Raw genomic sequence first — 288,358 nt, 5'->3', positions numbered from 1 at the left:
AGGAACTGCCACAGCCGGGACGACGAACCCGTGTCTCCCACCTGCCACACCGCAAGCGACAACGTTAACCAGTCGACTAAAGGATCCGACCCGTTAGCCAAGGGCTAAGCGAGCCTATTCATCCGTGATCGTTGCAATATCATTTTTAGCCATCAAATCTTCTGTCAGTTTAAGAACCTTGTTAAAGTCGTTCTTAGAGTTGTCCGTCAATGACTACTACTACTACTACTACTTTCGGCTGCTCCCGTTAGGGGTCGCCACAGCGGATCATCCCTTTCCATTTCTTCCTGTCTTCTGCGTCTTCCTCTGTCACACCAGCCACCTGCATGTCTTCCCTCACCACATCCATAAACCTCCTCTTTGGCCTTCCTCTTCTCCTCTTCCCTGGCAGCTCCATATTCAGCATCCTTCTCCCAATATACCCAGCATCTCTCCTCCACACATGTCCAAGCCATCTCAATCTTGCCTCTCTTGCTTTGTCTCCAAACCGTCCAACCTGAGCGGTCCCTCTAATATAATCGTTCCTAATCCTGTCCTTTTTCAGTGAAAATCTTAGCATCTTCAACTCTGCCACCTCCAGCTCCGCCTCCTGTCTTTTCGTCAGTGCCACTGTCTCCAAACCATATAACATAGCTGGTCTCACAACCATCTTGTAAACTTTCCCTTTAACTCTTGCTGATACCCTTCTGTCGCAAATCACTCCTGACACACTTCTCCACCCACTCCAACCTGCCTGCACTCTCTTTTTCACCTCTCTACTGCACTCCCCGTTACTTTGGACAGTTGACCCCAAGTATTTAAAATCAAATGCCTTTGTCACCTCTACTCCTTGCATCCTGACCATTCCACTGTCCTCTCTCTCATTCACGCATAGGTATTCCGTCTTGCTCCTACTGACTTTCATTCCTCTTCTCTCCAGTGCATACCTCCACCTCTCCAGGCTCTCCTCAACCTGCACCCTACTCTCGCTACCGATCACAATGTCATCCGCGAACATCATCGTCCATGGAGGCTCCTGCCTGATCTTGTCCGCCAACCTGTCCATCACCATTGCAAACAAGAAAGGGCTAAGAGCCGATCCTTGATGTAATCCCACCTCCACCTTGAACACATCTGTCATTCCAACCGCACACCTCACCATTGTCACACTTCCCTCATACGTATCCTGCACCACTCCTACATACTTCTCTGCAACTCCTGACTTCCTCATACAATACCACACCTCCTCTCTCGGCACTATGTCATAAGCTTTCTCTAAATCTACAAAGACACAATGCAACTCTTTCTGGCCTTCTCTGTACTTCTCAATCAACATTCTCAAAGCAAACATCGCATCTGTGGTGCTCTTTCGTGGCATGAAACCATACTGCTGCTCGCTGATCGTCACCTCTCCTCTTAACCTAGCTTCTATTACTCTTTCCCAAATCTTCATGCTGTGGCTGATCAACTTTATACCTCTGTAGTTGTTACAGTTCTGCACATCGCCCTTGTTCTTGAAAATCGGTACCAGTATGCTTCTTCTCCACTCCTCAGGAATCCTCTCACTTTCCAGGATTGTGTTAAACAATCTAGTTAAAAACTCCACTGCCATCTCTCTTAAACATCTCCATGCCTCCACAGGTATGTCATCAGGACCAACTGCCTTTCCACTCTTCATCCTCTTCATAGCTGCCCTCACTTCCTCCTTGCTAATCTGCTGAACTTCCTGATTCACTATCCCTACATCATCCAACCTTCTCTCTCTCTCATTTTGTTCATTCATCAGCCCCTCAAAGTATTCCTTCCACCTTTTTAGCACACTCTCCTCGCTTGTCAGCACATTTCCATCTCTATCCTTGATCGCCCTAACTTGCTGCACATCCTTTGCAGCTTGGTCCCTCTGTCTAGCCAATCGGTACAAGTCCTTTTCTCCTTCCTTAGTGTCTAATCTGTCATACAACTCACCATACGCCTTTTCCTTTGCCTTTGCCACCTCTCTCTTTGCTTTACGCTGCATCTCCTTGTACTCCTGTCTACTTTCTTCATCTCTCTTACTATCCCACTTCTTCTTTGCCAACCTTTTCCTCTGTATAATTTGCTGTACTTCCTCATTCCACCACCAAGTCTCCTTGTCTTCCTTCCTCTGTCCTGATGACACACCAAGTACCTTCCTAGCTGTCTCCCTCACTATTTCTGCAGTGGTTGTCCAGCCATCTGGCAACGCTTCACTACCACCTAGTGCCTGTCTTAACTCCTGCCTGAACTCCACACAACAGTCTTCCTTCTTCAACTTCCACCATTTGATCTTCGGCTGTGTCTTCACTCGCTTCCTCATCTTGGTCTCCAAAGTCATCCTACAGACCACCATCCGATGCTGCCTAGCTACGTTCTCCCCTGTCACCACCTTGCAGTCTCCAATCCCTTTTAGATGGTGCCTTCTACATAAGATATAGTCCACCTGTGTGCACTTTCCTCCACTCTTGTACGTCACCCTGTGTTCCTCCCTCTTCTTGAAATATGTATTCACCACAGCCATTTCCATCCTTTTCGCAAAATCGACCACCATCTGTCCTTCCACATTTCTCTTCTTGACTCCATACCTTCCCATCACCTCCTCATCACCTCTGTTCCCTTCACCAACATGTCCATTTAAGTCGGCTCCAATCACCACTCTCTCCTCCTTGGGTACCCTCTCCACCATGTCGTCCAACTCACTCCAGAATTCTTCTTTTTCATCCAACTCACACCCAACTTGCGGGGCATATGTGCTGATAACATTCAGCAATAAACCTTCAATTTCCAGCTTCATACTCATCACTCTGTCTGACACTCTCTTCACCTCCAGCACGCTCTTGACATACTCTTCCTTCAGAATTACCCCTACCCCATTACTCCTCCCATTCACACCATGGTAGAAGAGTTTGAACCCACCTCCGATACTCCTGGCCTTACTCCCCTTCCACCTGGTCTCTTGCACACACAGTATGCCTACCTTTCTTCTTTCCATCATGTCAGCCAGCTCTCTCCCTTTACCAGTCATAGTGCCAACATTCAAAGTTCCAACTCTCACCTCCACATGCCTACCCTTCCGCCTCTCTAGCTGCCTCTGGACATGCTTTCCCTCTCTCCTTCTCCTTCGCCCAACAGTAGCATAGTTTCCACCGACACCCTGCTGGTTAACAGTACCGGTGGCGGTCGTTGGTAACCCGGGCCTCGACCGATCCGGTATGTAAGTCTTATTTATGATCCGCATATTTGATTTGGCAAAGATTTTATGCCGGATGCCCTTCCTGACGCAACCCTCCCCATTTGTCCGGGCTTGGGACCGGCACTAAGGATGCACTGGCTTGTGCATCCTCAGTGGCTGGGTTAGTTGTCCGTAAATGACATAAAAGATGATTTAAGACCCTCAATTAAGTGAATGCAATCCGTGATTGACAAATTTGGCAATTTAATCCTTTCGTAACGAAATTGCTGTTTTCAAACAATTTAGCAAATGTGACGAGAAGAAACACAAGTTTCTTTGTCTGTATCTGACGGAGAAGCGATTCAGCATCAACTTTGGTCTGACCAGCGCTTTCAGAGAATTCTGCCAGAGTCTCTAGTATGACATCAGAGAGGGTCAACACTTGACTGACCGACCCAGACTTAGAACTCCATCTAGTGTCGATTGATCTTTCCAGCTCCGTGCATCGCCGTGCGTGTGTTTTGCTCATCTCGTGTTTCCGACAGCTTTGTCTGAGGTGCTTGCAGTCCTTTAAACCCGTCTTAATAAATGTCTCCTTGACATCCATCTCGGGGAAATGCCGACATACTTTGCAAAACACAGCGTCCCTAGTTATGCTGTACTCCAGCCACTTAAACTCATACCATTTGCTATTAAAACTGCGGGACTTGTCAGCTATTAACGTGGCTGGGAAAGTTTTTAATTTTGGTTGTGTAGCTGGCTCATTAATTGAAGATAGGTCTTCCGGTGCTTCTTCTGACAAACCTGCGGTGTTTGATGGGGCAGCCGGCTGCTGGAGCAAAGGAGAGGGCACGGTAGCGGGACCTGCGGTAGTAACTTTAGCTTGCTCTGCTGGTGCTACGACCTCGCTTGACGCTGAAGCTGTAGTTGTCGAACATCGCTCATCGATGCCGGCTTCGGATTGGGAATAACAATAATAATAATAATAAATCAATCTTATATAGCGCCTTTCAAGTACTCAAAGTCGCTTTACAATAAATGGAGTGAAACAAGACGACAGATGAACATAACACAGACATACAGGGGTGGATAGGAAGGGGGGCTACGAGAGGGAGAAGCGGCAGCCACAGACGACGCCAGCAGTACTCTCCGACTTGGACAGATGTAAAGGGAAAGAAAAACAAACATCATAAATCACATAAATCACAGATGCAGGTCAAGCGCTCAGTCCCCAGCCTGCCCCAGTCCAGGGGTGTATGAGCGGTTTGGGGGGCACGAGAAGGCAATGGAGAAAAGGTCTCTTGAGACGGGATTGGAAGAGTGAGAGGGATTCTGAGTCTCTAATGATTTAGGGAAGTGAGTTCCAGAGCCTGGGTGCTGCTCTGGAGAAGGCTCGGTCACCAAAGCCGCGGAGGTTGGACCTGGGGGTAGAGAGAAGGGAGGCTGAGGTGGATCTGAGGGACCGAGAGGGTTGGTAGGGGGAGATGAGATCGGTGAGGTATGGGGGAGCCAGTTTGTGAAAGGCTTTATAGGTAAGAACCAGGAGTTTGTAATTGATCCGGTGGGAGATGGGTAGCCAGTGGAGGTCTTTTAGGACTGGGTGATGTGGTGCCAGGATTTGGTGAAAGTTAAAAGTCGGGCGGATGCGTTCTGGACCAATTGGAGTCACTTGATAGAGCTAACACTGATGCCATAGAGGAGTGAGTTGCAGTAATCAAGGCGGGAGGAGATGAAGGCATGGATCAGTAGCTCAGCAGCAGGGCGTGTGAGAGAGGAACATTTTTGCGATGTTGCGAAGGTGGTAGAAGGAGGATTTGACCATTTGGCGGATATGTGGCTCCAGGGACAGGGTGGGATCAAGGATCACACCAAGGTTGCGTGCCTGGGGGGAAGGGGAGACAGTAGTGCCAGTTATGTCTTCACACATCGGCAGTGCTGCATTTGATTTGGTGCTGTTCTATTGTGCTGGGATCGATTGGTGATGCCTGCGGGCTCTGGTTTGTTTGATCGGGTCTGCCTGTGATGCTGAGTTAGTCTAAATAAAGAATGCAACGTAGAGGTTGTGTCGAGCGACAGCGCTGTGTCCTGACGTGTTTCTAAATACAATATTGGCGACGAGGATGGCTGATATCTCTCTCCCACCATCTGCTCTCTTCCTGGCATTACCTGGCGAGCCTCCGGTACCATGGACTCGCTGGCTACATAGTTTGGAAAATTACATCATCGCCTCAGGGCTCGACGACGTGAGCCAGGCTAGGAAGAGGGCTCTGCTGCTACACTGCTTGGGAGCAGAGGGTCATCGTGTGCTCGGGACTCTGGGGAATGTCACAAACTTTGACGAAGCTGTGGGACTTATGAGCACCCATTTCGCTGCTCCACAGAGTGCCCTCCTTCGGCGATTTATATTCCGTCAGCGACACCAACTGCCTGGTGAGTCTGTGCAGCAGTATGTAGCTAATTTGCGAGGGCTAGCTAGGTCATGCAAGCTTGGCGCGCTTCAGGACGAGATGGTTCGCGACCAGCTTATCGAACACACCAACAACGCAAAGGTGCGTGAGACTCTCCTGCTGGAAAAAGACGATCTGCTGCTGTCTAGAGCAATTACCATCGCACTACAGGTTGAAAGAGCAGCGGGGTGTGCTGCTATGCTAAATACACAGCAAGTGGCCACCTCCAGTCAAGCTGCCAACGACTCCTCCCTCTACTCACGGCTGCCCCTCGGGACGCAACCCAGCCAGAGCGAGGCGGGCGCCGACTCCACTGAGGACGTCTTGCAACTGCAACGACAGCGTTCTCGGCCCCGCCCTCAACAGTCCTGTGGTAACTGTGGATCTCGGTCTCATGTTTCAAGGGCTCAGAACTGCCCTGCCCGTGGCCAGACATGCCGTAGCTGCGGTAAGCAAAATCACTTTGTCAACGTCTGTCAATCTTCCCCGGCTGGGTCAGGGGGCCACACCCCCCCAGTCTTCAACCGCCATCATTCACAAGGTGAGCTCTGGGCCAGTGTCATTCAAATCATGCACAGTCAACATTAATGATGTGTGCATCCCCCTGCTGTTGGACACCGGTGCAGGTGTGTTTCTCCTGAATGTTGATACCTACAGTCAATTTTTCGGTTCACTGCCACTGTCCACACCCTCAGCTGTCCTCTGTGGGTATGGTGACTCCAAAATCGATCTGGTTGGCTCTCTCCAAGTGACTGTCCGCTATGGAACCAAGCTGGTGCCCAATGCAGTTTTTCATGTGGCACGCCGTGGGGCCAACCTGATGGGCCTGGACCTGTTCTCCGCTCTGGGGTTCTCCCTCTTAGACACAAGGGGGGCAGCAATCCTGACTGTTGCCACGCCTTGGCAGCAGAAGTGGCCATTGCTGTTTATAGGGCTGGGCTGCCTTTCCAGACCATTTTGAGTGTAGATCATAGCCGACCACCATGAAGCGGTGGTGGGGAACTCCATGGATCTCACCACAAATGTCCAACTGCAGGTGTTCCCAGGGCTGAGAGGGCCAGGCGAGAGGTTGCAGGGTTGGGGGAGCCTGGTGGCCAGTCTTGCCACTCACAAGGCAGGCAGAACAGTCCTTCACCAGAGCCTCAGTCAATCGTCAGCAGACGCGGATGAAGCAACGGTTTGACCAGTCAAAACGAACCAGGGTGCCAGACATCAATGTGTCAGACTGGGTCAGGGTCCGCAGGCCCCACAGGGACAATAAAATGGCTTCATACTGGTCCTCTCCTCTCCAAGTCACCCATCAGCTGGGCCCAGCCACCTACTTCCTTAGCGATTGCACTCGGTGGCACTCCAGTCGTCTACGGAAGGTGTCAGCTCCGCCACACAGAGTTGGTGACACAACCTTAACCATTCCCTCAGCATGGCGAGGCGCCCCGGGGCTTCATGCAGCTCCTACACGGGCCCCAGACATTACTGGGCCTCAGCTTCCCCTGCCTTCTCCCTCCCCACCTCGGCCTGCCCAGCCTCAGGCCGCCTCGTGACCTGTTCGCACATGTTTACGCCCTGGCCACCTAGAGGACTTTGTGTCAACCTTTCATGTTTGAAATCCTGCCGGGGGGGGGGGGGAATGTTATGTCTGCACACATCGGCAATGCTGCATTTGATTTGGTGCTGTTCTATTGTGCTGGGATCGATTGGTGATGCCTGCGGGCTCTGGGTTGTTTGATCGGGTCTCCCTGTGATGCTGTGTCAGTCTAAATAAAGAATGCAACGTAGAGGTTGTGTCGAGCGACAGCGCTATGTCCTGACGTGATTTCTAAATACAATAGTGCCATCGATGGTGAGTGCAAGGTTATTGATTTTGCTGAGAGTGGACTTGGAGCCAATGAAGAGGAGTTCAGTTTTGTCACTGTTGAGTTTGAGGAGGTTTTGCTGCATCCAGACTTTAACTGCAGACAGACAGGGGTCGATGCGAGAGAGGGGTGGATTGTGAGGGGATTTGGTTAGTTGAGAAGATTCTGAAGATTCTGTTAGTTGGGGTCGTTTGAAGAAATTATATAACGAAGTTTTTTTGCCATTGCTTTTTTTTCTTTTGGTTTCGCTAGCATTACATTGCCATTTGCAAGCACAGGTTTCGCGCCGGTCACATTGCATGCATGCTGTTCAGAGCGGCCACGTAAAGTGATGTCACGTCCGGTTTCCCAGTAACCGTAAACATGCTTTTTTGTTTGTTTGGTTTTTTTTTTTTACAACATTTTAGCTAAATCATACTATTGTTATTTTATTGAGTTAGTGTTGAAGGTTAAAGTTAGGCAATTTAATTTTAGATTTAACAAAAAATGAAGCTTGCTGATTGGTCGGGCCTGCGTGTCAAATGGCCAATAGCTACGCGCCTGTTTCCCTGGCGAAGATTACTGCCGCTGCCAAACCAGTTTGGATTCGCATTAGTTTTATGCTACAGACGTCGGCAGCTCATTTACGCGTGGTTCAGTAGTTTAACTATTTAATGTTCACAGGTGTAAGTTGGTTTGACCGTTTTTTTTCTGAAATCTAAGTATATTGGCTGTAAAGCCATTAGAAAATCTGATTATTTTTGTCAAGTAGAATTATGGGGAATGGGGATAATAAAAAGCAGTGGGTACTGGCTTTACTTGCATTTGATGTAAGAAAATCTATAATTAAGTGAAATAAGGCACAGATGCTTAATGTTTGTTTTCTTGCAATAATTACAAATGCTTATTTTTTTTGTCCATTTACATTTATTTGCGATAGCATGTTTTTACATATTTTTTTTCCTTTTCTGTTTTTTTTTTCATTCAAAGGTTTTTCACCTAATGGTTTATGGCTTATAGCTTATGCCTTATGACTTTTGGCTAATGGCAAATGACTGATGGATCAAATCAAACTGCTGAACTTGTCAAAATAAAAGGAGGGAAAAAAGGAAAAGCTTTTTGGTCATTGAGTGGAACCCAGTTAAAAACCTTCGGGTAGGGCCGCTCTGGTGGCCGAGCGGAATAATCTGCCGTTCTTGCAGTCCGCTCGTCATGTGGTTTGGAGGTTCGTATCCCAGGCTCGCCGTAACCGGTCACGGCCAGAGCGCCCACGGGGTAAGGCATTCATTAGGCCACCCTTACCCGAGGGATAGTGGGTGTAGATCGGTGTAGATCGGTGTAGTGTTCGGGGACTCATCGTTCTCCAGCGACCCCTCTGGCCCACCCGGGCGCCTGCAACCAAGCAACTGAAAGCATTCACCCTACGCCTCCTTCGCGGCCTGAAGGTGATGCAATCCATGTGAAGCTTAAGCGTGTAAAAGAGCGAGAGCAGCCGACACGAGTTTGAAGGAAGCTGTTATTACGACCATCTCCTTCCTGTGGAAACGTGAGCCAGGGGAGTTATTTGACAAGAGTTCCGGCCATATGCCATTGGGTTAATCGGGTGGGATAAGGGGAAAAACTAGAAATAAATTTAGAAAAAAAAACCTTCGGGTGGATGCATCATTCTCTTCCAAGTGGGGAAGCTGCACATTCCAAAAACATAAATTGACAGTGAAAAACCGGGAGGCCAGGAAACTGGAACAGCAAGAGCAATAACCTGGAATCCTGGAAAAGAAAGACAATCAAATTAAAATAAAACAACATCAAATTATCATTCAAAAGTTGTACTTACCTCCTCCTCCTTGAAAAACCTGCAGATTGAAATTAAACATGGCTGATCAAGCTAATGGGAAGTCAATTGATCAACTCAAAGTGTAGAGAGTGATGGCAAAAAGATTTTTCTCCCATCTGGTCAACAGTATTACTAGGACCTATAAAGACATTTCTGAAGAAGAGCTCAGAAACGTTTCAATAAACTCACAATAGAAGCCGAGAAAGTCATGGGAGCCAATGATGATGTAGAGGCCAGATTCATTGCAGACCTGGAGACGGAGCTGGACACAGACAAAGTAGCTGTGTTAACTGAACAGCAAAGAGTTGACCTTGAAAAAACTGCAACTGAGTATGAGTTGAAACTAAAGGAAGTCAAAAGCCTAATTCAGGAGGCTCTTTGGGTCAGCTTTGGGTATGTTGAATTGACCACTGTACTACAGGCAGCAGAGACTGTGTGATCGTGCCACTGTCATACAACCAGATGGCAACCAGGAGGCGTATGACTTCATGCTCAACCACCTGCAAGGACTAGTAAAGACCGCAAAGGAGGTGCACAGTCAGTGGAAACGATGGATCCCACCAGGATATCAGGAGGGATTTCAAAGTCATCTAAAGAGGCTTGAACTCCACATCCCCAAGTTGGTTTCCAGAAAGGCTGACTTCATATAGGTGAGGATAAGAGAGGAGAAGGATGCTGAAAGACTAATAACAACAATGGTAACCTTCAATTATCCCATTCCAACCATCAAATTGAAACCGATAGCCCTTTCCACGTTTACTGGCAATAAACGTGATTTTCACAGGTGGAAAAAGGACTGGGAAGCACTCTAGAAACATGGTGAGCCAACTGGGTCTAGACAGGTGAAAAAAGTTCAATTACTAGACAGTCTTGATGACAAAATGACAAGGGACCTTTGGCGCACTACTTATAACACTGCAGATGACATCTTCCATGTCCTAGAAAACCGCTATGGCAACCAAATTACTATTGCTATTGAAATAGTGGAGGAGTTACAGAAAATGGCACCTGTCAGAAGTCATCAGCCATGGAAAATCATGGAATTAATTCAAGCCGTAGAGAAGGCACTTCAAGATTTGTGTGACCTTGGAGACACGGGTGCTATCAAAAATATGCTGGTAACAAAATCAAATGAAAGTAAACTTCCAGAATCTCTCAAAAAGGAATGGCTTGTCCATTATGCTGACAGGGGAAATGCTTTGGCACCAGACAATCGGTTTGACAGTCTCTTGGCAGTCACCAAAAGGCAAGAAAACATATGAGCAGCTCGAGCAACTAAGGGATGAAGAGCCAAGTAGAAAAGAAACCAGGACTGAACCAAGACATGTCAGAACCAAGTCTACCAAGTCAGGCGACGACCACGCAGGGTGTGTTGTCTGTGGTGATGGAAAGCATAAAAAGGAACTCTACTTTTGTAAGCAGTTTCGAACGCTAAAGCTAGCAGAGAAAAAGGCTGCAGTAAGAAAGCTGGGGGCATGCAAGAGGTGTCTTGAGGTTAGTGACAGTTCATACTGCAAACCCGGTTATCTGTGTAAAAACCAAGACTGCAAAGATGAGCAGACTCCTGAGCAACATTACTATCCGTGCCCTAATGCTGAGATAAAGAAAAGCAGCGCAGGTCAGAAAAGGAGTAATTTGGTCCAGAGGAAGGCGGGAAGAAATATACAGAGGATCAAGAGGAGTTCCTCAACAAACTTTCACCAGAACTGGCAAAACAACATCGAAATATATTTTCAAACACTGCATCGGAAACCCTCAGCACTCTTAAAGATCAGCCGGACTTTCTAGTGGAAAATGGATTGCAAGAGCTGCCTGTGATTATGATGCTTATCAAGGTCACAGCCAATGCTGGACAGAAAATCGGGATGTTAATTGATTTGGCTTCAGACACTAATTATATAACCTACAACGCTGCGAGCAGACTGACCCTCAAAAGTGAAGAAATCACTCTCGTCGTCCATGCGGTTAGGGGAGATGAAGGTTCATGTGGAAACAAAGCGGTACCTTCTAAAGATCCGAGTAAATACTCACAAGGGCACTCTCAAATCGCACCAATTGGTTTGTTATGGACTAGACAGCATTGCAGATGTCCACAAAAATGTAACACCCAAGCAACTGCAGAATTATTTCCAGACGTACCGCTTAATGAACCCGTAAGACCCAGAGAAATACATTTGCTTATAAGCCACAGAGAAGTTCAGCTAACGCCTCAGAGAATCAGAGTCGTTGGAGACCTCGTACTGTAGGATGGAAGGATGGACCACTTGGAAAGACAGTCGGAGGAACTCATCCCGAGCTCCTTGAGGGGCTTAGTGTGTCAGCATACATATCTAAGATACACTTTGCAAGGCCAATGAGAGCGGCTGCTGTAAAGTAGGAAGAGAGATGGGATAGTATCGGCGCAGCATGCGAGCCAAAATGCGGGGGTTGCCGCTGCAGAAACTGCCAACTGGGCGGCAAAGAAATGACTCTTGCTGAGGAGAGGGAACTCGAAGCAGTAAGAGAAGGTCTCACCTATGTCACAGATAACAGCCACAGCAAGGAACCACATTGGCACGCTAGCCTAGATAGCCTAGAAGACCCAGCCTAATTGTCAAACAATTAAAAGAACAGTTGAGGCCACATTTCTCAGAACAGAAAAGCAACTAGCCAAAGAACCCGAATGGAAAGTTGCCTATGACGCTCAAGTGCATGACATGGTTGATCGAAGGGCTGCAATTAAATTGTCCAAGGGTACGATCGTCAACTGGAATGGACCAGTGCGGTATGTGAGTCATCTTATTGCCCCTATTGTCTGGTTAGGCGACCAAAACGCACTGAGGGGACAATTCAAGCTTGGCAGAGTCGTCAGTACCAGACAGGAAAGGTGCTGTGAGGGATGTCAATGTCAGGATCTTTCCAAGTTACTATTTTCCTATGTCAAAAGCTCTGAAAGAAAAATCAAGCCATCGAACGAACCTCTGATAGACGGAAAGAAAAGACACAAGCCACTATCCTTCGCAGGGACGTCAGGCGGCTGGTTGTCTTACTATCTGCTGAAGAACAAATGGAAAGTTAAGGCGGTAATACATCTTAATCTGGTCAAGAACAGTGAACTGGGACCACCAAGTTTGCCTTTAAATCTGGCGATCTCCCCAGTAGTTCCATGGGAAGATCGAGTGGGAGGCGTCAAGCCAAACTATACAACAAACAATATTGAGAGAGCAAACTGGACGGAACCAATCTGTCCACATATTACCCGGAACATAAGAAGCGTCGCACAGCGTCACGAGGGACAGCGGCCCGGAAGTGAACGAGTGCCGCGCGAAAGGAAAAAAAAAAAGAAAAGAAAAAGAAGACCGTGCTCGGAGAATGGAAAGTCATGCGCTGGAAAGTGTTCCTGAACAGTATTGTAATCGGCAGTAAAATTGCGCAGAGCGGATACATCTACAAAATCCGGAGAGGCAGCCGGTAAGATGTTGAACTTCAATAATTTGAGAGACTTTCCCTGGCGAAGATTACTGCCGCTGCCAAACCAGTTTGGATTCGCATTAGTTTTATGCCGTAGACGTCGGCAGCTCATTTACGTGTGGTTCGATAGTTTAACTATATAATGTTCATAGATGCAAGTTGGTTTGTCTGTTAGTATCTTCTTCTTCTTTCGGCTTGTTTCCTGTTTCCAGGGGTCGCCACAGCAGATTCGTCAGTTTCCATCGGTACCCTGTGAGGGCACAGCAAATCCGTTAGCAAATCTGATGATTTTTGTCAAGTAGACGTACCTGAATGGAGATGATGAAATAGCAGTGGGTACAGTGGTGTGTCGTGACTTTTCCACTAGGTGGGGCTGCTTTGAATCCAGCACGTCAGAATTATAATTTTTCTTGACCCACAGCAGGCATAAGAGTCTAGTCCCCTAGGATACATCATTTAATAATTTTTTTAAGAAACATACACAAGTCTACTTCCAAACGTCTAATACATTTCAGAAATAAAAACGAATAGAATATATTTAACAGAACTCGTTTATTTTTCCGTTTGCCTGTCATTGTCTGACACTATATTTAATTTATGTAATGTAGGCGTGATAACATGCATTAATTGAATTAGACAATTAAAATAAAATTATAGGCTATTAGTGATTTTTTGCGTTTGAAACAGTTATTCAATTTAAGCCACAACTAATCAAATTTCAAATTTCACAAAGCAATCAAATTTCCACCCATAAACATCATTCGCAGCCATATAAATCTCATTAAATTAATAGCGCAAATGCGGGAAAGTTTCTGAAGTAATACTTGAGGTAGTATTGGTAGAGGATCAATGGCCACACCGGGTTATAGAACTCAGGTTTAATCGTGGCTCAGTAGGCAGACGTAATAACCATACATGGTAGTGGTGTAACCATAATAACAGTCCAGGTATTACATAACACCTCGTGTAGTTCCAGTGGATATACATAGCATTATATCACTACATCCCCCCTGTTTAGTTTTCAATTTTTTCAGTATCAAAATACTCAAGAACATTCGGTTATATAAACCAACATATCACACAATTCCAATGTGGTACAATCATTGATCAGCATTGTACAGTCATTACACAGAGGTTGCCTTCTCTTTTTTTTTTTTTTTTTTAGACAACACACTCAGAATTGTCCATCTCACAAAACAATAAACATATTCAGAGCCCTCCTTTTTTGTGTGATTGTCTCTACTCATAGTCCTTGTAGTGAGCTGGTTTGGATACAGCTCTTCCATATCTTGTGCATACTGTCTTGTGTGTTTCACAGGTTTGGCTGGAAGAAGTTCCAGCTGCATGAGTGTCCTGTTGAGGTACTGTGAAGCGGGTTATTGCGCTCCTCAGTGCATGGGGGTGGTGAATTTTCCTGCAGGTGGCTCCTGCCATGTCTGAGTTTGTTCCCATTTGATGTTTGCACAATGTAGCTCCTTGGCTCATCGCACTTTTGTACGACGGTGGCTGGATACCAAGTCCCTTTTTCATTGTTTAGGACAGATACGTGCTGTCCGGGACCGAGTGGAGGTAGTTCTCTGCTGCTGCTGCTGCGGTCATGATGTTCCTTCATGTCTGATGTTCTCTGCTCCAGGTGGAGTCGGTTTTCCTCCTTGCCTGGGTCCCCTCGACTCGGCAGCAGGGTGGTGACCGGCCTTCCGAAGATCAGTTCTGCTGGTGATGGTAGTTTACTGTCGATGGGTGTTGCTCTGACCTGTAGTAAGGCCACTTGTATGTTACCTCCTTGTCTCATTGTTTTCTTCATAATGGATTTGATGTGTCGCACACGCCTCTCAATGAATCCATTGCTTTTTGGATAGTGGGGTGAGCTTGTCACGTGCCTGATTCCCCAGTCAGCTGTGAATTTCTGGAACACGTGCCCTGTGTACTGGGGTCCATTATCTGTAAGTATCTCGTCAGGCCTTCCGAAAAGAGACATGTACATTTCCATTTTTTGTGCAACTGCCCGGCTGGACACAGGCACAGGCATTTCATCCAATAGAGGGAACTTAGAATATCTGTCCACAATCAGTAAATACTGATGTCCATCGATCTCGAATAGATCAGAAGCTAGGGATTGCCATGGTTTTGACGGTGTGTTGTGTGGGTTGAGAGGTTGCTTTGGATTTGCATCCTGATATTCCACGCATACGCTACATGACCTGCAGACTCGTTCGATGTCATCGTTCATTCTGATCCAGTAGACACTTTCTCTCACCAGTTGCCATGTCTTTTCGATGCCCTGGTGTCTTACATGCAGTTGTTCGAGTATAGAATCAGTCATGGAGTCTGGGATGAGCACCTGTCTACCTTTGAATATGACTGCTGCTTCAACTGCGAGCTCATATCTGAATGACCAGTACTCACGTAGTTGTCTTGGTAGATCTTTGATGTTGTCTGGCCATCCCTGGTGGATCAGCTCTTTCAGTGCATTGAGTCTGGGGTCGTTGGTGGTTTCCGTGCGGAGTGCGTCCTGTTTCTCGAGAGAGAAGTTTATCATTGCAACAGTGAGCATCTCTGGATCCTCGACTTCTGCCTCTATTCCGTCAATGCGCTCGTCCAGCTCGATGTTGCTGTTGTTCTCAGGGTTGGGTAGTCGGATGAGAGTGTCTGCCAGGACCATCTGGTTTCCTGGTTGATACGTGACCTCGTAGTTGTATCCTTGTGTTTTTATCAGCATTCGCTGAAGCCATGGCGGGGCGGCCGCGGCATGCAGTGGCTTTGTGCATATGGTAACGAGGGGTTTGTGGTCTGTAACTACAATGAATGACTTCCCATACAGGTAGGTATGGTATCGCTGCATTCCATAGACTATGGCCAGCATTTCTCGCTCTATGTTGCTGTACCTGGATTGGCAGTCGTCCAGTGTCTTTGAGCCAAAAGCTATGGGTCTGTTGTTCTGCACTAATGCCACGCCCAGTCCTTTCTGTGATGCATCGACCTCAAGTGTCAGAGGTGTGCTTGGATCATAGTACTTCAGGCAGTCATTTTCGGTGATTACTGATTTCAGGTCCTCAAAGCTCTTTTGGTGGTCAGTGTCCAATGTCCAAGGCACGTCACTTTTCAGCAGCACCCTCAGTGTGTGTGCTTTGTCTGCGAACTTTGGGATGTAGGGCGACAGGTAGGTCAGCATCCCCAAGAATCTGCTCAGTTCATCTTTGTTCTGGGGTGTCGGCATTTTCTGGATGTCCCTGATTTTGGCTGGGTCAGGTTTTATACCTTTGTCTGTGTACAGGTTGCCAAAGAATGAGATGCTTGTCTGTTTGATTGTGCACTTGTCACTGTTGAACACAATACCTGTCTTGGCTGCTCTCTCCGTCAGGTTGGTCAGGTTCCGGTCATGCTCCTCTTCGCTCGCTCCGTAGACTGCGATATCATCGGCTATGCTGACGACACCGTCAAGCCCCTCCAGGATTTGGTCCATCTTTGCCTGGAAGAGATCTTGAGAGACACTGAGACCAAATGGCAAACGTTTCCAGCAGTAGCTACCAAATGGAGTTCGGAGTGTGGTTGGCAGTTGTGACTCTTCCTCTAGGTGTATTGACCAATATCCAGCTTTTGCGTCAAGTTTGCTGAATATTTTTGCATTTGCAAACTTCGGGTTCCGTAGGAATCTTGTGTGGGCATCTCCTAAGGCTGGCATTAAGCTTTTGGGGGTCTAAGCATAAACGAAGGGAACCGTCTTTCTTTGTGCTGTATGCCAGAATCGAGCACCAGTCTGTGTGCTGTTCTACTTTTCTTAACACATCTTGTTCGACTAGGTTATTCAGTTCATCTTTCAGTTTGTCTTTGATGTGAATGCTGCACTTACGTGGTGGGTCTATGAATGGTTCAGCATCCCTTTTCAGGAAGAGCTTGGCCTTTCCACTGAAGTTGCCAATTTTGTCAAACTGGTCTGGGTATGCTCTCTTTAGGTTTGCACTGTTAGATATGGTCATTTTGGGTTTTGTCTGTCTTGTGTTGACTTTTTCCTGGTTTGCATTTCCTTTCTCGGTCACTGCATCTACATTGATAGTCACTAGGTTTAACAGTTCACATTTTGGCAGCCCAACTATGGCTGGCCCTAGTACGTCTACAACGTAGAACTTTGCATTGATCCATTTGGATTCTTTGTACTGGCATGGAATGTCAATGGTGCCTAGGCAGGGGATGGCGTGAGCACTGTATGCAGATTGCCTCCTGTTGGTTTTTTTCAGTCGTTTCTGGGTGCATGCATTTTCACTGTACATCTGCTTGAAAGTACGTAATGGGAGTATGTTGCCTGATGCATCTGTGTCTATCTTCAGACGTAGTGTGTATCCACGACCAGGTAGGTCAGGTGGTGTCACCTTTAGGACTGTGTATGCCTCCTCTCTGGCTGGCTTGCTGTCTATGCTATGCATGCACTTTTCACTGATAGTTATGGAGTGGAACTGTTTCTGGTAGGTACTTTCGTTCTCACTGTCCGTTTCCCTGCTACTCTCTACAGCATGTATGCGAGTCCTGCTCTGTTGCTTTTTGTCTTTATAGGTTTTGCGCTCCTGCTCTGGCTGGAGTGTTCCTGGCGCTCTCGTTTGGATTTCCTGTAGCACCGCTCCCAGTGACCTTTTGCACCACACGCATTGCATTCATCATCATATGCAGGACATCGACGTGGTTTGTGGCTTCTCCCACAGTTACGACTTATGCGATCCCTGTCCACAGCGTGGATTCTCTCATTGTGTGACAGGCTAAATTTGCCTAACTGTTCATTGCCTGCTGTCAGGGCTTCATATTTTTGTCCCTTGGCCAGAACCTCTGCTAAGGAATATCCTTTTGGTTTGCCATATAGATCATTTCTCAGAGCATCATGGGGAGTGCTCGCAATAATAAGCTCAATCATACGCTCGTTAAGCTCTTCGTCTGAAAACTGACATTTCTCTGCTAGTGTTCTGGCTCTGGTCACAAAATCATCAATATTCTCATCTGGTTTCTGTCTGTGTTGCATCAGTTGCAGTCTATGGATTCTGAAATTTACGTTCAACTTTAGCTGTTTTTCAAAGAAGTCCCATAGTTTGGCAGGCTTTTTCTTTTCATCATCGGTGAGACCACTGGCGTTCAGTCTTTTTAATCCTTTATCTCCTATTCCACGACATATTTTCCTAGCTTGTTTAGCTGCGCCATTTATTTCTTCATCTTCTAAATACAGAGTCATTTTCTGTTTATACAGTGAAATTGCTTCACCCAGGTCCGGGTCTGACCAATTCATTGTCGGTAGATGCGATGCCATGACGTCTCCTGTTGCTAGCTAGCTAGTTAGCTTTGCGGCTAGCTCAGCTCCGGCGCACTCTTGCTTGAATGATGACAGAAATTATCCACGGACAGTTTTATCAGTCTATCTTCATTCTTCATAGAGAGTACTTTACCGCTGTCACCATGAAGTAATACTTGGGTTAGTATTGGTAGAGGATCAATGACCACACCGGGTTATAGAACTCAGGTTTAATCGTGGCTCAGTAGGCAGACGTAATAACCATACATGGTAGTGGTGTAACCATAATAACAGTCCGGGTAGTACATAACACCTCGTGTAGTTCCAGTGGATATACATAGCATTATATCACTACAGTTTCCAACAAATAGACGTACATATTGTGCACAGAAAGTGTTCCACATAAAATATTAATGAGAAAAAAAAACCTAAACAAAACTATTGTAACAGGGGCCTACAGTAGCCTACTACATACTGATCGATAAGCGTTTGGAAGTCCCCGCATCACGCTCGTACCGTCGTAAGCCTGCGCTATTGCTTTATCTCTCTGCTGCTCTCCCTTCTCTGGCAGGATGTGTTCTAATTGATTGAGAATTGATGCGGCAACAGTCTCGGCATTGGCAGTCTGTATGGGAGTAAAACTGTAAAAACGCTCCTGAATCTGGTGTGATTTGTCAATATAACGTAGTACAAGCACTAACTGAGACTGCATTGATATGTCAATGGTTTCGTCGGCCTGAATGGCTAGAACGTCTGCGTTTTTAATCTCATCTACTATGTCCTCACGCATGATCCCCAACATACAATCCAGCAGTTCATTCTGAATAATATTTGATGTACCTTTAAACACAGTTGCTGTTTCCAAATGTTGTTTCAACACACTGTCCAATTCAGCAGCAAAATTCACTAGTCCGATAAAAATCCCAGGGTTGGCAGTGTCACTTCTCTCATCGTGGCCACGTAATCCAAGTTCATATGCTCCACAAAATTTGACACAGTCAATAATCCTTGAAAGTATAGCTCTATTCCTGTCCACTTCTTCATTGTGTTTAGCAACGCTGATCCTGTAGCTGTCGCTAAGTTGGCTAGCAATGTTAGTGTAACCCACATGATTACATGTACCCTGTGACGTATATAAGTTCAGCGAGTAGCCTCTAGGAGGCACACGAGCTACAGAGTTTAAACCATACAAACAACCGTCAACAATAGAGAAGAGAAATACGGATATTTAGAAATACGGACAACTTTGACTATGGATACTTGAATTATTGATAGTTGAACTACGGATATTTGAGCTACAGGACATTTGAACTATGACAAAAAAGATCCCTCCCACGAAGCTTCCTTGGTGAGCCGCTAGCCAAAGCTAAAAAGTAAACAGCTTTCTGTGTTCCATGTAATCATAGCCATTTACGTAGGATATCTTGATTTTATCCAAAGACAGATGATCTCCTGTTGAAGGAAGAAGGAAGACTCTTTTCTCTTGTGTTTTGTACGCTGCTGGAATCCTGGTGAGATAAGAGTTTAAAATCTTGAAATCTAAAGACTGACAATTTTCCATTGGTTGCTAAGCTAAGCTAACCCAGCTAAAACGTATATCTATGATCCTTAGCAGTTCCCATATGATTCAGAGCTTTAAAACCAGTCAGGACACCCGGTCCATGGGGTTTATTTGATGTAGGAATGTTAGACATTTTAATATAATAATATGCTTGTTGTTAAAAAAACCTGTAAGCTCCAGTTGCCAATAGCCACCGAGCCAACTCGGGCTACATGGCATCCATGGAACCCATAGCAGCCAGCTAGACGTGAATTCACGTTGATAGTGCCACAGCCTGGCTGCGATGACATTGTTTTTAACTGTTCTTACAGCAATAGGCTGTTGTCATTCAGCCGCATATTAGTTATATGTAGGAAATGATTTAATTCTGAGAATTGACTCTAGATTTGGGTATTTTTATTTTGTTTGTAATTGTTTGATAGAGATTGCAATTAATAAGGAATCTGTACAATTTTGTGCAGACTGGTTTTTTTGTACCCCGAACAACCCCCCTTGCTACACCCTTTTGGAACCCTTGGATTCCCCCTTTGGATTGCCCCCATCATCGCCCTGGATTTGGATTCATCATCATCGTCTCTACATTAACTTGCCCCTGTGATTGTGATAGGATCTGGACATTGCACCTTGCACAGATTGGAAGACTGAATCATTCCCCCTTTTCTTTTCTTTATTATTTTCTTTGAGTGCACTCATACTTTATTTTGGATTATTTTCTTTAATTTGTTAGTGTAGAATATGGCTGCATAAGTAATATATTAGAAGGGTATAAAATAGAATATAGATAGATATAGACAATAAATAGAATATTAGGAAGAACTTTTAAAAAGTATAATAGAGTAAAATATATATATACACTACCGTTCAAAAGTTTGGGATCACATTGAAATGTCCATATTTTTGAAGGAAAAGCACTGTACTGTTCAATGAAGATAACTTTAAACTAGTCTTAACTTTAAAGAAATACACTCTATACATTGCTAATGTGGTAAATGACTATTCTAGCTGCAAATGTCTGGTTTTTGGTGCAATATCTACATAGGTGTATAGAGGCCCATTTCAAGCAACTATCACTCCAGTGTTCTAATGGTACAATGTGTTTGCTCATTGGCTCAGAAGGCTAATTGATGATTAGAAAACCCTTGTGCAATCATGTTCACACATCTGAAAACAGTTTAGCTCGTTACAGAAGCTACAAAACTGACCTTCCTTTGAGCAGATTGAGTTTCTGGAGCATCACATTTGTGGGGTCAATTAAACGCTCAAAATGGCCAGAAAAAGAGAACTTTCATCTGAAACTCGACAGTCTATTCTTGTTCTTAGAAATGAAGGCTATTCCATGCGAGAAATTGCTAAGAAATTGAAGATTTCCTACACCGGTGTGTACTACTCCCTTCAGAGGACAGCACAAACAGGCTCTAACCAGAGTAGAAAAAGAAGTGGGAGGCCGCGTTGCACAACTGAGCAAGAAGATAAGTACATTAGAGTCTCTAGTTTGAGAAACAGACGCCTCACAGGTCCCCAACTGGCATCTTCATTAAATAGTACCCGCAAAACACCAGTGTCAACATCTACAGTGAAGAGGCGGCTGCGGGATTCTGGGCTTCAGGGCAGAGTGGCAAAGAAAAAGCCATATCTGAGACTGACCAATAAAAGAAAAAGATTAAGATGGGCAAAAGAACACAGACATTGGACAGAGGAAGACTGGAAAAAAGTGTTGTGGACGGATGAATCCAAGTTTGAGGTGTTTGGATCACAAAGAAGAACGTTTGTGAGACGCAGAACAAATGAAAAGATGCTGGAAGAATGCCTGACGCCATCTGTTAAGCATGGTGGAGGTAATGTGATGGTCTGGGGTTGCTTTGGTGCTGGTAAGGTGGGAGATTTGTACAGGATAAAAGGGATTCTGAATAAGGAAGGCTATCACTCCATTTTGCAACGCCATGCCATACCCAGTGGACAGCGCTAGATTGGAGCCAATTTCATCCTACAACAGGACAATGACCCTAAACACACCTCCAAATTGTGCAAGAACTATTTAGAGCAGAAGCAGGCAGCTGGTATTCTATCGGTAATGGAGTGGCCAGCGCAGTCACCAGATCTGAACCCCATTGAGCTGTTGTGGGAGCAGCTTGACCGTATGGTACGCAAGAAGTGCCCATCCAACCAATCCAACTTGTGGGAGCTGCTTCTGGAAGCGTGGGGTGCAATTTCTCCAGATTACCTCAACAAATTAACAGCTAGAATGCCAAAGGTCTGCAATGCTGTAATTGCTGCAAATGGAGGATTCTTTGACGAAAGCAAAGTTTGATGTAAAAAAAATCTTATTTCAAATACAAATCATTATTTCTAACCTTGTCAATGTCTTGACTCTATTTTCTATTCATTTCACAACATATGGTGGTGAATAAGTGTGACTTTTCATGGAAAACACAAAATTGTTTGGGTGATCCCAAACTTTTGAACGGTAGTGTATATAACACATCTAATTTAGTATTGATATTGAAATAACTTTACTTTGAACTGTTGAAATAAATTGGTTTTTTTTTATTGTAAACTATACCCACGAGTGTGTGTGTTGTCTTTGGGGTGAGTACTAGAATCTGGTCTAGAAAAAAACCTACACCAATCTCCACTAAACTTAGACATTAGACCGTTAACTGTCCCTGCGCAAGCATAGGCCCATTCCCCTGTCGTGCAGGTTACATTAGTTATCCCAAACATGGCTAGTTTTATGGCATTATCCATATGAGCCTTACTGTCTTCATGTTTTTTTTTCCAATTTTTTTTTTTTCGGGAAGATGCTTAAGATCGCTCACTCCAATTTCAGTCCAAGTCTTGTCCAATGTGGACATTCGAATAAGTAAGCACAGTAAGCAAAAAACAGCGTTCCGCTTGTCACATCCACAGAGCCATGGTTTCCATGCATACCAGTTGCTAGCAAAATTCCTGATGTATGATTTGCCACGATCACCAGAGGGCTGTCAAATGTTGAGGTTCTCAGGCTGATCTGGACCCAACTGCTTCACAATAAGCTTGTCAGACAAACTTCTCCGTTCAAACGGTTTTTCAAACAAAGAATCAACACTGTTATGAGCAGGTTGTTCCTCTAGCACATCAGCCATTGTTACATTAGCCACTTTACTAACAGCTAGCCAACTCCCTGACTTCCTGCTCTACCTCTAACAACTGCTATGCATACAGTTTTACACACAGCGCCATCTACCAGATCGGGCGGGTATTTTTCCGCCCAAGAATCAGCTCTTTTCGGCGCACGCTGTCAACCAATCCAGTGTGCAATGGCGTGGCTGCATTTAAACTCGTGTGTCTCCCATCAGGCGGAGAAAAATGCACCCTTCGGCACACAGACAAAGATTGCAAGCAATGTTTTTTCACCAGTTATCATACTTTTCTATTATAATACATGCTTTATGTAAATATAACAATTGGATTTTGTACACACGGCACCACAATTAAAAACATAATTTATTTATCACAATACTTATTTTCCAATTGGAACTGTAGGTAGGGCGGCGCCCTAGCGCCCCCAGTGGACGCCACGCCACTGAGTGGGTATTGGCTTTTCATGAATTGATCTAAGAAAATGCATAATTAAGTTAAAGAGTCAAAAAGTGAAGTGCTGAACCTGCCAAAATAAAAGGAGGGAAAAAAGCAAAAGCTTTTTGGTCATTGAGTGGAATCCAGTTAAAAACCTTCAGGTAGATACATCAATCCCTTTCAAGTGGGGAAGCTGCACATATTCCAAAAACATAACTTGACAGTGACTGCATATGAGGTGTTACGGCTCCAGTGCCATGTGTTATGTGTGCAATTACCCTTGTAAATACAAACCTAGGGTTTGTATTTATGGGAGGGGGTGTTACAGCCTCAGTGTCATGTGTTGGGTACAATTACCCTGTTGTATACAAACCCAGGGTTTGTTTTTATGGGAGGGGGTGTTACGGCCCTAGTGCTGCGTGTCTGTAATTTTCCCTCTCCAGGTAATGCCCCGCATCCTGTGAAACTGCTGATTGGGCCCAGATGATGCCAGTTCCTAATCAGCTGGGTATATACCTTGGAGAGAGACACCCAACAGCGCCAGTGGGCCATTGTTGGCAGCCAGAGTGAGAGAGACGGCCAGTGGGCCATTGTTATCAACCAGAGAGCAAGGTCTTGTGTCAGTACTCTATACTCCTTGAGAAGGAGGGTGAAACCTGTGTTAGTGTTCATGTTTCTTTGTTGGTTTGATAATAAATCTGTTTTTACACCTGGTTCTGCCTTCCACCTTTCTTATTCCCCCGGGACACTTTTATTTTCTTTGTTACTTCCCCTTATCCCCTGGACCTTTAACGGGGAACATAGCAAAGTGAGAGGTCCTGGGTTCAAATCCCGGACGAGCCCCCAATTGTTACGTTCCCCTTTAAAGGTCCAGGGGATGAGGGGAAGTAACAAAGAAAACAAGTGTCCCCGGGGGGATAAGAAAGGTGGGAGGCGGAACCAGGTGTAAAAACAGATTTAATAACAAAAATTAACCCGAAGTCAATATATACACACACAAAAAAGAGCAACTAAAGAAGCCGGCTCTCAACTAACCAGGCTTAGATAACAAAACAAACTCCAATCAGACCAAAAAAAGAAAGAAACAAGAACACTAACATAGGTTTCACCCTCCTTCTCAAGGAGTATAGAGTCTTGACACAAGAGCTCGCTCTCTGGTTGACAACAATGGCCCACTGGCCGTCTCTCTCACTCTGGCTGCCAGCAATGGCCCACTAGCACTGTTGGGTGTCTCTCTCCAAGGTATATACCCAGCCGATGAGCAGTTGGGGTCACCTGGGCTCAATCAGCAGTTCCACATGAGGTGGGGCATTACCTGGAGAGGGAAAATTACAGACACGCGGCACTAGGGCTGTAACACAAGGCCTTCTTTGATGTACTTGAGAAGTCATGTAGTTCTGGTGTTTTGAAAGACAGAATGGCCCCCTTCACTTCCTTCTGCTCCTCCACTGCTTCACAGATGGACAAAGATGGAAAAACAGGCCACATAGCTGGCTGATCATCGCCACACTCTGCTCCTAGTGCCCCTCCGAAGAAGCCAGGAAGTGCACTGATCACTTCCTCCAACAACCTCCCCATTAAATGAAGAGATTTAAATCCAGTCTCTTGGCTCAAAATGTCAGCCATCTTCCACTGTCCTCCTGATGTGAGACACGCTAACTTAGTAAGTCCAGCTTTTGTGAGGGATCTCTGTACACTTACGGAGCTGAGCATCCTGCAGTGTATCAGCGGGTTATAGAACAATGGTTCCTCCCGTACACTGCCACAGATCTGGGAGTAGTCTCTTTTGGTGCTTAAGGCTGTTCCCCAAGACAAGACAAGACATTGTCATTGTGTGCACACAGCGAAATTTCATTTGGTGACTCTCAGACCAGCAGCACTAGATAAGGTAAATGATTAAAAAAACAAAACAAGATAAAAACAAGGACAAACAACATTTAGTATAAACAAGTGAGGTAGTAAATATAAGTGAGGTAGAAAAATTAAAATGAGACAAAAGGTAGCAGCGGCTTTTAAATTTCAAAATAGTGCATGGTATTATTGCACATAGCTATCCGTATTGCAGTGACTTTAGTACTGTTAGTCCTCAGCAGCCATAGGCGGGTGTGTGTGTTTGTGTGTATGTGTGTGTGGGGGGGCGATGGAGGCTACAGCTCTGGGGAAGAAGCTGTTCCTCAGCCTGTTAGTCTGGGTTTTGATGGTGCGGTATCTTTTCCCTGATGGCAAGTGAACAAACAGACAGTGACCTGGGTGTGTTGCGTATTTGCTGATGTTGCTGGCTTTCCTCTGTAGGCGGCCAACATACACAGCATCCAGGTCTGGAAACACAGCCCCACAATCCTCTGCTGTCTTTACCACTCGGCCCAAGTCCTTCCTATTCTCTGCTGTGCAGCTGGCATACCACACTGTGACACATTGACAGAGGATGCTTTCTATTGTGCTTCTGTAAAAGTTGACCAGCAGCTGAGAGGGGAGACCGGCTTGTTTTAAGTTTCCTGAGGAAGAAAAACCTAAACCTCTGTTGTGCTTTCTTCACCAGGTGGTAGGTGTTGAGTGACCATGTGAGTTCTTTGGTTCTGTGGATTCCCAGGAATTTGATGTTGTCCACAATATGCACCTCTTCACCGTTTATGTGCAGTGGGGGTGCGGTGATCTTCTTGGCTCTCCTAAAGTCCACAATGATCTTTGTTTTACTGGTGTTCAGGACCAGGTTATTGTCCGAACACCACCCAGCCAGATGTTGGACCTCCTCGCTGTATTGTGTCTCCTCGTTGTTGGTTATGAGTCCCACTATAGTAGCGGTGTCATCAGCAAACTTCACTATAGTGTTGTAGGAGTGAATTGGGAGTACAATCGTGGGTGAAAAGGGTGAAGAGGGCTGGACTGAGCACACAGCCCTGCGGCACACCTGTGTTCAGGATGAGGGTTGAAGATGTATGGTTACCTATCCTGACATTGTGTGGTCTGTGAGTGAGAAAGTCCATAATCCATGAACAGTGTGCGGCCCGACACTGATACTGTCTGGTCCTGCCGCTTTGGAGGTATCGATTCTCCTCAGGGTGGATTTCACCTGATGGTGCTGCAGGACAAGTGCATGCTCTTCCTTGGGCAGGGTCATTCGGGCCCTCACTCCGCTGTTCTGCATTTCAAAGCGTGCAAAAAAGTGTGTTGGGGAATGCACTGTTACGGGTGATTGTGTGGGGTGCTGCATTTGTAATTTGTTATGTTTTTAATATCTCTCCACATGCTCCGGGGGTTGCTGTTGTGTGTGAAGTGCCCCTCAATGTGCTGTTTGTACCTGCGTTTAGCCTCTCTAATGCCCTTCTTCAAGTCCCTCTGGGCATTTTTGTAGGCCAGGATGTCACCTGCCCTGAAGGCAGCATCTCGAGCCCTGAGCAGAGACCGCACATTCCTGTTCAGCCATGGCTTCTGGTTCGGAAATACCTTGATGGTTTTGGTGGTTAGTACTGTTTCAGTACAGAAGTGAATGTAGGCCAGGACAGCTGAAGTGTATTCCTCTAAGTCTGCTCCCAGTGCAAACCCTTCCCAGTTTGTGCTTCCAAAGCAGTCCTGCAGTCGTGAGGTGGCTTCCTCCAAACTTGGACAGTTTTAACAACTGGTCTTGTTCTGCAGATTAGAGGTTTATAGGATGGAGTAATCACCAGTAAGATATGGTTTGATAAGCCGATGTGTGGCGATGGTGCGGCTTTGTATGCTCCCGGGATGTTGGTGTAAACTTGGCCCAGAATGTTTTTGTCTCTGGTTGGGAAGTTGATATTCTTGTGGAGTTTGGGAAGCACTGTCTTTATTTCTGAGCGGTTAAAGTCTCCTGCCATAAACACAGTTCCAGAGCGGTTAAAGTCTCCTGCCATAAACACGGATGTGCATTCAGCTGGTTGTCGATAGTGCTGTGCAGTTCCTCCAGTGCTATCTTAGTGTTAGCATGTGGTGGTATGTAAACTGCTTTGATTAAGATGGCAGGACACTCCCTCGGCATATAAAATGGCTTGCATTTCACAGCCAGGTATTCTAAGTCCAGATCTCAGTGTGTTCCAATAATGTTCATAGCTGTACACCAATCATTATTTATGTAAATACACACTCCTCCACCTTTGCTCTTACCGGAGGCTGCTGTCCTTTCCGCTTGGTAAACAGAGTGCCTCACTAGTTCAATAGCCGCGTCAGGAACGGTGCTGTCCAGCCAGGTTTCTATGATGATCATCACACAGCTGCCCGTGTTGTGCGACGTAATCCTCAGTCTTATGTCATCCATCTTATTGACGAGTGAGCAGGAGTTGGCAAGAAAGAGACTTGGCAGGACTGGCCTGTGCGGGTTAGCCCTTAGCCTAGCTTGTAGGCCACCCCTCTCACCCCACTTCTGCTTCCTTTCCTTGCGCCGCCTCCGACATCTCATTGGTGGGATAACCATAACTCCTCCTCCTCCTCCTGGATGCAGGATCTCCGGTGGGATAGAGTCCAGGCTTTCCGTTGTGTAATCCTGATACCATCCTCCGATGTTAAGGAGTTCGGCACGTTCATACTGTATACGAGCCTCGCTTGAACAAGCGACCACAATACACACAAAAACGCAAAAATACTGTTTCGCTGAGAGCACCAAGCCACAGATGAAGTTGGGACGTTGTGTAAAACGTGAATTTTCCACCTATATTCAATTGAATAGACTACAAAGACAAGATTTAATGTTCAAACTGATAAACTTTATTGTTTTTTGCAAATATTCACTCATTTTGAATTTGATGCCTGCAACACGTTCCAAAGAAGCTGGGACAGGGGCAACAAAAGACTGGGAAAGTTGAGGAATGCTCAAAAAACAGCTGTTTGGAATCTTCCACAGGTGAACAGGTGAATTGGAAACAGGTGAGTGTCATGATTGGGTATAAAAGGAGCATACCGGAAAGGCTCAGTCGTTCACAAGCAAGGATGGGGCGAGGTTCACCACTTTGTGAACAACTGCATAAGCAAATAGTGCAACAGTTTAAGAAAAACGTTTCTCAACATACAATTGCAAGGAATTTAGGGATTTCATCATCTACAGTCCATAATGTCATCGAAAGATTCAGAGAATCCGGAGAAATCTCTACACGTAAGCGGCAAGGCCGAAAACCAACATTGAATGCATGTGACCTTTGATCCCTCAGGCAGCACTGCATTAAAAACCGACATCATTCTGTAAAGGATATTACCGCGTGAGCTCAGGAACACTTCGGAAAACCATTGTAAGTTAACACAGTTCGTCGCTACATCTACAAATGCAAGTTAAAACTCTTATAATGCAAAGCGAAAGCCATAGGCCGCGGAACCGGTATGGCCAGTAGGGCCGTGGCCATACCTACTTTGGCGTGCATCAAACATAAACATGTGTAAAAATTCAAATCGCAAATACGTTACATTCTTAATGTATTGCAGTTTTGCGCGCTTCCCGGGCTAATTTCCACTAGCTGTAAGCCTACGTACAGTACGTAGTCTATCACAAGCAACAAACTCCGTTTCCTAATGATTGATTGGTTATTTGTGTCACGTGAGCTTAGTGTCACACAGACGTGAATTTCACAGAACAAAATACCAGCGCTCTATGTAAGTAGACTAACTGCTAGTGTGTTTGCTAAACTTTAAGCAATAGTAATGTTAAAATGAATGATGAAGCGTCGAAAAATAACTGATTTCTTCGGGTCAAAGTTAACCAAGGTAGCTGAGACAACCACCGTCACTCCAGCCCACAATGAGCTCTCTGAGGAACCAGAAGTAGAATGTCTAACTGTCGCTGCTCCAACTAGCCCCTCTGCTGCTACCCTCAACGTTATGAGCCTATTGCCAGATGTACACAGGCTGTTGAAATTGTTTTATACAATTCCCATGTCAACTGCCAGCGCCGAGAGGTCTTTCTCAACCCTTCGTCGTATGAAGACTTATCTAAGGTCAACAATGACTCAAAGGAGACTCAATGACTTGATGTGCAGCCACACACACAGGGATGCTTTGGCCAATGTGGATGGTCTCGCCATTGCCAGTGACGTCATCCAGCACAATGAGAGACGGAGGAACTTCTTTGGGAACGTTTAAGACGGGGTGGTGAGTGTTGACATTTTTTAATCCTATGCAACTGGACTTGACGTGTCAAATGATTTATGCTTTCTAATCATACTGATTATACTATTGGATTGTGGCTCAAGTGTAGGCTATAATCAGGACAAATAAAAACGGCAATAATAAATTATAATAAATAAAGTTATGCGTTACGAGTGTGGTTTGTGGGGTGGGGGGGGTGTCACGTCATTCTTGGTCCTACCCATTCGAAATGCATTCCGCGGCCTATGGCGAAAGCCATATACTATCAACAACACCCAGAAATGCCGCCGGCTTCTCTGGGCCCGAGCTCATCTGAGATGGACTGACGCGAAGTGGAAGTGTGCTGTGGTCTGACGAGTCCACATTTAAAATTGTTTTTGGAAATCATGGACGTCGTGTCCTCCAGGCTAAAGAGGAAAAGGACCATCCAGATTGTTATCAGCGCAAAGTTAAAAAGCCAGCATCTGTGATGGTATGGGGGTGTGTTAGTGCCCATGGCATGGGTAACTTACACATCTGTGAAGGCACCATTAATGCTGAAAGGTACATACAGGTTTTGGAGCAACATATGCTGTCATCCAAGCGACGTCTTTTTCAGGGACGTCCCTGCTTATTTCAGCAAGACAATGCCAAGCCACATTCTGCATGTGTTACAACAGCGTGGCTTCGTAGTAAAAGAGTGCGGGTACTAGACTGGCCTGCCTGCAATCCAGACCTGTCTCCCATTGAAAATGTGTGGCGCATTATGAAGCGCAAATATGACAATGGAGACCCCGACTGTTGAGCAACTGAAGTCGTACATCAAGCAAGAATGGGAAAGAATTCCACCTACAAAGCTTCAACAATTAGTGTCCTCAGTTCCCAAACGCTTATTGAGTGTTGTTAAAAGGAAAGGTGATGTAACGCAGTGGTAAACATGCCCCTGTCCCAGCTTTTTTGGAACGTGTTGCAGGCATCAAATTCAAAATGAGTGAATATTTGCAAAAAAACAATAAAGTTTATCAGTTTGAACATTAAATATCTTGTCTTTGTAGTGTATTCAATTGAATATAGGTCGAAAAGGATTTGCAAATCATTGTATTCTGTTTTTATTTACGTTTTACACAACGTCCCAACTTCATTGGAATTGGGGTTTTTAGATAACATTAATAAACACTGCTGGCTAGCTTGCTACATTTAAGTATAGAATGATTTTTGCCGGCGTATATTAATCTGTACACTGTTGTTCATTGTGCAGTTAGAGAAGAAATGTGTGTGCTGTTGGGTGTGTGTTAGCCTTAGCATTAGGTGAGCTTGACGGATGGCAGCTTCCTGTGCGCGTTGTACGAGTCAGAGGATTAAAGGTAGAACGAGTAGGATTTGTCTGTTACGGTTTGTAAACACAACATTCAAAGTTGGCCCCTCCTCCCCGGTTCAACGACACCAGAAAGACACGCCCCTTGACCGCAGTTGGCATATCATATCCAAGTGTACAGGCCAGCTCCGCATCGCTCTTCATCCGCATCCTCTCCTTCAGTGCTCGCCAGTGGGTGAAAGCCAACCCCAGATTCACTCTCGTTATGGAATGAGGTTTTTGAGCTGGGGTGCGCAATCTTCTTCTTTGTGCATGGAGGATAAGCAAAGCTTGACTGTTTTTTCTTTAGCCTTTAACGTTAGGCATATTTACTTAGGCAATACAGCAGGTCTTAGCTCTCTACTACCGACTCTTACAACACACACTGTCGCACACTGAGAACGTGGCGACGTCACATCCGAATGTACCGTAATACAATGAGTATGGGCGCCATCAAATAACAACACTTAACAGAGGTTTTTCCATTTGGTGTTTCGCCTCGCTATATTTGCATCTTTTCGCGCTGTCCCTGCCATGGTCGGAGCTTCCTCATGGATGAGTTCTTACGATCTTGATCTGGTACCTGGTCGCTACCCAGCAAACAAAAGAACGTCCCCAGCACGTCCCCTAAAGGTCCTCTCCAGACGTGCGGTAAATTCCATTGTGAAGGGTTTTCATTACGTCATGGGGACGTTATTGCGAGACGTTCTCCTCCCACAATAACATCCCCATGGCGTCCCGGGGATGTTTCCCCTAACGTCCCACAATAATGTCCCCTTGACTTACCGGGGACGTGTGGAGGACTTTCCGACATTACAGGGACGTCCTGCGATGATGTCCCCGGGATGGTGCTGTAATGTCTAGAGGACTTTCCCCCAACGTCCCTGTAATGTCCTCGGGACGTTACACGGATGTCCCGTGATAATGTCCCCTTGACGTAGTGAAAACCCTACACAATGACATTTATTGGACGTTCGGAGAGGACCTTTAGGGGACGTGCTTTGAACGTCCCACAATAACATCCCTGTAACATCCTGGATGTCTGGAGGACTTCCCCCTAACGTCCCCGCAATAAGGGGACGTCAAGAGGACTTTCCCCAACGTCGGGACGTCCTGCGATAATGTCCCCGTGACGTAATGAAAACCCTACATAATGACATTTATCGGACGTTCGGAGAGGACCTTTAGGGGACATGCTGGGGTCATTTTTTGTTTGCTGGGTACGTTTTGATAGAGTCCCACTGCTCAAAGGTTAACGCCCAGAAACGTCCCGTACACAGCAAAATAATAAAATACAGACAGATTACAGGGTCTAATTTTTGTACGAGTCTATACATTGATTTTTTAGCAAAATCCTACTTGTTTTACCTTTAAGTTCGAGTATTTAAGATATTTCAAGATTTAAGATTCAAGAACATTTATTGCCACACAACCAGGTTGGTGGTATTTTTATATGGTACAGTATGATGGCTCCGTGTTAACATACCCGACTTCCCAACATAAATACATACAGTAAATAAGTACTAAGGATACACATAACAACAATTGCTATAGTCAAGGGGTATCAGGGTCGTGGTTAGGAGGGCATGGAGTTGAGTGTTCTTATTGCAGCAGGGAAAAAACTGTCTCTGAAGCGGTTGTTGTTTTTTTTTTGTACTGATTGACCTGTAACGTCTTCCTGATGGCATGAGTTTAAAGAGGTAGTTAGCTGGGTGGGAGGGGTCGTTGATGATTTTACCAGCCCGGTTGGCTTTGCGGGTGATGAAGAGGGAGTCCAGGGTGGGAAGGTCGCATCCTATGTAGTCCATGGGCCAGACGATATTTCGGTACACTCAAGGTGGCAAAACTTACTTATAATTTTTGAAAGGATCCATGTCTGTAGATGATATTTTGGTATGATAACCATTCCTGAGTGGCAGCTGTATCACAGTTATCAGCTCATGAAGTTAACCACCCGCTAAACTAAATTGCATTTTAGACGCTGGTGCATATCCTGGTTTAGCCTCATGGTCAGGACATTTTCCAATGTTCTATAATATTGTCTTTGGTATCATTTTAAAGGGGACCTTCTTAGCTTTCATTCAAGCCCTGTTGTGGATATTTCTCACAAATATAGAGGTCACTTGAGCTCTTCAACCCGTCAATAACACACATCTTTCTGCAATTTTCGCCTAAACTATATACTTTCTTTTAGCCCTGTGGCATCTAGGAATATCAGGGACACAAAACACAAAAACTGGAATACTCACAGGACTGTAAAGATTCAGAAAATGTATAATATACCCATACTATTTCATTGTGTGAGGTGATTGTGGGCCTTAAATGAGAACTAGACCAAAGCCAGTTAGGTCACAAACTGGTCTCTATACATTTGTTTAAATACACAATCAAAATACATGATAAAAAGGAATACCATAGTGAGGTAATGAACTATTTTAATATTTTAAACAACATTGACATTTACATATACTTAGTCAATGATACATGTAATCCCATATCATTAGTGGGTATATGTAATGGTAATGGGTAGGGTAATGGGTATATGTGAATATGGTTACATTATTGTTATCAAGCTCTGGGTAACCAAGTCCAGAATCAACATCCTGTGCATCAATAGACTACTACCACAGTAATGCCATCAGAATCATCACACTGTCATTCATCAAACTGCTCGTTTCTCTCATCATCTGACTCCCCAAGTTCAAAGTCCAGTTCTGGACCATCCTGCTGTTTTTGGTTACTGCAGGTCTGTAACCTGCACATGTCTGTGCATGGAAGTCCATTTGACAGGCACATGCAGTGCCTGTCAAGCAGTTCTGCTGCTTCCTCACACCCATCTTCTGTCAACTTGTAGCAGGTTTCCTCACAGGTCATGTACAACACCTTGCCATGCAGCATAGCTCTGTATCGTGGGAGTTTCCACTCTTCCACCAGAAACTTGATGAGACTGGTCTTGTTGGAGGAACTGCACAGAAATTTTCTCCACTGCTGGACGTGGTGTCCCCCTGCAAGATTCTTGTACTGGAGAGTGATGTCTCCACCCCGGTTCAGTCGTTCAGCATCTTTGATCGAAGTCTGGTGATAGACATCAAAAACAACATCAATCCTCCCTCTCTGTGCTCCCTCATGGAGGACCTGGGTCAAGGCTGACTCTGCCACCTGTGCAAAGGTTTTGTTGTTGCCATTCATTTTTTGGACCAGGCTTATCCCATCAATGATGGAAGTAGATGGGATTGGGATGTCTACTGCAGGAGATACATTCTTTTCAAGCTCTCTGGCAAGTGCAGCCTTGTTTGTTTTTCGTAAGGACCCATCAGCATTTGCCAGTGCCCATGGTAGTGGGCCCAATTGGTAGGCAAGGACATCCTTCAGATTCACCTTCCTGCTTTCAGCCACCAGGATCATGTGACTGAAAAGGTTTCTATCTGCCTTCAGAACCACATCCTGTGCTTTCTTTCCACGAGCTTGTTTTGTGCTGACATTGGAGAATGTTTTCAGACTTTGCTTGGTCATCTTGTCGTGGAATTTCACAGGTGGTGGGTCTGCATCTAACCTTGTTTGCTGGAATGCTTGGTAGGCCTCTTCTCCTTTCTCAAGAGCTCTCAAGAGATCTATGGTCACATCAGGTGGAGCCATGTTGCCAGTGGAGAGGCTAACCAAATCAATCTCATCAGGGGACATAGGATTGAGCCAGTTATTCTCCATAAGGTCCATGAGAGACTGGACATCTGCTTCATCTCTCTTGATCCTTGGACTCTGTAGATCTGGATGAGACCATTTGCACCTGCCTTGACCTGTCAGGTCTCTCAGCTGTCTGAGGTACATGCTTCTATACTCAGCTGTGAGATAATATTTGGTCACAGCTCCTGGCTTCAAGCTGAATCCCTTTGTCCCTCCAGCTGTTTGGGTGTCTTTGTTCACCGTTTCTTCTATAGCTTGGTCAACAGGGATTCGGCCAAAGGGATTGGTGGAGCCCAGTTGGACTGAGAAGCCTCCTTCCATGAATTCTGTGTACACATCTGGGTGTGTGATGGGCAGCTCAGACATCTGGGCGTAGTAGTAGGGGAGGTAGCGTGCATAATTCATCCTGTCATAAGCAAAGCACCATGGGATCATTGCTCGAATGCTAGCCAAGTGTAGCATCCAGTCTCCCTCTCTGGATGCTCGGATGAGCCCCAACAAGATTTCAACCATGTCCAAATAGGACATCCAGAAGTTCGAGAGGCTGCCGTTTCCACCTCTAAGGAACTCACGGTAGACTTCAAATAGATCCATGATGCGTGTACAAGAGCTGTTCTCGAGGACCTCCTTCAAAGCATGTTGTGAGACTTCTTTCCCAAGGCTGTCAATGGTCTTCAGTGTCTCATTCAGGTGAACCATGTCATTCCTGTGAGTTTCTTCCAACCAGGACAGGAAACCATTCAAGGTCAGTCGCATGAGAGCCTCATACAGGAGCTTGTGTAGTCGCACTGCCCTGTTGTACTTGTGGCCATCCATAACACCAGCAATTGAGCCTTCTGCAATCATGCCAGACTCAGTGCAGAGGTCTTTGAGTCCAGCATCTTGGAAACGCTTTCCTATTATTGCCAGCAGTGTGCAGATGGTGTGGAATACCCCAAGCCCTAACGATGATATCATGGAACTTGTCATGGTGTTTCCATGTGATCTCGACAGCCTTCGCATACAGGGCTTGGTCAAAGACACAGACAATCTTCCTCAGGCCTAAGCACTGCATGATGCTCAGTGACTGGTTAAGCACCTCGTTGACAGTAGACATTTGTGTCGCTGGAGCATTGATGGTAGGCAGATAGCCTATATTGTCGAGGATGACCGTCATCTCTCCTCGAGTCAGGATGTTGAAGCCTGTCCAGCTGCTGACTGACTGTTCTTCTTGTTGTGACATGCGTGCTAGGACCCAAAGAAGGTTTTTCTCTCTGGCAAGCTTAGTATTAGCTGCAGTATCGGCATCTGACTTTTTGCTTTGTGGTGGCCCTACCCGTTGTCCAGCATTGTAAGTTGGTAACATTGGTGGGGGTCCATCAATGCTTCCCTTCTTTGTTTTGGGAACAGTGGGCATGGGTTGGACAGGAAGTGGGTTGACTGGCTTTGCTTGCACAGCAATCCCATTGACTCTGTGAGATGTTCCCTCACCACTGACAGTTTCTTCAAGACGGTCGATATTGTCCCAGGCTAAAGTTGTGAATATGCCAGGATGGATGTTAGCTGGAAGGGCAATGCCACTCCCTGATGATGAGAGTTTCTGGAGACACAGGGCAGTGTTGATCTCTTCCATCTGTGAATAGGACACACTGTGACCAAGTCGGTTGAGGATGTTTATCAACTCTACATTTCCTGTCAACGATTTGACACTGAATGGCAGAACAATGTGCTTGGAAGGCTTGGTATTTCCACATGTCACTGCATATACTATGTCATGGCCAAATGACTGCAGAAGGCACTGCACTCTCTGGGATGCATGATCAGGATCATTTGAGCCTGTGAGTAGAGAGTACAGGAAGATAATGAGCGACTCTGGAATGGTAGGACATTCTGCTTCTGGTTTGACTTCAGGCGGCCAGGTTTGAGGAACATCTTGACTTTTAATGTCTGCTCTCAATTTGATGGCTGCTTTGGCTATAACATCTTGTGCACTGACACTTTTCAGGGTCTGCAGCTCCCTTTTGAGAGACGGATTTTCTTTGGCAAGTTCCCTCATGGACAAGTTATCGGGATAGAGGAGGAATTTTCCTTTCTCAGCAGGGAATATCTGCAAGGCTCCAGCAAACTCACTCTCCAGGTTTCGCCTTATGTGCTTCTTGGTTGATTCCTTGACTTGGGCAATGCCTTGGGAGTTCATTGAAGCTACCAGTCTAGAAGAGAGATCAGTCATTGTCATCACTTGAGGATTGCCAAAAAGCTCCATCCTGATGAAGAGGAACAGCTCATTGTATGCCTTATTCACAGCAGCTTCATACTGGGCTGCAGCATCATCATCTTCATTGCTGGCAACCTCTCCTTTGGAAACCTCTTCTTTGGTGTAAAGTCTATAGCATGACCTGTGGTAGTGCCCTTCAGCTGCTACAAGGTCTCTACTCACAATGGCAAGGATTCTGCTGTCCCTTTTCTTTGTGGCTGCACTCCTGATCTTTGCATCAGCTCGCAGTTCTCGACACTGCACCAGTACTTCTCTCGTATTCTGTCTCTTGGAATATTTGCTGTTTTTCTGACAAAATATGCACTCTGCATCATAAGTCCTAGATGTACTTGGAGCATGTCGAGCTACTCTCTTAGATTGTTTCTCTTCAGCAGAGACACAACTTTTCTTTTCTTTTGCAAGGAGGCCATCAAGAATTTGCTTCATAGTGAAGATACTGCGACACTTTCTGTGGTAGTAGATTGCTGGAATCTGTCCCTCAGGAATGTCTTTTGCCAGTTTCAAAACTGGTGCATGATTTCGTATCTGAGCTGCCCTGAGCAGAGTTCTCCATGAGTCGACACTTTGTAGTGAAACCAGCTTATCTGTATCATCAGAACAGTGGATAATGCACTCCACCCGTGGGCGCTTTGGTATTGGGTAAAAACTTGCTTGTTCACCAGTGGCCATATTCAGTCAGTTTTCACCTGCCACATACAAACAAATACATGTAACTTAGGTGTATGAACACTACTAAAACAAAGTTTACTTTGCTTCACCAGCGTCATATTACCATTATTTATCTTACATAGCCACAAATAGATACATTACCTAGTTGCTATGCAACAGCTGTATTTTGTCCACATGAGGCCGCTAAAATCAACACAAGATGAAAGTTCCTCGTAGCCACTTTAACTAATCATATTAACATATACATTAAAAGAACATGCTAACATTATGGGAAATTAGCTTACAATCTTCTCCAGAGTGAGACAAGAAGATAGATACCAGTTTCCTCTATATGTGTTTAGTAGAAAGCTATCTGGCTGCACGTTAGCCTAGCTTAGCACAATGAATGGAAGTACACAGTACTGGTTATCCTTGGTTGTTGGCCAACTAAGAACTGTCCCAGAGTTTAAGCTAGGCTAATCAGTACCAGGGGTGTTGAAATGCTATATTTGTAAAAATCTGGGCAAATACACAATCGTGAGAGGCACAGAAACAGGTTTCCTGAAAGAAAAATGAAATAGCTGCTCATTTGGAAAGGTTATCATGTATTATTTTACTTCTGTTAGTGTACCAAATAAAATGGCACCAGTGAAGTTGTGTCACCTTGGGTGATATCGATATCTGGTCTGACCCATGGACTAACTGGCTTTGGTCTAGTTAGTTTCTTAGTAATAATGCCCTTCTAATTTAAGGTTCACAATCACCTCACACAATGAAATAGTATGGGTATATTATACATTTCCTGAATCTTTACAGTCCTGTGAGTATTCCAGTTTTTGTGTTTTGTGTCCCTGATATTCCTAGATGCCACAGGGCTAAAAGAAAGTATATAGTTTAGGCGAACATTGCAGAAAGATGTGTGTTATTGACGGGTTGGAGAGCTCAAGTGACCTCTATATTTGTGAGAAATATCCACAACAGGGCTTGAATGAAAGCTAAGATGGTCCCCTTTAAAATGATACCAAAGACAATATTATAGAACATTGAAAAATGTCCTGACCATGAGGCTAAACCAGGATATGCACCAGCGTCTAAAATGCAATTTACTTTAGGGGGTGGTTAACTTCATGAGCTGATAACTGTGATACAGCTGCCACTCAGGAATGGTTATCATACCAAAATATCATCTACAGACATGGATCCTTTCAAAAATTATAAGTAAGTTTTGCCACCTTGAGTGTACCGAAATAGGAAATTTTGGGCTCTGGCCCATGGACTAATGATTTTGGAGGCCTTTTTCATCTCTTGGTCTGGTGGAGCTGTCTGTGGTTCCATACCAGACTCTAAAGGAGGATGTGAGGATGCTTTGAATGAAAGCGGTATAATTTTGGGTGGCACGGCGGCACAGTGGTTAGCGCTGACACTTCACAGCAGGAAGGTCCTGGGTTCGAACCCTGAGGTATTCCAATCTTGGGGGTCGTCCCAGGTTGTCCTCTGTATGGAGTTTGCATGTACTCCCCGTGTGTCTGCGGTGGGTTTTCTCCAGGTGCTGTGGTTTCCCCCACCATAAAAAAAAAAGAAAAAAAAGAAGCATGTTAGGGTTAATCCTCCTGTCTGTGCCCCTGACAGAGGCATGGCAAGATGAACTGGAGTTGGTTCCCGGGTGCTGCACAGCAGCTTCCCACTGCTCCTTGCTACACAGCTAAAATGGGTTAAATGCAGTGCGTAATTTCCCTATGGGGATTATTCTGCCTTCCAGGCAATTTGTATCTCATTTCTGTATTTTTCTAAATAGTTTTTGGCAGTCTAGCACTTCCTGCTGTATTTTCACAGTATATGCGCTCAGCTCCGCATCACTTCCTGTGCAGACAGGAAATGGGAGGTTAGGAAGCACATGGCCTACTGGAGAGGTAGAATCTCATTGTCAGGAGCTCAAGATGAATCTGATGCCATCCGGTTGTTTCCCAGCGGAGGCGTTGCTTGAAGTTGATGATTGTGAATATTAAGAAGTTTATCTAAGGATATTAGTGAATAATTTAAGATATTTAAAACGTAATATTTATTTTTCATGGTATGTAATTTTATGCTAATGATAACTTTCTGTACACAGCTAGCATGTTGTAACAATGGTGTTTTGATCATTTTAGCATGCATTTCATGGACATTAATGGGCAGCAGCAAACAATTTATATTTGTTTTTTTATTTTTGTATGCTAGGTACTACTATGTGGATATTGTGTAATTCAAGTCAAGTCAAATTGTAATTGTGTTTTGTTATTACTTTTCAGTTTCACTGCTGAGTTTAATTGCATGGCCATTGAGTGTGGATTAAATGTTCGGAGCTAGAACGCTACATCCTGAATCCCATGTAATTTTATATGGCTTTTCGCTGGCTGTCTAGCTGGAGTTGCGACACCTCAGCGAGGGCAGTACAGGGGTCAATAAAGTATCTCAAAATCCATCCATCCATCCATCCATTATCCAAACCGCGTATCCTGCTCTCAGGGTTGTGGGGATGCTGGAACCTATCCCATCAATCACTGGGTAGGAGGTGGAAAAAATTAAATCAAAATTGGATCAGTAGCTGTTTATTGACCCTGTACTTCCTTTTCCTGAGGTGCCTCAGGATGTACAGTCGTTGCTGTGCATTTTTGATGATGGAGTTAGTGTTGATGTCCCATTTTAAGTTATTGCTGATATGAGTGCCAAGTAATTTGGAGGAGTCTATCGTGGTTATGGGTTGGTCAGCGATATGGATAGGTTCTTTGGCAGTCTTGTTTGTATTTGTTGTATTTTCAAACATCAATTGTTGACATGGACACTTGAGCTGTAAATGAAATCAGTTGTTAAAACCACAATAACACAGTTGAAGTGATGTGGCTCCTGCGATGTTATAGTAGCCTAGATAATATGCAGCTCCCGGCCAATCAGATTGCTTGATCCCAAACAGCAGATGTATAATTATCGATAAATATGCTTTACCTTGTACATTTTTTGTTAACAAAGTTGTACAGATCACATAGACTGCTCTGAAGTTGTTTTTCTTTAGCCAGTGACGTCTTTCTTAGGTCAAACTAGTGCACACTTCAGCTAGACAGCCATCACTGCTGTCTCTGCCTCCACTGATGTGCCTGGCATTTATATTGACGTCACTGAAATATGAATTACTAATTTTATCTGGCTTAACCTGGCTTCTATGCGTAAACAGTTTCAACTGTCGCATAGCTTCAGCCGTTTCAAGAGTTTGAAATATATTGTTAAAAATGAAGTAAATATGAAGTTTTAAATCACTATTTGTGCCTCAGTGTGTCTGTGATTAGGTTTAAATTGAACCCCCCTGAAAACACTCACATGTGAGTATGATTGTATTATTTTTCATGGTGCTTCGAACCTTTTTTTCCACCAGGAGTGTTGCAGAATAAATGACTTATTTGTCTTTATCTTAGTTTTGCATAATTTGTCCAGAGAAAAATGAGCTGGTGGTGGAGCTCAGCTCATCTTAAGTCAGTTGGGGTGTTTGTTGTTGTTGTTGTAGTCAGCCAGATGTGGACCGCTGCACGCCGGGGCACTTCAAGATGCATGGCTGAGTTCCTGTGCAGCTGTGATCTGACCACACACACACACACACAGTGGAGCTCTACAGGATGTTATCTGTCTTGACCCTGACAAATTCAAGTACATGTTGCTGAAGCTATACATATGCGATGGAAATAACGGTAGTATTGGTCAAATTATCCTGAAAAAAGAAGATTAACATCTCTTAGATGACTTCATCACAAAGAGGGATATGACTGGTTCAGTAGAGAAGGATGAAGAAAGATGAAAACATGTCAGTCATAAAAAAATGAGTTAAGTGCATTATTAATAATCTCTAAAAAAATAGTAGTATTTTCACCAGTTATTCAACCCAACTTTTCTACCGTCCATTAAAAAGCACATATTATTTGTTTTAACTTGGAGGTGGGATTACATCAAGGATCAGCTCTGAGCCCTTTCTTGTTTGCAATGGTGATGGACAGGTTGATGGACAAGATCAGGCAGGAGTCTGCGTGGACGATGATGTTCGCGGATGACATTGTGATTTGCAGCGAGAGTAGGGTGCAGGTTGGGGAGAGCCTGGAGAGGTGGCAGTATGCACTGGAGAGAAGAGGAATGAAAGTCAGTAGCAGCAAGACGGATTACCTATGCGTGAATGAGAGGGAGGACAGTGGAATGGTGAGGATGCAAGGAGTAGAGGTGACAAAAGCATATGAGTTTAAATACTTGGGGTCAACTGTCCAAAGTAACGGGGAATGAATAAGAGAGTGCAGGCAGGGTGGAGTGGGTGAAGAGTGTCGGGAGTGATTTGCGAGACAAGAGTACCAGCAAGAGTTAAAGGGAAGGTTTGTTTCAACTTGAGTTGGTCTAGCCTCTTTGTGCAGATTTCTTATTTCAGACTGAAATCCTTCACATGGCGTGCATGGTGGCGCAGTGCTGGTGCACAAACTGGTACACAAACTCAATGCGGTTGCCTCACAGCAAGAAGGTCCTGGGTTCAAGCCCTGGGGTAATCCAACCTTGGGGGTCATCCGGGGTCATCCTCTGTGTGGAGTTTGCATGTTATCCCCATGTCTGCGTGGGTTTCCTCCGGGTGCTCTGGTTTCCTCCCACAGTCCAAAGACATGTAGGCCAGTTGAGTTGGCCATACTAAATTGGCCCTAGGTGTGTGTGTGTGTGTGTGAGCCCTGTGATGGACTGGCGGCCTGTACAGGGTGTCTCCCCACCTGCTGCCCAATGACTGCTGGGATAGGCTCCATCATCCCACAACCCCGGTTGGGATAAGCGGCTTGGATAATGGATGGATGGATCCTTCACATGCTCAAATTCATGTCTTACAAAAATATTCATAAATTTTCGATATTTCGTGGATTTTTTTGGGGCATGTTTAAGCCCTGCTAATACATGGCCCACTGTAACAACCCCCCCCCCCATTAAGGTTAATATTTCACCTGCGTCCCTCCACCTACCACAAGAGAGGTCATGTAGTGGCAGAACAAATGAATAAAGGGAAATGGTCACGCTGTTCTCGCCCAAAAGTATCAGAGAGACAGCAAAGGGATCAGACAGGGAAGTGACAGGATGCCAGAGCACTCCTTTGAGTCTTTTCAAAAACACTGTAAATCACTTGGCAGGGCCGCCTTAACATTTCATGCCAGGCTTTGACACATAGGGAGGAAAATGGGTTGGAGTGTGACTGTTTTACATAAACAGATGGGTTTGCCACTAACTAGTATCCACTGAGGGAACAGAGCTAAAGGTTTTCTGCCTGGATGTTGCCCGAAAACAGTATCAATTGCAAGTATTCTGTGCTACTAAGTAGAGCCATAAGATCAACAAATGGAATTAATTGGGAATTTATTTTATTCAACCAAATGTACCTGCTTAAATACACCTTGGCGAAAAGAATTTGCACAAAACGCCACCACTCCCTCAGTGATTTATCCTTTAAACTCATCCAGGCAATTTGCCGTTAACTGCAAATGGCTTTTCCAAGCTGACATGTTGCAAGGGAGAGGGAGGGAGGTGCATTAAATGCGCAATAACACAGAGGATGGTGTCCTCTTCTAGGTTTATGTGATTTCAGCAGATGTCAGCACAGAGCGCCCTCCTACCTGCCAAACGGGTGTGAGCCTAGAGCAGAGCTTCCCAGCCCACTCCTCGAGTACACACTGTCCTGCAAATATTCATTAAAACCCTGCATGGGTAGGCCTGCTTGTAGTTACTCGGACAATCATATTATAAAAATTCAAAAGGTTTATTCATCACATACTTCACGTACAAGTACAACGAACAGTAAATACTTATTGGCAAACTCTGAAATTGTGCAACAAAAAGAAATAGAACACAATAGGAGTAAAATTTAAAAAGTAAAAAGTCCGGGAGTTTACTGAAGGTCTTGGGGAATTATCAGTCTATGTCACTCTAACGTCACGCAGGTTCTACTGCGCATGTTGGCTGCAGCAAGGAAGCGGCCAGCATCATCATGTCGTGTTGTGCAGTCGGTTGCCAGAATTGTTTTGACAAACAAAACAAATCGCTCAAGTTTTACCGAATTCCATCAACTCGCACCCATTTTAAGGCTAACCGGAGACGTCTTTGGTTGCAAGCAATCAGAAGAAGCGATTGGAGCAGGGAACTAATTAAAAATGCCCGGTTATGCAGTGATCACTTCATAACAGGTAAGTTAACGTTAGGCCTCAGCTAACAGGCTAATCAGCCATAACATTACATCGCTCGTTTTAACTTAGAACAACAAACGTTAAATAACGTAATTATTGAGTCCTATGAATATATAACTAACAATGTTTGCAAGCAACAGAGTAATTATGTTCAAGTTTGAGTTGAACTAGCTTAGAAGCTAACGTACCTTGGTTCAATTTTGTTAGAGGTGTGTTGCTAGTAACTAGGGTTGCCAACTCCTTGAAATTGAAATAAGGAACAGGGGACAGGGACGGGGGTTGGATGGACGGGGCGGCACGGGCATAACAAATATAATGTGCCTTACACTATACACACACAAAGACACACACACTATATATATAATTTATATAATAAGGAACGATTCCTTATTTTAAGGAACGGTTGGCAACCCTACTAGTAACTGTTAACACAGTAATCAATCAATCAATCAAGTTACATTTTATATAGCGCTTTTCTAGCTGCAATAGCCACTCGAAGCGCTTTACAAAAACATTAGGCCAATGACTGTGCTGCTAACTCTCAAACAAGCCACGCAGCTGAGGCGAGGATGAACAGGACGTCACTCAATGGTCGAAAATTTCTTTATTTTTAACCAACAGGTTACGAACCTTGACAAAGAAAACACACAAAATACAAACATACATCATTCAAGTACCCTCAACTCAAAGCTAACACACAATATAACTCACTCACTCTTGCAATCACTCACCAGTCCGTCCTCGTCCCGTCATACTAAAGAGTCCCCGCTCTGAAGCTGTATTAACTTTCTTGACGTCACCCCCAGAACGTAAATCAGCCAATCACAGCAGCTCCCTAACTGAGACCCCGGATGCACGCATTTCTCGCCAATAGAATTTCGCAATAAAAGTCCTTATCAAGCACACAGAAATCACACACAATCGGAAATGGAATAAATCTCATTATTATTATCAATACTCAGATTCACTTATGTAACTAACAATTCAAACAATGTTACAATTTAACTACATGTAAACGAAATAACTTTCACAAGTTTGTACTTAAACTAAACAAAAATCTCTGACTAAACACAACTCAAATCCAACCACCCCATAGAAAGTAACACAATGACCTGTTTTGGTGTGTTAACGTTACTGTAAGTCACTGGAATACACTTTATTTGTACAGGAGAGGCATCTGAGGACTTCGATAGTCCTGACTGTCCCGTCTGTCTTCTCCTACTCAACTAAGTCCAGCAAAGGCGATGTAAAACATGAGAGGTAAATATGGTCACTTCCTTTTGATTTGTTGTTCACTGTGATCACCCAGCATGACTCAAAATAGCATGACTCGAAGTGCAGAGAAGAAATGGTGAGTAATTTAATGTAGCTATATTTTTGTCAGGATTATCTGTTAGGCCAGATAGTTTCTGTTATGTCTACATTATCTCATGAAGGCCTTTGAGGTGTGCTGTGTGATTTCCACTGACTTGAAGGATGTGATAAACCTGTGGTCAACTGAGTAAAGTAACTGTTTTGTACTAACTGCTTGCTCTCTTCTGTGTGTATTAGATATGAGAGAAAAAGAAGAAGGGATGAAACCCCCCACAGACAGCCAGAGAATGGACATCAGTCCACAGAAGTTGTTGATGAGGCTGCACCAGAATCCACACGCGCTTCCCTCTCCCCAAATGATTGTGGAATGGAGCCTGGTGCTGGTCCTTGCACTGGTAAGAACTTCTAACATCTTAACTATTGTACAGTAGGACAGTCACTACCAGGATTAATCGGGTTGTCCTGTTTAGATATTTGTTGTGAAAAAGTATTTGGCCATGATTCTGTATGGCACAGTCTGAATGATCACCCAGAGTGTAGCCGTTTCCCAGATATGAAAAATAGGACTGTGAAATTTCTATTTATCTTTATATCTAATCTCTTTTTCAGAAGCCACGGTCCCGAAGGCTCTCCATGATGACCTCAAACAGAAGTACAGCCAACTTTCTACTGAATGTTACAACCTGCGTGTGGACATCAACAAACTCAAAGCTGAGAATGAACAACTAAAAGCAACACTCAGGAACACACAGTTTTCCTTTAGCTCTATCAAATGCAAAGCAGCACAGGTTCTATTTTTCACAGGTCTGACCAGTGTCATTTTTGAGTGGTTGCTCCAAACAGTTAAAGACAGTGTAGAGGTTGTGCGTGGCTCTCTGACCCTGGAGGACCATCTATTGGCTATCCTGATGAAACCCCGATTTGAGCTCAGCAACAAGGATATTGCATTCAGATTTAATGTTACCGAATGTGACATCTCTAAAATTATGAGAAGTTGGCTCCCTGTTATGTCTCAGATTTTGAAACCTCTCATCCAGTGGACAAGCAAACATGCAATATTAAGGAATATGCCAAAATGTTTTAAAACTAAATACATGCGTTGCAGATGCATTATTGACTGCACTGAAATTTTTATTAACAGACCCACAAATCTAACCTCCAGAGCCCAAACATGTTTGAATTATAAGAGCCACAACACAGTTAAGTATTTGGTTGGCATGTCACCTGCAGGAGCCATTACTTTTCTGTCCGCAGGTTGGGGTGGGCGTGTTTCTGATAAACAACTTGCAGCTGAGTCTGGATTTTATGACCTTCTAGAAGTAAATGATGAGATACTAGCAGATTGTGGTTTTACCATGAGAGATGAGTTTGCCGTATGCGGTGCCATCCTTAGAATCCCTCACTTTACCAAAGGTAAAAAGCAGCTGTCTGCTCAAGAAGTGGTTTCATCAAGGCGTTTGTCTAACGTGAGACTACACATTGAAAGAGTAATAGGTAAATGGAAGAATTTCAGAATTCCGACAACTGTTATTCCACTCACACAGGTAGGCCTCTTAGATGACATGGTGATTGTGTGTGCAGCATTAACAAACCTTTGTAAATGTATAGTCCCTAGAAAATAAATTGTCAATGTTTTGATAAAGGATCCATGAAATTATAATCTACATTTTCCAGTATGTAGAGTCAAAGATACATTTCAAGGTTTTTATTAGTCATACATTTATGTGCAGGTACAGCAGCAGTGATATGAGGTAATTTTTTTACAAGATGTACACTTATTGTAAAAAAAAAGAAAAGTTATTATCGAGATTAATTCAACATTCACTTGTTTTAATGTAAGATACAACTACAGGCAAGCCAACTTATTACTGCATTAAATGATTTGTTTCACAGTACATCTTTTTGACTTAATTTTTTGCACTGTTCACAATACCAATCCACAACCTTTCTCTTGATTTTTGCACATTCGTAGTGGAAATGGTTATTGCAATTTGCACAGGCGGTCATCTTTCCAAACTCTGGCCTTTCACAGTGGGAGCAGAGTGTAGGTGCTTGTATGTTTGGGTCCATGCTGCAGGTTAAGAGCTCAGGCAGAACACTTTGTTTGAAGAACTGTTCAGCAATAGGCAGGACTGTTTGCAGCATTTCTTCATCTCTGGCTAAGCAAGTGATAATTACATCCTGCTCTGTCCAAACCACAAAGTCGCAGTACTGGACGTCACAGACAAACATGTGAAGCTGAACTTGGTGGTAGTATTCATGGTTCTTCTTGAGGTGTAGTGAATTGTCTAAGCAAAACTGTGTGTCCTCACTGCTTCCTGTCAGAACATCACTGTTAGGGTTTGCACCCGACCCCAAGAGCACAAACACAGAAGGCACAATATAGCGGGACCAACAGGCTAATTTATTGAAGAGAAAACTCAGGAAGTCCACTCTCACCAGGAAACGCGAAGTCCACCTTTAAGCCGGGAACCGTGGAGTCGCCCTTTAATCCGGGAACAGTGGAGTCGGCCCTTAATCCAGGCAGGAGGGGGGGGGGGTAAACAGGAGGATACCAAAGGAGAACGGAAAATCACAGCAACGCTGGAGTGAAGAAATCCTCTTCGTAAACGGAAAGCAGCGCACAGGGGAAGGGGAGCAACGAGGAAGGTCCAACAGAGAAATATCCAGGGAAGATCCAGGTAAGTAAACAAACTTCGATGAGCAGGACAAGCACGAGTACTGTCCCAGGGAACGGCACGAACTGGCAACAAGCTGAGAGTGACACAGCCAGATATAGGGAGGTGATTGCCAACAGGTGAGTGGAGGGGTAACGAGGAAACAGGCATCAGGTGGAGTTGGCAGAGCTCCGGGTACGCTTACACTGCAGAGCGGGTGTGGAGCGGGGAGACGTTGAGCCTTGGTCAAGGTTACACTGCAGAGCGGGTGTGGAGCGGCGAGACGTAACAGTACCCCCCCCCCCCCTCTACGGGAGCCACCTGGCGACTGACCTGGCGCCCCCGGGTGGGCACGGTAGAAGTCGGCGAGGAGAGAGGGATCCATAATGAGCTTCCGCGAAATCCAACTGCGCTCCTCAGGTCCATAACCTGCCCAGTCCGCGAGATACTGGAACCCGCGGCCGCAGCGCCGGACTTTAAGCAGCAGGCGGACCTTCCATTGAGGATGACCATCTACAAATTCCGGAGGCGGAGGCTCAGGAACCGGGGGCATAAGAGGACTGCTGGAGACGGGCTTAACTCGAGAGACGTGGAAGACAGGATGAATGTGCATGGAGGAAGGCAGCTTCAGCCGAACAGCTGCCGGGCTCAGGACTTTCTGGACTTCAAAAGGACCAATGAAGCGGGGCGAGAGTTTCTTGTAGGTTGTCTGGAGGGGAACGTCCTTCGTGGACAGCCAGACCCTCTGTCCCTTCTTGTACTCCGGCGCAGGGGTACGTCGCCGGTCAGCCCCTCTGCGAGCGCGCTCCCTAGCCTTGAGCAGTGCTGTCCGGATGGTCCTCCAGACACGCTGACAGCGTCGCAAGTGGAGCTGTACGGAGGGAACGGCCACTTCATCCTGCTGTGGGTCGAACAGGGGAGGTTGATACCCCAGGGATGCCTCGAATGGAGAAAGTCCAGATGCAGAGCTGACCAGGGAATTGGTGGCGTACTCTACCCACGGTAGGTAGTCACTCCAGGTGGAGGGCTTGCTGTTACATACACAACGCAACGCTGTCTCCATGCTCTGGGTTGCCCTCTCGGTCTGACCATTTGTTTGGGGGTGGTAGCCCGAAGACAGACTTACTGTGGCTCCGATGCCTTTACAAAATGCACGCCACACTTGTGAGGTGAACTGAGGACCTCTATCGGAGACTACATCTGATGGCAGGCCATGAAGCCGGAAGACATGTTGCATCAAGAGGTCCGCGGTCTCAGCAGCCGAAGGAAGTTTGGGAAGGGCTATCAGATGGACGCCCTTGCTGAAACGGTCTATGACGGTGAGAACCAGTGTTTCCCCGAGAAGGTGGTAGTCCGGAAACGAAATCCAAAGCCACGTGAGACCAGGGGCGGCTAGGAATAGGGAGTGGCTGCAACAGACCAGATGGCGCCTGGTGAGAGGCCTTGCTGCGGGCGCAAACAGTGCAGGCCGCTACAAAGCTCTTGACATCCTCCCGCATAGTTGGCCACCAGAAGCGCCGAGCGATGAACGACTAACTCCTGGGTGACAGGAGAAACGACTGCTATGACCCCACTGAAGAACTCGAGACCGAACAGCATCTGGGACGAAGAGGCGACGGGGTGGCACGTTACTCGGAGCGGGTTGAGCACGTTGGGCAGTGCGAACAGCCGACTCAAGACCAAAAGTGACCACACCGACCACTCTAGCCGCAGGGAGGATGGGTTCAGGCTCTTCAAACGCGCCTTCCTTCGGGTGTAGCCGAGACAGGATGTCAGCCTTTACGTTGCGTGTCCCAGGACGGTAAGTCAGAACATAGTTGAAACGACTAAGGAAGCCAGCCCACCGAGCCTGACGACTGTTGAGACGTTTGGCTGCCCTCAGGTGAGTCAAGTTCTTGTGGTCCGTCCAGATGAGAAACGGGTGCTCAGCGCCCTCGAGCCAGTGGCGCCATTCCTCCAGAGCAGCCACTACAGCCAGTAACTCCCGGTTTCCAACGTCATAATTCTGCTCGGCCGGCAGAAAAAGGCGCAAGGATGGAGTTTCTGGTCCTCAGCCGACCGCTAGGAGAGCACCCCCCCTACGCCTGAATCCGAGGCATCAACCTCTACCACGAATTGTCTCAGGATGGAGCAGCACTGGGGCCGAGGTGAACCTTGTCTTGAGGACTTGGAAAGCAGAGCTGGCAGCAGGAGACCAGATGAAGGGTTTGGCTGGGGAGGTCAACGCAGTAAGCGGTTCTGCCAGCTGGCTGTAGTTGCGAATGAATCTCCGGTAGAAATTTGCGAACCCTAGAAAACTCTGCAGCTCCTTACGGTTGGTAGGTTCCGGCCAGTTCACCACTGTCTGGACCTTGCGGGGATCTGCTCTGGTCCGTCCCTTCTCTACGATGAATCCCAAGTAATCCACAGAGGGGGAGTGAAACAGGCACTTCTCTGCCTTGACGTAGAGTTGGTTCTGGAGGAGGCGCTCCAGTACCCTGCGAACATGCTGGACGTGTTCCTCAAGAGACTGGGAGAAAATGAGGATGTCGTCCAGGTAAACGACGACAAACACATCCAACATGTCACGGAGTACGTCGTTCATAAACGCCTGAAACACTGCTGGTGCGTTTGTGAGTCCGAACGGCATCACCAAGTACTCATAGTGGCCTCGGGGTGTTTTGAAGGCGGTCTTCCACTCATCGCCTTCCCTGATTCGCACGAGGTGGTAAGCGCTCCTCAGGTCTAGCTTGGTGAAGATGGTCGCCTGCGAGAGGCTCAAAAGTCGAACTCATAAGTGGAAGCGGGTACTTGTTCTTAATGGTGATTGCGTTCAGTTGCCGGTAGTCAATACAAGGTCGAAGTCCCCCGTCCTTCTTCACAAAAAAGAACCCTGCAGCAACAGAGGAAGACGAGGGCTTGATGAGACCTGCAGCAAGGGACTCGGTGATGTACTCATCCATGGCCGCCTTCTCAGGGAGTGACAAGTTGTAGAGGCGGCTACTGGGAAGAGTAGCCCCAGGACGGAGATCAATGGCGCAATCATACGGGCGGTGAGGCGGGAGTGACTTAGCACGGGTCTTGCTAAATACCTCACCAAGGTCATGATACACAGGGGGCACGGAGGAGAGATCAGGAGGCAGGGGAGTAGGCGAGCTCAAAGGCGTAGCACTAGGAGCTGCACGAAGGCATTGGGCATGGCAAGTAGAGCCCCATCCAAGGACTGTGCCTGTGGACCAAGAGATGTGGGGTTCATGGTGTCTGAGCCAGGGGCGTCCCAAGATAACTGGATTAAGCGGGGAACGTATGATGTAAAATTGCATTGTCTCTGTGTGGTTACCTGCAACGGTGAGAGTAACGGGGACGGTCCGCTGTGTGATACAGGCTAATCTCCGGTCATCCAAGGCAAACGCATCAATGGGGGTCCCAAGAGACTCAAGGGGAATGTCTGCCTGCGAGGCAAAGTCAAGGTCCATAAAACTATCATCTGCTCCGGAATCAATCAGGGCTCCAAGGGAAAAGTCTCTGGCCCGCCCAGACTAAAGCAATAGGAACAAGATGGCCGCGAGATTCGGACCCACGGGAGAAGGAAAGGCGGCTTACTAGGATCTCCCTTGGTCCTGGTAAGCCTAATCTTTTGGCCGTGAGGGACAGTCGCGGAGTCGGTGCCCCTTAAGACCACAGTACAGGCAAAGACCTGCCTTGAAGCGGCTCTCCCGTTCAGCAGGAGTAAGTCTAGCACGTCCTACCTCCATCCGCTCTTCTACATCCCCAGGTGGCGTTGTCGCGAAAGAGTCAGAGGAGGGATTGGCCGGGGAAACGGGAACAGCGGTTCGGTCTGACGCAGAGGTAGTTCTGGGATTGAAGGAAGTTCCACGCAAGGCCTTCTCACGCTTTCTCTCCCGGATACGTCCATCAATGCGGATAGCGAGAGCAATGAGGTCATCCAGAGATGAGGGTTCTTCTCGGGTAGCAAGTTGATCCTTCACCGCCTCGCTCAATCCTCTACGAAAAGTGGCACGCAGGGCCTGGTCATTCCATCCGCTCTCAGCGGCAGCCAGGCGGAAGTCGACGGAGTAATCTGTGACGCTGGCGCCGCCCTGCTGGATGTTATTCAGTCGTGAGTCAGAATCCCGACCGCTTACCGGATGGTGGAAAACCTTACGTAGCTCTGCGACAAAGTCTCTATAAGAGTTACAGTAGCTGGCCCCCATGGACCAAGAAGACGTAGCCCACTGCGCTGCTCGACCACTGAGCAGGTTGGTCACGTAAGCGATCTTAACAGCATCACTGGAGAACACGGTGGGCTGGTGTGTGAAAACAAGCTCACACTGCATAATGAAGGTAGAGCAAGTTTCAAAGTTACCGTCAAATGGGCGTGGACTGGTAATGATGGTTCCACGGGGTAAATAAACAGGAACCGGAGGATCTACTGGAGCGGCGGCCACAGGGGGCGCACTTGCTGGCGGTACAGGCTGGTTCAGCTGCTGGTTGGCAAGAGCTGCTGAAATGGTCTGCAGTTGTTGCATGATCTCTGCCTGCTGACTCGCCATCGCCGCCTGCTGGACAGCTAAAGCTTCCACAGAAGCTTGCAGGGGTTGAACTTGAGACTGGAGACCCTGCACAGCAACCGAAGCCTCTTGTAATTGCTGGGAATGGGCGTTGGTAATCTGAATTTGTTTTACTAGGGCTGCTTGCACCGGATTGGCTGTGGGTGTGCCGTCTGTGCTGGCTGGGGTCGTCATGGCCAGTTCGTACTGTTAGGGTTTGCACCCGACCCCAAGAGCACAAACACAGAAGGCACAATATAGCGGGACCAACAGGCTAATTTATTGAAGAGAAAACTCAGGAAGTCCACTCTCACCAGGAAACGCGAAGTCCACCTTTAAGCCGGGAACCGTGGAGTCGCCCTTTAATCCGGGAACAGTGGAGTCGGCCCTTAATCCAGGCAGGAGGGGGGGGGGGTAAACAGGAGGATACCAAAGGAGAACGGAAAATCACAGCAACGCTGGAGTGAAGAAATCCTCTTCGTAAACGGAAAGCAGCGCACAGGGGAAGGGGAGCAACGAGGAAGGTCCAACAGAGAAATCTCCAGGGAAGATCCAGGTAAGTAAACAAACTTCGATGAGCAGGACAAGCACGAGTACTGTCCCAGGGAACGGCACGAACTGGCAACAAGCTGAGAGTGACACAGCCAGATATAGGGAGGTGATTGCCAACAGGTGAGTGGAGGGGTAACGAGGAAACAGGCATCAGGTGGAGTTGGCAGAGCTCCGGGTACGCTTACACTGCAGAGCGGGTGTGGAGCGGGGAGACGTTGAGCCTTGGCCAAGGTTACACTGCAGAGCGGGTGTGGAGCGGCGAGACGTAACAATCACGGTATTTATATGGGCACTTAATCTCCACAGTTCCTCTCCCACAGCGGGTACAGTTTGCCATTCCATCTGGTGATGCCCCAAGATGCGGTTTGTCTGGACGCACAACAAGACCGCAGAGTTTCACGTTGAAGTTTTGATGTGCTTTCATTACTGCTGTGTATCGTTTCCTGGCTGTGTCCTCATTCTTTCTTCCCCAATCTATTGCATTTACATGGGACAAGTCTTTGTCGTCATAGTGCATTACCTGTTTGACTAAGTTCGTTTTAGCTGTCTCGGCTCTTACAGTGCCTACACAATGTACGGTGGTGGTAGTTATCCGTCCAGCTCTGTGTGTGTGCCAAGCCTGGGATTGGGACTGAGTTTTAGTGATACACTCAAGGTTTACACACTGCTCCTGTGTTAATTCCTGCCCCAGTTTGGCTAAAGGCCTCTTCACTCTTCTCCTGTAATTCACTTGGGCAAAGGCCTCTCAGATTGGCATCATACAGAGCTACCAGTGGCTCCAGCAGGTCTCCGTTCTCTTTGTCAGATTCCGATGCGGAGTCGGTGTCACTGCAGTCCAGGCTAGTGAGCACAGCTGCCTTAGGTTCCAGTAGTTTCAGTTTCTTTATGTCTTCATCCCTCAATGCTGAATACATAATAAAATAGATGTTAGATAACACATAAATATAATGTGTGGGATACAATGTGGTACAATCGGGTGTAGTGGTAAATACAGAGGTGGGTAAACTCTGTTGAGTGCGGAGTTTACCCAGCTTGTTTCCCCTCATTTATTAACACAGTTCATCAGAAAATAAGCGAGTAAACACTCAGCCTCATTTTAAGATGATGGGTAAAATGAGTTTAGCTGGGTTTACCCTCCACTACACCCCTGGGTGCAATGTGTGTGATAGTAATATCTTTACGTGAAGCAAATTCATTTTTTAATATAACATAAAATATACCTTTGACATTGGCCTGTCTGGCTGGTTGCAGTTGGGTGTCTGTCCTCTTTGGCTTTCTGGTTAAAGCCAAAGAGGCTGGCTGGCTTCACCTCTCTTTTGGATGTGAGGAGCCACTTGTTTGTCCCTGAGGTACAAGACTTCTCGGTCTTTCCATATCTGACCCACAGCTCAACTTTGAGCATAAGTGTAGCAGCATGACCCCAGGCTGCAAGACAATAGTATAGAGATTAATTCCTAGCAGTCCGATGTATTATACACATTGGTTTAAATGGCGTTCAAGCTAAATATGCCTGCACACACAGCTGTATAATTGCAGCAAATGAGCAGTGAAATTTTGTTTACTACATTAACAACAGTGACTGAAGAGGTTAAATAGTAATGGAAAGCTAAGAGTATTTAGTAAATTAACTTAAGTTACATACCCAGCCATACAGGTGCAGTTCCCTGTCAGAATACAGTTGTTTCTCTTGTTCACAATAACCCAGACCTTGTACATCTCCGTATTCTTGCCCTGTCTTTGGCTAGGCAGCACCTCAATCCTCAGAAATACAAAGTTTTCAACTGTGTAATCATGAAATAGTATGTCCTGGACATGACCGCTAGTAACATAGTTGTACACATCCAGAGACGTGTACGCTTTCTAGTTCTCCCAGGAATAAAGACCTGGTGTGTCGATCAGGTATTCGTGAATATTTGGCCACTGAAGACTGGGCCATTTTGTCTTGTCATTAATCCACTGACCTGCGCCTAAAGCATATGGCTCTCCAAGACGTATCCCATTCACCAAGGTTAATTTCGTAGCATAACTGGTCTTATCACTGGGTGACAAGCTGTTGGAGTAGGCGGAAAACATTTTAAAAGTAAAATCAAACCGTTGTAACGTATCGGAAGCTCGCTAGCCATCTTCATACCAAGCCGAGACGGTAATCAACGGTCGGGTAACGTTCTTCCTGCAGCCAAGCTGCGCGCGCATCCCCAGTGTTTGATAACAAATAATTCCGCTATACTCCAATAAATATCTATATACAAATGTGCAAATAGTCTGTATGAAGGAATAATAAAATATATATATAATAATAATATTATATATATATATATATATATATAGCGTTTTTTTCCCGAAACCGTCAATGGTGTTGAGTGCTCGACTAATGAGGAGTGGAATATCCACACGGATACAGGAAAAAAAAGATTTTAATGCATAGCAGTACAGGCCTGTTTCATGCGTCTTGCACTCATCAGCTGTTATGCTGCTATGCATTAAAATCTTTTTTCCTGTATCCGTGTTGATATATATATGAAACACTCAGCGGTAGGGATAGTGCTCAACAAATAAGGAGCAAAATAATCCAGTTAGTCGAGTAAATTTTTTATGAGACAGTACAAGCCTGTTTCATGCTATAAGCAATCATCCACTGTCCGATTGCCTATAGCATGAAACAGGCTTGTACTGTCTCGTAGAGAATTTACTTGACTAACTGGACTATATATATAAACTTAGCACAAAAAGTAAGGAAATTTGTGTTTGGTAGATTATTTCTTTGTTGTAACAATGCTTCTTGGCAATAAATCTTATATCAGGCACCTGATTGTCAGCACCTGGGGTACCAGAAGCTCAAAAGAAGAGTCAGTAGCAACAGCAAAATAAGCTGTTTGGCACTGGCAGAGAAGATTTGGCAAATTTTTCATGGGCGCAACCCACATACTCAGCTCTGCTGCTCATCCCACAAATGCATGTTCCTTACACATGTGGCACAGTTTAAAAGGGAAATAAACAGGCTTTCCACCGGTATAAGATTTATTGCCAAGAAGCATTGTTACAACAAAGACATAATCTACCAAATGTGACCGGTGTACTTTTTCATTGCGTTGTGTAGGAAAGACAGGACAACTTCTCTCATGCATGGGATCTGTATTCTGTCGCATATAAACAAAAGAGGACAGGTTTCAGAAAACGTCAGATCAGCTCCTGCTGCAGCCTCTTTCTACATGTCCAAAGCGGGAAAGAGGCAAAAGACAGGGGGAGCACACGTTTTATAGCTACCAACAAGAAATGGCGTCACAACAGGGAAGGGCTACTAACAGGAAATGGTGTCACAACAAGGAGGGGCTACTATAAGCGTTTCCTGACGATATAACAAAATAAAATAACAATGTTGGTAATGAAAATAATAATAATCATGTGGTGATACTTTGTGTAATTATATAACATTTTTTGGTTATGACGTTTTTAACCATGCTACACAAACACAAATTTCCTTACTTTTTGTGCTAAGTATATATATATATATATATATATATATATATATATATATATATATATACAGTGCTGCTTGAAAGTATGTGAACCCCTTGAGCAGTTTAGATTTTTCTGTTGTTTTACGATGATTTTCTTATTCTATCATCACCAGTTTTTATGTATGAAATGTCAGATATACACTACCGTTCAAAAGTTTGGGATCACCCAAACAATTTTGTGTTTTCCATGAAAAGTCACACTTATTCACCACCATATGTTGTGAAATGAATAGAAAATAGAGTCAAGACATTGACAAGGTTAGAAATAATGATTTGTATTTGAAATAAGATTTTTTTTACATCAAACTTTGCTTTCGTCAAAGAATCCTCCATTTGCAGCAATTACAGCATTGCAGACCTTTGGCATTCTAGCTGTTAATTTGTTGAGGTAATCTGGAGAAATTGCACCCCACGCTTCCAGAAGCAGCTCCCACAAGTTGGATTGGTTGGATGGGCACTTCTTTGAGCAGATTGAGTTTCTGGAGCATCACATTTGTGGGGTCAATTAAACGCTCAAAATGGCCAGAAAAAGAGAACTTTCATCTGAAACTCGACAGTCTATTCTTGTTCTTAGAAATGAAGGCTATTCCATGCGAGAAATTGCTAAGAAATTGAAGATTTCCTACACCGGTGTGTACTACTCCCTTCAGAGGACAGCACAAACAGGCTCTAACCAGAGTAGAAAAAGAAGTGGGAGGCCGCGTTGCACAACTGAGCAAGAAGATAAGTACATTAGAGTCTCTAGTTTGAGAAACAGACGCCTCACAGGTCCCCAACTGGCATCTTCATTAAATAGTACCTGTTAGAGCCTGTTTGTGCTGTCCTCTGAAGGGAGTAGTACACACCGGTGTAGGAAATCTTCAATTTCTTAGCAATTTCTCGCATGGAATAGCCTTCATTTCTAAGAACAAGAATAGACTGTCGAGTTTCAGATGAAAGTTCTCTTTTTCTGGCCATTTTGAGCGTTTAATTGACCCCACAAATGTGATGCTCCAGAAACTCAATCTGCTCAAAGAAGTGCCCATCCAACCAATCCAACTTGTGGGAGCTGCTTCTGGAAGCGTGGGGTGCAATTTCTCCAGATTACCTCAACAAATTAACAGCTAGAATGCCAAAGGTCTGCAATGCTGTAATTGCTGCAAATGGAGGATTCTTTGACGAAAGCAAAGTTTGATGTAAAAAAAATCTTATTTCAAATACAAATCATTATTTCTAACCTTGTCAATGTCTTGACTCTATTTTCTATTCATTTCACAACATATGGTGGTGAATAAGTGTGACTTTTCATGGAAAACACAAAATTGTTTGGGTGATCCCAAACTTTTGAACGGTAGTGTATGTTTATCAGTTGCAGGTACTTGTTTAGTGGGACTTGTTTAAGTAGCCCAAAAACTACATGAAACATGGAATTAGTATATGTGCAAAAGTAAGTGAACCCCCAGCTGCATTGGTTAAGTCAAGCAGGTAACAGACTCGGGTGAAACACATTTGGGTGCTTAATTAATCATTTAAGCAGACCAATGAAATGAGACATCCTTGGGAAAGGGTTTGGCCTGCACTAATTAAAAGAGAGAGGAAACCAACCAAACCACTGTGATCCCATACAAATCAACAATGCCGAGAGCAAAGGAGATATCCGAGGACATGAAGAAGAGGGTAGTGATAGCCCATCAGTCTGGGGAGGGATATAAGACCATCTCCAAAAGATTCCAGCTCCATCCATCCACTGTAAGATACATAATTTACAAATGGAGGGCCTTCAACATGACAGCAACTCTGCCTAGAAGTGGACGCCCATCAAAACTATCACCCAGAAGCACCAGAAAAATAATAAATCAGGTAAAGGCCAACCCACACATCACCTCTAGAGAGTTGCAGATCTCTCTGGTAGCATGTGGGACAAATGTGCATGCGTCTACAATCAGACGAAGATTGAATAGCCATGACATTCATGGGAGGGTTGCTAGAAGGAAGCCTCTGCTCTCAAAAAAGAACAAAGCTGCCCATTTCAACTTTGCCAGAGAGCACTTGGACAAACTAGAGACCTTCTGGAAGTCCATTCTCTGAACAGACGAGTCCAAAATAGAATTATTTGGTCACAATCAAAACCAACATGTTTGGAGAAAAGCCAACGCTGCATATGAAGAAAAGAACCTCCTCCCAACAGTGAAGCATGGTGGTGGAAATGTGAAGGTCTGGGGCTGCTTTTCTGCTTCTGGACCTGGACGACTCCATATTATCCAAGGAACCATGAATTCTCCGGCATATCAACAAATTCTTGACCAGAATCTCCTGCCATCAGTCAGGGAGTTGAAGCTGGGACGAAAATGGATTATGCAACAAGACAATGGCCCAAAGCATTCCAGCAAAACTACAAAGGAATGGGAAAGAGAAAGAGGATTCGTACTCTGGATAGGCCCAGTCAAAGTCCGGATCTTAATCCAATTGAAATGTTGTGGCGAGACCTGAAGAAGTTGGTACATACCAGATGTCCCTCCAACCTCTCTCAACTGGCTGAGTTCTGCAAGGAGGAGTGGGCAAAAAGCCTCATAAGCAGATGCGAGAGATTGGTTAGTGGTTACAGAAGACGTTTGGTTGAAGTAATGGCTGCAAAAGGAGGAGCCACAAGCTACTAATACAAGGGTTCACATACTTTTGCACATGTTAAATTTTCAGTTTTTGTGAAATAAGCTACCTTTGTTGAATTAAATAATGAAAATATATCTCTTTTTGTGTGTGTGTCCATTATTTGGAAGGTGTGCTTTACAAATTGGGATTTGGATGTATGTGTAATAAGCTTATTTTAATGTTTTTTACAAAAACAGTGACCATGTCTGGAGGGTTCACAAACTTTCAAGCAGCACTGTATATAGATAGATAGATAGATAGATAGATAGATAGATAGATAGATAGGCAGGCTCTATGGAAAATTATGAGAAAGCATAACATCAACGAACAACTTGTCCAAGTTATCGAAGCTCTTTATAAAGAATTGAAAAGCGCAGTGCTAGTGGACAGCACACTGAGCGACTGGTTTACTACAACAGTAGGAGTGAGACAAGGTTGTTTATTGTCACCGTGCCTTTTCAGTGTATTCCTTGAAGAGATCATCACCAACACTACGGCGGATTTTGAACCAACTCTCACAATCGGCAGAAGAAAAATCACCAACCTTCGCTTTGCAGATGACATAGCTCTAATAGCCAGCAACAGGGAAGAACTAGTTGAAGTAACCAGAAGACTGGACAAGGTGGCTAAGGACATGGGTATGTTAATCAGTACTCAAAAAAGCAAAATCATGACAACAAAAGATCATCGGAGGAGGGAGACTGAAGAGATTGAAGAGCAGAACACAGAAATCATTGTTGGCAGGGAAAAACTTGAGGAAGCCATGTCTTTCAGATATCTCAGATCTGTGATTAATGAAGACGGAAGATCGGAAAAAGAAATTAGGAGCAGAATCGCCATTGCAACAAGCGCAGTGACCAAGCTCAACAGAATCTGGAAAGATAAAAACCTTGGAATGAAGTCAAAAATGCAACTGTTCGGCACCATCATAATAGCAACTCTTCTATATGGTGCAGAATCCAGGACCCTAACAAAAGCTATGGAGAAAAAAAATACAAGCCTTTGAACTTAGTGCATGTAGAAGAATGCTGCAAATCCCATACAAAGCACACATCACCAACACTGAAGTACTGAACAAGAGTTAAGGAAGCTACTGGTCACCATGATGGTTTACTGTCAATGGTAAAAAAAAAAAGGAAATTAAACTGGTTTGGACACGTTTGCCGAACGGAAAGGACACTTGCGGAGGACATCCTGCAAGGCCTGGTAGAAGGGAATAGGAAGAGAGGGAGACTGAGAAAAACCTGGGTAAACAACATCGGAGAATGGCTACAGATGAGCGTAGTGGAGGCGGGGAGAGCTGCGATGGATAGGGAACGGTGGAAGAGACTTGTTGAGGTTACGGAAGTGATGATGATGATGATATAGATATATATATATATAAACTGCTCATTGTTTGTGCAGCTTCTTGTCTTCCCTTGGTCACAGTCCCACCCCCCTGGAGATCTATGCTATCTCTGTCTTTTGTGTGCATGTGAAGTCTATTCTCTCTGCAGGGCTCCACTGAGCAGAGCTGGTTTGTGGCGCGGGGTCCCACTGGCTCTTGACTGCTTTTGTGGGGTTCCTCACATTGTCTTGGATGAACATCCATCCATCTATCCATTATCTTAATCGTTTATCCTGCTCTCAGGGTCACAGGGATGCTGGAGCTTATTCTAGCAGTCACTGGGCGGCAGGCGGACAGACACCCTGGACAGGCCGCCAGTCCATCACAGGGCTGACACATGCACGCGCGCGCGCGCACACACACACACACACACACACACACACACACACACACCTAGGGACAATTTAGTATGGTCGATTCACCTGACCTCCATGTCTTTGGACTCTGGGAGGCAACTTGAGCGCCCGGAAGAAACCCACGCAGACACAGGGAGAACATACAAACTCCATGCAGAGGATGACCCCCAAGGTTGGACTACCCCGGGGCTAGAACCCAGAACCTTCTTGCTGTGAGGCAACCGCGCCAACTACTACGCCGCCGTGCCGCCTTGGATGAACATAAGATTCACTAAATTTTTCTTGCTCTCTCTCCTTACAATTTTATTACCCAGCACATTTAAATTTGCTAAATTTTATGCATTAACTGGATGTATTCTACATTACCTTGCTCTGTGTGTAATCTATGATGTTGCATTATAACTCTTGTTACTTTTGCGTATTTTGTGCATTTGACACCTATTGCATGTCTGTCCGTTCTGGAAGAGGAATCCCTCCTGTGTTGCTCTTGCTGAAGTTTCTCCCATATTTTTTTCCTGGTAAGGTTTTTCATGTGGAGATTTTCCCTCATTGGAGTCCAGGTTCCAAGGATAGAGGGTGTCATACTGTCATATATTGTTTCATATATTGTTGTATATTGTACTGATTGTAAAGCCCTTCAGGATTACCTTGTGATGTTGGGCATACAAATAAACTTGACTACACATGTGTAACCAGGTTAAAATTAATGTTTTTATTTTATTTTGTTTGAGTATGAAATATCACCAAATCCTGTCTGTGTGCTGTTATTTGTGTTTACTACATTTTATTTTATTTTATGTCATTATTTACTTTTATGTATGTTTTACAACGACCGTCATATACGTGTACTGTCGCTTTAAGAGAGAGGTCTTGTGGGTACACGGAAGAGGGAACGCGGGAGAGGCCATTTTGTTTTGTGGGAGGAGTCTCAAGCAGCAATCGAGCCGAGCCACACGTGTTTCTTACCGTAGGACAGTTTTGCTGGTTGAGGAGAACGTAACCTTGAGTATCCCTGTAAGAAGATACTGCAAGCTGTGGGATAAAATACTTGTTTATCCTTTCTTACATCGGAGTCCCGTGGACGGTTTCTCCTTCTAACGCACACGAGTGAAGTCCGGGTAGTGGTTGAACTTCGACCCCCACGTCCGTAAGAAACACCGCTCCCGCTGGAGGACTGGACGTTTGTCGAAGAGTTTGAAACCAAAATAAATGGCAAGGTGGGCCAAATAGAGTCCTGTGTGTCCCCCCCTCCTTCTTTGATCATGATGATGATGATGATGATGAGAAACTGAGGGCCCCCCACAACATCTGGGACCCCACCGAAAATAGAACACAACGCAGAGCTGATGATGGAAGTGACGGGCGTGCAGCAGGCTGACCAGCAAAGAACAGCATAGGACTGCCCCCGTTACATTGGTGCCGTGACCCTCCTGGATCCTGAGAGCGACATCAGTTGCTCGCCGCGGGAGGCTGCTGTCGTCATCAAGCCCCAGACGTCCTCAGGTATTTCTATAGACTGTACGCTCATGTTACAGTGGACTGGAGTTGAGCTGTGTGGACACTGGACAGTCATAGCTGTGGTTACCATGGACTGGGCTTGTGAACAGGACATTTGTATATATTGAAGGAAGAAAAACACACGAGAAAAAAAAAGGAAAAAAAAGGTTAATGTTGATGTGATTGAAGGACTCGTGTGAATAATCTATTGATCTAAACTACTGGATATGTGCATATGTGATTAATCTATTGGTGAATTTGTTGATTGTGTGTGATTGTTTCAATCTCTTAGTGATTTCTAGATTCAATTATTTAAATGAATTGAGCTTTTCACTTTTTTATTTTATTTTTTATTTTATCTGAGTGTTAGAGGTAGGAACATGGCAGAGGGTGGTTCGTACGTAGGTGGGGGTAACATTGCTGATCAGGATCTTTTGGATCGCCAGTGTGTTATGGAGAGGGGGTACCAGTTAGATGTGGGTGGGGGTTTACGGCTAGGTGTAGGTAGGAGTTTCGGGCAGCTCTTAGAGGGCGGGGAACCAGACACCAGAGCACCAGGACCTAGAGACCCGACCACATTTGGCACTCCTCAGTTCACCTCCACACGCTACATAGAACGGGCCAGGCCAGGTATCAGCGAAGGGGCTGTGCTAGGTAACAGCGAGCAGCCAGTGGGTGAGTTAGCCACGCTCATTACTCAGTTAGCAGAGAAGATAGGAGAGTCAATCACTGCTAAGCTGCAGGAAAAACAAATGCTTAGAAACACACACACAGACAGTGCTAGGTCTGCTGAACAGCGTTTGGAGACAGCTCCTAGTGTTAGAGTAGTAATGCAGACAGACGCTAGGGAGCCTCCTATTTTCAGGGGCGATAGCTCTGATAAGTTTACAGTTCATGAGTGGGAGAGCCTTATGACTTTGTATTTGAGGAAGCGAGCCATTCCAGTTAGTGAGCAGTCACATGAGATTCTAGCTAAGCTTATGGGGAAAGCAGGGGACGTGGTGAGGATAAAGCTGCGCAACACATCTGTCGACCACATAGCGAACCCCCACATTATTTTTGATGTACTGAAGCAACACTTTAGTGACCTCACATACTCGAGCATGCCCCTGGCGGACTTTTACAGTACGCTGCCCAAGCCAGGTGAGGACGCTATGGAGTATTGGATTAGGCTTAATAAAACAGTGGAGGTGGCTGACGAATGCTTGAAGTGGCAGGGCCGTAGTATTGAAGAGCCAAGCCACGAGGTAAGCATGATGTTTATCAAACACTGTCCAGATCAGTCTCTTGCCAATGTTTTTAAGTTCAAGTCCGCAGGGAAATGGTCTGCTAGCGAGATCCAGGAGAGGCTTGATGAGCACATGCTGGAGAGGAAGTCCCGTGTTGCTGCAGGTGGACAACGTGAAGCAGGCGCGGTAGAGCGTAGGTTCCATTCACAGGTTCATGTCCCTGTAGTCGACATGGCTCCCGACTTGAACACGACCGTGCCGGTGGTGCCATCTCCCGTCCCGGCTCATGCGTCATCTCCTATACCATTTTGTGTAAGGTCTCCTACACCGTCTCCCGCACCTGTCTCTGGCGGTGATGACTATATGAGGAGTTTGGTGAGCTTGCTAGACCGTTTGGTCACAATGCAGACTCAGGTTCCAGTTAGCGCTGCAGTCCGGACACCGACGCTGACTCAACCGCCAGCTAACGCCGCATGGCGGGTGCCAGACGCACCACAGAGGTTGTGCAGGGTTTGTAAGTCTCCGGATCACTCCACATTTTCCCACTGCAGCCGGGAGAACCGATGTATAAACTGTTTGTCTCCTGGTCATTGGAAGAGGGACTGTCCTCACCCTCAGCCGCCCAACCAGCTCCGTTCTCAGCCTGGTGGAAGAGCTGGTCGTCAGTCTCGTCCGTTAAACTACTAAACCCACACCTAGAGAGGGATGGTGTGGGTAATGTAGATGTATCCCTCACTGATGTCTCCGACCTGGCTCACTTGTATGAAGACAAGTGTGCCAAAGCACCTCAGGGTTCGCGTATGGTCATTCAGGCGACACAGAGGATTCAGGCTTTCAGTGACTTGTTCTATGCTCCTGTTCTTGTCAACCAGAGTGTGCAGCTTAATGGCATGTTGGATACTGGCTCTATGTCATGCAGTATCAGTGAAAATGCAGTAGAGAAGCTCCGCTCTGGGGGTGTTTTACCTGAGAAGCAGCAGCCTGAAGAGAACATTGTCTTGATTGGCTGCGGTGGTCTGGAGACTAGGCCTGATGGTTTTTATGACCTCAACATGCAGCTTTATGGTGTTTCCTTTGTCATACCCACTCTGGTCGTGCCCGGTCAGCATGATGATCTGATAGTCGGCACAAACGTCATTAAACATGTGGCCCATGTACTCAAGAGTGGTACTGAGTACTGGGACATCGCGTCCAGACAGGAACATCCGTCTAGTCCTGACGTTGAACAGTTCTTGTCCATGTTCACGAATGTAGAGCGCTGGAGGGGTGGTGCAGTTCCTGAGAAGATAGGTACTGTTAAGCTCACCCAGGCCGTGACACTCTTACCGAGGCACGAGCACTTAGTCTGGGGCAGACTTCCTGCTAAGGTGCCTATGTCAGCTGGAAGCACTGTTGTTGTGGAGCCGACAGACTCCAAGGCCATGCCACGCAGTGTCCTCGTAGGTCGACTTGTCACACCGCTCTGGGGTGATAGGTGGGTACCCATGACTGTTGTCAATCCATCTGACAAAGCCATCACACTGAAAAGGAACTGCAAGTTGGCTGATGTGTTTCCATGCTTGGCGATTGAGGACTTTAATGTTTTCCAGGGACTGCAATCAGTTGCAGGGAGGCATGAGTCCAACGCCACAGATAGTGCCTGTCCCCCTGTCCAGCCGGCTAGGAGTTTGTCAGAGCTCGGACTCAGTGACATTGACCTCAGCTCCTGTCAGGTTAGTGAGGCATGCAAGTCCCAGCTCACTCAGCTGCTCACCGAGTACCATGACATCTTCTCCAGGGACTCTCTGGACTGTGGCGAGGTCACAGGATACACACATCGCATCCATCTGGTGGATGAGCGCCCCTTTCGCTTGCCCTACAGGAGGGTTCCCCCAGCCCACTATCAGAAGTTGAGACAGGTTCTCACTGATATGGAGGAGAAAGGGATTATCCGGAAGTCCTCGAGCACATACGCTTCACCGCTGGTTATGGTATGGAAGAAGGATGGCGGGCTTCGGATCTGCACTGATTTCAAATGGCTGAATGCTCGGACCTTGAAAGACGCTCATCCCTTGCCACACCAGTCGGACTGTCTTGCCGCGCTGGGTGGTAACTGCCTCTTTAGTACGATGGACCTCACCTCTGGCTTCTTCAACATCCCAATGCATGAAGATGACAAGAAGTACACTGCTTTCACGACTCCCCTTGGGTTGCATGAATACAATCGCATGCCACAGGGCCTTTGTAATAGCCCTGCAGCCTTCATGAGAATGATGATTGGGATCTTTGGGGATCTGAACTTCACGAAGCTTTTGTGCTATCTTGATGATCTTCTTGTCTTCGCGCCATCAGAGGTTGAGGCTCTGTCGAGGCTCCGCACTGTGTTTCAGAGGTTGAGGGAGAACAACTTGAAACTGGCTCCGAAGAAGTGTCATCTGCTGCAGAAGCGGGTGCGGTTTTTGGGCCACGTGGTTGATGGCGGAGGTGTGTCTGTCGATCCCTCCAAAGTAGAGGTCATCTCCAACATGACAGTGCAGGATCTCATGGAAGGTGATGGGTGCACGCCTTCTGTTCGTAGGATCAAATCTTTCCTTGGTATGGTATTTTACTACCAGCATTTCCTCCCGAACTGCTCCTCCGTGGCTAAGCCCCTGTTCGCCCTTACAGCTGGACAAAAGAGGAGGGGGAGGTCAGCTAAGGATAAGAAGCCCCATGGCAGCTTCCGTAAGCTTACCTCCGCAGACTGGACGGTGGAATGTGGGGAAGCATTTGATCTGTTGAAGACGATGTTACTGGAGTGTGTGGTGCTTGCCCATCCAGACTTTGAGGTGCCTTTCATTTTGTCGGTCGATGCGTCTTTGGACGGACTCGGCGCGGTGCTGTCTCAAGTGCCCCGAGGAGAGTCCAAGGCCAGACCTGTTGGTTTTGCAAGCAAGTCCCTCAGTGCCTCACAGCGGAAGTATCCAGCTCATAGACTGGAGTTCATGGCGCTGAAGTGGAGTGTTTGTGAAAAGTTCAGCCACTGGCTGAAGGGTCAAAGCTTCACCGTTTGGACAGATAATAATCCGCTGACTTATCTCCTAACGAAGCCGAAGCTTGACGCGTGTGAGATCCGCTGGGTGTCTAAGTTGGCGTCTTACACTTTCGATCTCAAACACCTGCCAGGGAAGAAAAACGTGGTGGCGGATGCCTTGAGTCGCGACCCTTTTTCCAAGCCCTCAGTCAGAGGCTACTTAGGGAGCCCTACCCGGCCCTTGTTCAGGAAGCCGACGGGGTTGAGGGGGACTCTGTGCAGGATGTTTTCAGACTCAGTTGCCAGTCCCAAACACTGAGTAGTGCGCGATCTGGGTTTGCTTGTGATGCAGCTGAGGTCAGGGCTTTTTGTCAAGCCAAATGTGACTGGCCTGATGCATCAGTATTCACAGCACTCAGTTTGGTCCAGCACGTTCAGCATCTGTCGGGTGGTCAGGATACACTGCCAATGTTATCCACCGAGGAGCTCAGGTTGAGTCAGGAGCAGGACCCCTGCATCTCCAAGGTGTTGCCCTTTGTCGCTGTTCGGAAGCGGCCATCGAGACGTGAGAGGCATGGTGCTGACCAGAAGGTCCTCAGGCTGTTGAAACAGTGGGAGAAGTTGGAAGTCAATGATGGTGTCTTGTACAGGGTGACAAAGGACCCAGTGTCCAAGCAGAGGAGGTCTCAGTATGTTTTACCTCTGAGTCTGAAAGACAAGGCACTGTCTGGCATCCACGATCACGCTGGTCATCAGGGCCAGGACCGTACTCTCTCTCTTTCAAGGCAGCGTTTTTATTGGCCTGACATGGAGAGGGATATCAGAGCATATGTCAGATGCTGTCGGAGATGTGTGTTTGGGAAGACCCCAGAGCCAGCTGCTTGCGCGCCCCTGGAGAGCATTAAAACCTCCGCACCGATGCAGCTTGTGTGTATGGATTTCTGGTCCGCTGAGGACAGTAAGCAGCGGTCGGTCGATGTCCTAGTGGTTACTGATCACTTCACTAAGCTTGCTCACGCGTTCCCCTGCGCCAATCAGACAGCGAAGCAGGTCGCCAAGAAACTCTGGGATCATGTATTCTGTGTTTACGGGTTTCCGGAGAGAATACATTCTGACCAGGGCACAAACTTTGAGAGCAACCTGATTGCAGAGCTTCTCAGGTTGGCGGGTGTAGCGAAGTCCCACACGACGGCCTACCATCCTATGGGTAATGGCGGGACAGAGCGGTTTAATCGCACGATGGGGAATATGCTCCGTTCCCTTCCGCTTCAGCAGAAGCAACAGTGGCCTCAGCAGATCCATTCTCTCACGCTCGCGTACAATGCCACTGTTCACGAGACCACGGGTTACGCGCCTTTCTTCCTGATGTATGGGCGTGTCCCAAGACTGCCGGTGGATGTTATGTTCAGGCAGGTTTTGCATGACCCTCACGTTGTTGATTATGACTCTTATGCTCAGTCTCTGCTTTCCTGTCTAAGGAGTGCAATGGAGATCGCTCAGAAGCACTCCACGGCTGAGCAGCAGCATCAGGCGCGACAGTACAACAGACATGCCAAGGGCACTGTCCTGTCTGTCGGGGATCGTGTTTTGGTTGCGAACCAGAGTGAGCGAGGGAAGAGAAAGTTGGCTGACAAATGGGAGAACGGAGTGTACACGGTTGTCGGTGTCAACCCCAATATCCACGTCTACAAGATTCAGGATGCAGAGGGGCACACCAGGGTGGTGCACAGGAACCGTTTGTTGGAGGTCAACTTCTTGCCCCTACCTGAGTTAGATCAGGGTGAGGAGTCCAGTACAACCAGTCAGTTGTTTGACTGCGCAGAGTCCGATGAGGAGGACAGTGCAGATGTCCTGACGGTCTCAGGGGATGCAGTGGGGCTAGCAGTCTCATCACTTGGAGACTCGCCTAGATCTGAGTGGGCAGAAGCGGAAGAGTTCATTCCGTCTAGTCTGGTAGTCAGTCCTGTGGGGGCCACTGCTCAGTCTCCACCCAACACACACGCACCACACAACACACATGCACCACACATAGAGGCATCACACTCACTCGATGTAGGTGTTATATCTCACACTGATTCGCACACAGAAGCACCACCCTCACTCGATACAGATGTTGCAGCTCGCACTGTCTCACGCACACAAGTAGAGAGCGATGGTCGGGTTAGGACACGCACAGGGAGGGTGGTGAGGTCAGTGAACAGGTTAATAGAATCTATGGCTCAGATGCCATTTCTACGGAGTGTGAGGGTTTGAACTTTGATTGAGGTTGGAGTCATTCAAACTAGTTTAATGTGAGTTATTAGGTGTCTATCAGACAGGGTTGTTTTGGGCCAAGTGCATGGTGTGGCGTATCAGGCGTCACGTTGATCTAGGGGAATACTGAGACTTGATCAACCTCATTATTTTCTGAACCTCGTAACCGAGGTAGCTCCTAAGTTGACTGGAGGACTAGGTCCTTCTTTTCACTTGTGCCAGTAGTCAGTGATGGGCTTTTCCTTTCCTCTTTCTCTTTTTATCCTGCTGTCAGGATGTTGGTGAATTTCAGGAGGGGTGAATGTAACCAGGTTAAAATTAATGTTTTTATTTTATTTTGTTTGAGTATGAAATATCACCAAATCCTGTCTGTGTGCTGTTATTTGTGTTTACTACATTTTATTTTATTTTATGTCATTATTTACTTTTATGTATGTTTTACAACGACCGTCATATACGTGTACTGTCGCTTTAAGAGAGAGGTCTTGTGGGTACACGGAAGAGGGAACGCGGGAGAGGCCATTTTGTTTTGTGGGAGGAGTCTCAAGCAGCAATCGAGCCGAGCCACACGTGTTTCTTACCGTAGGACAGTTTTGCTGGTTGAGGAGAACGTAACCTTGAGTATCCCTGTAAGAAGATACTGCAAGCTGTGGGATAAAATACTTGTTTATCCTTTCTTACATCGGAGTCCCGTGGACGGTTTCTCCTTCTAACGCACACGAGTGAAGTCCGGGTAGTGGTTGAACTTCGACCCCCACGTCCGTAAGAAACACCGCTCCCGCTGGAGGACTGGACGTTTGTCGAAGAGTTTGAAACCAAAATAAATGGCAAGGTGGGCCAAATAGAGTCCTGTGTGTCCCCCCCTCCTTCTTTGATCATGATGATGATGATGACGATGAGAAACTGAGGGCCCCCCACAACATCTGGGACCCCACCGAAAATAGAACACAACGCAGAGCTGATGATGGAAGTGACGGGCGTGCAGCAGGCTGACCAGCAAAGAACAGCATAGGACTGCCCCCGTTACACATGCATTGTGCAAAAGGCATTGAAAAGCATTTAATTGTGTCAGGTGTGACACATTTGACATAATTAAGCGCTGATTGGATGAGTATATACAAGCAGGCCTATCTAAACAGGGTTACAATGAATATTTGCAGGACAGGGTGTAGTTGAGGGCAGGGTTGGGAAACACTTCTTGAGATTGGAGCTGTATTTCTCGGTCTGGTTGTCTGAGGACCCAAAGTTCTGCTAGTTTTCTGTTCAGTCTTGTCACATCTATGTAGGGTACCGGTCTCCAAATTCTCATTGCTCCACCTTGCCCACACGTTGCTTAATTGGCCGATAAACTGAACAGCTGGGTGTAGAGTTATGTCTCTGACCCACACTGTGTTCACCCTATCTGTCTGGGTGATTGCAGCACTGTTGCCTACACAGAACTTTGTTTTTGATGCCTGTTTTTTTCCAGTGAATACGCATTATAGTTGTGTTTTTTTGAATTCATGTGTTTGTGCATTTTGTGCAACTGCGACTATTTAATTTTAATGCAGTGCTATATCACCAACTTCTAACATCACCAGCCTCTCTCGTTCTTCATTTTATGTTTTCTCATCCCACTTCCTTTATGTTTTCTTGCAGTGCGAGACACAGTTATTCTACCATAACTACTGGCTTTGAAGTATTTTTTATTCATTCGTCCACAGTATCCTAAATAGTTCCCATGAGCATTAAGACGCACTTCAAAGAAAAGATGAAGGGGTTAGAGTATTGAAAACATTTTAATTTTTGCAAGATTTTACATAGTTACGAATGGCTGTGTTTTGTGCAGCGTACATATTCTGTTTACATGAACAGAAAAATAGCAGGAGGAGAGAAATAGCTATTATCACCGATGAAGACACTGAGTTCTGATACGGTTGTATCCTTCAAGCACAAACGCTCACAATGACCACAAAGCACAGAACTGTCATTTTCTATACCTTGTTAAACATACAAATGATGCTATTAACATATAAGGGGCTGGGACTCTAAAACCACTTAGATTTCTGCATCAAATGTTTCATGTTGAGATCAAACAGCTTGGGAGTGATGCTGTGCTGCCCCCCCCCCCCGGCCAGGGGACACCCCGGTTTAACGGAGATCCAATCAGTGATGCAGCAGCTCTCTTGACATACCGGGTTAATGATTCATCTCCACCACTGTTTTCACCTGAACCCTGAGGTGAGACGTCCTAAATGACAAAGGGAGGGGAGAGAGCGCTCACTGTTTCCAACTCGCGACACACAGAGGTAGTATTCATGTTGCAATTGGCAGCAATTAATCAAATCAACGGCGCCTATCAGTCTTTACCGGTGATCAATTATGTCCAGCAAATAAAATCACTTTTAAGCGCACACGTTTTCAATTGGCATTCACACGACACAAGTGTCCCCGATTATACTTCCGTGTCGCTGGTTTCATTGAGCGGAACCTTTGCAATCTGGTGATGAATTTACATCTTAATTTCTCACCATTGTTCCGTTTGCGGCGTGGGATGAGTCACGGTCCAGCAGCTCTTCGTCTTAAAAAAAGCTTTTCATTAATGCTGCGTGCACAGAGGGACCACTTGATGAGTGAACAGTGATGAGATCAGGAGGGTCCGTTGCCCCTTGGCTCATTGCGGCCGTAAAGAAACGTCGCGGTAAAGGTTCTGCATCTGACACACCGGCCCTCCCTCTTTCTTTCTTCCTCTCTCTCCTCCTCCTTTTCTCTTTCTGCTGAGGCTTTCCCCAGCACACCGAGTCACCTCCCCGTATTCCTCACCAATCTCTCCGACCGGGAATAACGACAGCCGGATCGGACTGAGCCGCGGGTGCGCAACATCCATGCTTCTCATCTCGAGGACTGTTTGACGGGAGGGTAGGTCGTTATGATAATATGCGTATTTCTAATCGTTGTGTTTGTTTTTTTTCTTCTTTCTTTCCTGCCCATGTGCTGATTGAGACAAGGCTTGGCTATCCAAGGTCCCTTCAAACGAATTGTTGATTGTCGACTTGGATATTGTAATATCCTGCAAAAATAAAATAAAACTGCAAGCCCTATCTACTCTTTAACGCAGAAGCCTCATTCGTCGATTTTGAATATAGCAAATGCGTGAGGTATATTATGTTTGTGCGTTTTACTGCTGCAGTTAAAGTCGTTTAAATTGGCTATTTAATAGGCCGTGATTCTATAATATGCATCGACTTTTTATCAAAGGCAATTTTATAGTAAGCAAACGGTTGATGTATATATTGTGCCCGTGCATTGGCCACTTCATGGGTCCGTGATAATAACAATGACGGACAATAATCTGGATATGGTCATGATGAGGTGAGGCGCAAGTTGTAGCGTCGTTTTCTGCCCACTGGCCTTTAGCGTGATGCCAAATCTGCAGTCATGAGGCTGACATACCTCCTCAATGTCTCAGCCCTGTGCTTCCACCATCACACAGGGCTTTTCTTCCCTTTGCCCTGACATGATACTATATTTTGTCCTTTCTTTAACCTCACGGCTTCTGAGTCGCTATTTAGGATCCGGGCTGGTATGCCCAGTGTTGGTCAATGTCATCTCCCGTGACAGCATCAGATCGATTTGTTTGGCAAATGTAAGGGGGGGGGGATAAAACACCGGACCTCTTGTTTTGTTCCACTGAGCACGTTTGCACGCTACTCACTCAGACACGCCCATCGCTAATTACGCCATATCCAGAATGACAGGTTGGTGCACACACGTGTGGCACAATCACAAAATGCCTTTCTGTCTCGCGCACACTAACTCACACAACATACACACGTTTGTTTTTCTCTAGGGCTACTTGTTAGGACCCATTGACTACACCCTAACCTTAATCCAATTTTATTTGTACAGCCCATTATTACAAATTTGCCTCAGTGGGCTGTGGGCTCGGTGGCTTAATTACCCACCAGAACTAGCTACATGCTTTACCTTAACCTAATCCAAATATAACACGACCCTTCAGTCCAACTCTTAAATTTAAAATAGCCCTTTGAAAAAGTGAGAACCAGCAACAATAACCTCACTTTGCAAAAAATCTCCTTACTCATATGGTTAATAACTCCAATGGGTCTTCACAAATACAGCCACACACACACAGTGTTACCATGTGACACCATGTCATCTACGTGTTAGCACTCTTAGCTTGGAGCACTTCTGCATGTTTATATAAAAAGACGCCAGTCTGCACTTAAACAAACAGAGATGAGACTTTGTCTTTCATGGAGTTAGTCAGTGTTCATTGACAGTCTGTCAAGGGTGCCTTACTACAACAGCCTCATTGTAAAGAGGCATCTGAAAAGGGAAGTGCAGCAGTGCTCACCTGTGTTTTGCTGCATGCTCAAACAGGTTCATGTTATGGAAATGGCCTCACCTTTGACCAGCTTGGTTTCTCTAGTTTTGTAGCAGCACTTATATGAAAAATTAATTTTAAGACAAACTCATCAATAGATGGACTGGCTTCAGTTTCAAACTGTCTTACCTCAGCTGGCACATTGGGCTGGTAAACCTTGTATTTTTCCATGTACAATGACTCTGCAAGGCAGATACATCTGTTTGACATAACACTGACAAAGAAAGTGAACATTTTTCTCCACAGGTAAATTGTTCAGTCGGATGACTTTGTAAACCACTGCGCTGTCATCGAGCAGTGCAAAAAAACCCAAAACAAAACAAAAAACCTTTGCACACTTCACTGTTGTAAAGCTTTACATTTAACATGGTTTTCCCTCACTAAATTATGTAGAATTTGTGGCATTGTGATTAATCTCTAAAGTACGGGCACAAATCTTCTTCGCATGTTTCTTCTGTGATCCCTCTCCCTAAGAGTTTTTTCTCCACCAAGACTGATTTGCGATTGTTTGGAAACACTAAACCAGTACTTTTCCTTTCGGCCTCGAGGCCCGGCAGCCTTAGTTAGTAGTCCTGCCACAGGAGATGCATGCTGTTAATGTTGTATGCTCTCCTGTGCCAGCCTGGCCAGTCCACCAAGCTCCTCCTGATCCCCCCCCCCCACCTCCCATCAGTGGCAGCTGATGTGGAGGCACTGTGGAGACATTGCATCAGTTTCTGAGCCAGCATTCTGTATTTGGCTGGCTCTCTTATGAATTTTTTGAATACATACTATAATGTGTGACACACCTGGGTCAGACATGGATTTGTGAAATGTTACATTCTTAATTTGTTTTTTCATCGTGTGTGTTGGGAAGTTTGAGGGTGCTGCTAGGATCTAACAACCCAGCACATTGCCTGCTGTAATTTACAATTAAAATTATTCCCATGAGGTAGCCAGTGACGCAGCCCTTGCTTGCTCCATGTCCTATTTGTGGCAATCATTCTTGGCACTCAGACCTTAATTCAAACTGATGTCGCTGTTAAAACCAGGAACTATGTAGTGATAACTCTTAAGTGAGACAGTGTTACTAATAAAGCATGTTCTTCGGTGTTGTCATCTTGTTTGGAACCATTGAGTAAAAACTTGGGGTCACCCTGACCTTCCCAAGGCATGCAATAGGTCATGTGAGTGTACATGCATGCCTGTCCTTGTCATTGTCTCTCTCCTTTGGCTGTCATTGGTACTGGCCCTGTGGAATATTCTTTGGCTCACCATGTTTTTGTAGCTGGGTGAATCTGGTCACATTTCCTCCTGCCTGCTGTGCTGCAGGGGCCAGTCACAGGCAGATGCACACATATGCATGCACGTATGTACACAAACACACATGGAAACGGGTTTCTCATTTGGACATTTGGCTTAACACATTACTCCTCACTGGTAGCACTGGCCTTGTGCTGAATTGAATACTCCATTGCTCTTCTAACAGATATGGGTGCTTTTTATCATAGAATGTCTTCTGATAACTGAGGTGTAACAATGTCTCATTGATTAATGGCTGATGCGTTTTTTTTTTAATCACTGTACGACGGTTGAATACTACACAGCAAGTAATAGTATTTCAAATATGCACAGAAAAAAAAGAGGATACTCTTGTTGAGAATTATGTGGCCTTTGTCATCTCTGGTTGAAAGAAAGCATGTCTGTTTGGATCTATTTTGTGATAAATGAGTTTTTGCTTCATCAGGCTTATGCTGCTTTCACTGCAGTCTTATTTAAACTCTTGTTAAATGCAGACTAGGGCTGAGGGAAGAACTAGATCGGCTGTGGAAGGTGAAGTCCACAGTAGTCCCAGTTGTAATAGAAACACTTGGGGCTGTGACCCCCCCCCCCAAACTGGGAGAGGTGGCTCCAGCAGATTCCAGGAACAACATCAGAGGTCTCTGTCCAGAAGAGTGCAGTCTTAGGAACAGCTAAGATACTGCACAGAAAACCTCAAACTCCCAGGCCTCTGGTAGAGCAGCGTTTCCTAACCCAGTCCTCAAGGAACACATATCCTGCAGATTTTCATTGTAACCCTGCATAGGTAGCCCTGCTTGTACTTACTCAACCAATCATCTCACAGCACTTAATTATGCAAGATGTGCAACAGCTGACATAATTCATTGCTGATTGGTTGAATAACTACAAACAGGTACCTATTCAGGGATGCAAAGAAAATCTGCAGGATAGGTGTTCCTTGAGGACTGGGTTGGGAAACAATGTGGAAGAGGACCCGAGCTTGAGGAAGACGCACACCACCCGAAAAGGTAGAGCGGGAGATAACTAACATTATTGTCCACTGTCAGCTTGTAGTCAAACCCTCTCTTCCTCTTTCTGTCCAGGGTCCCCTCCCAAGCCAGTTCTCCTGTTGCTGTCTATCTGCTCAGGGCTTTATTTTTAGTTTTGGTTTTTACAAGGAGCAGTTTGGCAATTTATTGCTTTCTCTTGATTGCATCATTCTCTCTGTGCTCCGATGTTGGGTGAAAGAAGTGGGATATAGTTCATCCTGTAAGACAAGTTTTATTTCACTCTTCTATTTTCACTTTCACTGACACAACTCCTTACAGCTGATAGAAAGTGTCCCCGGCTCCTTCTGCAGGAGTTAGGGAGCTCTTGCCAGAGCTGCAGCTCAACATGCCTCAGCCTTTATGAATACAGTGAGTCAGCAAGTTCTGTATTTTTCCGGGTTTTTTTTTCCTTCTTCCTTTGCATACCTCTCTTCACTTCTCAACTTCCTGCTTCTTTGAACAATTTCTGTCTTTGTGGAGAATGAGAATCCGGCTACACTCTCTTTGATCCGGTATGAGGACGATGATGTGTGTGGGGCTTGTTTTCATTGTTTTCCTCCTCAGAGGGATGTGGTTCATCTGGGACTTCACACTTTGAATTCACATAATTCTGAGCTTTTTTTATTCAGCCATGATGGAGGAAGGCTCCTTCACATCTTCTAACTGCACCGTTGTCCCAGTGACCAGGAAAATGTGAGTTTGCCTAGTTCATACATTTTTGTTGACTATACTTGGGGATTTATTCAGCAAAGAAACAAAATAGCGCAATGGGAGAATGGAATCCTATTACTTTTCTTCCAACAAATGACTTAATAGCAATGTGTGAAACTGTGTTGTTTCAAATGTCATCAATAACGGTGTTTTTTGCTGCCCACACACATATTTTGGGTTTGCTTGTTGTGCAGTGTGGCTGTTTGACTGCACCAGACTGGGTTTTCTCCTCAGTGCTGTTTCCTATGCTGGATGAGTTATCACTGAGCTCGCTTCTAATGCACAAAAAAATAAGAGGGAAGAATCTGAGGATTTTGATGCTGGCCTCATTGAAATCATTTACCCTGTTAGGCAAAAATGAAAGAAACAGACTATTGATTAGTCACAGAGGACATTTGATTATATTTTTCAAACTCCACCCTGCGGTTCCTTTTACAGTTTTACAGCTACACAGATTTGCTCTTGGGAACTGCAATGACACCTGCACAATACTGTTGAAACTGCCTTTTAACCTGAGCAGGCAAACTTAATACTTGAACCTCACGCTTGATCTCTCACTTCACATCAAATATAATAGTACAAATCCCAAACAGAGAATGTTGCTCCTGGGCGACATGGAAAATGTTATTCAGTGCTAATAATATGGGAATTTACATAATACTGTTACAACATCTGCTGTATGTATACAAATATAACATGGTTAAGAATACAGCTGATGTTTATCACACCACATCGGCAGCATGGTGGCCCAGTGGTTAGCACTGTTGCCTCACAGCAAGAAGGTCCTGGGTTTGAACCCCAGGCTGTCCCAGGTCCTTTCCTTGTGGAGTGTGCATGTTCTCCTCGTGTCTGCATGGGTTTCCTCCGGGTGCTCCAGTTTCTCCCTCCACCATCAAAAAGACATGCATGTTAGGGTTAATACCCCTGTCTGTGTCCCTGATCAAGGCAATGGAAAGAAGACAAATTCATTGTAAGAATACAATTCTTTGTAAGTATACAATGACAAAATAAAGTGACTTTTATTCTTTCGAATTGTTTGGTCACACAAAGTAAAATATCGAACCAAAACTAGTTTTCAAATAATACTGCGTTTAAATATTCCCGACCTTTTTTTGTGAGAAATTTCAGGCAATGAATTTGCAACCTTGTGTATCAGAATATGATAGTCTGAATTTCATTCCGATACAATACCACTGAAAGAGGATAAACAATAATATTGAATTATTGCCTAGCTCTACTGTCCAGTCAGGGGTGTAGTAGTTTTTTAGAATCAGAATCAGAAACACGTTGTCATTTCATTTCATGCACTTGCGCACATGAAATGAAATGAAACATCGTTTCCCCCAGCCGACAGCATTGCAACACGAAGGCAAAAACAAGAACACATGCATCCAAACCAACACATATATCTAAACTAAAGAAAAAAAAACTATTCAGGAGAACGAATGCCAGCCAGAATGATTGTCGGAATTGCCGGTCTGCATGGGCTAGCAGTTAGCTTAGCCTGGCCTACTTCTGCATCCTGTCACACTGCCCTTGATGTTACCTCTTCAGGTACAGCTCCAGGCAGGGCTGTGGTCCCTGGGCCCACAGGACGTAGCAGACCAAGGTCTCCTAGCCAATCCAGTGCCAGCTCTCTCAGCCATTAAATGGTATGTTTGTAGGAAGTTTGTAGAACGGAAGGTGGCATAGGCCTATTCCTGTTAGTATTTGGTATGACAGTGTTATGGCCTTTACACATCGGGGGACGTGAAAAATAAACACCACGAAAATGCAAAATACTATTCATACTGGCAGCGATACGAATTTGCGACAGAAACTCAGCTTTCTGTCGCAAATTCGCAAGACACGAGGGGGCTCAACCTGACGGGTTCAGGTATGGCAGTGCGGTGCGTGAGGATCTCTTCCTTTCCTTCAAGGTCAGGGGGACCCTTGCCCCTTGCCTGTCTGGCCCCTGCCGGGCACACTTCCTCCGGTGCAGTGCGCTGTGACCAGCTCTGGGTCAGCAAGGAGCGGTTGCCTTGCTACCAACTCTACTACATCCAAAAGTAAACTACATAAGCTATCCTGATAAACTAGTTGTTTGGCGAAACTCCTCCACATGTTGTTCTTGAGGTCATTGTCTTTTATCTTTTTAGTGTCCTTTGTCATACAATACAGAGTGATGATAAGAAAATAATCTAGAGGTCCGCCATTGTGAGGTGACGTCTGTTCTGCGCAACATGATTGGTTGATGTCTTTGTTCGTGGCGTGAAAGCTAAAAAAAATTGACCTCGTTTTGAAAAAAAAAATTACGGTGCTTTTTTGCTGCCTGGTTTTCACATTCTATGGGAAAGTACTCATAACAAAAACAACAGTTGAGAAGGTTTTATGCGTGCTCACTAATCCAGGTAAGAAAATCAAAGTTGAATCAGTTCATCTGGACACAACGTTTATTGAGAGAAACGTTTCATCACTCATCTAAGTGATCTCTTCAGTCTCAACTGACTGACTGCAGGTATCCCCACCCTTTGAAAATTAAACGCCCCCGGTGTGTAAAGGTCTTAATGTGCCATGGTAGAGATGTCGTTTGTATTTTTGTAGTAAGGTGCTGTGATAGTTGATTGCAGGAAAAAGGCAGTATAATTTGTTTACCTGTGTTTGTGTAGCCTCAAATACAAAAGTGTTTCCAAGTATTTTAGGAGCTCAGAGTATGATATTCATGTCATGCTAACAAATGCATCATTAAGATAGGGAGCAAGATTTATTTTCTCTTAGTTCCCAGTAATGGCATATGTTATTTCTAGTGTTGGCTGTGCGCTCTTTGGATGAGTAGAGACCAGAGATTACTCCCATTCCCTTTGAGCCTGTCCTGTGGCCTCTAAACTGGTCAGACAGGTTAGTAAAAAAAAAAAAATCAGCAGTGCCTCAGTCAGCATTGTATACAGCATATACCTATACACCCACAATTTTCTTGCTTACTCTGTCGATGTTTATAATTATCCCAGATTGTAATTCAGTAGATAGCATCTTGTCTCAGGTGTTTTATGTGTGTGTCCACAACATTTGAGCGGTAAGGTGTGGCTAATGAGCAGTGGTTTCTTGTGCTTGTGTTGCTCATTTGAGCCTAAGAGAATCTGCCCACAGTTCATACAAATACGGAGGTAGGATTTAGGTAGGGAAAGCACAAAAGTGGTGTAGAACACCCCGCCCCTGAAATTTAGATATCTCTCCAATATTCTTTAACTAATCATAGTATTAGCCATGTTGACATATTAGCCATACATACCCACCTGTTTCTGTCCCCTGTCAACAATTATAAGAGCTTATAATGTTAAATGTACTAGCAGCCGAAAGACTGATTGATGGCATTACCAAAGAGTAATCGTGCATTCACGTGGCGCTGGAATAATGGGAAAAATCAATTCTCGATTGAGAAAACTCATGTGAAAGCCCACTCCAATCTGAACAAATTGGAAAGTCGGCGAAAACTGGTAGATATTTCCAACTTCCAATGACACGTTCACGCCGTTTATGCTGCATTCACATGGAATCCGGTAGACGGCAAACCGGAAGTCATTATTGTGGCTGAGAGCATGACACCGGCAAATTATGCTAGTAATGACAGACGGCACTGCCGTCCAAAATTAGAATATTGTAACGATCGCGTATGAATAGACTTGCTAGCCTTTGGCTAACGGGTTGGACCCTTTAGTTGACTGGTTAATGTAGTCGCCCGTGGCGTGGGAGATCAGGGTTCGCGTCCAGGCTGTGGCGGTTCCTGGCTGCCCCCGAATTCGCGACATTGGTGTCAGAAGTGCGATGGTGAGACCCTGAGGCCATCGGGAGCGCATGCGCTCAGAGGTGTGAGGGACCTGATATGCTGAAGCCCGAAGGAGGGGGGTAGTGTAACGATCACGGATGAATAGACTCGCTGGCCCCTAACGGGTCAGACCCTTTAGTCGACTGGTTAGCGCAGTGCGGGTGACCCGTGTTCGCATCCCGGCTGCGGCGGATTCCCGGCTGCCCCCTGAATTCGGTACAATATTTTAACTTTTTGGCATCCTCGGCGACGTAGTTTACAACCGGATGTTACATAGCACATCACAAGACAGAAAAGATGGCAAATTAATTTTATAGGTATATGGATTGATAGAATTACTATATATAATCAAAAAACATAAAATACATTTGTACAATTATTTTTTCTGCAAACAATACATCACCATAGCAACCCATGTAGTTTTTTTAACTTCCTGCCGTTCCGTCGCGCAGTCCCCCCCCATTCAGTTTTGCCGTTACCATCCTGCCGTTTCGCACCATCTCCCGGATTCCATGTGAACGCAGCATTACTCGGAGAAAAGAGCAAAAAAATAAAATAAAATAAAATAAAAAAAATTAAAAAAATGGACGCATGTAGGAAAAAGTTTAAAATTGAATTAAATTCATGCTAAATATTTTTCTTATGATGCACTTACTTCCTAGAAGTAGGATATAAATCTAATTATTTATTTAGCAAAAATAAGAAGTTTTTTTGCTCCACTTTTTCTTGCTGTAACATTACCAGTGATTAGGTTGATTAAATCTGGGCTGTAATTCCGCATTCGACCAACATTCAGTTCGTTTTTTCACAAATTGCATGTGTGTTTTTGCTAGTTCCACATTGTCTTGAATGCAACATGACTTGCCACTTGTGACATCATATGTAAACATGGTGGACGAAAGTAAATGTTTGCTTGATAGTAAGAACCTTTTTACAGTCCAAAGACATGTAGGTCAAGTGAATCGGCCATACTAAATTGTCCCTTGGTGTGAATGTGTGTGTGCGCGTGTGTTGGCCCTGTGATGGCCTGGCGGCCTGTCCAGGGTGTCTCCCCGCCTGCTGCTCAATGACTGCTGGGATAGGCTCTAGCATCCTCGCGACTGAGAGCAGGATAAGCGGTTTGGATGGATGGATGGACGTACTGCATGTCATTTTTTTTGTTCATATGTAATTTGTAAGGTAAGTCATATGGTATTAGGTTGTAACCATTACTGTCCACATAGTGACCTAGATTAGTTAGAAAAGTTATTTATTTGCATTAACCGTTAAAAGTCAGGTAAAGCGATATTTTAGGGGTATTAGGGAGAATGGACTGGTGCAGCAACAAGTCTGAGCAATAAAATCCAACACATCTTCTTTGTAGCATCCATGTTGTTTCCCCATTACGACTTAAAAGCTCATGAATACACCGAAGTGGCAAGAATGACCTCCTAACTCAGGAAATGGGACCATCCAAGGAGCATGTGAATGCACTATAAGCAATTTGTTTGCAAGTATCCTAATGGTCTGTTTGTATCAAATCCTGTCTGAATCAGCTACATGCCCTCCTATTCCCGCTTTACTACCTTGTTCTTTGCTGCAGAAATGTGTCCCATCACTTCATTAGTATAGATGTTGATTTATCGTCAGACCAGGCACCCTTATCCGGGGTGTGTCTCACTGTGAAATTGTACACTGATCTTACTGCAGCCATTAAGTGGGTGGAGGTTAACTGTTCCTGTCAGGACCTTGTTAATACTGACCTACAATGCAGCGCAGCTTAGAACAACTCTCAAGTCGAGCCCTCTTACAAAGCAGTCCTTGTTTGTGTCTACTTGCAATAGAGAAGAATGGACATTGTGGCACATGGCTCACAGGAGGTCCACAATGAATCGTCCAGTATGTGGTTGGTTGTGCTCACTCATGCACATGTTGTTATTGAACACTGCAGCAGAAAGAAACACTCCCATTTCCTCCCAGCAAATGTTTGTGAACTTATAACCCATTATTGAGTAATGTAAACCAGTGACTGTGTTGGCATTAGCAGTTTGCTCTGTGATAAGGCAATCGTTGTTTTTGTAATTGTTCCATGGTTTGCTGGTCGGCATATAAATTATTTTGTTATGGGTATGCCAATCTTAAGGTTGATCCTCTCTTGTACATGATTTTGCTGTTGTGTTTTCTTTGGCTGCACAAATTAAAGTCTCCTTTTATAATTCATATTATGATTGATGTCCAAGTTCTCATGCTGTATGCTCATCAGAGACTGACACCAACAGCTCATTGGCACTGGTAAACTGCTGTAGCCCACAGATTAAGATGTTTGGTGCAAACAGTAAAGCACACTTTACTCTACCCAGTGGTCCTAAACAAACTACGGTGGTCTCAACTACAACTCTGAAACACTCTTGTGTAGCATAGATGTTGTTCCTTTTAGAGTGGTTTTGTCTGTGCTTAGCCCTGTCTATTCTTAAACAAGTAGCACTGAGCTCTTTCTTAAGATTCTTTTCAACTCTCTGACACTGACACCAGTAACACAGAGAACCCCTTTTGTGTCCTTTTATCTTCAGCACTGATCCTAATAAGGGGATGAATGGGTTTATACAAACACAAGAGTGGAGCTGGGACTGGACCTATGCCCACCGACTCTCTCTCTCTCTCGCTCTCGCTCTCTCTCTCACTCAAGGCCAGTGTCTCCCAACACATTGAGCTGAGGGTGAAACAGTCTACTACCCTGGTCTCTTGTGAGACAGTCTGAGGTTGATCCGTTGTCCCTAGGCACACAACTGGCATCCAACTGGTCAGCAGTGAGCCAGATGTGGACGGACAGGACAGAAGAGAAGTGACTGAGATAACCGTAACTGAGATAACAGCAACACAAACATCCATCCTGTTCCTGGACTAGGCAAGAGATGCTGAAAATGCATAAAATCTTATCAATGCGGTGAGAGTTGAACAGAAATAAGGATGGACAGGATGGTAGACACTCAGTTTTTGTTATACTATCATAGTATATAATTGGTGACCAAGAAAAGATGGTATTACTATTACAGAAAACTTCACGATAGTAGTCTGTAATTGGCCTGATGCTTCTTCCAATCTGATGTGAAAGCAAAATTGTATTGAACTACCTTTGTTACAAACAATACGGACGTAAATAAACATTTGTACTGCTCAAAGAACGATGAAACCTTTTATTTTTGTGAGTTTGCTGCCATCTAAAGTCGAAAAACCATCTATATGTGTGGGGCTGATCTTGGTACCGAGTGATGTAAGCATAGCATGATAAACACAGCTGCAGCTAATAACATTAGAGATGGGTCCATTTGATTTAGGTGTGACAGTTAGCAAACATTGATAACAGTCAATAACTTTGTCAATGCTGGCTTATTGTTATCCCTAAATCAAACGGACCCATTTTTAATTTTATTAGCTGCAGCTGTGTTTATCATGCTATGTTTACATCACATGGGACCAAGGTCAGCCTGACACTTACATGGTTTGTCACCTTTGGATGGTAGCAGACTCATCAAAATGTTATAGGGTTTAGTTGCTCTATAACAGGGGTCCCCAACCTTTTTTGCACCGCGGACCGGTTTAATATTGACAATATTCTGGCGGACCGGGGGAGGGGCGGGGATGGATTAATAATGACTGGAATATAGGCTAGGCTTCTAAATCAATAGTATCATAACATTTAAAGTAACGTTTGGATATTAAACAGTGCATATTTTTCTCGCATTAACATAACATACATATAACAACATTGCAACTCACTAATTTCATCAATTCTCCTTGAAACTGTGGTAGCTGAAAGAGGAACCTTTGCCACCTTGTTAGCTGCAGCTTCCCCCAACAGTTCACGGCACATGTCCTTGGCAGCAGGCAGAATCAATTCTTCGCCGATAATGAAAGTCTTCTTAGCCTTAGCAATATGACTAGCCACTAAGTGTGACGCTCTCAGAGCAGCAGCATTTGTAGAGGTGGTGGCTGTCAGTACTTGCTTCTGTTCCGCTTGCTCGCATAGTTTTCACTCAAAGTCAAGTAAATTTTATTTGTATAGCCCAAAATCACAAATTTGCCTCAGTGGGATTTACAGCTACACAGCATAAAAAACTCCACGGGTTTGTCTTTAAGTGCAGGGTGCTTGGACTCCAAGTGCCAACGCAGTTTTGAGGGCTTTGTTGCCTCATTAGACAGCTTGTCTCCACATATCACACATGGGGCTCAGAACATGTGAGTCACCAGTCGCAATAAAGCCATATTTTAGGTATGAGTCGTACTTCCTATTGAAGCAAGCTTTTTTTTCCCCCTGTCTCGGCCTCTGGTGTCTACGTTATCATTGCCATTAGACCTTTTATCTCGTCTACCTCTTCCGAAGAAACTCTCAAGCGACGTTTTTTTTTTTAACGGTACTCATGGTAGCTAACTAGCTGCTAGTAGTGAGATGACTGAGTGCGTCTGAGTTATGAAGTTATTTACCATTGGTCTGCCGACTGCCACGTGAGAATGAGTGATAAGATTACATCATTGTACACGCTTCAAGTATCCGTTTCAAATTAAAAGCCCTCTGGTGAATATTGTATATAATATTGTTTCCTTACAGCCCGGTGGCAAATGCTTTGTGGCCCGGTGCCGGTCCGTGGCCCGGTGGTTGGGGACCCCTGCTCTATAAAGATACATTTGAATGTTCTTTATTAGCTCTGGGGGAAAATAGAAGATCATATTTCTCTTTATTTTATAAAAGAGTAACGGAATAGTAAATTTTGATAATAGTATTTCCAGTTAAATACTGCTGGCAAAACACAGGACACCCACAAAACTGTCATCTACCCTCCCTCTACTACTATTGTGGGGGATAACAACTTTGTTGGCCATAGTAAGAAAATAGCATATAGTAACAATTTATTTGCTCTATCAAATTGGATGCTTAAAAGTTGTTGTGTGCCACTCACACCTCAAACAAGACTGAAATTTACACTTATTGCCAAAGAAAGAGTTAGAATTATAACAAGATCCACCAGTTTGAAGCTGTTAGGCACAAAGACAAGGCTGACCACATGTGAAACCAGTCCTCCAGGTATGATTTAAATATGCTTTGCTAGAGCATGAAATTTTGTTAAGTCCATCCTCACACACAGCCTTTAATGTAAATATCGTTGCTTCCACGTGGATATTGACTCTGCAAGGTGGAAAAAGTAGGAGAATAAATTATAGACACACTGAGAGCTTGCTATCTTTTCGAATAAAACATTAGGAATATGGGTGTGCTATTGTACCAGTTTCTGTATCTGTTTGTTAAAGATAATCATCTATATCACTATTCATCTTCAGCTAAAAGTAGATGTGGGTGGATCTGAAGGTAAACTTTCGAACAATTTGTGGCATAACTACATTTGGAATCGACTGTCAATTAGAATTGACTGTTTTAAAATGAGTAGAACCGGTTTTAATGTTTGTTACTATCTTTCAGACACATACACATTTTCAAACGTGAATTATTTAATAGGCCTTCAAAAATGTTTTTATTCACGCCTACCCCTAATCTGTGATGATAAACTCTATGTGCATTACTTTTCCAAAACATGGTGTAGTAAGTGTAGTGCATAAAACAAATAATGAAATCAAAATTAGTTGCAAAGAAATGGTAACAGTTTTTTGTTACTAAAGCAGCCATACAGTTAAAATGGGATGTTAAAATTGCACTATTCCCTTTATGTCGACAAGGGTCTGATTATGTTTCTCTGCCATTGTACCAGATCTTTTTCAGGTACTTAAAGTGGAAGTAGACAATGTTTCACCCCCCCAGGATTTCCCAGTGGTATTATTCTTTGGGCCGTTGTCACAAAGACAATCAATTGCTGTTTTCATCAGTGCCTAGCAACTCCCAACACAGGACACATTTGCATTTGTTTACACATTTCCATGAAGAAGCATTTTCACGGAAGAGTGAAATTGAAATTGTTATTATTTTATATTGAATTTGGGAACTATTGGCAATTGTAACGTGCATTGCATAGTAATAACATAGTTTGAGTAACGTTATTCGCACGAACAAGTAACTACTGCGGGGGTTGGTGGAGGGGGGGAGTAGAAGAAAACATTAGGAGAAAAAGGGTGAGTTCATTCATTCATTCAGTCTATAATGGAAACATGAATTTTATTATGTTTTTACAAAATGAAAGAAACTGCGCAATGGAGATGGTGAAAACATATTGTAGTGAATTCGGGGGGCAGCACGGGAACCATCGTCACAGCCAGGACACGAACCCGTGTCTCCCGCTCTGCAAGCGACAACGTTAACCAGTCGACTAAAGGGTCCGACCCGTTAGTCAAGGACCAATGTGTCTACTTATCCATCCATGTTACTCTACCCCCCTCCTTCGGGAAGCGCGTCCCCGCGCTTCAGCATATCAGCTCCCTCACGCCTCTGGGTGCACGCGCTTCCGATGACCTAACAATCTCACCATCCCACTTCTGACACCAATGTAGCGAATTCGGGGGCAGTCCGGGAACCGTCGCCACAGCCGGGATGTGAACCCGTGTCTCACGCTCCGCAAGCGACAACGTTAACCAGTCGACTAAAGGGTCCGACCCATTAGTCAAGGACCAATGTGTCTACTTATCCATGCACGTTACACTATTTTCTGTCTGTTGATTTTCAAACAAACATCTATGTTTGTTTCTGCCTTTATCATAGCACTGAGAACAAGGCTTTAAGGAATCCAGGACCTGCCTGGATTCCTTGTAGCTCCTTTCCGGCTGCTAGCGTTAGCTGGCGGTAGCATTAGCAACATGGCCTACAGCTAGCAGCCTGGCTACTGTTCAAAGCAAGAAACAACCGTAAGTCCAAATTTCAACTAGAAACCCCGGTCTTAGTGCTATGATAAATGCAGAGTAAACATCCGGTAGTATTAATAAGTAGGCAAGTTGCGTTACCGATAGGGTTGCCAACTTTTTCACTACCAAGTAAGGGAGAAAGGTGGCATGCTGCAACGGTGTGGGTATGGTGTTGTGTGAATATACAGTGTATTGTGTTAAACCATTTGTCATAATGATAGCTAATGTCTTACAGTCAAATTAAAGATCAATACACAACTCTCATGCCTTGGCAACATACGGTAGGCTAGTAATAGTTTAATTTACAGCAGGTACTTTTTAATACAGTCCTTAATTCTAACCATTACCCATTACTTTTACTATTAGTCTAAGTCATAACACCTGTGACTCTTGCACTGTTGCATTCTTATTCACTAAAACTATATATAAGTTGGAAATCACACCCTTGACCCTCACAAAAAAACCCAAAACCAAACATTTAAATGCAAAAGAGGGGCATGCCTCTGCTCACCAAGTCTACTTTTTCCATGGATATTTTTTGCTGCTCTTGACTGATTCAAGCAGTCTTTCGTCCTTTTGTGCAGCCAGAGAAATGTCCTTACATGACAAGTCACAGTTCACAGATATTTGAAGTTAATTTTTGATCAGCTCTGTGCTGCATCTGTTTCTTGAGTCTGACCATTCAATGGTTATCAGAGAGAAAATCCTCTCGACAAAGGCATTTGAGCCTGGCACACTGAGGACAAATGAGACAATCCCGAACATGTTGATCACGTTGGCTTTTCCTATGTTTTGGAAAACTGCCACCCACTTCTCATCGGTGGATTTTGTGGTATCCTGTCTGACTTTCTGTATTTTCTCCCTGCTAGCACGAAACTCTTCATAGAGTTGGTCCATACTGACTGTCTGTCATTTTGAGGGCAGCCACCACCTGCTCCAGGTCAGTGAAGGAGACCTCCTCATGTAGGCTGATCGGTTTCAGTTTCATCATTACATTTTCTGATGAGAAATCAGACCACTTGTCAATGTATGTAATGACAGAGTCACAGAACCTCAGAAAGTCCTTTTGCTGCTTTGATCTTTGTGCTGACACTTGTTTGTCCACCAGCTGCTTGGTCTGGTATCCAAAAAAGCTGTCATCTTCACTTTGAATTTTCCTACCTCCTTGTAAACATCTGTGATGCAGAGCGTTGTTTCTTCCAGCTTTCTAACGAGTGTGTAAAAAACACACCCTACATTGTGGGGGAAAAGCACAGATAAAGCTCAGCAGCTCCAGTTTTTTCTTCGTCCTCAAAAATCGTCTTCAGTGCCACAGGACAGGTCTCCCCAAGGGACCTGAAGTATGAGGTGAGAGCTTGCCAGCTCTGCAGGAGACAATCAACAGCTGCATGAAGAGACAGCCATCGCATGCAAACGTGACGCAGAATTTCATGCCACTCAATATCAACAAAGGCAAAAATGCATGCAGTTCCTCTCTTCTGGAAGCAGATACTGAGAAGTGGCTGTAGATCTTTAAAGCGAGTGACTCAGTAGCCACTGACAGCTGATCATAGGCGTGCTTGCAGGTGTTATGAGTTATGTGAGCTGGGTGGTTAGCTTTCAGAATGCGACTGTTGGCACTGCTCAATAGCTGGTAAACGAAGTGGTGTTTTCCAAAGTTGACATTGACATTATCTGCTGCATAGGCTGTGATGTGTTTAATATCCACTTCATACTTTTCCAGACAGTTTATCAGAGCTTGATGTATACCATTTGCAGTTTCATCACTGTCTTCATAAAAGTCAAGTAACTTGCACGGCACTCCATCAGACATAGAAAAATATCTCGCGAACACTGGAAACATTTTTCTGTTTCCCTTGTTTGAGGCATCAGTGGCAACCGAGTAAAACACAGGCTCACATTCAGTCAGGGACAGATCATCCAGAATATCCCGCACAGTTTTTGGTCCTAAAACATTCATTGTGATCGTCTCAGCTTTCGTTCTTCCCAAGTGCATCTTCTTCACAACATCTGAGTCATGAAACAACGCACCATTGAGCTTAACAAGACAGTGGGTGCTGTTGTAGCTGAGTCTGTGTTTAACAGTATGATACACGAACGAGGTTTCACTTGCCACAATTTTGTCATTTTCCGCAGTAGATGCCACGAAGAATGCACCGATATTGCTTGCGCCTTTAGCTAATGTGGCCTTCTTGTGCATTTCTGTGAAAGCATGCTGAGTCAGGTCATTCTCACCTCCATGGTGAACTGAAAATTCCCTGCGACATCAAGTACAGAAGTTGAGTCACCGCTGACGGGCTGAACTCATGTCTTTTTTTTTTTTACTTCCCACTGCTTTAGCTGCACAGTCTTTACTTTTTTGCAGGTTTATCCATATTTGCAGGTTAATCCATATTTCCACATGCCAAACCGACTGAACAGCACCAGACATTGCCGGAACTTTTTCTGTTTTTGAAGGAATTGGCTAATTTACTGTACATGCACACAGGGGTGACGCCAGGGATTTTGCGCCCCTATAAAGAATATGACTGAGCGCTCTTTATTTATTTAATTAATCAAATAATTACTTTATTATTTTCCTGACTTCTCTAAACATTAAACCCCTTCCTCTACCTTCATCTCATGCTACCAGCTTGCCCAAAAATCCCCTCATCAACAGTTTCTCCAATAAGGGACCCATCTTCTTAGTTTGACAAATTTACATATAAAATGCTCTAACAAAATGGAATGTGATACCACTATAGCCCAGATTGAACCTGTGGGCTCTTTCCTATGGATCTCTCCTTCCTGTGGATCGCGAATCAGAGCGGTCTTTGACAAGATCTGGCCATATGCCATTGGGTAATCGGATGGGATAAGGGGAAAAACTAGAAATAAATTTATATAAAAAAAAAGAAAAGAAAAAAGAGCTCCTGTTTTATCTCATCTTCCACCACTATATCTCTTCGCCTTCATTATTTCCTCCATCAACTGGATTCTTTTTCTTTTGCCGGGTAGTTCCCACAGTTACTTTGGCTGTTCCACCATCCGCCGCTGCCTAGCCCGCTACTGGTCCATTGACACACTTCCTGTGCCGTAAAACGATTTAACAGGGAAAATCGTGCCTGGTGGCAGACAAAATTGCATAGTGTAAACGAGGCTTATAGGGAACCAATCTAAATCCCGATGGTGTATTATTCTAGTATAGCCATTACACTGTGCAATCAACATTTACTTCAGAATGATAAGTTAAAGCTAAACAGTTGCCTACTTCCACTATATAAAAAGGCAGCTAGTTCGTGGTGAAACCCCCCCCCCCCCCACAAAGCCATTGGTTAAAAATAATGTGTATCCCTCTCAAAGCATAATGATGAGCGTGTCATGAGTTTGACAGGCATTTAGAGAGAGGGGTCGAGTACCATATAGCCTGCAGATTTTTGATTTTTAGCTTACAGGGGTTGTTTAAAAAGCATGGCCTGATAGCTTTTCAAAAGATATTTCAGTTTCCTCTCATGGATCTTGACAAGTTAAGCTGTAGCACAGCAGCAAGTGCCTCTTTACACAAAGATTTCGGATGTCGAGGAATGTAGCCTAACACTGACTTTGATTGCCTCTATTTCATGGAATATAAAAAACATTCACGACGAGGTTCACTTTGCCTATCTTGTGAGTAACTACACTGCCATTGTGCACTTTATATTTACATTTCTTACAAATCATTACAGATTCAGATAGCGCATCTTCATATTCTTCACATTAATCGGTAACTAACAGACATTATGTATTTTCCTCTTAGGTGAAACTGTCCAACCTTACCCCTCATCTATGGTTATACACAAACTATATTGATATGTGGGTGTGTGTGTGTCTGTGTCTGTGTGTGTGTGTCGCTATGTTTGTCTTATTCCTTTCATAAATTATATCACAAATGAGTTATGCAATAAAGACCTCCACTTTGAGCATTTAGTTGAGTGTTACTTTTTCCCCAATGGTGTAAAGCAGCACTTAGGTAATAGTACTAGCAATTGTACTTGGATCTCCTGCAAGTTTGTACAGAAAATGTGCACACTTGCATACATGCAAGTGGATAAAAATAAAACAATAGAATTTAAAAAAAAAACGACAATAAAATATTTGATTTTTGGGGCATTGAAATCTTAAGAGTTAATGTGTTTTTACTTTTGCTTTAGTTCTTTAATAGAAATTTGATGGCTCTCATGAATATCTCCAATGTAATGTGTGGACATGGATGTATTTTACCTTTAAGTTGTGTATGAATATGAGAGCTAGTGCAGGGTCACAGTAGTTGTACATTTATAACTAAGGCAGTACTGCAGTTGTTTGTCCTAGCATCATATGTGCACACATGGGCCTTTTGTTGACCAAAAAGATTTACATCTTTTACGCCCCCCCAAAACAAGAAAACTCACACATTGAATGTGTTGGCTCATAAGCTACCTCTATTGGACTGATTGATGTGAGATGCAGTGTTGATTGCCTTAAATCAGCTGTTTAGTTTAATTTGACATCATAGAAATCATTCTTTCTACCTAACAGTCACAAAGACCAGCATATCTTGTCTGTTTGTAATGTCTATGGAGAGAGCAAATGCCAGTAGATTGACCAAGGAGTGTTACTTCATGAATGTATATGTATAAAAAAAAAACAGGTGCTCTTTGGATCCAAGGACATATGCTCGTTAGCGGTTATGCGTTTCAACTCGGTCTTCTTCAGGGCATGTAAAAACAAGTGACATGCCCTGAAGAAGACTGAGTTGAAATGCGTAAGCGCTAAGCCCATTTATTAAAAGCTTTTTAATTTTTGCAGAGCAGTGTGCCTTGGTATCTTTCATGATTTATTTATCACAAAGCAAAGTATAAGTCTAACCTCTCTCTTGTTTTTGGTCTCATGTTTGTTTACAATGTAATGTACTCGAGTTTCCAGGCTCAGACAGGCCTTAGTGCCATGGAACACTTGCAGCATTCGCCAGAGAACTTGATACTTCCACTTTACTTGAGTCATAGTTGCTTTCTTTGTATCTTGTCCAAATTCATATTGCAAAAAAAGAAGCGGTTATTACACCAACACTATTTTTGGCCTCTAGCTATCTGTGAATTTTATAATGGAATTTAAGCTCTCACTAATAACAGTTGTCTTCTCACAAGTATCTGGCTATAATTCAGTGCCAGCTTGGTCTACCCACGTCTGGAATATATAATAAAGGGCAAGTGGACATTTCCTGTTGGGCCATAAGCATATTGAATAATGGATATTTTTGACGCATGAATATGTAAAACTGTGTGCATTAGCCACCTGCTTTGTTCTGTCACTGGCTTGGAAAAACATTAAATCCAAAACATTAAAACCACTGACAGGTTAAATGAATAACATTAATTATCTCATTACAATGGCGCCTGTCAAGAGGTGGGATATTTTAGGCAGCAAGTGAAGAGTCAGTTCTTGAAGTTGATTTGTTGGAAGCAGGAAAAATGGGCAAGCGTAAGGATCTGACCAACTTTGACAAGGGCCAAATTGTGATGGCTAGACGACTGGGTCAGAACATCCCCAAAACAGCAAATCTTGGTCCAAAAAGTGGTCCAAGGAAGGACAACGAACCGGTGAATTGGCGACAGGGTCGTGGGCACCTTAGGCTCATTGATGTGTGTGGGGAGTGAAGGCTAGCCTGTCTGGTCCAATCCCACAGAAGAGCTACTGTAGCTCAAATTGCTGAAAAAGTTAATGCTGGCTATGATAGAAAGGTGTCAGAACACAGTGCATGGCAGCTTGCTGTGTAGCCACAGACCAGTTAGAGTGCCCATGAATGACTCCTGTCCACCACTGAAAGCACCTACAATGGCCTTGTGAGTGTCAGAACTGGGCCATGGAGCAGTGGAAGAAGGTAGCCTTTGGCATCATGTGGACATTAAGGTGTGTGTGCATTGTTTACTTGAGGGAGAGATGGCATCAGGATGCACTATAGGAAGAAGGCAAGCCAGTGGAGGTGGTGTGATGCTCTGGGAAACATTGGGTCCTGGCATTCATGTGAATGTTACTTTGACATGTACCACCTACCTAAATATTGTTGCAGACCAAGTACACCCCTTCATGGCAATGGTATTCCCTGATGGCAGGGGCCTCTTTCAGCGGGATAATGCACCCTGCTGCACAGCAAAAATTGTTCAGGAATGGTTTGAGAAACATGAAAAGACTTCAAGGTAGTTCCTCAGCATCCAAATTCCCCAGATCTCAATCTGATCGAGCATCTGTGGGAGGTTCTGGAAAAACTAGTCCGATCCATGGAGGCCCCACATTGCACCTTACAGGACTTAAAAAGTAGTGCGGAACAGTGGACAGTAGTTAGCATTGTTGCCTCACAGCAAGATGGTCCTGGGTTCAAACCCTGGGGTTGTCCAACCTTGGGGGTCATCCCAGGTCATCCTCTGTGTGGCGTTTGCATGTTCTCCCTGTTTCTGCGGTGGGTTTCCTCCGGGTGCTCCAGGTTCTCCCACCATCAAAAAGACATGCATGTTAGGGTTAATACTCCTGTCTGTGCCCCTGACCAAGGCATGGCAAGACAAACTGGAGTTGGTCCTTGGGTACTGCATTAGTGGCTGCCCACTGCTCCTAGCTATACAGCTGGGATGGGTTAAATGCAGGGAAAGAATTGCCCCATGGGGATTAATAAAAAAAAAGTAGCTAAAAGTAGTCATAGTTAGTTAGTTAAAGGATCTGCTGCTAACGTCTTTGTACCAGATACCAGGGTACACCTTCAGAGGTCTAGTCCATGCCTCGACAGGTCAGAGTTATTTTGGCGGAACGAGGGTGACCTACTCAATATTAGGCAGGTGGTTTTAATGTTTTGGCTGATCGGTGTGTGTCACCACAAGTTTCGAATTTATTCTTTAGGCTTTTCAAAGGGAAAACCGTTACAGTTATTAAGAGTAAAAATAACTGACTATTTACACTAGCTTTTAGTATGTGGTGCAATGAAGTCATCAGGCCGGGATGTTCTTAGTTCCTCGTATTCCGAGCAAAATCTGAGACGTTCTCTTCTCCACTTCTAATGTGTCACACAAACTAAGCACTTCTGCATCACCATGCTTTATGTCCAGTTGTCCCTCAGGCTAATATTGTAAGGTTACATTACTTAGACTAGTCGCCAACAGAGAAAAGCAGGCAGGCGAGAACAGGAACGGGAGTGTCATGTAGTGCCCCCTGGGTAACGCAGTTTTTTTTTTAGAGCCATTATGAATTGTCCAGTTAGTCTTATATGGAGAGGGCAGAAAATAATAATGGCAGCTTGTGAGAAGTGCTGGTGCGCAAGAAAAAGTCACGGTAAATCAAAGCGTAAAATGTAGAAGTGTAGTACTGGCTCACTTCAAGTGCTGACGGTACCACAGCGCCTAACTTTAAAATTTTAACAAGGAAAAGGAGAAGACCTAAACCATCGTCATCTCTGTCGCTCTCCCCCTGTCTGTCTCACTGACTCTCTCTTCTCTGTTCAATTGTTTCCATCTCTTAATGTTTTAAGATGGCATCCACAGTCACATTTATATTCACTGAATTTCCCTTTACTATATTTCAAATATTGGGCCATATTCACTAAGTTTTGATTGCCTTTTGAGTCTGGGTGCATTGTGTTCAAATTGAGCTTGTGTGTGTCATCAAACAAATGCTGCAGCATGGGGGATACAACATGAAAAAATCTTGCCGCTCTTCCACAAGCTGTGTTGTTGTAACGTCAATTCATTTTCATACAGCCAGAAATCAAGAGAGTCTGCAAATGGAGTCTGTAAATACAAGGCACATAAATATAGAGCAGGAAACAAATATAACATAAAGCATGTCCAACTTGTGCAATAGTCTTCAACTCGCCTAATATTCACCCATATTACCATGTCTTCCACACCTCACTGTCTGCCTGTGGTTTCTTGCTTCCAGTTAGACACCCAGCTGCTTTTGTACAGAGCTGCTGAGGGATCTGCAGTTCTTTACACCCTGGCCATTGGTGTGTCCTCTAAGACAGCACCTGCTCTTTGCTCTTACTGTGACCAGCCCTCCCACTCCCCACCCGTGTGGCGACTCAGCCATCACTCCACCTACCCTCATAGGTGGAATCACTTCCTAACTGTGGTTTTAAAGTAAAAGCCCATCTCTGGGAGAAATGCATCCCTTCATCCACCTAAATCATATTTCACTCTAATATATCTTGCTCCAATGTACTCATAACACGCTCTACCCTACTCCTCAATGTGTATTTCTTTAATCAAGCTAATTGTTCATACACATAATCATTTAGAGTCTCAAAATTATTTTGTCCCATTGTTATACTCTATATTATTGTCATTTGGATGATCTTGGAATAAGAGCGTACTCTGCTATTGTACTCAGTCTAAATTGCTCTTAAGAGTGTCAGCTAGATGTCTTCGATGTGATTTTGAGCGAACTGGTGTTGTCATTGCTACATTATCAATGGGTAATAATTCCCCTTTCCATTGACTTTCAGGAGTATTTTATAAATTGTAAAGCAACTGAAATGGTGCCAGTACTTGAAATATTGTAAGTAGAACCATTTCTGTATCCACAGACACTGATGTTTTGCCGGCTTAGGGCAGCAGAATACAAGTTCACAGGCTTGGCAATGATGACTCCGCTGGGGACTTCCTACAGTTTGCCATCCTCAACCTTAGGCTGGAATTATTTTCGGTCTCGGTCAAAATACCTTGCACACTGTGATGTGGGATTTTACAGCAGAACAGATTAGACTGCTCAAGTATGGTCTGAAAAGCATTTCTAACCTTCCACCTGGATCAGTGCAGCCCCACTGTGGCCTCAGCACTGTGATCTCTAACTTCTAACGAGGAAGATGGCCAAGTTCAGGAGAGCAGGATCAAAATCAAGTGCTTCTATGTGGGTTTTTGTCCATCACGTAATCGTTTGACACTTGTGAATTAGACATTCATAGTTCACATTTTCTAATTTTCTCTCGTAAGTCCTTATTTTTCTTATTTTACTGATTTATAATTAGGGCTGGGCAGCAATTCGATATTACCATTTATTGTCTTTCAGTGGAATCGTATTGCGATGATATTTGGACAGTCATATCACAATACACAATTTTATTCTCTGAATAAATAAGAATGTCAGATGAAATTTCTCAAACATGGATCTTAAATTGTATAAGGGAGTATTATTTTAAAACTAATTTTGGTTTAATATTATATTTTACATTATCAAGGAGTTCAATATGATGAACTGATGGATTCTTAAGGTGATTTCATAACTAAGTAGATACATGATGCATATTATTATTGTGTAAAATTCCCTATGATTATTGTGACAATAATGAAAACCACTTTATTTGACATTGTACAAGTTACAATGAAATTAGTTCTCTGCATTTAACCCATCCTATTGTATAGGAGCAGTGGGCAGCTGCAGCACCTGGAGACCAACTCCAGTTCTTCTTTCCATTGCCTTGGTCAGGGACACAGACAGGAGTATTAACCCTAACCTGCTTGTCTTTTTGATGGTGGGAGGAAACCAGAGCACCTGGGGAAACCCACGCAGACATGGGGAGAATATGCAAACTCCACACAGAAAAGACCAGGGATGGCCTGGGGTTCAAAATCAGGACCGTCTTGCTGTGAGGCAACAGTGCTAACCACTGAGCTGCCTCCTCCTTCTCCTTCTTCTTCTCCTTCTTCTTCTTCTTCTTCTTTCTACTACTACTACTTTTGGCTGCTCCTGTTAGGGGTCGCCACAGTGGCTCTTCCATTTCTTCCTGTCCTCTGCATCTTCCTCTGTCACACCAGCAGGTCCTCCCTTACCACATCCGTAAACCTTCTCTTTGGCCTTGCTCTTTTCCTCGTCCCTGGCAGCTCCATATTCAGCGTCCTTCTCCCAATGTACCCAGCATCTCTCCTCCGCACATATCCAAGCCTTCTTAATCTTGCCTCTCTTGCTTTGTCTCCAAATCGTCCAACCTGAGCGGTCCCTCTAATATAATCGCTCTTACTCCTGTCCTTCTTCGTCACTCCCAATGCAAATTTTAGCATCTGCCACCTGTCTTTTCATCAGTGTCACTGTCTCCAAACCATATAACATAGCTGGTCTCACAACCATCTTGTAAACCTTCCCTTTAACTCTTGCTGGTACCCTTCTCTCGCAAATCACTCCTGACATTCTTCTCCACCCACTCCACCCTGCCTGCACTCTCTTCTTCACCTTTCTTCTGCACTCCCCGTTACTTTGGACAGTTGACCCCAAGTATTTAAACTCATATGCCTTCGTCAACTCTACTCCTTGTATCCTCACCGTTCCACTTTCCTCCCTCTCATTCACACATAGGTATTCCGTCTTGCTCCTACTGACTTTCATTCCTCTTCTCTCCAGTGCATACCTCCACCTCTCCAGGCTCTCCTCAACCTGCACCCTACTCTCGCTACAGGCCACAATGTCATCCGCAAAGATGATAGTCCACGAAGACTCCTGCTTGATCTTGTCCGTCAACCTGTCCATCACCATTGCAAACAAGAAAGGACTCAGAGCCGATCCTTGATGTAATCCCACCTACACCTTGAACCCATCTGTCATTCCAACTGCACACCTCACCATTGTCATACTTCTCTCATACATATCCTGCACCACTCCTACATACTTCTCTGCAACTCCCGAATTCCTCATACAACACAACACCTCCTCTCTCAGCACCCTGTCATATACTTTCTCTAAATCTAGAAGACACAATGTAACTCCTTCTGGCCTTCTCTATATTTCTCAATTAACATTCTCAAAGCAAACATGGCACCTGTGGTGCTCTTTCATGGCATGAAACCATACTGCTGCTCGCTAATTGTCACTTCTCCTCCTAACCTAGTTGCTATTACTCTTTCTCATATCTTCATGCTGTGGTTGATCAACTTTATACCTCTGTAGTTGCTACAGTTCTGCACATCGTCCTTGTTCTTGAAAATTAGTACCAGTATTCTTCTTCTCCTCTCCTCAGGCATCTTCTCACTTTCCAAGATTGTGTTAAACAATCTAGTTAAAAACTCTACTGCCATCTCTCCTAAGTATCTCCATGCCTCCACAGGTATGTCATCAGGACCAACTGCCTCTCCACTCTTCATCCTCTTCATAGCTGCCCTCACTTCCTCCTTGCTAATCCACTGCACTTCACTATCCCCACATAGTCCAACCTTCTCTCGCTCTCATTTTCTTCATTCATCAGCCCCTCAAAGTACTCCTTCCACCTTCTCAGCACACTCTCCTTGCTTTTCAGCATATTTCCATCTCTATCCTTGATCGCCCTAACCTGCTGCAAATCAAATCAAAATCAAATCAAATCAATTTTATTTGTGTAGCCCAATATCACAAATTACAAATTTGCCTCAGTGGGCTTAACAGCAACACAATATCCTGTCCTTAGACCCTCTCATCAGATAAGGAAAAACTCCCTAAAAGACCCCTTTAACAGGGAGAAAAATAGGAAGAAACCTTAGGGAGAGCAACAGAGGAGGGATCTCTCTTCCAAGACGGACAGCGTGCAATGGATGTTGTGTTCACGCAATTTACATAATACAACATTGAAAGAGGATAACAGAATTATAATGGACATAAAATTTATGAAGAACATGATTCACAGGATGCCAAGCAGTGTCCACATGCCAACGGAGCAGTCCAGGACCCAAGCCACGTGACCAGCATCATCATGTAATAAAAGAAAAACTTATGTGAGGAGTGGAAGGGCAGGCAGCATCCAAATGGCGGCCACCATCACCACGGAGACCTGGGAGGAGAACCGACTGCACATGCATGCAAGAGAGATTCACATGACACCATTCAAACACAGAAAAAGAGAAAGGAGAAGACATCATTCAGAGAGACAGAAAAGACATGTTAGAGAAAAGAACAGTTTGCAGTAGTCATTAGCCATAATTAATTAAGTCATCAATTCATCATAATCTATATGCGATGATCTCGTTGGCAGAACAATGGTTGGTAAATTCATTGAGACAGAAAACCAACCCGCCATCCAGTACAGGCTGTGAAGCACTCTACTTAAAGGCAACTAATTGTAAACTAAGGCAAAAAGATGAGTTTTAAGTTTGGATTTAAAGGACTCAACAGACTGATTGTCTGATGGCAGCAGGCAGGTTATGCCACGAAAATGGAGCCCGATAGGAAAAGGCCCTGCCACCAGCTGACTTCTTTTTAACTTTGGGTACACACAGGAGCCCTGTTTTGAGAACGAAGTGCTCGAGATGGCATGTAAGGTTTAAGGAGATCAGACAGGTAGGATGGAGCAAGCCCATTTGGGATTTTATAAGTCAGCAGAAACACCTTGTATTCTGATCTAACATGGATAGGAAGCTAATGAAGGGAGGCAAGAATTGGTGTAATATGGTCAAATTTCCTAGTTTTAGTTAGGATTCTAGCAGCAGCATTCTGAACGATCTGAAGACTTTTAGTACTAGAATGTGGCAGACTTCAGAACAGAACATTACAGTAATCAAGTCTGGATGAAACAAATGCATGTATTAGAATCTCTGCGTCAGCCATGGAGAGAAAAGACAGAATTTTAGATATGTTACGTAAATGAAAAAAGGCAGTCTTGGTGATTTCTTTAATGTGCTTATCAAAGGAAAGGCTGGGATCAAACGTAACACCAAGATTTTTGGCTGCCACAATTTGTAAAACCACAGAGTTGTCGATTGTTACTTGATCAAATTGGTGTCTGTGTCTAGCAGTGCCAATGACTAGCATCTCGGTTGTATCTGAATTTAAAAGCAGAGAGTTAAGTGACTTCCAGTTTTTCACAGTAGCCAAGCAGGCCTCTAAGTTAGTGATTTGAGTATGATCATCAGCCCTTATAGGCACATACAGCTGAGTATCATCAGCATAGCAATGGAAATTTATTCCGTAACTGCGTATAATTTGGCTAAGAGGTGTAGTGTAAAGAGAGAAAAGTAGAGGGCCAAGTACTGAGCCCTGAGGCAAACCATATTTAATGTCAGAAAACTTTGATATAATAGTACTATAGCACACACAATGTGTTCTTCCAGATAAGTAGGACTTAAGCCAAGAGAGAGCTAAGCCAGAGACACCAAAATTACAATTTAATCTATCCAAAAGTATACAGTGATCAATGGTGTCAAAGGCTGCACTGAGGTCCAGTAGTAGAAGTACAGAAGTGGAATTGGAGTTGATCGCCAGTAGAAGATCATTTACCACTCTGGTCAGAGCAGTTTCAGTGGAGTGACAGGGCCTGAAAGCCGACTGAAAAGGTTCATATAGATCGTTTTCTTTTATATGGGTCAAAAGTTGTTGATACACAACTCTCTCTAGTACTTTAGAGAAGAATGGAAGATTAGAGACTGGCCGATAGTTATTAAGAGACCCTGGATAAAGGTGCGGTTTTTTAAGTAGAGGTTTAACCATAGCTGTCTTAAAACTGCTGGGAACAATGCCAGTAGTAAGAGATAAATTAACGATGTCTAGCATTGTAGGTCCAAGAAAAGGCCAGAGGTCTTTAAAAAGTTTGCTGGTAAGGGATCAAGTAGGCAAGCAGTTGGTTTAGAAGCTGACACGAACTTAGTCAAAGTATCAAGTGAGATAGTCTCAAAAGCTGTAATAACTGGAACTGACAGTGACTCATTGTGTATTAGAATTACCCTTACCCCATTTCTCCTCCCATTCACACCATAGTAGAAGAATTTGAACCCACCTCCGATGCTCCTGTCCTTACTCCCTTCCACCTGATCTCTTGCACACACAGTATACCTACCTTTCTTCTTTCCATCATATCAGCCAGCTCTCTCCCTTTACCAGTCATAATGCCAACATTCAAAGTTCCTACTCTCACCTCCACACTCCTACCCTTCCTCCTCTCTCACTGCCTCTGGACATGCCTTCCCCCTCTCTTTCTCTTTCACTCAACAGTAGTATAGTTTCCACTGGCACCCTGCTGGTTAACTGTACCGGTAAGCGGTCGTTGGTAACCCAAGCCTTGACCGATATGGTATGAAAATCTTATTTATGATCTGCATATTTGATTTGGCAAAGATTTTACGCTGGATGCCCTTCTTGATGCAACCCTCTCCATTTATCCTGATTTGGGACCGGCACGAAGAATTCACTGGCTTGTGCATCCTCAGTGGTTGGGTTAACCACTGGGCCACCATGCCACCCCTACTAATGATTTCCATAGTGCCCTGTACAATTTGTAATCTAGCGCTTGTATAAATCCATTGCAGTATAGACCTGTGTGTGTGTGTGTGTGTGTGTGTGTGTGTGTGTGTGTGTGTGTGTGTGTGTGTGTGTGTGTGTGTGGCAAACTTCCGTGTTTCCATTGGGAGTGTTGCATTAGATGTTGTCAGGTGCTTAAGTGCACAGCATTATCAGACACATTCCACTGTTCTTAGTGTGAGTAGTGTAGTTGCCAAGTTCATGATTTACTTTTTATTCCTCACACACATTTATCAACACATCTGGTGACATTTAAGCTTCAAATGTTACAAAAATGAATGAGTGGGTGTGATTGAAAGTATGTTCAAGTGTTTTAAAAAAGTGGAAATGATTCAAGCCTCAAAAAGACAATCACACAAGTTTTGGCAATGAGGTTTTCACATCATATATGCTACCAACAACAGGTACTATATAGACTAAAGTTGTGTGTGCATATAGACCACAATTCACTAGGGGTGTAAAAAAATATTGATACACGAGTATAATGATATTATCTTTTGTGATACTGTATCGATTCTCAAAACCACTATATTGATTTTTAATTGTTTAGATGTAAAGGTTTGTGACAAACTTTTTGTGTTGTGTGTAACCCCATGACCACTAGATAGCAGTGAATATAGACAGAATCTATACATAGATAGAATCAGTCTTCAGCCATTTGACTTTTCCACTCCACTTCAACAACGTAAACTGAGACAGGAAGTAGCATAAGCACAAAGAACACAGGCCTATGAAACCACAGTAAATTGCCTTTCTTACATTATCGCAGTATATTGCGATATATTGAATCATAACCACTGTATCGTGATATGTATTGTATCGCCAGATTCTCACCAATACACAGCCCTACAATTCACAGCTGAAAAAACATAAACATCCCTTTGCCCAAGACAAATTTGACAACTAAAAAGCTGGCAATTTGTTACCCCTTGAAATTAGAATTTTCATGTTTTGATCAATAAATTCAACTTCAGCATACACTATATACGAGATATTGCCCTGTTGGAATTTTCTATCAGCAACTTTCAAGGAGTCTACATTAAGGACCCTGTGGGTGGTTTTGGAGAGCAACAGACAAAGATGTCAGGGTATCAGAGATGCAAGTAAGTCCAATAATAGATTTTTATCCATTAAAATCGGTGGTTGTGTTGGGAAGGGCATCCGACATAACATTTTGCCAAATTATTATGCGGATTCTCAAGAACATGCCGGATCAGTCGGGGCCTGGGTTGACGGTGACCGCCATCGGTCCTGTGCCCTCACAGGGTATCGATGGAAACTATCAAATCCACTGTGGCGACCCCTGGGAAACAGGGAACAAGCCAAAAGAAGAAGAACAACAAGAAGAAGAAAATCGGTACTTGCAAACTTGATGTTCAGTGATTGTTAAATAACAATCATCATCTAAATGCGATTTACTGCATTTGAAGGCAGGAGGGCAAATTAGACATGCATGATTAGACAATCAAAGACTTGCATGTTAGGGTTAATACTCCTACCTGCACCCCTGACCAAGGCAATGGAAGAAAACTGGAGTTGGTCCCCGGATGCTGCACTGCTCTTAACATATGGTGGGTTAAATGCAGAGAATGCAGAGCATTCCGTTGTATGTATGTACAATGACAATAAAGTGCCTTCTTGTTGGACTTCCTCCACGCTGCCCAATACATGTCTTTATTATCTGCAGTTTCTTTCCTTTTCATGGCCCTTTCTTTGCTGTATTACCCTTTACACTGTTTCCTGGATTGACTCCACAGTGTTTAGCCCCTTCCTCTCCATTAATCTTGTATGGATGTGGCCTGATCTCATGCCTAGAAAAAGCAAATGCAATTCAAGTCAACCACAACACCTTCTGAATACCTGACCAAACACAATAGTGCAGAAATCAAGTTGAAGAATTGATGTCACATTAACTCCAAGGCTTCTCAGACATGCGGATCAATTGTAAGTGCCTTCCAATGACTCATCATTTACACCCACGTGACAGAACCTAATTTTAACTATCTTCCACTGCTCTTTTGCCAGTCGATGCAAATACCTCTGCAGTCGCCAAACTATCTAGGATCACTTACATCTGAGCTTGAAATTTTACTGATGACAAGTATTTAAGATTTTTATGCATACTGGTTATGTAAAATATAGACTACCCCCACTTATACCCACTCTTTAAACACTTGTGTTCAGTGACTTTACTTGTATTTCTTTTCATCATTCTTGAGGCAGTGTTCAAGGATGTTTGTATGTCTCTGTGTATGAGTGTTTGTGAGTATTAATGAAAGAGCAAGAAAAGGAGTGAAAGATAGAGTGATATAAGGAGAGCGATAGAGCAAAAGACGGAGTGAGTGTCCACCAGCAATTCATCCCTTCCATTGACAAGCTGACAGGACAAACCATTTACCTGTGAAGTGCTTAGTCTGCAGAATCAACCTCTTTCATTCCAACGGGGGGGGGGGGGGTAGGCTGCCAGCTGCCATGGAGTCAAGGAGAGGAGAAAGACAGTGAGAGCCAGAGGGTTGTTTTTGTTTTGGTTGATTGTTTGCGACTCTCTTTCTGCATATTCTACCCTGTCAAGGTGGGATAAAGTGGGGCTTTGTACTCCGGTGTCCATTCTACAGCTATTCCATTCCCGCGGAGCAGTCCTGGGTGGCAACTCAAGGTCACTGACTTAGTCAACATTCAGAGCGACTCTGCTTTCATGAGGTCATCTACTCCTTAGTGAGGCCCTTACATAGCTATCTCTAACACTAAACAATACACAGAGACACCAAGGCATAACTGCCTCATGTTAACGCAAAGAGGCAGCTGGTTTCAACTCAACTGTTTTGTGATGGTGAAAGGAAAGAGTGTGGAGAGAAACTCTTAACAGATTTCAGATCATTTGCATTTTCTTTCTACAGAGTTCCTCAGAGTTCTCACAGGGTGGCTGTCCACATCTTGAAGACAAGGAAGCCTCCTAAGAGTAATAAATTATTTATGAGAGATCAAAGGGATAAGGGAAGGAATCATCGCTGGCAAGGAAACGGCTAATCTAAATATCTTATGACAGTTCATAATAAATACATACAGAAATCAGTCTGAATGTAGAACATCACAACATGCATAAGAGGTTTGAGCATATGCAAGACACATTGCATGCTAAGTAGCTGTTTGCTTCTGAGTTAGAGCATTCTCTTAGAAAATTTAGAGGGATGGTGTTAGAGGGGAATTATGGGTAGAATGTTGACGTAGTTTGCCCAGACCCCACCCCCTGCTCATTTATTCATTCAGTCAGGTTCCAGCTCATCCCCCATTTAGCTCAGATTGATAGAATCTACAACTTGCTTTTTTTTTTTTTACTAAAGATCCAATTAAATATCTGAATCAGGACAAGCATATTAAGCAAGAGCTTATGCACTTTGCTGTGTACCATCGATCGACAGTTGTCTGAGGTGAAAAGTTATGCAGGGAAAGCACAGGACTAGCCACATACTGATGTCAGTTGGTTTTAACCCAGAGGCATTGTTTTTTGATGACGTAAAGATGGATCCAATCTGTCTCAACTTCCTCTGCTGAGCTGGGTTTCTGCTGCCTTTTGTCCAATAAGTGATGCCCCAGACATGGGTTGTTTCTGATGTATACCTACCATGGTCATGGAGAATACTGGTTTCTGATTGGTTGAAGGGTGTGCATTAAAACTGTATAATGCACACGTAGTTCGACTAAAATTTAACCACTGTTCTAAATTCATGTGCTGGCCACAAATTTGCTGAGTAAACATACATGCCGAATTAGTAGCAAGCAAAGTGAACACTCCAAGTTAGCTTAACAGCTAACTTTTCTTTTGCTTCATTAACGTTTAATTCTGAGTCCAAAAGGTCAACAAATGATAACTCAGTGTTTTTACTTTAATTCTTTGGTAAGTGACCATGGCATAAGCAGGATAATCCAAGACAAGGTGTGTACAATGTGGTTGGTTGGAGTTATTGTACAGGGCTGTTTCAGTGCGGTGTGTGTGGTCAGTTAAACTGAAGAAACCTTTGCTATAATACAACTTAATAATTCAATAATAAACAAGGTGTTAAAGTGGGGTAAGCGATCCTGGGTGGAAGATTGCAAGAGCTAGCTATGTTTTGAAAACACACAGCAAAATAATCTGTCCCCTCACTTCTGCCTGACAGCAAGTAGGTAACAATGGGGACACTGGCTTGCAAAGAAGTCTTCTGATTGGCTGGTAGGGAGTGGGCACAGAGAAATTTTTCTGTCTCCAATTCATCATCATTGGTGGTCACTCAGAGTTGAGTATGTCTGTTCCCCTTCTAGGTCCTTATGGGTTTTCAGGTGGCTGTAGAGGCTGATTTTGGCGCTGCATATTTTGGGGTGATGTTGACAAGGGTGTGAGGAAGTGGTTGAAGATGTGGTTTGGGACTTTCTGGTAACTCGCTCCTTTCTGAGTCTGCGCTTGCTTTTAGCAGCACAATGGAGGTCATGGTTGTAGCGCCCAGCACCCTCACGGACAGCCAATCTCAAGGCCTCGCTGTTTCTTGCTGCTTGTTCCCAGGTGTTAAGGTTGATGCCACACTTTTTGATGTGGGCCTTGATGTTATCTTCATATTGCTTCTTTTGTCCTCCTGGGGCATGACATCCTGTCACAAGCTGAGAGTAAAGGACTTGTTTTGAGAGGTGCGAGTCAGACATGCGGAGGACATGGCCAGTCCATCTCAGCTGATGTTGTGCGATGGTGGAGGTTATAATAGGCATGTTGGCCTCGAGGGCGCTGAAGTTGGTGCGCTTATCTCCTAGCTGATCTTAAGGATCTTCCTGAGGCATTGCTGTTGGTATGCTTCGAATGCCTTCAGGTATCTGCTATATATATGTAGTCCATGTTTCTGACCCATACAGTAGGGTGGGCAGCACTACCGCTTTGTACACCAGTTTGTACACCAATTTGTCTCCAATTACAGTGCCTATGGCAGCCACAGAATTTTTTTCTCAGTGCCTCTATTTACTTGATTGCAGTTGGGATGTAGAACTGGTTTGACAGAATATTATAAAACGTGTTCTAAATTAAAATTACTGATAGCCAGTTTAATGTTGCTATTTGTTGCTTAGTGCTTTCACTCTTTATAGGTGTTCCTTGGTTCTTGAACTCAAGTGCATTACTTCCATTAAAACAAAACAAAAAGAAACAAAACGGAGTGATCCTTTATTGTTTATACACTAAACTGCATCTAATGTCATATGTAGATATGCTTTTTAGATTTTACTGATTTGGAAATATCACAAGTATGAGGTTTTGTTGTTTTTGTCTCCGTCTGTGTCTCATTGGCATTTTTATGCTACTTTACTTTGGTTTCTTAATGAACTAGTGTTTGCCTGATTTGGCTCGAAGATTTTGCTAAATATGTTTTGGGACTTTGCTGAGGTTATTCCCCCCGAATATCTGTGATCTTAGAACTCCTTTAAGATAGAGTGTAGATCCCAAATCAGGGCCCTTCTGGCCATCTTAACTCTAGACTGAAGACCAAAGGGAACTATTTGGAATGTCTTCCTTGAGGAGTTTAAGCAACCTTATTGAGTATATTATTTTAAATCCCCTCGCAAAACACAGATCTACTGTCATAGGTAGATATAAATCATAAAAAAGCCTATTCCCATTGCATCTGCCTGTTCTGTGCTCCTATTTGTGATTAATTTCCAACATTTTCAGTGTTCATGTAATTGGCTTATGCAAGTTATTCTGGTCACTTAGAGTCACCGAGGCATGGCTGGAAGACTGTTTAATGAAGTGTGTACACACACACACACACACACACACACACACACACACGCGCGCGCAAGCACATGCATGCATGCATGCGTGCACACATGTAGACACACATACACGTAGACACACTCTTATACACACAGCTATGCATTAACTCGGTTTTACATGACATGCCCTCAAGTGAGAGTGGAGATGTGAAGGAACATCTGTGCCCTCTCCAAAATAAACATACTGTGGTGGGGAGCATGTGTTTGCATGTTTGTGTCTGTGTGTGTAATTTGTATACATTCTGTAGTATTTCCCAAGGATAATATGCAATAGACTACAGGAACTTGGCTCACACCTGCACATAGTATATATGTGTGTTTGTTGGGATTTAGTTTTAGAATCTGGCTGTCATGTAGACATGGCTTTGTTGTTTTGTTGTTGATTTGTAGGGGCTAAATAGGTAACATGAGCAAATTATCTTTGGGTGAAAAGAGGTAGCGAGTATCTTTTAGTGTTTTTGCCCCTAACTTTATGAAATGATTTGATCTGATTTAACAGAAAGTGTAGTCTCACTTTAAAACTGAATTAAGGTTGTAATTAATTGGAGACAAATTGGTGTACAATACAATCTTCTGCAACGGCTCTTTTTCCAGTTTTTCATTTGCGGTCAGATATTAGATTTTGTCATTTGTTAGCCCTTCTTTTTTTCTGGAAAACACCAGGTTGCATTCTTACTCAAAGCAGTTTTAAGAGGCCATCTTCAGTGTGCAGAATGCTTTTACATCCAGCATATCAAAAAGTCTATGCTCCTTTTTTTTAATAGTTTTTTTTTAACTTCAGAAATATTTTCTGAAAAATTCCCTTTTTATTTACATGTGAAAACTTAACCAAAATCTATGATCCATCCATCCATTATCCAAACTGCTTATCCTGCTCTCAGGGTCGCGGGGATGCTGGAGCCTATCCCAGCAGTCATTGGGCGGCAGGCGGGGAAACACCCTGGACAGGCCACCAGGCCATCGCAGGATGTAAAATATAGAAACTGTACGATGAAAACTTATAATTTTACTAGCAAGGGCATTGTATTGGTGAGTTTCAACCCACCCTGGGATCAAGCAGGGTTGAGATTCAATGCTAACCATGCTTTAGGATCTTCTGTTTATCAGAGAGGAGAGAGGTAATTTCTTAGAAGACATCTGCACTGTCATAACAACTGTGTCATGGAGTCGGTCCCTTCATGAGCCACAGCTACTCTGCACATTTCACACAGACCTGGTGAATACCCCTTTAATGTGCTAGATGCTAATTTCAATGTGAATCAGGGTGTAGGATATTGGTGTTTGAGGTAGAGGGCCGTGATTTGCTAGTCCATCTTATGCCTCCTTTGTAGCTGTTAAAAGGCACATTTCGCTGCACTAGCGCCTCCTCTGGTCAGTCGAGGTTCCTGTTCAGAGGGGAGGGGGAACTGTGGGGAATAGCGTGATCCTCCCATGTGCTACATCCCCCTGGCAAAACTCCTCACTGTCAGATGAAAAGAAGCGGCTGGTGACTCCACATGTATCAGAGGAGGCATGTGGGAGACTGCAGACCTCCCTGGATCGGCAGAGCGGGTGGAGCAGTGACTGGGATGGCTCGGAAGAGTGGGGTAATTGGCTGGATACAATTGGGGTGTAAAAGGGGGGGGGGTAAATTCTTGCCTTGATCCGAATACACGAGGACATGTATAAGAGAAGCTGTAGTGATTTTCCTGATTCACATTTGACAGGGATAGAAAATAAATGCTTTGTTCCTCTTGTTGTTTGCAAACCATATTAATGTGGTCGTTTTTTTTGTTAAGAGACCACAGGAGAAAATAAATGGGTTATAGTATAAACTCATCTTGACTTTACCTTCATAATGCCAAACAGAAAGGGACTTAAGGCAACAATGTTATTAGATTGGAAGCCTTTTGGCTGCTCTTCCTTGCAAGGCCCATTGTAATGCACCTCAGAAAGCTTATCCACTGTTCTAGGAAAGTCCCATCACTCTATAGTCAGCCATCAAACAAAAGGCAACCCAGAATCTTGTCTCCTTTTTTGTGGATTTCCGTAATATTATAAAACGTGTCCTGGTGGTAGAAGTTCATGAAAAAAGAGTCACAGCATCCTACCACTGTTATTGAAATACATGTGCAACACAAAATGCATGTGATCAAGCGCAGTAAATGCTCCTCCTTGTTTTAATGTAATCCTATGTCATAGATGTTCAACCCAGTAACAGATTGCGGCACATATGTTGCATGGTGTTACCCAGACAAGCTCGTCCGGTTGCTTTTCAAGGGCAAGCGATGGAGAATACTTAAAGGAGGAGAGATCAGTGACAGCAAATGTTGTGTTAAGGGCAGAGCTCATCCCAGAGATAGTGTGCTCTTTTTCCCACTTTCGCTCTTAAATTCACGTGCATTTGCACAAATACACAGATAAGTTCACGGACACACACACACAGACAGACACACACACACACACACACACACACATACACACACGCTTCAGTATAGCATAATTTAGCCAGCACCTGTACGGCTGTTTCTCATTCAGTGGTTGAGCAGGTCTGCCAGGAGTCAATACATGTTGTTTGTGGATGCACAATGTGTTTTTGTGATAACATGTGCCCAACATTTTCTCTTTTGGCTCCCTGACTTGTATGACCTGTGTGACTGTGGTATGGTGGGGTACAGCCAATGGTAGTCTGTTCACCTCGTATTAGCGGCTACTCCATGACACGACAAGGCTCTCACATTTCACGTATAATTCAAATTAGAAAAAAGGAAAATCTGTTGCAGAAAAGAAAAAAGAAAAAAAACTGACAAGCAGTAATGAAGTTAATCCTTTTTGGGGGTAGATTAAGAGACAAGTGAAAGACACGTTGATTGCGAGTCAAACATTTGTCAACAACTGAACCTCCCTATCTCCGATCTCAATAAAAATGTAGTGTGAATGCTAAGCATGTGGAAGCTAGTTTCAGAACCTGATGATTTTTCTGCATCAAATAGCTTGCTGCAACCCCAACACCGGCATGTGATAATCACAATGTCATTGCAACGAGTTTGGTTGTTACCGCATATGCTGCTGTGTGCTGCACCCACAGAGATGTGTGCGGCTTTATTTTCATGCTTTAATGGAGCTGTGAGCAGATAACATGCTAACTGCTTATTATTCCAAACCGTATCAGATCACAAAGGGCATCGGGGGGAGACAGAGAACAAGAGAGAACAATTTCAACCATGCCTCCTTTTCAGGCCCTGCATCTTCATGTGCAATCAGGTTCAAAGCTGCTACTAGTTTAGTTTAGTTTATTTGTTTATTTGACAGGGACAACACACAATTGTACAATTGCACCAGATTTAGCCGTCAGCTAATTTGCATCTGCATAACATGCAGAGGGGGAGATTTTTTTGCTTGTTGTGGTCACCTGGTGAATTTTCTCTGTCAATGAAAGGTCTCCAACCCAGTTATATGGGGAAAACCTCCAAGATCAAATAGACATTAATTAGTCCAAGGCAGGTTCCTTACTTTTAATAGCCAGGCTCCTCCTGCTGTGGACTGCAGTCCTCCCACACACAGAGAGAGGACCCATATGATGTGGCTTTATGCCATAGTATCATACCAGAAAACAGGCTTCAAATGGGCCATGTCATGGGCAATGGTTGGTGCTGCAGGCTCAGTTGCCATACTGTTCTCTGGAGTAATCTCTCAGTTGTGGTTCAGTCTTGTGATTTGTTTCAGAGACAGTAAAACATTCTCCCCTGCTGTGTTTCAGTAAAGCTCCTCTTTGCCCTTTTCTAAGTGTCCTATCTGTACCTTGTTTTGACACATCGGTCTTTTGCTCCCTCATCCCACTGCAGTATTTTGCATGGTGGTGGAAGAGCATTCGGTAGCTATGCCACAGACATGTTTCTTCTATCTTGGCATGAAAGGTGCAAATTGGATTTGAGCCAAAATATTTTGGAGCGTGTCTTGCTCTCCTTGGACGATGGAAATGATTAGGCCTGGAGTGTAGGGAAGGAAACAGTGAGGAGGAGTGCAGAGAGGGGTGCTTGCAAGTGTGTATACACACACACATACACATAGTCGTGTTTCACTATCCTTTTGCGGACCCCTCATTGACTACATTCATTTCGTAGCCCTTAACCCTAACGTTACCCACGCAAACTACATGCCTAACCCTAACCCTTACCCTAACCTTAACCTAACCCTAATTCTAACCGTAACCCTAAAACCAACTCCTAACCCTAAAATTGACCCTTTTCCTTGTGCGGACCTCTGAAAGGTCCGCACAAGGCACGTCCTGTCAGGTTTTGCTATCCTTGTGTGGACATTTGGTCCGCACAAGGATAGCTAAACATGTGTACACACACACACACACACACACACACACACACACACACACACACATTAGGATGTAAAATGCCGGTTGGTGATGGGCTGGTCCATAGCTTGTTTTTTTTATCGCTTTGTCTGTAAGTAATCCATTAGCCAACAGCAGTGGTTGTGCTGAGTGCTCCTGCAGCAAGCTGGATGTCAGTAGGACCTACTGAATGAACAGAATGCTGCCACTAGGAACAAGCAGAAGTCTTATTTGTGTTAAGAAAGCATGTATCTTTTGATCCTCCTATATGTCCATTTGCAAAATTCTCTCCAAAAAAGTATATTGCACTCTTTGCCCATTGAAGCTTTTATGCAAATCTGTTACAATTAACATTTATAGACGGACTGAAGATTCCAGTGTTTACGGCCAGATGAAAATGGCAACAATTCTTTCTATAATGGCAAAGTAAAGCACATCAAGAGTTGTATTGAGGTGCTGAGCACTGGAATTGGACTTGAAAGTGGGAAAAATGTGTTGCACACTCATGCTCCATATGCATTTCTCTTTTGTAATTTATCTTTTGTTTAGATGATGTTTCGGCCCTCAGGTCTTCTTCAAGATCAAAAATAGCTGGACACAGGCATTTGTCTGATATGTAGGCCACACCCTAGTACCACATCTGATGGTGATTAGACAATCATGTTCCATCATTACGGTGAGAAAAACAATCAAGAGACCTTCAGCAAATCAAAACTCTTAAATAGTGACAGGAACTACAGCCAATCAAATAACTTCAAACAAAACGATAAGAACCATAATGTCTCAAAACATGGAGATTTAAATTTTACATCACAATTTTTTGGTTAAGTATATTCAAAAATGTTAAGAATACATTTATTTTGCATAGATTTGTAATAGATGTACAGAAAAAGTTAAACCTCAGCTCTAGATGTACATCATAAACAACTTAATCTGAATATCCAAGATACCCTTTCAGTCATACATATTCAATCCATGAGGTGACAGGGTTCTCAGATGGTGGATACAATAGTGTACCCTCCTGGAAAGTAAAACATCCAAGTTACCTCCTCTTGGGGGGAGTGATACCTTCTCAATACCAATATATCTTAGAGAGGAAGTAGGATGACTGCTACTGGATAATTCATACTAGTGCCTCTATGTTCAGCAATATGGATTTTCATTGCTCTGATCGACTTTCTAACATATGACTTACCACAAGGGCAGGTGATAAGCTGAATGACGACTTAGTGTAACATGAAATAACTCCTTTTATATGGCTATATCTTACAAAAATCTAACCAGAGAAGAGATGAATTATCTATTTTCATTAAACAAGCAGACAAAGGGGGTGCTACTGTGGTCATGAATAGAGTTGACTATTCATGACCACATGAATAGTCAATAATATGTAGGCCACACCCTAGTACCACATCTGATGGTGATTAGACAATCATGTTCCATGATTACGGTGAGAAAAACAATCGAGACCTTCAGCAAATCAAAACTCTTAAATAGTGACAGGAACTACAGCTAATCAAATAACTTCAGACAAAATGACAAGAACCATAATGTCTCAAAACGCATAGAGATTTAAATGTTATATTACAATTTTTTTGGTTAATTATATTCAAAAATGTTTAGAATACATTTATTTTGCATACATTTTTAATAGATGTACAGAAAAAGTTAAACCTCAGCTCTAGATGTACATCATAAACAACTTAATCTGAATATCCAAGATACCCTTTCAGTCATCGTCCATATTCAATCCATGAGGTGACAGGGTTCCAGATGGTGGATCCAATAGTGTTCCCTCCTGGAAAGTAAAACATCCAAGTTACCTCCTCTTGGGGGGAGTGATACCTGCTCAATACCAATATATCTTAGAGAGGAAATAGGATGACTAAATTCAACAAAATGTGCTGCTACTGGATAATTCATAGTGCTTCTATGTTCAGCAATATGAATTTTCATTGCTCTACTCATCTTTCCAACATATGACTTACCACAAGGGCAGGTGATAAGATGAATGATCAACTTAGTATAACACGAAATAACTCCTTTTATAGGGATCTCTTTACCTCTCACTTTGATGTCAAAGTAGTAAAAGTTTTTCAGAAACATACGTGTAAAATAATTTTTCAAATAGAATAGATCCGCCTCAGAATAATTGGAAAAATAAGGCTCACAACAGCTAGTTCTATATTACGTAATGGAAATAAGAATTCATGGTTTAGAGGCAAAAGTGTGTACCTCCCTCCAACTGTAGTGACTCTATTGAGGCATATAGTACTCTAGTAGACCAAGATGTTGATGAATTTTAAAAATGTAATATCTTATAAAACTGTAGCCCGAGAAGAAATAAATTATCTATCTTCATTAAACAAGCAGACAAAGGGGGTGCTACTGTGGTCATGAACAGGGTTGACTATGTTAATGAATGTCTAAGACAACTTTCTGGTGAGAATTTTTTCAATGAACTTCCAGGGGACCCAACTCAGTCTTTTCAGAATGTTGTTCATGAGCCCTTGAGAATCTATTACAGAATGGTGAAATTTGTAGAAAAGAATGACTAAAAGTTCTAAAAGTTCTAAAAGTTGAACACCCTATCATTCCTACTTTTTATACATTACCTGAAATACATAAACGTCTTGAACATCCTCCCCGACCCATTGTTGCCAGTATTGGCTGTCTTATCTCTAGGTTGTCTGTCTTTCTGGATTACTTTATCAGACACTTAGTCAATAACCTTCCATCCTTTACAAAGGACACATAGTAAACATTATAGAATCCATCGACCCTTTCTTAGACGAGGAAATGTATTTAGTGTCCTTTCGATGTGAATGCTATGTATACATCCATACCTCATGATGGAGGTAGTTGAGGCCCTGGGATACTTCCTTTCAAAACATAGATCTGTCAGAAGTCTGTCAAAGAACTGTCTTTTGGAGTTGGCCAAGTTGATTTTAAAACACAACTATTGGATATTCCAAGATACATTTTATGTTCAGAAACGTGGAGTACCTATGGGTAGTTAATTTTCTAACTTGTACATGGGCTTGTTTGAAGAGAAGTTTAGTTACTCTAATCATGGCTTCAAGAAGATTTTTTTTTTGGACCCCCCCCCCCCCGTTTTTTCTCTACAATTGCATCCAACCAATTACCCCAGTCTTCCGAGCCATCCCGGTCGCTGCTGCACCCCCTCTGCTGATCCAGGGAGGGCTGCAGACTACCACATGCCTCCTCCGATACATGTGGAGTTGCCAGCTGCTTCTTTTCATCTGACAGTGAGGAGTTTCACCAGGGGGACGTACCATATGGAAGGATCACACTATTCCCCCCGGTCCCCCCCTCCCCCAAAGAGGCACCCCAACTGACCAGAGGAGGTGCTAGTGCAGCGACCAGGACATATACCCATATCCGGCTTCCCACCTGCAAACACAAATTGTGCCTGTAGGGACGCCCGACCAAGCCAGATGTAACACGGGGATTCGAACCGAAGATCTCCGTGTTGGTAGGCAATGGAAGACTGCCACACCACCCAGACGCCCCAGAGAATATATTCTTATGGAAGAGCTTCTTGGATGATCTGTTGTTTGTTCAAAGGGTCCAAGACCCAGCTAGTCATTTTTTTTTACATACCTCAACTCACGTTCTGAATTTTTGTCATTTACTATGGATTATGACTACAAAAACATCAGTTATCAGAACATGAGTTGAGGTATGTTGGACCCTAAACAAACAAAACAGATCATCCAAGAAGCTCTTCCATAAGAATATATTCTCCTTGAAGCCATGATTAGAGTAGATAAACTTCTCTTCAAACAAGCCCATAAACAAGTTAGAAAATGAGGGTGAAAATGAACTACCCATAGGTACGCCACATTTCTAAAAGGTATCTTGGAATATCCAGTAGTTTTTTTTAAAATCAACTTTGCCAACTGCAAAAGACAGTTCTTTGATGGACTTCTGATAGAACTGTGTTTTGAAAGGAAGTATTCCAGGGCCTCAATTACCTCTATCATGAGGTATGGATGTATACATAGCAGTCACATCAAAAGGACACTAAATAAATTTTCTCCTCGTCTAAGAAAGAGTCGATGGATTCTACAATAATAACAATAATAATAACCATTACATTATATAGCGCTTTTCTTTTTAAAAAAAACATTTTTTCTAGTTTTCCCCTTATCCCACCCGATTAACCCAATGGCATATGGCTGGAACTCTTGTCGAATAACTCCCCTGGCTCACGTTTCCACAGGAAGGAGATAGGCGTAACACCAGCTTCCTTCAAACTCGTGTCGGCTGCTCTCGCTATTTTACACACTGAAGCCTCGCATGGATTGCATCACCTTCAAGCCGCGAAGGAGGCGTAGGGAGAATGCTTTCAGTTGCTTGGCTGCAGGCGTACGGGTGGACCAGAGGGGTCGCTGGATAACGACGAGTCCCTGAACACTACACCGATCTACACCCACTATCCTTCGGGTGAGGGTGGCCTAATGAATGCCTTACCCCGTGGATGCTCTGGCCATATATAGTGCTTTTTTTGTGCCAGAATGCTCACCACACATCAGCTTGAGGTGGACAAGGAGGAGTCATTGAGCCAATTACACAGAGGGATGATTAGGTGGCCAGACGGAGAGAGCCAGGTTGGGAATTTGTTACATAATGTTTACTATGTGTCCGTTGTAAAGGATGGAAGGTTCTCGGATAATGGTCTGATAAAGTAACCCAGAAAGATAGACAAACTAGAGGTAAGAGAGCCAATACTGGCAACAATGGGTCAGCCTGGAGGATGTTCAAGACTTTTATGTGTTTTTGGTAATGTATAAAAAGTAGGAATGATAGTGTTCAACTTTTAGTCATTATTTCTTGAAATTTCCCAATTCTGTAATAAATTATCAAGGACTTCATGAGCAGTATTCTTAACAGACTTGAGTTTGGTCCCCTTGAAGTTCATTGTAAAAAAAAAAATCATCAGAAAGTTGTCTTAGACATTTATTAACATGGTCAAGTCAAGTCAATTTTATTTGTATAGCCCAATATCACAAATTACAAATTTGCCTCAGTGGGCTTAACAGCAACACAACATCCTGTCCTTGGACCATCTCATCGGATAAGGAACAACTCCCTAAAAAACCTTCAACCGGGAGAAAAAATAGGAAGAAACCTCAGGGAGAGCGACATATTATTGACTATTCATGTGGTCATGAATAGTCAACTCTATTCATGACCACAGTAGCACCCCCTTTGTTTGCTTGTTTAATGAAAATAGATAATTCATCTCTTCTCTGGTTAGATTTTTGCAAGATATAGCCCTATAAAAGGAGTTATTTCATGTTACACTAAGTCGGTCATTCAGCTTAACAACTGCCCTTGTGGTAAGTCATATGTTGGAGAGATGAGTAGAGCAATGAAAATTCATATTGCTGAACATAGAAGCACATTGGATTATCCAGTAGCAGCACATTTTGTTGAATTTAGTCATCCTACTCCCTCTCTAAGATATATTGGTATTGAGAAGGTATCACTCCCCCCAAGAGGAGGTAACTTGGATGTTTTACTTTCCAGGAGGGAACACTATTGGATCCACCATCTGGAACCCTGTCACCTCATGGATTGAATATGGACGATGACTGAATGGGTATATTGGATATTTAGATTAAGTTGTTTATGATGTACATCTAGAGCTTAGGTTTAACTTTTTCTGTATATCTATTAAAAATCTATGTGAAATAAATGTATTTCAACATTTTTTTAATATACTTAACCAAAAATGTGTAATGTAAAATTTAAATCTCTATGCGTTATGAGACATTATGGTTCTTGTCATTTTGTTTGAAGTGATCTGATTGGCTGTAGTTTCTGTCATTTAAGAGTTTTGATTTGCTGAAGGTCTCTTGATTGTTTTTCTCACCCTTGTGATGGAACATGATTGAATAATCACCATCAGATGTGTTACTAGGGTGTGGCCTACATAACATACCATGTTTTTGATCTTCAAGAAGACCTGATGTCTGAAACATCATCTAAACAAAAGATAAATAACAAAAAAGAGAAATGCATATGAAGCCAGAGTGTGCAACACTTTTTTATTACTTTCAAACATTTATCGTTCTGCAACTAAACAGCAGTTTGATAATGCAGCTGTTGAACTAGATAGTATAACCGTATGACTGAGGATCTCAGGTAAACATCGGCCTTTTACCTAACAAAGGTCCTCGCCATGTGAGCTTATCAAATGGGCCAAAATAACAACCCCCTCTTGTTGCAACTCTGATACAATTTGTGCTGCAGTCCAGGAATTTAGTGCTGATCCCAAATTCTTTGGGATTTTTTTTTTTATGTTTGATCTGAGATCCGCAAGGCTCACTCAACACAGTCCCAAGAACAACTCTTGTGATCCATCTTGATCCGCTGAGATAAACACAGTGTAAAAGTGGGCTATGACTCAAGGCGACCTGTGAGGAGATGAGACCAGCTGTGGGGGGCTCTTGACACCAGCCATTTTCCCAGTGATTTATCGTGTTCACTGTGACTTCTAAGGGTGAAAGGAAATTGGAAAAGCCACCTTGGAGGTGGCGGCTGTGTGTATCTGTGGCAGCAGAATGAAAGGAATCCATTAGTTGTGTCCTCCCAAGATTACTCATGTACGTATTTGTCTCCGAGGAATTCCCTCCAGGGAGGACAAATCTTTTACTCTACTCTTTTAGAGGGACATTGTGTAGAAAATGGAGTTTAGCATGAGCAGTCTTTATAATGAGCATATTCAAGGTCGAAATGAAGGTTCATTTTAACCCCCCTTAATTGTAGGGATGATTCCCTGTAAACTTCAGCACCTGAAAATATTTTCGATGTAGTAAATGAAGTAGGCACGCTTTAGCTTTGAATGCATGAGTTTTTGATTCATTAAACATAATGAGACAAAAAAAATGTTTTTTCTCCTTAAAATGCAACATTCAGATATAGACACCCTGTCTTTGGAAATTAACAGCAAAAAAAAAAGCCCTCATTTAAAGCAGAATAGTTAAAAGAGCCCAGAGTTCTCTGTGCAGATCAGTTTTCCTTTAAAGGGGAAAACTAATCTGAGCCCTGCACAAGTCCAACTAACACTGTAGGAAACAAAAGTGGTATTGTATCAGTGCTTAAAACAGAGTCATGAGGCAAGACTTGCAACTTCCGTATTGGAAAACATGGATTGCACAATAGAAACAGGCTGTAGGTCTCACCTTTACTTATCTTATTCTTTATTTTTGGGTTCTGAGTGAGAGCATGTGTGTCTGTGTGTGTTTGTGTGAATGTGTGTTTGTCTAAAGAGCTAAATATAAAGTGATGTGGAGAGAAAGAATACATGTATTGTGCTACTGGGACAACTTAAAGCAGTTTGGTTTGTCAAACATCCCATGAAGCTACATCAGTATTACAGAATAGTTGATCCCCAATGTGACAGTGATTTGACAATGCATAGAAAAATAACCACAGTTGAGATTCTTTATATCCAACAGAAAATGTTATAGCAGTTTTTGCAGAATCTAGGAGAGTGCAGCTCATTTGTGTCATGTGATTCAAGTTTGAACTTGGGCTCTTTTTGTGAAACTGGGCGTAAAGTGCAAATACAAGTGCAAACAGTGCAGTGGCAAACCTGGGCGTGTCCAATATATTTTTAGTAATTTGATGACTAGTGACACAAGTGCAGCGCTGTGCAGTTTATAAAGGGGTTGGATTAGGATGAATACATTTTAAACAGGTGGAGTTGGGGTCGGTTTTGTCTTGGCCAATCAGATCAGCTCCTCTCATTCCCTTTTAAATGTGCTTTATTGTCAATTTTGTAATGGATCAAGGGGGAAGCCCATCAGAATAGATCTGCATTTCTCCTCAGTTAACTTTGATGAATGAAATATGTCAGCAGTAAATTCTTTCCCTTTACCACCACCTTCTTCCAATTATAGGCTCCATTCCCATTGACTGTGACAAAACAAAGTGTAGGTAATTGGAAGCAGAATACAAGCAGATCATTATTCAAAAGCCTGGCTTTACATAATTTACAAATGGACTTCAGTGTTTTTACGTTGTGTACAAACCTACAGAGATTTGAAAATGAGAACATTCCTGATCCTCTTAACTCAGTAAAAAAAAAAAAAGAAGAAAAAAAATCTTCTGTCTTGTTCCGCTCATGATTGTTAGTAGAATTGACCCCTGTTTAATGGGGCTTCCCAACCAGATTTCAGGCTCTAGCAAAGACAGTTTGTACTAGTGGATACATCTTTCTGGGCTAGACAGACATTCACCTTGTCAAGTCTGGTTGAATTTGCCATTTGTCAAGACGAGTGCAAACTGTCTTTGTTTCACATCAAATTCACCGTCCACATAGAAATTTTTTATGATTAACTTATTTTGAACGTTGCCCTCCATTTGTTGTATCCGTTAAAACATTTTTGGATATATTTGGGCGGCACAGTGGCCCAGTGGTTAGCGCTGTTGCTTCACAGCAAGGAGGTCCTGGGTTTGAACCCTGGGGTTGTTCAGCCTTGGGGGGGTTCATCCCAGATGGTCCTCTGTGTGGAGTTTGCATGTTCTCCCCGTGTCTGCGGTGGGTTTTGTGCGGTTGCTGCGGTTTCCCCCGCCATCAAAACAAACATGCATCTTAGGGTTTACACTCCTGTCTGTACCCCTGACCAAGGCAATGGGAAAAGAACTGGAGTTGGTCCCTGGGGGCAGCATCAAGGCGGCAGCTCACTGCTCCTAGCTACATGGATCACAGCTAGGATGGGTTAATTTGCAGTAACTGAATTTCCCCAAGGAGATTAATAAAGGAAACTTAATTTAACTTAATATTCCCATACATCCTCGCCTAGGCGGTCAAATTAAAATATGTGAGTGCACACCGGCGTTGGCACTTAGACATGGTCTGAGTGGGCAGAGGCGGAGGTGCAACTACAAGCGAAAGTGTACACCAAGGTTTACAGATGAATCCGGCGACCGATTTGTGTGTTTTGCCATCTAGTGGCGCTGCCATTACTGCGGTGGCAAGTCATAGCGAGTCAGTGCTGCTGACAGTGACAGCAGCATGGGTAGTAACCTTAACCCTAGATGAATAGCTTGACCACTGTTAACCAAAATCGACTGTGCTGTTGTTATTGGGAACGGAGTCTTTTCTGTTAATGTTAGTTAGTGTTAATGTTAATATTGATGCTTGTTAATGTTAGTTAACTTTCTGTTAGTGTGTCATTATTATAAAGTGTTACCAACATTTACGAATGAGAAAGATTGAAAGGCCAGCAGTACCTTGAGACTCACAAAAGTGTAAAGGATCATAAGAGCCGTTAGAAAGTGTCAGTACATGATTAACAAACTATTTAGATGTACATTTGTGCATGCATTTATACATGTAACCATTGGTGCATATCTTGCTTGACAAATGCGGTCATACATTAGATGAGGTCATACAAAATACTTAACTAATAACTAGTAACTACCTGAATTAATCATGAATTGCAGTATCAATAAGTATTTATGAAACAACTATTAACACACTAACCATTGGTGCATGTCTTGCTTTACAAATGCTTTACAAACGATGAATTCAGTAGTTACTAATACTTAACTAATGCTTCATAGTGTGTAGTTAAAGTGTTACCGATATTCTTGATCCACTTCTGGCGAACATCTTGGTCTTCTGCACACCAGGGAATCTATGTAAAGAGTATGGTCTCAGACAGGGGCACTCACCATGAAGTAAAGGCTTGTGTATTTCACATTCAGTTTTTTTCCCCAAAGTTGAAGTTTGCCACTATTGTTGGAGCATTTGAGAACTGCACAGGTTCTTCCTGAACTCCTAGACATCATTGTCAAAAGTAACGTTACATAGAAAGTAAAGGTAAAAGTAGAAAATTGTACACTTCTTATGACAGATTGCATTCAAATGCGTGCGTATTGTAGGGAGACGTCGCCGCAGTAATGGCAACTTGTTTACTTCCGGTACTAACCTGGATTCATGTATACTGTGCCAGAGGATCTGTATTAACACCCCCCTGGTTGCATCACCCCACTCATCTCAGTGCAGGCAGGTCTCTTTTCATGCCACGATACCACCAAACACACACAGGCGGGAAAATGTTGTCTTGCACTCCAGCAAACTGCCAATCAGCCTGTGTTTGCATCTGCACCAGCGTGAACGCAGAATCCCAAGTTATGCGTTCAAATTCAAAGCTAATGAATATGGTTTATGTGAAGTATACACTAACTTGTAAAACTGGCTGCAGGACTCCTCTCTGTATGAATGAAGTAAGGCTTATTCATGGTTAAATCTCTCTTTAACCGTCAAGAAATGGTTTTTGAATGATCTCACTAAAGCGGTTTTCTGCTTTTTTGGAAACAATAACTATTTTAGTTACACTTTTTTGCAGCAACTTTGATGAATTATAATAATAATAATAATTATTGGTTTACTGTATGTTATTATTTAAAAGTTTAGATCACTTTTTTTACCATCCAATTTTCTCCCCGATTGTATCTGGCCAATTACCCCACTCTTTTTTTTTTTTGAGCCGATCTGCCGATCCGGGCTTATCCGGGTTGGAGGGGGGGCGCCCCGACCGACTAGAGGAGGCGCTAGTGCAGCTACCAGGACAAATACCCACATCTGACTTCCCACCCGCAGACACGGCCAATTGTGTCTGTACGGACACCCGATCAAGCTGGAGGTAACGCAGGGATTTGACCCAGCGATCCTGTGTTGGTAGGCAACAGAATAGGCCGCTATGCTACCTGGATGAAAAGTTTATATCACTTTAATCCGATAAGATGAAATTCCCTAAATCTAGTTTTCTACATCTATTCAAAAAACAACCCCCCCCCCCCGTGTTAAGACAGACAGGCAGTCAGTTTAGGCCAGCGGTCGGGAACCTATGGCTCGCGAGCCATATATGGCTCTTCCGGTGACGGCATATGGCTCCCAGACAATTTTGAGTTGAATTTTTTTTTTTTAAAAACAAATCAGTTTGGAACTGATTTTAAAATACTTGTGATATTTCTTAATAATACTGTGTCATTTTAAAGTAAACAGAAATTAGTTTTGAAGATAAATTTCACGGGTCACGGGTCACCCGTGGGTCGGGTCGGGAACCAATGGCTCGCGAGCATGTCCGGGTCATTGTAAAGGTGAAGAAATCAATTTTATCAGATAGCCAACTAGTTTATCCGCTTCAACCCTTGTAACGGAAAAGATGGCGAAAAGAAAAAAAGACGATGATTACCGTGCATTCCAGGCTGCGTGGACAGAGGAATTTGCATTTGCGGAGAGAGCAGGATCTGCGGTATGTCTAATATGCAATGATAAAATTGCATCGATGAAACGGTCAAATATAAAGCGGCACTTCGATTCGCACCATGCTTCATTTGCATCGAAATATCCAGCGGGGGACAGCAGGAAAAGGGCATGTGAGGAGCTACAGTGGAGAGTGCAGACGAGTCAGCAGCAACTACGTGTGTGGACCAAGCAAGGTGACGGGAATTCCGCTAGCTTTGCGGGTGCTTTGGCAATAGCAAGGAATGGAAAGTCATTCACAGATGGCGAGTATGCCAAAACATTCATGCTTGATGTGGCCAATGAACTGTTTGATGACTTCCCAAATAAAGACAAGATAATCAAACGAATAAAAGACATGCCCCTGTCAGCAAGAACTGTGCACGATCGTAGCATCATGATGGCAAATCAAGTCGAGGAAACACAAATTAAGGACATAAACGCCGGGACATACTTTTCTCTCGCGTTAGATGAGTCAACAGACGTTAGCCATCTATCTCAGTGCAGTATAATTGACAGGTATGCTGCAGGTGACACACTGCGTGAGGAAAGCTTGGCTGTTTTGCCAATGAAAGGGACAACAAGAGGAGAGGATTTATTCACGTCTTTCATGGAGTTTGCTAAAGAAAAAAACTACCGATGGATAAACTTATTTGTCTGTACTGATGGTGCACCCTGTATGTTGGGGAAGAACAAAGGATTTGTAGCGCTTCTCCGTGAACATGAAAAGAGAGCCATCCTAAGTTTTCATTGCATCCTGCACCAGGAGGCGCTTTGCGCTCAGACGTGTGGCCAGGAGCTTGGTGAGGTGATGTCGCTGGTCATTCAAGTGATCAACTTTATTGTTGCCCGAGCTTTAAATGATCGCCAGTTTAAAGCTCTGTTAGAAGAAGTTAGGAATCATTATCCCGGTCTGCTTTTACACAGCAACGTGCATTGGTTGTCAAGGGGGAAGGTGCTCAGCCGTTTTGCAGCTTGCCTGAGTGAAATCCGGACTTTTCTTGAAATGAAAGGTGTCAAGCATCCTGAGCTAGCCAACACTGACTGGCTCCTGCAGTTTCACTATCTCGTGGACATAACTGGCCATCTGAACCAGCTCAATGTGAAAATGCAAGGTATTGGAAATACAATCTCATCCCTTCAACAAGCAGTGTTTGCATTTGAAAGCAAGCTGGAAGTCTTTCTCAGGGACATTGAAACAGGTCGTCTTCCGCACTTTGAAAGACTGCAACAATTTAGAGATGCATGCTTAGCAAGTGACTCCACTCAACATCTGGATCTCCAGCAGCTAGCTGGCTTTACGTCCAATCTCCTGCAGTCATTCAAAGCACGTTTTGGAGAATTTCGTGCGCGCACTGGTCTTTTCAAGTTCATTACTCATCCACATGAGTGTGCAGTGGACAAAATCGACCTGACATGCATCCCCGGGGTCTCTATCGGAGACTTTGAGCTGAAAGTTGCTGACCTGAAGGCATCAGACATGTGGATGAGTAAGTTCAAGTCACTTAATGGAGAGTTGGAAAGTCTTGCGCGACAGCGAGCAGAGCTGGCGAGGGAACACAAGTGGACAGAAATGAAAAATCTTCAACCTGAAGACCAGCTGATTCTTAAAACTTGGAACGAGCTTCCTGTGACATACCACACAATGCAGCGTGTGAGTATTGCCGTATTGACCATGTTTGGCTCTACATATGCATGTGAGCAGTCATTCTCGCATATGAGGAACATTAAGACCAACCTACGCTCACGTTTAACTGATGGAAGCCTCAACGCCTGCATGAAGCTCAACCTCACCACGTGTGAACCAGACTACAAGGCCATCAGCAAAACCATGCAGCACCAGAAGTCGCATTAAAAGTAAGACATATTTAATTTATTACACGTTAAAAATACTATATGGCTCTCAATGAAATATATTTAGAAATATTTGGCTTTTATGGCTCTCCCAGTCAAAAAGGTTCCTGACCCCTGGTTTAGGCTGTCGTCTTTCAAGCCGTCCGACTCTGGCTGATTCATTCTAAGACTGGCTTGTTTACGTAGTTGTCCAAGCTATTCTCCCCTCACTCACAACTTATTCCTTCATGTCTTTTAACAACGCCAACAAAGCCTGTGGGCTGAGGAAGGCCATTTAATTGAAAAAGCTTACAAGTGCAATTTCAGTGTGGCAGATAAAAAAAGTTATCAAAATGACAACATACTTCATAGTGTTTGAGAACGGCAGTTTTCTGAAAGCAGAAACTGCAGGAAATGGTTTTACTACTCACAGATTATATTGGTGGAGCATGTGGCACTGGAAGTGCAAGAATTGGGACAGTCCCTTATTAAATGGAACACTGTGGAAGATTCATGGGGAGACAATTACATGCTGGCCTGTAAGACTGTTTTGGTGATATTTGATGAGGACTAGTGAAAAAGCAACAGGCACATATGATTGCATCAGAAAGTATCAATTCCTGGTTAAAAAAAGTGCTGGGCATTATTTATGATATTTTTAATTTAGTAATTTCCATTTACTTCAATTTATTTGACATTGGGAGTGAGGTTTAGAAGGCAGAGAAACTCATTGGTGACAAGAATGATGATAAAATCGTAACAATAATATGAGTCATGGGAGAGAATCTAGAAAACCATTTGAGGTGCGATATTTTTAGAAAACATGGATTCTTGCTTACAACTCGTGGCAGTTCCACATTTCAGTGTGGCTTCCAAAAACACATTTAGAGGCAAGCAAGCTTCATCTTGCCAACCATGTGCTTCTGCTCTCTCTGCCCCCAAGGTTCACGATGCCTGCTTAACCGCCCATGTGTTTCTCCACCCACAGCCCTACTTTCTTGCGCCGATCTGTTGCTTAGGCAACTCTAACGCCTCTTAGTATGCCACCAAACCACTATATTAGCACCTCGCTACTCTGCTTTAATATTTTTTGTGAAGCACATTATTGGGAAATGTCTGTAGTATGGAATACAGCCTTACATCTGTAGTCCCTATCCCATATCCCATTATCCGGCACAAGGGACAGATCCACCAGTGGCTTGGTGTCTGCTTATGCATGCGCCACAGGTTTTGGATGCAGGGTGAGAAAGGTCAGGTGTCACCACAGGGCACCATGACAAAATGACATTTCTGCAGCAAATTATTCCAAGCTGCTGTTGGTTCTTGATATATCTGCTCTCTCTGTGTTACTATGCATATTAATATTCCTCTGAGGGTGAGCTGATTTCATTTAGCAAAAAGCCAAACCGTGTGCTCCTTTGGTTTCCCATGTATCAGTGAGACTTTCAGATATTGGACACTTGCCTAGTACACATTTTGGTTTCAGTAGTATGTAGAGAATGCTTATCATAGCTTCTCTCTCTCTGTGTGAACTGACCCAAGGTATGCAGGAATCTGAAGTTTAAGTGAAACAATCCCAATATTAAACATTTTATATACATACATACACACACACACACACCCACACACACATATACAGTGCATCCGGAAAGTATTCACACCCCTTCACTTTCCCCACATTTTGTTATGTTACAGCCTTATTCCAAAATGGATTAAATTCCTTTTTTTTCCTCATCAATCTACATACAATACCCCATAATGACAAAGTGAAAAAGGTTTTGTAGAAATTTTTGCAAATTTATTAAAAATAAAAAACTGAAATATTGCATGTACATAAGTATTCACACCCTTTACTCAGTACTTGGTTGAGGCCCCCTTGGCAGCGATTACAGCCTCAAGTCTTCTTGGGTATGAAGCTACAAGCTTGGCACACCGATATTTGGGGTATTTCTCCCATTCTCTGCAGATCCTCTCGAGCTCTGTAAGGTTAGATGGGGAGCGTCGCTGCACAGCTATTTTCAGGTCTTTCCAGAGATGTTCAATGGGTTTCAAGTCTGGGCTCTGGCTGGGCCACTCGAGGACATTCACAGACTTGTCCTGAAGCCTCTCCTTCGTTGTCTTGGCTGTGTGCTTAGGGTCGTTGTCGTTTTGAAAGGTAAACCTTCGCCCCAGTCTGAGGTCCTGAGCGCTCTGGAGCAGGTTTTCATCAAGGATCTCTCTGTACTTTTCTCCATTCATCTTTCCCTCGATCCTGACTAGTCTCCCAGTTCCTGCTGCTGAAAAACATCCCCACACCATGATGCTGCCACCACCATGCTCTACTGTAGGGATGGTATTAGCAAGGTGATGAAAGGTGCCTGGTTTCCTCCAGACGTGACGTTTGGCATTCAGGCCAAAGAATTCAATCTTGGTTTCATCAGACCAGAGAAACTTGTTTCTCATGGTCTGAGAGGCCTTTAGGTGCTTTCTGGCAAACTCCAAGCGGGCTGTCATGTGCCTTTTACCGAGCAGAGGCCTCCGTCTGGCCACTCTACCATAAAGGCCTGATTGGTGGAGTGCTGCAGAGATGGATGTCCTTCTGGAAGGTTCTCCCATCTCCACAGAGGAATGCTGGAGCTCTGTCAGAGTGACCATCGGGTTCTTGGTCACCTCCCTGACCAAGGCCCTTCTCCCCCGATTGCTCAGTTTGGCTGGGCGGCCAGCTCTAGGAGGAGTCCTGGTGGATCCAAACTTCTTCCATTTACGAATGATGGAGACCACTGTGCTCTTCGGGACCTTCAAAGCTGTAGAAATTTTTTTGTACCCTTCCCCAGATCTGTGCCTCGATACAATCCTGTCTCGGAGGTCCACAGACAATTCCTTTGACTTCATGGCTTGGTTTCTGCTCTGACATGCACTGTCAACAGTGGGACCTTATATAGACAGGTGTGTGCCTTTCCAAATCATGTCCAATCCATTGAATTTACTACAGGTGGACTCCAATCAAGATGTAGAAACATCTCAAGGATATCAGTGGAAACAGGATGGACCTGAGCTCAATTTTGAGTGTCATAGCAAAGGGTGTGAATACTTATGTACATGCAGTATTTCAGTTTTTTATTTTTAATACATTTGCAAAAATTTCTACAAAACCTTTTTCACTTTGTCATTATGGGGTATTATGTATAGATTGATGAGAAAAAAAAGGAATTTAATCCATTTTGGAATAAGGCTGTAACATAACAAAATGTGGGGAAAGTGAAGGTGTGTGAATACTTTCCAGATTCACTGTACATATATATGTATATATATATACACACACACACACACACACACACACACACACACACACACACGGGTAAAGGAAAAAAGTTTTAATGCATTGCAGTACATGCCTGTTTTGTGTGTCTCACACTCATCAGCTGCTAATGATGATCTTGCAAAGGACTAGGAATATATATATATATATATATATATATATATATATATATATATATATATATATATGTGTGTATGTGTATGTATATGATTTAATTGACAGCTGATGATTGCTTATGGCATGAAACAGGCTTGTACTGTCTCGTAAAGAATTTACTTGACTTACTGGATTTGTCATAGGGATAACACTCCAATTGCTGCCATGATATTGAGCAGTCTTCTGTGTGTTTCTGAAATGTCGCTGAATTGTGCAGAAAAGGGTCTGCCAGTATTGTTGCCGGTGGACAAACAATCAGTGATTCACCATCTTTATTTGGCAATTGGTGGCATTCATTACAAATGCTGGATGTAGCATTGTAATTAGCATTCTCTTATCCAATAATGTAGACTATTTCAAACTAGCCCAGCAAAGGTAGTGGCAAAGTGGGAAAGAAATAGGTTTACTTCTTTACATTCATGGCTTGTTCTGCACAGTTTTGGCAGCATTTCAGAGACACATAGAAGCGTGCTTGGCATTTTGGATGGTTATTGGCTAATGGAGTATCATCCCTACAACATGTATAGTAAGAACAAAAAAACTGCATTTTAAGTGAGCTGTTTTGGTTTGAAGTCACAAAAAACCAGGAAATTCAAATGAGCAGTTTCAAAGCAAACATCTGTCTCTCTAGACTATCAGATATTTTCAGTCCTTTGTTTTTTTTTTATTTTTATATCTGACTGTTATACAGTATTGTAGCTACATGTTGGCATACTATATTTCCAACAATATGTAGGCCTACTCATCACTGGGCACAGATTGCTTCAAACCTTCTCTGAAAGAGACAATTCATAGTCTTCAGAGTGGTAGAAGCCACCTACGACTGCTGCAAGATGGAAGTCACTCTGGAGTGGGTTTTAATGTATGCTAGTATACAATTCATTAAGGGTGGCACAGCAGTCCCCTAATATATATCTATAGAGAGAGATAATGTTGAAAATCATGATTGTTTCCCTATATAGCATCATGCAGTTATTGTGACTGTCATTTATACCAATCATCTCCCAAACATAGGCCCGAGGCCATGCTGCCTGGTGCCTTCCATCAGCGTCTCCTTGCAGCTACCTACCTAGGAAACTCTGCAGAGCAATGAAGGGGCTCTCTAGCCACTAAAGGCGTTGGGGCTTGAATATGCTTTACACCACATATATATATGTGTGTGTGTGTGTGTGTGTGTGTATATATATAGCGTCCTAAACACATGGTAGTTTGGGAAAAAATATTGCTGGGCATATGCTAGTAACTCTCATCTGTGTTACACTATGGCTGTCAGTGTGTATGACAGTGAATATGAACATCCAGTGTGTTTATGTATGGTGTTTGTGAAAAGTGTTTATGAATGGGAGCAGTGTCCTATAACTTCTGATGTTTCTGAGTGACTGGCCCGGGGTGAACTCTCACATATATTTAGTGAGCTGTGGATCACTGAAACCAAAATAAAGTGCTTTGAAAAAGTGTGGGCTCTATAAGTATTCCAGGTTTGGGCAATAATTCTATATTATCATTTATCGTCTTTCAGTTGTACTGTATCGGGATGAAACTCGGATATTCCTGCATCATGATAAACAATTTTGTTGTCTAACTTAATGATAACGAGAATCTCTTCCCTTAAATTTCTCACAAAAATGGGCGTCCAGGTAGCATGGCAGTCTATTCTGTTGCCTACCAACACGGGGATCACCGGTTCGAATCCCCATGTTACCTCCGGCTTGGTCGGGCGTCCCTACAGACACAATTGGCCGTACTTGCGGGTGAGAAGCCAGATGTGGATATGTGTCCTGGTCGCTGCACTAGCGCCTCCTCTGGTCGGTCGCGGTGCCTGTTCGGGGGGGGGGGGAACTGGGGGGAACAGCGTGATCCTCCCATGCACTATGTCCCCCTGGTGAAACTCCTCATTGTCAGGTGAAAAGAAGCGGCTGGCGACTCCACATGTATCGGAGGAGGCATGTGGTAGTCTGCAGCCCTCCCCGGATCAGCAGAGGGGGTGGAACAGTGACCCGGACAGCTCGGAAGAGTGGGGTAATTGGCCGAGTAGAGTTGGGGAGAAACCCCCCCCCCCCAAAGAAAAATCTCACAAAATGGGGTCTGAAATATTTGAGGTGGTATTAGTTCCGGACAAATTTTCGTTTGACATTCTTAACACAACCAAAACGTTTAATGTGATGAGCTTCATTTGGATTCTTAAATATGGTATTGTTAAGTATGGTAAGTATTTTTGCATATGTAAGCAGATGTCATGATATATATTGATACTGTGTAGAATTTCATATAATTATTGTGGTAATAATAGTTTCCAGCACTAAGTAGTGGTGGTGCTACAGGAGGGGATAGAGGCTTTTGCTTGGACCCAGAGCTCGGGCTTTAGTAAATGTTGTGCCGTAGTCATGAGGAAGCATGGAGTCACAATTGATGCTGCTGGCATTGGGAATTTAGGTGATGTTGCAGCCAGTGATGGGGCAGAGGCGGCACTGTCATATTGTGAGCGTAGGATGTTTTGTACAGGATATGACTTTATTTCCCTCTGACCCTTTGTTTCTCTCTGTCTCCCTCCAAAGTTGTGCCCTGTACAGTAACCCGATTGCTCTGTGCTGTCATGCTAATTGGTAAAAGTAATTATGATGGCTGAACAGCTCCATCGGTCATACAATGGGATTAGAGAAGAGCATTGGCCAGACAATAATGGCGGCGTGTGGATGAGGTCGAGAGAAGGAGGTTGTGGTGCAAGGCTCCCCATGGCTTACAGAGGGATGTTGGTGGCAGAACCTAGATCTCTGCGCTCTCCTTCTAGACAAGCCCCCCCCCCCCTTCCTCACTGGTTAAGGGAGGGAAATGTGAGGTCCTCCTACTGGCAAGCAGGGGAAAACCACTTGCTAGGCATTTCTTTGAGTCGTGATTGCAGATCAGCTTATTTTCACTCCCGAGTCATTTCCAGTCTTTTTTCCTCATCCTTGATCCCCCGTCCTCCTCATTGCCTTATCTGTTGGCCTCTCATCTTTCTCCCCAGGCCTTCTCCCTCTCTCTCGCTCTCTTGCTCTCTCTCAACAGACAGCTCTGTCACATAGGCTGCTGTGAGGGGTGAAAAAATTACTCTATACTGTTACCATAGCAACTGCTTCTCAGAGCTGAGCCAATACTCTGAGCCAATACTCTTTCATACACATACATGTTCTCTCATTCTCCCTCTGTTCGCCTCGTTTAGATTAAAGGCTGCCTCTGATGAGAATGAAGAAAGAGGTAGAGAGAACAAGGAATGAGAGACAAGGGAGTAGGCTTGCTCTTGTTAGGGAAGAGTAGTGTTTCATAACCCTCCAAGGGTACAATGTGTTTTTCTGTGTGATGAATTATGATTGCTGATCATGGGTATCAAAGCGAGATATTGTTGGTGAACTGCATGCAATATGCAGTAAAGGATACACAAGCTTCTTTCTCTGTACACACACTCTCTGTTCTGATGCTGTGGTTAGAAGTAGGTTTCTCTCTGCCTGCAGCCATTTGTAAGGTATTCTCTCATCCTATCCAGAGGTCTTGGTGACTGCGGCCATGGGCTGACAAGGGGCTGTTATGGGTAATGGTGTGTAACAGGAAATGAATGTGTTCCCAGGGCTCTGCTGCCTCACTGTATGACATCAATCCATGTTAATTTGGCAAGAATCTGCATCCGTAAGAGGGTAACTGAATAGGAGAACCATTTGCAGCAAAGTTTCTCCAGTTCATCTCATAGAATATGTACGCTTGTTAATTTGCTGCATATGTGCTTAAGTCTTTAAGGCTGTGCTTGCATGCTAATTTGTATGTGCATTTATGCATATGTGTGTGTGTGTGTGTGTTCTCTTTTATAGCCACTTCACAGGTAGAGTTAACAACTGATTGAATGTGGTTGTGAGTACAAGATTATTTGCCATGAGCTTGTTTAAACCCGTGGAACCAAAGTGAAGACATATCAGCTCAGGCACGTTGAGATGAAACGGTCATTTGTTTGGCTGGTGTAGTTTTTGAATCAAGTGTGCCCGTAAACGGTTTCCAAAAACCATGATGGGCAAATTCACATGGGCAGCTGCAGATGAATACATTGTGTGATTTAGTCCAGATGGATGTTTAGTTAGGAGGACATCAGCTGTTGTTTGATTTGGACAGAGTGATGAAATGTGCACCTGTAATGTAAACAGGGGAAAAAGTCATTTTACTTACTATGGTTGGAATGAAATGTAAGGTGAAGGCAATAATGGAAGGACATTGTGGCTGCGAATGTTTATTTTCTCTGCCATCGGAGCACTATACCCTATGGATTTTTACACTGAAACGAGGGAGTTTACTCGGCAGTCATATCAGTGATGCACCCAATGAGGGAGAATTGATTTAGCAGCTTGTAACTAAGAGCTCAGTTGGATCAGACAGAGGGGAAATTATAGATTGAACAGCCACAATACTCACACTGGGCCTTGGTCCCAGAGGAGAGGAATTATTTTTTGTCAGTACTCTGTAATTGTAATAATGAGTCAGCAGCAAATCTGATGGCAGAGAAAAGGGGGTGTGGCCTTTGCAGTCCTTTAACCACATGCAATATATCTACACCCTTGCTACATGGGTGGATTGGGCACTTGTGTCTTCTGTGATCCGGTGTAAGCCATTCAAGTTTATGCCTCCTTCATCAGTGAAAGCTGGCTATTACCCCCCCCCCCCCAGCACATTATACGCTGTGATTTGCTGCCTGTGACAGCATTTGAAACCTCCAGGATCAGATGGAGTTTATATTAAAAACAAGCTCCTAAGGTACTGTCTGTGGCCCTTCAGATGCAGCTGGCATCACTCTCTGGAAGGATGTGTTGCATGGTGGATGGATATGTTGCATGGTGGATATATAGTCACGTTAGGGCCCAGACACACCAAACCGACTAGCGGCAATGAAGAACGACTGTTGCGTCGCCTCACATTGCCTGGCGTCTGGGCCAAAATGTTGCACTTGAACACACAGCAAAGGCTACAGCCGACAGCCAACTAGCATGTACGTTCTACACTGATTCGCTAAGCTGTACAGCCAATCAGAGTGATCTCTGTCACTGACGGGCTCCACCAATTCAACATGCTGAATCGGCCGAAAAGCTGCCAACAGGGGTCTGACCAGTGTGGACGGTGTGGGACACACCGCAAAAACTAGGGTCACAGACGCTCACTGATGGCCCAACATTGGCCGACAGTCTGGTGTGACAGAGCCCTTACAGAAGTCACTGTAGAACGTTTCACTGTCACATTTTTATATTAGCAATTGAACTGAGTAGTTTTAAATTTACAAAATGGGGAAACTATGCTTTCTGTAAGTTGGTTTCTAAATCCAGTCAATGTTTGACCTCAATGCATTCAGTCACATTTGAGAGAATATCTGCACAGCAGGCTATGATATCAGGATAAATAGCAGGATAAGAGGGTTGGACAAGGGCACAAGCTCAACTCGGAGGCATTATTTTACGACTACACAGTACTCAATTTAGCCAAAATGCATAGTCCACTTCATTATTGAGTGATCAAACTGGAACAAAGATAGTGATCTAAATCTTTAGTTTGGTTTATCATATGTTTGACTCTATAAGAATGTGCAGTTAATGGTGTTACTCCAGAGATACTGACACAAATAGGAAAATTAATTGGGAATAGTTTGTTACTGAATAGGCAATCAGTATCTGAGTCCTTGAGGGATTTTTTTTTAAATTATAGTGAATTTCCATGATTGGCAAGGTGAACAATGATAGCAGAATCTGTGTGCTGATAAGAGGAGTTGTAATTCTGATAATAGCTCTTCATTTTTGGGGGGAAGAACTAGTCATGTTCATGGCTTTCTAAGCAACTGCATAGCACTGCAACCAACTGCTGCCACCATTTGCATTCAGTACAAAAGGATGCAAATAATTATAGACATCAAATGCCTTTTTTTTGCAATTGCATCATCAGGGTGAGTCTGTGTCTATAACATTTAAAACACTTAAAACATTTACTGGTACACAGGATATTATATAACAGCCAGTTGTGCTGTACTCTGGAGCATGCATTCACACAGAAGCTCATTTCAGACAACGTGCTTATGCTGTAACTCTTGTTGTGACACAGTGTACTAACATGTCATCGGTTTCCATACACACCGTCAGGGTGCCCCACAGGCCTAACTGACAGGCAGCACTTGCCTACCTAAGCTAGCTTTTACAAGGTTGAATGCATGAATATGGCAGGCATGTCATTGGGGTTATTGAGTATGCACCTTCCGTCACTTGTGTTTCTGGAAGCTAAGCTTTTGACTCCTCAATAGCACATTCCAGCTGCCTTGACGTGTCCCCTTTAATCCTTCTCTCTAAGGAGTCAACATATGTCAGTGCCAACGAAGGTCTACATTTGCACCAAACATCCACCAAATCCTCTACTTATCATTTGCCTTTCATTTACCTGATATCCACCAAATGTCACCCTACTGTAAATACCCACCAGACATCAGAATGACGTGCACAAATAAGCTATATCCTCAGGAGAATCAATATTAAGTTGTAGATATGTTTTTTTTCCCTGTGGTTTTCTTCCTCTCAGGTTGGTGTTAAATTGCTACGGCAAACAGGGCCAGACCCTTGTCTGGAGGTGAAGGAAGTGACAGCCAAGTCCTCCCACAAGCAGGGGGCAGCAGCAGGCATGCAGGCCTCCGCCTCTGACAGCAAGATGGCCACCCAGGTAAACACTACCACTACCATACATACTACTTATGTATTTTCATCAAACTTATACATTTTGAAACATGTAAATAGCTTTTTTTTTTTGCTACCAGTATCAACCCAAAAATTAGTAACTGCAAGTCTTGCCTTTTTTTGCCCAACAATGTTACACACACACACACACACACACACACACACACACACACACACACACACACACACACACACACACACACACACACTTTTGGTTATTGCAATATCATGGTATTGTGGCAGGATGAGGAAAAAACACAGGAGACGAAGGCAAGTTTGCTGTTTATTCCTCAGCTCCAAAACCAAAATTACAGCAGGAACAACCCTGCACCAGCAAGCCCGGGAACGTAAACCACGCCCCCAGCTCACAGTCCTGCTGGGTGAGAGGCATAGCCCCTGGTGTCCGCCACACAGCCCCCCCCCCCCGAACACCCAGAAGGGACTCCTGGAAAGAAAATTACTGTCTCATTGGAGGCTTAAGCAGCCTGCCATAACGGCTGCGCCGTCCCTCAGCCGAAACAGTAGGTGAAACACTGTCCAAAAAAGCAGAACGCTGAACCCGTGAAGACACTGCCGGGGTCCTGGAAGGAGGATGACCCCGACGGGGAACCTGGGCCGGAAACACAACTTCGCCTGCCCCCCTGTGCGCCGGTTTAAGCCTATCAAGCGTGACACGCTCCCTACGCCCACCCATATCCAGCACAAAACCCTTAGGACTCATCTCAAGAACCCGAAATGGGCCATCGTATGGGGGTTGCAGGGGCGAGCGGTGAGCATCATGCCGTACAAAAACGAAACGAGCCGACATGAGCTCCGCAGACACGAACGACCGCGGAAAGCAATGGTGAACGGGGCCTGAAACTCGAGTGCTGTTGGACAAAAAAGGATAAACGGCCGGACGGGGTCGAGGAGCAGAACTCCCAGGCAAAAATTCCCCAGGGACGCGGAGTGGCTGACCGAGCACCAGCTCAGCGGGCAAAGCGTCGAGGTCCTCCTTAGGAGCCGAACGCAACCCGAGCATAACCCAAGGTAAACGATCCACCCAGTTACCATCCGAGAGCGCAGCACGTAGCGCTGCCTTGAGCGACCGGTGAAAACGTTCACACAAGCCGTTAGCCTGAGGGTGGTACATGGTAGTGCGGTGTACCTGCAAACCCAAAGAATCGCGCAAGTGCCGACCAGAGCTCTGACACGAACTGGGGGCCCCTGTCTGAGGTGATATCTGACGGAGCGCCGAAACGGGCGACCCAGGAGGAAAGAAAAGCGCGTGCAACATCCGAGGACGTTGTGGAGGACAGAGGGACAGCCTCTGGCCACCTGGTGGTCCGATCCACCATTGTGAGCAGGTGCGTAAAACCCCTGTGAAGAAGGTAGAGGGCCCACCAGGTCCACATGCACATGGTCGAAACGTCTGGCCGGGATCGGAAACGGTTCGAGGTGCGACTTAGTGTGCTGGTGGACCTTAGCGCGCTGTTACGCTACACATGCAGCAGCCCACCCCTTTACATCCTTGCGGAGGCCAGGCCAGACGAACTTGGAACCGACCAACTTCACCAACGCCCGAACTCCAGGGTGCGAGAGGGAGTGAATCGAATCGAAAACTCGACGGCGCCAGGCCACTGGAACAACGGGGCGGGTCGGCCGGTGGAGACATCGCAGAGGAGGAAAGGACTGCCTTCCTGCATCACAGCGTCCTCCAGCTTGAGGCCGGTACGCGTTGACCTAAGGGCAAGGACGTCCGGGTCGCTGGGCTGGTCGGCAGCCATAGCGGAGAAATCCACACCGAGGTGCACAGGACACACAAGCACACGCGACAGACAATCAGCAACAGGGTTGGACTTCCCGGCCACATGCTGAATGTCCGTTGTGAACTCGGATATTGCCGCTAGCTGGCGCTGCTGACGAGCAGACCACGGCTCAGTTACCTTGGACATGGCGAAAGTCAGCGGTTTATGATCCACATAAGCTGTGAATGGGCGACCCTCCAGCAGGAAGCGGAAATGCCGGGTTGCAAGGTGCAGTGCCAGCAACTCCCGGTCAAAAACGCTGTACTTGCGCTCGCTATCTCGCAGTTTGCGGCTAAAAAATGCGAGTGGCTGCCACGCATTCGCCACACGCTGTTCAACCACAGCCCCACGGCTATGTCAGATGCATTGGTTGTTAAAGCTATGGACGCCGTGGGTGTGGGATGGGCGAGGAGGGCAGCGTTAGCCAGGGCGCACTTAGCTCCGTCAAAGGCCTGGACCCGTTCGGGAGTCCAGTCGACAGGGTCGTTAGCCTTCTTAAGCCGCAGGGCTTCGTAAAGTGGCTGAAGGAGGTGGGCAGCACGAGGGAGGAAACGGTTATAGAAATTCACCATGCCCAAGAATTCCTGCAATGCCTTAACAGAGACCGGGCGGGGAAATTCCGCCACCGCTTGCACCTTAGAAGGCAACGGGACCGCGCCTTGCGGCGAAATGCGGTGACCCAAGAAGTCAATCACTGGCAGTCCAAACTGACACTTGGCCAGGTTGACTATCGGGCCGTGTTCGTCCAAACGACGGACAACCTGTTTCAGGTGCGCCAGGTGCTCTTCAGCTGATGGACTGGCCACTAATATGTCGTCGAGATAAACGAACACGAAATTAAGGTCACGCAACACCGAGTCCATCAGCCTCTGAAAGGTTTGCGCTGCCCCCTTCAAGCCAAAAGGCATGCGCATGAGCTCAAAAAGCCCAAATGGGGTGATCACTGCTGTCTTGGGCACGTCCTCTGCGCGCACGGGAACCTGATGATAGCCGCGCACCAGGTCCACCTTAGAGAAAATAGTGGTACCGCCAGGCGTATGGCAAAGTCCTGTATGTGTGGGATGGGATAGCGGTCATTGGCGGTGACGTTGTTCAGGCGGCGAAAGTCGCCGCAAGGCCGCCATAACCCATCCGCCTTGGGCACCATGTGAAGCGGCGAGGCCCACGGGCTGTTGGAACGCCTCACTATACCCAGACGCTCCATGATGGCGAACTCCTCCTTGGTTGTAGCCAATTTTACTGCGTTGAGGCGCCGTGCGCGTGCAAAAACAGGCAGTCCCAGAGTGGGAATGAAATGTTCTACCCCGTGTTTAGTAACCACGGTGGAAAAGGCAGGTGTAGTCACCGATGGAAAATCCGCCAGAAAACGCTGAAAAACATCCCCTAATGCTAAAAAGTTAGCGTGTGTTAACGGCCCGGCTCCCCCTGTCTCGCACGGAACAGTGGCGAAAGACACAGCATCAATTAAACGGCGGTTTGCCACATCAACCAGCAGACCATTAGCACACAGAAAATCTGCGCCGATAATAGGAACAGTAATGGCAGCCACTACAAAGTCCCACTCAAAATGGCGCCCATGGAAACAAACAGTCACCAACCTTGTGCCAAACGTCGCAATGGACGAACCGTTAGCTGCACTTAAATGGGCCGCCGCCTTCGGTCAACCTGTCTGTCTTAGCAGGAGGGAGTAGGCTCTTTTGCGAGCCTGAGTCCACCAGAAACCGTCTTCCTGACATCGGGTCCTTAATGAAGAGCAGCTCACTACGTCCGCCAGCGCCCACAGCTGCTACTGAGCGCTGGCCCTGGAGTTTCCCGGCACCTCAAACGTGCACGGAGGGACGCAGCGCCTCGCCTTGCTGCCAAACCGCTGGTGGAAGAAACAGAGGCCTCTCCCGCGCCGTCTCCGGGCAGTTACTCCAGCCACCAGCGCTGGGTCCTTATCCTCCAACGCTGGCTGCAGAGGCTCAGATGCCACACTCCGCACAGAGAACCGTCTGGTAGCCAGCAGGACCCGATCGGCCTCCTCAGCCAAACCTCGGCAGTCACCAGCGGCCAGACACGGGGAGTTAGCCAAAGCCGCGCGCACAGGAGACGGAAGCTGGCGCAGGAAAACGTGCGGGAAAAGGAATCCGCCTTCGTCCGAGTCTAGCAGCGACAGCATATTGTCCATGAGATCCACAGCCGTCCCGTCGCCCAAACCGGATAGGGAAAGGATTCTATCTGCCCTCTCTGCGGCAGATAGGCTGTACCTCCGGAGCAGAAGATGTTTGAGGGCCACGTATTTATCGTGTTGCGGAGGGGCGCGCAACAGCTGCATGGTCCGGCGTGTGGACTGCTGGTCCAGCGCAGCAACGACCAAATAATATCTGGAGTCGTCCGCGGAGATTCCACGCAGGTGGAACAGCGCCTCGACATGCTGGAACCACGAAGCCGGGTCGCTCTGCCAGAACTCTGGGAGTTTCATGGCCGCGGTGAGAACGGCCGGCTGTGAGAGTTGGGGCGGCGTGGCCGAAGTGGATTCACACTCATCTTCTGCTCCAAACATGTTCAATTCGGGGTCACCAATGTGGCAGGATGAGGAAAAAACACAGGAGACGAAGGCGAGTTTGCTGTTTATTCCTCAGCTCCAAAACCAAAACTACAGCAGGAACAACCCTGCACCAGCAAGACCGGGAACGTAAACCATGCCCCCAGCTCACAGTCCTGCTGGGTGAGAGGCGTAGCCCCTAGTGTCCGCCACAGTATGACTTAAATATTGTCACTTCCTGGTCTTAAAGCCTGCATTGTGATAAAGTGATACCATTTTCTGAACGTATTGGATTGTTTTAGCTGAGTAAAATGAACACTGAATGCCTCTAGCTGCTTGGTCATCATATCCACATTTCTGATGATCTACTACTACTACTACTACTACTACTACTACTACTATGGCCACGCATAGCTATGGCTCTAACATCGGTAGAGCCATAGATATGCGTGGCCATAACATCGGTACACAAAAGAGCCATGCATATCTATGGCTCTGTTAGCGACGGGCGTTGGTAAACATCCGATCACAAAGAGCCACGCATATCAAAAGCTCTGACAACGGCTCCTAGAGGATAAATACTAGTCAGACTAGCCTGGTCTAGTCAGAAAGGCACGAACTGAGGAAGCGTCTTGGATGAGAGGCGAAACATCTTCACGGATATATACCAAGTCCAGTTGCACTTGATTCAACTCCTTTGGATAACCATGACCTGGATGAATGAGAACATTCACAGACTATCTATCTATCTATCTATCTATCTATCTATCTATCTATCTATCTATCTATCTATCTATCTATCTATCTATCTATCTATCTATCTATCTATCTATCTATCGCTATCTACATTGTGACATTCTTTACAAAATGGTAGGAAATATGTGGAATGAACTGCAGGTTCTAGTTGAATCCGATCAACTCTTAAAAAAAAAATCATAGCTGAACCAACTCCTGCACAAGCAAGTTCAGGGCTGGATTCAGTAAAATGTATGAACTTGTATTACATAGCTGAATAGCTGATGTTTCCATTATTTGCATAGGGTGCTTAAAATCTCAGTTTGGAATATTCACGTTGTGAGTGTACCAGTAAAATTCATCTAGGTCACTTTTATCTAAAATGAGACAATATCCCTTTATCCAGTTTGTTAAATGTAATGGTCATATGTTAGTTACTAGTCAAGTACATAAATTTGGAATTCCTCAATGTCTCTTCTTTAAAAGGTCAGCCTCGTTAAACGACTGAATTCTTTGCTTTGGTTAAACAACTGTTTGTATACAATTTTTTTTCTGTTGTAAAGGATTCAAACTCCAAGCATCTTGATGAGCATAGAGAACCAGATGACATGTCTGAGAAGACCTCTCCAAATAAACACCCCAAGTCACCCCAGAAGGGCTCAAAACGACTGAAGTTGGCTCCGTTTAAAGTGACCCTGCTGGACTCCTCTGAATATGAAGGGGAGATTGAGGTATGATGGACAATGGCTTATACTAATGTTTTTTTAACACTATTAGGTGCAGTCTACTTTGATCCAGAAATTTAATCTGTTTTGCTGTGTTGCTGTTCAATTCGGTGAACATGCAGTAATGCTGGTAACATCTCTGAGTGGCATGGTGGCCCAATGGTTAGCACTGATGCCTCACAGCAAGAACGTCTTGGGTTTGAACCCCAGGCCATCCCAGGTCCTTTCTGTGTGGAGTTTATATGTTCTCCCCATGTCTGCGTGGGTTTCCACTGGGTGCTCTGGTTTCCACCCAACATCAAAAAGACATTCATGTAGGGTTAATAATCCTGTCTGTGTCCCTGACCAAGGCAATGGAAAGAAGAACTAGAGTTGGTCCCCGGGCGCTGCAGCGGCCCACTGCTCCTACACAATAGGATGGGTTAAATGCAGAGATCACATTCACTGTAAGAATACAATTCATTGCTGGGCGTCTGGGTAGCGTGGCAGGCTATTCTGTTGCCTACCACCACAGGGATCGCCGGTTCAAATCCCCATGTTACCTCCGGCTTGGTCGTGTCTGTAGGTGGGAAGCCAGATGTGGGTATATGTCCTAGTCCCTGCACTAGTGCCTCCTCTGGTCGGTTCGGGTGCCTGTTTGGGGGGGAGGGGGAACTGGGGGGAATAGCGTGGTCCTCCCACGCACTACGTCCCCCTGGCGAAACTCCTCACTGTCAGGTGAGAAGAAGCGGCTGGTGACTCAACATGTATCGGATTAAGCATGTGGTAATCTGCAGCCCTCCTCGGATCAGCAGAGGGGGTGGAGCAGTGACTGGGACGATTCAGAAGAGTGGGGTAATTGGCTGGATGCAACTGGGGAGAAAAAGAGGGGGGAAAAAAACCATTTCGTCGTAACGATACATTGTCAAATTAAGTGGCTTTCACTTTTCATTCATTTCTTTTCAACATCAGATATACCAGGCAAAAAGGACAGCCAACAGGGTCCCTTGCTGATAGCTCACAAGTGAGCACAGCCAAAGGAATGTTACTCATTCTTTACAATGTACACAGTTACAAAGAACGGTGTAGGGAGAAAAATTCATTCCATGAGATGTTTGTTTTTATGATAACAATGTTATGTAGGACATTTCCACTTGCTGGTAAAATAAACTAGGGATTTCCATTCAAGACAGTAATTCCTTTGCTGAAGATAGGTTTGTGGAAAATGATGGATAATTATAAGGGGTATTTTTTTTTATAGCAAAAGCACAGCTCTGTCATTTCTATTTTTCGCTGGATATTGGGTGTCAGGATTCATATCCAGTTGCTTAAGTGAGGCCGTTGCTGTGTATTTGCTAGCAATGTTTGGAATCTCATTTCTGATATATGTGAGAGGAGATTTGATTTTGATTCAACTTTCCAATCTTGGCACAGAGAAGCTGTCTAGACACCCTAGTCAGGGCATCATGCTTCTGTCTGGCACCTCTGCCTCTGTGGCTGAGATGGCAGAGTTAATCAGTCTTTTCTCCAGGCTGCTCGGTGGCAGCCAGCATACGCAACGGCCCAGTAACCTTTCTGTGTCTCCGTCATCCAGGTTTCTCTCTTATACAGCATGGGACCTCAGGACTATCACACATGCTCATGGGTCAGACAATGTCCTTTATCGACCAATAGAACAGCTCAGCTTAGCACAGCTCACTGACAGGGTGTTAGGAAATCAATACTTTACATGCCTTATTGTAGGCTGCCAAGCCCAGTCGAGAAGAAAATAGAATGAATACCCGTTATTATGAGCTTTCCCCAAGGTTATGTGCGCACAACTGTGTGAAACTCTGTGTGTGTGTGTGTAATGTGTGTGTGTTTGTTCTTGTTCAGCTATATTTGTTAGAACCAATTTAGGTTAACCATCAGAGTGAGGACATTTTCCATCTTTGCAAAGTAAGGAGATTTTGGCCAGTCTTCGCTACTTCAAGGGTCTATTTTTAGGGTTGGGACTTGGGCTTAGGGTTAAAATTAGAATGAGTATGAGGTTAAGTTTCTGGGAGGTGAAGTTCAGGGTCAGGGGTAAGCCATCATAACATTTAGTTATGATGAAAGGTTACAGGCTAGGGAATGAATGTAGTCAATAATGGTCTTTACAAGTATAAAAAAACAGATGTGTGTGTGTGTGTTTGTGTGTGTGATTGCTGTACGCACAAGCGTTTGAATGCATGTGTGTGAGATTAGAATACCAGGAATGCTGCTCTTGCACCATCCTCTCACAACACATCTTGAACATTGCGACAATAGTTTGCATTGTGCTTTCAAATGCCTTTGTTTTTCAAGTGCTCTTTTTTTCTCTCTTAACAATCTCATTTCGAAATTGTTCCCTTATTCTGCTGCAGAGAATGGCTTACAAACAAACCTCTCACACCATGATTTTGTCAGTTCCCATTTATAGAACTTGTACAATGACAACACTTTGAGGGATCTTCCTATCTCTACTTTTTGGAGAAGCTTTTGTTCTTTTTCAGATTTTAATTGCCAGGGGTAAATGTCAGACCTCCTGTATCAAAACCTTCCTTCTGCTCCTGGAGCTGATAATAACAGTGTTTAGCGATTGCAAGCCACACTTCAGGGGCGCTCCCAGTGAAAGAGATTCCACATGCATTGGTTAATTAAGTCCCTCTTGTCATGAATATATATGGTTAAGCCTCCCTGTGGTCCCAAAGGAGAGAAGTGCCATGCCCTCACTTCTCACCACCCCCCCCAACACACACACACCCACACACCTCTTATCACTGGTGTGTGCTCCCAGGTCACTGTGTGTGGTAAAAGTCAGATGGGTGATACATTGAGTTGGACTATTTTTGGTTGGTCTTTGGTTGAAAAACCATGCTGCTTAATTGGTTTTTATTCATGAGAATTACTGGATCTGGGACTGCAATGTCCATGGGAAAACACCTCAGTGATGGCTAGTTGAGATTGGTTTGCGTTGTTTTGCTGGCTCTCATCAATGCCATATAGCCAGCTCTTCTTACCTCTTACACAGCCTTATACTATAAGGGCCTATTGAGAGACATGATGAGAGCTTCTAAGTGCTTCCTAAGTGTTGCTCCACCATCCCCTTACCCATAATGCAGCAAATCAGAAATGCTCTTTCAAGTCCTAGTCTTAAGATGTAGAGGAGAAAGACATGACAGCGATCATACTGCATCTATTTCCCTGGAAACCGCGTTCTCCATCTTGTCACCTCAGAGACTAGGCTCCAGGGGAAAGAAGCTCTCTTTCCAAAGTGACACATACAGTTTGCTGTATTTAATATACACCTCAGTAATTGTGAGTGTGTGTGTGTGTGTGTGTGCGCGTGCGCACACGCACATGCCAGTTTAATCAGAAGCCTTGTGCCTTTCACGATCTTGCACGAGTTCATAGGTCTTCGGGGAGGAGGGTCAAGAAATTGTCAATCATGGCTACATAAGCACTATGTGTGATGCTGGTGGTCTTGTGTTCCAAAAAGAAATATAAAAGAGAGGAGGAAAAACGATTGTGGATGCTGTTGCAGCTAGTGCTACTGGGGAATGATAACCTAGCATAGCTTAACCAGTTACTCACCGGGTTGCTTAAGTTCCTCCGCTATTTCTCACCAAAATGTATCTTTTTTTGACTCTGTCATGGTCCCCCCTCAAGGAAACATCAAAAAGGCAGGGTATTGTTGCCACTGCTCAGTGAACCTTTCCTTGGTTTCGTTGTTCCACCTGACAGAAGCAACAGCAGCATCATGTCTTGATGCATGCTCAATAATCCAGGTAAGAAAATCAAAGAAGGTTGAATCAGTTCATCTGGATAAAACGTTTATTGACTGATACGTTTCTGTCAATAAACATTGTATCCAGATGAACTGATTCAACCTTCTTTGAACAGCAGCATCTCTTTCCCTTTGCCATGTTTATTTAAGTGCACCAGAGAACACCCTGTCATCCTATTGGTCAACGTCAAGGAACATGTCGTAGGAGATATCAGACTAGGCAGGAAAATACAAAAAATTCTGACATGCCATACTCTTTGCCAAGGTGTTGTGGGGTGCCCCAGATGCAACATCACTGTTCTTCGATTATGTGACACTACACAGGGTAAAGATGCCCGCTCGTTGTTTCCGACATTCAATTGGGCACGACGCAGGAAATTTGGCGGCGACAACAAAATCGGGCTGAATTCATGTAGTCTGATCCCGGCATTACAGGTGTCATGTTCTTATGCTGGATCACCACCTTGCCGTGTTGGAGAAACTTGCCTGTATTAACGATCCCAAGAGCGATGCCGTCCAGAGCTAGGCTCCTGGTAGGGTCACCCAAGGTGGATAGGTCAAGGGGGAGGTTCCAGATGAATCGCGATCCAACAAAGACCTCAACAGCAGAACTGGTGGACGATGTCTCCAAGTCACAACGGCAGTGAAGGCGGATGAAGGCTGCAACAGAGGGTTGTCCCCAATCATCTTGGTTCTCTGTGCCATTGGACTCTGGCCACCCCCTGCCAAGGACCGTGTGGTGGCTGCAGGTACATCAGCCACGCCATGTAAAAGCTGTCATACACAGATGTCCTGCCATTATCAGAATCATGTTTATTGGCCATGTAGGTTTGGACATACATGGAATTTGACACTGGTTTTGTGGCTCTCGGTGTACTTAAAATAGAATAACAACACTACAACACAACAATCTTCAACTATATGCGTATGGATTGACTATGTACAGGTGAAATAAGAGGTAATAAAGTGCAATGGTGCAGAGAATATATCAGAGATGCTGAAATAAGTGTTAGCAGATGCTAACAGTTAGCTGTTGTGTGGCTCCAGGATCAGCCTCTTCGCCCACCTGAAGACCGAGAAGGAGGACAGTCATACTCGACCCCAAGTTACCGCCGATGATGATGACACGTGTCATTATCAAGACCATGGCTGCTGCTTCAGTTCCCTAAATTAGAAATGACATGATTTGATACGACTCATGATTTAATGGTGCAGTTTGATTTGGAGCCTTGATAAGAGGTTTTATTGTTTCATTTAAAAATCAAAGCACAAAGAATGAAATGTGACCCTGCTTAGACTAATTTCCAATCATTTGCCGGGAACATTGAATGGTTATAGTTATACTAATCATTACAGTGAGTTTTCTGAAATCTGATAATAAAAATTGGATTTAAAATGATCCCTGGTGGTGGGCCACTTCTAACATGAAAATGATAATAATATACAGTTATATATCCTCATTGGCGGCATTTATTCAAATCTGTCAGTGTTTATTAAAAGCTGGTCAATCCCCCCCCCCCCATTGTTTACATTATTTGTTTTCACCTTGGGTTGCACAGTCCCAACTACAGATAATTGTGTTTCAAACTAATTTGACCAAATACATAACTTGGTTCACAGGGCCTCCAGCAACTCCAGAAATATTTGAGTTTTGTGTACTGGAGAGACTTACTTAATGTATTGAAAGCTAAAGACTAAACTCAGAGTTTGTATTGTTCTTGACCACAACATGATGAGTGAAATGGTCACACTGAACCACAAAAGTAGCCTGGGAGATCTCTGCATACAGTGTAAGAACAATCTTCTGCTGCAGTTTAGAGTCCTTTTTCTCTGTCAAGCGTTTTATGCACTCTGACTGTAACACAACACCCAGCGGCTGAGCTGTTTTAATGTGTTATGAACCACAGAACAGAAAAGCAATCTTGACAACCACAGCTGTCTGTCTTATCAGCGCTCATATTTGGCTGCCATAATCTTCACCATCCAAAAAAAAAAAAAGAAAAAAAAAAGCCATAGGCTATCAGTAGGGACTCTGCCCCATCAGCGTTGAGGTTGTTGGTCAATATAAATTTACTTTTCTTATTTTCTTTACCATGATATACTTGCTATTCCAGATAACCTTTTCATGATTGATGTGTTATGTGTGTTTGCTTTGACAGAAACACTCTAAAGGACAGACCCTGATGGACATGGTGTGTGAACATCTCAACCTGCTGGAGAAGGACTACTTTGGTCTGAACTTTTCAGATACTGACAGCCAGAAGGTGAAGAGTAGTAAACATTAACCTCATGGGCCCAATCTGCTCGTGAAATTATTCCCTCTAAGACGATCTGAATCCTAAACGCTTGTGGTGTTGGGTGGCCAGGTCTGCCAGGGGTATAATCAGTCATGCAAGAGGGGATGAGAAATGGAAATTTCCATGTTCAGCTGTCAAGATTATGAAATGTTGGATGTTCCACTTATTAAGGCTCAATTTCTCACTGATACTTGCTGGGTTTTGAAGTGCTTAAAGATGGGCTGTTGCCCTAGAATAGTTTAATTACAGCTGATATGAGACTAATATGAATGGTCGGAGCTGTCGGCTTTCATCCGAGCTCTCTTCCTTGAGGTCTATGGTTTTGGCTGATGTTACAGTACCTAAGGGCAGGTATGCAATTGCACAACAGGCCATAGAAAATTGCTTTGGCTTTTGAAGATAGTGAAGGTGACATAGAGCAAATCTCCTTTACCATCTGGAGTGTATTCCCTGTCACCATCAACAACTTGAGTACGTTTCCGAAGCTGACATGTTGTGACTTGACGTGTGTCTGATGGGTGAGGTTTCGGATCTAGTGCAGTCTTGGGTTGTACAGTACAGACAGTGTAATGGAGGTGGGGAGGTAACCACACTAGATGTTCAAATATCCCCCCCCCCTCCAAAGTAGGGCTACTGCCTCCCACATCAGTGTGACTGGCTCTTCAAAGACCTATTTTTGAGTCCAGTCAGAGCCAAAGTCTGGGGCCTTCAAAGATATCAGCTGGAAAAAGAGCAAGACTTTAAATGTCAGTAATAAAAACCCTATACTCTATTTTTAATTCAGAAAACAATCTTCACTTAGTTTTAAAAACATCTATATCTGATTTTGCTTTATGAAGCATGCCATCTAGCATGCAATTATGCATCTAGCATCACCGGTTCATGTTATTTTTTTGCTTCTAAAAAGCAAGGAAGTGGAGAGTGCTTGACTAATTAAGTGCTCTTTGGCCCTGGCCAATATAAGATAGATTCAGCAGGATGATAAATTTGCTGTGCCTCATTTAAGTGTTTAGCAGCCCGATTAAGCACTGAAGGAGTCAGCTATGTGTATTAAAACTGTGTGTATATGTGTGCATGCGTGCATTTGTGAATGTTTGTGTGTGTTTAGGGGCATGTGTATTCCCACTACTCGTAGATCACAAATTGGCACAAACACAGCTAGACTCATACTTGCATCCAAGACAGTCACAGTGTTGCAGACTGGTTGTATATTTAAGCCTTCTACACTCCTGATTCCACAAGTGAATGGTGTGATGCTGCCTGCCAAAGAAATGTAGTAATAGAGAAATAAAGAGAAATAATATTCACCTGCTGCTTGGTATTTAGCTTTGCAAAGAACTCTACTATTTCTATGCAGTCAACTGCTTAATGCTGGATTATCTGTCATGCAAGTAGACGGAACATCAAATTTAGGTCTGTGTCTTTGTAAATTGAGGGTATGTTTTTATTTGCATGTTTTTGTCTATCGTGTCTGTTGTGTAATCCCGTGTTGAAGCTGGACATGCTTGTTTAAGAGAAGGATATAATCTACCACATGGCCTCACAAGGGAGAGCTAATGTGCACCGAACATTGCAGCCCTATTGATCCTGAGGCAAGGGAAATCAGAAATAGTGCTGCCTATGGTGAAGTAAGTCACTTCACAGATCTGATGTGTCAGAGAGCAGATAGAGAACTGGCTAGGAGTAATTTAGTGACACAATGGAGAAACAGATGCTGGAATTACAGCTCAATTTATCACACAGAACATCTCAGCAGGGGAGGACGTTCTCTCCTTTTTAACCATATGGAGAAGCTTTCATTAGGAACACTGCTGGTGATTAGAGTGGGGTTTGACAACAGGGTTTATATTAGCCATGTTTTTCAGCCTGCCTAGTGTGAATTCTCCCTCTTGTCTTTCAGAACTGGTTGGACCCCTCCAAGGAGATTAAGAAGCAGATGCGCAGTGAGTTTCTGGCACCACACTAGTTTAAATAATAAATAATGTAGCTCTAACTCTAGCTCTGAATAACTAGAGCCAGCAGTTATTTTTCTGAAGACGCTGATAATTGGATTTGTTGTTTATAATTGATACTGACAAAATTGTTGTGTTGGACACAGTTCAGTCACTACCTCTGGATTCCATTTTTGTGCAGTTTTCCCACCAGTGATAATGTGGTACACAGATGTACATTTCATGTATCATGTCATGTATCATGACTGTTATTTCATCAGTGCTCATTGCAATCTCTCCTTCAGACTCTCCATGGCAGTTTGCCTTTGCTGTAAAGTTCTACCCTCCAGACCCCTCCCAGCTCACTGAGGATATTACCAGGTAGACAATGGTACCTGCAGGAACCAACTGTAAAACACACACACACACACACACACACACACACACACACACACACACACACACATACACACACACACACACACACACTAACAGTTCCAACCATTACAACTTTACAAGCTTTGCTTTCTCTTGCTCTTCCGATTTTATCAACTAAAAAAAGAAATGGTTGCATGGCTGACAGTTTTATGAATGAGAATGTGCTTACATAAAAAGTATTGTAACAATTTACATGGCATGTTTGCTCCTCTCCTTTCAGAGGATTGCAACTGGAATGCTTCTCGCTGCCTTATTCCTAACTGCCATGGAGTAACTACGCTGAGTTCTTGTTGGAGCTTGCTTTAGCTGAGGCCTGTTTGACTGCCAAAACCCTTCTTTCCTCACCCCAACCCCTTCCTTTTCTGTCAGATATTACCTGTGTCTTCAGCTGAGAGATGACATGCTGTCAGGTCGGCTGCCATGCTCCTTTGTCACCCACGCCCTCCTTGGCTCGTACGCTGTTCAGGCCGAGCTGGGGGACTACGACCAGGATGACCACGGCTCCGACTATGTCAGTGACTTCCGCTTTGCCCCCAACCAGACCCGCGAGCTAGAAGAGAGGGTGATGGAACTCCATCGGAATTACAAGTGTGCACCAGCTGGCCCTGTTATTGCTTTTGCCAGAGTTGATGTCTATAGATAGTCCCTTGTATGACAGACTGATCAGGTGGCATCAAGTCAAAACAGCCCAGCATGCACTGGCTGATAGATGTCACATTTACCCTAGCATCCATCATTGCCATGTAAACCACTGGGGGCTTGCCAATGTGTCAACCCTGTCTCATTCTGAGGGTCTCTGTCATGTTTTGATTTGGCATTGGTTGTTGGTGCATCCTTAGTCTTGTTCTTGTAGGATGAAGGGGAGGAATTTAGAATGGAATACATCAGCCAAAATACCAATATATTTATTCTCCAACTTTGGGGCAAAACATCTTTATTTGTGATTTGACAAGACCTGGGATTGTTGGTTATGGATGTTATCTTTACCTTGCCACAGGGGTATGACTCCAGCAGAGGCTGAAATTAACTTCCTGGAGAATGCAAAGAAGCTATCTATGTATGGGGTGGACCTCCATCATGCCAAGGTGAGCTATTATAATCCTGAGTTAAACTTAATCCGAATATACGTGGGTTTCAAATATTTATAGGGACATTATCCTCTTTGTGTTCTTCTGTTTATGAATCCTTTCTAATTCTCTGTTGTCCCACGGCTGCTGCAGGATTCTGAAGGAATTGAAATAATGTTGGGTGTCTGTGCCAATGGCCTACTGATTTACCGTGATAGGCTGAGGATTAACCGGTTTGCCTGGCCAAAGATCCTCAAGATCTCCTACAAGAGGAGTAACTTCTACATCAAGATTCGTCCTGGAGAGGTAGGCAAAATGGTCCAAAAAGACAAGTAAGCCATTATCACAGGATTTACCGAAAAGCAACATAGATCAGTCTATCAGTTATTGTCAAAAAATGGGGAATGCAACCAGTTATAGAATGTGTAGGATGTGTGGTCATTATAGTTTTGCTCCTGTGCAGAGTTTTAGGGTCTCTAGCCTGGCTCTGCTCTTTGTGGCATGCAGTGCTGCAGCTTATCGTCCATACTGAGCTTCAGTGTGACAGGCTGTCTGGGCCAGGCCCAGTCAAGTGACAGAGCCCCACAGTGAGCCTGTTATTGAGCCAAATAAAGAGCCCCTTTAACAGAGCTGGTGCAGCTGCATCAACAGCCAGAATAGAGGGATAAAGAGTATAAATATAGAGCCATGAAATGCCTTCCTCCTGTTTGCTCCCAATGTCTGCAAAATTGTATGTTATCCTCTGTGTCTTGATCTGCTCCTTTCTGCCCATTAGCCAGTTTTAAGCTCATTTAGAAGTGAATCCATGCTGTAATGTAAATGAATTTACCCAATTATTGCTATCAAGGTTTTAACTGTAATATGGTGGTGTTTTTTTTTTAAGTTTTACTCTTGAAAATTGTCTTTAATGATAATCAGACTGATTAATTTATATGCTGGAATCACTATATATAGACATCGTAAGCAATGGGTTTATGGGTTGTTTTAAATTGTGCTCTGCCTCTGGTACCAAGGGGAGGACAGTGAGTAGCTTTGCAGTAAATAACAACACTACCATATGTACACATCTATCATTTCTTGTATACCCTTCCCTGCCAACCTTTTTCTTTCGCACATTTATTTTTGTGTCTTTCTTCTTCCTCTAGTATGAACAGTTTGAAAGTACTATTGGCTTTAAGCTTCCCAACCACAGAGCTGCCAAGAGACTGTGGAAGGTCTGCATTGAGCACCACACGTTCTTCAGGTAGGAATCAATCTCAACTCGGGGTTAGAAAGTCTCCTATTCAGTTCCTATAACAGCAAAGAGGATATTTTCATGGTACTGCCCTATTAAGAATTACTAACCCTCTTCTGATAAAAAAAAGAAAAAAAAGATTTATGCCATATTTATTAGCTGCAGGCATGATGTAGGTGCAAGGATACAGCTCCTACACTGAATAAAAATATTTTGCTCCATTTGTTAGTACATCATAAGCAATTATTTACATCCGTACTGTGATTCATGCAGATTAAACATAATTTCTCCAGGTTAGTGTCTCCAGAACCACCTCCTAAGGGCTTCCTGGTGATGGGCTCTAAATTCCGCTACAGTGGGAGGACACAGGCCCAGACCAGACAGGCCAGTGCTCTCATTGACCGACCTGCTCCACATTTCGAGCGCTCCACCAGCAAAAGGTACCTGCTATCTCGGAGCTTAGATGGAGGTGAGTACCAAAACCATACTCAGTTTTATCTCTACACAGGATATTATGCAACATTGCTAAAGAGAACAAAAACCTGTACTAACCTACAAATAGTTACCATATAAGAAATTAAGATAGGCACATATTCATTTCCTTAAACGAAATGTTGCAGGATTATATGCAGGGTGCAACCCATTAGGGAACCACAGGGTGTTGGGCTCTGATAATTTTTAAATGTTGCTCCTGGGCTCAAAAACAACTACTTGCATCAACAAGCAATAAGTAGAAATGTCAAAGAAATTGCAACTGATGCTACATACAAAGCAAGCACCAGCAAACAAAAATTCTGCTTTCAAAAAAATTCTGGCTAGATGATATCCAAGTGCTTATTGTAACTATGACCACAAACAAAGCAAAAACTAGCACACATTACCGATCTCATAAACTAAGGATGTTTACTTCAGTGACTGTATCCTCCAGTCTGAATACCTCATAGCCACTTACTGGTTTCTGCCTCACACATAACCTTTACTGTGCAAAAATGCCTCCTCCAATATAGTGCTACAATACATTTTGTTGCAACCCTCATCATCATATTTCCACAGGGTGCATTCTAGTTTCCCATCCCCACTGCTCTTTCTCTGTGGAAGGATCAGAATATCTCGGTATTTTCCTTTTATATGCTTCATCTACCACGTCCTCCCTTGGCAATATGATCCAAAGTTCAAAATGTGTTATTTGGCAGACCATGACATCAATTCTGTGCTTAAATTATTGCTCAGTAATTCCTATGGGATTTTCCCCCCCTAAATCTCCTGACCAAAACCAGCCTATACTCACCTTTGTCCTTGTCTTAAGTGTGGCAGTTCTGAGACATAAGAGACAAGTCTTGATCTACTTGTACTACTATATACTAACTGCATGCATGTTAATCCATGGACCTTGCTTTTGCTTTGGAGTCTGCCATGGCATACATTACTGTTTCCTTTGGGCTTTGTATTTGGTCCACATTCATTTTTTTTTTTTAATTTGCCCTACTCTGTTTATTTTGTCACAGCTAAGAAGTCCCATTACGCTATCGTCCCTAGTTGCAACCTCCTTGAAGTATAGCGATACACATCCTTATGTCTGAGCACTTACCAGCCATCCATCCATTATCCAAACCGCTTATCCTACGTAGGGTTGCGGGAAGCTGGAGCCTATCCCAGCAGTCAATGGGCGGCAGGCGGAGAGGCACCCTGGACAGGCCTCTTACCATGCCACTTACCACCATTTACCATGCCTTTTGAATATTTTTCTTGGACTCTGTTTCCACCCTGCTAAAACAGGTGCTGCTTTAGACTTCTGCCAGTCACGTACAACCTTGACTTGACAAATTTAAATCCAGTAGCAAGCTTAGATAAGCGGTAACTTTAGCCTAGATATACGTAGGTAGTTCAAGAATCTCTTTCTCCTGCAAAGCCCATAACTACAGAGCCCATAACTAACTGCTGTCTCCACTTTTGTAATGGTATTGTTAGTTGCACACTGTGAAGGACCATTTTTTTCTTAACAATATATTTACTGGTTTTCAGTTTGCAAATCACATCAAATTGTACATCAACAGTACAGAACACAGCAAACATTTTTCGCCCTGTTCTCCCTCCCATACCTCAATCCCTAACAACTTAAGTACAAAAAAGAAAGTTATATAAAATAAATAAAAGTAACGAGAAGGAAAAAAAAAAGAAAGGAAAAAAAAACACAAAAACGAAAGAAGATTTAAAGGGTGTTTTTCTGGTCAATGTACACAATCATATAAAGCTACCCTACTCCGCCAGAGCTTGTTCTTGCTGAAGCAAGTTGCCAACATTAACATTGTGCCTTAAGAAGTACATAAAGGGTCCCCAGATATCATCAAAAACATTTTGTTTACGTCTAACAATATACGTTATCTTTTCCATTGACATGTTTGACGCCATTTCTTTGATCCACATTCCAATTCTTGGTCCATCAACATTTTTCCAATTAAGAGCAATTATACGTTTAGCTCGTAATACACATGTCTATGAACCTGAACTCACTGCTTCATGAATGTGAGTTGGTAGGATATATACCAAGAATAAAAAGCTTGGGATCCAGGGGTAATTTCTTTGATAAAATTTGATAAATCATATTAATAGCATCTTGCCAAAAGGTTTTCACTTTCATACATTCCCATATACATTGATATAGTGTTCCTATTGTTTCCTTACACATGATGCAAGTATCAGGAATGTTATCATTAAACTTGTGTAATTTAACAGGCATTATGTATGTCCGCATCAACCATTTATACTGGATAAGTTTCAAGCCACTGCTGATTGTCTGGCTCTGTGCCTCCTTACATACCTCGCTCCAGTCTTCTGAAGATATTTCCTCCCCTATATCTTCTTCCCATAATCTCAGTTTTGATTCAGATGAATCATCAGATCCGGACACAAACAAGTCATACAAAGTTGAAATTAAACCTATATCATAACAATGTCTTGTGACTGCTACCTCTAATGTAGAAATGCCAGGTTTATCTAATGAATGATTTTGAGATGAGGATATAAAGCTCCTAAATTGAAGATATTTGAAAAAAATGATTCTTTGGAATGTCATATTTGGTTGATATTTCTGCAAAGGACATAAATACTTCCTCTTCACTGTACATGTCTTGCACTTTCCTTAACCGCTTTTCAGCCCACATTCGAAATCCTGTATCACTTTTCCCTGGTTTAAAATTGGCATTACCCCAAATAGGACTGAAGCGTGACCAGGAAGAGTTTATATTCAAATATTTACAAGTGTCAAACCAAACATCAATCATATTCTATATAATAGCGTTCTCTGTATTTTTCCTCAGGTATTTACGATCTGCTGAATACAAATATAAGTGCCATGGTAATCTTGGTGTAACAGAAGAGGATTCCAAATCCAACCAAGCAGGGGGGGGGGTTCCGGATGAAAAATAAAACATAATGGACCGCAGTTGAGCGGCCCAGTAATACCATTGGAATTTTGGGCATTTAAGGCCCCCTCGGTCATATGGTAGATAGAGTGAAGATAGATGTAATCTGGGATGCTTATTTTGCCAAATAAAGTTGGTAAACAATTTCTTGATTCTAGTAAACAAAGATGAGGGAGGGGGCAGGGGGATATTCTGGAACAAATAAAGAAATTTAGGGAGTGTGTTCATTTCTAGAATATTTATCCTGCTAATCATTGAAATCGGTAAAGATGTCCAACGTTCTATTGATGAGATACTAGCTTCCAGAATTGGGTCATAATTTATCTGAGCAATCTTATTCACCTCAGGGACAATTTTTATTTCCAAATATGTGAAATTATCCGTTGAATTGAAAGTAGAAGCATTAACATGGCTATTTTTCCTCTCTGATTCATTAAGTAGCATTATAGATGATTTTGAATGATTAGCTTTATATCCAGATATTTTTCCAAATGTTTCAATAAGACCTAGGAGTGCGGGGATAGAGCTATGTAGATTTTTTAGGAGCAGAATTACATCATCGGCAAAGAGTGCTATTTTATGTTCTAAATGACCTTCTTGAATTCCATAAATTTCACTGTGCATCCTCACCGCTATAGCAAATGGTTCTATCGCAAGGATAAAAAGCAATGGTGATAAAGGACTCCCTTGCTGGCAACTTCTAGAGATTTTAAAAGGTTTAGAAATCATACTATTAGTCAGAACTTCCGCAGTAAGCCCAGTACAGAGCAATCTAACCCATTTACAAAATATATCGCCAAAGCGGGAAAGCACCTCAAACAGATAAAGCCATTCAACACGGTCAAAGGCTTTCTCGGCATCAAGTGAGAGTAAGGCCATGTCTGTTGCCTCTCTCTGGCTGTGTAAAATATTGAGTACTCGTCTGACATTATGAAAGCCCTGTCTACCTTGGATAAATCCGTTTTGGTCTTGCCCCACCGCCTGAGGAAGCAAATTCTCCAATCTTCTTGCAAGAACTTTACAGAGTATTTTTGTATCTGAATTTAAAAGGCTAATTGGATGCATATTTTCATATTTTGTGTTTGGTTTGCCTGGCTTTGGAAGTAGTGTGATTAGGGCACCCCGCGTGGATGTGGGGAGAAGACCTTTCTCAATGGGCTAAATGGTCCTGTGAAGGACCATTTAGCCACAGGACCATTTAGCCCAGAAAACAGATCAGACTGCAATCATCCAAAATTTAACCTAACGGCCACCTTGATGTCGTCTCATGCGTCTTGCTATCTCCTGCCAAGGTAATTAAGCTTATCTTTATAATTCAAAGTCACATCAAACCACATTCATCAGCTTTTGACAGGCTTCCCTGAAACTGTTTTGATTCCTTCCTCATGTATGTAAATCTTTTTTTTGTTGTTGCTAATTTCCCCTTGACAGCGGAGATGATTCTTGACTTACTCTTTTCAGCTTCCAAACTGTGATTCATCATTTTTTTTAAGCGCTGCTTTAGTAGTCATAGCTGTCCTATCATCGATTTAAATCCTAATGGGTGAGTGCTACTGCTCTCTTTGCTTCCTTTCGATGCTCTGTTGATTGCCACCATCGCGTCACAGGGAAGTCATAGGGAAAATCATTATTTCCACCAAGCAGTAGCCTGGAGGGGAATATGCGTTTGGTCGCATGTGCACATGCATGCATGTCTGTCCGTGGCTAATCTCGCAAACTACTGGACCTATCGGCCTACTAATTTTTTGTGCTCAGTTATGAGTGTATGATAAAGAACCGCTTGTGGTTGCTGTGATTCAAAACCTTTGAAAGACGTTTGTTCTCGCTATCGCCGCTCTCTCTCTTCATTCCCTCTAGTAGTTTTGTGTCGTTCGCGAAAGATTCTTTTGGGTGAACGAACTGAATCACTTCGGTTAGTTCAGTTTAGCTCATATTGCATCATTTTACATGCTCCGAGTCCTGTCCCTGCACTCATTTATATTCTGTGTGTGCTCTCATGATAAAGATAGCAAAATGACGCCATAAACTCATAGTCAGTTGCAAGCGAACATGCAGGGAGGGGTACAATCACTGAGTGAATCAAGTCATTCCTTTGCAGGAGAAATGGGGTGTGTTCAAGACAGCAAATGCATAGCTTATTCAGGTTGCTAACACTTAGCTGCAATGATTCCACAACATTGGCCTTGGACTGCAATCCACATATGACATTGTCTAGATTGATATTGTATGCATGGGCTAACATTTAACGTTACTGCGCACATGCACACACACACACACTAGAGCTGTGAACGAATGCCAAAAATAGGCCTCGAACGAATAACGAATATTACACACTGAGGTTCGAATGGCATTCGAATACCTTGAATTTGCATATCACCCCCAAAAATCAATACAGAGAGAGTAAGTCTATTGTAGCCCGTGTTTTTATTAACAGCATATTTATGACAACATACAACTCCAGCACATTGTCCGCACATATTAGTCCAAAAACTGTTGTTGAGCACCCCTAAACATAAAATAAATCTGACTAGGAAAAGGCCAGATGATGTTAACTAGGGCCTACTCTAAGTAACATACAAGTAAAATAAATCTGACTAGGAAAAGGCCAGATGGTGTTAACGAATTTACCGTAAGTAACATAGGCATAGTAAATTATCCATGACCCACGGGGCTTAAAAAAATAAAATCAAGAGTCCTACTCACTGTAGTAGTATAAGAAGTTGTGCTAATAGTGGTTTGCGAGAAAAACCAAAGCGTCCACGTGTTCAGACTCGAGAGCGCTCCTTTTTTTGGTGACTATGTTTCCCGCATCAGCTGACACCGCCGCTTGCTGTTCCGATGCCCTCTTGATCATGTCATATGTACTGTTCCACCTGGTTGGGCAGTCGTTGATGAGCAAAAGGGGTGTCAACCCCAGAAGTCGTTGTTTCTCTTCGAGAAGGCACTTGTCGGTCGGGGATTTGTGGAAATGTGTGGCTGCTGCTTTCAGTCGGCTTATGGCCGTTTCGATGGCTCTGACAGCGAGGCCTTTACGCACAGCCAAGTTGGCAGTGTGCGCAACGCATGGCACGTTCACAGTCTCCAGATGCGTCTCGACTGCATTTACATAGTTCGCCGCGTTATCGGTAGTGACAGCAATCAGGTGCTCCTTTGTGATACCGTATTCATCCAAGATGGATTGAATGCACGCGCCTACATTCTCTGCTGTGTGGCTCTCCTTGAGCTCTTTCGTTTTGAGAACGGGTTCATGTAGTTCCCAGTCCTCGTCTATCCAATGGGCCGTCACTGTTACAAATGACTTGGTTGCGGTAGAGGTCCATCCGTCTGTGGTTATTGCGATATAAGTGTCTTTCAGTGTTGAAAAAACCCACAAAACTTGTGGGTTTTTTCGATGCGAGTTGTGACAGTGGCACGACAGGGTACCTTGTACCTTGGTTCAAGTTCCTCACTATATGCCCTGAATCCTACCCCTTCAACGGTGCTGATGGGCCTCATGTCTTTGCATATGTGATACACCAGTTTCTGGGTGCACGCTTCTTGTTTCGCAGCAGATAAGGTGGGCGTTCTTGTAAAGTTGTCCAGGCGTTGTTGCTTGGCCTGGGCAGGAGTTGACGTACCGGTAAACGTTACGGAATCGTCTGCTAGCTTTTCGGGATGTTTAGCATCGAGATGATTGCTCAGGTTGGTAGTGGTGGTGCGGTAGGACAGTTCTGTCTTGCATATTTTGCAAACAACTTTGTCACGGGTTCTCTCTTCGATTTTCCCATTAACAGCCCAAAACCCAAAGAATTTCCATACGTAACTTCTCAGATGTTGTGGAGTATGAATGACTCTCGCAGGAGATGTGCTAGTGCTAGTGCTAGCGCTTGGGTCACAGCCAACGTTCTTCTCGGATTCCGCCATTTCCTGTGTTCTATGAGCCCGCCCGCTCGGCGTGGGAACTGACAAGAGCTTTTTAATTTCCGGTTTTACTACGGATGTAGGCTATGCTTATTTTCATAAAATACGTTTCACGAAACCATCATTTATTTCCATTTAAACGTGTGTGCATTAATAATAATAATATTAATAAGGGGGAAAATATATTAAAAAAATATATTACAAAAAATCGAATTTCATATTTTCATATTCAAATTCGAATATTATTACCATAATTCGAATGTACATTCGAATTTCAAATGCTATCTGACAGGCCTAACACACACACACACACACGCAGACACACACACACACACATACACAAACAACGAAGTAGGAATTAGTACCAAATATTTGAATAATTAGGTGACGTGAAAATAAATGTAAACAAGAAGTCGATCATTAACTGCTGATCTCAGCAAAGGAGAACTTGAGGAACTCTGGATGAACCAAAAACAGTTTGCCTTATTCACCTCACCTCACCACATGAAAGTGCCATAGTTTCTATTTTTAAAACTCTGCTATAAAAATACAATTTCAAGTTTGGGATTAATGACCACAGAGTCAGGACCTCGGTTTAACGTCTCATCCAAAGGACATGGTCTGCTATAGCACAGTGTCCCCGTCACTGCACTGAGACATTGGCATTTGATACTTATCGCAAAGAGTAGGGGGTTCCCTGGTATCCTGGCAAAATTCCCAACTTGGCTCTCTCCATCTGGCCACCTAATCCCCCCCCCCCCATTTAATTGGCTCAATGATTCCTCCCTCTCCACCTCAAGTTGATGCGTAGTGAGTGTTCTGGCACAAAATGGCTACCGTGCATCACCCAGCTGGGTGCTGCACATTGGTGGCGGTTGAAGTGAGTTACCCCCTTTCCGATGGTAAGTGCTTTGGGTGTCTAAATAGAGCACTATATAAATGTAATGATTATATATATATATATATATATATATATATATATATATATATATATATATATATGTGTGTGTGTGTGTATATGTATTAAGATAGATGTAGGAAAAAACGTTAATAAATTTCAGTACAAGCCTGTTTCATGCGTCACGCACTCAGTTGCCAATGTGATAAAACCATATGCTATATATACTTAGCACAAAAAGTAAGGAAATTTGTGTTTGGTAGATTATTTCTTTGTTGTAACAATGCTTCTTGGCAATAAATCTTATATCAGGCACCTGATTGTCAGCACCTGGGGTACCAGAAGCTCAAAACAAGAGTCAAAAGTAACAGCAAAATAAGCTGTTTGGCATTGACAGAGATTTGGCAAATTTTTCATGGGCACAACCCACATACTCAGCTCTGCTGCTCATCCCACAAATGGATGTTCCTTACAAATTTGGCACCATTTAAAAGGGAAATAAACACGTTTTCCAACAGTATAAGATTTATTGCCAAGAAGCATTGTTACAACAAAGAAATAATCTACCAAACACAAATGTCCTTACTTTTTGTGCTAAGTAGACACACCAGCAGAGTTACAGAACCTCGCCTGGAAAAGGGAAACTGGGGCCTCCTCCTGCGAGGGGAACTCACCGGCGAGCGTCTGGTGGCTGGTTGGGCCCAGCCCGAGAAAACAACATGGAGCCACCACCCCGTGGACTCACCACACACGGGGATGAGCATTGGGGTAGGGTGCAATGCAGGCCGGGTGGCAGGCAAAGGCGGGGACTGGGGCGTGCCGACTTCCGGCATCACAGATTGGTCCTCGGCACTTGGAATGTCCCCTCTCTGGCAGGAAAGGAGCCTGAGCTGGTGCGGGAGATGGAGCAGTACCAACTAGATATAGTTGTGCTCACCTCCTCACATAGCATGGGCTCTGGTACCAAACTCCTGGAGAGGGGCTGGACTCATTACTTTTCTGGAGTTGGCCAAGGTGGCAGGCGCTAGGCAGGTATGGGGATACTCACAAGTCTCCAGTTGAGTGCCGCTGTGTTGGAGTTCTCCCCGGGGAATGAGAGGGTTGCCTCTATACAACTGCGAGTCGCTGGGGGGAAGGCTCTGACTGTTGTGTGTGCTTATGCACCAAATAGCAGTTTGGAGTATCTGGCCTTCTTGGAGTCTCTGGGGGGTGTCCTGGATAGGGCTCCACCTTGGGACTCTATCATTCTGCTGGGGGACTTCAACGCTCACATGGGCAATGATGGATAAACCTGGAGGGGCGTGATTGGGAGGAATAGCCTCCCCGATCTGAACCCGAGTGGTGTTTGTTATTGCCAATTCATGACTCGCACAGAAGTTTTTGGACTTCTGCGTGAGTCATGAATTAGCAATAACAAACACCGTGTTCGAACATAAGGTAGTTCATAAGTGTACTTAGTACCGGAACACCTTAGGCCGAAGATCAATGATAGACTTTGTGGTCATATCATCAGATCTGTGGCTGATGTTTTGGACACTCGGGTGAAGAGAGGAGCAGAGCTGTCAGCTGATCACCACCTGGTGGTGAGTTGGATCAGATGGGGGGAAGGCTGCTCGACAGACCTGGCAAACCCAAACGTGTAGTGAGGATGAACTGGGAATGTCTGGTGGAGGCCCCTGTCCATGAGGTCTTCAACTCCCACCTCCGGAAGAAGTTCTCGTGTATCCCGAGGGAGGCTGGGGACATGGAGTCTGAGTGGGCCATGTTCAAAGCCTCTATTGTAGATGCAGTAGGCAGGAGCTCTGGTCATAAAGTCATCGGTGCCTGTCGAGGCGGCAACCTAAGAACCCGCTGGTGGACACCAGCGGTGAGGGAAGCCATCAGGCTGAAGAAGGAGGCCTTTCAGATTTGGTTGACCCAGGTTTCTCCTGCGGCAGCGGACAGGTACCGGGAGGCCAGAAGGGCTGCTGCTTCAGCGGTCGTGGAAGCAAAAACTTGGGTGTGGGAGGAGTTCAGCAAGGCTGTGGAGGAGGACTTTTGGTTGGCCTCAAGGAAGTTCTGGCAAACCATCCAGTGACTCAGGAAGGGGAAGCAGCGACTGTTGACCTGTACTGGGGATGTTGTCGAGCAGTGGAAAGAACACTTTGAGGAGCTCCTGAACCCGGCCAACATGTACTCAGTGGAGGAGGTAGAGTCTGAAGACTCAAGGGAAGCCCCACCCATATCCCTGGCAGAGGTTTCTGAGGTAGTTAAAAAGCTTCTCGATGGCAAGGCACCGGGTGTGGATGAGATCCGCCCTTAGATTCTGAATGCTCTGGAGATTTAAGGCTGTCTTGGTTGACACACCTCTTCAGGGACAGTACCTGTGGAGTTGCAGACTGGGGTGGTGGTTCCCATATTCAAAAAGGGGGACTGGAGGGTGTGCTTCAATTATCGGGGCATCACATTGCGCAGCCTCCCGGGGAAAGTCTACACTAGGGTGCTCGAAAGGCGGCTTCGACCGATTGTCGAACCTCAGATCCAGGAGGAACAATGCGGATTCCGTCCTGGCCGTGGAACAATGCACCAACTCTACCCTTGCGGAAGTGCTGAGGAGGGCTTGGGAGTTTGACCAGCCAGTCTACATGTGTTTTGTGGACTTGGAGAAGGCTTACGATCGTGTACCCTGGGGCACTCTGTGGGGGATACTGCAGGAGTATGGGGTACCGGGGCAGTTGCTACAAGCCAGCCAGTCCTTGTATAACCAAAGTGAGAGCTGTGTCCGCATTCTCAGCACTAAGTCAAACACATTTTCGGTGGGTGTCGGACTCCGCCAAGGTTGTCCCTTGTCTCCGATTGTGTTTGTGATATTCATGGACAGGATCTCAAGGCGCAGCCAAGGTGAGGAGTGTGTCCGTTTTGGGAACCTCAGAATCGCATCTCTGCTCTTCGCAGATGATGTGGTTTTGTTGGCTTCATCAGAACATGACCTCCAGCGTGCACTGGGGCAGTTTGCAGCTGAGTGTGAAATGACTGGGATGAGCCTCAGCACCTCCAAGTCTGAGGCCATGGTTCTCTACCGGAAAATGGTGGCTTGCTCCCTCCGGTTTGGGGATGAGTTGTTGCCTCAAGTGAAGGAGTTCAAGTATCTCGGGGTCTTGTTCACGATTGAGGGTAGGATGGATTGGGGGATTGACAGGCAGATTGGTGCAGCATCAACAGTAATGCGGACGTTGTACTGGGCCATTGTGGTGAAGAAGGAGCTGAGCCAGAAGGCAAAGCTCTCAATTTACCAGTCAATCTTTGTTCCAACCCTCACCTATGGTCATGAGCTTTGGGTAGTGACCGAAAGGATGAGATCGTGGATACAAGCAGCTGAAATGAGTTTCCTCCGAAGGGTGTCCTGGCTCAACCTTAGAGATAGGTTGAGGAGCTCGGATATCCGGAGGGAGCTTGGAGTAGAGCCACTGCTCCTTTGTGTCGAAAGGAGCCAGTTGAGGTGGTTCGGGCATCTGATTAGGATGCCTCCTGGGCGCCTTACTTTGGAGGTTTACCAGGCACGGCCAACAGGGAGGAGACCCTGGGGTAGACCCAGAACTCGCTGGAGGGACTACATGTCCAATCTGGCCTGGGAACGCCTTGGGTTCCCCCAGGAGGAGCTGGAGGGCGTTGCTGGGGAGAGGGATGTCTGAAGTGCCCTACTTAGCTTGCTGCCACTGCAACCTGAGCCTGGAGGAGTGGCTGATGATGGATGAATGAATGAATGAATGAATGAATGAATGAATGAATGAATGAATGAATGAATATATATATTAGGACTGTCAAAATTGACGCGTTAACGCAGATCAATCCATCATCATGATTAATCTGATTAAAAATTATAACGCAATTAACCCATCTGCGCCGCAGAATGACTCAAAATCCCTGAAACGTCTCTGGCAACGCATTTCGGGCAGTTTGTCCAAGTAGAGTTACCGTCACACATGCCGCCGCGCATGCGCAAATGGGCAGTTGATCCGGTAGTGACAGAACCAACCAACTCGATAAGGAAGTATGGAAGATGCTAAACAGCACGTTGGCCCTCTCGGTGGGAAATTTGAATACAAAAAAAACCAAGACGGAACAGTCGACCAACATAAAGTATTGTGCACAGTCTGCAGGAAGGAGTTTTCTTTTCACTGAAGCACTTCCAGCTTAAAATACCACATTAATGCGAAGCATCCGTTAGTCGGGTTTCTGCTAGCACTTCAGCTGACGCGTCGCTCAGCTTGCGACAAACCACCCTCACGGAACGTCTCTCACACGGAACAGTGTGAGAGACTGTTCTCAGTTGCAGGCAACATTGTAAGTAAGAAGTGGTCAGCTCTCCTCTCGGACAATATCAACAACTTAGTCTGTATTAGTAGCTGACTGAAAAAGGAGTAACAGGGCCACATTAATGTGGATAAATGTTTGTTTTGAAAAAGAGAGTCAACAAAGTTTTTTGTTAACACAAACTGTTAAAGGTGTTTAATAAACATGTTAAGTGCATATATATTCCCTTCTGTCTTGAGTCTGTTTTCTCATGCAAAATGAAACGCGATTAATATAGATTAAAAATGAATTATATTTAATAGTGATTAATCGAAATTAATCCACAACAACCCTGTGATTAATCTGATTAAACATTTTAATCGTTTGACAGCGCTAATATATATATACTATATACACTACCGTTCAAAAGTTTGGGATCACATTGAAATGTCCATATTTTTGAAGGAAAAGCACTGTACTTTTCAATGAAGATAACTTTAAACTAGTCTTAACTTTAAAGAAATACACTCTATACATTGCTAATGTGGTAAATGACTATTCTAGCTGCAAATGTCTTGTTTTTGGTGCAATATCTACATAGGTGTATAGAGGCCCATTTCAAGCAACTATCACTCCAGTGTTCTAATGGTACAATGTGTTTGCTCATTGGCTCAGAAGGCTAATTGATGATTAGAAAACCCTTGTGCAATCATGTTCACACATCTGAAAACAGTTTAGCTCGTTACAGAAGATACAAAACTGACCTTCCTTTGAGCAGATTGAGTTTCTGGAGCATCACATTTGTGGGGTCAATTAAACGCTCAAAATGGCCAGAAAAAGAGAACTTTCATCTGAAACTCGACAGTCTATTCTTGTTCTTAGAAATGAAGGCTATTCCATGCGAGAAATTGCTAAGAAATTGAAGATTTCCTACACCGGTGTGTACTACTCCCTTCAGAGGACAGCACAAACAGGCTCTAACCAGAGTAGAAAAAGAAGTGGGAGGCCGCGTTGCACAACTGAGCAAGAAGATAAGTACATTAGAGTCTCTAGTTTGAGAAACAGACGCCTCACAGGTCCCCAACTGGCATCTTCATTAAATAGTACCCGCAAAACACCAGTGTCAACATCTACAGTGAAGAGGCGGCTGTGGGATTCTGGGCTTCAGGGCAGAGTGGCAAAGAAAAAGCCATATCTGAGACTGACCAATAAAAGAAAAAGATTAAGATGGGCAAAAGAACACAGACATTGGACAGAGGAAGACTGGAAAAAAGTGTTGTGGACGGATGAATCCAAGTTTGAGGTGTTTGGATCACAATGAAGAACGTTTGTGAGACGCAGAACAAATGAAAAGATGCTGGAAGAATGCCTGACGCCATCTGTTAAGCATGGTGGAGGTAATGTGATGGTCTGGGGTTGCTTTGGTGCTGGTAAGGTGGGAGATTTGTACAGGGTAAAAGGGATTCTGAATAAGGAAGGCTGTCACTCCATTTTGCAACGCCATGCCATACCCAGTGGACAGCGCTTGATTGGAGCCAATTTCATCCTACAACAGGACAATGACCCTAAACACACCTCCAAATTGTGCAAGAACTATTTAGAGCAGAAGCAGGCAGCTGGTATTCTATCGGTAATGGAGTGGCCAGCGCAGTCACCAGATCTGAACCCCATTGAGCTGTTGTGGGAGCAGCTTGACCGTATGGTACGCAAGAAGTGCCCATCCAACCAATCCAACTTGTGGGAGCTGCTTCTGGAAGCGTGGGGTGCAATTTCTCCAGATTACCTCAACAAATTAACAGCTAGAATGCCAAAGGTCTGCAATGCTGTAATTGCTGCAAATGGAGGATTCTTTGACGAAAGCAAAGTTTGATGTAAAAAAAATCTTATTTCAAATACAAATCATTATTTCTAACCTTGTCAATGTCTTGACTCTATTTTCTATTCATTTCACAACATATGGTGGTGAATAAGTGTGACTTTTCATGGAAAACACAAAATTGTTTGGGTGATCCCAAACTTTTGAACGGTAGTGTATATCCAGTGAATCAAGTAAATTCTTTGAGACAGTATCAGTATTGTCTCATAAATAATTTACTTGACAAACTGGATTATTTTGCTCCTTATTTTTTGAGCCCTTTCCCTACCGTTGAGTGTTTCTTTTAACAAAGTTATGTATATATATATATATATATATATATATATATATATATATATATATATATAGGTTTTCTTCCGGAAACCATCAATGGTGTTGATAAAAGTGCTCAACAAATGAGGAGTGGAATATCAATACAGATGTAGGAAACAAATTTAAAGTTTTTTTTTCTACATCTGTGTATGTATGTATATATATATATATATATATATATATATATATATATATATATATATATATATAGCATTTTTTTTTCTTTTCCCGCAAACCATCAATGGTGTTCTTGATAAAAGTGCTCAACAAATGAGTGGAATATTATTATATATATATAATGGTCTGGCGCCTTAACCAGGGTGTCTCCCCACCTGCCGCCTAATGACTGCTGGGATAGGCTCCAGTATCCCCATGACCCTGAGTAAAGATAAGCGGTTTGGATAATAAATGAGTCAATGAATGATTAATTACTGTCACCACTGCAAATCCTCTCAGTAGCAACAATAAATATGTTTTCAATGGCTGAGCTATGTTTTCTTAATGTTGTTTTATGAATGAAAGTCAATCAGCAGCGCAGCCATTCGCCTTGATTCATTTTGTAACATGAAACCCGTGATGGTTAAACACATTTGAAGTCTTTTAATAAGGGCCTTAAAATAATGATAGCCTAATCTCTGTCATTTCATATCAGACTCGGTTGCTTTCGTGCGAGGGTCCACCGAGGAGGCTGCACATCCACAGACTGACAGGCAAAACATTTTTATTTAGTAGAGTGCACCGCTCTAGTTCAGCCTTCAGTTGTGCTGGACTTCAGATCCTGCCATGCTGTAGCAAATTCTGTCTGTAGTGATGCACATCTGTACGAAACTCTAAAATAAAGGCTTCGAACAATATATTTCCAAATGAAATCAAATGCATTTGCATGGCCAAAACAAAAAACAACCCCCCCCAAAAAAACAAAACAAAAAACAAAAACAAAACAAGGCCTGTTTACAGTGTGTGGGGTAAAAAAATAATGAAACATTGTTTATGGGTCCTGTGAAATAGGTCTCTAGGATCTTATATTTTTTTTGTCAAATCACAGACTGAGTTTTGAATAGGTGCCTTAAATCTGACATGCAACTTTGAATGCTATAACGCAACTTATGTTATCAGCAGAGTTCTCGCGGCCAGTCTCAGCCATGTGTGAGAACCATGACGGCCTGTCCCACCGCAGTGTCAGCGAACAGCATCGCTTCCGCAGCCCTTCGGTGGATGAGCAAGAGACAGAGATGGAGCCCAGTTTGGACCAAGACCAAGATGAGGAAGACCAGGACCAAGAGCTGGCCCAGGAGACAGAGCAAGATAAGGAGCAAGACAGAGATATCACCCCCAGCAAAAAGAAAGAAATGAAGGTATTCAATGTTTCCCTCATGGAGACATTGTGCTTGTGACTCTTTGGGGGATTATTACAATTTTGGGTACCACTTTACAATAAGACTACTCTTATATAGTGTTTATGAATGGTTCATAATTAATTTGATTAGATTGTGAACACTTTATAAATCTTTCATAAGCTGTTATAAAACATTAGATAAAAAGGGGAACAGTGACCTGTTGCTTGCCAAATAGTGAGCCCACATCTATCTGTACTGTTAAGTCTCAGATCTCATTGGTTTCTTAGCAGTAAGCTAAGCAACCAGCAAGACCTGAGATTTATAAGAATAGATAGATTAAAAAGTATAGAAGTAACTTGATCTTGTCAAATAGTGAGCTCGAATCGATGTATGAAAACTATTATAACTTGTTTATAATTGTTTATTAATGATTTATAAAGTGTTTACAACATCATTAATAACATATAAAACATTTCTAAATCCTTATAAGGGTAGTCTTATTGTAAAGCGATACTCAATTTTGTTTATCAAACCAGGCCAGCTTTTATTTTATTCGAGTCATGGGTGCTGTAGTATTAGATGTCAAATTAATATGGGTAAGTTTAAGCCGACTCTGCCCTCGGCACAAAAAAATGGCCGGGACTTCAGGGTTGCTGATGCATATTGCTGCAGTGCAACTTTCTCAAGCCAGCTGAGATTTATCCTGCAGGGGTATTTGGTGGATTTAGCCTACTATCTCCTCTCCCTTTGCTCCTATTCAGTGTGGCTTATGTGCTTATATTACTCCACTCATAACTCACACTAACAGCTCTAAAATATTAAAACCTTTCTTGTTATGCTTAGACATGCATTCATTCTCATTCTCTGCTCTTGTCTTTCACTAACATGATTTTTTTCTTTCCACCTCTTGCTGGCCAAAGGAGGAGGTTGGGTCACCAATTGACAGTAAACAGGAGGTATTTGGTGTCTGGTGACCCCTAGTCTGTCTCTCTGCCTTTATGTCTGTCCATCTGCCAGTCTGCTCTTCCATCCTCCTGCCTGTCTCTTAGTCAGTCTGTACATCTCTCTTATTGGTCTGTATAAATCACTTCCTTCTTTTTCTGCCTGTCTTTCCATAGATCTGTCTATGACTCTGTCTGTCCTCCCCAGTCTTGGTCCTGTCAATGTCCTTGTCAATCTTTTCCTATTTTTTTCTGTCTAAATGTGGTGATTATGATCTTTTTTATGTTGTTGTAATCACACAAAAAAACATAAAAAAGTGCTCCTAAGCACCAAACACAATCCTCACTTCTACTTCAAGTGACATATGTGGATGGTTGTGTGATACTAAAGGCCTGGTTTTTCTAATCAATCCGAAATGATCAATTTCAAACCAACACAATGACCATTCAACTGCTTGATGGTACATGAGTTTGTGCTGCCTCTTTCCAGAAGCAGCATCAATGAAATAACAATTTGTCCCATTGACGCCATTTCAGCATTTCTGCCTCCACTGCTCTATGATTGATATTTTGTGCCAGCCATCCTTGTCTGTCTGACTCTTTCCTTCCTTGACTCCCACGCTCCCCTTTCTATCTCTGTCTGCCTGTTCCTTTACCCGCTTACCCTATAAACCCCCACTCCTGCCTTCTTCCTATGTCATCCTCCCTTCCTCTCCTGCCCCAACTTAGCTCTGTCAGTTGGACCAGCAGACCACCCCTCGGCACAAACAGGAGGTACAAGCTCCCCTGTGCTCCGTGACATGTTGCCACTGTTCCTCTGTGCTAGCGTGTTTCTCCAGCCCACCGTCGCATCCTTTGTGATGTATCTAGGGAAGGTTTTATGTGTTGTTAAATCACGTAACAATTCATAACTGTACTTTGCAGCCATTAGCACTGACTACTTGGTCGTCTTTGGAGGCTGTTTATTGGTATGATATAGTATGACAAGTCCTCAGGGAAATGCTTCTTTTTAACGTGGCATTTCTAAAAGGTCTTCTATGAACATACTGGATTGAAATTCTGTTTTCTTGTTAATGATGTGCGCTTTAAATGGTCATTCTTTGCTATTTTGGCTATAATAGACTTCCTGACATCACTCTGAAACATTTAATTACGTCAGGAAATTTGATTTGATCACAGATTGATGTTGCATATTCATTACTTCATCTACATTTGATGTGAGTAAATTCAGAGCTGTGTTTATTTTGTGTTCGCATCTTGGAAAATAATTGACGTGGTTACTGTAATTAACCTCTGTTTTCAGCGGCTTTCAGCAACTTCCTAAAAGCTATTCCCGTCCATAGACTACTGCACAGAATAGTAATGCTGTTGCAAAATACAAGATGCACTGAATCTTCAAGACAAATAAGCATATCAAATTCATTGTTTGGCATCTCTTCTTGTGACATGTGGTATTTAATGCTGTGATGTTATCTTACAGTCCATTCAGTCATGCACACCAGATGTTAATGTGATTTTATAGTGATGTGTCAATGTGATCTGCTGGAGGAAATTATGTTGATGCTGTGTTAATGCAAATCCTCTTACAGTCTTTGTCATTTCTTTTTTTTTTCTCTCTCTCCGTTAGTTTTTGGATAAGTCACAAGACGTCTTGCTGAAGCACCAGGCCAGTATCAATGAGTTGAAGAGAGCCCTAAGGGAGCCCAACAGCAAGCTGATGAACCGTGAGAAGCGCCTGTCAGGCACTTCCCCGAGTGGCACACCAGAAAAAAAGGCAGTGAGTTGAGGATGAGGGTGGTAGGGCTTTGGGGTCCACCTGGTCAATATCTCAGATCCAACAATCTGATGTTTGACATTCAATAAATGGGCATTGATATTCCAGCCTTGCTACTGTCATGCTGAATTTTTCTGTTTGCTGATGTCTGAGGCAAACAAACAGGCATCGTCTCATATTCACAGGTAGACTGTTTACTAGTATTTTGTGTGCTTTATTACAGTGTTTGACTTGTTCAAACTTAAACAATTGCCAATGTGATATTGAACGAAAGAGTCGCTAAATGTGATACGGTAGGGCAGTTATGGTTAGAAACTATTTAACCTATAGGCATTACAAACAACCTGAACAAAGATGTTACTGCAAGAAAGCAATGATAGTAGAAAATAGAAAAGTCTGTTTCGCGTTCCAAGAAATGTGTATTTTATTCTATCCAGCTCTGGTGTACAAGTATAAAAGTTCACAGTAATTCAGAGATGCTTGAAGATGAGGGAGAAGTGGCTCAGGAGGAAACAACTTGAATAGACCATATACACAGGGTGTTTTGGGGACTGGCCTGTTGTGAGGCACTTGAGACAATTATCTGTTATTTTTTTACAATTACCTAACAGTGATATGCTTTCTTTGTGTCAGATCACAAAGACTGTTGGAGATTTGATCATATCTTTGGAATAAGGCTATCAAAGGAAGAGTACTTAAATTAGTTAAATTAGTGTTCAGGTGTAGTTCTTTTATTGTTGTACCTAAATTGTTGACAGACCATTGCTCATCTGCTAAAAAGGACAATCTGATTATGTGCACACAATATCAGTCTTTCTCTGTGGTAGAAAATGTAATTTGCTAGGTTGCTGTATCTGAGATAGTGATAGTATTTATTCTGTTTGACATCTGAGGGCTGAAGGTTTGAAAAATCTCTTAGGAAACTGCAACATACTTTGCGGACATTTTCCAGAGGAAAGTAGCCACACCTTTGATATGATTATAAAGAGAGAAAAAAAAACTATTAACAGTGCAAATGTCTGCTGATTTAGTTGTGTTGATTTGGCCACTGCAAAGTACAGGTGGGACATACTGGAGTGCACATCTTCTTAGCTTTAAGTAATTTCATGAAAATACATTTCAACAGGACTCACTCAGGTCTTATATTAATAGACTTCTAAAGCGTGACATAAATGTCATGTCCAAATAAGGTATTTGGGATCCAACCCTGTTTCTGTCCAATGCAAAATTATTTCTTTTAATTAAGCAACAACAATAATACTGACTCATTTCTTTTTTTGGGTACTGCTCTATTATGCATTTCTACATTTGTTGAGGTGGATTTTGATCAGTTTAGAGGCTGCTTTAAGAAATAGCTAGTGATGGTTCGAATCCCCGTGTTACCTCTGGCTTGGTCGAGTGGCCCTACAGACACAATTGGCCGTGTCTGCAGGCAGAGAGCCGGATGTGTGTATATGTCCTGGTCGCTGCACTAGCGCCTCCTCTGACCGGTTGGGGTGCCTGTTAAGGGGGGGAGGGGGAACTGGGGGGAATAGTGTGATCCATCCATGCGCTACGTCCCCCTGGTGAAACTCCTCACTGTCAGGTGAAAAGAAGCAGCTGGCTACTCCACATGTATCGGAGGAGGCATGTGGTAGTCTGCAGCACTCCCCGGATCGGCAGAAGGGGTGGAGCAGCGACCGGGATGGCTTGGACGAGTGGGGTAATTGGCCAAGTAAAACTGGGGGGAAAAAGTAGAGAAAAAAAAGAAACAGCTAGCAATTGTTAGCCTGGCATAAGCTGTATTTGACCCTGACGTCTACTGACGCTGCATGCATGACATTCCCAGTGATCTGTCAATTTGCCCGGTGTTACAACATCCGTACTGAGTAACATGGTAAAATATGTAATAATCTCATCACATCATTTCCAATTTGATTCCTCCAAATTTTGAAAAAGAATCATTTCCAAGGAGGGTTTCAAATAAACCTACCGATTTTATCCATAGTTGAAAAAGAAATGGATCTTGATGTAGTCTGAGAGCCCCGAAATGACAACAACGCTTCAGAGATCTATTAACAATTATGTCAGCTTTTACCTCTAATTATCTCCCTTTTCCTCCTGCATGAGATTGTATTTCACAGTCCGTGTCTTTCTGTCTATCCCAGGCTTCTAACTGGTGTGTCTTCACTCTCTTTAAATTCTCTCCTTCGCCCTGTTCTCTGTCTCTCGTCCGCCAGCTGGTGGGTCGAGCAGGGGCAAAGGACCCTGTTAACAGCCTGTCTGTTGAGGGTTTCATCCAGAAGACTGTGGTGACTTCACCTGAGGTTGCACATCTCTCTTTCTCTTTCTTGATGTTGTTTACTTGGTGTTTGTGGTGCTGTTGTTTTTTGTTTTTCTTGACCTTTTGTATCTGTTTAAGTCAGCGAGTACTGCTGGCGTCGTGTGTGGTTGCCGCTTCTCCCTCTCGTAGCCCCTCGTGCTATGTTTATCTGTTATCTTGTTTCACCCTGTTTATTGTAAAGCAACTTTGAGTGTTAGAAAAGCGCTATATAAGATTGATTTATTATTATTAATGAAATGTTACATAGAAAGTATACTGTGGACTCACAGCTTTTCCCGATATGTGATTTCTCTATTTTTCAAGAAAGTGTAACAACATATTCTACAATTAATCCCTAAATGCAAGTGTGTCTTTCGAAATCTCTGCATGTACCTGTTGCACTTAAGGCAGTTTGTTTGGTGCTTGAAGTTATTGTGGAGATTTTGTAGCAGTTCTGCTTGGCGTATCTAACTATGTTTAATCTATACCAACATGTAGGGCTCTGAGGAGTGGGTATTGATTGAAAAACAAGACAATTATCAACAAGACCATGACTGGAAGGCTGAAGAAAAGAACAAATCTTTCATCTCCCCACCATTAGTGGCTGATGCTTCTTGGGAGCAAAAGAAAGAACTGGAAAAAGAGATGAGTGTTTCCAAGATGATAAATGTTGAAGTAACAAAGTTTGATGGCCATGAAATGAAAAGTCCTTCCGATATGATTTCATTGCCAAAATCATCTAGGGAAACAGATGAGTGCTCTGAGCCTCGGCTGACCAACAAAAGTGGCTTTGTGGTTCAATTACCTAAGAAAATAGACCTGCTTCATGACAAGTCACAGAGTAAACCATCTCCAGCCTTAGACCCAGAAACAGACAATGACCTGGCCCCAGGCCCAGTCCAGTTGAGGGAGCACACGGCTAATAAACAAAGGAAAAAGAAGAGACCCCAGAGTTTAAACCTGGGAAAGCCCAAAGAGCTCATTTATGAGAGAGAAGGCGATGGGTCCAATGGGGAAGAGAATGAGGGCTCAGAGTGGGAGGTCAGTCCTGAAAAAATCTCAGACACAGACAATCATCCTCAACTATCTCCAGTGGTGATGATGAGAGATGACCAAGGGTCAGGGAAAGATCAGTCTATCAAAGAAAAAAGGGAAGAAGATATATTAATAGGAGAGCACAGCGATGTCTCCACCCAGGGAAAAGACCAAGCAAAGAGCAAAGTCAGCCACGGTAGGACAGCAACTAAGGAAGTAGGCTCAGTAAATGGACCTGATGAGGCAGACTATGATAGTTCAGTAGCAGAGGTTAAGAGTGAATGTGTGCTGAACCCACAGGTACGAGGGAAAAGCCTAATTGATAGCAAAGAGCTGGCAGAGGTGAAACTCAGACAAGTGAGGACACATGAGCGAAAGATCAGTAGCTCTGGGGTTGAGGATATTGAAGGTCTGATGGGGGACAAGATTCAGAGGAGGTCTTTTCACCGGCTCTCAGGCAGTTATCAATCAGAAATAACCAGGATTGTTCCTCTTAAGCCAGAGAGATCAAAGAGTGTAGCATATAAAGATGAGAGGGAAAGGACAGGGCTGGAGGAATCTTCACGAGCTGTGAAAAGAGAATATCGCTGGTCAGTTGGCTCTCCAGAGGGGTCTTCAGACCTCAGCTGGACTGATGTCTCCACCTTTAATCCAACCTTCTCCACCGACCTGGAGGGCATGACTAACATGGGGAGTGACACAGAAAAACGGGATGATAGTTATCCGTTTGCAAAAGGACCCATAGAGAATCAATTGTTCAGCTCAAAGGTTTCAGCACTCCCCAAAATGGCTCCTCCGGCCCCGCCAGTGAAAACACAGAAGGCCAGGGAGTCTGGGCTAATACTGCGGAACAGCCGAAATGCCAGCAGGGAACCCAGCCTGGATGCAGCCAAGAAGAGACACTCGGTAACTCCACTTGGCAACTGCTATTCAGTCATTGGATATAAAGCATCGCATGAGCTTCAGACAGACTCGCACACCATCCTTCTTTTTTTCTTCGTTTTCAGTGACTCAGAATGCTCATACATGTTACCTACACGTGCCTGTATGAAGATGGGGTGGAGCAATACTTTTTGCTCTGTCTCATGGGCAAAATCAGTAGAGCAGCCATCAGTGCATTTGCCCATAGAGCTTGGACTTTCCTGTTTTTCAACTGCCCACTTTAATTCCCTTTCCCTTGCTTCCTCCCTCTGACATGTATCCCAATATCTGGTAAATTTGTAGAACTCAATACTGGCTGTGAGAGAGCTTTTAATCACAAATAATGAAAATACTATGTTTTGCTAGTTGGCTCATCTACCTGACCCTTTACCCCTGTGAGCTTCATATTTCCTTCCAACTCATTTTTTCCTCTTGTCAGAGGGTTGAAAGGAAAAAAAAAGGCTCACATATTGCCATCGCTGTTTTTGCACATCTCATTGCTGTATCCAAACTGAAAATGCAAATCGGTTTATATTTAACAATTCTTGTACAAAAGAAACCCCCTCAGGTGAAATGTACGGTGATAAAAACATAACTGCCAGACATTATTTGATGCCACAATTAATCATCTCACACTAGTTCGGACTAATGGAGGGTGGTGTTGATTTGCATGCCAGACATTCCGATGACTAACATGGAATTCAGAGAATTCCCAAAAAGGTGTTATGTTTTTTGGGTGGTGATAATAATTCATAGATAAGAGGAAATTCTATCCATAACCTCCACTGGATAGAATGCTGTCATTTCCTCCAAGCACATTGGCTCCTCCACCTGTGAAAGACCAACAAGCAATAAGCTGCCTGATGCCACACTTCAGTGCCATACACAAGCTAGAATGAGATTTGCTGCTCTCATTTCACTGTTGGTATCATTAGGAGCTGGCACTGGAGTGAAAGAATTTGGAATGAATAGGTTTGATAGCTTTCATCATTTTGCACCTTTTCATCTGAGTGGAGGATCTTGGACATATTGGATTAAATAGGCATGAGACAAGTTGTTGCATAGCTCTGTGCTTGTTAGCCAGTCGGGTATGACTGGCAATTTTGCAAGCATATGAAGATAACATGAGATAAAACTTGGTGTTGAAAATGTGGTCTTCCAAACATTCTAAAGCACCTTTGCAAGCGATCTTTATAGTTCAGTTAGGAGTGCTTTAAAAAGTACATTGAAGCACTTGTTCTGTAAATAAAACATTGTTTGGCTATTTGAATGCTGCCCTGTTGAAATTCAAGGTGGTTAGTATTGCAGCACTTTTCTGATTCAGTTTTTGGTCAATGAGTGGCTGTTACTATGATGAAAAGCTGCCCATAATAGAAACTGCATGATGCTGTGCTTTAGTCACATTGTAACAAGGATGCATGACTGTAGATTATGGTTTTATTTGTTGCAACACGCTTCCTACTCTTCTGTTCTTTGCAGTGTGTTGACTACTATACTACATTTTTAGTGAGAGCTTGAAATATCTGCCTGAATCCAAAAGGACCCAAAACAATTTAAGTAAGACCCATTGGGCTCAGGCTGTATCAGACCAAATTTCTTACCTAACCATGGATATGGGTTAGGCACTACTTGAAAAAAATACTGTAAGAAATACTTCATTTATTTGTTTTTGCTATTTATTATCAGCAAATGTGTGGCAATTTTGGGCTTTTGTTGAATTTGGGCTCACAAGATGCAATCCACCAGGATCTTGGATTAGGTTGGACAAATGTCCCAGGTCCCAGGCAAGCTCTACTATTACCTTTGTTTGTGTGGTGGTTTTTGCTGTGAGCTGATCTAACTTAAGCTTGCTCTGCCCTTTCCTCTGCTTTCCTCTGCAGGAGCCTCTTTCTACTCCTGCCATTTATGAAGAGCCATTTCCTGAAGCCAAGGTTTTTCATTTGAATTCAAACCCACCTTCATGTGCTCAACTTACCTGTTTTCCTCTTACCTGTTGTGTACCTGAACTAAGAACAATGCACTCACAGCTGCCTTTTTTTCCTTCTTTTAATTTCTCTGTGTATTGCATGCCTCCGACTGTGTTTGAGTCTCTTTATTCCACATCCGGCACCTCTGCCTTATCTAAGGCAACCTCTCAGCTGGAGAACTATTCATTTATTTTTGAAACATAAAAAAAAAGGTTTTTGGCAGGATTTCAAATGAAAATATGTCATGTTCTATCATTGGCAGCTTTGGGTGTCCTCATTCATTGTCATCATCTTCCAGGAATTCATCCCTTTAATAATTTACACAGTTGCATGTCATAGGATGAGTGAAGGTTTTTCACAGTGCAAGTTACAATATGCTGCATGTAGCATGACTTTAGGTTTAAATCAGATATAGACAACCATGTACCATGGAGTGCCAAGAGTATGCAGCTTTTCTTCCAGCCAATCGTTACACCTGGTGATTTCACCGATTCTGTTCTACTACTTTCAGATACTCCCATTAGGGGTTGCCACAGCGGATCATCCGTTTCCATCTCTTCCTGTTTTTTGCATCTTCCTGTGATTTCACTGATTAGCGCACCTTAAACCTTAAAGGACAGACTAATGTGTGCAATCACCTGGTGTAGTGACTGGTTAGATGGAAAACCTGCACACTGTTGGTTCTCCATGGTATATGGTGGCCTTGGTTGGCAACCATATGGTTGTCTGGTTTCGACAAAGGCAACCTGAATTCTAATACATAACACAACTGAAATCACAATGATGCTCCCATCCCATTCAGTCTCTCAGCCATCATCTGTCAGACTGCAATTGTGTGATATTAGTGTGGCGGCCCTCTCTTTGTGCTGGTCGCAGAGGGAGCGTGGGGATAGGAGGCCCCAGCCCAGTTTGCCTCCAGAGGAGGATCAGGAGCAGGACACTATGGCCTGCTTGAGAGAGATTCCTTTGGGCATCGAGCGCAAGTGCTCCAGCATGACGGTCAGCTCTACATCTAGCCTGGAGGCCGAGGTTGACTTCACCGTCATCATGGACCTCCACTCCGGCGTGGAAGAGTTCTCCAAAGGCTTGTCTGAGTTGGAAGAGAGGGAGCAGCAGCTGGAGGTGGGGCGGGAAGACTTTGAGGAGACCTCCAAGTTCTACTCTGCCCGCCTCATGGGCTCCCTTGAGAAGTCTCCTGTGGAGGAGGGGCCTCCTGAAGAGCGAATGCACCACGAGGTAGACAGACAGACCTATTGACCCCTGCTCCATCACCACTGCCTAATGGATTGGCGTTGCCTGTGTTGGGTGCCATAATCACCTGTGGCTGTTTCAGTTGGACCATTTTCTCTTTGTTTTTTTATTTATTTTATGCTTAGATTTATATTATGTTGTTATGCATGTTATGTTTTATTTCCCATATTCCATTCCATTCCTTCCCATTATCCAAACCGCTTATCCTGCTCTCAGGGTCGCAGAAATGCTGGAGCCTATCCCAGCAGTTATTGGGCGGCAGGCGAGGAGACACTCTGGACAGGTCGCCATGCCATCACAGGGCCACCGCCAGGCTATCACAGGCCACTAGGCCTGTGATGTAATATTATTTGTCATATAATTTGTTTATTCTTCAGCTGAACTTTGCATGCTTTATTAGCCCTTTGTTCTTTTGTTTTTCAATGTATCCTCCCTTCACTTTTGTTTATGACTTCATTGTTTCATTTCAAAGTTCTTTCAATAATTCAACTGTCATCGCTATGGTTTACTGTGATGAAGAAAAATGTCATAAAGATTTACGTTTGAATATTTTAAAACTGCACAAGTCAACAATAATCATGTGTTGCGTTCCTAATCTTACTTTTCTCATATAGAAGGTGTAATTTTCCTAGTGAGGAGTATGGGTGTTCTCGTGATGGTGCCGTGAAACTTGCTGTAGTAAATTCCGTGCTTTCTCTTGTCCCATTTCACGTCCTGCTGTGTCTACCACAGCCTCCGGTGGCAAAGAAAGATGCCAGTGCGGTGAGCATGGCCCACATGCTGAGGAAGGCAGAAGTCAAGATGGAGACGCACACCAATGGATCAGAGATTCAGTCCAACATTGTGAACGTCTCACCGCAGGTAAAGCATGTCTACAATGTATTTCGGGGGTGGGAGCGGTGATGCATGTTAGATTTTGGAAAATTTTCAGAGAGGAGTGAAAGAGAAAAAGCTGAAGGCCATTTTCCTCACTTATCTCCATTCAATAATCATGTCAATCATCAATTTCTTGTGGTATTTTAGGAGAGATGAGATGGATTCATCAGTTTGAAGGGAAGAAGTGTGCTTTTTAAAAAATTTTTTTTATAAAGACTTGAGTGGCTGTTGATTAGGGCAAGCACCGCATTCTCTGGACTTCACTCTCATAATAGCCTTATTCATCAGGCTTGAAAGACATAATAGTGTCATTATGGAGTGATTAAAGTATTGACAGGAAATTAATGAGGATGATGAAAGCGGCTGGGATTCATTTCCACCGGCAGAAATTTTAGCTGCAGCTGCCCCACAGGTGCCTTATTAAAATTTAATTATTGCCAGGCTCTTTTGTAGTTCAGCTAATGGCATGGAGAAACTGTGGCAATGATCTTGAGTGCCTTTGAAGCGTGATCTCAGAGTTGAATCAAATTTTCAGAAATGTCGGGGCAAGCCATGGTAACTTCTGTGTATGTAGCCTATATCTGCACGAAACAAGATTACGTCATGTACGGAGACAAAGCTCTCCAGCATGAATTGAGTCCACCAGCAGAGGGTGGCATAGTGCTTCTCCTTCCTCCTCCCCAGCGACCCAAAACCCCGGTTCTCAGTGCAAACTGTCTGGAACCTGCTGTAATTTTATTTTCACTCTTAGTAATGACTATAATCATCCATCCATCCATTATCCAAACCGCTTATCCTGCTCTCAGGGTCACGGGGATGCTGGAGCCTATCCCAGCGGTCATTGGGCGGCAGGTGGGGAGACACCCTGGACAAGCCGCCAGGCCATCACAGGGCCCACACACACACATTCACACCTAGGGACAATTTAGTATGACCGATTCATAAACGTTATTAAGGTAGCACTCTATGTACTTTATATATTATGAAATGCAGCTCAAATTGCTTTACATTAGAAAGAAGCAGACAAATTAAACAATTACCTGCAGAAAAAAAAGGTATAGTAAAAGGCCAGTTTAACGCAGTAGAATAAGTCAACAACTGAGAATGAAAATTAAAAAATTCAAAAGCATTTAAGATAAAAAAGTAAAATATTACAAAAGCTCTCCTTGCTGCTGTCAGTGCATGGGATGCTTCTCGCTGGGGTGCCGGGTGGCAGGTGGGGGGACGTCGGCTGTATCCATGTCCGTAGCCTGCATGTGTGGCGGCAGGTTCCTGGTCGGGGGCCTTCTGGAGGTACAGCACACTCTGCCATGCTGGAGGTGCTTGGCGGGATGCCAAGTGTCCCCGGCTGGTCCCTGCGGGTGGGTTGCCCTCCGGTACTGGGGATGAGCAGCGGACTGGTCCTGGGGAGGTCTGCTTGGCTAAGAGATAAGATCCCAGTGTTTTTAAATCTTTTGGCAGTTTTTGATAGCTCAATATTTATGCAGTTTCTTTGAAATAGATTAACAGGGTATTTTTTTCGCAATCAGAAGCATAATTTAGATGGCTTTGCCTTTTATCAAGTGCAGTCGTATACTATGCAAACTTGGTAGTAAACACATTGGTGTAATGCATACTGGGTAAATAAATGTTTACTTAATACAAACAATTTATTCTGACAGTTATCTTGGGATATATATATATAGAGAGAGAGAGAGAGAGAGAGAGAGAGAGAGAGAGAGAGAGAGAGATAGAGAGAGAGAGAGAGAGAGAGAGAGAGAGAGAGAGAGAGAGAGAGAGACTTCGCCTCAGCATACACCAAAATATCCGACCAAGACAGAGACATAATAGCCCATGCCAAAGAGTCAATTTTATACCACAAGGGAATCCCATGGCAAAAGCAAGGTGGCAGTAAATTTGACATGACCATGGGCAGCTTCGATGGGGCAGAGACTTATGAGCTAGTGGGCTTGTACTTGTTGTCCCAACGACAGGTCCTAGACATCAACGTCGGGCTATATTGAGACGACGGCCTGGCAGTCTGCAAGAAACCGGCAAGAGAAGTTGAAAGAATAAAAAAGAAAATGTGTAGTATATTCGTAAGCAATGGACTAAAAATTTCAATTAAGGCTAACAAAAACCAAATGGACTTCCTCGACATCTCATTAGACCTTAGAAATGGTACATACAGGCCATACATGAAGCCCAATAATATACTGCAATACATTCACAGAGAAAGCAATCATCCACCCTCTATTTTGAAAAATATCCCAGTGAGCATAAATAAGAGACTCTCATGTTTATCGTCTAGTGAGGCCATCTTTAATGAAGCAGCCCCCCACACACACACACAAAGAAGCCTTACAAAAATGTGGATATAATTTCAGGCTTAAGTACAATCCACCATCAATTAGTGACAGCCAGCAAAAAAAAAAAAAGTGCAACAAAAGGCGTAACATCACCTGGTATAATCCTCCCTACAGCGACGCCATGGCCTCTAATATTGGAAAACAATTTTTCAAGCTTTTAGATGAGTGCTTTACCCCAGACCATCAATTGAGAAAAATATTCAACAGGAACACGGTCAAAATGAGCTACAGCTGCATGCCAAATGTTCAGCAGGTTATTTCATCCCACAACACAAGCATCATGGCCAAGGCACAGACCCCCTCAACGCAGCCAAACACCACCAACTGCAAATGCCATGTTAAGGCATCGTGTCCTCTTGAAGGAAAAGGCCAGACCGAAGGAGTCATCTACCAGGCATCAGTGACAAGAAAGACAACTGCAATGTGGACACTTAAATTGGACTAACAGAGGGCCCTTTTAGAATTAGGTTTAACGCCCATATGAGTAGCTTCAGAAATGACCATGCGAAAAATGCCACCACATTTGGTCACTGGAAGACTAGAATATCAGTTATTCTGTCTCATGGAAAATCCTTGAAAGAGTAATGCATATTCAGTTAGCGGTAAAAGATGTAACCTGTGCTTGACAGAAACGTGTTTTATTATTTGCAGACCTGATACGTCCACCTTGAATAGTAGAAATGAATTGGCCACCAGCTGTAGACACCGAAAACAATATCTCCTTTGTAATTACAAGTGAAATGTCTTTTTTATTCTCTCCCCCATTAGATGATACACATGTGACATTTATTAGAGGTTTTTTTTGAATATTTTAACTGCCTGTCCTTCCAACTGTGCCCCAACACCACCCCACTATATAATTCACATAAATTGCCTTGTTATATTTTTAATGTACGCCATTTCAACAGTGCCCTGGCCCCTAAATGCTTTTCAAAACAAACCCCAGTCCCATTGGTTGTAATGTTTTCTACCCCTCCATTGGTTGCGGTGCATCATAAGTACCTACCCCATTGTTTGTTATAATTTGAATGTCTCCCCATCTGATTGGTTGCTGTCCAACCGAAATTAGGGGCATGACGCTGGGCATTGCAAACTATGATTCTTTGTGAATAAAACATTAGCAGCTGATGAGTGTGAGACGCACGAAACAGGCCTATACTGCAATGTATTAAAATATTCTGCTCCTCATTAGTTGAGCACTCACAACACCATTGACGGTTTTGGAAAAAAAACGCTATATATATATATATAGTATGTATATATAAACTTAGCACAAAAAGTAAGGAAATTTGTGTTTGGTAGATTATTTCTTTGTTGTAACAATGCTTCTTGGCAATAAATCTTATATCAGGCACCTGATTGTCAGCACCTGGGGTACCAGAAGCTCAAAACAAAAGTCAATAGCAACAGCAAAATAAGCTGTTTGCCATTGGCAGAGAAGATTTGGCAAATTTTTCATGGGCACAACCCACATACTCAGCTCTGCTGCTCATCCCACAAATGCATGTTCCTTACAAATCTGGCACCATTTAAAAGGGAAATAAACAGGCTTTCCAACAGTATAAGATTTATTGTCAAGAAGCATTGTTACAACAAAGAAATGATCTACCAAACACAAATTTCCTTACTTTTTGTGCTAAGTACGTATGTGTGTGTGTGTGTGTATGTGTATGTATATATATATAAATGACAGCTGATGATTGCTTATGGCATGAAACAGGCTTGTACTGTCAATTAAAGAATTACCTGAATCACTGGATTATATATATATATAAATTGTGTGTGTGTGTATGTATGTATATATGTATGGGCGGCATGGTGGCCCAGTGGTTAGCACTGTCGCCTCACAGCAAGAAGGTCCTGAGTTCAAACCCCGGGGTTGTCCAACCTTGGGTGTCATCCCAGGTCGTCCTCTGAGTGAAGTTTGCATGTTCTCCCCGGGTCTGTGGTGGGTTTTCTCCAGGTGCTCCGATTTCCCCCACCATCAAAAGAAACACGCATGTTTGGGTTTATACCTCCTGTCTGTGCCCCTGACCAAGGCAATGGGAAAAGAACCGGAGTTGGTCCCCGGTGGCAGCACGAAGGTGGCAGCCCACTGCTTCTAGCTACACAGATCACAGCTAGGATGGGTTAATTTGCAGTAAATGAGTTTCTCGAAGGGGATTAATAAACGAAACTTATATATAGCGGTTTTTTTTTCCCGAAACCATCAACGGTGTTGTGAGTGCATTAACAGGTGATGAGTGCGAGACGCACAAAACAGGCCTGTACTGCAATGTATTAAAATCTTTTTTCCTGTATGTGTTGATATACACACACACACACACACACACACACACACACACACACATATATATATATATATACTTTAGCGGCCATAATACTGAGCAGTCCTCCGTGTCTCTCTGGAATGCTGCTGCATTTGTGTCACAGGTAACTTCACTGGCGGACAATCTGAATTTGAAAGCTTCCTGGTTTGCTGATAGGCTCCATTGAGTTTAGTATTCACATTTTCCTTAAACGAATAACAGTACCACAAAGAGTTGTTCATCAGTTTCTATCTTGGAACAATGCCACATAGCACATTTTCACAGTTTCTTGTATAATGCAGCTTATCGACAAACCCTCCATGAGCTTGTCAAGATGGAGGTCTGGCCATGCAAGATCAGTACTCTACCAATTCTCCAATACTATCAAAGCAAGGAGGAGTTGCAAAACTACTTCAAATGATACAATCTTCAGGAAACTCAACTGGCTGAATAAAATGCAAATTAACATCACCTTGACGTTTACAATGTTTCCTATTTTTATATCCAACAAAATCAACACAAATATATCAAATATTTGATGTATTGCCCAGTCCTGTCTTCTTGGTATAAAGGCATGAATAAGTTATTCATCATCTTGCTGGGCTAGGAATGGCTGTACCATGGTAGTATTTCTAAGATGAAAGAATGATTAATCTATAAATGTTGTTTTTTTTGCACCAGAAATGTAATTTGGCTCGAGTGCACAAAATCTGTCTGCACCACTCAGCGCTTATTATTTAGGATAACTTGCATGTGCACTGCTTCAGTGAGCGATAGGTATTCAGTTTTTGTATGATGTTGCATGAAGTAGCTTGGATAATTTTCTATCAGTTGCTTTTTGATTGACAACTAATGCACCAAATCAGGTCCCGTATATGCCTTTGCAAAACACTGTAGATTCGTATTGGCAGTGGTTACTGGCTAACCAACTTTCCTTGTTTCTTTATTTCAGAACTATGAAGTTGTCAGCCATAGGGAGGTACATGCAACACTTAAAGAAAATGGCTCACCTGTAAGTATCTTTAGAAAATGACAATGTTGCTTTAGACTTTAGGTGGATGACACGGTAAATATCACTCTATCTGGGGGCGTCCAGGTAGCCACGGTGGCCTATTCTGTTGCCTAGCAGCACGGGGGGTAGCTGGTTCGAATCCCCATGTTACCTCTGGCTTTGTCGGGCGTCCCTACAGACACAATTGGCTGTGTCTTGAGGGTGGGAAGCTGAATGTGGGTATGTGTCCTGCTTGCTGCACTAACGCCTCCTCTGGGTCGGTCGGAGCACCTGTTCAGGGGGAGGGGGAACTGGGGGGAATAGCGTGATCCTCCCATGTGCTACATCCCCTGGCCAAACTCCTCACTGTCAGGTGAAGAAGAGCGGCTGGCAACTCCACATGTATCGGAGGAGGCATGTGGTAGTCTGCAGCCCTCCCTAGATCGGCAGAGGTGGTGGAGCAGCGGCTGGAACAGTTTGTAAGAGTGGAGTAATTGACCAGGTACAATTAGGGAGAAAAAGGGAGACCCCCCCCGCCCCCGAAAAAAAATCATCCTATCTGTGCTTGCCTTCTTCTATTTCAACTTTTCTACTATCCCACTAAATGGCTGGAGCAATGAACACATGGTATAGCAGATCATGTATTGTGACTCATGCTAGTGTGTTATTTTTCTCAGGAGGAGCTGTTTCCTACAATATTGACTGAAAGCAATATGATGCAATTTTCATATTGTCATGAGACAATCCACGTAGTTGTGCAAGAGAGCTTTTGAACGTGTGTGTATGGTGTGTGTGTGTTGTGTGCTTGTGTGCACTTGCTACCTCCTGTGTCATTGCCCATACTCTTTCAGTGGTGTGAATGTGTGTGTAAGTGTTTGTACGTCATATCTAAAACTGTGTGCGCATGTGTGTGTGTTTGTATGTGTGTCTTTGCAGTGTGTCCCTTTGGGTTTTGATAATGCATTTGGTTAGAGCAGCATTGTATTTGAATGACTCAGTGCCTGTAATGACTGTCCTCTAGGTAAAAGCAGGGTCCCTGGACAGAGAGTGTGTTGTTTCCCCGCTGACAGTGACTACTGAGAACGTCACATCAGCAACCACAACCCAAGTTACTAAGGTAATTTTATATCTGTCCCGACTGGCTACTGTGAGATGACGAGACTTCACACCCATCCCGGCACATCCATCAACAGTGCATACACATCAGTTGCTTATTGTATTGACAGCAGCATAGACCAAGATGATATATTTCTTACAACTCCTTTTCCATATACTGAAAAGTAGCTGCCAGTGAAATTAACAATGAAACACTAAAATGATCTGGCATTATCGGTCAACAGAAAAAAGGACAAAAATATATTAAGCAGCAAATGGACATATATATATGTTGTTCTACAGTCACTTATTTTGAATGTTTTTATCCTAATCTTCCACTACCTTTTCCCATTAGATTTCCTAAATGGTAAAACTGTGGAAGTATTTAGTGTTTTAACAGATTCAGTCAAAGGGGCTGCAGAGATAATTATAGAGATCCATACCTCTTATAGGTTTGTAACTTATCAGGCCTGTGTGTTTTCCAGACTGTGAAAGGAGGTTATTCTGAGACAGGATTGAGAAAAGAATCATCATTACAGGTGACGACGATGTAGACCAGCATCAGGTGAGGTTTAGATTTCATATTCATAATTATTTTAATTAAATTATATGAACCAGCTACGAGGAGTTTCTCACTGATTATTTATTAACTTCAGTTAATTTAGTTTTGATGCCTCTATTTGACCGACACAAGCAAATGAGACCATCAGCAAGATGATTGGATATTGCTGTATAATGATTCCAAATGCTTGTCTCCAGGATGGATTCTCCCTGAAATCTGACAAGATGATCTGTGGCGCACAGATAGGATAGCTGCAATTGGAGATAAATTAACTCAATTTTGTGTATCTTTCAAACACCTGTTTTTCCAAAACACCCACTACATCTCTCTCTGGTAGCATGAGGTACCAGAGGCTGAATGTAGATCTTTGCAATGAGGCAATGCATTTATGCAGAATCAAGTCGCTCTTCTGCAAAACACAACTTCCTTTTTTGACAGAGGCATGCAAAGTCAGCAAGAGTCCAAAAATTCTCTCATAGCACCTTTAAATTCCTACACGGCAGGGGCGTCCGGTGGCGTAGCGGTCTATTCTGTTGCCTACCAATACGGGGATCGCTGGATCGAATCCCAGTGTTACCTCCGGCTTGGTCAGGCGTCGCTACAGACACAATTGGCCGTGTCTACTGGTGGGAAGGCAGATGTCAGTATGTGTGACTGGTCACTGCACTAGCACCTGCTCTGGTTGGTCGGGGGCGTCTGTTTAGGGGGTGGAGGGGGGACTGGGGGGGGGGTTAGCGTGATCCTCCCATGCACTACGTCCCCCTGGTGAAACTCCTCACTGTCAGGTGAAAAGAAGCGGCTGGTGACTCCACATGTATCGGAGGAGGCATGTGGTAGTCTGCAGCCTTCCCTGGAATCGGCGGAGTGGGTGGAGCAGCAACCGGGATTGCTCGCAAGAGTGGGGTAATTGGCTGGATACAATTGGGGGGAAAAAGAGAAAATCAAAAAAAAAAAAGAAATCCTGCATGGCATGTTTTAAGCCATGTGGTTACAAACAGTACAGAGGGTAACTCATTACTTAATAACACTCATAACTGGCAGAAAATGTTGGATAACATGTGAATGTTTGATAGATTTGATAACTTGTTATGCCCCACAGGCCCTTGCCATGGCTATCCAAGAAGCCAAACAGCAACACCCCGACATGCTGGTGACAAAAGCGGTGGTTATCAGGGAAACAGAGTCTCCCACCGAGGAGAATTCAAGAAAACTCCGAGGTATGAGAAGTTGAGAATGTTGACAACCAATTCACATTACTACCATGAAATAGCCAAACCACAGTCTGCATTGTAATTGTAAGAGTATGTGTAAGGATAACGCGTATACCAAAGTAATTCATGTCAAAATGATTTAGCTTGCCTTTGTCCTGATCAGTGCTTCAAATATTGCCTTGCCTCTCTGCAGTCCTGATTGATGATGGTGGCTCTTGGGACCGGCGGACAGGAGAGGTGCATCTAGCCCATCCGTCTCCTGCCCCACCCTACAGTATGCCACCAACCCAATCAAAGGACTCCTACCCCCACTGTGTATACACTGACACAACTACAAACTGTGGGCCTGTGGCTCTTCAAAATGCAGTAGCCCTCCACTCCTGTCCCTTTAGCCAAGCCGACTGTGATGTGGCCTCCAACCCCCACCAAGCCTCCCGTCTCATCCTGGCCCACCCAAACCCTCCCATCTCCTTCAGAACAGGAAACATTTTATCTCGGATTATTAATCAGTTGGTCTACAGCACGTGGCGATGCCATTGAATATTTGCCCTATTGTATATCAGCCATTACTGTTTGCATTTACTCATGTTACACTCAAGGTGGCTTGATTGTTCTTCGTCTCCCAATATAAACGGTCTTCGGCTTCCTTGAACTCCCCGACATTCTCCATTTGTTGTGACAGTGATGTGATTTTGCTCAAGATAAAGCCAACTGACTATCCCTTCTTCCCTTCCCGCATACACGTCCACTTGTCACAAATGCACATGCACACACACAAACCATTACATTAATCAGCTATTCTACAAATACCCGGCCCCCACAGAGCACTCTCTAATACTTTATTTGAGATGGTAATGCCTGCCCTGTGCTGATGTCATAAAATGAAATATGAGAGCAGAGCTGGAGGAGTCTGATGAGAGGGAAGGGTGAAGTGCTGTGCATATTTGCTGTGTGGGAGGTTCCGAGTGGCGAGAGCCAGCCTTTAATGCTTATTGTCACCTCAAGCGTGACATCCTCACTATAATCAGCAGCTGTCTTACTGGCTTTTTACATTTTTAATAACTATAGATGATCCGAATAATGTCCAGTGTTTGCTTGTTTATGAAATATGTATTATACTAGATGATTATAATCTGCATGGTTCAAAAATAGTCACGGGAATGAAATTTGCAACATGACTGAAATCCATGAGCGCTTAGATGGAAGGAAACTGTGTGGACTACTGGCCTAGCGGACACTTATCAGTGTTGATGGACTGTTACGGATAGATAAGTCATGTGCATAGATAAGTCATGTGCAGAACATAAGGACTGTTCTATACTACCCCAGTGGACAGGATCACCGTGAACTCTGCTTTTGGTCCCAACCTCCAGCATAAAACACATTGCTATCTTCACCCATTTTTACAGTCACTGTTTCGTTTTGGTGTGTTAACTTGTCATCATCCTAAAATGGAAAAAAAAATAATGCTGGTCAAGTGTTTAAGATTTTCTAGAGCAAATTTTAATATAATGTTTTTCCTAATAAGTTTTGAGTGTAATGATCAGTTTTTACTTACTTGATTTTTTTTTTTCCAGTCATGAAACAGATTTGGTGTGTTATTCCTATGATTATCAGCAGTTAAGTCTTGATTTGGGAAGATGAACAAGTCTTTCCATAGGTTTGGAATTAAATGACCTCATTCAACGCAACATAAATACCTTGTGTGTACTGCACGTAGATGGTCCTGTTTCTGCTCCTACTAGCTGCTCCAAGATTTACCATGTCGGCTTAGTTGGCCTTAATTTTTTTTCCAAATGTAGGATGTAATCTGGAGGAATTACCTGGAGCTGACAGGGAATTAATTGGAGACCAACTTTTTGAACATTTACAATGCGTTACCCAGTAAGCTTTTTTTTCAGAAAAATAACTAAGACCACTTTCCTATGAAGCCATGAATATGTCGGTGCATATCCACATGTAGTTTACACTGTCCGAGATCATAGGAATAACATGGTTAATTTTTTTTTCTCTGCTGGAATACCTATTTAAGTTACACTGTATGAGTTTGTTTTTGTATTTATAGGAGTGGTGAATGTGAGGCATATGGTTTTTCTTCCCCCTTTCTATTTCCTATTCCCTTCCCAAGCCCGGTTTCATAGTGTGACAAATTAAAGCCCCATCTCTATCCACAAAACCTGCTGTTTTCTGAACTATATTCTGGAATAGCCTTTAATACTATACTATGCATCGCTCATCGTTAATAAGAAGCCCTCTTCGGCAGCCATGTTTGCAGTGTTGCTGTCATCGTGCTACACTTCATCAAAGCGGTGCACTTCACTGCAGAGGAGATTTTGCAATAAGCAGCCTCATTACCTGTCCACTAAAGGGAGAAAACTGTGACATCTCATACATACTAAGAGCATAACCAAATCTTAAAAACACAGTTAGTTAAGGAGCTATACAACATCTGTGACCATGGCTTTGTCCCCCTTGTTGTCCAATCCCCCTCTCCTGTGCTGGAATATCTTGAAAAATGTCTACCTGCTATCGATGTGTCTGTAGAAAAAAAAAAAAAAGATTCCCTAGCAACTGATCTGTGTAATATTTTTGTTTTATTCCATTTGATCTAGTCATATGACACTGGATTGTTGTTAAGGCACTTGCTCGCAACAGTGTATACTGCACATATATATTGCTGGGAGATATCAAATGACTTATCTTTGATGTAGTATCGAGCAAATTTCTTATAAAAGAAAAATGACTGCTGATGGTATTGGGGAAAAAAAGGATGTGTAAGTGATGTGGTTAATTGAAGTTTGGAAGGCCTGTGCTGTACATACATCTTCTATATTTTATTCTGCAAACTTTATTGACGGGCACAAATACAGCAGGAGTGGGGCTAAAGTTTGGTTAATTTTATAGCAGAACTCATGAGACAGTAAGTAAAACCTTAAGGGCAGTAGTGCAATAGAAATGTCACACAAAGGGGTGCCTTACACTCAGATTAATTGTTTTGGGAATAATGACCATGCAGTTGAAAATGCTGTTAACCCATCTCTGTGAGGTGGATCTAGAGATGACCTCCTCTCTAAATCCAAGGTGAGATCAGGCTATCTTGAAAGCAAATTGCTGTCTTGTGAAGGCTGTGACATTGAGCCAAGTGATTAGGAGTAAAAGTTGACTCGTAGTCTGCAGTGCCAAGGTAAAATACATGTGCCCCGTAAATGCAGAGCCAAGCATAGTACAGACCCAGGATCAGAGTTTTTTGTAAGCTGCATAAAACTGCTCCACTGTTAAGCCTTCGCCTTCAATCCCCCACAGCATTTTGCTCTACATTCCCCTAGTGCTTGGTGGTATGTATTTGCTGTATTTGCATTCAGTCTCAATGGAAACATACACACAAATAAATGTCTCAGTATGATTAAAAAACAAAAAACAAAAAAACATTGTCTCTGATTTTGAGTCACCAGAACTGAAAATGGCAGAAATGATGTGAAACAGGGACAGGAAACTTGGAATGAAAGCGGGGGGAGGGTACTTTTAATCTATTCAGTGTCTTGCAAATCTCATGTAGTTGGCAAAATAAAGGTTTTTTTTATTTTGCATTGGTAACGTCAAAGAAATTGAGACGTAACTGTCCTTACTGAGGTAACGGCAAATAGAAAGCATCTTTTACCTTTACTGCCATCTTGTGGTCTTACGAAGTCCTTCATTCAAATCTTTTTTCAGCTTTTAGCACCACCTAGTGTATTTGCCATGAACAACAAAATTAGAAGAATGTCATGTGTGAGGGGATCCTCTTCAAATTCAGCCCATTTGTGCGGAGTTTGCATGCACTTCTGGTGTTTATATAGTTTCTTCCCCACACGCAGGTTTTCTCACACTGTCCGAAGACATGCATGTCTGGTGAATTCCAGTTTCTGCATTGCCTGTGTGTGTGTGTGTGTGTGTGTGTGTACGCACGGCTGATCTAATCAGGGCGTCTCCCCAGCGACCACGAATTGGATCAAGCGGAAATGGATGAATGGAGAGGCATCGATAATTGTGAGATTTTGTGTATTACGATTCATTGTCGTCTCGTCAGTCATCACTCAAGAGTTCTATCCAATTTCCTTACCTGTCACATTATTCAGATGTAAAATTTGAATCGGATAGTAAACCCTTCTGAAAGTAGGAAGGATCATTTTCTGGAAATGAGAGGGGGGCTCACTATACGTGTTCGTGGTTTAGAAGGCATTTTAGCTCAATTGATTACATGTCGAGCCTTGAAACCCACAGAATATTGGTAAAAAATGTATTCAATTATAAAGTGTTAAGCATTTGTATTGTTGTTGAGACTTTGCTACTCTGGTTAGCGGGTGAACCTGCGTAACGTTCTGTTTGGTCTGATCGTCATCCCGTCTCGCCTACGCTCCCCAACGGAGCAAACAAACACGGATGATGAAATTTAAACACTGCAAAGTGTTTAATGTCATTTCAAAAGTACATATTCAACTCTATCACAAGGATTAAGTTTGTCTGATCCGATCCATTCTCTCTCTCTCTCTCTCTCTCTCTCTCTCTCTCTCTCTCTCTCTCTCTCTCTCTCTCTCTCTCTCTCTCTCTCTCTCTCTCTCTCTCTCTCTCTCTCTCTCTCTCTCTCTCTCTCTCTCACACACACACACACACGACAAACTACCAAACCTACTTTCCACTGAGCACCCTCCTGGTTACATACACGTTCACATTTGTGCTGAGGAGTATAATTATGCCAAATTTAGAAGTCATTGTCAATTTGGATGAGTCAAAAGGGTTGGCCATTGTTGTAGAAATCAATAAACTTTATTAACACAGTATAAACAACAAACAGCAACGAAGAAAACTTCCGTGAGGCCAATAGTAGACGTATTAGCTCGGAGTACCTCAGAGGGTGGAGAACACCTGGTTGAGACAGAGGCAGAGACATATGGGCTGATCGTGGTTCAAAGCTCTGGTTACACATAAGTACACATAAGTATTTAATTTTGCATGGTCCTAAAGCCATTCAGTCAGTTTTGCAGATAGACAGAACAGAGGGGACACGTTACAGTCATGCTGAGCAACAATCTGCAACAGTATGAAATAGTAGTATTACAGTACATAAAAACCAAGTAAACCCGCTCTTTAGAAAGGTTCTTTTATATAAACGATTTGAAGTGTACAAAACAGTATATTACACGTTTTTGATGCATGATTCCAAGCGAGACCCAGTAGCCTACAGTACACTTCCTTTCAAAATACTACAAACTACCTGTAATTAACTGGATTACAAGCTACATACCGACTGCACTGCACCACTGTACCATAGCAGTCCCACATGGCATCAGAGGACAATGAGAAAACGAAAAGATCAGCAGCATCAACTCTTAAGAATGCATCCCCCACCCAAAAAAAAAATGTACCAGCTATCAGATATTGCCAATAGTCCATGCTAAACAGCAAAATGCTGTTAAAACTATTGCCAGTTACCTCAGCATTGTACAAAAAAAGCTGGCCCAGATCCCAACGTACAATATCTATCAACACAGCAGCATGTAAACATCACCACGGCTGTTTCATAGTTCTCTATGCGTCTAATGTTTTCTTGATATAATTACATATGATAAGTTAAGGCTCTTTTAAGGACCTGAGGATCTTGAACATATGATGAGGCACACACAAGGCAAAGAATAGCTTTAGACACAGGGCTAACTGAAAGGATGAGGAGCCTGGGACAGCCGCATGGGACCGGTCACCACTGCAATCCCATGGCCAAGGTACAGCAACCCGAGCATAGTCCAATTTCTAATTGTACTACAACTTGTCATGTGGATGGCTTAAGTGCAATGTTTTCAAAATATAAATATATATATATAAAGAAGTACAGTCAAGATATTTATAAATGGTTCATTCACTGGAGAGAAAACTTCCACTCTGGTTTAACGCAGAACCACAGTAGTGAGTTTTTACTTATTTTTTAACTTCAGAAGACAAAAGTGTGCCGCCAATTAACATTCTTAACTCGCCTTGTGAGCTACAACCGATCCTGTGAGTTGATCACCTTAAGTTTTCTCTGGTCTTCCCCAAATTGAAAATAATTTCAAAACGTATCAGGTCCAATCAGAACTGTGGAAAACTGATCCGGGGGGGGGGGGGGGGGGGGGGCTGTGTAGCCGAGACAGGTTGAACTGTCGATCTCTTAGCAGTAACAATAATGGTGGCCATTGTTGTGGATGGTAATGATAGATCTTGAAGTCATATCTGCTATTGTTATATCACAACAGAAAGTAATTAATAATAATAAAAAAAACAATTATGCTGAAGGTTTTTTGTTAAAGAAGAGTTTGATTTTGCTCTTCATGCAAAATGGTCTTGGCGGGAGCTTGATTAGTGCCGTCATCTACCACTATCACCATATGCAAAAATAATTCTTGCAATATAGGTAATAATATGTTCTGGCTCTGGGCTAGTCTTCCTTTTACTATTATTTTATTATCTTTTAAATAACCTTTAGTTAAATTAATATATAGAAACTTAAAATTAACTTACCTCCAGCTCGGCCATACTATGTTTTGTGGCCATGACAGTAGTATTACAGTAGTTAATCTTAGTTAATATTAGTTTCTATTGTTGATGTTGACAGCTTTGACATCAGTTATCTACATCTTGGAGTCGGATAATTGTGGGATGCCTGTTAGAAAAAGCCCTTGGTGTTTTTGATAGTACATGTTAATTTTCCTGTCTCTGAAAAGGAGCACACTTGTGGTTTAAAAAAGTAAATTAAAAAAAAAAGTTGCAGTTTCTTCTGTTGCAAACCACTTCTCAGAAAGAGACTCCTCAACTTTTCAAACCAAACAAGACTTCAAATATATCCAAAATGATTACTTTTTTTTCTTTTTTTAATTTACTGGAGATGATGCCAACCCTCAAATTGATAAGTCTTTTAAACATACTTTTTTTTTCGGTTGCAGTTTCAACTCACCCACTGTCTGTGAGCGCCTTTCATAGAAATATTCTCTTTACAAGGGTGGGCTGAAATTAGAAACGTGACTGTACTAATGCTACTGACCAACTAAAATCTGCACTGTGTCCAGACTACTCATATACATAGGCCTCTTGGACCATTCTCCAGTGCTGTGATTGTAAAGGTCCCTCATATCGAGAATGCGACCAGACCAGGTGTTCATGAGAAAAACACAATGGAATGGGGCGTCCAGGTAGCGTAGCAGTCTATTCCGTTGCCTACCAACATGGGGATTGTCGGTTCGAATCCCTGTGTTACCTCTGGCTTGGTTGGGTGTTCCTCCAGACACAATTGGCCGTCTGCGGGTAAGAAGATGGATGTGGGTATGTGTCCTGGTCGCCGCACTAGCGCCTCCTCTGGTCGGTCAGACACCTGTTCAGGGGGAGGGGGAACGGGGTGGGGGGGATAGCGTGATCCTCTCACACGCTACATCCCCCTGGCAAAAACTCCTCACTTTCAGGTGATAAGAAGCGGCTGGTGACTCCACATGTATCGGAGGAGGCATGTGGTAGTCTGCAGCCCTCCCCGGATCAGCAGAGAGGGTGGAGCAGCAACTGGGATGGCTCGGAAAAGTGGGGTAATTGGCCGGATACAACTGGGGAGAAAAAGGGGGAACCCCCCCCCAAAAAAACAACAACAACAATGGAATTAATTTGCCAAATTGATATCCCTAGACCGTTAGAAAGTGATCATGTTTGTTTTTTTTACCATGCATTTAACTCCTCTCACACTATGTCCTTTGAGAAAAAAAAAAACGCAAACCAATTTTGCATTGATTTGAAAGAAATTTAGAAAAGCTTATGTCATACAAAAAAGATGCATATAAGATTTTTTTGTTCCGAATTTTCTTTTTATGAAAGCTGCTTTGGTAACAACAGAGTCAAAAGAGTCAAAACATCGGTCAACCCCCTTACTTAGCCTTGGTGCTGAGGTGGGCTTTTTCCCTGTCATCTCTATGACATGTGGTTTTTATTTGATATATATATATATAATGTCAGCCCCTTCCTTCTGCCTCTAAAATCTACATGAATGGATCTAGTTACACCAGACTGGGCCGTGTTTGCATTTGGTGGTAGAGCTGTCTCCACGTCAGATGCAATGTCTGCTGGTAGCTGTTTGTCATAAGGATGTCCTGGCTGTGAAAGACAGTGCTATTGTACTGAGGGCTGACAGGGTGGACACCTTGGATGCCGAGCCGATCGCATTGGGACCTGAAAGGTGTTGAACACAATGATGCCATTAGTCAAGGTGCATTGAAAAGAACACTTTACTTTCTGAAATGCCTTTTTCTGTAATCTGTTTTCCCACTGGCATGTATTAGTAATCAAGACATCGCGAATACCAAAATGCTCAGAAATAATTGTTTTCACTTCAGAATGTGGCACCTGATGTGTACTGTTTAAATTGCAAAACTTTTCAAGCAGCACTTTTGTTATGGGTTCATGTGCTGCAGCCTCCCATGTAGCAATTTATTTTCCCCTCCCTCTCTCTCTCTCTCTCTCTCTCTCTCTCTCTCTCTCTCTCTCTCTCTGTTCCTTTGGAGATGGTGACAGTAGTTAATCTACTCTGGCAAGCAGAAACAGAAGCATGGGAGTAGATTATGCAGTTCGCCCATAGGGCTGGTGGGAGTAGCCGGGCCTCGGCTGACCTGGTATTCTTGGGATGGTGATCTGTCTGCTACTGCTGCCTTCCCCCCCTTCTCCAAACGGTTTGATCTGGATGATGTACTCCTGATCAATCGGCAAGGACAGCTCCACTGAGGTGGTGTTTGTCTCCACCACGCTGGGGCGACTGTGGAGGTTCCTTTTGTACAACACCTGAGGATGGATGGCAGGTGTGAAAGAGAAGGTCATGCAAAGGGAAGTCGTGACAACAGATGCTAATTTGTGGCAAAGAAAATAAAAACAAACATGCATCCATCTCCTTACTTTGTACCCGGTGACCTCTGATTCGTTCTCCAGGGCTTTGACCTGCTCCCAGTTAAGTATAATCTTGGAGTTCGATGTGTTCCACATCACTTTGGCTGGGGGCTGGCTGGGTGCTAGAGTCCACAGACACATTTATATTACATCACATCAAACGGACAAAAAAATGTCCACAACAGTGGAAGAGAACAACCACTGGTCATAAATGGCCATAAAGAAATCACATGCTCACGTGGTTTCTTGGTGGTGACATTGACAGTTGTGCTGGGAGGTCCCGCTCCAGCGGTGTTGTATGCCCTCATAGTGATGTAATACGTGGTGCTGCCTCTCACCCCGCGAATAACAGTGGATGTTTGATTCCCCACAGTTCTCTGCACACTGGCTGTATCGTCCTTTTCACTTTTGGCCCAGTACTTTAGCTGAAAATCGACAGGGCAGATCCGTAGACATGGATGCTGAAACCCTTATAACACACCACTGTGAAAAGCCCTCTGGTGCACCCTGTTAACAAACTCTAAGCTGAAAAGTGGAACAGAGTCCACTGCTACTGTAAGTTGTTCTAAATTTATTTACCCATACTTTTTTTTGTGGATTCCCCCCCCCCCTTTTCTCCCCAGTTATATCTGGCCAATTACCCCACTCTTCTGAGCCGTCCCTGTTGCTGCTCCACCCCCTCTGTTGATCCGGGGAGGGCTGCAGACTACCACATGATTCCTCTGATACATGTGGAGTCACCAGCCGCTTCTTTTCACCTGACAGTGAAGAGTTTCGCCAGGGGGAAGTAGCGCATGAGAGGATCACGCCACTCCCCAAACAGGTACCCCAACCGACCAGAGGAGGCGCTAGTGCAGTGACCAGGACAGATACCTACATCCGACTTCCCAACTGCAGACATGGCCAACTGAGTCTGTAGGGATGCCCCACCAAGCTGGGGGCAACATGGGGATTTGAACCGGTGATCTCTGTGTTGGTAGGCAACGGAATAGACCACCACACTACCTGGATGGCCAATTTATGTTCCCATACTATGTGTCACCTCATGTATCCTCTGGGTTTGCATGGGGTTTGCACTTTGGCTCTACTTACTTAGTCCCAAAACTGGCATAGTAAGGTTTCTACAGTCAAAACTGAAGCATGATAATTAAAAAAATAAAAAATTACCAACCATAAACTTTCACTGATATCTGAGTTCTTTCATCACTCGGGCTGAAATGGCTAGCACACTTGACAGCACAAATATAATTTGTCTCTCCTCACAGTAATAGTTTAGTCCACTCCTGCTCGTTTGTTGGCTTTGAGTGATAAACAATTTTCAATTCTGTCACTTCATGCAATTCTGACAATCCATTGATAAAATAGGGCCTTTTGTTCATATATTGAGTTTCAATACAGAGCACAATTGGAAGAATTAACTGAGCACAAACCCAGGATGTCTCATTATAAGTTGCTGTGCAGATTAGAAGCTAAACATTTTATCCTTTGGTGTATTGCATCACTAGGCTAATCAGTGTAGTTACAGCACTTAGGTAAGCAACATGAGCAACACAACTAAACCCATAGGCGTGGGACTTAACCCACAGCCATGGGCCATTATGCATGCAGCAAGCTATTATCTCCTATGCCAAAGATGCAGGGGGCTGAAACACTCATCAATAATATAACAGAACAAGATTCAACAGCATCAGTTTTGTGCGTATTTGCACACATATAGGCACACACACACACACACACACACCCACACACCCAGACGCTCAGAACAAGGGTGGAAGCTAATACAAACTAGGTAATTCACTATAGCCCACCTCATAGCCTAGGACTCTTCTCCTACTTGCGTTCCACGGCAGAGCTTTCCAGGAAACTTCAATCTCAGAAGCAGACAGGCTCTTGGTACGAATCCTAGTGGGTGCTCGACCAGGCTCTGTGGTTAATATAAAATAAGATGCCATATGATTTTTGAAGTAATAATTTTTTTGATTTTGAGATACTTTATTGATCCCCGTGGGGAAATTAAGCTCTGTATTTAACCCATCCTAGCTGTGTAGCTAGGAACAGCCACCGTGCAGCACCCAGGGACCAACTCCAGTTTATCTTGCCATGCCTCAGTCAAGGGCACAGACAGCAGTATTAACTCTAACATGCATGTCTTTTTTGATGTTAGGGGAAACCGGAGCACCCGGAAAACCCACCGCAGGCACAGGGCGAACATGTAAACTCCATACAGAGGATGACCTGGAATGACCCCCAAGGTTGGACAACCCCGGGGTTTGAACCCAGGACCTTCTTGCGTTGAGGCAACAGTGCAAACCAATGCACCACTGTTCTGACAATAATATGCTTTGATGGCCCCTTATAGTAAGACCATCTTTTTTTCATTTTTTTTTCATAAAAACAATGTCTTTCATCAAACAACAGAACTGTAGACAGGTGGGTGAGTGTCTGCAAATACTAATAGGATAATATTGGCAACATGATCAATCATTGTGAAAACTGCAGTAGATTGGAAACTCTTTAAAAGTAATCATAAGTGGACATAAATAGTAGCTGAGTAGAGCTTCAAAACATCTTAAGTTTGACACAGCCTCATACCCACCTTCCTCTGCTGAATAGATGGTCATAATTGGTCCAAATGGTCCTTCCCCCTCGTTGTTGTAAACCCCGACTTTCACTTGGAAAGGTGAGAAGGGCTGGATGCTCTCATTTTTGAAGACATATCTGGAGGCCTCTGCAGACGGCACTGCAGCCTGCATCCACCCTGTGGCACCGTGAGGTCTGAAGGCCACAACATAACCAAAGCCCGGCCCGTTCTGCAGCTCCTCAGGCACAGGCTATAAAGAAATATACACAGACAGGCAAAAGGCCAATGGACAGACAGATAAGGTGAAAGACATAAACAATTTCTATCTATCTATCTATCTATCTATCTATCTATCTATCTATCTATCTATCTATCTATCTATCTATCTATCTATCTATCTATCTATCTATCTATCTATCTATCTATCTATCTCTCTCTCTCTCTCTCTCTCTCTCTCTCTCTCTCTCTCTCTCTCTCTCTCTCTCTCTCTCTCTCTCTCTCTCTCTCTCTCTCTCTCTCTCTCTCTTTATCTCTCTCTCTCTCACACACACACACACACACACACACACACACACACACACACACACAAGTACATGAGGACAGTGCCATGACAGTGCCACCAGCATCATGAAGGCTCTTGTTTGCTCAAGGGCAAAAGCCTTCATATATTTTCAATAGCTGCTAACTTTTCTTTATAAGTATACAAAATTCACTACCCTCTCCAAGCATCTGAAAGACGGGTTTTGTTTCTATGTTTCTGTAAAAAAACATATCATTGTATTCTCACCTTGGGTCTTGAACTTGATTCAAGGTTAAACCAGCTGTTGTTTTAGAAATGCCAAACATTCATTCCTTCTCTTTATGTTATTACCTATTTAAATCATCAAAACAATCTCTGCTGCTAGATCCAAAGGAAAAGTGCCAGAGGCTTTTTTTTCCAGAGTCAAAGCAAATTGAGTGCTTTGTTAAGCAGAAGTTGGACTTTAATTGAATTTGAGGATATTGAGGCATCAACATTCATTCAGCAAAAACTTTCACAGCAGGGGCTGATGATTTCAAGCAAACCAGAATAAATGTGAGCTTTTGGAGCAGGCTCGATAAACTGAGGCTTTGTGGAAAGAAAGAAAGAAAGAAAGAAAGAAAGAAAGAAAGAAAGAAAGAAAGAAAGAAGAAAGAAAGAAAGAAAGAAAGAAAGAAAGAAAGAAAGAAAGAAAGAAAGAAAGAAAGAAAGAAAGAAAGAAAGAAAGAAGGAAAATAAGAAAGACAAAAAAAAGACAATAAAAAAGAACCCATAATCCTTGCAAAAAGTTGCCTGGGACTTTGGAGGAACCATTTTGTTTAATTATGTTATTGAAACCTCAAAGGCATTTTTCACTCCCCTAGGGTGACAGCAGCAGTTATTGCTTCTCTGTTCTTAAAAAATGAAATGCCATACATAGAGCCATTTCTGCTGTTATTAATGAAACATGGGTCCAGATCCACAGAGAATAATGATAGGCTCCCACTTCAATTGGTGAGAGGTATACGTAGCAGCTTGCTTACCTCCCATGTGATGACTAATTCAGAGCGACTGCCACCACCTCCGCTCACATTAACTGGTGTGACCTTCGGCGCTGGGGGAGGAAAACGGACTAGGTTAGTCCTGTTGTTTTTACACTACTCCTCAATCACACTCGATAACACAACAGTGCTCCGATGTAAATGAATATGCATACATTTCTCTGACAGTTTCAAACCCAGTCTCATGTGGCCTAAACTAATACACATCGAATCGAGGAAATTATGTTGCTTTTTTTGTGTGGATTTTTTCCCCCTTTTTTTCTCCCCAGTTGTACCCGGCCAATTACCCCACTCTTCTGAGCCATCCTGGTCGCTGCTCCACCCCCTCTGCCGATCCGGGGAGGGCTGCAGACTACCACATACCCTCCTCTGATACATGTGGAGTCACCAGCAGCTTCTTTTCACCTGACAGTGAGGAGTTTCACCAAGGTGACGTAGCACGTAGGAGAATCACGCTATTCCTCTCAGTCCTCCCCCCGAACAGGCGCCCCAACCGACCAGAGGTGCTAGTGCAGCAACCAGGACACATACCCACATCCGACCTCCCACCCGCAGACATGGCTAATCATGTCTATAGGGACGTCCAACCAAGCCGGAGGTAACACAGGGATTCGAACCAACAATCCCTGTGTTGGTAGGCAACGGAATAGACCGCCACACCATCCGGATGCCCCAGGAAATGATGTTGCTTTTAGGGGAAACGTGATAAAACATAGGTATCTTATCATGACAAAAGTGAAAGTTTTCTCTATCCCTTCAGTACATACTGGTCTCCTTTGTCCTTGCTTGTTTAGATGACTTGCTGGGTTCTCCTGTCCCGATGGTGTTGCTTGCCAAGACTCGAAATTCGTACTCCACCCATGGGCTCAGGTCTATTACTGTCGCTGTCAGCCGGTGGCCCCCCACCATCTCAGGAACTGGCATAAAACAACCAATGCCTCCTTCAGAATTGTGTGTGTGCATGTGTGTGTGTGTGTGTGTGTGTGTGTGTGTGTGTGTGTGTGTGTGTGTGTGTGTGTGTGTGTGTGTGTGTGTGTGTGTGTGTGTGTGTGTGCATGAGTGGCAATTCAGCAACAACAGAGGGCTGTCCTCCAAGCTGACAGGTTGGGGAGCCTTCACCACGGGGGCATGAGACAGGTGTAATCACTCACAAGGACACCCAAACACACACAAACTCAGACAATAAAACGGAAGTTGAAGGAATCTACTTACCCTTTAGCAAATATATGCTCAATGCTTAAGTAACACCATTCAACAACATGACATTTTATCTCTCTAAGTGGGCACTAACAATTTAAAGCTGGGGTAGGCAATTTTCTTTCAGTGTTATTTGTGGGAAAAAAAATTATATCCCTCTAACAGTAATGAGTAATTCAAATGTTATGAGAGAAAATCAAGGATATGTGTTTAACCCTGCATCTGTATCCAGGATCTTAAAATCTCACCTGAGCTCCCCTGATTGGTTGAGGCTTTACCGCGCCCAATAGCCCTCAGCCAATCAGGGGAGCTCTTTGTGACAGATGGGTCTTAGTGCTTGTCAATCATCTGTGTTCACAAGCTTTCTGTCTGTTTTCTTGTCGTCACTATGGACCTTGCATGGAGCTGCGTCCGAACAGGAAACACCGAGGGCAGTTTGACAGGACGCAGAAGCGGGGCATGCTAAGCTAACTGCTAGCCCATGCAGACCGGCAGTTCCAGCAGTCACCCTGGCTGGCATTCATTCCCTTGGACATTGATTTTTTTTTTGTTGATAGTTTGGAAATATGTGTTAGTTTGGATCTGTGTGTTCTTGTAGTTCTTGTAGTTTTTGGATATGTGTTTTTTTTTCCTAAATTTATTTCTAGTTTTTCCCCTTATCCCACCCGATTAACCCAATGGCATATGGCCGGAACTCTTGTCGAATAACTCCCCTGGCTCACGTTTCCACAGGAAGGAGATAGTCATAACACCAGCTTCCTTCAAACTTGTGTCGGCTGCTCTCGCTATTTTACACGCTGAAGCCTCGCATGGATTGCATTACTTTCAGGCCGCGAAGGAGGCGTAGGGAGAATGCTTTCAGTTGCTTGGCTGCAGGCGCCTGGGTGGGCCAGAGGGGTCGCTGGAGAACGACAAGTCCCTTAACACTACACTGATCTACACCCACTATCCCTCGGGTAAGGGTGGCCTAATGAATGCCTTACCCCGTGGATGCTCTGACCGTGACCGGTTACGGCGAGTCTGGGATACGAACCTCCCAGCCACATGACGAGCGGGTTGCAAGAACGGCGGTTTATTCCGCTCGGCCACCAGAGCGGCTTTGGATATGTGTTTTTGTCTTTGTGTTGCACTGCTGTGGACTGGGGGAAATGATTTTTCATTTCATTTCATGTACTTGCGTACATGAATTGAAATGACAAATAAAGTGTTCCTGATTCCTCATTCCTGTAGAGATGGTTAGACTAAATAGTGTTCATCTTAATACAAATATTGCACCTTTAAGTACAAAAGTGCTTCACAACAACAGTGTTGGCGTAACTAAGAGAATCACTAAAAAAATGTTTTTTACACACAGAGATTAAATACCATAATACATTTACCCTCCGTGGCATTCGGATGTTGGACAGAAATCTTCACACACCGTGCTGACGCTTTGGACATAGCAAGGTTAATAAATACTTCACCTATATGTACAAGAGTGCTTCACAACATTAGTTTTGGTGTAACTGAGGGAGTCGCCGAAAAATATAATGAGTAGATTAACAACTGCAAAACAGGCATCACGATTTTGGACAGAGATCGTCACTCATCGTGCAGGTGCTTTGGACATAGCAACATTCATAAATACTTCACCTGTGAGTACAAAGTGCTGCACAACATCAATGTTAGTGAAACTATGAGATTACATAGAAAAAAAAATAATTACATGCATAGATTTAGTTTTGTTAGTTACAACAGCCAAATGGGGGCATGCAGGTGAACCTGACTTGGGGGGAGGGAAGGAGGAAGCAGAACAAGGAAGAGGAGTGGATGTTTTGAGGAGTGTTATGTCAAATTTGCTCGCTTCTCCAAAATTGCCTACTCCAGCTTTAACACACAGTGGAAAACACTAGGACCTTAAAAAGCACAAAAAAGGAGATACTAAAACTGGTACCAATTATCTCTTCATTCCATAGATAAGCGTGCTGATCTGCATGCCAAAATACAGCAAAAAAAAAAATCTGTATATTTGCTTGGTCATGCTTAAAATGTGTATCATTAAGATATAGATACTGAAATGTAATTCATTGACCTCAATAGATGATGAAATGAAATATCAGTGTATCAACTAATAAAGCACACTTATGCACCATATAAGAACCATGGACTTAACAGGAAAATTACACACACTGTCCACTCATGCTATCACCAAATTGTTTCCCTGGTTACAATATCCATCAATGAGAGGAGATCAATGTTTCAGAATTGCCTAGAGTCCAATAAAACAGCGGTCAATGGTCATGCCACTGTCGTGTGTGCAATTCTGTGCAGGGGTAAAAATTACATCTCCAATATTCTCGCAGGCAAGGAGAATGAAGAGCGGTACACTCAACGTGACTGGAGGAGGCCACGGCTGGTTGGAGAGAGCTTACCTGTAGTGACAGCCTGCCACCCGAGGGAGAATGGTGTCCTGGCCTGGATGGTGTATGCCGTAATTGGACTGTGATTATCAGGACCAGGCCTCCAGGACAGAGAAGCTGTGGTATCAGTTATTTCTTCTACACGGATGTTGGTGGGGGGTCCCGGGGGACCTGATGGATTGCATGACCAGACATGGGGGAGGGAGAAAAAAAAACAACCAGAAAGGGAGAGAAAGAGAGAAACAGGAAAGGAGATCGGAGGGTGAGAGAGATAGACAAGCAGAAAAAGAGAGTCACAGAGACTTAAAGTGAGATAGACACAAGAAAAAGGGGATTCCATTTGTCTTGCCCTACGTAAGACCAGTGGATATTTGGTTAAGAGGGAGATGTTCTCTTAACAAGTACATCTGCACGTCCGCTTGGTGTGAAACCATAGGGAGCCATTCAATGTTTTCTAATGCACAGAAACATCTCTTTGTACCTATCTTTTCAACTGATTCTTTTATATCTTAACAATCTGGGTGCAACAATTTATACTCATACTAATCTCCCATCCCCAACAAATCTCCACCTCTGTAAGCAGCAAATGATGAATAAAATGCATAATTATTTTGAAAATTTCATCACAGGATGCTGAAATACAATGTCCCATAAAATGTACATCGAATAAGACAGGGAGAATGACCGTTATATTTTTAATAATTGTGTGAGACGGCGACCTTTAAAAGACATTATAGAGATAAAGCAAGATAGGAGTTTTTACACAAATTCCACAGCATACCCGGTCAAAACAAATATAAAACTTACTTGCCTTACCTCTGACAACCAAGTCTGTGGCAATAGAACTGCTGTCCACTTTAGTTTGCACGGCACATGTGTACTTCCCAGCATGCCTCAGCTGGATGTTTCGAATCATAATGTCCCCAGATGAATGCTGCTGTCATTCAACACACAAATGAGCACACGCACGCACGAACGCACACACACACACACACACGCGCGCGCACACACACACACAAACATGCATGCACACAGTAGGTGCAAAAAACACTGTAACTATTATGCTATTGTCATTCACAAACAATACTGATTTACCGACCACATGGGAACAAGAAGAGCCAAACAGAGAGCTAATTCTCATGTGCATGGGACATAAATACGTGCCTTATGAACATTATATGCACAGCCATCCTTTCTATATTCTGAAAAGAACAGGAATATATGTGCATATATTGGGGCTGCTAGGACACTTGCTCTTGATTGCCGTTATTATATAAATGTATTCATAAAAGTACCCTGAGTCTAACATTGGAGGAGAAGTTTCATTATTCCAGTGATGAAAAGCTGTCTAATAACTAGCTCAATAGATAATTCAGGGTTTCTTTTATTCCATTTCTAATTGCGGTTCCAACTGCTACATTATCATTTAATCAGTGTGGAGCAGAAGCAGGTTCTGTAATAAATTGGACATGGTAAAAGCCTTCATACAGTGGTTATGAAATTTCCAAGGAGTGGCTGGTTGCTAAATGAACGTAACTCTAGATGTACAGCAATTAATTAGAGACAGGGGAGTCTAATTTACTGCAAAAAAAAGGCACAAAAATGTTCATCTTTTTTCGTTTGCCTAGGAGTTTAAACAACGATATATATCTATATGAATAATGTATCACAATGTTAAAATGTGAGATGAATGCTGTCTAAAGTACCCTGCTTCATTGCTCAGCGAGACTACGTAGTTGCAGGTTATGTATGTAAATTTCATTTTAAAATAAACCACAAAGCAGCGATTTTCTGGCCATAAATAATGAATGTGACTCAAACATTCCCTCTGCACTGTAGCTGAATCTATAATGACCTCACTAAGAGTCGAAAAGTACAATATTGATGCACCAATGTATCCTCGGCACCCCGTGACCTTTATTCAATGGAACCTCTGAAGAGGGTGAAAAATCAATGTCTGTTTGATAGCATATTTTCATGAATGTGCAGTGGCACAAATGAAATATAAGCACTCCACAACACACTGCAGCAGAGATTTGTTTTCTTATGCTTGTTATGTATTCCAATGCCTCAGATAAGCATGGCGTAAAAACCATCACAATGTGGCACCAATTTCTCAAAACTTGACACTTTATTTATAAATGAGAGGCTGGAAAACTGAAAAAAACAAAAACAAAACAACAACAACATGGCAAAGATTATGGACTTACACCGCCCACTTTTTCAAAGTATCCGCCATGGTTACCAAAGTGTATGAGCTGCTCATTGAAGAACCAGGTGAACTTGAGCTCCAGTGATGGGTCGTGGGTCACTTGACACGGGAGGACGACGCTCTCTCCCACAGAGACGTCCTGGGTGGACGGCGGGGTGGTGATAATGGTTGGCTCTGGAAAGGAGTGGACACTCGTGTCAACGCACATTTGGTAAAAAAAAAAAAGTGTTCTGATTTCTTCCCAAAGCATTAACATTCGGTAAACAAAACGGTCTTTGCAAAAGCCTGCCCTTCCATCACGCTTATGGATGTGTCAGCCTGAGTAAATAGACTGGTGTACGGGACATAGCACACAGCAAACTAGGGCGTGAAGCTACAGTAAACTGGTATTAGCTTTAGCCTCAGCTCTTCCCTATGGGGACTGAGAGACTTGTCTCTCTCTCATCCAGAGATGCATCCATGTGTCACTGTCAGCTCAGTCTACAGCCTGGAACTCCCCCCCCCCCCCAAATGAACCTCGAATTCCCCAAATGCACAGCTTGGAAAAAAAATAAAACAACAAACAAAAGCCAGAAAAACAGTCAACACAAGTGCACACATCCTCCTGTACTTCCTATTCCCTTTTCAAGAATCTGCATGATGGGAATTTGCATCGCATTGCATGGGAAGGGGCGGCTTTCCTCATTTCCACTTCTGTGTGAGCAGTGGCAGAGGAAGGTGGAAAGGCTCGAGAGAGAGAGGAGATGAGAGGGACGCGGGGAGGCTTTGTTCTGATAGTGTACAACGCCAATCTCCCTCTTGGGGGTGCTGTGATTACTTGGTTGAAATTGCCACTCTGAGCACACAGACTAAATTAACCATAGCAAATGATCCCTGGACAGGCATAGATTCATGAAGAAAGTGCCAGCAGTGCAGTCTTCATCCAGAGTGAATTCGATACCTCCATTGTATTGCCTTCCTCCTTGTTCCATGTGCTCCCAGTGTGATTTATCTAGCTGTTTTCTGATATCAGGCCAGAGTGCAATCAGCTGGTCGGCTTTGTTAGATACACAATGAAAGGGTGTCTAAAAGCTGAAATCCTCTATTGTGGTGACTAAATGGTGAGCTATGGTGGTGCAGTAAAAATGTTGTAATAGTACACAGAGGGTATTAGGGGGTCTGTCTCTTCACTGCTCCTTGGGCTATTTGAGGTTTGCAGATAGGACACAGTGTACTGTATGGCATAGAAAGAAACAGCTACTGCATCTACAGTATCAGTAGAATGAAGAAAAATAAATGTCCTAGTCTCTCAGACTATGAGAATTCGTTTTCCTGAAGAGAAGACTGTTTTTTTTGTTTTGTATATAAAAATGACAAGGTATATTTCGCATTTGCTTGTTGAGTGAGGCATTGCAACAACACTTAAAAACTTACAGGGATTGAATAGATGCAGAGTTAGGAATGATCTACTCCCTATTTCTGAATGTGCCATTACATAATGTAAATATCAATTGTGTTTGCCGGGAGGTTGATGCATCTGCTTTGATGCTCGCCGGAACTCCTCACCTTATTACATGTGCTGCTTGGACCGCTCTGAGGGATTCATTAATATGATGACTATGACATTATGTTTCCTTATTACCCTCCTCTGTCATCATTTGTGACAGATTATATGGACAACCAAGGTTGGCTACACAACCCCACACTAGACTCTGGAGTGTAATCTGATTGATATCCATCCTGTATAATGCCCTATTACCTGCTGCCATTGTAAATGAGAGGGTAGCGGCCTGTTCACTTAGCGGGGTCAATCAGAGACAAGACAAAAAAGGCAGTGGCCTAAACCGACAGACTCGGCGACACCTGAGGCATTACTGGTTCAAGAGTGTCGGGACATAGGTGATGGAGAAAGCAGAGTGGGTTAATGGGTTACGCATCACACCCTACACCTCTCAGTGGCGTACTGATACACCTCATTCTGCCAGTTTCACGACCCTTTTTAAAAAAAAATACCAGCCGTATAATGAATAATGCTGACACAAGCTTGTCTAGGACAGAGACAGAGCTGACTCTGTGGAGCATCCTTTTCAGCTTTAACGGTTCTACGGCGGGATGTGCGGACACTCGTTCTCCTCTGCTGTAGTATGTATGCTGTAGGTTTTCCCATAAAGGTATCCATGTGAGGTTAAATAATGCATAAGGTGGTGCAGCGAAGAACCATGGAGTCCAAGGGATATAAAATAGATGTATCTTGTGCTCTTATGCCTAAGTCTGAGGAGTAAGTGGGTAAAGACAATTTGTGCAGGATGGATGTGTTCCAGCCGTTTCATTCAGAGAGAGTAAAACATTTTACACGCCCTGAATCTTTAAAAAAAAAATGCTATCCTACATGGCACCATATTTCACTGTTATATCTGTCACCTTCTGTGACCCCAGATTGACTTTACAGTATTTGCAGAATGTCCTTCTCCCTTGTAGGTTTAATTAGCGAAGAGCATCACTAGTGCGCAATCATTAATTGATAGTAGTGGAAGTTTAGAATGGAAAGGCATTAGGTCACTAAGGCAAGCAGAGAGAAATTTACTCCTCCAGTAAGACAATAAATGGCATTACTGGCATGCATTCATGAATGAGGGTTGATGACTGATCATAAGGAGCTTTCTTCCCAGGTGTGGATTTGTCTCCGTAATTTCAGAGGTTCACTTGATGTTAATGTTTTGTATGTGTTTAGCATTGCTGTCATCACGTGATGCATAATTACTTGTAGTATCACGACGTTTGATTGTACAAAAGACAACAACAACCATAAAAAACATTGATTATACTCTGCACATCTGTACTTTCCAAGCTGCTCTCAATTGTGTATTCATATGCTCTGCGGTGCTGCAGCTGTACTGACCTGCTCTTGATCGTTCACAGGGGGCCGGCTGCTCATCATTTTCTGCGTGTTATTGGGAAATTACAAAGACGTACATGTTCACATATACTGTAGTTGCTCTTATCATTTTTGACTTCCAATACAAATGCAGGGCTTTGGCTAGAGAACAAAATCTTGGGAGTTGGGATATAAATTGAAATACTTGATATTTAAATATAATATTTAAATTGAAATTTAAATAAACTGAAATTGAAATGGTAATTTTGTGACCAGTTTCTTCCAACCAGTCTGCTGAAATAGTCATACATAAATTGCGAGGACAATTTATCTTCTGTCTAGCATTTTGTCAATCAAAACTATCCTAATTTTCCATATTCTGCCCGCTGATCACTCGTTCTATACTATGTGAGTAGCCAGCTACCCTGTGGCCAAGCAACTGATATCTCAGTTTGTGTCTATTTTCTCATACTGCTCAATTATATACTCTGAACACCTTAGACAGGTGTAGAATGAGGAACTAGGCAAGGAAGTATCCCAGGAGGTATAGGAGAAAGGTCTGGAAAGGATATACTTCTACTCCATTAACACGAGGGTCCAAGTAATTAATCCATCAGTTACAACTCCCCCTTGTATGACAGGTGCAGAGTACTAGCGGGTACCCATGCTCATCATTTTCTCACCTGTCTAAACCTAGTGAAGTACTAGGAAGTCATGTTATTGTGGTTCACTCATATTTATTACAGCGAGTTGCTTGTTGACGATGAACTTGTTCGCTTTGGTTGCTCCCAGACCAGCCGGTCTTCAGCTTATGATGAGCAACAAGCTCTTATATTTAGTATGCTGCTAGGCAGGGAGCACATTTTGAAGAGCTGGAAATCTGTCTTTTCTCCTGTTTTGAAGCAATGGCTCAGTGAAATGGCATCATCTTTACACATGGGGAAGATACGCTATGGCAGAACCGTCTTCGGGGAAAAAGGTTTAATAAAATTTTTGGGGCCCATTTTTGAACAGACTAGATAACATCAAGGACCTTCAACCTATTCAATGACAGTATTACATCTTCCTGCATATTATATTGGCTGCTGTTCATGTTATTAATATCATGGCATTTATTTTAATTTGTATTTTTCCTGTCTGGCACCATCATTATGAATGGGTTTGGTGCAAAACTTCAGAATATTCCAACAATCTGAAGTAAAAATAATTTTTGCTCAACTATGTAAAACAGAAAAAAAGAGAACAAAATCTCAGAAGTTGGAATGAAATTGAAATGCTTTTATTTGGGTTTTTTTTTGTGGCAGTTTCTTCCAACTAGTCTGAGAAATAGCCACGTATCGATGGCAAAGACAATTTATCTCCTGCCCAGCAACAATGAAAAGGAAAGAAAAATCTCACTGGAAGTGGCAAAAGCAATGAGTCTGCTGGTTTGAGTTTAAGACTCGTGCGATAACCTGCTGAGCTCAGAGATTGTTTCTTCTCAAAGTGGGTTTGTCACCACACAGACAACAAAATGCCCAGTGCCAAAATAAAGACTGGACATGTGAGTCAGTAAAAACAGAAATGACTTGGGAACAGAGTTCCTTTGATTCTTCTCTGCCTTCACCATATAATCCCCTCTAGTATGCACAATAGGCTGTTTTCCAAACCCTGGAGGATGTCTGCTTTCAGACCAGAGTAAACTTCATAAGATCTCAAAAGTTTTGAGCTCGGTGAATATTTTCTAATGATCTGAAGCAACCCCAGTGGCCATCTCCTGCGTAATCAAAATTCAGGGTGTGCGTCTATAATCAAGTCCAATTAATCTGCTAATATCCCCTTAGTGTCTTGATATTGGGGACATTAACAGATTTCATCTGTTGTGACTGCTCCTCTCCTGTTTGCAAGGTGGCTCATCCACACAGCATTTGGCTGTGAATATATCTTGGCATGTATATTTCAGTATTCATACCACCAAAGTCAACTTGAATAAACTACTGTCGTCTCCCATAAAGTGCTGCTCCTGCCACAGATACCCCCCCCAAGCTAAACAGGTTTCGAATTCTCAATGAAATAGGGCATGTAAATTACCCTATCCCATTTCCCAAAACGATATCAATTGTGACAGAGAGGCCCAAAATCTTAATACAAGAACATTTGTAAATCAGCTGGAGAATACAGCTTTTATATGGGGTGAAGGAAAGGGAAACCAGTGTGAGACTATGTCAAATGAAGCCCATATTCTCTTTTGGAGGAATAATAAGTGGATAACAGTGTGGCCTATTTATACAGAGAAGACCGATATGAGTGCATTTCCTCAGAGTTTGATTGGAAAATCGCATATAGGCCATCAAGCTGAACCTGCAGTGAGAATCTTAGGTTTTCACCAGATCCCTTGTGCATACTGGGCTGTCAGAGGTTCTGAACCATTTTTATTTCTCAGCATGTGATAAATAGGTGACGGTGGTCAGCAGAGTGTGACAATTTCCTACCCCCCCCCCCGTGTCCCGAATAAATAGAGCACTAGGCAGCAATTAACAGTGTACTTTGCATCTATACGTTTCTTCACTTCAATTAGGGAAGGATTTTAGCATTTTCTCTCTTGTTGCAGTTAATTCTTGGAGTATGACAGGCATGAATAGAAGGGAGGCATCAGCATAAATTGGAGGCAAGGCACACTCAAAGCTTTCTCTCCATCCTTGACTGCAGCTGAATTCCAAGCATTTATAATATATGAAATCCATTTTATATAATTCAAAGGGAAAAAAAAAAAGAAACCAGCCTGACTGTTGATTTAGCTGGTTAGGAGTTTTTATGAAATGTTTACTTTCATGCAAAAAGGAAAAAATGTATTCTTGACATCCTTTTTGTTATTCACATATAATACAAATTGTCATTCACATTGATACAATTTCACCAATGAATACTTTCTAAAGTATATTATTTAACAGAATGCCAGTCTGGATGAAGTCACACACTGTATGCATGCATTTGCACATCAGCACATCCATGTACACATGCCTGCATGCATGCACGCACGCACGCACGCACGCACGCACGCACGCACGCACGCACGCACGCACACACGCACACACACACACACACACACACACACACACACACAATCTCTCTCTGTCTCTTTCTGTCTCTGTCTGTCTGTCTCTCTCTCTCTTGCACACACTCTCTCTGGTAACACACTTGTATTGCTGTTATTCCATATGAAGATTATATAGAAAATGAAGGTGTAACATTAGGGCGCTGTTGATTGCCATCTAACGATACCCATGCCCAGAGGGTTTGTCTGAGAACATGAACTCGGTACTGCTTGCACGGAAACTAAATAACCAGCAGCTGCCCGACTTTGTTTCAAGGATTGGATGTGAAGCTTCCAATAATCTATTGAAATATGCATGTAAATCAATACCAAACCTTTTGAAATATGAGGCATGAATTTGTTTTCCTCTTTCCTCCCTAAGGCTAATACAGCAGCGATCAATAATTCTATAAATCTACAAAAGCCAGCCAGCAAGGAAGGTCAACAGTAGAGCATAAAACAATAACACAAATGAACCATGCAACCTCTGAGAAAAAGAGGGTCGCGGAGAGGGTATAGTTCACTGAGCATGTCAGCAAATCCCCTAGGGAAGAAGGTAGGTGAGAATGCTGTCTTCCCCTGGAAATGGAGCAAGGAAGCAGCAGCAGTGCACACACAGCCACCGAACTCACGGCACCTTATACCCAGCTCCCATCAATTTTTAATGAAGTATAATAAGTCACAGCAACAGAGCAGAAATACACTCCCCACAGTCTCATGCTTAACTCTCAGCACTCCTGTAAATAGATAGACCAACAGGGGTGACTCTGTCTGACCGGTGATAGCAGCGTGGTACAAAAACAAAACAAAAACAGCTGGGTGAGGTGGTTACTGCAAAAACAGAAAGCAAAGGACAAATACTAACACGTGTGTCCGTCTTCCCTGTACAGGTAATTTTCCATGTCATTTTTTTTTTTTGCCCATTTTTCTCCCCAATTGTACTTGGCCAATTACCCCACTCTTCCGAGCCGTCCCGGTTGCTGCTCCACCCCCTCTGCCAATCCAGGGAGGGCTGCAGACTACCACATGCCTTCTCCAATACATGTGGAGTCACCAGCCACTTCTTTTCACCTGACAGTGAAGAGTTTTGCCAGGGGAACGTAGCATGTGGGAGGATCACACTGCCCCCCCCCCCCCCGAACAGGCACCCCGACTGACCAGAGAAGGCGCTAGTGCAGCAACCAGGACACATACCCACATCTGGCTTTCCACCTGCAGACACAGCCCATTGTGTCTGTAGGGACGCCCAACCAAGCTGGAGGTAACATGGGGATTCGAACCGTTGATCCCTGTTGGTAGGCAATGGACCGCCACACCACCCGGATGCCCTTCATGTTCGGTTTTGAGCATTAGACTGAAGTATTAAGCACATTTGTATAGTGTCAAGTGAAAAGCAGGGCATCAGACAAAAAAAAAAAAAGAAAAGAAAAAAGAAAAATCAATGCTGTATTAGCCGAGGGCCCAGCTAATACAAACGTGAGAAGAGCCCGTCATATACTGTAAGCAGGAAAGATGAAATACCTTTAACTGTGACACTTCCTGAACTGCTTGCCACACCAAACAGGTTTCTTGCCACACAGGTGTAGAGGCCCGCATCTGATTTGGTCGCATTCCATATCCGCAAATTACCATTGTCCAAAATGGAAACCCTGTGGTTAGAAGAGCAGAAACATTGTTTTACAGATCAGAAAATATTACTGGCATGACATAAGCATTAACATCTGTAATAGATACTGCAATGCACACTTTGTGTGTGTTCTGAGCACAAAATCCCATTAGCTATTGGAATGGCTTTGGAAATGGCATGCTTCAAGAGCTGTCCACACTCCAGCGTTGCAGCAATGATAACTGAGTCATGTCTAGCAGTGAACATTCCTCAGTAACATTCCTCTAATTAAGTTTTGCTTCTTTTCCGCTGACAAAGATGAGGAATGGGAATGAGCACTTATTAATTCCTCACATGATTCCATGGTATCTAGGACAACAGTGGCTTTATGCCCTTTACACAATGGCCACTACTGCTTCAAAAAGGTCAAAAGGCCTAAACGAAACTTGACATTTTCTAAATAACAAGCAAAAATGGAAATTGTGACCTTGAAAGCAAGGTACTGGGGGAAATGAAGGGTGCACTAACTCATCAAAGCATGGTGAATTTTAATTATGTGAAACGCTCTGCTGAATCTGCAAACTGTAAATATAAAAAGGCTGCTGTCTGATGGTGAGGCTGAAAATGATGTGTGGCCAATAAATTGCTCTTTCAGCTATGAGCCGTAGGCAGGACGCTGGGGCAAAGCAAACAGTTTCAACAACTGCACAATTTGACGACAGCAAATGTTTTACATATTTGAAGCAGATGGAAAATTATGGAAAGGGTATATTTATTCTTTGGGGAGGGTATTTTACTCTTATGCATTGGTGCTGCTCTCCATATGCTTGCTGATATGCATGTTTGTCCAAATACACACATACACGCACAAATGCACGCACATGTGTGTGCACACAGGAAACTTTTTTGGGGGGGGGGTTTCCCCCCTTTTTCTCCCCAATTGCACTTGGCCAATCACCCTATTTTCCGAGCCATCCCAGTGGCTGCTCTGCCGATCTGGGGAGGGCTGCAGACTACCACATGCCTCCTCCGATACGTAGCATGTGGGAGGATCACGCTATTCCCCCCCCCCCGTTCCCCCTCCCCTCTGAACAGGCACCTTGACCAATCAGAGGAGGTGCTAATGCAGCGACCAGGACACACACCCACATCTGCCTTCCCACCTGCAGACACGGCCAACTGTGTCTGTAGGAACGCCTGACCAAGCCGGAGGTAACACGGGGATTCGAACCGTTGATCCCTGTGTTGGTAGGCAATGGAATAAACTGCTATGCTACCCGGACACCGCACACAGGAAACTTCATATCTTACATACACCTCTGTGCACATATCCTGTTTGACTTGTTTCTTTTTCTTTGAGACACTCTGACAAAGTTGGTTTGGTTAAGACATGTCTGTGAATAAATTTGACTTGAGTAAGGAAATTCGCACAAAAAAGGGGGAAAAAATGATGCAAACTATTTGGATGTTTATAAAGATTTGCTCTCCAGCATGTTGGCAGCTGCTGTGGCCTGCAGACAGCGGGGTGGTTAACCTGAGCCCCTCAGCGTGCAGGGCTTCCCCGTCTCCTCACATGTGCTCTGTGATTTCTTGTCTCCATGAATGACACATTTAACAGTCTTGTTATTTTGAACTGGAAGTGGTTGCGCGGTGACGAGGATGCCCCCTGATTTGCCATTTAAATGGACTCCTTTTCAAGCGCATTGGATGACAGCACAGGTATAATAGTTTCAACTTCCATTGTTACACAATGCTGGCGAGTGACATTTCATAATTTGAGGCAGGCCAAGAGGAAGTGCTGAGAGTGAGAGACAATACATTTGGTCACAGGCGTTGCACTTTGGACCGTGGGATGACATGATGACGAATCTTGAAGCTGATATACTTAACGCATGGCCCATTAAACAAAGTCCGGTTTTAATCATTTACCACTAAGTGCAGTTTCATTACTACTGCTATACACGGTATTACTGCGGTGCTCTTTACATGCGTCTTCATTTGTCAGGATGTTTGCATTATCTTTTGGAAAATGTGAGCGCAACCTGGACTACAAAGTGCATCTGCCCACAGAGAGACCACGTAAACATCCATTATCAATAAACTAGTGGTATTTTTGCCAGCACGGCAAAGACTTAGAGCAAATGGGCCAACATATTGTTTTAACTAGAACAAGCTCTGACCTGATTCAAGGCAACCGGCATAGGGCTCACAGCAATTTCTCAATATAAGCAAATACCTGCATTCGCTCTGTCTATCCACAATCCCCTTATCCCCAGGGACAAAAGGCCGATCATGTGACTAGTACATTATGCATCTTGTGAGAGAAGGCTCTGTGAAGACTGTAAAATTGGTGCTATAAATGAGCATAATGGCTCTTGGAGGGAGTTGAATCCTCTATAGTACGCTGAATAAAACCAAGACAATTATTGGTCACTCACCCCATATTTCCCCTTTTGTGTCTTCAGTGGTGGGAAGAGGAGGTGTTTGTTTTCCTAAATGACATTACAGAAAAGTGAAAGGGATTTTGCTGTCTGCATACAGAATTGGTAAGTTGCATGTGAGGCTAATGGAGGAGCGGCTGAGGTGAAACAGAAGCCGACAAACGCGAGGCGTAAACAACGCCACATAACAGAGCGCTTAGTTTTTTTGCTCTTTCTTCTCGCCTCTCTGCCAGGGTCCACACATCATGTCTGTTCAGTCTCTCTGGTACATCAGACGACGCTTCCCACCTCTATCCTGAGGACATGGACGAGAAGGTATCCATAATTCACCAGGTGAGATGGGCAAGTACCGCTCTTTTTATCCCAGCCTCACACAAGTTTAATGGTGATGGCAAGAATCCTCCATATGGGAACAATTATTTCAGAAATTGTAAGGGATCTTCAAATGCAGTCGTGTAATCCTCAAAACACAGGTGCATTTTGGGTTGAGATCAAGCCACCAGTAGAAGTGGCTGCACGGTGTCGATCTGGCCTGGTCTGAGACAAGATTAAAGAGACAAATAGCAGTCACCAAGCACTGTGATGTGTAAATTGCAGGAAAGAGCGTGGTCCAAAGTGAAAGCCTGTTTTTTGTTATTTCCTAAAAATTCTCTTTGAGACATCGTTAACAGCCGTAGACATTGCTTTTTGTTAGCTTCCTCACAAACAAAAGGCACTTGAAAAGACTTGTTTTGATCTTTGATTCAGACATATTTCATCTTTGATCATGCTGATAAATTCTACTTGGCCAGGAAAGCTGTCACAATTCCAATAATAAGTTTAAAAAATGAGAGTAAATTGCACGCTGGGAGCTTTGACTTTGAACTAATTTGAGTGTGATTTGATGACAGCGGCAGCCTCATGCTCAGATATTGAAATCATGTAAGCTCCCAAACTACACAGCCATACTCATGGGCTAATACCATCCAAGACTAGGACGTTATACTCATAACCAATCAATATGCAAACAGAACGGGTAATTATGGATCACACCGTGATTTGAGAGCTCCATTAATAAACTAGACCATCCACAAATAGACTACCCACTTGGAGATACTAAGCCTGGTTGGAGGTGTGACTGCAGGATGTAAGCCTGTATGCAGTTCTACTTCATTAACAAGTTAAACAAAACAGGAGACTCGGAAAAAAAAAGAAAGAAAAAAGATTCTATCAGTGGAATTACTCGGCCATGAAGTCATGGCAAGACAAATCAATGTAAGCTTACGGTGATTTCACCAAATAATTATATTCAGCAAAGGCCCTCCATATAAAACGAGTATTGCCTTGCTGTACTCAGGTTGCTCTGACTATCGCTGCAGCAATGCACTTTTCAATATGTGTTGACTTAACTCTCAGCGGGAACATATTTCTGGGCAGGGGTGCCGGCTGTGTGCACCCACTATACGTACTAGTAAGCTTATGAATAAGGCAAGGTGTATGTTGTTTTATGCGTTCCTTTCCCCAATTCACACTGACCATCATCGACCTACCTGCAGGTGATGTTTCTAATCATAATTGTATCAAAACGTCATTGTTGATAACAGCGCTGGAGGGGAGAGGCCATGATGTAATGTCTTCTGGGGAAGAGGCGAGGTCACACTATCCTCCGAGTCAGGACAATAGGTGGGACCTAACTTCAGGTGTTGATCTATGCTCTTGACTGCTTTAAAAACCCTGAAGTGTCCAGAGGTGGGAGGGGTTGTCTAAGATTAATTGAGGGTCCATCTCTCCTAAGGTACCCCACAGTGAAAGAGGAACGGCCTTGTCAGCTACGTAAATCAAATTCAGGTGCACAGCTTGGACCCTGAACACAACAGCCTGGGAGGAAGGATGCAAGTATGGTAAAACTTCTCGGACATCTAGTTTGTGCAGCATCATGACAAATTCAATGTGCATAACTATTTTCTTGTAAAGTTGTCAATATCAACATTAACAGTCAATCAGAGTCCACAATAACAGGTGTGTGCTGGATTTTTTTTTTCTTCGCTCGGTGAACAAAGCAATTGGCTGACACTGGGGAAATAGGGACACCTGGGTATTTACTTTTGACAATTTTTCGATATAGCTGTAATTGATATTGATTTCTGCCGCACCCCAACCTCTCCCAATGACTCTCACCTTGTCACATGGATCATTAGCCGCAGAGAATAATTAAGCATTACAGCGAGTCCCTATGATGTGAGGATGATTAAATTTGAGGGGCTTTTGGATGCAAGTTGAGTGACCAAGACAGAGCTGATTAACTGCTTTGTGAAACACTTCAGTCAAACTTATTATGAAGGTAACTATCATGCAAATTGTTGAGTTCACACTCATGGTGAATCGAGGCTCAGCCCGATGTAAACAGAAAGATGATACTTCCCTGGTAATGACAAATTAACCCTTCAGCATTACTTATCAACATATATTACAGTTAACCCTAGCAAGAGCCGTGCAGGAAGAAAGCATCACATCTTTCCAATAATCAGCTCGACTGATCTCTAAAATGACCGTTTGACAAGGATCATCTGCAGAGGGAAATCAACGCTAAACAACAATATGGTAAGTGCATTTGTGGCTGCTGTTGCGTGAAATACTTGGTTTGAGACATAGTAAATGATAAAGAATGACTGACAGTAAATACCGTAAGTGCTCGCTCTCCCTGTCTCAACAAAGGAACTGCTCTGCAACGAGGAGCGGAGGTATGCCTCCCTCTTATTTGGTTACATTAACAGTGCAGCGACTCGCAGGCAATACTTGAAATGACATTTACTTTTGGTTCATGGTGTGTTGACACTTGTCTCCAGGGCACTGGGTAGCATTAAAGCTTCTATGGCAATACTGAGCCTTATAAAGACACAGCCAGGGGACAGGGGTGCTAGGCTGCAATGAAAGTATTAATCTCTTACTCTCTGAAACAAATACTTGCTGGTGGTACCATTCCAGTGTGCATTACCATAATGTAAGGAGAAACACAACACGTTTTTCCCTCTGTAGCCGATACAGCTAGGGTGGCTTTTATTGTGTTTTCTCTGCACTTTCTTAAAATTTTCTCCCCAATTGCATTTGGCCAATTACCCCACTCTTCCAAGCCGTCCCGGTCACTGCTCCACCCCCTCTGCCGATCCGGGGAGGGCTGCAGACATGCCTTCTCCGATACATGTGGAGTCACCAGCCGTTTCTTTTCACCTGACAGTGAGGAGTTTCGCCAGGGGGACATGGCGTATGGGAGGATCACGATATTCCCTCCAGTTCCCCCTCCCCCCTGAGCAGGCTCCCTGACCAACCAGAGGAGGCGCTAGTGCAGCAGCCAGGACACATACCCACATCCGGTTTCCCACCCGCAGACACGGCCAATTGTGTCTGTAGGGATGCCCAACCAAGCTGGAAGTAACACGGGGATTCGAACTGGTGATCCCTGTGTTGGTAGGCAATGCAATAGAATAGACTGCCACGCTACCCGGATGCTAGATTTATTTTCTAATCAACCTGAAAATGTAGGTCATCACAACTGTAATATTCAGACAGTTTAAATGAAATTCCAAATTATTTCCCTTGTTCCCCAAAGGTGAAACACTTCTCAGTCTCAGCTCACACCCCTGGTATGACAATACTACCAATTACGTATTAGGGAACTTGACAACACACTACAGTATGAAAAGGAAAAACAAACAAACAGGTAATTTTTAGCTTTATTGCTTCTGTATGAATGAGCATTCCCAAAAATCCTGTGAGGAGTATGTGTGTTTTTACAGGCAGCCATCTAAATGAGGCGGGCTGATTGAAAATGTCTTTACTCCCAACTGTGAAACAAAGGATGTGATTGTGTTAGTAATTGTGTTGCGAGGGCGAGGGAGTTTATCGGCCCGGGGCCATAGAGGGGTTTATGTTTGAAATTCCAGAGGATTCCTTTAATCACAAATTGCTCTCCTAGTTTATTCTCTTGCAGAGATATTCATCTCTTCCTTGTGTGCTGAGGTGTCCCCTCAGGAATAAAGAGCACACACATGTTCCAAAGGAGACTGTCAGAGGATCCAAGATGGATTACTCATGCTGCGCTGGTGGATTCTCACTTTGAAAAATGATATCAGCTGCAGTCTCCCAGATAAAAATAATCCTGGCGAGCAGTACATGGGATGCAGACGCGTAGAGGGTTCTGACCTAATCTCAGCCAACATCACAAAATTCACTTTGGTTCTTGTTTGAGATTTAGTTGGGTTTAGTCTGTCAACCCTGTGTTCAATGCTGAAAGGAGTTTTACAACACTTTGAAAAAAAAAATGAACAAAAAAACTCATCATTTAGGAATGGGCATAGCTGGGCTGTTAGATATCTAAAATGTATGATTTTGTGCGATTCTTTGAAAGACCAAATTCTCAATGTTCAAAACCCTAAACTTCACCTCGAAGGGACGCAATGGGATGCATCGCATACATGATCATAAACATGCCTATAGGGTAAATTGATGTATGAATCATTATAATGGTCTCTAAACACAGAATCAAATTCAATTAACTCTAATGATGATTGACAAGCAAAGGCAAGTAAATCCTCTGGTGGCTCATGATGCATATTTTAACATTAATCATGCTGTGGCCAGCAGGCAAAATGATATCGGAGGGATATAAGCATCTATTAAAGACATGTTTTGATTTTAAACAAAGCAGTCACAAAGTCTACTCCCTCCCTTAATTTCCACCATTCTGTCTTGCTCCCTTATACTTCCTGTATAGGAGTTTGTGCACGTACTTGCTTTGGTATGTGCTAGCATGCACCTCCGCACATAGCATGGGGTTGTTGTCTAGAACTGTCAGAGTCCCCTTTACAAAACACTTATCCTGGGCTTTCTCCCGATTTCAGCTGAGGGAACTAACCCCTTTCATGTGGCTTATACAGCCACTGCCAAGGTGGACAGGTGGAGGGTAAAGAAAAGTGAAAAGAACCAGTCAGCTGGTACCACACCAGCATTATCAAGTGGCAAAGCTCCCCTCGAGGCGAGCAGATGAAACAAGTCCTTCTGGGCACATAAGCTCTCCGTTTTTAGGCCTGGCGCTGCATGAGGCCAGCAACCTCTACGGAGAGTTTGAACATTTCTGCAGCAGATGTTCAATTACAGGGCAATGAGTGAATTAGAGAATTGATGAGAAAAAATGCAAAGTGACATTTAAACATGATAAACAACATTTTTTAATAAGCACAACAGCATGCAGCCTCAAAATGAGGGGACCAAAATAATCATCCTGGGCCACCTATTCATGCGGATCATTTATTCCCCTTCTTTTAATAATACACCTGTTTCCATACAGCACTGATTAATTCTAGGACATCATAGAGTCGAGTGGGAAAACATTCACGGAGAATCTTATTAAAATATCCTTGAAACAGAACTGTGGGACAGAAATTCATCATGAAAAAATTGGAACAGACAAATTAATATTATGTTTGTTGCTCTTCAACTCAGTTTGTTACTCTGCTGGTCATTTTGGCTTTCCCCTGACTGATTCTTTCTAGAGTACCTCTGCTGGAGCAGATGGGGCTGTAAATGGAGATCACTCTGCTAAACATCTTTTCATTTATTCAACGGCAGCACTTATTGGTGATGTCTATGCAGGAGGGACATGAAATATCAGGAGGGACACTCTACCAGCAGGACACAACCATGGCAAGATTTCAACGAATCCAATTACAGGGACTGTTACGCATTTTTTTATGCCTGGAAGAATAATCAGTATCCAGGACACACACAGAAACCCTCCAATGACTTATTAATTTCACCTCACTGTTACACTCGAGATCTTGTCATGGTGGGCTTGGGCCAACCGTTTAGACATCAAAAGACACTACTTAGAGCCAAAAACACACTTAGTGGCCTGTTCAAGACTTCCCTAGGCAGAAAATCAGAGACCGTCCTAGTTTGCTATGGTCATTACTTATATCTTTAAGCTGGTGGGGTAAGGGCTATGGGCCATAACAAGCTTGCTGTATGATGTGCAAGACTTGCTCTGAATATGTTACAAGAGCAAATTCTATACGGTATGATGGTACATTTGAAATGAGGTAAGCCCTTCTGTTGTGTGAAATGTTTAAATTTCATGCAAATACAAAAATGAGGTGCATGTGAAATTGTATTTATAATGTCACTAATCAAAGCTGAAGCTGGATTTTTATCTGTTATACAAATGTTCCTTCCTTCATTGGTGTCAAATCTTTCCTGTGTCATCTTTTGAACACATATCTGTGTGTGTGTGTGTGTGTGGGGGGGCTGAGAGAACACCTCTCCTCCCATCTTTCTCTGAGACATTACTTGGTTCAGCTGAAAAAGAGATTCAGAAGCAACTAGAAGAGTGCACTCAGTAGAGTACAGATCTCCACCAGGCATGTCACCCCTTCTCCAGTGAGTGCTCAGACTTGGAGACAAGCCACCCCTTTTTTCCCCTACCAGGAGAAGGGAAAATATAGAGGCACTGCCTGCATATCTCTCCTTCTCCGGTGCTTAGGCTTAGGTTGAAAAACCAGTTGAGGAGTTAGCGCTCAATTGCGGTATGAAACAGCTTTTGCAAAGGTTTTGAACCACCGCAACCACGAGCGGTCCGTGATCATACAGTCATAACTGTGCACAAAAATTATTAGGCTGACAGGCCCAGTAGTATGCCAGATTAGCAGCGGACACACACACACACACACACACACACACACACACACACACACACACACACACACACACACACACACACACACACACACACACACACACACACACACACAGAAAAAACAGTGTTTTTCCTGTCATTAGAAGACTTTTGCAGAGCGCCCAAGTTGATTGAATGGGAAATTTTGAACAACGTTTTTAATATGCAGCACTCAAGCTAAAGAATCTACCTAATAAAAACCTTTTTTCCTGTCGCTCTGTAGATGTACAGCAGAAGGGTGGTAAGGGTTTGTGACTCATAGGGAAAATTCTCAACTTCTTATCTGGTATCAAGTTGAACCAAGTTCAATATGAGACATTTTTTGGAGCTTTCGCTGTCGTTCTACTCCTTTGTTACTTCCAATAACTATGAAGCGGGGTAGGCTAAGCTAACTGCTAGCCGATGCAGATCGGCAGTTACGACAGTCATCCTGGCTGGCATTCATTCCCTTGGACAGTGATTTTTTTGTTTAGTTTGGATATATGCGTTAGTCTGGATATGTGTTCTTGAAGTTTTGGGATATGTGTTTTTGTCTTGTGTTGCACTGCTGTGGGCAACGATATTTTGTTTCATGTACACAAGTACATGAAATGAAATGACAACTAAAGTGTTCCTGATTCCTGAATAAAAGTGTTCCTGATTATGAAACTATAACATTGTGAATGGTGACACTAGTGGCTAATCAAACACTATCGAAAAATAATTGCTTCCACAAATACCAAGGGCTCTAAATAGCACTATTTGGGTCACAAAAGCCCTCCAAGAGCTACATCTAGGAGATCTGCACACTGCAGAGGAGCACAAGAGACAGAACAGTTTGATTATCATATCTTTCAGCTATAACTGTAGAATAGTTACGTTGTCCTTTCAGGCAAATGGACAATGATGGGAATTTAAATATATTTTATTTATTTATTTCTTGTGGGTGAATGAGAAGAAAACATTTATGTGTCATGTCCATGGTCTCATCTGTATTATTTTTCTGACGAAGCAAAGTTGGCTCTGAAAGGGCTTGCTGTAAATACTGGCTGCCACAAATGTGCTGATCACTGATTAGATCTGCAGAACAGCACAGAGATTACTGATGCAGATTCTTGCAGAACCGAGTCGAGACAGGCAGATCGTCTTCTGGTAGTTGAAACAGAAAATGTGCTGAAACTTAACTGACATGGCATCCTTATTCATAGTTATGACAAATCTATCTATCTATCTATCTATCTATCTATCTATCTATCTATCTATCTATCTATCTATCTATCTATCTATCTATCTATCTATCTATATGTCTGTCTGTCTGAGTGCACAACAGATATGGGATTCAGATGATCATATTCATATCGGTTGTGTGCTCAGACTCCTAACATGGCAGGCAAAGAAATAAGAAAAAGAAACAGCAGGAATATTTTACACTGCAAGTGCTGTCTGAAATGATTTTACAATGTTTTGTTTCACAGAATAGAGATATGAATTCATATCAATGAATTGTTAAATGCCAAATGCAAATGCCAATGCATCCCTTACCCATGAAATAATGAAATCTGAAATGAGTTTCTAATCCCCCGAACCAACAATCTGAAAAAGAAGAAGTGTAAGTTTTGTTTTTTTAAGATGCTGATCACATATACAAAAAAAAAACAAGCATTACTGACAAAACTATTTACCAATAAATTATTTGGCCATGCTGGAAGTGTTAAAATTTCACCCTACATATCAGAAAGGAGACTGCTACTGACACTTGTGTTTGGCTGTCAATGGCTGCCTAAGGGAGGTACATGTGCCGAAACGGGACATGTGAAAAATTGTTAAATGGAACTAATATTTGTAAGGACTAGTGCAAAGCCAATGTTATAAACCTTAACTTCTTTTTTTCCCCCTCTTTTTCTCCCTAATTGTATTTGGCCAATTACCCCACTCTTCCGAGCCGTCCTGGTCGCTGATCCACCCCCTCTGCCGATCCGGGGAGGGCTGCAGACTACTACATGCCTCCTCCGATACATGTGAAGTCACTAGCTGCTTTTCACCTGACAGTGAGGAGTTTCGCCAGAGGGGCAAAGCATATGGGAGGATCACGCTATTCCCTCCAGTTCCCCCTCCCCCCTGAACAGGCTCCCTGACCGACCAGAGGAGGCGCTAGGGCAGCAGCCAGGACACATACCCACATCCAGCTTCCCACCCACAGACATGGCCAATTGTGTCTGTAGGGACGCCCGATCAAGCCGGAAGTAACATGGGGATTCGAACCGGTGATCCCCATGTTGGTAGGCAACGGAATAGACCACCATGCCACCTGGACGGCCCTATAAATTATGACTTCTGTCTTGGGACACATTGTGAAGTACAGTGCATCCAGAAAGTATTCACACCCCTTCACTTTCCCCACATTTTGTTATGTTACAGCCTTATTCCAAAATGGATTAAATTCCTTTTTTTTCTCATCAATCTACATACAATACCCCATAATGACAAAGTGAAAAAGGTTTTGTAGAAATTTTTGCAAATTTATTAAAAATAAAAAACTGAAATATTGCATGTACATAAGTATTCACACCCTTTGCTATGACACTCAAAATTGAGCTCAGGTTCATCCTGTTTCCACTGATCATTCTTGAGATGTTTCTACATCTTGATTGGAGTCCACCTGTAGTAAATTCAATGGATTGGACATGATTTGGAAAGGCACACACCTGTCTATATAAGGTCCCACTGTTGACAGTACATGTCAGAGCAGAAACCAAGCCATGAAGTCAAAGGAATTGTCTGTGGACCTCTGAGACAGGATTGTATCGAGGCACAGATCTGGGGAAGGGTACAAAAAAATTACTACAGCTTTGAAGGTCCCGAAGAGCACAGTGGTCTCCATCATTTGTAAATGGAAGAAGTTTGGATCCACCAGGACTCTTCCTAGAGCTGGCCACCCAGCCAAACTGAGCAATCGGGGGAGAAGGGCCTTGGTCAGGGAGGTGACCAAGAACCCGATGGTCACTCTGACAGAGCTCCAGCATTCCTCTGTGGAGATGGGAGAACCTTCCAGAAGGACATCCATCTCTGCAGCACTCCACCAATCAGGCCTTTATGGTAGAGTGGCCAGACGGAAGCCTCTGCTCAGTAAAAGGCACATGACAGCCCGCTTGGAGTTTGCCAGAAAGCACCTAAAGGACTCTCAGACCATGAGAAACAAGATTCTCTGGTCTGATGAAACCAAGATTGAACTCTCTGGCCTGAATGCCAAGCATCACGTCTGGAGGAAACCAGGCACCTCTCATCACCTTGCTAATACCATCCCTACAGTGGAGCATGGTGGTGGCAGCATGATGCTGTGGGGATGTTCTTCAGCGGCAGGAACCTGGAGACTAGTCAGGATCGAGATGAAGGTGAAGGGAGCAAAGTACAGAGAGATCCTTGATGAAAACCTGCTCCAGAGAGCTCAGGACCTCAGACTGGGGTGAAGGTTTACCTTTCAACACGACAACGACCCTAAGCACACAGCAAAGACAATGAAGGAGTGGCTTCGGGACAAGTCTGTGAATGTCCTTGAGTGGCCCAGACTTGAACCCCATTGAACATCTCTGGAAAGACCTGAAAATAGCTGTGCAACGACGCTCCCCATCTAAACTTACAGAGCTCAAGAGGATCTGCAGAGAAAAATGGGAGAAATACCCCAAATATAGGTGTGCCAAGCTTGTAGCTTCATACCCAAGAAGACTTGAGGCTGTAATCGCTGCCAAGGGTGCCTCAACCAAGTACTGAGTAAAGGGTGTGAATACTTATGTACATGCAATATTTCAGTTTTTTATTTTTAATAAATTTGCAAAAATTTCTACAAAACCTTTTTCACTTTGTCATTATGGGGTATTTTATGTAGATTGATGAGGAAAAAAAAGGATTAATCCATTTTGGAATAAGGCTGTAACATAACAAAATGTGGGGAAAGTGAAGGGGTGTGAATACTTTCCGGATGCACTGTATATCATCATTCTACCAAATGAATAAACACGTCATATTTCTTCCCCAGCACCATGGCTAATATAATATCCTTGTTTGCAGTGAACACTAGCATGCATACATGACAGGGCATACATGTCATGGTTATGTATTTAACCATGACAATAATTTATCTATGCAGTTCAGTGAAGGTATTGGTATTGGTCCCTCAAGAAAACAGCAGGGACTTATATCCAAACCACACCCAGACCATGCAAATCCTCCAAGGATGAACAATTGTCATCAAAAGAGTTAATAAGATACAGTGCAAAAATTTACATGAGTGCCATGGTTGATAAGTAATCAAGGATTTTAAATAAATATGGTGTTTAAATTAGGATGGAGCAAAACAGACCGTCAGCACATCTGCTCATAAAGAGGCAGTTGATTGAGTGTAGGCTGGCTAACAGCCGAGATTTCTTCTTAGTAGTGACATATTGAAATGGTGTGCTTTTTTAGGCCGCTATCTGTGGTTCACACAGCCCACTTACACACTCATCAGCAAGACCTTCTCTACTCTGCGCTCTCAGCTGCTTTGTTCCAGCTGATGTCATCTAAACTGCATCCCTGCAGGGTTGTCTGGAGTAGATAAGACATGGCCTCTTGTCATTGGTCTCCAGCGGAAAAAAAGCGGAGGCTGCTGCTATGAAGATGAATGACCCATCTGGTGACACTAGTTCCCCTCCCACTGAAGCCAATGTGGAGTGGAGTACTAATGCAATTAAGTCAATTAATCTTTGGAAAAAAAGGGAGATCACAGCCACCCATTTTTGATTTTGCTCCTTTATATAAAAGGTGTGTATTAAAACTCACTTGCTCACATATACACGTGTGCACAAATGCACACACACATGCATGTTTATCTACATTAAAAGAAATGTATTTGCTAGTTACTCTATAATGAAATGCAATACTAATCACACAACCGGCCTGTATAATGTTTTTTTTTTGTTGCTCATTTGCATCAGTGACCTGGTTTAAAATGTGTACATGATGTGATTTTACATACATCCAGTGGGTAAGAAATTAATATTGCTGTTAACCTTCAGACAGCACAGCCATGATAAAGGCAAGGGCGGGCGTTCAGAGAGCAATGTCTCTCTAATGATTACAACAATAGATGATTATCATAATTTCATCAGAGCATCAGTGATGAGGAGTGAGGTGAGCGTCAGCACGTTACGAATCATTACAACCCTCTGACATGTTTATTTTTCAGGTTATGTAAAAGGTATACTGACACCAATCCATTTACCAGCTGGCAGTAATGTCCAGCATCCTGACACAAACTGCTGTAATGCAATACATTCAGACAGAGCATTTTTCATTTTTTAAATTACCCATACAGCATGGGTGGAATGGTGGCCCAGTGGTTAGCACTGTTGCCTCACAGCAAGAAGGTCCTGGGTTTGAACCCCAGGCCGTCCCAGGTCCTTTCTGTGTGGAGTTTGCATGTTCTCCCCGTGTCTGTGAGGGTTTCCTCCGGGTGCTCCGGTTTCCTCCCACCATCAAAAAGACATGTACACGTATGTTAGGGTTAATACGCCTGTCTGTGCCCCTGAGCAAGGCAATGGGAAGAGGAACTGGAGTTGGTCCCCAGATGCTGCAGCTGCCCACTGCTCCTAGCTACAGTGTGTGTTGGGATGGGTTAAATGCAGAGGATGAATTTCTCCATGGGGATTAATAAAAGCACAACTTATCTTATCTTATCATACCCTTTACATGTGACAGTTGCTGCCCTGATGGTCTAGATCAAATGAAATGTATTAAATTAAAGGCATTGAAATCTTCTCCTAAACTTCACAGACACCCTGGTCTCCATGAGAATCAGTGTTCTCTGATATAATTCTATTTACAAATGGGCCGCTATCATATATCTATATAGCGAAGGAACTGATAAAGTTATGATAATTTGCTTTTACCCTTTCTGAGGCATGCAATCCTGGCAATCACAGTGAAGATTTAGAGTGATAGCACACTGAAGGCCTTGGCTGAAAGACCACAATCATTTCATCGTTCCCTTACTGATCCAAGGAAATGAATGTCAAGATTGAAATCATTTGAGTCAAATGATTAATTATTATCACTGGAACTGATCCTTACCTCTCTCTCTACCTTACTACATATCAAATACCTCTGGACAAGTATACACACTGGCAGAAATTCAGAGAAACAGGGGATTAGAGCGCATCCATTCAAAATCAGCAGAGACAACAATTTCTCTCACAGCAAAACAAGTTGAAACCCTCCAAAAATCAATCAACTGAGAGGGAGATTCACACTGCAAAACGACCAAAATAATCCAGGTGCTGTGGGGTTGGTATCCGAGATGGAAGTTGCTCAGGGCAAGTGAAGGGCACCAGCAGTAAAACCACTATGCAAATTCCTTGCCACTTTGTTTGACAAGCAACAACACCGCTTTGTGTGCATGCAAAGCCTGGCCCTGCTGTCAGAGACATGCTACAGTAGTAACACCAAATGGATGACCCCTGTCTGCGTCAGCCCTGTTTGGCCATGCTCCCACAGCCAGCTCCACAACTTTCTCTCACTCACACACACACACACACACACACACACACACACACACACACACACACACACACACACACACACACACACACACGCAAAGTTGGTTCTTGAGTCATCACACATAGCAGGAGGCTGAGATCACCTCCTGTCTAATTTGGACACATGTCAGTGCTTTGATTTGTACGAGGTCTGATACCCTCATCATACCTGCAGAGGTGAGAGGTATCTGATTAGCATTTTGAGTTCACTCAGCAGCAAGTCTTTTAAGACACCACCACTAAAGATTTGGTTAAGCACAGGGCTGGCCCCATGACTCAGCTGGGCTTCCTGCTGTTTGATTCCCCCCCCCCCAGCATGCAACCTTTTACTCCTGGGTGTCTGCCTCCAGAAATCATGTCATGGGTAAGCATCAATAAAATATGATGCCATAACCTGACTCTTTTCTTAACTTGGACACAGCAAGGTATTCCTTCAGATGCAATGTTTCCTTATCCATGTGAAGCCACAAGCAGCAGCATAATTTCCTTTTTGAGTTTCTCCAAAAAGAACCATTCTTTTTTTGGGAATTTTCTCCCTTTTTCTCCCAATTGTATCCAGCCAATTACCCCGCTCTTCCGAGCCATCCCAATCTCTGCTCCACCCCCTCTGCCGATCCGGGGAGGGCTGCAGACTACCACATGCCTCCTCCGATACATGTGGAGTCGCCAGCCGCTTCTTTTCACCTGACAGTGAGGAGTTTCAACAGGGGGACATAGCATGTGGGAGGATCACGCTATTCCCCCCAGTTCTCCTTCCCCCCCAAACAGGTGCCCCGACTGACCAGAGGAGGCGCTAGTGCAGTGTCTGGGACACATACCCACATCTGGCTTCCCACCCACAGACAGAGCCAATTGTGTCTGTAAAGACACCTGACCAAGCTGGAGGTAACACGGGGATCCAAAGACGCATTTTTTACAATAAAAACAATGTAATGTGGGTATTACGTCCTGCCTTACATCTCGACAAAGGCAACAGGATCAGGAAAAGCCTTGTTTTGATGTAGGTCTCTGCTTTTCTTCTGCATTAACAGCTTCCAGGGACCCTCACCTAGCTAAAGGCAATGACAAATCCACCCTGGAAAACGCTGTACCACTGGGTTAAAAGGGAAAGTTTGGCTGTTACCTGTTGCTCACTCTCAGTGATTCGCTGCCCTTCCTCCAAGAGATCTCACCCCTAGGAGACATCTTAGGCTTGCACTCGATGAGCACGTCACCTCCTTCCTTCACCAGTGTCTGGCTCCTCAGTTGGTTGAGAGAGAAATCTGGGGCAACAGCTGAGACAAGAGCAGCATTTTAAAGATTACTTTTGCAGTACTCACTCTTCACTCGCCCTGACATCTTTCTTCTTTGAAATTCTCCTCTTAAGCTTTCACCATTTTTCATTCTATTGAAAATTCCCAAGTCATTCCTATCTCATATATGCCACGAATGACTGACTATATTCATTAAGTAATATTCTCTATTAGTGCATGGCAGAAAAAAGAGCAGACATTTTCAAAAAGGAATGACATTGTGGTTTAAATCACAGTTTAAGCTTTCTTTCAATACTGTTAACTGATTATTACCCTCACTTAAAGGTAATATTCACCGATTTTCAACATTATCTCTGTCGATCTGCAGCAAGCATGAGAAAAACACCTGCAGTTGTCCCTGCATCTCTGCAGCAGCAGTGAAACTGAGTTTTCTTGTGGCCGCCAATTGATGTGACATCAGTGTGAGCAGAACAACACTGATTTCTCCATCAGTATAGCATGCAGTGAGGACTTTATTGCTTCGATCCACTACATTACTCGACAGCACTGGTTGCACATACATAGAACCATCGGTGAAATTTCCCTTTAACTGCGTTCTTCAAAATCAAAGTGTGTGTCAGGCTCAGCCAGACTGGCAGAATAAGGAAATTATGTTGTATTCCATTAACAGGAAACCACTTCCTCAATGACAAACAAGGAGAAATGTCACATCCTTTTGTTTCCCAGCCCATGATCCCATCTACAAGACTCTTCTCAGCTGGCTGTGTGGAGTCTGATTCCAACTCCTGACAAAATAATGACGAGGGAGATGCAATGGTGAATGAGAGCTTGCAGCCAGCCTGGAAAAAGAGAGTGACGGGCTTGTCAGGGCAGATGAGTAAGGCTGGCGAACACAGGAGCTCTGGCTTACATCACTGTCACCCGGACACATTCATCTTAAAATTAATGCATTTCAATTAGCAACCAGTAAGGAAGGGGCTAGAGGCCACACAGTCTGGTAGGGAGCAAGGGAAGAGCAAAGTGTGTACCTAAAAACAAAAAAGCACACTTATGCCAAAAAACACACCAAAACCATACACGCAGGCACGTGTGCGGCACACACACGTGCACACACGCACACACACACACATGCAAACAAACAAAAGCTAACACGGTGCTCAAACATGCACACACACACCCAAACAAATGCACTGCACCTTCTTCTCTATTTCTTACCTATGACTCTGAGCTCAGCGTTAGAGTAGACCTCACCGTGCTTATTACCAGCGACACACTGGTACATTCCTATGTCGGCCAGAGTCAGGCGACTGATTGACAGCGCTCCATTGGCGACCTGTATCCGATCCTATGAACACAGAGACACATGCCTTTAATATGCCTTATTCCCAGCGCTCATCTGCATAAAAGCAGTCAGCCAGTGGCCCTGAGAATCATAGCATGGAGGTGACAGACGGGGCAATAAATCTAGGTTTTCATCACTAATGGAGGGAAAGGCTTGGGTGGATGGAGGCAGGCTAGCAGAAAATGACCCTAATCAATCTGCATGTTTATGAGAGTGAAATAAAACTATGCCCTATTTATATCAGCAGCTACACCATAGGGTGTGTTTCCCCTTAAGCAGGAGGCAGGGATGGGAACGAAAGGAATATTGTAACGCCTATGGCAAACTGCACTGTGAAAATTGCATTTCTGAAAGGTATGCCCTTTACATACTAAGTGCCGTATACGTACACTTATGTACACAGCCACACTCAATCTCTATTTTATCTGTTCGAGCTACCCCCCTCTACCTTTCTGAAGGAGAAATCTTTGCTGTTAGTGGGCCATTAAAGTAGGACCTCAATGGATGGTTGAGTTTAATGAACTAAAAACTTTGTCCGCTTAATCTGCAATATATGGTATTTTTATCTCTCTGAACTGCTTTTCTCACAACAGCATTAAGCCCTTGAGCGGTTTTCATATGTCTCTCTTCAGCTGTGTCAGGTTCTGCCTTCCCGTGCCCTTCATCTCCTGTGTTTTCCGCTGGCTCACTCATAATGTCATTAGGACCCATTTCCATGGGCTTGTCTGAGCAGCTCAAGCTCCAGTCACAGGGGATTAAGGTACTGTCACATTAAAAGAGAGACTGTCCTCAATGAAAGATCACAAAGTAATCCTGTATTTGAGCAGGTTGTGCTCGAAATTTCCATAACACTTAGTGACTATGGATACGAAGGGCCGAACATCCCTGCTGGCAGAGGGAGGCAAATGATGGCGTATATCGGTCTGTGAATGGGAAGCACTCCCGTTTATGGCTGCTATTAATTAAGCATGACATTCCTCTCAAATCAGCAGTTTTTCATGTAGGAACCTGGGGGGACCATCTGTACGCCTTATGCTAAATGAAAATGACTGGCAATGTCATTTGCCAACAACACCAGGTCAATGCATTTGACACAGTGTTGCATAAACAAGTGCAGCGTTAGTTATCATAAACAAATGATTGACATGGCTGTTGGAAAAAAAAGAAGACTTTAGTCATTTGAGTGCCGTCAAATTTCTACAGCTACAACACTGCTGTCCCTAATCACAATCTTTGTGAGAATGAGCCACATGGCCCTAAAAAGTAAAAGTCAACAAGTAATTAGTTATACAGCATTTTAATATACAGTATTTGATATAGCTATATTTTTTGGAAATTAGACCCATTTTTATTCCCCCCTCCTTTTTCTCCCCAATTGTATCCGGCCAATTACCCCACTCCTGCGAGCTGTCCTGGTAGCTGCTCCACTCCCTCTGCCGATCCGGGGAGGACTGCAGACTACCACGTCTCCTCCAATACATGTGGAATAGCCAGCTGCTTCTTTTCACCTGACAGTGAGGAGTTTCACCAGGGGGACGTAGCGCGTGGGAGGATCATTATATTCCCCCCAGTTCCCCGAACAGGCACCCCGACCGATCAGAGGAGGCGCTAGTGCAGCGACCAGGATACATACCCACATCCGGCTTCCCATCCGCAGACACGGCCAATTGTGTCTGTAGGGACATCCGACTAAGCCGGAGGTAACACGGGGATTCGTACCGGCAATCCCCATGTTGTTAGGCAACAGAATAGACCTCTCTGCTACCCGGACGCCCCAAACCATTTGTATCTTGAAACAAAAACAGAAACTACTCAAAAGCTTATGTTCATTTGACTGTGTACAAAAAAAGTCTATCCTCACAAACATGCAAGGGGACATTCCACTTTAGGATTTAATAAAACAAGAAATTATTTCTGCTCTCATGGGAAAAACAGGGAAAGAATGGAGCTAAAGGATTAACATATTATTCGTTGTCCCTAAAGATTGGGGAACAAAAACAATCTAGTTAACTAAGGTTGATTGTGGTTTGAAAAACATAATAATTATTATAAGGGGTCCAAGCCAAGGGGGATGGGGGCCACACACAAAGCAGTGTTGCTCACTACCAGTGGTGCTGGGAACCCTATTGTAATCGCTCAGATTTGTATTATTATTATTATTATCATCATTCCATCGGTAAATATGGTACTGCAACAGACATCATAAAAGTTATGTAGTATGTAAAATTGTCAGGGTAGGTATTGAATGGTGCACACATACATCAAACACAAATGACATGTCCACAAGTAGGTGGCGCTATAATCAAGGTAAACGCCTTTTGGCCAGTAACTCCCAGATTGTACATCCTAGATTCAAACCCTTACATGCACGTATTCTCTATATTGAACTGAATCTCAAGATATAGACCACGCCCATTTACGCCTGTAAACCCCCCTTACAAAATTGCAAAATATGCAAAACCTTCCTTTTCGAACTCCTTCTATGCTGTAAGTCCTATCTGCACGAAACTTCTATGAACCCTCACGATCAAATGCTATCAAAAGAATTTTAACAATCCAAAAATGTTAAAGTTATAAAGGAACAACTTCCTCTAGGTTGCAGTCAAAACAGGAAGGAGTGCATATCTCGGCAACAATCAGTCCTAAAATTCGGCTCAGTAGCTTCCCATGTCTCACTGAGGCGCTGTGCAAAATGTGGCACCAATCAGCCACTAGGTAGCGCTTTTAACAAAATTACAAAACATGCAAAACCTACTTTTCAAACTCATCTTTGTACGCATGTGTTCCCTGAATTCACCTGAATCTCAAGATATTGACCACGCCATTTCCACTTATAATTTTTTTTGCCCCGCAAAATTGTGAAACCTACTTTTTCAAACTCCTATGACTCTGAACCTAGAGTCTATGGACCCTCATGGTCAAAAGTTATTAAAATAATTTTGATAATCCAAAACAAAATATGCAAACGTTATAAAGGAACAACTTCCTCTAGTTTACAGTCAAAAACGGACATGTTGCATATTTCGGCAACAATCAGACCTATTAACACAAAACCCGACCAAGCAGTTTCCCATGTCAGCCCGAGGCTCTGTGCAAATTGTGGTGCCAATCGGCTACTAGGTAGTGCGTTTATCACAAAATTGCGAAAATGCAAAAAGCAAAAGTTATAAAGGAACAACTTCAGTCATAAAAGGAAGTGTGGCATACCTTGGCAATATTCAGTTCTATTAACACAAAACTCGGCTCAGTGGTTCACCGTGTCCCACTGAGGCGCTGTGCAAAATTTGGCGCCAGTTTTCCGCTTTTCACAAAGTGTAATCTATGCAAAATCTACTTTACAGTGAATTTTGCAGGCCCTAGTCTTGCAGTGATAGTATATACGTAGGACCGCATGTATGTACGTATGTATGTATGTATGTATGTATGTATGTATGTATGTATGTATGTATGTATGTATGTATGTATGGGATGTGACGATTCACAAATCTTACGGTTCGATACGTCTCACGACTCAGATTCAGGGCTCACGATTTCGATTCAATATGCTGCAGTGGATGCCTAGGTAAGCAAGAGACAAAACATTATTGCAGTTCTCTATTTTTCATTGATTTTAAGAATTAGGCCCAACATTTTTGGCGTTATCAAGGCACGTATTTAAACGTAATGCAAGTGCAGAAGTTCTAACAAAATGTCGTGCCATCTTTTCTTGACACAATAGCTTTACTTTAAAACTTTAAAAACTACTAGAATGACCAAGGTGGTCATTTTAACAGTTTTGTATTTTCAAAGTTTGATAACTGTTAAAAAAGAAAAAAAGAAAAAAGGATACAGGTCTGCCGCTCCCTGAACGATCCTAAAATTGCATATATTTACATTAACATGAATTTTAGAACAATTGCACAAAAACAATTTATAAGATGTACTTAAAATGACCATGAGCGGTCAAAATCACCGCGCGTAATTGGCGCGTCATCATGCGCGTCATGTCACTATTTACGACGTGTTGTTCGTGTCATTTCCTTCGCAACGTTGTTTTTTTTACATTTCACGTTTTATAGACCTTGTTACGTTTGTTCGATTAGCAATATGTTTTTTCCGTTTTGTTTTTCAAGTATTATTTCCAACATGTCTGGGTACATCCGCCGTTTCAGACGCACCATGACTACCACCGAGGCGTTGCAGTTTTTTTTTAAATTTATTTCTGATTTTTCCCTTTTTTCTCCATTTAGTGGCCAATCGCTCCCTATTCGAGTTCAAACACCCACCCTCGTATTGCATGCGTTCGCCAACTGCACCTCTCCGGCCTCGTGTGACAAGGCGAATCCAGGCCGAACCACTGCTTTTTCCGACAGACACATTCATGTGACGAACACAAACCGACTCCGCCCCCCTCCCGAAGACAGCGCTGCTAATTATTGCTGCTTCAAGTACAGGCAAAGCAAACAACTATTTGAAGAAATGCTGGTACTTCCAAATGGGGAGATGAAGTGATAGTATGTAGGAATGTATGTATGCATGGAGGTGGGGAAGAGAGTGGGAGAGGGACTCCCCTGGGGAAACAGGAAGTTGAATAAAGTTGTGACAAGGCGAAACATCTCCCATCTTTTAGGTTTTCATAGCAATAATAATAATAATAATAATAATAATAATAATAATAATAACTTTACTTATATAGCACTTTTCTAAAACAATGTTACAAAGTGCTTTACAAAGAAATAAAACCAGACAAGGCAAAAACAAGATTAAGATCAATAAGTAAAAATAAAAACAGTATAGATAATTAAATACATTTAATAAATAAATTTGTAAAAGCTTTCATAAAAAGAAAAGTTTTAAGACACATTTTAAAAGAAGCTAGAGACTTAGTTTGTCTTAGTTTAACAGGAAGAGAGTTCCATAGTGTGGGGGCTCTAACACCAAAAGCCCAATCACCCTTTGAACAAACTGAGACCTGGGAATAACCAGCAGGGCTCCACCTGCAGATCTTAATGGTCGAGGGTCTTATACCAGGTCAAAAAATCACAAATGTATGTAGGAGCAAGACCAATTAAAAAAGTGAGCATTAAATTTTAAAATCAATTCAAAATATAACAGGGAGCCAGTGTAGGGTGGCAAGCGCAGGCGTGATATGGTCATGCCTCTTTGTCTCGGTAATGAGCCGAGCAGTGGTGTTTTGTACCAACTGCAGACAGTGGAGGGAGCCCTTGCTGATACCAGAATAAAGTGCACTACAATAGTCAAGCTGAGAATAGATAAAAGCATGTACAACTTTTTGCAGATTGGCAATTGATAAAATTGACCTAATTTTGGAGATTAGCTTGAGCAGGAGAAATTATGACTGAACAACATGTTTGATTTGATTATCAAAACTGAGGTTAGCATTGAATATTAGCCTAAGATTCCTAGCAGCCTGGTTAAGACTACCTGACAGACCACAAAGATTAGTAACAAAAGGGCTGATGGAATTTATGGGGCCGAACAGAATGACCTCAGAGTTATCCTCATCAAATTTGAAGAAAAAAAATTGGACATCCAGAATTTAATGTCAAAGAGGAAAGTTGTGAGATTTGCTAGGGCACTAGGGTCTGTGGGTTTTAGTGGCATGTATAACTGATTGTCATCAGCATAAAAATGGTAGAGCACATTGTGATTTTGAATGATCTGGCCAAGGGGCAGCAGGTATATAGAAAAAGAAAAGAGAAGGGGGCCAAGAACTGAGCCTTTAGGGACACCACAACTCAACTGAGCCACCGAGGGGGTAGAGTTACCTAGAACAACAGAAAAAGTTCTGTTGGTGAGGTAAGAGTGTAATAAGCTAAGAGCCGAGCCCTTGATGCCCCAACCCAAGTCTCTAAGTGATGTAAGAGGATGTTGTGATTGACCATGTCAAAGGCAGCACTTAAATCTAAAAGAACTAAAATCAAGCAGTCACCTCTGTCCGCAGTCAGCAGTAGGTAATTAGTGACCTTAAGTAGAGCTGTCTCGGTACTATGAAGTGCTCTAAAACCAGACTGACAACTATTAAAAACAGTATTAGTGTTCATAAAAGAAATCAATTGAGAAGAAATTACTCTCTCCAGAACCTTAGACAGAAAAGACAATTCAGAGATTGGTCTGTAGTTACTTAGGGACAGGGCTCTAAATTAGGTTTCTTACAAACAGGAATATAACATCGTACATGGTGTCAGAAGCACTGAATCCCGTTACAGATAAGGTTGGAAATCCTGAAGAAAGTTTTCCTGGCAAACAAAAATGGACGATTGTGTAGAGTAAGTCCAGGTCGAAGATAAGCTAAGCTAAGCTAGCTAGGATTTAGAAAGTGTAGAGTAGCAGAGAGCTGGCATGTTGAGGAGAGGCTGTGTGCTAGGATACAGCACTGTGTGAGCCTGCTCAAAAAGAAAACAAACAGTGGATTCCCTGTTCTCCATAAGCCCACCTGAAAATTTTGATTTCTCAGACTTTCTAATTGACCCAGTTGGATTCACCGATTTGAAAGGTTCCAAATTGCCAAAAGGTTCCAAATTGCCAAATATTAAGTAAACTCATTAGTTTACACTATGGGTGATAAAGCTGATGGTATTTTGTGCACACTGGGCTTAAATGAAGCAGACCAAAAGAAGTACTTCAGAAATACTTCATTTGTAAACATAATGTGATCTATGAATGGGCTCAATTTAACAAAAGATGCCAGTAGCCAGGGGAATGAGCTGAATTTTTCATCTCTGTAATTTATAAACCAGTAGAACACTACCAATATGGTGTGCTTCAGGAGGAAATGATTTCGGACAGGTTAGTGGCAGCTATAAGACACAATGGCCTGTCAGAGAGCCTGCAGCTAGATAGTGAACTAACACTGGCAAAAGCTGTTCTAAAAATCAGACAACACGGAGAAATCAAGAAACAGCAACCCACTGTGCCCAAGACAATTAACACAGACCAGAAAGAAGCACATATGGACATACTGAAATTCAAGAGAATATTTAAAAGAGGAACTCAGACAGGACAATAGTGGCCATGGTAAGGGTCAAAACGGGTTTCAAAAAGGACAGAAGAGCTGTGGACGATGTAGCAAAGCACTGGCACATTCCCTAATCAACTGTAGTTTTACAGGGCATAATAATCTCTGCACAGTTTTGGGGGTCCCAGGTAGTCCACCCTGACACCTAGGTAGGCACAGCGGCCCAGTGGTTAGCACTGTTGCCTCACAGCAAGAAGGTCCTGGGTTCAAACCCCAGGCCATCCCAGGTCCTTTCTGAGTGGAGTTTGCATGTTCTTCCGGTGTCTGCGTGGGTTTCCTCCAGGTGCTCCGGTTTCCTCCCACCATCAAAAAAAGACATGCATGTTAGGGTTAATACTCCTGGCTGTGCCCCTGACCAAGGCAATGGAAAGAAGAACTGGAATTGGTCCCCAGGCGCTGCAGCTGCCCACTGCTCCTATACTATAGGATGGGTTAAATGCAGAGAAAAAATCAACTGTAACCAAATAACTGTTCAATGACAAAAAATGAAGTGGCTTTCTTCAGGGCGAGAAAGACATTCTATGTTCTTTGTTTTGTTTAAAGAATGTCGCACACTGCACAAGTAAGTTAGTCTCAATGGTTTATGATTTTGAATGTAAATGTTATCCTGGAAAGTATTGTAGCGAATTCGGGGGGCAGTCTGGGAGACCGTCACCACAGCCGGGACGCGAACTCGTGTCTCCCGCTCCGCAAGCGACAACATTAACCAGTCGACTAAAGGGTCCAACCCGTTAATCAAGGACCAATGTTTCTACTCATCCATGCACGTTACACTACCCCCTCCTTCGGGAAGCGTGCCCCCGCGCTTCAGCATATCAACTCCCTCACGCTTCTGGGCGCACGCGCTTCCGATGACCTCACGGTCGCACCATCCCACTTCTGACACCAATGTAGCGAATTCGGGGGGCAGTCTGGGAGACCGTCACCACAACCGAGACGTGAACCCGTGTCTCCTGCTCCGCAAGCGACAACGTTAACCAGTCGACTAAAGGGTCCGACCCGTTAGTCAAGGGCCAACGTGTCTACTTATCCATGCACGTTACACTATGGTAACAGTTGATTACATACATTCATAATTGAAAAACAATTGAACTCATGTTTATTTGTAAGTACAGGAAAAGTAAACAACTATTTGAAGAAATGCTGGTACTTCCAAATGGGGAGATGTAGTGATAGTATGTAGGAATGTATGTATGTATGGAGGTGTCTGTGAATGTTCTCCTTCATCGAGGTCATGGTTATCCAAAGGAGTTGAATCAAGTCAATCCAATGCGAAACTCCCTCCTTCCAACCTAACCATGGAGGAAAGGAAAGCCGTGACAGCCCTGAGCAAGGATGAAAGCATCACTATCCTTCCAGCAGATAAGGGGAGAGGCATGGTTATCCTCAACCCAACAGACTACCATGCCAAGATCATGTCATTACTCAGCGACACTGACACCTATGAACCTCTGAGACGCGATCCAACTAGTGGTTACAAGAGGAGAATAATAGAATATCTACAGAAACTACAGAAAGGAGGAACCATTGATCGGATACAATACCAACGTCTCTACCCACAAGTTCACATTCCATGCATATACGGACTCCCTAAGATCCATAAAGATGGAACCCCCCTCAAGCCTGTCGTCAGCAGCATAAACTCGGTCACGTACAACATTGCCAAACATATAGCCAACATCTTGACCCCTTTAGTGGGCGAAACACCTCACCATATCCAAAACTCCATTGACTTCGTGGACAAGGTCCAAGGTGTAAAACTGGAACCAGATGAAACCATGGTATCCTACGACGTGACCTCGTTATTCACCTGCATCCCAACCATGGAGGCTTTGGAAACTGTGAGGCAACGTTTGCTACCGGACGATAACCTCCACAATAGCACCAACCTCAGCCCAGACCAGATTTGCCAACTACTGGACCTTTGCCTGAACACTACATATTTCCAATTCAGGGGCCAGTTTTACAGACAGAAACACGGCTGTGCAATGGGCTCACCAGTATCGCCCATTGTGGCCAACTTATATATGGAAGAGTAAGAACACAGGGCCCTGAACTCCTTCAGAGGAACACCTCCGAGCCACTGGTTCAGATATGTGGACGACACATGGGTCAAAATCCAAACACAAGAGGTGCAAGCGTTTACCAAACACATCAACTCAGTGGACAAGAACATTAAGTTCACAAGGGAAGACGTAAAGAACAACAGTTTGCCCTTCTTGGACTGTGACGTCCACATTGGGGAAGACAGGAGCCTCCAATTTGGGATTTACAGGAAACCTACACACACAGACCAATATCTACTTTTCGACTCACACCACCCGCTGGAACACAAACTGAGCGTCATCAGAACTCTACAACACAGAGCTGACAATGTGCCCGGCAGCACTCAGGCCCAACGAGAAGAACACAAACACCTGAGGGAAGCTTTAAAACCCTGCGGCTACCCCAGTTGGACCTTTGTAAAAAATGCAACACATCCCAAAAAGACCAACCGGGTGAGCGATGAGGAGAAAAGGAACAGAAGGAATAGCACAGTCATCCTGTATGTCTCTGGGGTCTCCGGGAAACTCAGGAGAATTTTCAACAAACACCGCATCCCGGTATACTTCAAACCCAGCAACACACTCCGACAAAGACTGGTTCATCCCAAAGACCATGTACCACACACCCGGAAAAGAAATCTGGTGTATGCTGTACAATGCAATGAGGATTGCACCGATCTATACATAGGAGAAACCAAACAACCACTACACAAACGGATGGCCCAACACAGAAGGCCAAACTCCTCAGGACAAGACTCAGCAGTTTATCTACACCTAAAGGAGAAGACACACTCCTTCGAGGACAGCGACGTACACATTTTGGACAGAGAAGATAGATGGTTTGAAAGAGGGGTGAAGGAAGCCATCTATGCTAATCTGGAAAAACCATCCCTCAACAGAGGAGGAGGTCTGCGACACCACCTATCTCCCACTTACAATGCCGCCCTTTCATCTCTACCCAGCAGACTCAAGAAGCCTAGCCTCCAAGAACAACAGTCGGTCACTAACGGCTCCAACGACTCTCATGACCACTGAATAACGAAGTCGAAACTAACACCCCCAACGACCGTCGCTGCTAAACAAATGCAAATTAATAGCTCCGATGGCGACAGGCCCGGCTGGACATCGGAGCACAGGAGAGCCACGCATATAACGACGGGTGCGGCCAAACATCGGTACACAAAAGAGCCACTCATACCTATGGCTCTGTTAGCGACAGGCGTTGGTAAACATCGGATCACAAAGAGCCACGCATATCAATAACTCTGACAACGACTCCTAGAGGATAAATTCTGAGTCTCATCACCAGCCAGTCAGACTAGCTTGGTCTAGTCAGGAAGGCACGAACTGAGGAAGCCTCTTGGATGAGAGGCGAAACGTCTTCACGGATATATACCAAGTCCAGTAGCACTTGATTCAACTCCTTTGGATATGTATGGAGGTGGGGAAGAGAGTGGGTGAGGGACTCCCCGGGGGAAACAGGAAGTTGAATAAAGTTGTGACAAGGCTAAACGTTCCTCCGTTTGTTCGCTCTTTATAGCACAGGAATATAACATGTTACATCTATCAAGTAAGATATTCATAGAAATACATCCATAGTAGCTGTAGTATGTGGACATTATTTCCATATTAACAATTTTAGGATCAATGTCTTTTATGTAAATGTGATCAATAACTCATATTTTCTGTTGTTGGTGTGGTTGCAATTTGACTGTAACCTTGCATGAAGTTTTCCATCGATTTCAAAACAAGTGCATTGCCATTAACATCACCCATAATTATTGTGCCTCCTGAGAGTTGAATAAAATGACAAACGACAGTAGTCAGGTGTTTTGAATAGGCCAATTTTGTATAATGGGAGTCTATACAGCACTATGAAATTGTGGTTCATAGGCTGAACATTAAACATTACGGCTCCAAGTCACTACATGACACTTGTAGAATCTTACAGATGATGTGGTTTTTGTGATGCAAGACAAATATCACCATGTTGTTCATTTTGTAAACCAGAGAAAATTGCTATGTTGCTGTATGACTGAGACCTGACTATAATGAAATGTCCATCCTGGCATTGCAATATTATCATGTGGTGCATTGTCTTGCAACCACATTTCTGTAATACAAATTATGCCAGTGTCATGTTTTAGGTCTGTTACGTGTAAATCTTAACCTCACTCCTCAATACCTTTAAACCCCTTTTTAAGCCCTCCTAGCTCTGTGCTGCTCTCAGCTTGCATTTGGCCCATGGGTCTGCATGTCCGAATTGCATGGACTCCAGGCCTCCAGTACGACTTGTGCGGAGGTTAGTACCTGCCTGCAGGTCTAGTTATAATTATTATTATTATTACTATTATTAATAATAATAATAATAAAAATTCAGAATTGGATGGATTGCATCATGATAATTAGACTGAGTTCACCATTTCTGGAATTTAAAGGCTACAAAATGAGGGTTCTGATGAGAGTAAGCTTGGCTCAGCTACATTAAGCCAATCTGCAGGAAAACTTAATGCTCCGCAAAATGGGCTGAATCCTTCTCTTTAGTTTCCCTTTGATTTCACAGCTAATTAATCCTGGAGAGAGAGGGGCTAAAGATGCAGGGGCTTCAGTGTGGGGTTCTCTCCCTTATAAATAGCACAAAAAATGCTCAACTTCCAGAGATCAAGATGAAGGAAAAAAGAAAAAGAAAAACCTCTAAATGCATTGTGATCGCACGGTTACCCTGCTCATCCTTAAGAGGCTACAGTTAAAGGAAAACTCTGGTATTTTTTAAACTTAGCTCTATTTCCCTATCTTAAGGACTCATATCAAAGTGAGTGCTGGGTAGCAGAATTTATTTATTTATTTTAATAATTCGGTATTGGGCAACCTCACATCCATTGTCTGTTGCATACCAAGTTGCAATGTAATCCCTCGGGCCAATAGTGCTTGCCAAATAACGTCCACTAAAGAGATCTTTTTTTGGCACTAACAGACACAAAATGTTTTAAGGGAGGCTGAAAACACCTTTCATTATTATAAGACAATCCCAGCACAGTCAGTCTACCCAGTGACAGACCTTTTTTGTATTTTCGATTTTGCACTTCTCTCCAGCTATGTGACGCTTCTACTGTTGTCTTCTTATTACAACTAACTCCTTTCACTTCTGGTCTGGGTTAGAAATAGATTGCTATCTAAATTATATCATTTCATGATTGATATCGTGGCTAAGGCTTTTCAGACTCCTCTCAAAAAATTCTGAACATTTCAGCGCAAAAAATAGCTCTTTTCATGGATGTTATTCAGTGAGTGATATTGCTCTGAAGGATTATCTTACAGCGTGGTGCACAGCAGTCAGCTAGCGCAAGCTTGCTCAATACCAACTCCATTTAAAAGATTCTGCTATCCATTGCTATCCATATTGGACTGGCAGCCTGTACAGGGCATCTCCCTGCCTGCCGCCCAATGTCTGCTGGCATAGCTCAAGCGTACCGCGACCCTGATTGGCGTAGGCAGCTTGAATAATGAATGGATCGATGCTATCCATTGCTTTGATTGACTCTTTGACTCTCGATTCCTCCCTCTCCACCTCAAGCTGATGTGTGGTGAGCGTTCTTGTGCAAAATGGCTGCCGTGCATCAATCAGGTGGGTACTGCACATTGGTGGTGGTTGAGGTGAGTTTCCTCCCTTCACTGTGAAGCACTTTGGGCGCTATATAAATGTAATTCATTATTATTTAAATTATTATTATTATTGCTTTTTTTTAATGTTTTCCCCTCTTTTCTACCCAATTGTATCTGGCCAATTATCCCACTCTTCTGAGCCATCCCGGTCTCTACTCCACCCCCTCTGCCGATCCGGGGAGGGCTGCAGACTACCACATGCCTCCTCTGATACATGTGGAGCCGCCAGCCACTTCTTTTCACCTGACAGTGAGGAGTTTCGCCAGAGGGACATAGCACGTGGGAGGATCATGCTATCTCCCCCAGTTCCCCTTCCCCCCTGAAAAGGCGCCCTGACCGACCAGAGGAGGCGCTAGTGCAGTGACCAGGACACATACCCACATCCGGCTTCCCACCCACAGACACGGCCAATTGTGTCTGTAGGGACGCCTGACCAAGCTGGAGTTAACACGGGGAGTCAAATCAGCGATCCCCGTGTTGGTAGGCAACAGAATAGACCACCACGCCACCCGAATGCCAATCCATTATCATTATTATCATTATTAACAATACAAAATAAAGTTAAAAACAAAGTTTTCCTTTAAGGCCTGTCAAAATATCATCGTGGAAAATACCACACACTGGTATGTTGTGTCATGACTTATTTTGGCTACATCTGAACTTAGAGGTACTCTGCATAACTAACTGAACATAGATTATTTAATCTGTCCTGACTTTTAGTACTGTTGCCTGGCTTGCCAGCCATAGCGTAGGAAATAAAAAGCAGCTTTGAGGCTGGTCTGAGTTGTGGGTAAGGGGACAGCCTTGCCCAGCTCCTGGATATTTTTCCTAGCAGGTCATTAGGAGAGCCAACTCTATCCCTGACTTCCCTGATCATCCTTTTCATGAGGAGTTTCAGTTTTCCCCTTCATGCCATTGATTCTGCGTACCCAATATGAAAACAAATGATATGCTGATTTACAGTGTCTCCACTATATGTAATGGCTTTTACAATATATTTTTTTACGAGTTCTCACAAGTATTTTTATACCTTGGCTGCAAACCAAATTTACCTTGGGACAATAAAGCCGAAAGCTGAAGATGAAGTAGATATACAGCCAAGAGCGGCAGAAACTTTGATGACTTTTTGAGAATTTCTCACAAGAAAAGGCATATACTGAAAAGAGGATATGTTTAACATAACTACCATCATTTGTGATGTATCTAGCAACATACAACGGGTGTCCATTTTAATTATTAGCATTTCTTCTTTCGCAGCTTGCATCACAAGATGGTGATCAAAGTAGATTTGACTCAGAAGTTAGAACACACTGAATGGGTTAAAAGATTCAGTTACTGTTTAACTAAATGTTAAATTGGGGTTTGTAGGGCATCTGGGTAGTGTAGCGGTCTATTCCATTGCCTACCAACACGGGGATCGCTGGTTTGAATCCCCGTGTTACCTCCAGCATCCCTACAAACACAGTTGTCCATGTCTGCTGGTAGGAAGCTGGACGTGGGTCTGTGTCTCGGTCGTTGCATCAGTGCCTGCTGTGGTCGGTTGGGGCACCTGTTCAGGGGGGAGGGGGAACTGGGGGGAATAGTGTGATCTTCCCACATGTTACATCCCCCTGGTGTAATTCCTCACTGTTAGGTGAAAAGAAGCGGCTGCCGACTCCACATGTATCGTTGGAGGCATGTGGTATAGTCTGCAGCCCTCCTCGGATCGGCAGAAGGGGTGAAGCAGTGACTGGGACAGCTCGGAAGAGTGGGGTAATTTGCTGGGTACAATTGGGGATAAAAGGGGGGAGGGGAATTGGGGTTTGTATATGGTTTGGTCACTGGTACAGAGCACCAATTTCTGCATCTCAGAAATGGCTGCCCTCTTGTGATTTTCCTCACAAACGGGATAAACAAGTACTCAGGGCACTGTTGTGGAGAATACCTTGATTATTGGAGAGGTCAGAGAAAGATTGAAACACTAATTGGAACAAACAGATGAAGCACAATCATGCAAATAACACCTCAGTATAAAAATGCTGGACAGGAGGGCATCTCAGAACACAATTTATTCAACCTTGAGGCAGTTAGGCAATGGCGACAGAAGATAGAGCGAGGCTTTAATTTTGTAAGCGGTGAACAAGATGAAGCCAGTGCCCAGTAGGCATATGATCACCAAAACTGAAAGACTGGAGAACAAAAAGCCATCAACTACTCCGGCAAATCAATGTTTCTGTTGTGAAATGATGCTAGCAGAAGTCGACATAAAAAGCACAATATCCATGAATCTATTCAGCATTGTGTAAAAAACAGTGGCTGGTAGTGGTGGTCAAATGCTGTAGAGAATGTTTTCTTGGTGGGTGCCAGACCCCTTAGTTTCAATTAAGTGTCTTTTGAACATGACAACATTGATGTGCCTAAACATTGACGCTTTCCAAGCACTTCCCGTCATGGCCACAATGTCCTTATTTTCAAATTTCCGGGAGGATAATGTGCCATTTCACAAAGCACACATCATCTGAAGTTGGTTCCAGAAACATTATAGAGGCTTTGGTCTACTCCCATCGCTTGCAAAGCCCTCACATCTCAACCCACTACAGCACCTTTGGGCAGAGGTGGGACAATATATTTGCTGCACAAATGTGCTGCTGAAAAGTCTGCTGAAACTGTGAGAAGCTCTCAATCCAGCATGTACGAAGATCCACGTGGAGCTTTTCTTGTGTCTTTTAGAATCCATGCTTCTTCTTTTTTTTATCCAAACTGTTCTGTAGGGCCTAAAGAGGTTGGTGCCTGTTACTAGTTATATTTATTCAATAAAACGGTAATGTATACATGTGAAATAGCCATAATCTTTGTTATTGCATATATGTCAATTTGCATAATGAGAATATGATCATTTTCTTGTGCTGCATGTCAAAGACATCTCTTTTAGGTCATCCTTATCAGGGATGCCTGTTATGAATAGCACAATATATTAATGATAGTGGAGAGGGATGTGAAAAACATTTAAAATGTCTACAGCATTGATTCCACAACCACCGTGGCTAAAAGTTAGAAAATCATGCGCAAAAAATAAATCAGCTGAGATGTTCCTAATAAATGGAATAATCAGAAAGGTCTGGATTGATTTACTGTTGTGAATAACAACAAATGGTGCCTTCTCCTCCCTCCTCTCCCCACATCAATGACCTTTACCTCCTCCGGTGATTAAGCTACTGTGGTTAATGGTGGCATTTCAAACAACAACTCTTCTGATTAATCCATTCACACATGCATTTTGAATGAATCTATTTATTTTGTCCTGGAGTAAGGAAAGTCTGATGGACAAAATTCAACATCAGAGCTCGGTCTTTAATCAACTATTGCATGCTATTTATATGCAACGAGACAAAGGTATTAAAACAGATTTTAATCCATGGTGATGAACATGATGTGCACCTTAATTGACTGAAAAATGTTTTTTAAAAAACAACAAAAACAACAACAAATCGTATGATCTCATAAGGGTCCTGGTAAAAATGTTTTTCATTTACTTAACAAATGTTTGATTATTCAAGCCAATTTTTCCCAAATGAGAAAAACAATTTGTTGTTTGGAGCTTTGCCTCTAGTACTATTTAAACAAGCTTTGCTCCTTCCAATTTCACGTACAACACCTTAGCACTGATGCCCTCCAGTGCGCTTGTGACTATTTTTGCATAATGAGGTAAATTTACATGAACTCTACTGATCAGATCCCAGCTGTGTATCCCTGATAGTGATCGATCTTTTCAAAATGCTGGGGCTACAGAACCCAATAGCTATGATAAAGGAGTATTAATGAAGGTATGTGAAATCATAACTTTGCAAATGCTAAAATGAAAACTTAATTTCTCACACACAGTTCATTTTTTTCGCCATTTAAGATAAACAAGTAAAGTAATCAGGGGTCTGTTTGCCATGATGCTATGCTAGTCTGTCATCATTGTTCTTATAATGGGAATTCAAAGAAGGCATTGTGCTAAAGTACATTCAGGAAATAGTGTTTGCATGAAGAACCTTGTTTATTCTGCTTAGTGGCACAGGATAAATAACTGCACTCAAGGAAGAGAGATTAAACAGAAGATTGGGGTAGCTCCTAAATCAAACCACTTTCAGGACTATGGGCTTGTTGACAGTTTGGTATTCTTGGCTTGTTCACAGTCTGGTCTTTTAACAAGCCAAACAGAGTGCCTGACACCATCTGTCCCCTTTATATTGTGAAGTAAAGAACCTCACAATACACAGTAGGTAAGAAAGCCTGAGCAAGCAGTGTAGCACTTCTTTGACAATGCAGGGCCCCTACTGTAAGAGGAACTCAGCAACACTGACTGCCCAAGCGATATTTGCTCCAAAGGTGCTGTCATAAGTGTAACTATGGCAAAGAAAACTTTATTTTTTCCTTATGAAAAGATGCCACTGCCCAGCATATCTCACCTCGACTGCCTCCAGATTCTCTCCGTTTTTCATCCACCTGTAAGAGGGCTTGGGCTTCCCCGTGGCTTTACACTCCCACATCAGCGAGTCATCAATGGGCTTCTGGATATCTTGGGGTTTCTCAATTAGATGAGGAGGGGCTGGAAAGTTAAAAACAATGAGACAATTAATTTGACCTGTTGATTGGAGGAATTATTTCATGTTGTAGTAGGCTAGTTAAAAGAAGAAAAAAAAACTAAAACAGAAAACGATGTAGCTTAATTTGCCGAAGAAATTATTATAAGAGAAATCATTGCAATGTTAAACTGTAAGGAAAGTTCTTAAGCAGGAGCTGCTTATTTAGGTTTTTACTGTGTTTATGCATGAACAGAAGCGATACACACCAGGTCCAATTTAAAAAAGTATGACCGCGGGTGGCACCATAAAACACCTCCGCTCAATATTTCTTAAGTAAAATATAACATAATTATACAGCAGTGGTATTGATTGTTGTTGGGATATGCAAATAACTCAAGGCTAGTTAAAGATTTGGCAAGAAAAATTAAGGAGGTGCATAAAGATAGGAGGAATTGCTCTCTTCAAAGCTCTGCACATTCTGGATGATGTGTAGGTCAAGCCACTATCATCTTATATCATGCAAGGCCGCGGTCAGGAGAAGAGTTATGGTTATCGGCACTGTCCTATTCTAAAGACCTTGTGTGATGTCACGTTTAAGGATTAACCTTGGTGGGCACTTTTCACTGCTCATACATACAAAACCTCTGGTAATTTGCCTATGCTTTTATCTTCCTCTAAGTAATGCAAAATTAAAGTTAAGATTCAATTCTCAGTACTCACAGTACATGTGTGATCAAGAGCAGTTTGCATTTCTTTGTGTTGGTGTTTGGTTGGTGCAGAGGGAGAGGGAGACAGATTGAAAAAATAAAAAAAAGCAAAGGAGATCAGATGGATTTGGAGAATCCATCTGATTCAACAGACTAAAAGAGAGTAACGTGTGTTCTTGGGAGAACATGCTAGGATTTTACAGAGTCATGGAAGCTCAGTATTGAAATCTGATTAGGCTTACCAATTAAGTGTATAAGATATTGGTGTTTGAGGATGTCTTCTTCACTTTCCTTGTCTGATCTCAAGTTGTAATACATTCTGTGTATTACTGTTACTATAGTGAGGCCAAATTCAAGGTGGTTTTCTTTTTTTTGTGTGGATTCCCCCCCCCTTTTCTCCCCAATTTCACCCGCCCAATTACCCCTCTCTTCTAAGCCTTCCCGGTCACTGCTCCACCCCCTCTGCTGATCCAGGGAGGGCTGCAGACTACCACATGCCTCCTCCAATACATGTGGCGTCGCCAGCCACTTCTTTTTACCTGACAGTGAGGAGTTTCGCCAGGGGGGACGTAGCGCGTGGGAGGATCACGCTACCCCCCCCAACAGGGGACCTGACCGACCAGAGGAGTCACTAGTGCAGCGACCAGGACACATACCCACATTTGGCTTCCCACCCACAGACATGGCCAATTATGTCTGTAGGGCTGCCTGACCAAGCCGGAGGTAACACAGGGATTCGAACCGGTGATCCTCGTGTTGGTAGGCAATGGAATAGACTGCCACGCCACCCAGATGCCCCCCAAGGTGGCTTTCTGTGCCATGTTGTTCAGTATCACATCTACAATAACATAGGGAAGGCTAAAATGCCAAATCAGGACCAGATAGCGGGGAAGTGAATTGTTTTTTTCGTTCTCAGTTATTTAATCAAGAGGCTGAACTGATATATTTAGACATCTATTTTTATATCGATGTCACATAAAACAAAAGTGTCCACACCACAACTGTTTATGTGTGTGTTTGAGAACAGGATCCAGTAGAAGTGGCGGTAAAAAGTCTGAGGGCTCCTATTAACACCAGTCATTTACCATCACATCCATCCTTGCTATCTCTTCAGCCTACCCTGCCTACTTCACCATCTTCAGGACCGCATTGTTGTTGCCGTTTTTTGACTTTTTGCTGTCAAGGCCCTTCAATCTATTCCTCACCAGTTGTGAATGCATCGACTCTTAGTCGGTGCATCCCAAATGAAAGTGGGCAGCCCATCTCTGCCGGCACCGGGCCAAACATGTACACAATCAGGCCAACCATCAAATGGCTGAATTGGAGGAGATTTAGAAATGTCCCTTATCAGCAATATCATTGTGAGACAGTGCACTGATAAGTCCAGGGAAACTGAAACGTGAATATAATAGGGACACATGGCTGTACATGTGTTTGCGCGTTTGTTATTTTCAGATAACATGATAAAAAATCAATCTGTATTACAGTGTTTGCTTATTTTTCCAGCTTTACTTTCACAGGCAGAAATTTCACAAGCCTATCAGAATTTTTCAGAATGGGCTGGGGAAAATATACGTACAATTTGAATAAGAACTAATAGTGAAGTTAGAAAGACCTGGCTAGGTACTGCTAAGCTGGTCCCCGAAAGTTTCCAGTTCTGTTTTTATTCTCTTCCAATTTTGTGGTGCAAATGTATTTCTGTTACAATCCCTCTTCCAAATTGGAGATGTGGCAGTAAATATTTGGGTAGACAACCACAGGACTTGGCCTTTTAGACACTCCAAGTATGATGCTTTTCTTTTTTCTTTTTTGCTCCTACGTTAGATAATATGCAAAATTATTGTAACGGAAGTTATTGAGATAGTTTAAACAAACAGATATCTCAACAGTGACAAGCAGTATGCTCACAAAACGTAGCGCTTTTGTTTCCTTATTGACTACAGAAAGCCCAAATGCTATAGTCTTGTGTCTGCATGTTGCATGGAAGGGAAAGTGATATCCTTATCAGTTGCCCCATTGATTTACACTGCTGCTGAATGTCTCCAGGTCTTAATTCAAAGGGAGTTCAGAATAAGATTACAGATTTTTATCATCCACTGCAGAAAGCAGCAGACGAGAAAGAGAGCGAGAGGAGAAAAAGAGTGAGAGAATGAGAAAAAAGAGAATGAGAAAGAGAGTGAGACAGAATGAGAAAAAGAGTGAGGGAATGAGAAAAAGAGAGAGACAGAGAGAGTGACACAGAGACAATGAGAGAGGGAGACAGAGAGAGAGAATGAGGAAGAGAGAGAGTCAGAGAGAATGAGGACGAGAGACAGAGAAAAAGAGAGAGAGAGAGAGGGAGGGAGAGAGAGAGAGAGAAAGAGAAAGCAAGCATACTAAAAAGACAACAGACCTTTGGCTAGGAAAAACAGATCAGCCTCAATGGATCACAGTACGCTCCCAGGCACTGTTACGATGAATTAAATAGAGCTTCCAGGGCTATTGCAAATTATGGCAAATGGTTTATGACCCTAATATTACTACTACTACTACCACTACTACTATTACTACAACTACTACTACTGTTACTACTATTAATAATGTATTACTTTCATATAACGCTTTAGCTCGATACCCAAAGCACTTCACGGTGAAGGGAGAAACTCGATCTCAACTCACCCAAACAAGTTATTTCTGATTGTTGACACAGTATGGCTTAAACAGGAGAAAATACAACTTGAAGCAAGAAGAGAACAGCTTCAGTGGGTGGAAAAAAAGATGTTATAAATATCTAACCAGAACCAATAGACAAGTAGAAATATGTCCAATTGTGTCTCTACTAGTCGCGTCCACAGTGAAAAGTGGTTGATTAGCTGTAAGCACATTATTGATGTCTTTGTCTAGACATATTTGAAGGCTTTAGTCTGCTGTGTCATATTCCTGTCTGATGTTTTCGTTTGTTGAAGCTACAGCCCAAGATGAAAAGAACAAGACATTCACACAATATGTTCTGAAAGTTCTATGGGGCCAGAAGTTGTGTGTGTGATAGAACTGGAATTGTCCCATCATTTCACTTTTTCCTTGCGCGTGTGTGTGTGTGGTGGAATTGGAATTGTCCCATCACTCCACTTTTTCATTGTGTGTGTGTGCATGTACGTGTGCGTGTGTGTGTGTGTGTGTGTGTGTTTTGGGTGGGGTGGTTGTTGCTGTTGGAAATTATTGTTTCCTTTGACAAAGTCTCCAAATGTACATTCTTCACGAACAAGGAACAGCGACTAATATTGGGAGGGAAATAAAAAATCAAACAAGTATACTTGAATATGTAGAGAGCCTGATCAAGTATTTAAAAAATGGGTCATTAGGAATGCAGCTGAGAGAAACACCTGTCTGGGTAGCCTACAGGTACTCACATAATAAGATGTCTTATATGAACAATGCTCTCACATAACCACCACATAAGCATTAGTCACAAATGTCCACTTGGGAGCCCATGATAATCTTTTAACTGCTAAAATATAAAGCATCCACCTCAGTTGTTCAGTGAAATACAGCACAGCTTACCATAGTAAACAACAAAAATGCCACTGGCTATAAGCCGAATATAAAGCTTGTTTGCCACTCTTGGATTTATGGAAAATGCTGTTCGAGTATAAAGATTTCAGATTAAGTTTGGAATTTTTCATGATTTAATAAAGGAGAGAGGTCCATAAAAATGCATGCATGAAAGACAGAAAAACAACTCCAAAAGCATTTTCCTAACACCCGTTCATGTGAAATTTCATTTCTGTCAACCAGGGACTGAAGTTAGATACATTTTTTTTAAATATATATACTTTTTCCAACATATTTCACCAGTAATTTCGTAACAAAAAAGTGTTTTTTTTTCTCCAAATAGTGGCTATCATACTGTGGAGCTAAAGTCTTTATTTCTGTGCCTTGCACATTTCAGGAAAATTATAACAACCTTTACTATTTGAATTCTGTGGGTGTCGTTCCGAGTGCTGAACTATCAGTGACAATAAGTGGATCCACTAACCCTCATTCTTGTTCATCCAGATGCTGCAGTGCAGATTATGTCCCTGACATATGTGCCACTGGTCTAAGTATAGTACATTTAACAGCTTTGATCTCCAGTCAAGTTGGATGTCAATCATGTTGCCATCTGGTGGGACCAATACAACGCTCACCAACAAGGTCACGTCCAAGGGCTCAGCCTTATCCCCATCACTCCTTTAATCTGGATCAAAATATCAGAGGCATCATGGCTGATGGCTTTTAATCATTTTTATGCGCTGTTAAATCAAGCCTCCCTCGTTGTGTGTGGCGTTGGAGTCTCTATTGATCACCACTGACTGTGTTTTACAGCTATGGCCACCTTTGCCACATTTCAGTCTGAGCGGATCTGACACACGCAACCCACTCTAGTCAAATATTCATGCATGACAGAATCACCTACCATAGAAGGAGAGTTTTCCTTTTACTGTATTCATTCCCCTGGAGTTCTCTGCCACACACTCGTACGTGCCAGCATCCTCCTGCTGGAAGTAGGGGATTTCCAGGACACCGCTGGCCTTCCTCATGTCTACTTTCCTTGCAAAAGGGACTCCATCCACTCTCCTCCAGTTTATAGATGGTACAGGGCTGGTTAAGAGAAACATGCATCATTAGCCCTCTGCCATACTTGGTGTACTTGGGCCTCCCGCAGAATGCATTACAAAAATACTACAGAGGCATTTGAACAAAAGATATTTAATTACAACTTTAACAAACGCACGCACACACACACACACACACACACACCCTGTAGCGAGTTCCTCAGATGTGCAGTTCTTTTAAGGTTAGTCGGAAGACATACAAAAATTACCATTATGCTTGTTACCTAAGGCTTTTCTTTTCATGTACTAGTAGGCATGCTAAGGATGACTTGAGAATTTAACTTACTTTCCCAGAGCAAAACACTCGAGTTTTACTGTGGATCCTTTGGCAACATGGATTACTTCTGGAAACTGAACTTCAATCTTTGGCTCATATTCACCCATCACACCTGAAGGAGAGATACAAGTGACAAAAGCCATAGTGAAACAAGGGAGCTGTAATGGGCTCTGGCTGACAGGTACCTCTATCCTAGCAAGCAGCACAGCAGATGATAGTTGCGGCTCACTGTTTTGCTATGCCACGGCTGAAAACTATGCTCAAGACCAGCACAAAAAGTTGACAATCTGGGACGTCCGGGCAGTGTGGTGGTCTATTCTGTTGCCTAGCAACAAAGGGATCGCCTGATCGAATCCCCGTTTACCTCCGGCTTGGTCGGGCGTCCCTTCAGACACAATCGGCTGTGTCTGCGGGTGGGAAGCTGGATGTGGGTATGTGTCCTGGTTGCTGCACTAGCGCCTCCTCTGGTCGGTCAGGGCACCTGTTCGGGGGGGGGGACTGGGGGGAATAACACGATCCTCCCACGAGCTATATCCCCCAGGTGAAACTCCTCACTGTCAGGTGAAAAGAAGCGGCTGGTGACTCCACATGTATTGGAGGAGGCATGTGGTAGTCTGCAGCCCTCCCCGGATCAGCAGAGAGTGTGGAGCAGTGACAGGGACAGCTCGGAAGAGTGGGGTAATTGGCCGGATACAATTGGGGAGAAAAAGGGATAAAAAAGTTGACAATTTGATAGTCTCAATGGTTCGAGCTCAAACTTTGCTTTCAACGCTGTTAGGAACATGAAATAATGTGTTGCTTCCATTGAAAATAATGTGGCGATGATGTCAAAACATGAGTCTCAATTGGATATGCAACCTAGGAGCATTTGCCCCCTAATCTGCAACTATACTTCCTTTAGTGTCCTTTTGGTAGAGAGAGCTTTTTTTATGTTTATGAAGTTAAACTTTTTCTAACAACCAAGGCCAAGCTTTTCAACACTGTTTCAAAGAGAAATGCCAGTCAGAGGAGTCAGGCAAAGTCAGCATTACAACACTGATGTTTAGTTGCAGTAAAGGCTATCCTTGTGAACTTGTATGATATAAAAGTGGTAGCTGCAAGCAGCTGCTCATTGCCTTAATTCATGTGCATCTTATCATGTGCATCTATCTATAGAGAAAACTGACATTGTGAGTAGACCAATACTCTTTGAGATCATATTTTATCACATTTTCTAAAAACAAAAAAGAAAAACAAAAAACAAATACAGGATTGTAAATAATCAGTCTGTTAAATCCAAGTGGCGCTTTTCCATGCCATATCCTCAGATCAGCTTCCTCACACTATTTGTAGGATGGTAGGTGAGAATTAAATAGATTGGACAGAATTTGGTAACACTTTAGTATGGGGAACACAGTCACCATTAATTAGGTGCTTATTAGCATGCAAATTAGCAACATATTGGCTCTTAATCGGTCATTATTACGTACTCATTAATGCCTTGTTCTGCATGGCCTTATTATACAACCAGTAAGCCATTAACTATGAGTTGTCCCTCTATAACCTCAGAATTATTGCTTATTAGCAGTACCATCTCAATATGCTTCGCTTAGTATGGACTTTATAAGGTGGTAGTACCACAAGAAGAGTTATTCTCCCTTACTAACACTTAATGAATATGGTCTGTTCTTACATAACAAAACACAAAACTACAAGTGTTAATAGTGTTAAATTACTCTAAATTAAGTTTTTGTAACTTAGAATATGTTCCCCATACTCAAGTGACGTCTTGATCATTACTAATTCACTAGTAATTAAGTTTTTTTACTTAGAATATGTTCCCCATACTTAAGTGTTACCCAGAATTTTTATGCCACTTGTATTCTCAACCGATAAATTAAATACTCATCTAATTTTAGTTTTTGAATAGTGCATCAGATAAACTTATAAGGTAAGGCACCAAGGGCCATTTACCAATTATAATTGTTCATTAAATCAAAGCCCTCCTTGGCATGAAAGGAGAACACATTGCATTTTTTGTAAGCTAAAGAATCACAACAATGAGTTTGGGTTTCATACAATGTAGGCCTCTGACAGTTTTCTGTAGTCATAGCATACATAAGGACATTTTTCTTTATATAGTACTTATTACGGTTGCTATTGGGATAAAAAACAAAACAAAAAAACCAATCAGATATGGAGTTTGTAAGAGTCATCTGGATGTCTTGTTAGGGTACATACTGTTGGCTGAGAGTAGCAGCTTCTGGAGCTAATCCTTATGAAAACCAGATGTGCCTCTTTCAACACAAAATGCCCTCGACATTTTAATCCTTATTATAAATGCATAAACATTAGACACTTTAGCTTGCTGGTTAATATTAGACATGGCTTGCAATGAAAGCACTACCTACACTACCATGTATTTAAGTCATTTTGGACAGCACATTGTATCATTGCTGTGTGAAATTGTTATTTTATGAATATTAGATGGAAAAATAAGTTTGAATGTGAAACTTCACAACTGATATGTGAAGAGTCATCACATTTTCACAATAATGCAATATTTACCTCTTATATTAGCTTTATGTGGAAAAAACATTTTTGCATACATGTTTTTTTCTCTCAAGTGCATTGAACTGCGATGCCATCTTGATAGCACACAGGTAGGAAGCAGAAACATTTCTGGCATTATTGACCGGCCTGAATTTGATGATCATTAAGCTGTGGCTATGTGTTGGTGCTAATGGCAAAATGTTAAACAATGTGAATACGCCCTCAGGCATATAGTGGGACCAAAAGACCAAATAGGATAATTAAAGCTAGTGTAGGTAGTTTTTTTTTTTTACGTCACTGGGCAAAAATTCCATAATAACCTTTCAGCATATTGTAATTCAAGTGGTCTGAGAGAAAACTAGACTTCTGCACCTCCTCTTGGCTCTGTATTCAGGTTTTTAAAAGTCTAGCTTAAAATGTAAGATTTTAGCCAATCAAGGGTCATTTCAGAGAGAGGGCATTCTTATTGGCTGTTCTACAAATGCAGATGTGCATGCATCCACCCTGCCCCGCTGGGCACTTATGGTTGTAACCCTAACCCTAAAAATCAACAAGACCAACTCGAAATGGTTGCTTCACATGAACAATATCAGTGCAACTAAGAGATTCACTGACTTTTTTTTTTTTTTGCATGGATAGATTATCAACTACAATAAAAATTTCATGTGTCTCACTTTGACATTTCCTGGTTGTACACAAGTGTAAGGGGCCGAAGAGCGATGCGGAGGGTCATTTGGAGGGTGTGAGCATTTACATCTTTTTGAAATTTATCTTCTAGTGAACTGCTTGTGCTGTGCACACTAAAAATCTCTAGGTGTCTGGGAAAATGGGGATATTGGATTACATTCACGTAATGGGAGGGGCTAGTTCATGTTCATAAATCAAGAATACAATGTCAAACATCACAGTAAAATCAATAGTGAATTTTGTTTTAAGATTGATTTTTCCCTTTAAATCAAGTCATGGGGAAACGTACAGCTGTGTTTCGGTGTTTCCATTCTTACAAGCCCTAGTTTTCTAGGGCAACAATTATGGTGTTTTAAACAACTTTCTTCGATGAGGAAATAATAGCTTTTTCCATAGTTACTGAAATTCATGGCTGTGTTTTTCAAATGGCTCTTCAAATGGATGAAGAAGGCCAATTTCATCTGTTAGATTTGGTGATGTGTTATGAAGATTGTTCCCTGACGGAGTGTGAAAACTAATTCAGATCCTTATTACAACTGTCTGATGCTGGAACGTAACTCGAGACCTGTCATCCATGCTAACAATAACTAAAGGCAGGTGTGAGAGGACTAGTAATTTTCTCATACCATAACCTTTTGCAAGGGACACTTGCTTAATGTGTCCCATGTGACTATATGGTAGGGTTGCTTAATGATGTTTCCACACTACTGGTCACAACGCCTTGGCAAAACAAGAGGTTTAATGAAAAGGGAAAGAAAAGAAACAGGGATATTGTGTGGCGCTCTGGAATGTATTTGAAAAACAGATTTTGAATTCATACCACTTATTCACCTATTACCTGCATATCATTGTCACCCACTCAAAAAAAGTGAAGTAAAATAATAGTCTAATGAGATTTTCTGAAATGTACAACAAATATAGCCAACTGTAAAATGTATTCTGCATTAAAGGCAAGTTTAATCAAGTACATTTACCTTTCTGTTTTTCAATTTTGATGCTAAGCAGTAAGCCAAATTGTTAATGAATACTGGCAAATTGCTACAAAACTGTCTGATCCTCTGTCATTATTTTTCTTCTGAAGCCAATATAGCTTGTGGTCCAAAATGTTGCAGGCCAACATGACAAAGTAAAAAAACAGAACTACCCATGTGCAAAATTAAAGCTGGAGTAGGCAACTTTGGTGAAGTGAGCACATTTTTGGGGGGGGATCCCCCCCCCTTTCTCTACCCAATTGTATCTGGCCAATTACCCCACTCTTCCGAGCTATTCCAGTCGCTGCTCCACCCCCCTCTACCAATCGAGGGATGGCTGCAGACTATCACATGCCTCCTCCCGATACACTTCTTTTCACCTGACAGTGAGGAATTTCGCTAGGGAGATGTAGCGCGTGGGAGGATCATGCTCCCCCCCCCCCGAAGAGTTGCCCCAACCAACCAGAGGAGGCACTAGTACAGCGACCAGGACACATACCCACATTCAGCTTCCCACCCGCAAACACGACCAATTTTGTCTGTAGGGATGCCCAGCCAAACTGGAGGTAACACAAGGATTCAAACCGGCGATCCCTGTGTTGGTAGGCAACGGAATAGACCGCCATGCCACCCAGACGCCCACGAAGTGAGCAATTTTAACATAACACCCCACAAAAAACCCACTTCCCCCCTCACTCTGCTTCTTCCTTCCCTCCCTCCAAACCAGGTTCACATACACGCCTGAGCTTGGCTGTTATAACCGACAAAACTCATATTTTTGTTGATAATCTACACACGTAATTTTTTTTCCCCAGCAAATCTCTTAGTTATCCCAACATCAATGTTGCGCAGCACTTTGCACTAATAGGTGAAGTATTTATAAATATTGCTCTGTACAAAGCACCTGCACGATGTGTGACCATCTCTGTCCAACACCATGATGCTATGGAAAGTAAAATATATTACAGTTATTATTCCATGCATGTAAAACTAATTTTTTTCAGTAAATCTCATACTTACACCATCACTGATGTTGTGAAGTACTGCTTTACTTATAGGTGAAGTATTTATTAATATCACTGTTCATAGCATTAGCACAGTGTGTGACAATTTCTGTCCAACATCTAAATGCTGTGCAGAGTAAATGTAAAGCAGTTGTTAACCTATGCATATTATATAAGTATTTTTCAGTGAATCTCCTAGTTACCCCAACACTGCTGTTGTGAAACATTTTTGTACTTAAAAGTGAAGTATTTATTGGGGTGAAGTCTATTCAGTTTATTCACCTCTACAAAATCCCTAATAATGACCAAAAAAAAAAAACAAAAAAAAAACAAAAACAAAAAAACAAAACAAAAACAAAAACAAAACAGAACGAATGATTGACAATGACAGGCAGTAGGACCGCCCCCATCACAAAGAGTTCCCCTGATTGGTTGAGAGGTACCAGGAGCAGCAAAGCCTCAACCAATTAGGCGAGCTCAGGTGAGATTTTGAGATCCAAATTACAGATGCAGGGTTGAACACAGAGGCTGGAACTTCTTTCAGACCATTTGAATTAAATATAGTAGCAGTAATAAGGATAAAAAAAAGTATTAAAAAAACATTGAAAGAAAGTTGCCTACCACAGCTTTAACCAGGAAAACGGTTGCTTTGTGAGGTTTATCATTGAAACTTGTTATCCTCAGACTAACACATTGTGGTAAATGTCATTACTGCCTGTTGCTGAGCCTTGATAAGATATAGGTTGAGACTGAGAGTGTTTTCATTGATAGACTATTATTTGTAATCTTGAATAGTAAGACTACCGCTTGATAAAAAAAGACAACAATAATAAAGTAATAAAGAGAATAAGAATAGGGCTTTTGTGGCAGGTGGCGGTTTGATATTGGAATGAATTGTTTATGTATCCATAATCTACCAAACTGTTTAAGTCTAAGCTGCACATTCACCTTGTTGAGTGGCATGACATTTACTGACAAATATACTCAGAGCCTGAATACCAGCAAAATAAAGGAATGCAGAGCGTTTGTTAGTTTTAACACATTACAATAAATATGGTGAAGAACATTCTTCTGGGACACAAGTCTACAATTAGATTACCTCTCGACAGTGACCTTTTCTCTAGTGCACCTTAATGAGGCCAGCCTACAGCATCAGAGTAACATGCTAAAGGACATTCTGAAGCAAAACAAAAAAAGGGCTAATTAACCTTTTCATTTCATTTGTATTCCTTAAAACCACTTGTCCTACTTTCAGTTACCAACAAAACAAGTTTGGCTTTTTATCATGGCCATGAGCATTGTTTTCAGCCCCATACTGAATATCAAATTCAAATCAATGTAGCAGCATCCGAGTAGTGTAGCGGTCTATTCCGTTGCCTACCGACACGGGGATCGCTGGTTAAAATCCCTGTGTTACCTCCGGCTTGGTCGGGGGTCCCTAAAGACACAATTGGCCGAGTCTGCAGGTGGGAAGCCGGATGTGGGTATGTGTCCTGGTTGCTGCACTAGCATTTCCTCTGGGCAGTCGGGTTGCCTATTCAGGGGGGAGGGGGAACTAGGGGGAATAGCGTGAGGGTTAATAGCATGATCCACCACGTGCTACGTCCCCCTGGTGAAACTCCTCATTGTCAGGTGAAAAGAAGTGGCTGGTGATTCCATATGTATTGGAGGAAGCATGTGGTAGTCTGCAGCCCTCCCCAGATCGGCAGAGGGGGTGGAGCAGCGACCAGGATGGCTCAGAAGAATGGAGTAATTGGCCAGATACAATTGGGGAGGAAAAGGGGGGGTAAAAGTCAAAAAAGTCACAAAAAAAATCAACGTAGCACCGCACACTATGTATGGAAGGGCTTAATCCGTCTTATTTTATTTGGTCCAAAACATTTGTAAAACGAGAATACCAAGTGTCATAGGTATACATTTCTACTGTTATTGAGTCCAGGTAAGTAAGGAGCTGGTGAATTGGCTCTCAGTACACCTGGGCCTTGTGTCCCTGTAGAAAAACGCTTCGCATATTTTTGTATTGTTTTCCAAAATTTAAACAATTTCCAACTTGTTTAAGCGCATGGATCATCAATGTCACTTCTAGTTCCACCAACCAATAAGAATGACGAATGGGTGGAACCAGAGTGGAGACGAAAGTTAGATGTATTTTGCCAAAGCATAGAGGAGAAAAGAAAAATCAATAGATAGTGTTGAAACAGAAAACCTGTGTTTAGTTGACATTTTAAACACATATTATGACAATATGAATTAGAGAAAGCAGGGAGATAATTTATATTGTTTTGAAACTTATCTCATTGCATATCAGCAGCAATCAAGCATCTCCACCCAGTATTCAGCACTGGTTTTCTGCAGAGAGCCATTCAAGCTCTCACCTCAGCGTATTTTTTTTGGAAGTGGTCTCTGGTGGACACAGTCTTATTCTACACATGCTGAGTAGGCATGAATCTTATAAGGGCATGGTTTACAATAGTGGTGCAGTTGGCAGATTCACGGAGGGATTCATTTTTATGGTGTATTGGAAAGTGTTACATGTTTTTTGTCATTTCTTTGTTCTAATTTTCAAGCTTCTCAAGCCTTGCTGAGCACTTTTACTTCCTTAAAGAGAGACTGACATGTCCTTTCTGAACACATTTTTTAACATTGGGAGTTTGAATCATAACCGAAAATAGGTGTGGTTGTATGCATTCAAAGTTATTGGCTACTGTCTTCCTGGGTGGGTGGATCCATGTCAAACGTCACCGCGCTACCGCTAATACCGCTCATGTCTGCCGACATGATAACTGACCGATAAACGTTGATTACTATTACAATTTGGTGAGTATTTTGTCCTCATAACTCAAAATCTGTTACAAACAACAATAACACACAGGTACGTGGATATAAAGTTTTTATTTTAGGGTTTTAAACATGAGCGGTAGCGCGGTGATGTTTGACATGGATCCAGTTATCCACAGTTCTCATACGTAGTATAGAGGGCTGTGTAACCCTAAATGCAAATTGACTGGTGTCTACGTATCCACCGGCACAATTTGACATTGGACACCATCTACAGTCAATCACAGATCTCTCGAGTGGCTGCCGGTGCGCTGTTATGGCCACCGCATTTCTCCGTGGTTACATTCCAACTCAGAACATAGCCTATCAATAGGAATTTTCAGATTTTGATGTCAGTATCACTTTAAGATCACATTTACTGAACCTGTGTACTCACTTAACAGCCATGCAATCTTTTTTTTCTTTCCTTTTTTCTGTTTTCTTCTCCATGTGTAAAATCAGAGAAAAACATAAGGAGACTGGTTTTTTTTCTTCTTTTTTTTTCTGAGAGGGACGGAAATAGGACTCACCATCACTGCGTAGCACTAATGGAGTAGGAGGACCCTTAACCCTGGTCTTTGTGACTGTATTGGTGACCACACAGGTGTAGTTGCCCACATCAGAGGGTTCCACTTTGGCGATGTACAGATTTCCAGTCTCCTGGGAGATAAAGCGCCGAGTATCCTGCTTCACAAATGAGGGGTACTCATTAAAAATCCAGGAAAACATCAAATCTGTGGAAAAGAAAAGAGGAAGTATAAGTTCAATTCAAAGAAAAGTGAAAAGCGCTTCTTTTCAAGAATGAGTTAAGTGAACTTCATGTGACTGTAGGGCTGGGCTGGGGGTCTAAAACGAGGGGTGGCAGTGGGGATTAGAAGCCATTTAGTTGTATGGCAGGAGATGAAGAGTTATTCAATTGTTAAGAAAGGATTAATTTGAAAATCATGAGGTCCCGTAATATCAAGTGGAGCAGCAAGTGGACTGTAACGGGAGTGGTCTCAGAACATTACATCAGTGTAGCACACACATTACATCAGTGTAGCACACACAATTAGATGCCACGGAGGTGTCATACTGTCATGATATTGGCATATCTTAGGCATTATTAAACAACTATATTATAGCTGATTGAGAGTATATGACTTTTAATTCAAATTGTAGCCTTCAAACAGAAGTTTGGCATGCCGTAGGCCTACAGTATGTAAAAAGTCACAAAATAAAAATAATAATACATTAACTAGACTGGGGTACCAAACTTTTTATGTACAAATTAATACAGCTTCTTCTTCTTTTGGCTGGTTCCCTCTTTCTCAGGGGCAGCCACAGCAGATTTTATAATTTCCATCGGTACTCTGTGAGGGTACATCACCAATGGCGGCCGTTGTTAACCCAGACCTCGACCAATCCGGTATGGTCTTGTCAATCCGTTTACTAACTTGGCAAAATTTTACATTGGATGCCCTTCCTGACAAAACCACTAACCCTGTGGATGGGGGCACAGGTAAAGCGCTGGATGCCATCCCAGTATTCATGGACTTGCGCCCATGCCTGTCATCCAAATTCATACATATTGGGACACAAATACAAACAAAATGAGTCAACATTAACAACTGCCTTTTGACCATCACAAGGCCAGCATTGAATTTAAATTGCCGCACACTTTGGCGGAGGGTGTTAGTTCACGGATGTCTGTCTCTTAGTTATAACAACGAGAGCGCCACACTGAGAGGTGCCAGATCATGTTCCAGCAAGATCTGGCAGCAGCACTTTCAGACCCTCTGTGTAAAAATGGCTAAGGAGTTACATCATGCTAAGGTGAAAATTAATGACTGTCACAGCCTGTGACAGGTTACAGGTGTCTGTAATTACCTGGACTCATGTCAATTTTTTTCACATTTGTCATATAGCTGTGGTTTGAATTTTAATACACAACAATATCTAGGAGAGGTTAGAGATTAGTGCCGGTGGGTGCCAGAAGATTAGCAGATGTTTTATAGTTCATATGATATTAATCAACATAGAATCATTGCAAGGAAAAAAGCAGCATTGCAATCAAAATAATGTATAACACTGAATTTAGACATTAATTCAACATTGTAGCTCGGTAGTACAGCATTGGGTCTACATTGGGGGAAAAAAGACACTAAATATCCACAATTGGAATTAAAATAATTTGAACAGTTCGGCTGATTTTACTGAATCAATAAAAAAAATCAATCCAGTTGCATCCACCATCAGGATTTTATGGTGAACAGTTAAACAGCCTGCAAATTTCAGCTCCTCCTAGCCCGCACAGATAAAGTTAAGTGGGGCTAACACTGATTTTTTTTCTTTGCCAACTGGTGGGTCACTATTTAAAAGCAGTCATTTTCAGAGGAACCAGTTTACAACCCAAAGATTTAATTGTCATTTGATTTCATAAGTTTGCATGTGTTGCAATGCATGATCTCAAGTGATGATGACATTGTTTAAAATACAAACAGCAGATGAGAGCAACGTGCTCTGAAACCTATTGCTATACAATAGGTTAATAAAAAACAGTTTCACTTGAACTCTCAGTTCCTATACATAAAACCTTGTTCTAAGCAGTTAAATTGTGAGACATAGGTCTGTGAATATGGGTCAAGATCTTCATTGGTCCCAAACCAAAATGTTTACCAGTCTTTTTTTTTTTGTTTTTTTTTTTTTGGCTTTTTCCTCCCATTTTCTCCCCAATTGTACCCGGCCAATTACCCCACTCTTCCAAGCTGTCCCAGTCGCTGCTCCACCCTCTCTAATGATCCGGGGAGGGCTGCAGACTACCACATGCCTCCTCTGATACATGTGGAGTCACCAGCCACTTCTTTTCACCTGACAGTGAGGAGTTTTGCCAGGGGGGACATGGCGCGTGGGAGGATCATGCTATTCCCCGCAGTTCCCCTCCCCCCTGAACAGGAACCCCGACTGACCAGAGGAGGTGCTAATGCAGCGACCAGGACACATACCCACATCCGGCTTCTCACCCGCAGACTTGGCCAATTGAGTCTGTAGGGACGCCCGACCAAGCCAGAGGTAACACAGGGATTCGAACCGGTGATCCCCGTGTTGGTAGGCAACAGAATAGACCACTACGCCCCAACATTTACCATTCTTTTGTGATTTTAGTTGTGTAAAATGTGCAAACCTTTGAAGCGTTGAAACGAAAAAAATGGACAAAAAACAGGCAAAACCTCACTTCAACACTCCCAACGAGGAGAGCATGAAGTGGGACTTGTGGCTAAAATATTTCTTTCTGTTGCCATGTTAGCAAGTGATTGGCAAATTGTTAAAACAATCAACATTGTTAAAACTGAATGTCATTCAGCATATCCCCAAAGTCACATCATTATATTGGAGTATTTCGAAATGAGAAAAAAAACAAAAAAAAAAAAACAAAAAAAACAAAAAACATTTTGACTGACCTTTGAGCGACACTTCACTTTGCCATCTGCTGCCTAATTCAGTTATATTCCTTAAACCTTATCTTTCCAAGTCTTAACGTGCATGAATCAGGACTTTTTGAGACCGGTGACATTACTCTTGTTCCTTTTATACTGTACTCTCTGAATGGCCTCTAGAATTCAAGGTAATTTTCAAACCTCAAAATCAACACCTGTTCAACACCAGAACAACAATCACTGACATGAAGGTAAAAAGAAAGTGAAGACAGCTAAGAAAGAAGGGCTGATCTTCACCAGAGAACAAATGAGAGCTATACCCTCATATTACCTCATGAATACGTGATTTTTAATGTTCGGTGGGTCAAGCTGTGTTTCTTTTAAATCGAAGGTAAATTGTTCCACTTAGCGGTGCCAAATCATCAAACCTGAATATTTCTTGCATAACAATCAGCTTCAGCAGAATTATCCGGCAAGTCTAATTAATAACAACATACTATTTCCCTGCTGAGCCCAATCAAACTCTTACACTTATCAGCAGACTTCCAATCAAACAAAACAGGTTTGGAGGGTTCATACTTTTAGCCTTCCTAACTGCTCAGAGGTTTTTCCCCGCCATGTGGTCCAGCACTCAAGTTTGCCATTGGGAGCAGGCACTGCACAGGGAACGCTGCACAGGGAACCCCGTACCGGGAACATTACAGTCACCCAACTGACACATGCTGAGCTGGGTTCAGGGTTGGCTCCTGTGAGTATTGAAGCTAAAGGCAGTGTGATGACATGGCAGAGGGCCATGGGGATGGAAAACACTTTAAGGCAGGACACGGCTCGTTGTTTGTATTTGTTGTCTCTCCAGTGCTTTTTGACTGTGGCTGTAACAGTTCTGTTTACAGCCCATATGAGTATAATACACAACATGAGCTGTGCACTAGCACACAGAGTGGAAAAATAATGAGATGTCATGTACAACTTCCAAAAGGGTCTCAAAAGCATTGATTTTATGATACCATGGTTTATATAGTATCTCACTATACCAATACAGGCTTTCTCTAGAACCATTTGTGGATAGAGAAGAATTTCAGATGCCCTGGGAAAAGATTATTTGCACATTAAGCCTATTTGTACAGTGAAAATAGCATTGCAGTCATCGCCATGGTTACAGGGAACCAGTTCAATCAGTACTATGATGACAGCAGCCTTTGCATATTAGCTCAAATTGACACATCATGAGTGGCTTTAGTAGACTGTTCCATTTTATTATTTAGTGCAAACTGGTGCCCAGGCATTTCATAAGTGTTGAAGAAAACCCCAGTTAAGAAGTCTTGACATAGTCCACAATCTAAAAATAGATTGCAAATGGACCTATTTTTTCTTAACTGGGAGTAAATTAGCCTTGTCAATGCAATGATTATATCCTTCAAAGTGTGGACAATGCTTCACAGCTGTGTTAGGAGACTTGACAAAGACCATGTAGGCTAGAGGAACAGCATTTGTGGCTCAAATATAATGCAGGAATCCATTAGACTGCTCGGGTTACAATCTACGTACTATGTAAAAGTCATTATGAGTGACAAGATCAAATGTGATACTCAAATGGAGAGATCAAGGAATAGATTTGAGGAGCAAGTGAACATCACATGTATACAGAATCTTCTCAGAGGCAATTAAAACATTAAGACCTAAATTTTTCGAATATATTTGTACTCTTATATACAGTGTAGGCAATGCCAAACTGATTTAGGTTCATACAAAAAAAAATAAAAAAAATTCATAAAAAATTATATAAGGAAAATAAATGATATGAGAAGACAGGCCTACTCCCCAAGAAAACTTACTCTATAATAAAAGCCAAAAAAAATAATAAAAAAGGCAAACAGATTATTGCCAATATAAAGGAAAAACATGCTGAAGTTAGAGATTTTGTATTTTAGTTGAACATGGTGAAAGCTGTCTTTCTGCTGGAAGCCCAGGAGGAAAGACAATTGAGGTATAGGGGTACGCTACTCAACTGTTCATTACTTTAAGATGCAAAGAAAATTAGATTTACAGCTGATAGATAGATACAGACAGACAGACATATCAATCGATAGATAGATAGAGAGCTAGATGGACGTTTCTCTAGGTTAACACATAAAGCATCATTCATTTTGACAATGAAAGATTAACATGCACATCATCCATTAATAGTGAGGTTTAAAGGAAAAATGATGTAGGCTACTTACTACTGCACCGGAACCCTTGTGAAGGACAACTATTTTCTTAATTGGTGGTGTATGAACTACAGTAGTATATCAATGACAGACAATAGGTAATGGATGGAACTGCTTACTCTCCTCGGCTCCACCTATGTACTATTGCCAGAAATGTGAACCAGCAGCAAGAAACCAGATTTAGCTGTTTAGTTTAACTAATGTGGTAAATATCCACTGTGCACAGGGTCTCGTCTATCTCTCTGTTCCTCCTTCTGTACCTCTATGGCCATGAAAGCCAGCGCCAATGTCCCTGGGGGACACGGCAAAATTTCTGAAACCAATGCATATTCATTAAACAATATACATCATGTACAACGGTAAACTACTAGAAATAGGCCTGTGTCAACAGTCAGCTGTTTATCAAAACAAAAGGGGCTGCTCTTTTTGAAGCAGTACATCAGCTGGTCATGGTTTGCTAATTAAGAAAAAAAGGATGACATTTAGCATTTTCATCATGTTATCAGTATTAATGTTCCAATGAATACTTATGACACAGCTGCCTGATCACTCAGTATAGGTAATACATACAAAGTACATTGCGATAACATTACATATTCCCATCACGGAATGACAAAGCCTGGAGACACAGGCATGCAGAAAACAGTAAACTAACCTCAACAACACGGCTCCTATCAGACTTGTGCAAGATGCTCTCAGAACATGCACTGTGACATTACAAGCACATGAGGGAAGGCTATGTAGAGTCAGATAGGGGATAGACCAAATCAATAACTAAACAAAAAAATAGACCTCAAATGTGTTAATTTAATGCCCAAACATTGGATTCTGGATCCATCCCTATAACATCTGGACAAATGCATTGGGGTGTAGGATTGCCTTTAGCATTGCTTTTGTATGTATAGATTCTGGATGGCTTTGAAATTGCAAAAAAAGAAAAAAGAAAAAAAGTTTTAGAAATATGGCTAGCACTGCCAAGCTTTGCAGACATGTAATGTCACCATTTTACAAGTGTCCCTACAGTTTCTTCCCTCTGCTGCTGCCCTACTTACATGTGTGTTATCAGAGTTGTATCAATAGCTGACATTACTTTTTTTTTTCCAAGATGAAAATCATTATGTATCTGGGCACATAGACAAATGTAACTTTTTTTGTGGGCAACATTACAGTCTTGGTCAGGTCTAGCTTGGAGGGGAGAGACAGGTTTATCAGAGAAGGGCGATGCAACACTTGGGGCTGTTTGCATAACATACTTTACAAATACACTAAGTTGTTTAAACATATACTGACTGTGCCATGTACCATGGTACTTATGGCATTCAGTATATTCCTATAAAACCACTGCTTGTTTTGGCTGTTGGAACAGTATTCAGCATCTTTGAGTCTAGGATGACATTTCGGCTCTAATTTGCGAGGATCCCACACCTCTTGTGAAAATTTCTCCTCCTCCTCCTCCTCCTCCTCCGTCTTCTCCTTCTTCTTCCAGAAAAACTCAATAGAGAAACAAGTATTTTCTTCTCACCAAAACTCTTGATTAACTCACCTCTTCATGAGAACTGGTGAAGCCCTTATTTGCCCATAATTGGTTTTGTAGTCCATCTGGTTAATGGACGATTGTTCCAACACTGTAATTTTTCACATAAGGTATGCAAAGCATCTGGGCATTTGTGTTCCATGGTTGCAGTGATTCATTGTGTACAACATCATCTATTAATAATGCTAAAGATATGCCTATACAGCATTTGATCCAGGATTCATTGTAGAAGGGGCCAAAATGGCCCCTTAAATTTTTTAGGAGGTCATTGTCAAATGTCAGGGATCAATTTAAAAAAAAAAAGGAAAAATAGATAGAAGCCCCAAGGGAGCAAATCTGAACATCTATTAATTAAAAGACAAACAAAATAAGCCCTTTAATAGGTAATCTTCAACAACACTTTAATAGTGTTTTTATTAATCATACGGTTATTATTGCTTTCTAGATATAACAGCTCTTACCAAATTTGGCAATCAAATGTCCACACACCTATTATATAAATTGCTTCCTCTTTCTCGAGTGATACAACTTAGCAATACATTTTTTAAAACTGCCCTGACTCACTTAACACTTGCCTCACAACTGAATACCTCATGGTTATTTTTGCAAGCCATGAGGCCTTCTGCATATAACACCAATTGGAGTGATGTAGAATTTCACTGTTGCACCGATTTCTGATGCTTGCGATTCCCACGGAAAACAGTCACAATAAACCATTGCGGATAGTCCTATCGACAACATATAAAAACAGCATGTCATTTATGCTCATATTCTCTTCCATTATTAAATATCAGCTGAAAAAAATCCACGGTCCGCAGTAAAGGCGTAGAAATGAGTTTGACTTTCTTCTTTTGGGGGGGGGGGTGAGACCCAGTCCCTGTCCCTGCAGTAATAACTTTTTTTTCTTTTTAATCCCCCCCCTTTTCTCCCCAATTGTACATAGCCAATTACCCCACTCTTCCGAGCCATCCCGGCCGCTGCTCCACCCCCTCTGCTGATCTGGGGAGGGCTGCAGACTACCACATGCCTCCTCCGATACATGTGGAGTCGCCAGTCGTTTCTTTTCACCTGACAGTGAGGAGTTTCGCCAGGGGGGGACATAGCATGTGAGAGGATCACGCTATTCCCCCCAGTTCCCCCTCCTCCACAAACAGGAGCCCTGACCGACCAGAGGAGGCGCTAGTGCAGTGACCAGGACATACCCACACCCGGCTTCCCACCTGCAGACACGGCCAATTGTGTCTGTAGGGATGCCCGAACAAGCTGGAGGTAACAGGGATTCGAACCGGCGATCCCCATGTTGGTAGGCAATGGAATAGACCACCACGCTACCTGGATGCCTCCCCCCAACCCACAATAATTATTAGTAAAAATGTTCACTGATGCCATCAGAGTCAGCTATAGGTAATACAGATAATACAGGTAACTGCCATAGGAAGAAGGGCAACCTGGAATATCCGCGCTTATAGTCATGTTTGTCTGAGGCCAGAGGAAATTTGGTGCCGGGGCAGTTTGCGTACTGAACTGTGCTAATTGGCAAGCATCTAAAAAACATGAGCTTGCCTGAGACTGAACAACTAGCATGCTTAAAAATGGGTAACTTGCCAGCAAGTAAACAAGCTGTGACTATAAACACCACCATTTCGCTGTGAAAAACCAGATGAGTAAAACGGACAAATGGAATGACCGGGTAGTGCAAGCCTGCGCGTATATTCTGACATCAACTTAAACATCCTCCATGTTGCTTGTAATTTCATTGTGTCCTGAAATGTCAGTAAAATGTTGACATTGCACATTTTGTGTCACATACTCAATTGACACAGTCTTGGTCTTTTGTTCATGGTTCTTGAGGCAGAATCTAACCAAAGTTGAATTGGTCCTGAACTTGGAAATTGACAATTTTGATTTTCCAACTGTGAATATGCCATTTTGTGTCAATCTGTTTGAATACCATTTACTTTGAATTTCCTCAGTGAAATGTCTTGAAACGAAGTGTGGCTTCAGGATATTCTCCAGAGTGTAACTGAAGTGGAACTAGTCCTTGGAAACTGACAGGTTTTTTTTAATAATACATTTTATTTTACAAGGGGATCTATACATGTAGAGATAAAGGATATTTTATATAGTGTTCATATACATGCCAATGAGGGGATTGATCGCGTCTATGTTTCATCAGCACAAAGCGGATCATGCAGCAAGCGTATCTTGCAAAATCTGCAAGTGGAGACTAAGGGCCACAGTTGGACTTGAGATGCTTAACAAAATCCGCACAACAGTGCCATCTCAAGCGCAGTTGGATTACGCGTAACTGGACTGTGTAATTGGACTAGCCGTGGTGCGTGAGATTTAGTTGATTGATGGATTTGGTTGGGTAGGAATAGGTGAATGAAAGACTAGAAAGAATGTTGAAAATAATTTTGGTCACTGCATATTCTTATTACCTGGGCCTGACCTACACTTTTTTTTTTTTGGTCCATATCCATTCCTGCACATTTAATATCTACAACAAAAATGTGTACACATTTTGCCATATATTTTGCAGGCCACCAGTTGGGTACCTGACCCGATGCAGGACTCTGGTCTGTTGTAACAACATCAACAATCAGTTTCTCTGAAAAGTTTTGTGGTGCACACATAATGCTCACCTGACCAAAGAACACAGCCAAAGTCTCCACACAAGAATGCCCTAAACTTGCTTCAGAAAAATGTACAATTCGATGCACAATTCCATCAGAATCTACAGGATCATTAAATCTGAAAGCATCCTCATTGTCTCCTTGCACAGGGACACGTTCCTGTACTAGCTGTGTAGAACATAAACAAACACACACACACACACACACACATGCGTGTACATGCATACACACACACAAACAACTTCAAACTCCTATCACCCCAAATTGTGTTACTAAGTGCAGTATTGTTGTATTTGCTTTGGGCTCCAAATATCCTCCTTTTTGATGTTTCTTTACAAGAGTGGGCAGGATGCACATGCTTTGTGTTCGCAAAGCCTGGGGTGAGCAGGGGCACCACACAAAAAACATAACATGCCCAAACACACACATGCACCTGCACACACACACACAATCAAAGAAAAACAGATACACACTGAAACATTTCTATTCTTAGTAGAGGCATACATAAGTGATCCCTGCCTTGAGTGCTTCTTAAAGGTCTCTCCCTATTAGGAGACCGAGGTCAGCATTAAGTCCACAACTAAACACAGTCATTGTGCAATACAAAGGCCGATGGTAGCTCACACAGGCAGCCCATTAATGTAGCGGACTTTGAAAAAGAGAGAAAGTGACAGCCTTTCAGCTCCTCTTGCCCCTCTGATTCAGTGGCAGGAATGTGTGTGTGTGTGTGTGTGTGTGTGTGTGTGTGTGTGTGTGTGTGTGTGTGTGTGTGTGTGTGTGTGTGTGTGTGTGTGTGTGTGTGCGTGCAGTGGGGGTGGGATCCTGATGCTGCAGACTGGTAGGAATTGAATATTGCATCTCCTACAGACCGATTAAGTCAGTGTTATCAAGCATACTCCAAAATCATTAGCAAAATAATCATTGTAATTGGTTTGTGATCAACAAATAGTTCCAATGCGCTCATAAACCCATAACAAAGGCCTGGCAAACAGGAAGTGCATGTGGAGTTGCAATGTGGAGGCTGTGTTCTGCTCAGTCTTTGTGCTTCTATTTGGCCTGGCAGGATATGTCATCTCTGATCTGCACACAGTGCCTTCTCTCCATCTCTCTTCTGCCTACTATAAAGAACAGGTAGGATGTTCATACACAATGGTCACGGATGGAGAAACAGTCTTGTGAATTTTGACCTCCTTTAAATTCACTGTTCTAGCTGCTATGATACTATATGCTGCTACATTTAGTGCCATCAATGTTTTAATCTCAGTTATGAATGGACAGGGTTTAGGTTTGCGGTGTATAACAGCTCCTTTGGAAGCAATCACTTACAATAATCTTTTTCTTTTCTTTTTTTTTTTAGATAAACACCATAAACTTCTGTTGTAGAGAGAATGGGAAATAATATCCTTTTTAATATTATACATTTTCTTTTGATGAAAATTTTATGTTTTTAGTCAAGTCAATTCAGCTTCTTTTACACAGCCCTATATCACAATTACAGTCTTGGAAGGCATTATGTTCTCACAGCAACAAACAGGTATACACAGTGAACAACAGCAGTGTGATAACAGATTTAGAAACAAAACACTCAAAGGAAGCACTTAATGATATCAAAATAATCTTCTACTACTACTACTACTACTTTTGGCTGCTACCGTTAGGATAACAAAATAATAAAATAAAAACAATAATAATAATAATGATGATGATGATGATGATGATGATAGTAATAATAATAATAATAATAATAGTAAATTAAATTAAATAATAAAATGATAACAAAATAATACAACCAAGAAATTGGATGCTGGGATATCGCTGCATCTAGAGGTACATACATGAACCATATACCCAAGCAACATTATCCTATGTAGCATCAGCATTTGAGTTTTACAGAGACCTGGAAATAAACAGTTTTACAGGACTTGCCTGCTGCTGAAATTCAGCAACACAGATTCTTATATGGTGTGGCATGGTGGCTTATTACTTGGCACTGTCACCTCACAGCAATAAGGTCCTGCATTCAATTCCAGCCCATCTGTGTGGACTTTGGCATGTTCGCCTTGTGTTTGTGTAGGTTTTCTCCAGGTACTCGGGTTTTCATCCGCAGTCCAAAGACATGTATGTTAGGTGAAATGGAGTGTCCAAATTGCCCATAGGTGTGACTGTGTGTGTGGCTCCTGTGATGGACTACTGAACCTTCCAGGGTATCTCCCTGGCTTCCGCCCAATGCATGCTTAGATAGGCTCCTGCCACTATGACCCTTAATTGGACTAAGTGGGTATAGAGAACGGATGGATGGACTCTTGTAAGCTACGTGTAGAGGTGGGGTGAGGTTAGGAAGTGAGCCGCACACTGTAAGAGTGGTTAATGGACGGTTGGTAGCAGCAGTTGCAGGCAGATAGCAGGGAGCTTTCACCAGGGACAGATGGGAAAGAGGTACAAGTGCTCCCTGAAGAGGATATCAGCATTTTGTATTGTGGCAGTGATTGTTTTTTGGTGGCATGAATCGTTTTGGTTAATAAACAGTCTCTGTAACAGTCTCGGTACCTGCATTTGGAAGAGATTCTATAGTCATCTGTCCACCTAAAAACAGCAGGGAGCTTAGGTGAGAGGAGGGCTGTATATTGTATCATCATGCCTCTGTAACAAAACAAAATGTGTGTATGTGTGTAGCTATGGATAAGGTGAGGATGTGAGCATGTGTGTGTGTGTCTGTTGTGTGTGAATGCATGTGTTCGTGTGTGCGGGGCTGCATCTACATGCTTTTATGCATATGTGTCCATATGTGTGCATGTGTTTGATCTGGATGCCTGTGAAACAAGTGATAGTGGCTATGGCTGGCAGCCGCTACTTTGCAATATAAGAAAGGTGAAATATTTGTGTGTGATGGGGATCACCATTTATATGTGGGCAATTGATTCACGAGTAAGTTTCACTTCCTTTCCAATCATATACTTGTGTGTCCTTTTATTCCCAATGTGTTTTTTTTGTTTTTTTGTTTTTTGGGGGGACCCCCCCCCCGTTTTTCTCCCTAATTGTACTTGGCCAATTACCCCACTCTTTTGAGCCATCCCGGTTGCTGATCCAACCCCTCTGCTGATCCGGGGAGGGCTGCAGACTACCACATGCCTCCTCGCATACACGTGGAATTGCCAGCCGCTTCTTTTCACCTGACAGTGAGGAGTTTCGCCAGGGGGATGTAGCGCATGGGAGGATTACCCTATTCCCCCCAGTTCTCCCTCCCCTCCGAACAGGCACCCCGACAGACCAGAGGAAGCGCTAGTGCAGTGACCAGGACACATACCCACATCCGGCTTCCCTCCCACAGACATGGCCAATTTTATTTGTAGGGACCAAGCCGGAGGTAACGGGGATTTGAAACAGTGATCCCCGTGTTGGTAGACAATGGAATAGACCGCTACACTACGCCATCCAGATGCCCCTTATTTCCAAGTTTTTTATTCTTTGAGTTGTATGAGTTTTTTTTTTCATCAGAATCAAGAGCCTAAGAATAGAAGGTGTCATCCATATTCTTGCATTGTTATCTACCTGTTCCTTGTTTAAATGTAAAGCTTTGTAACTGTTTTTTGGCTATATAAATAAGCTTGGGTCCATCTAAATTTGTGATATACTGCGATGTTTGTCATCCTGTTTGATCTACTACAAATCTATGTTGATATGCCTCATGGTAATTATAGCTGATAAAAAGCTCATCATAGTCATGCAAAACTATGCAATGTGATTTATGTTCATATGCAGTAATGCCTTTTATGATTTCCAATTAAATAAAATGAAACTAGATTAAAGTCAACAAAAAAAGGATTAAAATGGTGAATAAATTTGATGAATGAATGAATCCATGTGATGAAAGTGAAAGGAAAAATGAAATCGGTTGAGTGTTTTGTAAACATGGATGTTTACACGTGTCTTGTCATGTTGTCAGGTTTCAAAATCAAAATAACAGAAGTTCAATATCACATTAAATATTTAATCAGAACCTTTTGAATCCAGGCGATTTTCTAACCAGGAAAAACTGCATGTACAACTGCGTTTATATTTAATTAGCAGATCCCTACTACAGCCAAGGCTATATTACGTTTGATGTCTGAACAGACTTTTCTGGTCTGGGCCTAAAACAACAATTAATTAAGATGAAGAAGAAGAAAGATGAAAGCCACTTTATTTTGTCATTGCATAGTTGTATGGTTACAATGAATTTGTTCTCTGAATTTAATCCATCCTATTGTATAGGAGCAGTGGGCAGCTGCCGCGCCTGGGGACCAACTCCAGTTCTTCTTTCCATTGGCTTGCTCAGGGGCACAGACAGGGTATTAACCCTAACATGCATGTCTTTTTGATGGTGGGAGGAAACCGGAGCACCCAGAGGAAACCCATGCAAACACGGGGAGAAAATGCAAACTCCACACAGAAAGGACCTGGGACGGCCTGGGGTTCGAACCCAGGACCTTCTTGCTTTGAGGCAACAGTGCTAACCACTCCCAGCGGTTAACATGTATGTATTAAAAATGTGTCTAAAATGTCAAAGATACTGGGTGTATCCTCTGTCATATCAGATCAATCCTAAGACTAGTGGTGGTGCATGTTGCAGTTATTATATTCTAATCTCTCTTATTAGCCTGCAGTCAAATCTAAAATTATTTAATAAAACTAAATTACACTGCACTTCTGTTAACTTATATTTTCTTGCTCATATTATTTAGTAATGTGTATAGTAAAATATCCCTGTACAAAAATATATTGAATTGCTAATATCTGTCTATCTAATAAAAAGCAAAGTTGTGTTTACAAAGCTGTACTCATTAGCAGCAGCTAAATGTTAAATTAGCATGGAACTAATGATCCATGTATGATTGTGGTAAAAATGTTCGAGAAATTACAATCTGTCTGTCTGTATCACTATATTGTTATTTTGAGTATCAAGTGTAGCTTTTTTAAAAGATACTAAAGAGCACAGAGGAGACAAAGAGGCCGCCCTCTGGGACATCCGGGATTGAATCATATGCTGCTCATTGCCTCTCTGATACTGCTTTGGAACAAGCTCTGCCTTGCATCATCCTCTCAACAAATAGATGCATTGAAAGGTGTGGGACGACATGAATTCTCACCAGTCTTGCACACAAGGGAAAAGTGAAACAGGTTGCCTAAGTTTTCTCAGTCACCCTGTTGCTGCTGCACTGAACAACCAGGAGTCAAGTCAATAATCTCTGCACCATAAGTTGAGAACATTGCTCGAACCTCCAAGTGTATCATGCACAACTAACATAAACACTTCATACAGTGAAGTGTCAGGGCAATAAGTTGCAAAAAAAAAAAAAAAAAAAACCTTCCTGGCATGTTTTGCCTTTTGGCTAGAATAAAGTAGGTTATCTAGGGTTAAACTCAAAGTAGGTTTGGGCGGCACGGTGGCCCAGTGGTTAGCGCTGTTGCCTCACAGCAAGAAGGTCCTGGGTTCGAACCTCGGAGTCGTCCAACCTTGGGGGTCGTCCCAGGTCATCTTCTGTGTGGAGTTTGCATATTTTCCCTGTGTCTGCGGTGGGTTTTCTCCGGGGTGCTCTGGTTTCCCCCACCATCAAAAAGACATGCATGTTAGGGTTAATACTCCTGTCTGTGCCCCTGACCGAGGCATGGTAAGATGAACTGGAGGTGGTCCCCGGGCACAGCAAGGCAGCTGCCAACTGCCCACTGCTCCAAGCTACACAGCTAGGATGGGTTAAATGCAGAGTATAATTTCCCCATGGGATTAATAAAGTATATCAAAATAAAAATCAAAAATCAAGTCCAAATCGAATTTACCTAGTTTCTTCAGAATAGGATAAGTTCATTTACACTGTCACAAAGAGAAAAGCTCACACAACAATATGGATGGATTTCAGAGTCTGGTTTCCAGTCTAATTGAGTTGTGCACTTTGTACGTGTAGAGGTAGTTCATAGCTAGGCCTAGCTGGCTATGAGGTATCATTAAAGTTAAAAAAAAAAGCTGCCTAGTGCTCTGCTAAGCAATCGAGGTGCTGAGGATGGAGCTGTCATGTTTTCAACAATTGTTATTTTCCCCTTGCACAGCAAGTGACAGTGCATTCCTCCTAGGATGAAATCCCCACTGGCACTGAGGGATTTGTGTTTATGTACCAGCACAGGGGAGGCAAGGGATATGACGTGTGACCGTAACCCAGCAGAGACGATCGGGGGCGCTTACACAATGCCAAGTATGGAAGAGAAAGAGGCACGGAGAGAAGCTTACCTGCTTGGATGTACACATACGCGCACACACAGACACTATTAACAAAAATAAAGCCCAAGCACTCCGATGGGCATGCACACGGGCTCAACACCAATGTTCTCTCACATTTTTCCTTTTTTTCCTGTCTCACAGTCACAAACACAAACAACACATCAATCACAACAACAACAGCTATGTACTATGATCTTTAAGGAGCTTAGAGGACACTTGCGAACCTTGTCACTCACTCATGTCTTCTGAGAGGCATGTACATGCAGGGTGTGCTCTGCTCTTGCTTTCCATCGTGACCTTTTCACATTTCACATAATCTGACAAATGCACTGCGGCTGTGAAATCTTTTACTCGTACGTCAATGGAGTTCCCACTGCGTGAGAAAACTGTGCTATATTATGTATAATTTGTAGGGCATTAAAGATGCACTGTGCTTACTCTACGCAGACCTGACACTTATTTGATGTTATATTAGAAAGATGGTGAAAAGGGATTATTCATGGAGATCATGGAATGTGCCATCAGACAATCCGATTAAGGGAGGATTAATTCCCTATAGAAGAAAAAAAAGTGTAAATACTATCATTTGCAGTATGACCACTGTCCCTCTGGGGTGTCTACTGAGGAAATGTGTATCTCTGTCAAATTACACTACCGTTCAAAAGTTTGGGATCACCCAAACAATTTCGTGTTTTCCATGAAAAGTCACACTTATTCACCACCATATGTTGTGAAATGAATAGAAAATAGAGTCAAGACATTGACAAGGTTAGAAATAATGATTTGTATTTGAAATAAGATTTTTTTTACATCAAACTTTGCTTTCGTCAAAGAATCCTCCATTTGCAGCAATTACAGCATTGCAGATCTTTGGCATTCTAGCTGTTAATTTGTTGAGGTAATCTGGAGAAATTGCACCCCACGCTTCCAGAAGCAGCTCCCACAAGTTGGATTGGTTGGATGGGCACTTCTTTGAGCAGATTGAGTTTCTGGAGCATCACATTTGTGGGGTCAATTAAACGCTCAAAATGGCCAGAAAAAGAGAACTTTCATCTGAAACTCGACAGTCTATTCTTGTTCTTAGAAATGAAGGCTATTCCATGCGAGAAATTGCTAAGAAATTGAAGATTTCCTACACCGGTGTGTACTACTCCCTTCAGAGGACAGCACAAACAGGCTCTAATAGGTACTATTTAATGAAGATGCCAGTTGGGGACCTGTGAGGCGTCTGTTTCTCAAACTAGAGACTCTAATGTACTTATCTTCTTGCTCAGTTGTGCAACGCGGCCTCCCACTTCTTTTTCTACTCTGGTTAGAGCCTGTTTGTGCTGTCCTCTGAAGGGAGTAGTACACACCGGTGTAGGAAATCTTCAATTTCTTAGCAATTTCTCGCATGGAATAGCCTTCATTTCTAAGAACAAGAATAGACTGTCGAGTTTCAGATGAAAGTTCTCTTTTTCTGGCCATTTTGAGCGTTTAATTGACCCCACAAATGTGATGCTCCAGAAACTCAATCTGCTCAAAGAAGTGCCCATCCAACCAATCCAACTTGTGGGAGCTGCTTCTGGAAGCGTGGGGTGCAATTTCTCCAGATTACCTCAACAAATTAACAGCTAGAATGCCAAAGGTCTGCAATGCTGTAATTGCTGCAAATGGAGGATTCTTTGACGAAAGCAAAGTTTGATGTAAAAAAAAAATCTTATTTCAAATACAAATCATTATTTCTAACCTTGTCAATGTCTTGACTCTATTTTCTATTCATTTCACAACATATGGTGGTGAATAAGTGTGACTTTTCATGGAAAACACGAAATTGTTTGGGTGATCCCAAACTTTTGAACGGTAGTGTATATGAAGTGGTGAGTATTTCTAAACCAAAAGCCCCTCCAAGCTTGTGTCTTTTGGAGTCACAGCAACCATTGGAACAAATAATGAGGTGAATCATTAGGCAATTGACATAAGGTATTACATAGGCACTCAAAAATCCACTGTGTGAATAGTTTAGATATATGCTTAGTTTGAATATATGTGTTTAGTTTGGATATATATGTTCTTAGTTTGGATATGTGTTCTAGTTTGGATATATGTGTTCTAGCTTGGATATGTGTTCTAGTTTGGATATATGTGTTCTTAGTTTGGATATATATATTCTAGCTTGGATATGTGTTCTAGTTTGGATATATGTGTTCCAGCTTGGATATGTGTTCTAGTTTGGATATATGTGTTCTTAGTTTGGATATATGTGTTCTAGCTTGGATATGTGTTCTAGTTTGGATATATGTGTTCTTAGTTTGGATATATGTGTTCTTGTAGGTTTTGGATATGTGTTTTTGTCTTTGTGTTGCACTGCTATGGGCTGGGGGAAACAACAAATAAAGTGTTCCTGATTCCTGATGATATGGTCAAGCAATATGGTTTTCAACCGGAGGACACCATACTGCAACGGGACCTTTGAAATATGCTCTGCTTATGTCTTTTCTTGTTACACATGTAGAAACAACTGAGATGAGGATACACACATTTAAGTATCCACACAAAATATATGGAAACACATCAACAATAACATAAAGACATGACATGTGGATGAACAAAAACACTCAATTCATGTGTGAGCACACAGACAGACACATGCACATATGCACAGACATGTTCACTGCAAACCATTTCCTTTCTCAAGCTGACAATTTGTTTCTCTCTCCTGCTCTTTGTCTCCCCCTCACCTTTCTGCCCTCTTTCTTCTGTCATATAAGATAGTATTTCTGCATGGACAAGCCCATGCTGCATGTGCCAAGCAATGGGGGGGGGGGATTTCAGACAGCTGTCTGGTGTATCTAGTGTGTTTTCTGACAGCCGCCTCTGGCAGCTGGACATCCACAAGAGCCTTGGGCATACACAGGGGGCCCTTAATGCCTCCATGAATGGACAGGCCACATGCAGAATTTGATTAATATGAGATAAGGCCCTCACAGGTGACTTACGTGGCAAGACAGTTATTACTTTCTTGTCTTTGGTAGCAACCATGATGGCTTACTGGGAGACATCTCCTCCTTGCCACAGAGCTGACATGGGAATATGACAACTGACTGAACTTGCCAAGATTTTCACCCTGTGTACACACCTGGTGCACTGTAAATGCATTGCAATGTATTATTTCCATCTGATTATTTCTTAATCTATTGTCTGTGTCTTACTCGGGCAAGCTGTATTCATATAGTGTATGGTAAGGCAATGCATCTCAAGAGCTTGGCTGTTTTTTTGCATCTTCAAACCAACCTGATGCAGCACAAAACTGCCCAATAAATTATTTCCTATTCCAAGTCAGGAAAATGTAAAAGATAATGGCACTATGTACCAGCTGTCATAGGTGACAGCAGGATGATGTACCAAGTAAACTCCTTTAATGACAAAATCTACTACAGTTGGAGGCCAAAGAGTTGTTTTCTGCTGACCCCACAGTCCTCAGTATCAAGAATAATGTTTGTGTTTTATCAACGAGAATAAATTGAATTTTAAATTCGCTCTTCTTACTTCCAACAATTGCACCTATCTATCAGTGAAAACATGTCGTTAACTTATATTCTTTTGGCATGAAAAGATGGGATATTATCTTGGTGGCAGTGATGCAGATTTTACATAGAGGGTAACCGTTAGTAACACACCATCCAGTGATGGAGCTGCTAGAAAATGTTTTCTAGTCTATTGTTATTTTTGCAAAAGAGTTGTATTGGTGGGATGTTGTAATCAACTAGCTGGGTATTTGTCACACGGGTGCTAAATATTCCCCACAGCATAACACACAGTCATTATGTTCGAATCTGCAACCACCTGGTTTTACTCAGAGAATTTTTGCAGCAAGTTTTTCACAATGATCCACTAACTTGTTAGTTTAGACAGTAGATTGGCATGGGGACATTACCTCTGAGCTGAGACATGTAACTCACTAATATAGACTTATAATTGACAGGATACATTGGCTCTGTATATCTGTGATGAGACAGGAGCCCTGAGGGGGCCTTTCATGTGAATAAACATGCCTGACATGTTAGAATTAGTTCCAAGTCCCAGTTGGTCTTAAACAGGATGTAAATTGGATTACTGCAGCATGAGCTGAAGTTAATAAAAGTGCCATCCAAGCTACTGTTCACGTTCTGCCCAATAGAGAACAAACAAATAAAACATCTTAGCCTTGATATTTTCAAAATGAATGCAACAATGAATAAAATAAATAAATCAAAATTGCCATCAAACTCGCCAAGCTTTTGATAGACAAATTCCCAGCAGGATACAAACAACAAAGCATTACCACACATTCTGCCCATCCAGCATTTGCGACAACACACCAAGTGTATATTTTAACAATAGTGGTTCAGGGGATGTCAATTGAGAAAGGTAATTAAAGTAGATGCTGCATTTAACAGTAGGAAATGGAAACTAATGCAAGAAATATGTGTTGCAATTACAAAGAAATTAGGAGGAGATATATGGAAACCTCTCCATCCATTAAAGGTATAACAATTTCATCACACAATCATATTATCCGAATATAAGTTTCATCATAGATACATGCCACATCAAGGAATATCACTACCTGCTATTGTATGAAGTTCGGGTAAAATTTTTATAATATGGAACCATTGAAAGGTGTGTTATTTTGATAAAAAAAGAGTAATTTAGCACGCTGGTTGAGGGTATTGGTAAGGATAGCGATACTGAGTGGATAGGGATATAAAGACCAAACTTGTGGGTGGTCAAGGAAGAGGTTCCCCTAAAAACAGTTTCATCCATTTATTGATGAGAGTAAGGAAAATGACTGCACGCCAGCTGAAGGCCACATGATAGCCCATTTTACAAATGTTTGATATTTATTTTTATTGATGTATACTGTTTTTATTATTTACTCTTACTTATGTGGTCTTAATCTTATTTTTAACTTGTCTAGTTTTATTTCTTTGTAAAGCACTTTGTAAAATTGTTTTAGAAAAGTGCTATATAAATAAAGTTGTTGTTATTATTATTATTATCATTATTATTATTAATATTATTACTATTATATTCCAACTGTGAGTGTCACAACTACATAGTTTGTTACTTGTTTCCATTGCTTTGCTTTTTTTACTTGGTTTCCACTGCTTTTTTATTTTTTTATAATTTTTATTGGTTTCCATTGCTGGGCAGTAGACAGGTGCCATACAAACAACTGGGTCTCCTTGCCAACAAGCCAGCCAAGAGATAATCTTGGATAAAGAAGAGATTCAGAGTACGAATACATGATAATATCTGGAAACAGCACTGCCTTGGTAAACTGTGCTGTACTCTATAGGATAACAGTTTCAGCAAAAGTGTTATTTTTGTCCAGTGCGGAGATCTTTTAACTGAGTTAAACATCTCATCATACTCCAAATGTATTGCCTCTTACCTCCTGAATGTTGTGGAGGGCCACACAGCAGAACCACCCCTTGTCCTTCACGAACAGACACCGAGCTTCTTCTGTGTGTCTTGAAGTTCTCTAAATCTGAAAATGAAAATGCTTCGAGTTAGTAAAATATTCCTAAAACACATGGGCTTGTAGGGCCCCTGATGATTTACAAAAAAAAAAAAGAAAAAAAAGAGATAAAATACCCTTAAGACACATCATATATGAATAACCCAGCCACTGAGGATGCACAAGCCAGTGCATTCTTCGTGTCGGTCCCAAGCCTGGGTAAATGGGGAGGGTTACGTCAGGAAGGGCATCCGGCATAAAATCTTTGCCAAATCAAATATACGTATCATAAATAAGATTTCCATACCGGATCGGTTGAGGCTTGGGTTACCAGTGACTGCCACCAGTACTGTTAGCTAGCAGGGTGCCGGTGGAAACTATGCTACTATTGGGCGAAGGAGAAGGAGAGGAGGAAGGCATGTCCAGAGGCAGCGAGAGAGGAGGAAGGGTAGGAGTGTGGAGGTGAGAGTCAGAACTTTGAATGTTGGCACTATGACTGGTAAAGGGAGAGAGCTGGCTGATATGATGGAATGAAGAAAGGTAGGTATACTGTTTGTGCAAGAGACCAGGTGGAAGGGGAGTAAGGCCAGGAGCATCGGAGGTGAGTTCAAACTCTTCTACCATGGTGTGAATGAGAGGAGAAATGGGGTAGGGTGGGATTACATCATGGATCGGCTCTGAGCCCTTTCTTGTTTGCAATGGTGGTGGACAGGTTGACGGATGAGATCACGCAGGAGTCTTCGTGGACTATGATGTTTGCGGATGACATTGTGATCTGTAGCAAGAGTAGGGTACAGGATGAGGAGAGCCTGGAGATGTGGAGGTATGCACTGGAGAGAAGAGGAATGAAAGTCATTTGGTGCAAGATGGAATACCTATGCGTGAATGAGAGGAAGGACAGTGGAATGGTGAGGATGCAAGAAGTAGAGGTCCAAAGTAACGGGGAGTGCAGAAGGGAGGTGAAGAAGAGAGTGCAGGCAGGGTGGAGTGGGTGGAGAAGAGTGTCAGGAGTGATTTGCGACAGAAGGGTACCAGCAAGAGTTAAAGGGAAGGTTTACAAGACGGTTGTGAGACCAGCTATGTTATATGATTTGGAGACAGTGGCACTGATGAAAAGACAGGAGGCAGAGCTGGAGGTGGCAGAGTTGAAGATGCTAAGATTTTCATTGGGCGTGACAAAGACGGACAGGATTAGGAACAATTATAGTAGGGGGACCGCTCAAGTTGGACAGTTTGGAGACAAAGCAAGACAGGCAAGATTGAGATGGCTTGGACATGTGTGGAGGAGAGATGCTGGGTGTATTGGGAGGATGCTGAATATGGAGCTGCCAGGGAAGAGGAAAAGAGGATGGCCAAAGAGGAGGTTTATGAATGTGGTGAGGGAGGGCATGCAGGTGGCTGGTGTGACAGAGGAAGATGCAGAGGACATGAAGAAATGGAAATGGATGATCCGCTGTGGTGACCCCTAACAGGAGCAGCTGAAAGCAGTAGCAGACACATCATAAATGAATCAAGGTAAACAAATTGTAGACAAACTCAAACTCTACCAGCTTGGTTAATGTGAGGACATCTACAATCTAGAGGAAAATGAGTCAACCAGTACTGAGATTATTTTTGGTGGTAAACAGTCCCAAGGTTTGCCTCTGGCTAGATCACAAACCCTCTGTGCTTGTGTATTTACTCAAAATCCCACAATGGACCACATCTATTTCTATGACTAACACCTCTTCACTGGTGTCATCTGCTTGCCATCCCCTCACAGGGTGTCTTTTTTCTGGAGGATGACAAGGTAATAGATGATGAACGTTTAACTGGAATAAGTACTGTTCTGAGGAATCGATGTAAGGTAAAATGAGGACCGGAGGAAAAAAAAAGAAACGAAAAGAAATAATGTTTTATGAGCTATGTTTGATTGGGACCAAGAAAAAAATACTCTGCAAACGTTCAATACAGTGTTTGATGTGTGTTGTTCCCTCCTCAGTAAAGAATGCAAAAATAAAAAATGTAAAAAAATCATCAAGAAGAAAATGCAGAAGAACCTCTGTGTAGCCTCTCTCATAGGCTAAAAACTGCTTGTCATGTTTGGTCACACACAAGGGATTTTATTAGCTCAAGAAGCTATTAGGCAACCGTGCAAAACATTAGTCATTCCTAGTACAGTTTAAATCATAAAATGATCTTTTTATTCAAGCAAATTTCCATTTGACTATTGATGGAAACAATAAGAACCCACCACTTCTTTTTTTTTGGATTTGTTTTTCTCTCTTTTTCTCCCCTATTGTACTTGGCCAATTACCCCACTCTTCCGAGCTGCCCCTCAACACTTACCCTTACCTTGACTCTACCCTCTAACACACATGCACACACAAATAATTTCTCATTTCATCAGTGTGTGATGAAACTTACCAAATTGTCAAATAACCACAATGTGTGTGTCTATTGTGCTTGAGGTATTTCCATAAATTGTTTTTTCAAACAAAAGAACAAAGTTTTACAATGCAAAAAATATTTCAAGGTCAATGTGACAGGTGATATGAGACTTGTCCGCACCTCTTGTTTAAACCGGCTTAGTCAACCTTAATTAACCTCAATCTGTAATATTCTAGAGGGTATGCATTGACGTCACTTTCCCCACTGGAACACGCCCCCTCAGTCGCAGTGAGTGGCAAAACATCCCGCAACATGGCTGCTTCCAATAGGGGAAACAGTGAAACCGGGATTATAACGCAAGATTATCTGCTTAAATTAAAGGAAGTTGGATTTGACAGTGACCCGTACAGTTTACCAAATAACCAGTGGTCCATGGCATGGACATTAACATTTGGCCACAAATCAAGTTTCCTGATATTTATATGTACTTGATTTCTATGCCAAGGAAATACACAAAGCAAAGCCTGAAGGTATACAAAAGTCTTGACGCTTGGTCGTACTTCAAGGCGGGATTTGTTGGTGAAATTAAAGTGACGAGGACACCGATGGACATTCTGGTTGTATGTGGACAGGTTTGTACAAATATTTATTTTATTTTATTGAGTCGTAACTGTGAAAACTGTAACGTTAAACCAACCATTCTCCCCTTTGTTTGTAGAACACAACACAAGTATGTTTTAAAAAAAATGCTGACAAAAACTTATGAAAGATGCTAAATATTTAATTGATGAGTCGTCAGTACAGTATATGACTTTATGCTTTTACAATTTAACATTACCTAAAAATCCAACACCTGACACAAAATGGGAACTGCAAATCCAGGATTCGGTGTCTGGATTCCAGTTGTTTCTGCGAATTGCAGCGATCCATTTGTTTCTCTTTACCTTATCTTTCGGTAGTCTGTAAAAAAGATAACTCCGATTTCTTGTGAAACCTATTAGTGCAGTCTATAGCACAACAGCTCTTTCCCATTTTAGATGCGTTTTCGCTGTATTCAAGCTGGACGTTAAAACTGCCACTCAGTCTTTTTGCCACTCAGTGCCGTGTTACCGGCGTGAGTTCCGCATCTGTGACGTCACCCGCATACCCTCCATTGTCATTTCACTGCAGAAAGTGATGCAGGTACGAGAGCTCTTTCTGTAGGCCTGGTTAGTGGCTATGCCTGGCCATAGCTGCAATTAAATCTATTTCAAATGAGACCACTGATTAGTTCAGCTCCAAGGGCAGAGGTAAATGTAAAATCGTTGGCCTCACTGATTTATGAAAATAACTATAAGGCCAGTTAACATATATCACATTGACCATGGGGCAAGTCTATTAAGAGGCAGCCTTTTGATTAATTCTTAAAACGTAAATCTTTTCTTAAAGCAAAAACACATTTTAAGTAATAGAAATTTGAAACACTTTGGCCCTTTCATAGAAACAATTCCTACCATTTTCTTATCAATGCCAACGGTCTATAGGATGCACATGGTGTTCCTCAGTATTATAAAAACTCTTGTTTAAGTTTGGAAAATATATATGTGATGAATTCTCATGCTACTCTACTTGGTATAAAGTAAGCTCACACAGGTCCAGCTATAGATTTACGTTGTTTGATACCATTCAAATGTCAAACCGATGACATGGATGAATCAGCCATTTCAGTATTCACCTCAGTGTTAGTTGGCATTTCAACTAACATGGTTGTCAAGGCAAAGTAAAAATATGCACTTTAATATAATTCATAATTATTCCAGTAAATACAAAACAGTTAAAGTGTGCTTTATTTAAATTGCAATTATCCCTATATAAAAAGGCACCGGATAAACATGCTAGGACCTCTATTATGTCATCAACTTATATTCATTGATTTAAAGCTGCTGTATATAACTTTGGAGAGGTGAGCAATTTTGATACAACACCCCCCCACCCCAAAAAAACCAAACAAAACCCAGCCCCCCTCCCCCCCAATCTTCTTCTTCCTCCCCCCCATAACCCCTCCCTCCAAACCAGCTTCATGCATGAGTTTGCCTATCATAACTAGCAAAATGTGTATTTTCTTTTTTTTTGGACCCCCCCTCTCCCTTTCTCCCAATTGTTCTTGGCCAATTACCCCACTCTTCCGGGGCATCCCGTTCACTGCTCCACCCCCTCTACCAATCCGGGGATAGCTGCAGACTCCCACATGCCTCTTCCAATACATGTGGAGTCGCCAGCCACTTCTTTTCAGCTGACAGTGAGGCGTTTCACCAGGGGTACGTAGCGCGTGGGAGGATCACGCTATTCCCCACAGTTCCCCCTCCCCCCGGAACAGGTGCCCCGACCGACCAGAGGAGGCGCTAGTGCAGCGACCAGGACACATACCCACATTCGGCTTCCCACCCGCAGACACGGCCAATTGTGTCTGTAGGGATGCCCGACCAAGCCAGAGGTAACACGGGGATTCAAACTGGCGAATCCCTTGCTGGTAGGTAACAGAATAGACCACCACGCCACTCGGACACCCAAAAATTTGTATTTTCAAGGATAATATATGCATGCCTTTTTTTGCAGTGAATCTCTTGGCTACTCCAACTTTGATGTTGTGAGGCATTTTTGTACTTGAAGATGAAGTATTTATCAAGATGAACACTGTTTGGTCCACCCAACTCTACGAGATTCATGGCAAAGCAATCCCTCATATTTTCACGTGAGATCCCACTATGTGCCAGACGAAACCACACAGACAATACAATGCTTCCAGGGAACGGATTTGAACCATGATTTTTTTTTTCTCCTCCCTTACATCCTCCATT

At 43.1% G+C, this 288,358-nt stretch overlaps 2 protein-coding genes across 2 annotated transcripts; one reads left to right on the top strand and one right to left on the bottom strand.

The window, feature by feature from the left end:
* The first annotated feature begins 71,106 nt into the window (after positions 1-71,106).
* Positions 71,107-187,300, top strand: LOC130133650 (band 4.1-like protein 1). Its single transcript, XM_056302077.1, is given in 20 exon segments — positions 71,107-71,145; positions 133,766-133,903; positions 139,530-139,697; positions 145,617-145,721; positions 147,655-147,697; positions 147,991-148,066; positions 148,493-148,711; positions 149,121-149,208; positions 149,344-149,496; positions 150,336-150,433; positions 150,718-150,893; positions 166,224-166,459; positions 169,010-169,159; positions 177,365-177,493; positions 183,118-183,177; positions 184,178-184,273; positions 184,737-184,758; positions 184,761-184,816; positions 185,913-186,030; positions 186,218-187,300. Coding segments are annotated over 19 exon segments (2,379 nt in total). The 5' UTR covers positions 71,107-71,145; positions 133,766-133,864; the 3' UTR covers positions 186,565-187,300.
* Positions 187,301-194,146: 6,846 nt separating this feature from the next.
* cntn4 (contactin 4) lies at positions 194,147-262,357 on the bottom strand. Its single transcript, XM_056273025.1, has 18 exons — positions 262,154-262,357; positions 253,622-253,724; positions 253,137-253,321; positions 247,878-248,017; positions 230,592-230,721; positions 229,247-229,397; positions 212,344-212,471; positions 204,894-205,069; positions 203,500-203,620; positions 202,696-202,854; positions 199,855-200,004; positions 199,070-199,140; positions 197,543-197,777; positions 196,755-196,870; positions 195,185-195,371; positions 194,956-195,068; positions 194,676-194,844; positions 194,147-194,238 (listed from the first exon to the last, which is right to left on the bottom strand). The coding sequence occupies exons 1-18, from the start codon at positions 262,350-262,352 to the stop codon at positions 194,147-194,149; spliced, it is 2,625 nt and encodes an 874-aa protein (XP_056129000.1). The 5' UTR covers positions 262,353-262,357.
* Between the last annotated feature and the right edge of the window lie 26,001 nt (positions 262,358-288,358).

Source organism: Lampris incognitus, chromosome 2 (assembly GCF_029633865.1).
Source record: "Lampris incognitus isolate fLamInc1 chromosome 2, fLamInc1.hap2, whole genome shotgun sequence".
Classification (NCBI taxonomy): Eukaryota; Metazoa; Chordata; class Actinopteri; order Lampriformes; family Lampridae; genus Lampris; species Lampris incognitus.
Note: the sequence above shows the minus strand (reverse complement) of the source record. Positions and strands in the feature narration are given on the sequence as shown.

Coding starts and splice junctions, on each gene's coding strand:
- cntn4 (XM_056273025.1), bottom strand. CDS start 262,352: ATGTTTTCCTGGATTTTTAATGAGTACCCCTCATTTGTGAAGCAGGAT. Junction 230,722..247,877: donor AGAATCTGGAGGCAGTCGAG/GTGAGATATGCT, acceptor CTGTGTTCATAG/GATCGGATACAGGTCGCCAA. Junction 194,845..194,955: donor CAGAGGTCACCGGGTACAAA/GTAAGGAGATGG, acceptor ATCCATCCTCAG/GTGTTGTACAAAAGGAACCT.